Source organism: Sus scrofa, chromosome 9 (assembly GCF_054392235.1).
Source record: "Sus scrofa isolate SSC_HxYL_T2T_F1_AM1 chromosome 9, Sscrofa_HxYL_maternal_Yorkshire_Landrace_v2.0, whole genome shotgun sequence".
Lineage (NCBI taxonomy): Eukaryota > Metazoa > Chordata > Mammalia > Artiodactyla > Suidae > Sus > Sus scrofa.
In genome coordinates, this window is record NC_139391.1 from 117,198,360 (window position 1) to 117,486,717 (window position 288,358).

At 36.3% G+C, this 288,358-nt stretch overlaps 1 long non-coding RNA gene across 3 annotated transcripts; it reads right to left on the reverse strand.

The window, feature by feature from the left end:
* Positions 1 to 28,000: 28,000 nt before the first annotated feature.
* On the reverse strand, positions 28,001 to 229,164 carry LOC146400106 (uncharacterized). 3 transcript variants are annotated; one of them, XR_014816191.1, is made up of 5 exons: positions 229,107 to 229,164; positions 146,398 to 146,481; positions 142,348 to 142,490; positions 138,089 to 138,195; positions 36,558 to 40,049 (listed from the first exon to the last, which is right to left on the reverse strand). It is a non-coding gene; the product is annotated as an uncharacterized LOC146400106 (long non-coding RNA). The 3 variants fall into 3 exon arrangements; XR_014816193.1 differs by lacking the exons at positions 138,089 to 138,195; positions 142,348 to 142,490; positions 146,398 to 146,481; positions 229,107 to 229,164 and adding exons at positions 28,001 to 32,985; positions 52,095 to 52,332 and having other exon boundaries at positions 40,011 to 40,049; XR_014816192.1 differs by lacking the exons at positions 138,089 to 138,195; positions 142,348 to 142,490; positions 146,398 to 146,481; positions 229,107 to 229,164 and adding exons at positions 28,001 to 32,985; positions 52,095 to 52,332 and having other exon boundaries at positions 40,011 to 40,092.
* Between the last annotated feature and the right edge of the window lie 59,194 nt (positions 229,165 to 288,358).

Sequence of the window (288,358 nt, forward strand, 5' to 3'; positions counted from 1 at the left end):
GGCAGCTACAGCTCTGACTGGACCCCTAGCCTGGGAACCTCCATGTGCTGCGGGAGCAGCCCAAGAAATGGCAAAAAGACAAAAAAATAAAACCAAAAAAACTTATGACTAGACTATGAGATCTTGAATAGTTTAAAAATATACAAGTGATTGAAAGAAAATATTTGCAATATATATATATAAAACAAAGTTTTGATATCCATAATACAGTATATAATTTTTTTTCAATAAAAACACCAAAAATGTTAATTAAAATATGCTTCTGGCATAGGGGGAAATATAATGGCCACTTCAAGTAGGAATATTAATTAAGACATGAATGAAATGAAACCTTACTGATAATCAGAGAAACAGCAATTAAGCAATAATGACAACTTATTCATTACTCATTAGAATGCAAAAATTAAAATCACATCATAATATTTACCCTTTGGTTATGAGAAAATAAGCATTCTCACATATTTTTGGTCAGTCTGACATTTTAGGGGACACTTTATCTCCAACCATAAAAATTTAAAATCTACTGACTCTCACTTAATAATCTCACTTGGAGGAATATGGCCAAGTAATATTCTGAGTATTTGTGTACAAAGACACACATAAAAGGATGTTCATTGCAATATATCTTATATTATATAATTGTTTATAATATTGTAGAATTTTGAACAATCTAAATGTATGTTTACATATATGAAGCTAAATATCTATTTTGGAATACTATGCAGCAGTTACCAAAAAACTGGATTTGAACTATGGTGATTTCATTAAAGATATTTAGGTAAGAAAATGTAATTGGGAAAGATAGAAACTCCAATGAGATAAGTTAACTTCTCATATTTACAACATAATCTTCTGAATAGTTTCAAACTTTTGTAGTCACCAAGTACTAAAATATTCCTTTCAAAATATTTCAATTAAAAGGACATTACTAATGAGAATTGTTCATGAGTCCTGACATTGATCCAGGCACACAATCATCAACATCTATTGCGGAGGCTAATTCCACACTATTCTAAATTATGCCAATGTTAAAATATGAATATCTCAGAATAAGATAAGTGTATCTCCTAGGATCAAAGCTCTTTGTGTCTATTCTAAAATCCAGAAGATTGAAATGTTAAAACATGAAAAAGATTCATTATATGTTCCAAGAGATCAAAAGCATCATTTGTCTTCAAAACTGTTTTCTCTGCACCAACAGAGGGCCTGGCACATGGTAAGAGGCCAATATTTTTTTTAATTAAATATAAATAGAATGAAAGATGAGCCTACTCTTTTTATGAGATAAAAATTTATTTTGTTTCTTCTACTCCACCTTTTTCTCTTAATATATATTTTCTTTTTGTGGCAGCACAAGCAGCACATGGAATTTCCTGGGCTACGGGTTGAATCGGAGCTGCAGGTGCAGGCTTATACTACAGCCATAGCAATACCAGATTTGAGCTGTATCTGCAACCTGTGATGCAGCTTGCGACAATGCCAGATCCCCAACTCACTGAGCAAGGTCAGGGGTTGAATGTACACATCATCTAAGAGACAATATCAGGTTCTTAACCTGCTGAGCCACAAAGGGCATTCCCTTTTTCTTTTAATATTTGAAGTTTTTATTACTTTCCTATATTAAATTTTTAGCATATTATTAAGAAATCTTCAGAATAGCTGTGCTTTTTGAATTTCAGTTAAAAAAAAGTATAATGCCTAATATATGGACTATTTACCAAGAATTTAAATTACAAGTATTTTTTAATATTCTTTCTTTCCCTACATAAAAGCAGCATTAAGTAATTAGAAAACTTATCAAATGTTTTCTCTCAGGTATTTGCCAGCTTATAAAGGAGTGTTTACATATTGCTACCACATCAGAGTAGATTTCACAGTACCGGGTTTGGCCAGAATTTAATAGAATTTTATTTTTATGTTGTGGCAAAAAAGTAGTAGCTTGCCTCACTCTCCCCAATCTTCTATCAGAGATTTTATGAAAAGGAATATATACATATATATAAATACAACACAGTATCATTCTCCTAGAAACAGATTGGGCAGTCATCAAAATCTGTCATATTTAGTATAATGTCACCAGACCTGCTGATGAGCTGGAGAAAAAGAAAAAAAAAAAACAATTACCCTATGCTCTGTTTTATTACTGTACTTTATTACTAGGGAAAATATTATTTTACCATCAACTTAAAGTGTATTTGAAACCAAGCAGGGCCTTGTAGGTTGCCCGGGCACTAAAGACTTTCTGTTGTCCTTATTTCTGGCTTTTAGGAAATGGGCCTCATTTAGCCTCCATGACCTTCCCTGAGTTCCACAGGGAAGGTTCAGACATTGCTGATAAGGGAAGGGAGGGAATACAGAGCCTAGAGAGGAATAGTCAAGAAACAATAGTGAAGCCTTGAGGCAGGGTCTTGATTCCCCCTCAGGGGATGTACATAATAATGTAGGCATCTTAACACCTGAAAGAAAAGATTATATTCCTTATGCTTCTTTTAGAAATGAGTAGCTTAGAAATGAATCACACAAAATTGAATACCTTGGAACCCTTTCCTTGTGCTTCTCCCTTACTTGATTATACTCTGAGCACAATCACTTGTGAGCTAAAGATTAGGCACCCTGAGCACAAATGTCTGTGAGTTAAAGATTATAAGCACAATGTTTTTTAGCAACATTCCTTGTTTGTTCGAATCCCTGGTCTATATCCCCTTTTTGAACATTTGATAAGCTATGAGATCCTACTGTATAGCATAGGGAACTCTATCCAGTCTCTTGAGATAGACCATGATGGAAGATAATATAAGAAAAGGAATATATATATTTTGTCAATCAACTATACTTTAATACAAAATTCTATTTTTGCAAGTATTATTATTCTAGGCAAAGTCACGATGCCATAACCCCAAAGACCACCACCAGGATTAGGTGAGATCTCCTGAAACCAGCTTATATGACTAAGATTCTCCAAAAGAAAGAAGAATGCATGTTTACCCAAACATGATTTTTACTTGAAACCTGTTTTTCTTCTTCTCCATATTTATCTAATTATTTATTTATTTATCAGAATGGTCCTCAAAAAAATTTTAAATGATTTTTATTTTTTCCATTATAGCTGGTTTATAGTATTCTGTCAATTTTCTCTGATACAGCAATATGACCCAGTCACACATACATATATACATTCTTTTTCTCACATTATCCTCCATCATCATACATCACAAGTGACTAGATATATTTCCCAGTGCTATACAGCAGGATCTCATTGCTTATCCATTCCAAAGACAATAGTTTGCATCTATTAACCCCAAATTACCAGTCCATCCCACTCCCTCCCCCTCCCCCATGACAACCACAAGTCTGATCTCCAAGTCCATGAGTTGCTTTCCTGTGGGAAGATTCATTTGTGACATATATTAGATTCCAAATATAAGTGATATCCTATGGTATTTGTCTTTCTCTTTCTGACTTAGTTCACTTAGTATGAGAGTCTCTAGATCCATCCATGTTGCTGCAGATGGCATTATTTTGTAATTTATTTTTTGGCTGCATATTATTCCATTAGGTATATGTATCACGTATTCTTAATCCATTCATCTGTCAATGGACATTTAGGTTGTTGCCATGTCTTGGCTATTGTCAGTAGTGCTGCAATGAACATATGGCTACATGTATGTTTTTCAAGGAAAGTTTTGTCCAGATATATGCCCAAGAGTGGGATTGCTGGGTCATATGGTAGTTCTATGTTTAGTTTTCTGATATAGCTCCATACTGTTTTCCACAGTGGCTGTACCAATTTACATTCCCATCAACAGTGTAGGAGGGTTCCCTTTTCTCCACACCCCCTCCAGCATTTGTTATTTGAGCACTTAATTAATGATGGCCATTATGACTGGTGTGAGGTGGTATCTCATTGTAGTTTTGATTTTCAGTTCTCTAATAATCAGTGATAAGTTGAGCATTTTTTCATGTGCCTGTTGGACATCTGTATATCTTCTTTGGAAAAAGACCTATTCAGGACTTTTCCCCATTTTTCAACTGGGTTGTTGGTTTTTTTGCTGTTAAGTTTTATAAGTTGTTTGTATATTTAAAAGATTAAGCCCTTATCAGTTACATCATTTGAAACTACTTTCTCCCATTCTGTTCTCCTTTTAGTCTATAAAACTCCTTGCAGTTCTTCAACAAGGAAGGGCACAGTCTCTAAGGCATTAGCCTGCTGTAGGCCTCTTTTTCCTGGCAAGGCAATAAAAGTTATTTTTTTTTCCTTGTTTTCCAAAAACTATGTCCTTTCTTTCTAGTCAGCACTGGTGTACAGAAGCCACATTTCAGCAATATGTTGACATTGAGAAACAAATGATACTCATCTCTGAGATGTGTTCTTACATAAAATCTCAGTTAATAAAACAATTAGTCTGTGGCTCTCTATCAATTGAGAAACTTGAACTAGAATTGAAGGCTATGAAGTTCCTGTCATGGTGCAGTGGAAACAGATCCAACTAGGAACCATGAGGTTGTGTGTTGCATCCCTGGCCTCACTCAGTGGGTTAACAATCTGGCATTGCTGTGAGCTGTGGTGTAGGTCACAGACATGGCTCGGATCTGGCATTGCTATGGCTCTGGCATAGGCCAGCAGCAACAGCTCCAATTAGACCCCTAGCCTGGGAACCTCCATATGCTGAAGGTGTGGCCCTAAAAAGACAAAAAAAAAAAAAAATTGTAGGCTATTTTCCATCTCTCATAAGACAAAAGCCAAGAAAATTAGGGAGAAGAAAATATTAATCAGTGTACACGCTGATCTTGGATAGACAGTAGTGAGTGTTGACTTGGAATGAAATGGTAATCCTCCACTCAGGAATTGAACCTGGGAAGCCTGGGTAAAACCAGGAATCCTAACCACAAGACTAGCTAGAGGCTAAAAGCAGAATTGCCCCTTGTCGAAAGCAAGAATGTTTCAAGGAGGCAAAGACTGTAAAAACAGGTACAAAGTTTATTGTTAGAAACACAGTACAACATGCCAGAGAGCACAGAAATACAGAGAAGTAGGTTGTTTATCAAAGGAAGAAGCAAAGCAGTGATATATACCCAAAAGAGGAGTGTGGGTGCAGGTGTCCCCCTGAATGAGGAGAGTGGCTGGGAGATGATTTAAACCACTTACGTGGCATTTCTTCCTTTTCTTTGGCCAATTGTCTGGTTTTGTCTTCCACACCTGACACACCCAGGGCCCTTCCCAATCTTCATGCACATCTTTTGGCCAAGATGGACTCCAAAGGCATTATGGGAAGGTTATCTAGACTTATTGTGGTCTGGCATCCCATCCTTTTCTGACCCAGAGGGGTTCACGTGTGAAGTTGGGGTCTCTGAGACCCTGAGGCTGGGAAGTACGTGACCTCTTCGTCTTTTGCCCAAGCAGGGTTTAGCCCCTCTCTGATGTTCCCATTGCTGTTGTTTAACATGTCTACAGAAGATAGGTAACAGTTATTTGCCTTATGCCTATCTTTATTTCTATATTTAAATATAGACAGGTCCTGGTTGGAAATGTCTATCCTGGAGCCCAATTATCTCCTGCCTTAAGAAGTATAAACAAGAGGCTAGTTGTAAATGTCTCTTCTGGAGCCCATCTGTCACCTGCCTCAACTTGAGCTGAAGTCTTAGGCACCTATAGAAAGCACAAGATGCTGGAAGTAATTAAAGAGTAAGGTCTCCTCCTATGGAAGGGATACTCTTCTCCAAGATGTAATTGAAGCCCAGTCCCTTTTCCTTGTGGAAGGTGTCATTTTAAAAATATGCACAGGAGTTCCCATTGTGGCGCAGTGGAAACGAATCCAACTAGGAACCACGAGGTTGCAGGTTCTATCCCTGGCCTTGCTCAGTGGGTTAAGGATCCGGCATTGCCGTGAGCTGTGGTGTAGGCCACAGATGCAGCTCAGATCTCATGTTGCTGTGGCTGTGGCATAGGCCAGCAGCAACAGCTCTGATTAGATCCCTAGCCTGGGAACTTCCATATGACACAGGTGCGGCCCTATAAAGACAAAAAACAAAAAACAAAAATAAAATAATAATAAATAAATAAAAATATTAAAAAATAAAAAAATATGCACAACCAAAAAGTTGATGACAGTTATGTTTTATTCAGTGTACAAAACTGGGGATTTAGGCCTGGGAGGCAGCATATCAAGTAACCCCGAGGAAACTGCTCTAAGGAGGTAAGGGAAGAGCTAGGATAACAAGGAGTTTTGCAACAAAGGGAAGGTAGTGGAAACAAAAGATTACTGCTCATAACAGAAAACTGGCCATCTCAAGTTAAAGCGCTTCTCTGTGTATGGGAAGATGTGAGGTCTGGGCTCACTGAAATCATTACTTTGATATGTACCTCAACTACTTGGGGTCAGTATCCTGTGTTTTCACATCCCTAGTTTCCTCAGGGCTCACCATCAGGAGTGGCTGCAATCTGAAAGCAGCTACATGGCAGGTATTCTTTGTTTCCTTCCTGAGTTCCCTTGGGCTCACCAGTTCACAGGTGGCTGCAATTGCTGACAATTGTGACACCATTTGTTTACTGATACAACAGGCAATATTTATTTCTCAGAAGGCATGATGTTGTAGTACAGAAAATTTGAATCAGGGATTTATTTGCTCCCAACCCCTTCACCCTAGGTGGGAAAAAATAGGAAGGATTGTCTGCAAATCCCTCTCTTCTGAGGACTTTGAAACATCAAGTGCCTTCCTTGTTCATTCTAAGAACAGTCCATGCTAGCAAGTCAGAAACTTTTAATTTGTAACAGTGTTGTATGAGTATCCCATGGCTGTCATAACAAAGTGTTTACAAACTGGGAGGCTTAAAAAAAGAGAAACGTATTCTGATATGAAAACTCTAGAATCAAGGTGCTAACATGCTTTATTCCTCCTGGAGGCTCTGAGCAAGAACATGTTCCTGGCTTTTCTTGGCTTCTGGTGACTGCTGGCAATTTTCTACAGTCTCTTGTGGCTGTATCATTCCAGTCCCTGCCCCCATGGCCTTCTTCCCTCTGTGCCTATGTCTAATTTCTCTCTTCATCTAAGGACACCAATCAAATCAAATTTAGGCCTAACTATAACCTAATATATCATCTTATCTTCACTACATCTGCAGAGAATTTATTTCCAAAGGAGGTCACATTCAGAAGCTCTGGGTGAATATGAATTTTGAGGGAACATTATTCATTCTGGCACAAACCCATAGTAAAAAATATATTTTGTACAAATAAAATTTGGGGAAAACTTGCAAAACAATACTTACCCTCACTCTGCATAATGAACTCCAATATTTTCAATTCCCTTATTTTCAATTTTATGAAATTAAGTCCATTACCCAATAATGCATGATCATCACAGCCTGAAAACAGTAAGATGATATCAATTTAACATTTTAAGTCACTTGTAACACTGTACTAACCCTTCAGTAGAAAGGTTGGCCGGGCAAAGAGGAAGGAAAAGACATTTGCCCCCCAGATACTTTATGTTTTTGCAGGCATTCAGAAGAGAAGGGGCACGGTTTCACTAGGTGGCCTAGAACGCAGAGTTAATCATTATTATTGCCACCAATTAATAAAGAGTCCTACAATCCTGCATACAGGGTTCTACATAAAGAGAGACAACTGATGCAAACTAGATAGTAAGGCCACCCCATGGGTTAGCAGAGGCGATACTTTGAAAAAAAGAGGTGTGGGGGGGGAGCAAAAATGTCTAGGTTGCATTTATTTTACATTGAAATCTTAAAATCTATATTATTTTTTAATTAAAAACAGCTGTGATCAATAAAACAGTACCTAGCCATTCTCATGTTTTCTTCTCTGCAAAAGAATCCTAATCAAAATGAGTGAAACATTCTTGAAAGGTAACTCACCACACTTCTTAGAATTCCTTTGGCAAATATGGAATTTGAGAAATCTGCAGGTACCAAACTCAATAAATCTGAATTAAAGTCCTTGATAGAGAATAAAGAACAGAGGTGTCCTTTCCAAGTCACTTTTATGACTAGCCCCAAACCTTAACTACAAGCAAAGAGTTCATACCAGTGATTAGCCCAGGAACAAAACTCCTGTACAATATTAATTGATCTAATAAAATATTCTTCCTAAGGCTACTTTTCACATGTTCATTTTATTATCAAGTAGGCAACCAGTCACAGGAGTTGTAATTCTTTTCTTTGTACCCATATTCTGGGATGAAGTAATAGATAGCATGATGAGCTAGCCCTTTATAACATTCCTCCAGAGAAACTAAAAATAATAATAATAATAATAATAATAAGTTGTAATTTATATCACAAAAGGGATCAAGGTGAGATTCTAATTCATAGTGTTGTGTACATGAATTTCAAAGGTATATAACCTGTTTGTCTATACATTTTCCTCTACATTTGGTTTCTCCCAGGCTCTCCTAGTCTTAATTATAGACTTCTGATTTAAGAACATATTCGTAATTTGTTGAAATAGAAAAGAGCTTCATTTTAAACCACAAAGGACTGACCAAACCTAGTCTTAAACCTAACATATTAGGTGAAGGATAATAAATGCTATACTTGAAAATGAATACTTATATAAAGTTTCTTATTATGTGGATTAAAATTAGTTGGGTCACTTCATACGGCACTCTCACAGCCCTATCAGAAATTTAAAAGTTGTGGTGTATCTAGTGCCTGCCATGCAAGAAAACACTTATAAGCTTTAGAGAACTAGGCTGTTATCTGGAAAAAATACATTGTGACTTCGTATTCTTTCTCATTACACAAAGTCCATAATATCCTGGGGCAAAGCTCAGCATATATACTCTCCAGTTCTAACACTCTGGATTTGTTCTCCAACCTCCTCCACCATCCCCTCCAATGAAAGAAAGGGATTTACAATTAGTTACCCTTTGGCGAGCTCATGGCCAAGTTTGAAATTACATTTTCTAATAAACTCCTGGACTAAAGAATGGTTGGCTGACCTACCTCTAATCAAAGGTCGTAATATTGCTCTTAAAATAGTGAGATAGTCCCTCCATCCATCTTTAGAAACTTCATAACTGATCTCCCTGTGGTAATGTCTCAACTTTAATTCTTACTAATTAGCCTGGCCCACGAAAACAGTTAAAATAAATGAAATTTATTTATTTGGCAGATAGTTCCTCCAAAAATTCAGGTGTGTTCTAAAACATAGCATATATCTTTAAAAAAGCAAAAACTATTCAACCGTCTGCTCTGTGAGATTATCCAGCAAAACACTGAGTTCTACTAACTATTGGGTCTTCTTTGTCATAGATCAGCATCATCTTTTTTTTTCAAGAAATTTATTTTGGCTACAGGATAAGGATGAATAACCAAATTTATTTTGACTAAAGATAACTTTTTTTGATGGAAGGAAAGTAAATTCTCATAGATCCACCACAAATACATCTTTTATTGTATTTATGTCTCCATTATTTTCCACATGAATTTTGAAATCAGGCACAAAATCCTGAAACTCAAAAACAATACAATTCTTTTCTTTCTCTACTATCACTATCTACACATTTTTATTATCCTTCATCCAGTTCTTAAAATACTCATATTTTCTACAAATTTTCTTTATTCTATCCTGAAAGTTAAAACAGGTTAAGTTTGAAGCATTGGGGGTCATTCACTTAACAAAATAATCATTTCATTTCTGTGCCTCTGCTCTTCATTAGTTACATAAGAGCACTCAAAAATATATATTTTTAATTCAGAGATCAGTTACTTGCCGTTTTAGAAAATAAATCTGTAGCATAAAAATAAACCAAGTTTCACAAATTCAATTTTAATCTGCAGGGCAAGGCTGAATGCCATCTAAAAACTGACTCTTATTTTCCAAGGAGAGATGCTGCCTAAATGGTTGAACACAACAGGCATACCCAAATGAATGTTAAGAGCGGCTACCTAATGAAATAAAACAGAATGGATTTCCAAATTTTTTGGCTGCAAAATTTCTAGAGAAGAGAACTTTTTATGAACACCTGAAAGAAAGCATCAATACTCACAAAAATGTTCACCTCTCCAATCCCACTTACTCTCAAGCTCTTCTTTTTTTCTACAGTACATTACTTATTTCTTGTCCATAATAGGGAAGTGAGCTTACCATAGTTCCTACTTTTCCCTCCCATCCTACAAGTGGCTGCAATTCTGGAGCATACAGAAAAAAAAATGCTGCTTGTAGTTGCTCTCTGCAGGGTACTTCGGGAATAACTGACACTGTGAAACTGAAAGAAGTTTCATCACAACTGGGGTTTCATTTCTACTCCAACATTGTTATTTCTTGTCTCATCTGCTTCCTTTGGGGGGGAAAAAATGTATCTATGCCATGGCTAAAAATCTATGTAGGCAGAAAGTTAAGGAGCGAAAGAACAAGCTTGTAAATTGTTGACTTCGACACTTTGCCTGTAGGTGACTCTATGCTCTTGAATTGGCAAAGAATGAGTTCATTTTTTATCAGGCTTACCAAAGATATGACATTCAGAATCCAATATTGGCAGTGAGATTATTGCGACTAGTTGTTTTCAAACATCTTTAAATAAAACAGCCAGGTTTCAGTGATTGGAAACAAAGGGCTCAATTGCATTTCTTTCATGCTCTCTAGAGAAGCCTGCCCCCTCCTCCAAAACTGTTCAGAATGAAGGAGGCCTATGACTCAACGGATGCATTAATAATGCTGTTGTTATCAAAAGATTATCCATAACTACAATCCCATTGTATTAGCTACCTAAACTATTCGCACAGACACTCACTACCTTGTATTTAGCACAAATTTTCAACTTAGGTCACTGTTTTCTATAACTTGGGGTGACTCCCAGAAAATGACGTTGGAACTTTGGACTGAGATCTAACCTGTTTACAATTGTAACAAACATAACTACCATTTATTAAGCAATGAAATACTACAGGCATTGTGTCAAGTACTTTATGTTATCTCATTTAATATTGAAAATAGCTGTATGAAGTTTATTTAACTATCCCCATTTTGTAGCTGAAAAAATGGAGGCAGGTTGACCTTAACTAATTTTCTCAAAGTCCCAAAGTGGAGAAGGGATCTTAATGAAAAACTGCCTAACACCAAATCCTATCTTTTTGAACTTTATGCTTTACTTGTCTTTCTCTTCTATTGGTTTCATGATGACTGATCCAGTTTGCCAAAACTGCTATGTTATGTAAATTCTCATCACTTCAACAAACTTTTTGAGACTAAATAAACATTCAGTCAGTATCTTTGGTCTAGATAAAATAAACAGAAATTACAAAATAAATCTGTCTGTACCAAAGAGATTAGAGGAGTTTTGTCTTTGCAGTAACATAGTTGGACCTAGCTAAATATAAACAACTAATTCGAAATAAAACGCAGTTTTGTGTAGCAAATTTGTGTATTCTTCCATATTCTTTTTTTGTGCATTCAAATTTCATAGCAAATTTGTAAATCTGAGTAATGACTTTTTCGAGTGTGGGCTTAGTTCAAAAATATCTAGCAAGTGTGTGGCTCTCCTGAATAAGATTTTTTAAATTGATATAAGGAGATGAGAACAATTTTTTTTTTGAAATACCCTTCTAAATGTGATGACCTTTGAATTCAATAAGTCCATTTTCTTAATACCATTTAAGATTTCACAAAACTTTAGAAAAGTATTGAGAGTAGTTTCATTATTTAGTTGTACTAATTTAATTTAAAAATGTACTAATTTAATTTATATCTCTAGTTTGTATCAGATGTCTGTAATTCTTCTTTTTTCTCATTTTGGAAATTGCTAGAACTGCTAGGAAAGGAGGTTCTCAATTTCTCTAGCTCAGGAATTAATTTTCTGAGTCTGGGATATTTCCCTAAATAAATGGATATAACAGATGCCACCATTTTTATTTAAATAAATGAAAATTTCTAAATATTAAATCACAGTGTGCTTATTAATAGAATTACAAGGAATATTGATTTAGAATAGGAACAAGAGAACCATTGTATTAGTGATTAGCTAAATCTAATCCTCATCAAGCTATACAAGTATCTGTATGTGCTGCCGTCTTTCTCCTGATACAAATTAAAGATGAAGCCATATCCTTAATTATACTACATCAATCTGGTTTTCACTTTTTATCATAATCTTTCTTATGTTTTTAGTATGTGTTTAATAAGTGTTTATTTAATTAACAGATTATAGTTTTACACATTCATATCTATAGGTATAAATATACATGGTTATGATAGAAATAGCTATATGACTTAGCTTCTTGGTTGTTGAAACATTAGCTACCTCTGTACACTGATAAACAAATTGAAACACAGAGATAGAAATTGGAGGAGACAGAAAAGGTAGCTTTAATTTCCAGGCAAAGAGGGGAACACAACAGGCTAGTACATCAAGTGCTGTACCCACCCCACCTTGGTAAGGGTAGTGAGGGGTCTTATAGTGTTTAAGGAACAGGGCATAATCAGCTTGTGGACATTTTCCTGATTGGTTGCTGGTGAGGTCATTGAGGGTCAGTGTCATCAACCTTCTGGTTCCAGCTGGTCTGGGGTCTATGTGCTTGCAGGCAGCATACAGTTAACTTCTTCCACACCGTGAGGGCTTCAGCACCTGCAAATAGCTCCAAGGACAGGGCTTGGAATATCATCTACAATCCTTGAGGAAGAACTAAAGGTCCTTGACTTTGTTGAATGCCTAAACTATTATTATTTTGTCTTGCTTGACTGTTTTCCTTTTTCTTTGTATTTTCTAAGTTCTCTGATTAAATTGATTTTTTTTTTTTCCTTTTAGGGCCACACCTATGGCATATGGAAATTTCCAGGCTAAGGGCTGAATCAGAGCAAAAGCTGAGGTCTATGCCACAGTCACAGCAACCAGAACCAAGCTGCATCTGTGATGTCTGCTGCAGCTTTTGGCAACTCTGGATCCTTAATCCACTGAGCAAGGCCAGGGATTGAACCTGATCCTCAGAAAGACAACATCAGGTCCTTAACCTACTGAACCATAATGGGATCTCATAAAATGATTCTTTGACTAAAGTTTTTCTAGACAAAAGGCAGACAGAGGGCATGAACGGGGGTCTCTCTGGGATGGCCTTACAGGTTCCCACTCAGTTACACCGCAAATATCCATCTTCAAAAATAAGTCTATTGCATATTATATATATATATTATGCCAAGATAGTTATTCCCTCTTGCACAAGTGATCAGGAATGTTTTAAGTGATCTCCAGGTTAATGAGAAGAAACAGAATTATGGCAAAATGGAAAACACCCTACTTCTTTAAAGGCAGAATCCCATGTCAAACATTATGGTGGTGAACAAAATCACTATCATTACCAACCCTTCCAAGGCTTCACTCCTTAACCACCTCAAAATAATCAAAGCAGAAATAGAGAAGACCCTCAAGAAATGATTACTAATTCTTCTCTTAGATGAATTAACAGTTAATTGTATCCTTGACTATGGACATGATCCCGTTTGTCCCTCACAAGAGCGTTGTGATATAGGGTGGGACATTGTGATTCCAGAAAAATCCAAATAAAGTAATTATGGGCAGATACTCAGTTTTGCTTAGCTCCTTTTTTTAAATTTTTTAATTAAAATATATTTGATTTACAATGATGTGCCACAGTTTTGCTCAGCTTTAACAATGCTTCCAGATACCTAGTGTCATGATATCTGTCATTCATTCCCTGGGGGAGGGGGTCTCATATTTTATCCAAGGATGAGATAATATCATCTTTGAGGAAGCAGGTTACCCAGGAGGCATCAGGGAGAGAATGCTGACTTCAGAGACCGTGTGGTAGGCTTGTGGACAGAAAGAAGCATGACACGGGACTCAGAAATCAAACCCCCTTTGATGGAACAGGCCGTTCAGAGATAGACTCCCAGCAGTCCCATTAACAATTATGACCTTCATGGTCTGCTTTAACAGCATCACCCATTCTGAGAGCAATTTACCTTTGGCCCAGTATGTTTGCCATCCTTTCTGCCTTCAAACTGTTTACTTAGGTCTTGAGCTCATTAGTCATATTCTTAATTCTTATATTTTTTTTGAATAAGCTTATTCTCCCCTCTTCAATTCAACTCCAGCCTGCTCACTTCTGTTAAGAATTTCTATTGCTAGGCAAGCTCTAACTTGTTCTTCATGATTGTCGCTGCCTATCTCCTTCCCGTTAAGCCCAAACCCAGCAGAGCCAGCCCATTCTTTGCCCCACTTTGTGATGCATATTAAGCCAAATCAGACAACCAGACCTCATCTGCAGCTCTATGATTTTTGGAGTTGTAGATATTTTGCACTGGAAAAATATCCAGTGCAAAATATCTCACTCTTCTTTCTACCCTATTGCCATCAACAGTCATTTTTCCATCACCTCTCCACTACATCTCTGGCTATATCACTTTTTCTTTAATTACCAAAGAAATGAGTAGTCCTGATTTCCAAGTCCAAGCTTCTATTTTATCTTAAAATGACACTCAAGGTATTTTCTGACACTCAAGTAATTAGTGTTAGCAAGGCGTCTGCTAACATGATTTCTTTCAGCCTCTTTGCTAACTAATGATAATCCATTTCTGCTTGTCTGTCTTTTCATCAGCTGATCTCCTGAAGAACACCTGAGGTTCACCTTTAACATATTCTTTGGTTCAGCTGGACTTTGCCACAAACCCATGTAATTATGCAATTTTTTTCCACCTCAAAATCTTGCCTGTTATTTTATAATCATGCATCTTCACTTCACATCTGTCTATGAAACTGACATTAATAATTTTTAATAATAGTGTATATACATGAATATAATAGTGACTGTGATATTTATGTATAATACACAATACATATAACATTGTATATCATACTTTTTTCATATGAAGGTCTCATACATAAAGTTTTCATTTATATAGCGCTTAACATTTTACCTCATCATGTCCAGAATTTGGAAGGTTTGCCTATTTTTCAAATGTATTTTATTCTGAAAGCAGATATGATTTTCACTGAATTAAAATATTCACCCAGCAATACTAACTGACAGGCATGCAGTGAGGAAGCAGTCTATACACATTACATTTTTTTAATCCTCACAACAACCTCCTACAGGCACCATTCTTATACCCATTTTACCGAAGACATAATTGAGGACAAATGTATAACTACCTCCAAATTTAGCAGCAGTTATTATTGTAGCATTTTTGCAGGTAGGGGCATTGCCTAGTTATTACAAGTAAAGGGGTAATATTTTATTACTAAAAATGAAAGGTTTATCCTTCATAATTTTGAAATGAAGATGCACTTCATAGTGACTATGCTAAAACCCACTGAATCGTACATTTTAAAAATGATGGATATTTTTGGTCTTTGAATTATATTTCAGTAGAAGATGCAATTAGTTTTACAAAAAGATACACTTCATATTTCCAAAACTGTCTAGAAATAAATTGTTCCACAAAAGAAATTTTTCAAGGTAACTGATATTTTTGCCATTAAAAAATGACTATATGGTTGTTAGTATACTATAGAGTAAGCACTAACTACTGGTTGTGTGTATTCAACAAGTTTCAGATAAAGATACTAAGACTCCAAATGAATCACATACCCAAGGCCATTGGCTGGAAAGCAAGGAAGTAATAAACCCAGATCTGAGCCACATCTGCCTATCCCTAAACCCTGACTTCTTTCCACCATGCCACAATATCTTCCAGTAGTGTCAGATATGGGCCAAATACAAACATGCATTATAACGTGCCTGCAAAAACATTTCTAAAGCACATTGTAGCTCTTGCTAATTTCTTAGATTACATAGAAAAGAAATGATTTTTAAATTTGTATTGAATTCAATTTATTGTTAGTGTCATTTAAGATGCTGTGGGCTATTAACATCAAGCACATATGCATGGCACACCATTGTTTTCCAAGCACTTTTACACATCACAAAGAAAAGACACTGCACAGCCTGCAAAGAATATTTAATTTTTCCCACAGAAGCTAAGAATTTTCTGCATCTTAAAGATCTTACATGACTATCTGAAGAGTTATAAGCTAGGAGGTGTCAGACCAAGGACTGAAATCAAATAATTTTAATTTCTGGTGCAGAAACCTTTCCTCCACATAGTATTGATTCTCTGAAAGGCTGCTGAGATTGGTAGTTCATTAGACCCTCCCCAGAATGGCCTCAATAAGCTGTGATTTTAGAAGACATAAACACTTTCCCATAATATTCCTGTGCCTCGTCTGGGTAGCAAATTGTCAGTTACTTTTCACTTTTTTTGCTATACTGCCTTTTTATGGTAGCTCCCCTCATTCCTCCTTTTAAACTCCTGCTACCAATTTGCTGTTGGCTTGAAATCCAATCATTAAATGTTTAAAATAAGAATCTGCTGGCTATGAGAGACCATTTAAAAATAAAGTGTATGAGCTTGCATTTTGCAGGAGATATTTGGTCACTCTTCATCATTCTTTTTGTGACTGAAAATTAACTCATGCTCAGTATTTAAGAAATTAAATGTAGAAAAAGCCAAATAGGAAGAATAAGTACATCATATTTAATCTCAGCAGCCAGATAACTCAATATTTTAGCATATTTCCCACTGTATGTGTTTTAATAACATTACTATTAGTGTGATTATCATTAGTGTTATTATTATTTTTAAATGGAATAGCTTTTACCTGGATTTTTTCACTTAGCATTTAAATTGAAATATTTTCCCCCGACAATAAGTAATTTTGAAATACATGAATTTTGATTTCTGTATAAACTTTATGATATGAATATGCAACAGTTTATTTAGCTTTTTTCCTTTGTTCTACATAATATTGCTAATGCTTTCATTTTTGGATATAATTCTATGAAAATCATTTTTGTCCCATCAAGACTCTAACTTGGATTTCTAGTTGTGAATACGAGGTCTAACTTTATGAAAAATTCAAGCACTAAATACAGAAGTCAAATTCCTTTATCAGCAGTTATAAAAATTTATACTCCCACAAAAATTAAATAAACTTTAATTATCCTTAATTACTGACTCTACCTCTGATAATGCTTTTTCTTACTCACTGTAGGTTTATTGGTTATATTCCAAATATCTGAGGTTGAAATTAGAGGTCTCTACAAAAGTGAGTTGTTACTGTAATCAAGAATGCAAAGTTTTTATTACACTGTTAGAGATTTCATTACCCTTAAAATTCAATTTTGTCTTTAATAATTAAGAATTATATTATTCATTCACACAAATACACAAAAGGCCTTGTACTTTGAGCTGCCTCTGCAGCGTTTGAGGGTTGGCACACAGAACCATCTGCACTCTTTCCCACGCCCCTCTTCAAATCTGTTCATCATTCCAAAACAACTGTTTGAAATTAAATTACAATCTGTAACGGTGCCAGAGTGTAAAGTTAATTAGTCAATATTGTTTTTGAATCTGTTTCAAGATAAAAGAAGACTATTACAAAGCAAAATTCAAGAAAGATGGACATTTCGCAAACTATGTATTAGGATCTCTCTTTAGTTCATTCTGCTTATAACAAAATATCATAGCCTGGGACAGGGTATCTTATAAATAGCCAAAATGCCTTTCTCACAGTTCTGGAGGCAGGAAATCCAAGATCAACATGCAAGAATGGTTGGGTTCTGTTGAAAGCTGTCTTCTAGGCAATACCAGGCAAGGCTGGGGTAGGGCTCTCTAGAAGGCTGAATCAGTGTTCACTATATGCTATTGAGTCCAAAGACCAAGGGGTGAAAATGGAAGTGGCACCAGATACTATTACTCTAGGGACCCACAAGCAAAAGTTGCTTCTTGTTTTCTAAAATTTATACTCTACTGCCTATAGATCTTATTTCCAGAGGGAGGAATGCTTTTGCCAGAAGACACACTGATTCCATTGAACTAGAAGTTAAGACTGCTGTCTGGCCACATTGGACCCCTCATGGTTCTGAATCAACAAGACAAAAAAAAGGGAATGATAATGATGGTTAGGGTGATTGATCCTGACTACCAAAGGAAAGGTGGACTACTATTCTACAATGGAGCTAAGAAAAAGTATGTTTGAAATATTGGAAATATTTTGGGCATCTCTTAGAGTTACCATGCCCTATAATTGAAGTCAGTGGAAAACTCTGACAACACCCTCCAGGCAGAACTACTAATAACTGTCTAAAAGCATTAAGAATGAAAATTTGTATCAGGTAAAGAATCACGATCAAGTGATGTGTTTGCTGAAAGCAAGGGGACTACAGAATGGGAAACAGAAGAAGGTAGTTATAAATACTACCTACAATCATGTGAGCAGTTACAGAAATGAGGACTATTATTATGAGTGCAGTTATCCCTTGGTATCTGTGGGGGATTGACTCTAGGAGCCCCTGTGGATACCAAAATCCATGGATGCTCAAGTCCCATGTAGAAAATGACACAGTATAGTCAGCCCTTCATGTCTGTGGTTCCATATTGAGGGATTCAGCCAACCTCAGAATGAAATTTGATCCATGGTTGACTGAATCCATGTATGCAAAACTTGTGGATACTGTACATGTATAACTGAATCACTTTGTGGTACAGCAGAAATTATCACAGCATTGTAAATCAACTATACTTCAATAAAAATTTAAAAAAATAAAAAAAAACCTGTGGATATGGAGGGCTGACTACATGTATTGAAAAAAATCTGCATATAAATGGATCTGCGCAGTTCAAATCCACCTTGTTTAAGGGTCAACTGTATTTTCTCCTTATTTTATAATGAATATATTTGTATACATTTATATGTATATTAAAGAAATATCTTTGAGTTTTTCCCTCTTTTATTCCCTAATAATGTAACATAAGATATACTGACTTTATATCAGTATTTAAATGTTGTCAAATATATATTATAGTATTTAAGTTATAGGACATCAGAAGAATAAACAACACTCAAGGATGCTACCTCTTCTTCTGGGGAAGAGAACAGTGCATTTTTGGTTGTAATCAGAATAGTTGTATTATGTGCGCTGGAATCATGATCTTGTTATTGTCTTTGGAGATTAAGTAGAGTTTAAAGAGATGGATATGGGTAGCAAACTGACAAGGGGTGGACTTGTGATGATTAATTTTGTCAATTTGGGCAAAGAGATCTCCAAATAGCTGGTAAGACATTACTTCGGGGTGTGTCTGTGGGGTGTTGCCAAAAGAAATTAACATTTAAATCAGTAGCCTGAGTAAAGAGGGTCACTCTCACCAATGCAGGTGAGTATCATCCAGTCCTTCGAGGGCCTGAACAGAGCAAACAGGTGGAGAAGGGTCAGATTCACTTTCGCTGCTTGAGCTGATCTCTACTTTTCTTGCCCTTAGACATCAATGTTCCTAGTTCTTGGGCTTTCAAACTCAATGAAGACTCACCATCGGCTCCCAATTTTAAGATACACGGAATCAGACTGAATTGCATACCTCTTTCCTGGTCCTCCACTTTACAGTCAGCAGGTCCTGGGACTTCTTGGTCCCCATAATCATCAGAGTCCATTCCTATAATAAATCTCAATCTCTCTCTACCTCTCTCTCTCTCCACTTCCATTTCCATCTCTACCAACTATCCATCTATATTCCCTTGGTTCTGTTTTTCTGGAGAAACCTAATACTGCCCAAGTGGGAAGAAAGGCAGTTTACACATTATTGACCATTTTCCTTCATTCCATTAGTCGATCATTGCAGATCTGTCTATCAAATCCTAGCTTGACATTCAAATTACTACTCTAGCATGCATAAATAATTAGGGAAAGGAGCTGCCAGCTCAACTGGAAATATTTATTTCTTCTTAGAGGATTCTTCCTCACCCCACAGAATGATGCAGATCTAGTTCCCTAAATGACAAGGCCTTCTTCTTACGCCCCAGGCTCATCATTTCTTTTCCTCAAACATTTTGCCAATGAATACAGGACAGAAATAATAAGAACACTGTAAAAAAAAAAAAAAAAAAAAGAAAAAACACAAAACCAACTGCTCACTCTTAAGATCTATAAATTTTAAGACATATATCTTTAAGAAATTAATATTTATACCCTTGCATCCATACTTTTCTTTCACTATAACGTTATTCATTATTTTCCTCTATCTTTCTTATAGGAAGCAAGAAGATATGCATAAGATCAAGGGAAGAGAAATATAAAGAACAATTGTCAAGCCTTATAACATCCCTATGTAAAAGTAGGGGATCTTAGGATTTCGTACTTATTTTTGCTGACTCATAAATAATAACATTAGTAAGTTATGAGCACTTTGCTGTGGAATGTTATGAAGTGAGAAAGCCTATAAACTAATGACTTTTTCATACTTGGCATGAATGAAGATCCACTGAATAGCTGGTTGTGTGTGTATGCATGCAGAGCATGCATATGCACATACTCTTGTTGAGTCAATGCCTCAGATTTCCTTAACCACTCTTCCCAGTTTCCCAGTTAACCACGGTAAGTACCCCCTGGTAACCAGACTCTAGCAATCCAAGCCATCCTGCAAAAAGATGCTTATTACAATGATGTAAATAACAAATGATATGTGCAAACAGTATGGTTTATGAGCAAAAGCTACTCTCGTGTGGGTTTTCTACTGGCTCATGTGTCAGGGCTGATAACTAGAGGCTTTTGTTTATTTAAACTAAAAAGAAGAAAAAGATATGATATATTGACAGTCCTTGGTATTTTTCCCTTGACAAATGTGTGGCACCTTTCAATTTGATCCAAGTACTTCTGTTTTATTCTCAATCCCATCTCTAAAAATGATTACTGTATTTTGCTATTGGTCTTACACTGACTAATTTTTCTACAGCATATTGATTTCTAATTTTGTTGCTGACAGTTCATCATTCAACTTGTAAGACACATTATTCTTTCTGTAAATTGAAGTTTTGTATTATCCATCTTGATCCTTTATCCTAAGCAATGTTATCTCCATTTTTTTTTATTTATACCTCAGGTTTTTTTCCCTCCCTGAGGATTTATCTTGTTTGAAAATGCATGTTTCTTCATGGGTTTTTTCGTTAATGCGGTTTTAAACATTAATACAAAGCACACAAGGGGATTGATTTAGAAGCTTGATTTTTGAGGAAGCAGGAACAATTTATTTAGTTAAACTTAATATTGCACTAATGGTATAAGCTGTGTATTCAGGAACCCCCAGGCCATTAGGAAAGCAAAATCAGAAGGCATGTTCTGCTTTCATGAAATTTCCTTTCCTAGAACCATATATGGATTTATCTTAGCACTGTGACAGCTGTTTCTCTTGAATGAAAAGTGAAGGAAGAGTCAAATTTAGAAGTAAAATTACAGGCACAATATATCTATACCACCACCAGTGGTTGCACTGGTTAAGCATCCTTGACAATTCTTCCTTAGTTTACCTTTAAGATGAAATAAGATGTCATTGTCAACAGGCTTTTCAGGCCAAAAGAATGCTTTCTTCAGGGCTTGGTAGAAGGGAGAGGAGAGAACTGAGAACTTTCACTTTCTAAGGAATACTCTCCAATTTTCAGTTAAGTTGGCATCAGCAGCAGCCTGAATCTTTCCTTGCCTACATCTCCCTGCTTTTAACAAGCCCATCTGCAGATCACTCCCACACTAATCTTCTAAAGGAGAGCTTTTATCATGTCACTTCTCTGCTCAGGAGCCTGTAGCGGAGGAGAATAATAGTATTAATGCCTCACATTAGCATAGTGTTGTTCCATTTACAAAGTGCTCTCATGTGTGCTACCTCATTTCATCCTAACAGCAATCTCTGAGTACTCATATCAAGTCCAAACTCCTCATGCTCAGCTCAGCCTTAACAGGTTTTTTTTTTTCCTTCTTTTTTGGCCACCCCCAGCAGGATATGGAGTTCCCCAGTCAGGCATCAGATCCAAGCTGCAGTTGTGAACTAGGCCGTAGCTTTGACAACTCTGGATCTTTAACCCACTGTGTCAGGCCAGGGATTGAGCCTGCATCCCAGTGCTCCCAAGACACTGCAGATCCTATTGTGCCACAGCAGGAACTCCAGCCTTAACACTTTCTTGACTAGTTAGTGGGTCTTTCTCTTTCTTCTCCCAAAGGAAGCCTTCAGTCTCTCCTTCACTGCCAGGCAGCACTGATTTTTCATTTTCAAATACTGCCTTTTGCATTCCCCTTGCCCTCTGCCTGGAAATCCTCCAGTCTCCTTTGCCCCATTATGAAAGCCAGAAGGAAATGCCTGATGGCCAGAGGAATCATGGTTTCTGAGGAGGGCCTGCAATAGAACATCCACCCTTTCTGGCCTCCATCCAATTTGCACATGGACACATTGTACAATTTACCTTTGTCAGTGAAGTTGTGTTTGGCATATGAACTCAGTCTCCTGACGCTCATCTGTATGGCATGCTCTTTTGGCTCAGTTTGCTTGCAGATTCAGGTTAGACAATGACAAAACCTACAAGGCAATTTCCTCCACCACGTCACATAGCTCTGAAAAGTTCTTGTCAGAGAATAGGACATGTTTTCTAACTTTGTCCCTTTGTGAGAAAACACATGTCCATTAACTACAGAAAATTCTTTATAAGTGTTTTCTCCACTTATTTCCATTAACTTCACTTTCATTGGGGAAAGGCTTTAAAATTATCAGCATGATATAATCTATCCTTTTAAACCTAAAACATTAATCAGGTAGGAGTAAGTAATGCAGACTTTCTTAACCTCTGCAACCTTGAACGACTGTATAAAGTTGTCTACCTCCTCAGTCTCCTTGGCAGCTGGACTGCAGGTCAGATGAAGGCCAAAGCTGATTTTTTTCTCTATAAAATTGTTAGCCACAGTATTCACTCCTGAGACCTTAATGAAATTATTCGTGATAGGATTGTACTTTTCTCTGAGTATTCAAATCAAGTGTTAAAAGTTCATGAAAGGAGATGTTGAAGAGACAACCCAAAGTTAAAAAATACTCATCATCTCAACCTCTCCACATGGAAAAGGTTTTTTCTTTATTTCTATTTTTCTTCACTGCTCTGTTTCTTCCTCTTTTTACCTCTCCTTTCCTCTCCCTCTTTTCTCATTTCTTTTTTTCTCTTCTCTTTTTCCTTCTCCCCTCCTCCTTTCTCTTCCATCTCTCTTCGTATTCTTTTTTTACACTAGTTCACTAGTCCCAGTAATTATCATTTGGCAGAGAATCTGGACATAACTTAATTAGATCTCAAGGCTTAATAGAAGAGTTCTGGGAAAATAAAATGGAGTCGTGTATTTTTTCACCAAGGCCCTCCAATTCATAAAAAACCTGAGCAATAAAGGCAAATATTGGCACGTGGCCACATGCATGGTCACCTGGCAAGTAGAAACCACTTCCCATTGCATCTCTGGCCTCACCCCTCCATAGCCTCCTCTCCACTCCAAGTCCCTGCTGTCTTCTACTGCCGTCTTTGTTTTGTCCCCTTCAACTTTACTAGCAGAACTAGTTCTCTGTCATTATTCAGTAGAGAATGTGCTCATTTAAACTCACATCCTCCCAACTTCTCAGAGAAAAAACAATCTTTGTTTCAATAACAAAAATTTATTCTAGACCTAAACCATAAAATGCAATAATCACACTTTTCCATTACTTTCTTCATTCTAATTTCTCCAATTCCCATTACACCCCAACAATAAGCATATTCATTTGCATCTGCTCTAATCCATACCATTGTAGATATGGACACTTGCTCTCAGCCATTATTTGCTGACCTTGGTGTCTTACTTGGGGCTGTGACCTAGACTTAGCTCCTAAGGGTTACTGAGCTCTTCATCACCAAGCCCTTCTCAGGTGGCATATGCTAACCTGTGAATTTACCATTAAAACTGATCATTAAAAATTGAGATGCACCTAAATGGATTGCCTGTGTACCAATCATGGTCTTTTTTCTCCCCACTAGGTAACAATAGACCAATCACCTCCTAATAATTAAGGTCAATAACTCCTTCCATGTTGTGACTTACTCCTTACTCTAGGCACTTTGAAGCACCCAGGAGCAGTTGAAGAAATGATAAATATCTTCCTTCTGATTAATGATGAAAAATCATCAATAATTCTGTTTCCCCCTTATATGTAAAGTATCATTTCTCCCTTGCTTCTTTTAAGTGTTTAGTAAAATGTCTCTTCATTTTTCCCTTTGATTTTAGTTTTCAAAAGTTTGACCACAATGTGTGTGGCTTCATGTGAATGTCTCGAGTTTATCCTGTTTAAGATTCACTCAGCTTCTTGAATCTCCAAGTTTACATCATTTGACAAATTGGGGGGATTTTCATCGATTATTCCATTATTTCTCTGAGTATTTTTTTCCTTTTTTCTTTCTTTTTTTTTATTTTAGGACCTCACCCACAGCACATGGAATTTCCCAGGCCAGGGGTCAAATCAGAGATACAGCTGCTGGCCTATGCCACAGCCACAGCAACACCAGATCTGAGCCACATCTATGACCTATGCCACAGCTCGCATCATCTCCAGATCCTTAACCCACTGAGTGAGACCATGGATAGAACCCTCATCCTCATGGATTCTAGTCTGATTCATTTCCACTAAGTCATGATAAGAACTCCCTGAGTATGTTTTTCAACTTCATCCTTTTTTCTGCTCGCTCTTCTTCTAGACTCTGATGACATTAATGTGAGGATTTTCTTAAATTCCCACAGGTTTTTAAGGATCCGTTTTTTGTCTTTTTGTTTTGTTTGTTGTTTTATTTTCTTTTTTCTTAACCTATTTTCACTGCCATTCAGATTTAACAGTTTCTATGGTACTATTTTTTCCTCTTGTCCCCTCCATTCTGCTTCTGAGCCATCTATGGAGTATTTCTTTTTTCAATTTCAGTTATTGTACATTTTAGTTATAGCATTTTCACTTGATTATTTTTATATCTTCTGGTTTCTTTGCTGTGATTTCCTATTTGTCAAGACTTTCTCTTTTTAATTTGTTTAAAGCATGTCTATAATTGTTTGCTGAAGCATCTTGCAATGGTGGCTTTAAGTTCTCTGTCAGGTAATCTTAATATCTCAGTCATCTATGTGTTGACATCTATTGACTCTCTTTTCCAGTCAAGCTGAGATGTTCCTGGTTCTTGTTTGATGAGTGATTTAAAACTGGCATCTGGACATTTTCTGTGTTATGAGATTATGGAGCTTATTTAAATCTCCTATTTTTTCTGGTTTCTTTTGACATTGTTCTTGTAAGAAGAGGAGTTATGCCATCTCCTACTGCCAGATGGTTGTAGATGTCCAGGTTGCCCACCTGGCCTCTACTGACACCAAAGGAGCATAAAGGGGGAGGAGTGGGGAGTGGTGTTACCACTGGGCTGGAGTGTTCAGAGTCCTGATCCTCCGTGAGGTGTCCCCTGACCCTAACCTCTCACACAAATACTAGCAAGAGAAAGGTGCCTCATTCTGCTGTATAAGTATGGGCAGCCTTGGGAAGATTTCTGATCATGGATGAGGCAGTTCTCTGCCTCTTATTAGTGGAATGCATGTTTAGAAATATTGTACATTTAATACAGCCTATTTCTTTCTGAAGACTATTTACTCATACAAATATGTGCTCCTTAACCAATTTTAAATATCTTTAGCATCTAAATATGTTTTTTATTTATCAATAATACCATGAGGACAGGGGAAAGAAATTACCACAAGATTTTAAAAGATAAATATGGTATGAAGATGACTCTTCACTGGCATAAATGTCAGTATCCAGAAATTGCATGAATGAGTCAGTCATTTTTCTCATGAAAGAGAATAATGGAGGCATGAGGGATATACAACTGTGATAATGGTATCTAATGCAATTGTCCATTATTCATTAAATTATCTATTCTCATGTAAAGTTATCCTTGTTTATTGTTTGAGATCAAATAACACCAATATTTAAAAGATATAAAAGTATTTTATCCCATTTGTGAAAATATAAAGATGATAGATACACTCAAATTGCTACATCAAGTCATTGAGAAAATAATACGAGTACCAAAATGCATGCTAGGGACATGTTAGCATATTATGTAATCAGAAGACCTAAATTCTTGTCTCCAGTTTTATAGAGCATGATGATGTTTCTAAAGCTGTCTCTTAATCTATAAATAAAGTGCCTGAATTAAGGGAGTCAATGTCTGATACAACTCTTATGTTTTATACATCACAGTAAGGATAAAACAGTTACATGTAAATACGTCGGTGGCACTTAGCTCCGATCGTGTAACTGTGGAATACACAGACGTTATTTCCAGGATGATAAAATATTTTGCATTGTAGGGGTGAGAGGCTACTTGCTTCATTCTTTTATCAGTTTCTTTTGTGACTATATCATCTACGGTTCTCCAAAGAAAGAGAACAATAGGAAAAGATAGAGAAAACTAGCTGACATAAGTGTGGGGGATGGCAAGACCAAAATCCATAGGGCAGGCAGGTGGCTGATGGACCAGAAATTCAGATAAGGTTTCTATGTTAACAATCTTGAGACAGAACTGTTTCTTCTTAAAATCTCAGGTGTTGCTCCAGTAAACTAGGTGAAATTATCAAAGGTAATTCATCTCCTTTACTTAAAGTCAATTGAATGTAAATGTTAATTAAATCTACAAAATACCTTCACAACATCTAGATTAGTGTTAGAACTGGTACCACAGTCTAGTTATTCAGCTCCTACAATGTCTCAGGTATTATTCTTGGTGCTTTGAATGAGTCTATTGTAGCCCACAGTACAAGCTTGATGAATTATCTGTTGCTATTTTCATTTGAGACATGAGGAAATTGATTCTCTGAAAAAAAAATTTTTCAAAAAAGAAAGGAGTTCCCATTGTGGCGCAGCGGTTAACAAATCCGACTAGGAACCATGAGGTTGAGGGTTTGATCCATGGCCTTGCTCAGTGGATTAAGGATCCAGCGTTGCCATGAGCTGTGGTGTAGGTCACAGGTGTGGCTCAGAGCCTGTGTTGCTGTGGCTCTGGCATAGGCCAGAGGCTACAGCTCTGATTAGACCCCTAGCCTGGGAACCTCCATATGCCGGGTGAGCGGCCCTAGGAAAGGCAAAAAGAAAAAAAAAAATTTTGCCCAAAGAACTAAAGCCATGGTCCAGTCAGGAATGAAACATAGGTTTACTTGACTACAAAACAAGATAGCATGTACATTTGTGGTGCGGGGGGTGGGAGGGGGAATCCTAAAATTCAGATTTTGATATTTTCTTTAACATTAAATAGCTTTTGAATTTGAGGCATAAAACAGTATTACTTTCTTCATATCTATAATGAAGAATTTGAATTGGATATTTTCCTAAAAATATTCTGTATTTCTATTTGGGTACTATACACATTTCACCTGCCTTTCTCTTAGAATACAACAATGTCTTTTAAAGGGTAAACATTTGTTTGGAGTTTGGGTTGGGGTGTTCTTTTGAACCACCTAAGGAACATTTTGTGCTGCTTGATTATTCAATTACAACAGAGAAGAGACAACCCATTATGAGGAATTATGAATCCACACATTGGAAGGAAATCCTGTGATTTTGTTTTGCCTATCAGCCTTTCCATCTGTACTTGTGTTGAAATGAAACAAAATACAACTTAATGAATAGGGAGCCCCATGAAGTGAAGCAAGCACTAAGGATGGCTGATGCCAGATGGTTAATTCTGCAGAACTTCACTCAACACTTTTTTTCTCTCTAGGTGTCTTGGCCCAGTATCTACTTACCTCAGTAACAGAAAGCATGTTTTTAACACCATTACCTCCTGCTGAGCCAGTGCAGCTTATAAAAGAGCAGGCTGGATTCTTTTTGTCTCATACATCAACTACAACACTGTCAGTGAGGTTCCATTTGCAGAATCTTTATTACTGCTGATGATGTCAGAGAAAAGGAACATAGCGTGATTAGTAGATTGCAGGTGGAATTTACAACACTGGCAGTTAAAAATGATCTTTTGATTTATCAACTGAGAACATTCAATCTAAAAGTCACTGAGAGTGAATAAATATGTTCAAAACCATCAGATCACTTTAGAAATCGATTCTCTATTTATAATTACAGTTTAAATGCTATTAAAAAGCTCCTTTCCTTGCTGTTTTGCATTTTTTTTTTTTGGTCTGTTAGAATCATTTGTCTTTCTGGGGGGAATAACTACATAAAATCCTTCTATAAGGACCCACATTTGCCTTTGTGAATAACTTAACGCTAGTTTCAAGACAATGGAGCATGTGTGTATGTGTGCACTGTAGTCACACATTGTTTATGACTAGAATATTCATTTGCTCAGATCTTATGTTTCTAGAGGTTAAAGGAATCAGCTTTGAATTTTACCCTACTCCTCTTTTTTGCTGCCTCTTTGATCAAAAAGACATAATTTAACATTTTATTGTCTGACTTAAATCTTTTTTTCTAGGAGATCTGAATAAAGCTGGATTGTTTTCTATTTACAATAGAGACAGCTAGTGTTAAGTAATGACCTGGTAAAAGGTGCACAATTTCTTGGAGTCAATTCAGTTGTTTTCCTCTAATACCGTAGTCTTTAAAATAGATACCCAAATAGATAGGTGCCTAATATGTCACTTTTCAATATGAAATTGCACAATGAATAAAAGTATCTCTATTTAAAGATGAATTTCTGGGTATTGCAATATCAATATGTTACTAAAAGTGTAAGAAACATGGTGTGAGAAAGATAGTTGAAATATCTGTACACAGTCCACTCTTTTCTCACATTACCCTAATTTGACTTTCTTTATTGACTTAATAACAATCTATCCCTTCTTGTGGAGTTAGTGGAAATGGCTTCTTCATTCATTTCATTGTTTTCAGTCAACTAACATTTTAGATTGATATTTAGATGCTCAGTTTTACCTATAATGGAGGATACTTTTTATAGTGTCAGAAACATGCAAGATATATTAGAAAGGGTCAACTTTCAGAAGACATGGAGAAAGCCCAGTAATAGTATCAGCTTCTGTGTATCAGAGATAATCTAACTTTCAGAATTCTCTCTATTACTATGTGGTATCAATATAGTAAGGTCCATATATGTTAAACAATGTGTTAAGGTTAACTGTAAAAATATAATTGCCTGACAAATAACTTTAAAGTTTGTATGGAAATGTGAAAGATCCCAAATACCCAAAAACAATCTTGAGAAAGAAGAATGGAACTGGAAGAATCATTTTCCTGGACTTCAGAGTATACTACAAAGCTACAGCCATCAAAATGCTGTGGTACTGCACAAAAAAAAAAAAAGATAGGTTAATGGAACAGAACAGAGAGCCCAGAAATAAACCCATGCCCAGGTCAATTAACCTATGACAAAGGAGGCAATAATATACAATGGAGAAAACAGTCTCTTTAATAAGTGTTGTTGGGAAAACCATACAGCTACATGTAAAAGAATGAAATTAGAACATTTTATAACATCATATACAAAAATAAATTCAAAATAGATTGGATAACTAATCATAATGTCAGAAACCATAAAACTCCTAGATGAAAGCATAGGCATATATATCATAGCAACATTTTTTTAGGTCTGCCTCCCAAAGCAAAGGACGTAAAGGCAAAAATAAAAAAATGGGACCTGATTAGACTTGAAAGCTTTTGCACAGCAAAGGAAACCATCAACAAAATGAAACACAACTTCTTAGCAAAAATTATGATCAATAAGGGGTTACTATCTAAAATAGATAAAAAGCTCATATAACTCAATGTCAAAAAAAACAAAAATGGGCAGAAGAACTTAATAGGCATTTTTCTAAAGAGGACATGCAGATGGCTAAAAGGCACATGAAAAGTTGCTCAATGTCACTATTAATCAGAGAAATGTAAATCAAAACCATAATGAGATACGACCTCACACCTGTCAGAATGGCTATCATCAAAAGAACACAGATAAAAAAAATTTGGCAAGGATGTAAAGAAAAGAGCATGCTTGTACACTCTTGGTGGGAACAGTGGTGGTACAGCCGCTGTGGAAAAAAGTATGCAGGTTTCTTAAAAAAATGAAAATAGAACTACCATATGACCCATCATTCCACTCCTGGGTACATATCCAGGAAAAAAACAAAAACACTAATTCAAAAAGATACATGCACCCCTATGTTCACAGCAGTATTATTTACAATTGTCAAGATATGGAAGCAACCTATATCTATCAATAGATGAATTGATATTCACAGTGAAATTCTACACAGCCATAAAAAACAGTAATGAAATTTTGCCATTTGCAAAAACATAAGTGGACTTGGAGGGTATTATGCTAAGTAAAATAAGTCAGACAGAGAAAGACAAATACTATATGATATCACTTATATGTGGAATCTAAAAAATATGACAAATTAGTAAATGTACCAAAAAAGAAACAGACTCACAGATATAGAGAACAAACTAGTGGTTACCAGTGGGAAGAGGAGAAGGGGATGGGGCAATACAGAATTAGGGGATTTAGAGATACAAATTATTGTGTACAAAGCTACGAGGATATATTTACAGGGGATACAGTCAATATTTTATATAAACTATAAATGAAATACAACATTTAAAAATTTTGAATCACTATATGGTACCCCAGTAATATACAATAGTGTACATCAACTATACTTCAATTAAAAAAAATATATACTGGCTTGTGTCTTTGGACATCTCCTGATCAAGAATTTAGCCACCTAAATCTATGTATATAATCAATGATAAACTATGCCAATGCTTAAAGTATTTTCATTATGATTTGTCATGGGTATTTTTCAGTTAAAATACCATATTTAAAAAAAATATGTATCCAAAGTAGCTTCTAAATTTCTCTAGCTGGTTAATAGGTTATAAGCCAGATGGAGACATAGCAGGTATGCCTCTCAGTTAATAGACTCATGTGTGAAGGAAACAAGTTCTATTACGTTCTTAATGTTCTATTATCTTATTAGTATGTTCTATTATGGTCTATTTTGAGTCTCTCTACCATTGGATTAGTGATGCTCTTATTCTTAGTGTTTAGAGTAGGGGAAGTTGTCCTTGACTGTCAATGCCTCAGCTACTGTCAAGGTTTGGAGTGGTTTACACACTGCCAAGGAATTAAGGGGCAAGAGGCCAGCTGGTCTTCATGTTATTCATACTAATATCAGAATAGACATAAAACATCACCTAAGCATGGATTATGCCTTTGGTGTTGTATCTAAAAAGTATCACCACACCCAGGGTCACCTATAATGTTCTCCAGTGTTGTCTTCTGGGAGTTTAATAATTTTTATATTTAGCTCTATGATCCATTTTGAGTTAATTTTTGTAAAGTCGTAATGCCTATTTCTAGATTTTTTTTTTTTTAACACATGATCATTCGTTTAAAAGAAAGTTTTTTCTGGGCGTTCCTGTCGTGGCTCAGTGGTTAACGAATCCAACTAGGAACCATGAGGTTGAGGGTTTGATCCCTGGCCTTGCTCAGTGGGTTAAGAATCCGGTGTTGCTGTGAGCTGTGGTGTAGGTTGCAGATGTGGCTCGGATCCCACGTTGCTGTGGCTGTGGCCTAGGCCGGCAACTACAGCTCCGATTCCATTCCTAGCCTGGAAACCCCCATATGCTGCGGGTGTGGCCCTAGAAAAGGCAAAAAGACAATAAATGAATAAATAAATAAATAAATAAATAAAACAAAATAAAAGAAAAAAAGTCTTTTCTCCATTACATTACCTTTGCTCTTTTGTCAAAGATCAGTTGACTATATTCATGTGGGTCTATTTCTGGGCTTTAACCTTTGCTTCCGTTGATCTATTTGTCCTTTCCCTAGAATGCCTGATTTTTAGCTCCCAATTTCCTTTTTATAGATTGGGACATTGAACCCTGCATGTGTTGTCTTATAATTATGTCTTCATTTTAAATTAGCTCACCAGTTGTCAATTCTAATTAAATACAATTAAAATATAACTATCCCCTGCAGTCTGTCCTTACACTTAATGTTTAAGGCAAATACATAAACTTAGTATTAAAATCCACAAAATCAGTCTTTTTCTAAAGGCTGTTTTTATTTTTGCCTTCTATGAGTCTTGAGAACTTTTATCATACTATGCTATCAATTACCAGCAATTGGTAAATCTCACCAATTACCAATGTGATTTTCAATTGCAAGGATTTTCCCCAGTGGTTGCTTCCATCAGAACACTGCTCTGCCAGCTGCTTGACCCTGCAGTGGCCTTCTCATTCTTCACTTTGCCACTGGCAGTGAAAACAACATTTTAAGAATCTTGCATATTCTTATTGCTGAGTTTATGCATTGCTTATGAAGTATTGTGCACCTACTAAGAAGTATTTTTCATGATGAATGAAGAGGAATATTCACTTGATTTAATCTGTAGACCCAAGCTTATATTAAGTTTTGCTAATAGCTATGTATATATGCTTTTTTCAGTAACCTAGAAAAAAATAACTTATGAAAAAGTATCCAATCTGTTTGGCAACTATTTTTGAATTTTCTTGAACAAGCAATGCTGTTTTCAGGACTTGTTTGTGTCTTTTCAAAAGATGGTCAGGAATATGTATGGAATATACATGCCAATGTGCTTTGAAAAGTATTATCCAAATGTGGATAGTTCATTTTGATTCCAAAGACACAGAAAATGATATTATCAATTCAGTCAAGTAGAAGTAATTAGTGATATGGTGTGTGAATCTGTTTTAACTTTTTCACATATTTATTTATTTATTTCTGTCTCTTTGAGAACAAAATGTTTTTAGGAGGGATTACCACAGGGGAGTGGGTCCTTAGAGACTTCTTGCTCCATAAATATCCTGTTCTTCTGAGATTGTTTCTGAACTTCAGAATATATTATACATGCTGGGAGATATTTTTACTTCAAGTGGAGACTACATAAATTTAAACATTTTCAAATGAATAAGTGAATAATACTAAGGAGACAGAGTGTTGTGTTATTTCAACAGAGGCTCTGATAAAGAGTTACCTGGTATGGATGCTCTGTAGGTACTTCAAACACAAACCCTCTAAGTGGACTTATCACCATCTGCACATTTGCCCTTGTAGACTGGGCTCTTCCTCTGAGCCCCAACAGTATCAGAATCTGCATTTGTTCACCTGCTAAATAAGAATATGGTCACATCTCCCTTCCTCCTCTCCCTTCCTCAGAATTCTCTTGATCCTGCCTCTTTCATATTCACTGTCATTGCTTCTGTTCAGGCCCTGTCACTCTGATCTGGATTATTGCAGATACCTCTACCCTCTGCTGCCTACACCTCTAATCATTCCAGTCAGGTTAACCTACGCAAAAAAACACAGAACCAGATACATCTTTTTCCTCCTTTAAAGAAAATCATCAATATGTCTTCATTTTCTTCAAAATAAATTTCAAAGTACTTAAATACGTTAGTGTTATTTTCAAGACCTGTTTCAATCTAGTTCCCAAAAAACTTCTCGGCAATCTCTCCATACAATTTTCACATTCAATCTTTTCTCAATCATATTCCACACTCTTTGCTATTTCCCTAAAATGACACCCCTGGAGCACTTCGTGTGACAACTACTTTCCTATTTTTCCCTGCTTCTAAGTTAAGGGGAGACTTTTCTATTTAAAGGGCTTCTGAAAAATTGTAGATGTATGTGGAGAGCAATTGGAAAATCTTTCCTTAAGGAATGCTTGAGAATAAGGAGTTTTGTTGTTTTTTTGGAGAGAGTATTTGTTTATTTGTTCTATAGACAATAAAACAAAGTTTGAGACAGCTTTTTAATATTGAAAATATGTCATGAAGTAAATTGAATAGACTGATTCTTTGCAATATAACAGGATTTGAACAAATGAGTGGAATTTATAGAAATGCAGTCTTTTGAAGATTTTTTTAATTCAAACAAAAGACATTTTAATGGACACTGGAAAAAAGAACATAAGTGTATGGCTAATCTAGTCCCTTTATGTACAGGATTTCTTTAATCCTAATTATATATTTTAAGAATGTTTATTAATAACAGAAGAATGAATAAAGGTTTAAGCAACAAAGCTAAGATTTAAATTCCAAAGTGATTCACTCAAAATGAAGTGTGTGCATGTACCACTGTGCTCTGAGTACCTAGCACTGGAAATACTGAGGTGCTACCAACTGCCCAATTATTAAAGATATGATGAAAGGGTTTTCAGCATTGACTGAGAGGAAGAAATCTGTGCTTTAAAAAGAAAAGATTTCTTTCAATGTTAAGAATTGCTAGTTTACTAGCCTAATAAGATTTATATTAGTAAACATCTCTTTAAACTTCTATTTTTTTTCCAAATGTATTGTTAAAAGTGTTCAGAAAATAAAAGTAAGCAAGACTCTGCTCTCTCCAGGGAATATTAATCCAAGGAAACAAGCAAGGTGTCCTGTTTCTTGTTCCCACACACCTTCCCAAGGTCTTCTAGTAAAATTCACTTTAGGAGATTAATGGCAATATATTTTCATGGCATCTATAGTACAGAATTAGCTTCTATAATGGCACCTTATGTACCTTGCTCATAAAATTCAATACTCTAAACTGTATTTCGGATTTTTCAGTGGCCTCTATGTTGTTTCCCAAAATTATTTCCTGGCTGATGCAATCTTCTTTGATACCAAACTTATCAGAAGGCTTCTAAAGCTTCTTCAGAGGAAAGGAAACCTCCCAGAATGTCATTATTCTAGTTTTAAATTATTCTGCAATGTTTCACAGCATGTAAGTAAACATATACATCATAGATAATTATCAAAACAATCTCAAAAACAAAAAAAGAGAGACATCTTGAAAATTCACCTTAACTGTGGTCATGATATAGAAAGTAGATCTGAAAAAAGGAGCATAAAGAAAAAGGGATGTGTGCTCTGTTCGGTATCTTATATGGTTTAATACAAGAAAATGGTTCTTACAGGGTTTTTTATAATATATATTTTATAACTCAATGTTTTGTCTTTATATGCATAGAGTCATTTTCCAAGTAAAATAAACATGAATAACAAGTAAATTCTTTGAGAAACCAATCAACTGCAGATGTATATTACTTTTTTATTTATTCAAAAAAATCTAATATCTGAGAGTGTAACTAGAAAAGGGGCTGGATAACAGTTGATCAAACTGAGTTCACCTTTTTCAAGTACTTTTTCCAATATTTGCTCAACCTAATACAGTGCTCCATCTATTACTACTAGCTTGATTCTGACAGAGCAACACATGGGCCCTTGGCTGCTATGTTGGACTGGTAAGTGTCTGCCCTAAGTTCTTCTTTTCTTTCTATAATAGACCAGCATTAGGAGTTCCCATTATGATGCAGCGGAACAAATCCAACTAGTAACCATGAGGTTGTGGGTTCGATCCCTGGCCTCTCTCAGTGGGTTAAGGATCTGGCATTGTCATGAGCTGTAGTATAGGTCACAGATGTGGCTCAGATCCTGCTTTGCTGTGTCTGTGATTTATGCTGGCAGCTGTAGTTCCAATTCAGGCCCTAGCCTGGGAACTTCCAAATGCTGCAGGTGTGGGCCAAAAAAGCAATGTATAGATATATATATATAGTACCAGCATTAGAATAACGTTAACAGATTAAGTTTCAACTTTTCTTGTTCACATTTAAATCATTTCTGATTTGTGGGAACAAAGTTTCCTTTTATGATTGCACATCTATATTTTTTTCCACAGGAAAAAGAAAAGTTATCCAGGACATCATTCTGGGTGAATTTTCCAAAAAGATATTAATAATTTGTTTTTGCAATACTATTTCCTAAAACATACATCTTGACAATGGGCTGTTATTACACATTCCTTCCCACTGGTCAATTAGCCCTTTGGTCCGTTAAGCTTCAATTGGAGGAGGCAGTGACAGAGTTGAAGGCTAAACACAACAGCAAGCTCTGTGATCATTAATGTTGCAGAAAAAGGTAAAGAAATAGTTGTTGCTGCACTGTTCACCCTGGCACTCACTCTGCAAGGCCTGAGATAAGACTTAGCACAATGTCATAAATAATAATGAAACAAGGTTCAAAATGCAAAATCCAATTCAATACATTTGAAAGCAAGTGTGGAATAAAACAAGACAGTTGATCATAAAAAGCACTCTTGATTGTTCTAAACTTCATTGGAATTGTCAAACAAGTTATAATATTAAAATACCCAGAGAGATCATCCATATTTAGAATTTATATAATTCCATATTATATACAGCATGAAGCAGAACCAGATGATAGATTAACTGCTTATCCAATACCCAAATTTTAGGAATTAGTTTTTTATTTTTTTAATGTAAAAAACCCTGTTACTTTGGGTAGTATGGCCATTTTAACGGTATTAATTCTTCCAATCCAGGAGCATGGGATATCTTTCCATTTCTTTGAATCCTCTTTAAATTCCTTGATTAATGGTTTATAGTTCTCAGCATATAAGTCTTTCACCACCTTGGTCAGGTTTATTCCTAGGTATTTAATTTTGGGGGGGTGCCATTTTAAAAGGTATTGTATTTTTAAATTCCTTCTCTAATATTTCATTGTTACTATACAGAAATGCACCCAATTTCTGGATGTTAATCTTGTATCCTGCTACTTCACTGAATTTGTATATCAGTTTGAGGGGTTTTTGTGTGGAGTCCTTAGGGTTTTCAATATACAGCATCATGTCATCTGCAATGAGTGACAATTTTACCTCTTCTCTTCCAATTTGGATACTTTTATTTCTTTTGTTTGTCTGATTACTGTTACTAGGACTTCCAATATTGAATCCCTATCAATGACATTTTTCACAGGACTAGAACAAATAATCCAAAAATTGTATATGGAATCTTAAAAAGACCCAGAATTGCCAAAGCAATCCTGAGAAACAAGCAGGAGGCATAACTTTCCCAGATTTCAGACAATATTACAAAGCTACAGTAATCACAACACTGTGTTAATTGTACTGAAACATGCATACAAACAAATGGGCCAGAATACAGAACCTTGAAATAAACCCAGACACCTATGAACAATAATCTTCAACAAAGGAGACAAGAATAAGTTGGGAAAAAAAAAACAGTCTCTTCAGCAAGTGGTGATGAGAAAACTGGACAGCCGCATGTAGATAAATGAAACTAGAATACACCCTCACACCATGCACGAAAATAAATTCAAAATAGCTTAAAGACAAACATAAGACAAGACACTATAAAACTCCTGGAAGAGAACATAGGAAAAACATTCTCTGACATCAACCTTATAAATGTTTTCTTAGATCAGTCTACAAAAGCAATAGAAATAAAAACAAAAATAAAAATAAATCAATAGAACCTAATCAAACTGACAAGCTTTTGCACACCAAAGAAAACCATTAAAAAAAAAGCAACCTATGGAATGGGAGAAAATAGCTGCAAACAATGCAACCAACAAGGGCTTAATCTCTAAAATAATACAAACAACTCATACAACTCAACAGCAAAAAAACCAACAAATCAATTGAAAAAAATGGGCAAAAGACCTGAATAGACATTTCTCCAAAGAAGATATACAGATGGCCAACAAGTACATGAAAAAATGCTCAATGTCACTAATTATTTTAGAAATGGAAATAAAAATTACAATGAGGTATGACCTCACACCAATCAGAATGGCTATCATTAATAGTCTACAAATAACCACTGCTGGAGAGGATGTGGAGAAAAGGGAACTTTCATGCACTGTTGGTGGGAATATAATTTGGTAAAACCTCTATGGAAAATGGTATGGAGGTATCTCAGAAAACTAAATATAGAACTACCATATGATCCAGCAATCCCACTCCTGGGCATACATCTGGACAAAACTTTCTTTCAAAAAGATACAAGCACCCCTATGTTCATTAGAGCATTATTCACAAGAGCCAAAACATGGAAACAACCTAAATGCCCACTGACACGTGAATGGATTAAGAAGATGTGGTACATATACACAATGGAATACTACTCAGCCATAAAAAGGACAAAATAATACATTTGCAGCTACATGGATGGAACTAGAGACTCTCATACTAGGTGAAGCAAGTCAAAAAGAGAAAGATAAATATCATATGACATCATTTATATATGGAATATAATATATGGCACAAATGAACATATCTATAGAAAAAAAAAGAAAAGTCATGGACGTACAAAACAGACTTGTGGTTGCCAAGGTACAGGGACAAAGTAGGATGGACTGAGAGTTTGGGGTTAGTAGATGCAAACTATTGCATCTAGAATGGATAGGCAATGAGGACCTGCTATGTAGCACAGGGAACTAGATACAGTATCTAGTCACTTGTGATGGAACATGATGGAGGACAATGTGAGAAAAAGAACGTATGTACACGTGTAACTGGGTCACTTTGCTGTACAATAGAAATTAACAGAACATTGTAAATGAAGTATAAGAAAAAATTTTTTAATGTGTTGTTTAATTTCTAGGTATTTTTATAAATTTTGGTTATCTTTTTGTTATTAATTTCTATTTTGATTATGTTGTTATCAGAGTATGTGTTTTATGATTTCAATTTAAATTTGTTAAGCTTTATTTTATGATACAAGACATGCTTATTTTGGTGAATGGCTAAGTTTATTTTAAAAGAATATGTTTTCTCCTCTTAAAAAAAGATTCCACATATGTGTGAGATCATGATTGTATTCCTAAAAAAATATATAATCTTAAAATAAATCCTATTACTAATAACTAAATTTTAAATTCAAACATCTGATTAATTTGGGAATCACAAGTAAAAAACTCAATCATAAAAAGTAAAAATATTGATTTACTGTTTTACAGGTAGCAGATTATATTAAAATGTATTTGGTGATATTCAAGAAAGGGGAAATTTTCTCTGCTTTCATGGAATATGTAATCTAGTGCAGGAAAAATAACCAGAGCTGATAATGTAACTTGTAAACATTTGCAAGGCAATAGGCCAAGGTAATTCATATAATTCAATAATGTGAAGCAAAATGGAGCAAGAAATCACCAGAGTAAGTGGGCAAATATAGGATTATAGGTTACAAAGCATTTTGGAATTAAGAATTATAGAAGATCTTATTTATTCATGCAGATCTAGCTGAGTACAGAAATCTCACCCTTTACCACCATTTATGCCACATATTAGTCATGTGGTAAATCACCAGGCTAAGTTCAGTGCAAACTAAGAGGCCTAATGAGGTGTTCCATCAGGCAAATATGAACCTACCAAGGGCATAATAGCTGGAATCACAGCTGGCAGCATATTGCTTTCAAATTGCAAATCCTTCTAAGTCTCTATTAGCAAAAGGAGAGGCTATGAAGCTAGGGTTTCAGGGGCAGACAAAACTAAATTTCCTAACCAATGCGAATATTAATATTTAAGAATATAATATTAATCAGCTATGCAGAAAACATAGTGTTACTCAACTATGTCAAAAAACCAAAAGGGGTTCCACTAAAATGGTCAGTGAAATTTAGGAGATTAGGCATGAAATCAGTGCGGCAAAGGAATAGATTGCCAAATTCTGGAGCCAAAATTCAAGAGCAATTTTTGGTGTAGTTCTTACCCTAAAGATATGCAAAACAAATGGAAGAAGACTGCGGAGTGACAGGAAACCCTACACCACCTTTTCTCTGACCTTGACATGAACCTTATCTCTGTCACTTTCATTACCTGTCCGGCTATGTACCCACAGATTCTATTCTACTGTTTCAGTAGACTCTCCAGCTTAAACCCATTTATCTCTTCCTTATTTCTGTTTTACAGGCTCCTCTTTCAAGGCATTGAACTACCAACAGAAGTACTTTAGCATGGCTCCAGGCTATCAGACACTCCTGGAGTAGAGTCTTTAGGACTGCAATCCTCCTGTAGGAATTAAACATTCACAAGGCTAAAACTTCCCTTAGTACTCCTATAGGCTTCAGAAGTGCTCAGCAAAAAAAGTAACCATAGCTTCCCACTCTCTGCCCCCCCCATAATTGTATAGTCTATTTATAAATTATATATAAAGAAAAAGTTTCAAAGGAGTTCCCTGTGGTACAGAGGGTTAAGGATCTGGTGTCAATGCAGTGTCTTGAGTCCCTGCTGTGGTGGGGATTGGATCCCTAGCCCAAGCACTTCAACATGCGGGGGGCACAGCCAAAAAACAAAAAGGAAAATTTCTAAAAATCATATAAAATGCTTACCCTCAGTTGAATAAGATCAGAAAACTTTCAACTTCTTATCTGAAAAAGTCACAGGAACAAGGAATTTAAACTGCTGTATTTGCTGGCAAAACAAAAAATAAATACATAAATAAATAAATGCTAGCAAAAAAAAAAAAAAAGGTAACCAACACTGGAGCCTGGGGTTCTTTACTACGTGATGATTACAATTATTTTATTATTATGTAAGTAGTCAACTAGTCTCATCAAGTTATAGTAATATTTTCTTAAGATTAACAATTAAAATCTTCCCCCAATTTAGAAGACAAATTCAAGTTTTAACAAGCAACATTACCCAAATCACATCCATCCATACATACATATATATATATATACATACATACAATATATATACATATATATATATACATACACATACACATATATATATATTTGTCTTTTAGAAAAAACACATTCATGGCATACGGAGGTTCCCAGACTAGGGGTCCAATAGGAGCTGAAGCTGCTGGCCTACACCACAGGCATAGCAATGCCAGATTTGAGCAGCTTCTGCGACCTATACCACAGCTCACAGCAATGCCAGATCCTTAACCCAATTGGCGAGGCCAGGGATCGAACCCATGTCTTCATGGACACTAGTCGGGTTTGTTAACCACTGAGCCATGATGGGAACACCCATAAAAATATTTTTTACATAAAAGCTGTTAACCATATTTGATGATTGCTCCTGTCCCTGGCCTCAAAAAGGCTGAAAAGAATTTAATGAAAATAGTATTATAGGAGAAACCCTAGTCACCTTCCAGGAAAACTTCTCCAGCTTTCTGCCTAGGACTTAAAAAAAAAATCGCTGTGTTTTGGTCTTGGTATTACCTTCTTAGAAATTAATAACCATGCACAAATATGAAATACAGAAATGTAAGGGTGGTTGAAATTGAGGGAGATGACTTTTGAGAGTTGAGAGAAATTGTCTATTTTATGTATTATCCTCTTCAGACATTTAGTTAGAATTGCTGGATTTTTATTTCAATCTGAACTTTCTCTTAGAAATGCTCAGAAGAAGACTAAGTTTTTTGCATTGGTATAGTTATATTTACCCTTTCATTTCTTATCATTCTTTAATCAAAACTCTTTTGTCTAAGTTTATTATCTGAAAGATACTCTCAGTATATATTTATCACATGTATATATAGAAAATTGTCTTCATGTTTTAGCATTATTGAATCATGTTTAAGTGTCCTTACTCCTTTTGAAAAATGTAACAATAGCACTTTATTTTACAAACATTTTTATGATTACAGAGTACATTTTTTAAGACAGTCAAGCAATATGTAGAATACCATGTTCTTTATTTCAAGTGGAAATTAAATTTTCTCCATATAAATTTTTCCATATAAATCTTATGTAAGTGCTGATAGTATATATTATTTTCTTTCTTATTTGGAATAAAAATATAAACCATAGTATCTGTCTCTACAAACTACCTCATCTACAAAATACATATCCCACTTCATAAGATTGATATGAGAATTAAGTCATGTATGTCTTGAACAATTTGCAATATTGAGCAGTTTTTATAGACTTCCTAGTAAATTGAAATGAACTAAATAGGCAAATAAAATTTTAAGATACAGTGTAGAAAATGTAGTTGGTAAAAGAAGTTATCGGCTGTAACAGAGTGGTCAGGTCCCCAAATGTAGCTATATTACATTTTCACATACATAACTAGATCTTTAAATATTTAGAAAAGAACTTACTTTGACTACTTATAGCAACATAACTTTAATCTAGACAGTTAAAAATCGCATTTATTTATTTTGTCTTTTTTAGGGCCGCACCAGCGGCATATGCAGGTTCCCAGGCTAAGGCTCAAATCAGCTATAGCAGCCGGCTTACACCACAGCCACAGCAAGACCAGATCCAAGCCACGTCTGCAACCTACACCATAGCTCACGGCAACACTGGATCCTTAACCCACTGAGCAAGGCCAGGGATCAAACCTGTGTCTTTATGGATACTAGTCAGATTCATTTCCACTGAGCCACGAAGGGAACGCCGAAAAATCGCATTTAAAAATACTTAACTTTAAAAAATTTGGGGGGGGAATAAAATTATAAAAATTTAGATGCTTCAAGTGAAACACTGAATTAAACAAATTTCATTTACTATCAAAACAATTTTTCCTAGCATTGAGGTTCATACCAACACCAAAATAACACATATGAAATCTTCTGATCTCAAAAGCTCAGTAATATAAGTAGGACTAGACTGTAATTTCTCTTTTTTTCACCATTCAGAGTATAGTGGCTCAGAATTGGGTGGCCCCAATTGCTTTCAGAGGCCTGGTAGAGGGAAAAGTAAAAAGAACAAGCTATCCCGGCCTACAACTTCCCCTCTAGTGTCTTGGAAGCTCCATTCAATGATACTTATTGATCCTTTAAAAAAGAAGTCTTCAGGAGTTCCCTTGTGGCTCAGTGGGTTAAGGACTCAATGCAGTCACTGCTTTGGCTCAGGTTTGATCCCTAGTCCAGGAACTTCTGCATGCCATAGGTATAGCCAAAAAAAAAAAAAGAGAGAGAGAGGAAAAATAATTAGAGACACAACATTGATCCTCTCTCCACATCTATACCATCTATACAATTAAAATTTTAAAAAATGTGGTTTTAAAATATAAAGCTTCTTGTTTGTGAATGGCAACATCTGTTTATTATAATCTACACCAGTCAAAAAATTTGTGTTGATATTTTTATTTCTCTCTGTATTTCAGTTGCTTTAAGCATTTATTTCTGTGTGTGTGTTTTCTTTTCCTCTGTAAGTGCTATACATAATCAGAAGGGAGGCCATGAGATAAAACATGGAAGTTGAAGTATTCGCTGCAGTTATGCTATTGTTGAGTTCTAATTCTTATCAAAATCAACTACTTGCTTCAGGCTTCTAGCTAGAGACTTATGTACCTGATGGTGATTGAAAGGGCAGTACACTCATTACATTTTTATATACAGGTTTTCCTTTCTGCACAACCCTCAAAAACAATCATTAATAACTTAACCTTTGGTACAATGGAAGAAAAATATCAGAAGAAAATTTACTACACATTTCTATAGAGAACAATTAATGCAAGCTGGAAAATACAATAATGTGAAGAGAGGCATGCATTCAAGTTATTTTCCCTAATTTACACTGACCACTGAAAGAAGTGATACTCACTTTATCTTCCTACTATAGATTTCAAATAGGAACAATTAAGGCAATATATTCTGGACATTTCAGGTAAAAGGATAAGTCTATTAAAGGCTTTCCTCTGTAAGTAGGGTTCAAGATGACAGATTTTATTGTGGTGATGGTTGAGGTGTTGGTATTAATCTGAAGAGAATTTTTGAAATATTCTAGGATATTTGAAAACCAGAACTAATAATCCAATTGTAGAACCCTTTCTCAACTCATTAACATGTTTTAAAATATTGGTGACACAGAAAGAAACAAAATGTAAATTATTACTACTCTTCTTTTCTCTTTATTATTACCAAGAATAAAAATTTCCAATGTCATTTGGAAATGGTCATGAAAATATCAGATTAAATATTATGTAGCTAACTGTTATTTCCAGGAAATTACAATATAATTCACCATAGAGACATAACATTAATTACACTTTGTAGGTAGAAGAAAATTTGCCCAATAGTAAAACAAGCAGCCATACACAGTATTGAGTTCATTGCCATGAGAAATGTGCAAAGACTCGTGGACAACTCACCAAAAACAGTCTAATACAGAAATCAGGAATTTTCTAGGTAAATAATAGATGAGCTAATTTACCTCCCTACCTTGTCATTCTATGCATCTATGAAATTTATTGGGATGTAAAATATTGAAACTGGTCAAGATTACCCCAAGGCACTAAGAGTTTGTGGAAAGAAAGGCGTAATATATAAAATCAACTTTTATTGAACACTTGTGTGTGCCATTATATATGAATCATCCATTTAATTTTCACAATAAACCTATGAGTTAAATACGATACCCCCTCCCAAGAGTAAACAGAAAAAGAAATTTGCAGGAAGTTACACAGTGAGGTAGAAGTTGGATTCTCAAGCCTTTATAATCAGACATTCTGCTCTCAGCGTTTAAAATACTCTCTGTACTCCTAATTGTTTCTGAGATATGTGAGTTTAAACTTATTAAAGAACATAACTGTTGAAACTTTGGAGAAAAAAATCTATCCAAAACAGATCCTCTCAGGCAGTCTGCCAAAAACAAAATGCCAATGCTCAGGTTAAGCTTTCGGCTCAGTTTATTTTAGTAATGTCTCTTATCAGGCAGTGCTGGATGTCCCTGTGAGAGAGCCCAGACAAATTAGCAGAAGGATCTAAAGCAGGCCTCGGTCATGCTCACACATGCATTTCTAGAGTCTTTCTGTGAAAATAATTTATTAGAGTAGATAAAAAGCTTGCTGACTTCACATCAGAGCAGAAATCAAGGGTAATTTGCATGTCTTCCAATAGCCCTCCAGAAACCCAGCCAGAGACCTATTGTCACACCCTAGCCTGCTTTTAACGGCTTCTCAGCCTCATACCAGTCTTTTTTCACTGAAAAAATTCTCCTCAAAAATTTTTTTTTAAGCTTAAGTTTCTTGGCTTCCACTAGATTGATATTACTGTTCATTTCCTTCATCATTTTACACTAAATGAATTTATCCAAAACTACACTCTAATGCAGGGTGTTACCACATATTCAGTCTTCAGCTAAGGTGGTCCGTCCATTCAAATTTTCCTAAAAAATCTTTTGAAAGTCTTATACTTTACAACAGTATTTGTGCCCCTCTAGCATCTTAATCCTTCTGTTCCCTCAGCCTCACCCACCTGTTCAGAGCCCTGGGCACTACTATTCACAGTCTCCTTGTCATCTAAAACCCCGGGGCTGTCTCAGCCTCTCCAGCTCATAGAGATGGTGCTTCCACATGACCTCTAGCAAATGTGCTGAAGAAGGAGCGCCTGCTGTCCCTGCATCCAGGTGGGATCTCACGTAAGCTCTGGCTTCTAAAGCAGCTACCCACCTTGACCAGGAAACAAAACCAAGAAGTGCAAAAAAGGAAATACTGTTTGTGAGCATTTTGACAGATGTACACCACGATACTGAAAGTGTCAATGCATACATTCTTCCTCCTCTCTGGAAGCCTCCCACACGACTGAGTAATTAGCTCCGTTTCTTGTAGGGCTGTGTGTTTTGGTAACACACCAAAATGCAATTGCCTGTAACAGTTTTCCCTCTTTCCCTCATTCATGCCGCCCTGGGATTGCACCTCCATAGTAGGAGAATGTGCAATGTGCCTCAGCCTCTAGTTTCTAAGAGACATTATCTGAAGTTGTGTTTTTGTCCTTCTTAGCTTGTGACATTGCTTTTTGTTTGTTTGTTTGTTTGTTTGTTTTGTTCCTTTTTTAGGGCTGTACCTGTGGCACAGGGAAGTTCCCAGGCTTGGGGCCAAATCAGAACTGCAGCTGAGGGCTACACTACAGCCTGGGCAACACCAGATCTGAGCCACCTCTGTGACCTACACCACAGTTTACATCAATGCCAGATCCTTAACCTACTGAGCCACAAGGAGAACTCCTGACATTGCTTAAAACAAAGGAGTTTATGAAAGCCTTCTCACTCAAATCTGGAACAAGACAGGGATGCCCACTCTCACCACTGCTCTTCAACATAGTTTTGGAAGTCCTAGCCACAGCAATTAGACAAACAAAAGAAATAAAAGGCATCCAGAAAGGAAGAGATAAAACTGTCACTGTATGCATGTGACATGATAATATACATAGAAAACCCTAAGGACTCAACCCCAAAACTACTTGAACTGATTAATAAATTCAGCAAAGTAGCAGGATGTAAGATTAACATTCAGAAGTCAGTTGCATTTCTGTATACCAGCAATGAAATATTAGAAAAGGAATACAAAAATACAATACCTTTGAAAATTGCACCTCACAAAATCAAATACTTCGGAATACACCTGACCAAGGAGGTAAAGGACTTATATGCCGAGAACTATAAAACTTTAATCAAAGAAATCAAAGAAGATGTAAAGAAATGGAAAGATATTCCATGTTCCTGGATTGGGAAAATCAATATTGTAAAAATGGCCATACTACCCAAAGCAATCTACAGATTCAATGCAATCCCTATCAAATTACCCAGGACATTTTTCACAGAACTAGAACAAACAATCCAAACATTTATATGGAACCACAAAAGACCCAGAATCGCCAAAGCAATCCTGAGAAACAAAAACCAAGCAGGAGGCATAACTCTCCCAGACTTCAAGAAATACTACAAAGCCACAGTCATCAAAACAGTGTGGTACTGGTACCAAAACAGACAGACAGACCAATGGAACAGAATAGAGAATCCGGAAATTAACCCTGACACCTATGGTCAATTAATCTTTGACAAGGGAGGCAAGAACATAAAATGGGAAAAGGAAAGTCTATTCAGCAAGCATTGCTGGGAAACCTGGACAGCTGCATGCAATGCAATGAAACTAGAACACACCCTCACACCATGCACAAAAATAAACTCCAAATGGCTGAAAGCTTAAATATATGACAAGACACCATCAAACTCCTAGAAGAAAACATAGGCAAAACACTCTCTGACACCAACATCATGAATATTTTCTCAGGTCAGTCTCCCAAAGCAATAGAAATTAGAGCAAAAATAAACCCGTGGGACCTCATCAAACTGAAAAGCTTTTGCACAGCAAAGGAAACCCAAAAGAAAACAAGAAGACAACTTACAGAATGGGAGAAAATAGTTTCAAATGATGCAACGGACAAGGGCTTAATCTCTAGAATATATAAACAACTTATACAACTCAACAGCAAAAAAGCCAATCAATCAATGGAAAAATGGGCAAAAGACCTGAATAGACATTTCTCCAAAGAAGATATACAGATGGCCAACAAACACATGAAAAAATGCTCAACATTGCTGGTTATAAGAGAAATGCAAATCAAAACTACCATGAGATATTACCTCACACCAGTCAGAATGGCCATCATTAATAAATCCACAAATAACAAGTGCTGGAGGGGCTGTGGAGAAAAGAGATCCCTCCTGCACTGCTGGTGGGAATGTAAACTGGTACAGCCACTATGGAGAACAGTTTGGAGATACCTTAGAAATCTATACATAGACTTCCATATGACCCTGCAATCTCACTCTTGGGCATCTATCTGGACAAAACTCTACTTAAAAGAGACACGTGCACCCGCATGTTCATTGCAGCACTATTCACAATAGCCAGGACATGGAATCAACCCAAATGTCCATCGACAGATGATTGGATTCGGAAGAGGTGGTATATATACACAATGGAATACTACTCAGCCATAAAAAAGGATGACATAATGCCATTTGCAGCAACATGGATGGAACTAGAGAATCTCATCCTGAGTGAAATGAGCCAGAAAGACAAAGACAAATACCATATGATATCACTTATAACTGGAATCTAATATCCAGCACAAATGAACATCTCCTCAGAAAAGAAAATCATGGACTTGGAGAAGAGACTTGTGGCTGCCTGATGGGAGGGGGAGGGAGTGGGAGGGATCGGGAGCTTGGGCTTATCAGACACAACTTAGAATAGATTTACAAGGAGATCCTGCTGAATAGCATTGAGAGCTTTGTCTAGATACTCATATTGCAACAGAAGAAAGGGTGGGGGAAAAAATGTAATTGTAATGTATACATGTAAGGATAACCTGACCCCCTTGCTGTTCAGTGGGAAAATAAAAAAAAAAAAAAAAAAAGGAGTTTAATCAGGAGAAATGTTTGTTTATTCTATTACTAAAGCAACTTTCATACACATTTCCAAATGAAATTTGAACAATGCATAAATATATAACCATAATGTGCCATTTTCTTGGTGTTGTGATTAAAATTTAATAAAGTGGCCCATATTCCATACTTAATAAAAATCACCAGAATTTTTAAAATAGGCCTTCCAATTTGGGGGGAAAATTATGAAACTATTTTTTTTTGGGGGGGGGAATACGCAAACTTTTCCAGGCCAGAGATCAAACCCTCACCACAGCAACAACGCCAGATACATCATCTGCTGTGCCACAAGGGAACTCAAACTTTTTTTAATGTATACATTCTTTTTTCTCACATTACATGTTCCATTGTAAGTGACTAGACAGAGTTCCCAGTGCTACATAGAAGGATCCCATTTCTAATCCATCCCGAAGGCAACATTCTGTATCTATTTACCCCAAGCTCCTCATTCATCCCACTCCCTCCCCTTCTCTCTTGGCAACCACAAGCCTATTCTCCAAGTCCTTGATTTTCTTTTCTGTGGAAAGTTTCCTTTATGCTGTATATTAGATTCCAGATGTAAGTGATATCATATGGTATTTGTCTTTTTCTTTCTGACTGACTTCACTCAGGATGAGAGTCTCCAGTTCCACCCATGTTGCTGCAAATGGCATTATTTTGTTCTTTTTTATGGCTGAGTAGTATTCCATTGTGTATATATACCACATATTCCTAATCCAGTCATCTATCAGTGGACATTTGGGTTGATTCCATGACTTGGCTATTGTGAATAGTGCTGCAATGAACATGCAGGTACATGTGTCTTTTTTTCACGGAAAGTTTTGTCTAAATAAATGCCCAAGAGTGGGGTTGCTGGGTCATATGGTAGTTCTATATATAGTTTTCTAAGGTACCTCCATACTGTTCTCCATAGTGGTTGTACCAGCTTACTTTCCCACCAACAGTGCAGGAGGGTTCCCTTTTCTCCACATCCCCTCCAGCATTTGTTATTTGTGGTCTTATTAATGATGGCCATTCTGACTGGTGTGAGATGGTACCTCATGGTAGTTTTGATTTGCATTTCTCTAATAATCAGGAATGTTGAGCATTTTTTCATGTGCTTGTTGGCTATCTGTATATCTTCCTTGGAGACATATCTATTCAGGTCCTTTGCCCATTTTTCCATTGGGTTGTTGGCTTTTTTTGCTGTTGAGTTGTATACATCATTTATATATTCTAGAGATTAAGCCCTTGTCATTTGCATCATTTGAAACTATTTTCTCCCATTCTGTAATTTGTCTTTTTGGTTTCCTTTGCTGTGCAAAAGCTTGTCAGTTTGAGTAGGTCCCATTGGTTTATTTTTGCTTTTATTTCTGTTGCTTTGGGAGACTGACCTGAGAAAACATTTGTACAGTTGATGTCAGAGAATGTTTTGCCTATGTTCTCTTCCAGTTTGATGGTGTCTTGTCTTATATTTAAGTCTTTCAGCCATTTTAAGTTTATTTTAAATGTGTTTCACCATTTTATTTTTCTTTTTAGGTAGTAAGTGACATCCACTTTAAAACAAAATGCTGTTGCTGAAAATTTACTTTTGTGGTGCTTTAAGGTCAGCATTTAATTTTACGTAAGCACTTTCCTTCTTTTATTTCTATATTCTCATTATATATCACTTTCACATAAAGCTAAATGTACTCTTTCATCACTGAGGCAATAAAAAGGTTAATTTAAAGCAAGAAGAGGGGAAAATAAATAAATAAGCACTTTACCATAGCCAATCTCTAATTATCTTCAATTATTTTGTTTAAACATTCTTCTTAAAATATCCCAAACACCTAAAATATACAGACATAAAATAAACACCAGATTACAAATCATCCCACTCTATCCAATCCTGACATTGGCAGATTTTTTTAAGTTAATAAAACACTATTTAGACAGTTGACTGCCCCCTTATGTCAACTGTCTTATTCTCTGTCCTAAGGAATTCAATTTCAGTTTCATACACAGATTTATGCTATTAGTACACATGTATTTATACACATAAATTATGTTTTATTTTTTTATGAATGGTTCAATATAAAATTATTCATTCATTTAGTTAAGCAAACTGTATTTGGGGGCACCCTTTACTGTGCCAAAACAATAATCTATGAATTGAATTTACCATGGAAAAAACAGTACAAAATTTATACTCTTTGGACTTTATAGTCTAGTTGAGGAACAAAACACAAATTTACAATATGCCAGGAGAAAGTGATCATTGCAGTTAAAAAATAAGATAAATGTCATAAAAAGAATGACATTTTTCCATTCGCATCAACAAAGAGTATTATGCTAAGTCAGACAGAGAAATACAAATACTGGATGATATAAGTGGAATCTAAAAAATACAACAAACTATTTAATTTAACTCAAAAGAAGCAGACTCACTGATGTAAAGAACAAACCAGCGGTTAACAGTGGGGAGAGGAAAGGCAGGAGGGGCTTTATAAGGGTAAGGGAGTAAGAGTGAAAAACTAGTATGTATAAAATAAACTATAAGGATAGGTTGTCCAACAAGGAGAATATAGCAATATTTTATAATAACTATAAAGGAAATATGACCTTTAAAAATTATGACTCACTATATTGGACACCTATAACTTATAGAATATTGTATAGTGCCTATACTTTAATTGAAAAAAAAAGGTGAAAAAAAAAAGAATAAAGAGTGTCAGAGTGATAAATGCTAAAACATTTAGGCTGATGAGCAAAGACCTTATTAAAGTACTGGAGAGAAACATTTGAATAGTTAGAGAAAATTCTTCCAGAAAGAGGGAACAGAAATGCCAAGTTGGAGAATCAAAAAATGAGGGCAATTATCAAGCAAGCATCCTTGACGGGAGTCAAGTGGAGGAGGCTCCCAAGGTGTCTTTTATGGTAGCTAGATTGAATACCCTTTATTTGCCATCTTTTCTCCATTATTTCATTTTCCCCAACCTTCTCACATTTTCCCTCTTAAGCACTGGCTTCCTTATTTCAGGGAATGAATGTATGTCAGTGTGTGTGTGTGTGTGTGTGTGTGTGTGTGTGTGTGTGTGTGTGTGTGTGTGTGTGTATGTAGGTGTGCGTACATATATGTGTATATACCTATCTGAGTCACTGTGTAGTACAGCAGAAACTGGCACAACATTGTAAATCAGCTATACTTTAATAATAAAAAATGGCATCCATATGCATGATCCTATTTAATCTTTAAAAAATCTTATGCATTGTAGTTATTATTATTCTCATTTTGCTGATAAGGCCAAAAACTGATTTTAAGGAATTCCTATGTACACAAGGTGGTGAGAATAGATTCATACAAATGTTTTTGCAGATTTTGTTTCCTTTGTCCTACTTATTTCCTATTTCTCTTTACGTATAAGAAAGCTTTAGGATTATTTAACTGTTTCTTGAAAAACAGACCACCACTTTTAAATGAAAATAATATTATTACAGAACAGTTTTATACTTATCCCATAAAATCACTCTCAGGTTTTACAATATTTCTATGCGAGTTAAAGTTGAAATACTTAAGAATACCCAATTACTCTTTCCACAAAATCATGCCCTTGATAGGAAGGAGGGAGGGAGGCTGGGAGGGGGAGACGAAGGGGACGAGAGGGAGAGTTTGTCAACAGCAGAATGAGAACATCAGTCAACTTTTCTCAGCATAGAGAGAACAGTACAATGGATTCAAATGTCCCACATTAGAGATGGGCTATTTTATACGCTACACATTTTGCCTAAGAGTATGGAGTCTCAAATGCACAGCATGAATCATCACAGCTGTTATTTCCACTGTTTGAAAAACTACAACACTAAAATAAATCCCATGCTTAATTAGAAATTCAAATATTGCATAAAATATTTCTGTGATCCAATTTTTTCAAGCTGATAAAAATTCAGGCTTTTTTAATAAAAAGGAAGACAACTAAAATATTATAAGTCCAAGGAGAATGCAGGAAGAAAATTGGTTTTAATTGTAATTTTTCCCCTGAAGGGAAAATATTTTCCTCAAGGAAAGTATGTTTAGGGATCACTAAAACTTTTGCAATTGCTTAACAGATGCCTGGTTCCTTCAAAAATATTTAAAAAAAAAAGGATTTTGGGGAAAGTTTTGAAGATCATCAAAATACATGCTATTAACTGTTAAAATGCGAAACCGCCTGTTACTTTTAATTCTATAAATGACAGAATGCTTCTTAATCTCAGAGAAAAAGCATACGTATGTGAATATATATTTAATGGCTTCCATTACTATTGGCTACTCACCCAAGATGTCTTCACGGCATTTTCCTTTCCTTCATTATCGTCCATACACTATACCTTCAACCTCAAATAAGAGGAGGTGTCATTGAAGGTTTTTTTCAGGAGGTCACCCACTTAGCTTTCCTCACTTTCTGGAATGCTACAAGTGTATGTGGTGTGGGAGGCATTTGATGAATTGTAAATTAGCGCCCAGCAGCCACATGTGACTCAAGTTTAGCAGCCATTAAACACTTAAAATAGTAAGGAGGTAGTGGAAACTCTCAGTTGGCTAAATTATGATCCCTGAGGCAGTCTTTATTGCTTGCGTGAGTTTCTTGTCATCATTCAAAGTGAAGTTCAGGTGACAATCCCTGGTGCTTCTTAATCCTTTTCTAATTATGTTCCTCCAGGTGTTCTGGTGGACAGGGGCTATGATCAAATATTACTTGAGTGTTAGGAAAGATGGATTTCAAGTGAAAATGGAATAGCGCAGAATGTTTATGTTGAATGAGACACTGTCTTTATTACGTAAGTTTTCTACTTTATCACTATTTTTATTTCAGATCTAAAAATAGAATGAATGCCTCAGAAGCAAAGGTAATTTTACCCATGGAGAAATACAGCGTCCTTAGTGACTAACTATGCAAAATTGCATACTGTATAATGAGAATAACGCATTGCCAATTTGTCATGATGCAATCCTGAACTTCCAGAATCTTTAGAAATGACAACAATTTAGTACAGCCATGGAGCCAAGTTGTCATTTATACAGCTTTAGTATTATCTCAATTGTCTACTCCTTGGAATCTTTAACCATAGCTCTCCTTCAGGGTATCTGAAGTTCATGACTATCTTTCCAAAACAACTTGGCCAAGTTCATGACATCACTCTTTCTATCTACTTACAATGAACAATTATTTTCATAGGGAAAATATGGACAAAGAAAAATAACAATTAAAAATGGAAAGCAGAACCATATTAACAAGTAAATTAATGGTAGCTCCCCAGTAGGGATGAAATTCTACATTAGTGGAATGTATTGGAATGTCGGTTAACTAAGCTTTCCATATATGACAACTGACACAACTGGAAAAGTGCAAATTAAATAACACTTGGAGGAGGTATGTAACTGTAGGATGCATAAGCCACTTAAATGATGACAGTCACTTAAAAGTGTCATTCATAAGCAGCTGATGTTCTGAGGGGAAAAAAAGCATAGTATAGAGCCATTTTGCAAGAGACAATCGTATCTAAGTGTATACAGGCATAGATGAGATAATAAATATAGGCATACATATAGATATGTGTATATATATGTTTCAAAAATTAAATACATATAATATATATATTAATTATATATATATAATTAAATGTCTCTCAAGGAATTAAGAAAATTTATAGTAAGAATTCCTTATTTGAACATGCATAAAATTGTAGTAATATAAATTATTTTTGTCTATGCGCCCAAATAAGTAAATGTTAAGTATTTAAGGGTTATAAGCTTTTGGAGGGAGCCAAAAAAAAATAATATGACAGATCTTAATATTACCAGTTATGCTCCTGGCAGAGCTGGCCCTAAAATTCTCATGTCTTGTTCCATGAATGGAGACTATGGCTTGATTATTTTTTTAAATTCTGAATGACACAAAAATTCCCTAATTACTGTTTTCTTCAATCCTCACTATCTGAAAACAAGGGTAATGAGATGCCACTTATAAAACTTTTACTATCCAAGAGAAAATTATACAATTATATATATCATACATTTATCTTTGTTATAACTATACAAAGAGTTGTAATTGCCCCAATTTTTGAAAATGTGTTCTGTTGGGTTTTTTCTTTTTTGAGAAATTTTATGTTGAGTGTAATTCTAATGCTGCTAACACTACTTTCTAAAATTCATATTGAAAACAAGGCAACTTTGCCTGAAGATGTCTTTCTTGCAATTGTAAAGGGCGAACTAAATTATGAATGATGAAAGCAGTAATGAATGTACCTCTAACAAGCTACTAAAGCAAAAGTGGAAAAAAAAATATTCTCTGCATTCTCTGTAATATTCACAAAGAGGCTGAAATGTCTAAAATTGTCTTCAAAACTTTTGGAATGTGAATGATGCCAATTCTCATTTTATAATACAAACTTTTCCATCACTCTGCAAGCAATTTCATATTTTTACACGTAATTGCTCATATTTACTCCTTTGGACTTTGGATTGGCTTTTTCATTTCCTCTGTTGGTCACTCATTCCTCACCATCACACTGACACACTGTTCAGCCTCTCCTAGGCTTGAGTTCCTTCCAAAGAGGCAAAGGAGCCAGGACATGCTGTGAGCAGAGCTTTTCTCTGACCCCAAATCTCATTAATTTAGAGCAATCATCCAGACATAGAAGAATACTTTACTGCAACTCTGAAAAGATGCAGAATGATGCAAAAAAAAAAAAATAAACACACCATCCAAAGAAATACAGAATATATTTCTGAACTGAATAGCTCTTCTGGAAGTATGTTAAATAGGAGTATTATTAGGAGGCACTATACTGGGCATACACCCTATACTTCAACATGCAGTGATATTAGGTGAAACAGTTCTAACATTTGAGGAACTACCCTTCTGTTCATTATTTGAAAACTTTATTTTGAAAAAATTATAGATGCATGGGAAATTGCAAAAATAATAGAGTCCTCTGCAATCTTGACCAGAAAATGTTAACAGCTTACATAACTATGGTACAATAATTAATAGGAATCAGGAAATTGGCACTGGTTTAAAAATGTTAACTAGAGTACAGATCTTATTCAGATTTCGCCAGTTTTTGTATGTAATGCTTTGTGTCTTTTATATATGTATGTATGGTGCTATACAGTTTTATCACTTGTATAGGCTTATGGAACGACCACTAAAATATACAGAACTGTTCCATTACCCCAAAGGAGCTCCTCTTCCCTTGTCCTCAGCAAACACTAAACTGCTCTCCATCTTCGTAATTTTGTTATTTCAAGAATATTACATAAATCGATTCACACTGTACATAAGCTTTTTTTTTGAAGGCAACATATTGTTTTAATTTTGTTTCAATGGTTTTATATTCAGTTATCCTCATGCACTCAAAGTTCAAGAGTAAAGATGCTTTAGGAAGGAATAAACTACAGCATAGTCCTATTAACATTCTAATCATCTCAGGGGAGGCCAATATACTAGTAATATTTGCATACAGGACTGATATATTCTGGAAAATATATGACAAGTTAAAAAATGATGCTTTATTGCTGAAGTTCCTCAATTTCTTATGTAACATTGAAAATGTAGCCTTGAGAAGCGGATCTGCATATGGCTATTGTGATTGACTTTTTTCACTCAGCATAATGCCCATGATAGTCACCCATCTAGTACTGGGAATCCACAGTTTGTTCTTTGTATGACTGAATAGTGTTTCATTGTATGAATGTACCACAATATGTATATCTAACCATTTACCCTTTAAAGGGCATTGGGTTGAGTACAGTTTGGAGGTATAGCTGCTATGAATGTTGATGTGTGGGTTTTGTGTAAACAGAAGTTTCATTTCTCTGGGACAAAAGCCCAGGAGTACAATTGCTGAATTATTTTATTTTGTCTTTCTTTAAAATTTTGAAGTTTTTTCAAAACACAGGGTTTTGTTTTTTTTTTTTTTTCCTCAAAAAAAAAAGTTGATTTTTCAAAACACTGCATTAAAACATTACTTATTACTGAGTTTTTAGCATACTTTCTCACATCGTGGACCTAAGGTGAGTGGCTCTCTTGTCTTGCCTTAATCTCAGCCTTGGGTGAAAATGCATTTAGTTTTATAAGAAGCTGTCAAATTGTTTTCTAGAATGGCTGGTTTATGGCTGTTTTCTACAATGGCTGAAATTCCCACCAGCAATGTATGAGTGATTATTCAGTATCCTTGTCTACAACTGGTGTCAGAGCTGATTTTTATTCTAGCCTTTCCAAAAGTATGTAGTGGTATCCCATTGCAGTTTCAGTTTGCATTTTACTAATAGCTAATGATCTTGAATGTCTTTCTTGTGTTAATTTGCCATCTATAAATTCACTAAGGTGAAATATCTCTTCATAGTTTTGGCCTATTTTCTAATGGGACTGAGTTTTAACTATGCAGTTTTGAGAGATTTTTATTGTTCTAGACAATAGTCCTTTGCTGACTATGAGACTTGCCAATATTTTTTTCCAGTTGGTAGCTCTTCATGCTTTTAACAGAGACTTTCACCGATTGTGATGAAATTCTATTTACCAATTTTCCTTTTAAGGATCATGCTTTTGATGTCAAGTCTGAGAACTCGTTGTCCAGTTTTGAATCCCCCAAACCTTCTCCTATTTTTTCCCTAAAAGTTATACAGTTTTATGTTTTACATTTAGTTCAGGATTCACTTAAGTTTTTTAATTTGTTTTAAATTGAAGTATAGTTGATTTATTCCAGGACTGGCATAGTGGGTTAAGGATCTGGCATTGCTACAGCTGTGGCATAGGTCACAGCTGTGGCTAATTTTATCCCTGGCCAAGGAACTTCCATGTGGTGTGGGAGTGGCCAAAAAAGAAAAAAAGAAGTATATTTGATTTATAGTGTTGTGTTGATTCAATCATCATTATTTTTTTAATTAATACATATTTGATAGATAACATCATATAACTTTAAGGTGTACAATATATTGATTTGATATACTTATTACCACCATAGCCTTAGTTAATATCTATCATGTCACATAATTATCATTTCTTTTTCCTGTGAGAACATTTAGGATCCAATCTCTTAGCAACTTCCTGATTAAAAAGTGGACAGGGTAACTGAGTTCATTTTTGTATAAGGTATGAGGTTTGGGTCAAAGTTGTTTTCATTTTATCCAGAGTTTTAATCTAAACATGATGTTGAATTATACCAAATTTATATCTAATTCGTATGGAAATCATTACATAGTTTCTATTTGAATTATGAATATGATTAATATGTGATATCAACAGCCTTTACCCCAGTGTAAATATCACTGGGATGAGTTACTGGGGAATGAATTGGGACTTTGTTTATAGATTGTTTATGCATTTGCTTCTACTGATAAATTTTCTAGTAAAAAAGTGAAAAGATCATTTGTATCCTTCCTTTTACGGAAAGTGAGGTTAGATCTTTACGCTTTTAAATTCCTAGATCCACTGACTTACAGACAAATTAAGAAGTTTATCGTGTGTAGTTTAGGCTGACCACCAACCCACTCTCAAAACCATTCCAAAAAATTGTCGGACACCTGGGAAACAAATTGAAAGGACTGTATAAAAAAAGATCTAGGCCATACTTTACAACCTATTTAGAACTGAAGTACCTTTGATTATAAAAAATATTTTTGTAGCATTCTAGCTATTATTCTGAAGTAAACTCAGAGATGATTTTATTTAAAACCACCCACGCTTATAAACTATTTTATTTAGAATAGTGTTATTATTATAATATAAAGGCAAAATAATTGATTTGTAATTAAATGCATATATCATGTTAATGCTTGAGCACAAGTACATTAAAACACATAGTCAAATAGTCAGATGCTTTCACTTATGTGTAATCATCCTTAATACAACAGCTATATGCATGTTGTATCAGAGACTTAAATTCATGAGTTGATATGTCATTGGTTTCATGACACCAAAATGGTAATGAACTTTTGGTAATGTTTTGAAAAACAAGGTACAATCTTTTCTCAATTTATACAACATCTTAATTCCTAGAAATTTACATAAAACAATCAGCATATTTCTTACATTCATTTTTAATGTTGAGTTAAATTTTCACCTCAGGCAAACACTGGCAAATCTTTTGCCTCTATGGAGATAACTAAAAAGATAAATGAGAGAGAAAAAAAGGCAGCAGAGGAGTAGGACATGAGACTCACCAACTCCCACAAATACATTGAAAATCCATATATGTGAGGAACTATTCGCTCAGAAAATTTGCTGAATGCTGACAAAAGACCCCAAGATTCTGATTGAGCAAGGAAAACTCAGGAAACTGAGTAGAACAAAAGAAAGAAGAAAGAGAGAAATAGAGAAACAAAGCAGTTCAGGACATACACCCCTAGGAGGGAGATGGAAAGAGGAAAAACTCCTGTAGTCCGGGAAGTCCCCACACCAGCGAGAAGACCAACCTGGACAGAGGAGGAATGTTGGAGTACTGGAGGAGAACATAGCAATCAGTGTAAAGCAATTGAAATGGAAATAGTCTCCTACAAAAGGTCAGCATGGAGACAGCCTGATGGGACTAGAGGCTGGAGTGACCACATTTGACTACCCCTAAGGCTACAAAGACAGTGGAGCAAGCAGAGGGAACCCTTGCTCCTTGGAGCAGGTGGAGGGAACACAGGAAAAGTACTGGCCCTGAAACCCCAGCTAGCAGCTGGGCAGGGAAATGCAGAAGCAATTGCTGAAACAGTGCAAACTATCCTGGGAGTCAGAAGGGGCCTCCTGGGTGGGCAGAAAGTCGATATTTATATAGGGGGCAGAAGGTGAATCTGGAAACAGCGCAAAAGGTGCAAGAGTCTTCATGGGTCCTCCTGGGCAGGCAGAGAGCCTAGATTTGCCTAGAGGGCAGGGAAACTTATTTCTAACAACATGAAAGTTCCTGGGCATCACCAGGTACCACCTGGGTGGGGAGAGAGCTGCAATTTGCCTAGGGGGCGGAAAGTGAATTTGAAAAGAGTGAGGACAGGCCAGGAGTCTACAGAGGGACTCCTGGGTGGGGAGGGAGCCTCAATTTGCCTAGGGGTGGAGAAAGTTACTTTGGAAACAGCACAAATGATCCTCGGGAATAGAACAAGTTCCATGCAGGGACTGTGGAAGCAGTGAATGTTTCACAGCTAGCCAAAGGAGACAAGAGAGGCCCAGTGGTGCAGGTTTTACTTTTCAGCAGCTACATGGAGCACTGTGCAATCAGCCTAGTAGTGGGAGGGACCACTGGAATGGCAGAGAGCCTACAGCAACAGAGAGAGCCTTTTAACAACAGATAGGGGGAAGCTCACACCCTTTTAGCTGCAGAGAAAGCTCCCTAGACTGGCCAAAAAAAAAGGGAGTGACTACAGAAAGGCATCTGCCCTTGCAGCCACACAGAGCAGTCCTGAGAGCCTCCCCAACAAAGGGAAGGACTGCAGGAGCAGCTGCTGATGTTGCCAACTGCCAAAGGAAATTGCCCTGCAGGATGTGGAAAAAGGAAATTCTCCCACACTGTTGATGGGAATATAAACTGGTACAACCACTATGGGAAATAATATGGAGGCACCCAAGAAAACTAAATACAGAGCTATCATATGAACTACCAGCAACCCACTCCAGGGCATCTATCCAGACAAACTTTCATTTAAAAACATAGCAATAAAATAAATAAATAAATAAATAAATAATAAAATAAAATAAATAAAAAGATACATGTACCCCTATGTTCAATGCAGCACTATTCAAAATAGCTGAGACATGGAAACGACCTAAATATTCATGGACAGATGAATGGATTAAGAAGATGGGGTATATACACACAGCAGAATAATACTCAGCCATAAAAAGAACAAAATAATGCAATGTGCAACAACATGGATGGAACTAGAGAATCTCATGCTAAGTGAGCTAAGTCAGAAAGAGAAAGAAAAATACCATATGATATGACTTATATGTGGAATCTAAAATATGGCACAGATGATCCTATCTACAAAACAGAAACAGATCACAGACATGGAGTATAAACTTTTGGTTGCCAGAGGAGAGGGGCAGGGAATTGAGATGGATAGGGAGTTTGGGGTTGGTAGATACAAACTGTAACATTTGGATTGGATGGGCAATGGGGTCCTACTGTACAGCACAGGGACTGTGTATGATGGGTCACTTTGCTGTACAACAGAAAGTGAAGAACCATTGTAAATCAACCACACTATAATAAAAAAATTAAAAAGAAATGAAAAATAAATTTAAAAAAGAGATAAATGAAAGAGGCAAGTCTTTGCCATATAGGAGTGTTTCCTACATTGCAGAATATCTAGCATTCCAGCCTCTAATTGAATGTAAGTAATACCCCCAACAATTATTAAATGTCTCGTTAGGGTTGAATAGCATCACGATTAAGAAAGCTTAGCCTATTCCAAGTGGTACAAAATCTCATTAATTCAAGCACCAATTCAGTCATGTGAGTATATGAATCTAGTCAGTTATTAGATCAGAAGGGAGGCTACAGTTTTAGTGTTTCAAGTACTTAAATATATTTCTTAAAATGTTAAAACTATGTAAGCCACGCAAAATACTTTTTCAAGTATTTTACAGTGGTCGTTCTACTGTCTATATCACATAATTTCAACATCTGTGTCATCTGGCTACTGGCAAGTGTTAATAATTGTATTTTCTATATCAGTTGAGATTTCCATAGTTTTGTGGTACGCTGAGTCATCTTTTATTTAGCTTTGCAAATTTTGGGTGTTACGTCAAGAGTCTGTGTCTTATTCAAATTCATAGAGAATAATGGTAATTTTGTTTTGAAAATTAATTGATCTGCTTAAGTTCAGGCCCTGAGTTCCAGGTGCCTTCTGTAAGCTGTGGTTTCAATGTCCATTCAGTTTTCAAAGTCTTTTTAGTTCTCTTTGGATCTATCTCAGATGTTTACCAACCACTGGTTAATCAATGACATAGAGTATGACCCCCACATAACATACTGAAGATTACAAATGTGCCACAGGAAGATTTCAAGATCCGTAAATCTTGTCTCTGCCCTCAAGAATATCTCAGCCTAGTAATAAAGACAAACATGCAAACAATTACCAAGTAATAGTTGATAGATATATACAAAGGGACCATGGAAAACAAAGGAACAAAAAGAATAAATCTACAGGCCACTATCAGTAGACTTTATTTTCTTTAAATATAGTATAAAGGGTTTCTTTAGACTTTAACTATGTGTTTCTTTTATTAAATAACTTGTTGTTCATACTATTATTAAACCTATGCAGAAAGAGTTTCAAAATCTTTGACTTACATTATCACAGCTTGATCATCTGTAGCAAACTGGACAGGGGATAATCCAAATGCCATGCACAAGGAAATATTTCTAATAGCAATTTGATCAGCATGTGCTCAATATTTACTAGAAGAATGAATATATTCTGGAAGATCCAAAACTGCTTAGATATTTCTGACTATATCATTTATCCTAAACATCTTCCCTCTAGGCTGTATAAATTACCTCCTCATATACCACCCAGCAAAATATTGCCTAGCATAAGTATATTATTTACTGGTCATGGGGTTGTTTTTTTTTCTAAATACACAGCATTTTTAAAAGTATTTAAATGGCTAAGACTTAAACTTAGATCACCTTATAGGCATAATTTATCTTCTCTCTATTTGATATAGATGTTTAAGTCTTTTTGAGTTTATAATTATATTGTGCATATATGTGTGCTTTATCTCTGGCTTTCCTTCAGCACTAACCTATACTGTGCCCCTAAGAAAAAGAGTAATTCTAGAGAAAAAGAGGAGGAGGGTATGGAAAAAATAGATAATAACCAAAGTATAAATTATAGGTAGGGTAAGGGAATTGATACATTTGTTTATGTTGGTGACTTTGAGATTCAGAGGAAAAACTAAAGGAAATGAGTCATAGTGAAGAATTATGAGTATAGACATTTACTTCTTATTTGTAACAACTAAATGCATTTTCATGTCTGAGGGGAGAATTCAGTTTCCTATATTTAATGGTGTTTGTTCAGTAAGCTTTCATATAGTATACAATTTCTGTAACATGTAGTTCCAAATTCATACTGGGATTTGCTTTCCCACTTAAGTGGTATTGCTAAGTTTAAATTATTGATCTGTGGTGTTTTAACAGTATTGGAGTTTACCAATAAAATAGTAATATTAAGTATTTAGGTTTAATGCCTATGTTGTGAGGTAAATATAAGAATAATGCATAAATATACCTGCAAAATTCTATTTATAAATGTCTTTATATTAATAAGTCTATATAGAGATAACACTTCTGTATGGTATCTAATGCCTAATCAGTTATTTCCCTGAAGCCTGTTCTTAGGAATTTAACATGTATTAGAACAATTTGCCCTTTTTATTCTGGCATTTATTTGAATGCACTATTTTGTACTACAGAAGGTAAATTTAACAATGTGGCTAATTTTCATACAGCATTATGTATAATAGCAAAACTTCCTTCATGTTTGTTATTATCACATAGTGTTGCTTTGTGGCTGGAGTAAATATACTGATTAATTTCACATTCACAGATCTGGTTTATCTTTATGTAAAATGTTTAAGAATTAAGTTGCAAAATGCTCTCATATCCAAAGAGAAAACTATATTAGAAACAAAAATTAATGCAAATGACCAAGAGTCATTAAGCAAAAATAAAATATGAAAGCATATTCTATTCACAAAAGCAATTATATAACCCAGAGCATACTCTCCTTTCTGGAGTTGATAGACTACTGTCCCAACACATACAGGCACTTGTGAAAAAAACGCTTGGAAAACAAGTGTATTGGCTCAAATTTCTACCAGTATATGACAAGGATAAGGTTAACAAGATCAGATGGAAGAGCATTTCAGTATAATTCACATAATATGAAATGACAATTGTAATCCTACATACATACACATAAATTCTCTTCAGTTTAATCCAAAACTTTCTTCTACTTCTTCTATCATATTTATCCTCAGTGCCTGATCCTGCATCCTTCTCCATTGTGAGAGGTGAAGCCATTACCACCATTTCTACCTAAGGACCTACAGTATCTGAAACCATGTCTTCTACCTTCTCACCTGTTATAACAGATGAACAATTGTATCCATTTTCTTCACTTGAGTATTAGACCCTATTCCCTTTCTCCTATTCAACTATTCTGCGGTAGGAACTCTCTCTTCCACATAATCAACTTTTCCTCCTATAGGATAATTCTAATCAGACAAAAACACGCTGTGATTTTCTCTCATTTAAAAAGGATAATCTCCTTCTGGCCCATTTCTTCATCAGCTAAGCTGCTTATTTCTGCTCATCAAAGAGCTGTCCCAAACTCAATTCATCCCATTCCTCTCTCTCCAGCCTCCTTTTCACCCACTTCATGTAAGCTATCACTTCACACTCAAAATGAAGCTAAATTTGCCAGTCATCAATAACTTTCAGTTTCTTAAACCCAAGAGTCAATTTTGAGTCCTCATCTTGCTTGACCCATCAACAATATTTGACACTGATCACCTGCCCTCCTTGATCACTTTCTTCTTCTTGACAATCTCTTCCCTTGATTTTCAGAGCAATATATGCTCTTGATAGCCTCTCACCACGCTGCCCTCTTTTTTATCAATTCCCCCTTTGTTATTCCTCCTTTCTATTGAACCTATTAAAATTGCAGAGTTCCAGGACTCGGTCCTTGAGCCTTACCCCACCTGCACTCACTGTGTCAGGGATTCTACATGGTCTCTTGGATCTAAATGCTGTCTTTATGCTAACAACTTTCAAATTTATATCTCTAGCCCATATCTCTCTCTTGAACTTCAGATTCAAATGTTCACTACATTTCTCAGATTCTATTGGCTCTCCAGGACAGTAGACCTGGGTAGCACTTATCACATGACTATAATGCTAGGATCAAAATTTAAAGTTGTCTCTGTTTGCCCTAGAGTTAACAATCCAAATTCTACTTTAAATACTTGGCAATAAAATGTGTAATTTCTCTCCAACTTTCTGTATCCCTTCAATCACATGTATCTCCATTTATCTCATGTATATTTTCTATATATTTTAGATAGAAGAGTTAGTCTCTCACTAATACTGTAACAGAGTATATAGTTATATTTGAACTCTATAATCTCAGGAGCCAAATTGTCCCATGACAACAATAATAGCAATGAAACTGGCAAATATAATTCAGGGTTTTACATTAAAGAGGGCCATAATAAAATTAAAAGAACAGGTGGAAAGCCTATTTTGCCAGACTGTGTGGCATAGAAGAAGAAGAAAAACTTAAGTAGGATAAATAACTCAGATATCAGGTCCTTACTCCACCTGCCTCAGGACCTCTATGGAGGAACCCAAGAACCTCAAGAACTAAGGCCTAGCTGATCAGGAGCTGCAGAGAGAGAAAAGAAGAAGGAAGGGCTCCTGAAAGCTCCTGGTAGGCAGAATTATTAAATGGCTGCCGAAGTCATCCTGAACTAATTCTCAGAAGCTGAGAACATGATGTGATAGCATGCCCATGAATGTTATACAGCAAAGGCAATGTGCAGATGTAATTCAGCTAATTTCGAGGAGCAGACAGCAGGGAAAGAGGTCCTCAGTCCTACAACCACAAAAAACTGAATTCTGCCAACAACCTGAATATACCTGGAAGCAGATTCTTCTTCAGAGTCTTCAGAGAGGAGGGTAGCCTCATCCACACCTGATTTAGATGATTTAGATGATGAGATTTTAGAATTTTTGAGCTGATGAAATAACAGATGAGATTCTGAACTTAAAATGATGCAGTAATTCGATGAAAGTTTTAGATACAGGGTAAATGTATTTTGTTTTTGGGAGGAACATGGATCTTTGAAGACTAGAAGGCAGCCTAAAGATGACCCTTACCAGAGTCCAGCTCCTGATTTTTCAAACAATAATCTAGGTACTGCTTTGAAGGGATTTTACAAATGTAATTAAAAGAACCAGTCAGTTTATTTAAGATATGGAGATTATTCAAATGTGCCTAATCTAATCAGATAAGAGCCCTTAAACTAGCTGTGCTCGTCTGTTGATGGCAAAATGGAAGAAAACCTTAGCGAGATTTGCAGTATAGGGAGAACTTGTCATTTAGCTGCTGGTTTGAAGATGGAGGGAGTCACACAAGAAGGAATGTGGACAGCCTCACAGAACTGAAAGAAAGGCCCTCAGCCAACAGGCAGGGAGCAAGAGTGCTAGATCTCAGCCTCCAGCTGCAAGAAATTCAATTCTACCATCAGCCTCAATCCAGAGAAAAATATACCAACAAAGGCCCCACATTCTCCATCCATATACAGGTCTACTCACTCAGACATGATCCTGAGGTGTGGTACTGAAGGGAATGAAACTTGACCTAAAAGAATGATGAGTACAAAGCCTACTGCTTAAAGGCAATTCTGAAAGGGAGTTAAAATTTAGGTGGACTAGCTACCTAGACTGAAAAGAACCCATTAAGCCAGGAAATACTGTGAGATACCAGCATGTAAACATTCCCTTGTCACCTAGGAGATAATGGGTTTAATTACTGAAAATAAAGAACCTAAACTTTTTTTGCCCAGCTGAGTAGAGAGTGATTAAATTTTTTAGTTTGATAAATTAATATAGTAAATATCAATTCATGTGTGTCATTCATAGAAATGAAAACAAAGTTAAAATGACATGTTAAAATAATTCATTTATCTAGAAAAATATCACCTCCAAAAGAGATGCATGGAAATCAGTAAATAAAAAGATTTTAAATATTTTTTATCATGCATATTGTTTAATATGTGACTAGAAGCCAAACTCAATAAATTGTACTTTAATGAAATGTTCAAAACCTTGAAAAGAGTTCTTGCCTTTATTTCCCCAGTTTTAAATTGAGCAAAATATTACATGCCTATGGAGGTATGTAATGGGATTATGGGATAGGTTGTGTTTTATGGAGAGATTGTAAAACTCGTGAAAAGTTGCCCACAGCCAAAAGGAAATTAGGCCAAGCATAAAAAGCATATAGCTAGTGGAAAATAAGAATTTTAATAAAATTGAAAATACAGCCCATCTCTCTCTTTTATACTTCTTCAGGCTACCAATGTTCTTTCTCAGCCATGTTTCATTGTTATAACACTGATAAGTATGGAGAAAGTAGATAAAAGTTTGAGAGCTGGCAAAATAGTTTTGAATGTGGAGCCATCTGAAGGCTGATAGAGCAGGGTTAGTTCATTGATAGCATTAAATTTGGTTGTAATATGAACAGTCTAATAAATAATATAACTAAAATGGGTAATATTTCACATGTGACTGTTAGGATGATATAATAATAAGTTTCTAGATAAACAAAATAACTTCAAGACAGCTAATCCAGCCTTTCAATTCACAGCCAAGAAAATAGAGGATTATAAAGAGCAACAGTTATAGACAGAAATAAATCAAGTGAAAATCTGAAATTTTAGCCTATCCCTCCTGATCCTATCTATGCATGCTTCACTCTGCCAGATAGATATAATTTGTAATTAAAAGGAAAAAAATAATAATTTGTCCTAAAAGGAAAAAAAAAGATTAATCTAATAGTAACATTTGTCCTTGTAGGTTATTGATATTAACAAGATTACCATCAAAATTAAGTGGTAAAAAATGCCAGCACTTCCAGATGGGCTTCCTTTGTTCCTTTCTTTGATAAAACAATAAAGAAAGGAATATAATTAGTCACAGGAAACTCCAGCTGTATCCAAGTCTATCCAAACTGATGACAAACAGCTTAGCCTTTCTCTAGTCTCCATTCACAATGAAATTCCTTTCTGCAGTGTTCAGTCCTCTTTGGTGACTTCATGTACTGACAGCTGAGACCTTTCAAGATACACATGAGGCAGGAGAGATGAGTGCAGTCCTCAAAGTCAATTGTTCTCCTCAAACAAAATCTACATTTTCACTACACCTACAGACATACATACACAGACAAATACTGACACACTCCTCATGAGGAAAGCCATTCTTTTTTTTTTTTTTTTTTTCTTGGCTTAAGTTAACTTTAGATGGGTTTATAACAGAGAGAGTCCTAATTTGTTGGTTCATTTCTATGCTTACAACTGCTTTCGCCTTCCTAAAATTTCCCCATGGTTGCTGGAAAGATAAATAAAGTCGAAAACAGACACTATTTTGTAAACTCCTGATTTCATTCAGTGGTCCCAAAGAATTAGACTTAAAACACAACTAGGACTGCTGAATCCTAGGCTAGGTTGTAAACACAAGATGAATGAATAATATGATTTCTTCTTTCAGCTATAGGGTAATAATCTGTACCGTACAAGGGACATAACTGATGGAAGCATGTTTCAGTGTGTTCAGCACTAAATTAAATTGTAAAGACCACAAAATAAAAGGAATAACCCAGTCTGCAGGCAAAATTGCAAAAATAGTGAAGGCTAATTCTAAGGCCTTCTACAGGGAATAAAGGGAAATTCCAATATCTAAGTAAAAAACATCCCTTCTCATGGATATTTTCGCCTTGTATTGTGGGGTAAAGTCAATTATTCATACGGAAGCCACAAATCTACCAAAGGGTCATGTGTTATTTGTGAGCAGGATACAATACAAAGAACTGGTTTTAAAAAGAACAGGAATGTGCTTTGCTCAGCCTGTCATCTATAAAGCTACACTCTTCAATATGGTTCTAAGGGTCTCACAGGAATATGACAGCCTGTACCAACAAGTGAGCTGTGAAAGGATTAAGGCAGCCTTCCAGGGATGGTGGCAAAGTCAACACCTACTTAAAATTTCACATCTCAAGAAATGAGATCAAGAACCCTAGATAAGAATGAAGCTTTCTTCAAAGTGGCTGAAGCTTTAAAATTTCACATCTAGAATTCAGAATCTTGTGGAAATTTAGAGTCTGCGGCTGGGGTTTTCAGTCCACAGGGAAGGCATATGGGAAGAGAAAGTGGGTAGGGAGAGGAGAGCAAAGACAAGCTGGAACCACAGCATGGCCAAGGGTCCATGACGATAGATTGAGACTTGTGTCTGTTTATTGGCCTCTGAACTTGAGTGTGGTTGTCCTGCAGGAGAAGCTGGTGCCCTTCATCTTAGAAGTGAACCCACCTCTGGACCAGGAGTTAAAAAATTGAAAGGAGATCCAAAGGAAAGTGGAGCATTGCAGGAGAGATAGCTACCCCAAACCCATGATACGACCCAGCAGATAAATTACAACAGGTATGAGTTACAAAGAGGCCACTGCTTTAATGCCATCCTCCAAATCCACTCAAGAACCTCTCTTATTGCCCAACAGAAGAGTCACATACCCTCTGATGATCAGAGTGAATCTTAGTTACTTATGGGAAAGGACATATGACATAATTCAATAACAACAGCAACAAAGATTCACTGTGTTTAGAAACCCCATTATTCAAAGGTTCATATGAATTCAGAGATGGTAGTCATGATAGTAAGATTCATCCATGCTGCATAAACAAAGTTAATTCCTTATTATGGCTGAGTAGTATACTAGAAGAACGTACCGCGCATTGTTTAATCTTTCACCTATTTGTGGACATTTAAGTTATTTTCAGTTTGGGGCTAGTAGAATTATTTCCCAAGTAAGAAAAATATTTTACCCCCTCATGTCAACCTAAATTGTCTAATATTTATTACTCTTTAGCCATTCATCCATAAGTGAATTATAAATATTTGTGAATACTCTGGTTCTAGATATGGCAAGAATGATTTTTACAGCTTTAGGGAAGTATAACTGACGTAAAATTAACTTCAAATATATGCATATATATGCATATTTGTTTTATCAGTTTTCACACACACATGATCAAGAACACCACAACAATCAAGATAATTAAAATATTCATCACCTATAACACTTACAAATATACCTTTGTAACTGCTCCTCATGCCTCTCTCTACTCTTAACTCCCATCCTGAAGCAACTCCTAATCAGGTTTTTTGTCTCTAAAGAGTAGTTTGAATTTCCTAGAAATTTTATGTAGATGGAATCATATAGTATGTACTCTTTTTGTCTGGCATCTGTTGAGCAAAATTATTCCAAGATTCATTCATGTTCTTGAATGTAACCAAAGTCCCTTCTATTTATGGCTATATACCATTAAAATAATATTACAATTTATTTAATAATCCATTTATTGCTGGACATTTGGGTTGATTTCAGCTTCAAGCTGGAACAAATAAAGTTTTATAAACATTTGTACACACATCTTTGCATGGGAACATGCTTTCATTTCTCCTCAGTATATACCTAAGAGGAAAATAGCCCAGTCATGTGTGTAGTATTTTTTTCTAGGATGATTGTGCCTTTTTAACATTAACAAGTTGTAAGAGGGCAAGTCATTCCACATCTTGACAAAATTGTTTTTCAGGCTTCTAATTTTAGGCATTGAAGTGAGTGTGTAATGACATCTCATTGTAGCTTTAATTTGTATTTACTTTATAACTAATGTTGTAGAGTATCTTTTCATACACTAATCTTTAATTAATTTTTAATCCCTGGCCTCACTCAGTGGATTAAGAGATTCACAGTTGGCGTGAGCTCTGTGAACTGCAGTATAGCTCACAGATGTGGCTCAGATCCTGTGTTACTGTGGCTGTGGCATAGGCCGGCAGTTGCAGCTCTGATTTGACCTCTAGCCTGGGAATTCCATATGCCACAGGTGTGGCACAAAAAAAACAAACAAAAAAAAAAACACCTCATACTAAAGAAGATAAATCATTCCACTAGAGGACATAATGGAGAGGTTTTGTCTGTTTGGTTTTGGTTTCTTTTTGTCTATTTTCTTTCATTGGGGGCTAAAATGTAAAAGAGCCTTTTTTTAGTTTAGTTCAAAAAAGGCAAGATTGAAATAAATGACATGAAATGTTGCATCTAATCCTTATTATTCTGAATAAAGACGTGGTGATGGAAATTCAACAATTATCAAGGGATTCTGGTACAAAAATGATGAAACATTTCACTAAAATGTGATATTCTGAAGTGTGCAAAACACAGAACTTGGAGTCATAAACAATTTTGAGACCTGTTTCTGGCTTGTAGTTCCAAAGTTCCCTAAATTGATTGGGAAAAAAATTTATCTGGATGTAGTTACCTCATTTGCAAAAATGAAAATAGTTAAAAATCTAGGTATTATCCACAGCATTTAGCACAGAGAGGCCACACTAAATAAGTTCAACGCATGTCTGTGAATCAAAGTGTTTTATTCAGTGTCTTCAGTGTTTTATTCAGTGTCTTACTCTTCAAAGGAGTAAGCAACCTTATTCTACTTACAAACTTTTGCAACTTTCAAGCAAAAGGTCAATCTCCCTGAATAAAATAAGTGTAAATAATTTTAATTCGTTTCTCTTAAATTTAAATTTCTGGAAAGGCTGACTCAATGAGACAGGATAATAAAGAAGAATAATTTATTATAAAGTTGATTAATTAAAGTCTAGATCAAGGTAATTATTTGGAAATGTTCTGCTGTTTCCACCAAAATCATGACAAAAGCTTCTGGCTACTAAGACTTTATGAGACCTTGTGATTTTTTTGTTTGTTTCTCAGGTAAGGGAATGTTTATAGATGCATCAATCATAGTTTAGATGTGACATGAAATATCTTTAAACCACTTTTAAGAGTTTCTAAAGAAATTGTTTTGGAAAGTAAACTTTCAAATGAAGTTAATAGCTTTGGGTAAAACTGCCTTTAATCAGGCAACAAACTAAAAAAAAAATGATTTCTTTCTGATGACATTCTAATTTGCTTCTGACTGCCTGAGAATAAGTCCATGTATTTCCCCAAAAGAAAATATGATGGATTTGAGGATTTTTAAATACTTTGGTATATGTAATGCCTTTTATGCTTATACTTGAATCAATGGTTATGATAAATTAATTGTTAACTAGTTGCTAGACAGTTGTTATAAATCCTGCAAGAAGGCATTAGTAGTATTCTATAGAGTTTATGCATTAACTTTGTTATTTGTGCGTGTGTGTGTTTATTTTGTTTCTCCCTTTAAAAAGTCTCTGTCAAACTATGGATCCCACATAAAATTCTAACTTTTGGTAAGTTTGGAGACTCCAAAACCTAAAAGATAACTCATCAAAAGTTTTCTAATAAGCAATGCGAGAGACATTTTGTTACTCTATTCATTCCAATTACTTTTTTTCAAAGCCATTTTGACATTCGTCGACTTTGCTTAAAGCTCTCCAAAACTGGGGAGAATAAACTCTAAAACTTGTTAAAGGAAAATACATTCTTTGGGATTTATTCTAGCCATAAAAATATCCTTTTCACTTCACTCCCTTAGATTGCGGTGCTTAATCTTTAAAGCACACAAGAATCACCTTGGTATCTCCGGGAAAACGTTTATGGTCCCAACATATGCAATATGCCTGCCTATCTTAGGAAGTTTCCTGACTCCGTACCTATATCCGTCTATAGGGAAAGTTTCCTCCATGTACTTCATTGGGAACAATGTTTCTTTCAGCAGGCTCTTTCAGTGGAAATGATTTATTCATGTCCATGATAAGGGAAAAATAGCATGAATCAATAACTCAATCACACTATGTGGAAAATCACTGACTCATAGTTTCCCCAACTGAAAATCCCAAGAATTTGCAATGTTAGAACATAGTTGATAACATTAGTGGTTACTGGTATACTAGTTTTGCTGGATAAGGCTGCCCTTCAGACTGGTGGGTGTGGGACTTGACTATAAAGGAACTTCCCTGACAGCCATCCAATTCCATTTCCATTATTTTCCAATTCTGTCATATTCTCCTATTCACTCAATTAGTAACTCATTGCTCGAAAAAAAAAATATGGATTATTTACAATGCGGCAGACACTGGGCTGAGTACAAAGGATCCAACATTGCCCAATATTTGTCCAGTGACCTCATATAGCTTAATATTTAGCCTCATTCTCTTAAATACAGAAGGTAAGGCCATTCAACAGTGCAATGAACATTTAGCATAAATATGTATTTCTAATCTATCTCATTTTCTAGGCATGATAGGAAGCCCTTGGGATATAGAGATGACTAAAATATTATTCTTTGCCTCAGATTACTGCAGGTAGAGAATAAAGGAGGAAATGAATAATCCAGGAGAAGTTGTGAAGCTTTATTGAGTCAGGCAATGTTTATCCAGGTTGGTTGAGGTCAGCAGGCAAAGAGGAAAAAGACTTCCAGAAGAATAAACAGGGCACATGATGGCAAAAGTCTATCCATTACAGTATGTACAGGAAAAAAATTAATATATCTGGTAAGGTATACAGTTCTGGTCAGAAACTGGGAATGAAGACTTGAAAAATAAATTAAGAAAATACTTTGAACCACGGCAATATCTTCTCAGATCCACCTCCTAGAGCAATGACAATAAAAACAAAAATAAACAAATGGGACCTAATCAAACTTAAAAGGTTCTACACAGCAAAGGAAACCCTAAACAAAATGATAAGGCAACCCCAGAATGGGAAAACACATTTGCAATGAAACAACTGATAAGGGATTAATCCCCAAAATTTACAAGGACCTCCTGCAGCTCAATACCAAAAAGACAAACAACCCCATCAAAAAATGTGCAGAAGATCTAAACAGACAGTTCTCCAAAGAAGACATACAGGGGGTGGCGAGGGCGGGGGGCAGAGCAAGATGGCAGAGGAGTAAGAGGTCACACTCACCTTCTCCCACAAATACATGAAAAAAACACATATACATGTAAAATGACTCACATAGAACATCAACTGAATGCTGGCAGAAGAACTTAAACCTCCAAAAAGGGCAAGAAACTCTTGACATAACTGGATAGAACAACAACAACAACAAAAGAGACAGAGAGAAAAGGAATCAGGACAGGACTAGCATTCCTGAGAGGGATCTGTGAAGGAGAAAAGGAACCCACATCCTGGGAAGCCACCTAACTGACAGAAAGATCAGCCAAGTTGGAGGGACCTCAACGTCACTGAGAAAAGTGCAACAGCTGGAGTGAGAACAGAGTGAGAGATGCACAGATCATCTGAACCACCGGCCTGGACACTACAGCCTGAGATGCTCAGGCTGGGGCTGGGTACTGAGACTTAGGCTCCAGAGGTCAGTCCTGGGAAGAGAACTGGGGTTGACTGTGTGGTGACAGCCTGAGGAGCTAAGGCTAAGGAGCAGTGCTCCACGAGCAGAGGAGTGGTACACTACAGTCTGGGGAGGGGAATGCCACAGCAGAGGAAACCCAGGAGAAGGTCCAGACCTACAGGAGAGGCAAGAGAGTCAAGGCGCCATTGTTAGGGAGGGTGAGAGGAGGAGAGGTGGACTTCCACAGGAATCTCCCTGCACTGGAGCCAGTGGGTGTGCACTTGTGCCCTTGGGCTCTCAGAGGTCAGGGCAGCTCTGGCGCAGGCTACAGTCAGTGAGAATCCTCTTGCTCATTTAGGGGAGACTGGGCACTTTTCGTGCAGGCTACCAGTGGCCAGGCACCTATTGTGTGGGCTAAGGACATCAGGGGGCTAAGTGTGATGTGGTGCCTCTCACACAATCTACAGGTGGCGGGGACAGACTGCAGCAGTCATTTCGGAGGCCAGGGGGAGGAATGGCTTGCCACCACTGGGGGCCTGTGAGTGGGCTCCACCTGTGACCCCAGTCACCTCAGGGGCTGGCAAAAAAGAAAAAAAGAGGGCACTGCAACCAAACACCATACACTGTTGCTCTCACTCCCCTGGGAACACACCCGCCTGGCAGGTGCCACTCCCAAACACTCTGGGCAGTGCCCAGACAGTTGGTCACTGTCCCTTCCCAAGGCCCTACAACTAGGAACAGTTGGTGTAGCACTTCTTGCATGGGCTAAGTGGGACAGGGTGCTTCTTACATTGTCTGCAGGCAGCAGGGGCAAACTGCCACAGTTATCCCTGATTCCAGAGGTAGGCATGGCCCACCACCACTGGGGATACCTGAACAAAATTGACTTGCAGCCCCAACCACCTCAGAGGGCACCACAGAGAAGGACATTGTGATGGAACACCATCTGTTATTGCTCTTGCTCCCCTGGGAGCACACCTGCCTTGCTGCTGCCACTGCCAAATGCTCTGGGCAGTGCCCAGATGCTTGATCACTGTCCCTTCCAAGGAAACTGCAACTAGGAGCAGCTTGTACAGCACCTTCTGTGGTGGCTAAGCAGGACAAGGTGCTTCTTGCATGGTCTACAGGAGGCGGGGGCAAATCACTGCAGTTATCTCTGGCTCCAGAGGTGGGAGTGCCCTGCACCACTAGCGGTCCATGAACAGACACCACTTTCAGCCCCATTCACCTCAAGGGTACCACAAGAGGAGGGCACTGTGACTGAACACCACCTGTTGGTGCTCTCGTATCTCTGGGAACACACCCGCCCTGCAGCTGCCACTGCCAAATGCTCCGGGCAGTACCCACATGCCTGATCTCTGTCACTTCCCAGGATCCTGCAACTAGAAGCAGCCTGTATAGCACCTCCTACATGGGCTAAGTGATACGGGTTGTTTCATGCAAGGTTGAAAGGGAGCAGGGACAAACCACCGCAGTTATCACTGACTCTAGAGATGGTCATGGCCTGATACCACTAGGGGTCCCTGAATAGGCACCACCTGCAGTTCTAATCACCTTGAAGGAGGGCATTGCAATCGAACACAAGCTGTTGTTGCTCTCACTCCCCTGGGAACTCAAACACCCTGATGCTGCTACTGCCAAATGCTCTGGTCACTTTGTAGATCTGCCTAGAACTCATTACTACTTCCCAGGGCCGTGCAACTAGGAAGAGCCTGTGTCACCTTCCTGCAGGACCTTGCTACTGACAAGCAACCAAGTAATGACTACTAGCCCTACTCACTGCCTCCTTCTCCTTGAAAACACACTAAGCATCCTGGAGAGAACAGCCTGCTCACACCAAAGAAAGAGACAGCAAAAATTCAAACTTCCACACCAAAAATAAAGAGTAACCCCCCAAAAATACAAAGGGGTACACTTGCATAGAAGTAGCCTTACAAGACTACAGTTTGGCTTCCCCAAACTCACAGAAAAAGTAAAACACAAGCAAGATGAAGAAGCTCAAAAATCATTCCCAGTTAAAGGAATAGGGGAATTCACCTAAAGCAGTCAACAATGAAACAGACCTCTGCAGTCTGACAGGCATTGAGTTCAAAAGGGAGACAGTGAAAATCCTGAAAAAATTAAGAGAGGCTATGAACAGTAGTGCAGATATCTTTAGAAAGGAAGTAGAAAATATAAGGAGAAGCCAAGAAAAACTATAAAATTCATTTGCAGAGATGCAAACTGAGCTAGAGGAAGTAAAGAGCAGAATGAACAATGCTGCAGAGGAACAAATTAGTGATGTGGAAGATAGAATAATGGAAATCACCCAATCAGGACAGCAGACAGAAAACCAAGTGAAAAGAAACATGGAAACAATATAAGAGACTGATGGCATAATGTAAAGTGGGCCAATCTATGCATAATAGGAATTCCAGAACAGGAAGAAAAAGAAAAGGTGATTGAAAATGTATTTGAAAAAATTATGGCTGAAAACTTTCCAAATCTAAAGGATACTGATATCAAGATACAGGAAGCACAGAGGGCCCCAAACAAGTTGAACCCAAACAGGCCCACACAAAGACATATTGCAATAAAAATGGCAAAAGTTAAAGATAAAGAAAGGATTCTAAAGGCAGCAAGAGAAAAGAAAAGCGTTAATTATAAGGGAGCCCCCATAAGGCTATCAGCTGATTTCTCTTCAGAAACACTACTGGCCAAGAGGGAGCAGCAAGATATATTAAAGTGCTGAAAGGAAAAAATTTGCAACCTATAATACTCTCTCCATCAAGAATATCATTTAAAATAGAAGGGGAAATAAAGAATTTCTGCAACATATAAAAGCTAAAAGAGTACAGCAATACTAAACACATTCTAAAAGAAATAATGAAAGGGCTTCTCTAAATTAAAAAAAAAAAGTAAGAAGAAATAGGATGAAGGGAACCACAATTGGAAAGCAATCACTTTAATAAACCAGCATACAGTTATAAACATGAATATGTTGGGAAAAAAAAGACATCAAAATCATACAATGTGGGGAAGGAAAGTAAGAAAATATAAATTCTTTTTTATATATGGCTATTAGGCTAAAGCAAGCAGATATAGGAAGGGATTAACATACTTACAAAACAGGGCAACCACAAATCAAAACCAAACATTACATTCACAAAAACTGAAAAGAAAAGTACTCAAGCATAAAAAAAAAAAGGAAACCACCCAAACAAAAGAAAAAAAGGAAGAAAAGAGAAACATAGAATCAACTAGAAAAAAAGGTTTAAAATGACAACAAACACATATCTATCAATGATCACTTTAAATGTCAATGGACTGAATGCTCCAATCAAAAGACACAGAGTAGCAGATTGGATAAAAAAGCAAAAACTTTCAAAAAGACAAAAAAAAGAAAGCAAAAACTTTCAGTCTGTTGTCTACAAGAAACTCAACTTAGGGCAAGGAACAAATATAGATTGAAAGTCAGGGGATGGAAAAAGATATTTCATGCCAATGGATAAGACAGGAAAGCAGGAGTGGCAATACTCATACCAGACAAAATAGACATTAAAAAGAGGCCATAAAGAAAGACAAAGAAGGACACTATTTAATGGTTAAAGGATCCATTCAAGAAGAGGATATTACAATTGTCAATATATATGCCCCTAATATAAGAGCACCCAGATACCTCCAACAAATACTAACAGACATAAACAGAGAAATTTATGGGAATACAATCATACCAGGAGACTTTAACACCCCACCCACATCAATGGACAGATCTTCTAGACAGACTATCAATAAGGCAACAGAGATTCTAAATGACACAATAGAAAAGTTAGAGTTAATCGACATTTTCAGGACATTACATCCAAAAAAATCAGAACATATATTCTTCTCAAGTGCACATGGAACATTCTCAAGAACTAATCACCTACTGAGGTGCAAAGCTAACCTCGACAAATTTTAAAAGTATAGAAATTATTTCAAGTCTCTTCTCTAACCACAATGGCATGAAACTAGAAATCAACCACAGGAAAAGAAATTAGAAAAAACTGACTACATGGAGACTAAATAACATGCTACTAAAAAACCAATTTGTCAATGAGGAAATCAAGAAGGAAATTAAAAAATACCTTGGGACAAATAATAATGAAGACACAACCACTCAGAATCTATGGGATGCTCCAAAAGCAGTGCTGAGAGGGAAATTCATAGCAATACACGCCTTCCTCAAAAAAGAAGAAAAATATCAAATCAACAACTTAGCCCACCACTTAAATGAATTAGAAAAAGAAGAACAAACAAAACCCAAAATCAGCAGAAGAAAGGAAATCATAAAGATCAAAGAGGAAATCAATAAAATAGAGATTAAAAAAATAGAAAAAATCAATAAAACCAAAAGCTGGTTCTTTGAAAAGGTAAACAAAATTGACAAGCCTCTGGCCAGACTCACTGAGAAGAGGGGAGAAAAAACCCAAATAAACAAAATAAGGGATGAAAAAGGAAAAGTCACAACAGATACTACAGAAATAAACACAACCATGAGGGAATACTATGAACACTTGTATGCTAACAAATTTGACAACCTAGAAGAAATGGACAACTTTCTAGAGACTTACAGCCTGCCAAAACTGAATCAAGAAGAAATAGATTAACTGAACAGACCAATCACTAGAAGTGAAATTGAATATGTCATAAAAACGCTCCCTACAAATAAAAGTCCAGGAACAAATGACTTCACAGGAAAATTCTACCAAACCTACAAAGAAGAAATTAAACCCATCATCCTTAAACTTTTCCTAAAGGTTGAAGAAGAAGGTACACTCCCAAAGACATTCTATGACATCACCATCACCCTAATTCCAAAACCAGACAATGATGCCACCAAAAAAGAAAACTATAGGCCAATATCTTTGATGAATACAGAAGCAAAAATTCTCAATAAAAATTTAGCCAACCGAATCCAACAACATATAAAAAAGATCATACACCACGACCAGGTGGGATTCATCCCAGGTTCACAAGGATGGTTCAATGTATGCATATCAATCAACATCATTCTCCATATTAACAAAAGAAAAGTCAAAAACCACATTATCATCTCAATAGATGCAGAGAAAGAATTGGACAAAGTCCAACATCCATTCATGATCAAAACTCTTACCAAAGCAAATATTACTTAACATAATAAAAGCAATTTATGACAAACCCACCCATTTATGATGCCTTCTCTCATCACTGTTATTCAATATAGTATTGGAAACCCTAGCCACAGCAATCAAACAAACAAAAGAAATAAAAGGCATCCAAACAGGAAGAGGAGAGATAAAACTGTCACTGTACGCAGATGACATGATACTATATATAGAAAACCCTGAGGACTCAACCCAAAAACTCCTTGAACTGATCAAAAAATTCAGCAAAGTAGCAGGATATAAGATTAACATTCAGAAAGTCGCATCTCTGTATACTAAAAATGACATATTAGAAAAGGAATACAAAAATACATACCTTTGAAAATTACACCCCCAAAAATTAAATACCTGGGTATACACCTGTAAAAGGAAGTAAAAGACTTATATGTTGAGAACTATAAAACATTAATCAAGGAAATTAAAGAAAAAAGTAAAGAAATGGAAAGATATTCCATGCTCCTGGGTTAGAAAAATTAATATTGTAAAAATGGCCATCCTAGCCAAAGCAATTTCAGATTCAATGCAATCCCTATCAAATTACCCATGATATTTTTCACAGAACTAGAACAAACAATCCAAACATTTATATGGAACAACAAAAGACCCAGAATTGCCAAAGCAATTCTGAGGAACAAAAACCAATCAAGAGGCATAACTCTCCCAGATTTCAGGCAATATTACAAAGCCACAATCATCAAGACAGTGTGGTGCTGATACCAAAACAGACATACAGAAAAATGGAACAGAATAGAGAACACAGAAATAAACCCAGACACCTACAGTCAATTAATCTTTGATAAAGGAACCAAGAACATAAAATGAGAAAAAGACAATCTTTCAACAAGGATTGCTGGGAAATCTGGACAGCTGCATGCAAATCAATGAACCTAGAACACACCTTCATACCTTGCACGAAAATAAACTCAAAATGGCTGAAAGACTTAAATAGAAGACAAGTCACCATCAAACTCCTAAAAGAGAACATAGGCAAAACATTCTCTGACATCAACCTTAGGAATATTTTCTCAGATCAGTCTCCCAAAGCAACAGAAATAAAAGCAAAAATAAGCCAATGGACCTAATCAAACTGACAAGCTTTTGCACAGCAAAGGAAACCAAAAAGACAAATTACAAAATGGGAGAAAATAGTTTCAAATAATGCAACTGACAAGGGCTTAATCTCTAGAATATACATACAATTTATACAACTCAACAGCAAAAAAAGCCAACAACCCAATGGAAAAATGGGCAAAAGACCTGAATAGACATTTCTCCAAGGAAGATATACAGATGACCAACAAGCATATGAACAAATGCTCAACATCCCTGATTATTAGAGAAATGCAAATCAAAACTGCCATAAGATACTACCTCACACCAATCAGAATGGCCATCATTAATAAGCCCACAAATAACAAATGCTGGAGGGGGTGTGGAAAAAAGGGAACCCTCAGGCATTGCTGGTGGGAATGTAAGCTGGTACAACCACCATGGAGAAGAGTTAGGAGTTACCTTAGAAAACTATACATAGATCTACCCAGCAATCCCACTCATGGGCATATATTTAGACAAAGCTTTCTGTGAAAAAGACACATGCACCAGCATGTTCATTGCAGCACTATTCACAAGACATGGAAACAACCCAAATGTCCATCGACAGATGATTTGATTAGGAAGATGTGGTATATGTACACATTGGAATACTACTCAGCCATTAAAAAGAACAAAATAATGCCATTTGCAGCAACATGGATGGAACTGGAGACTCTCATCCTGAGTGAAGTCAGTCAGAAAGAGAATGACAAATACCATATGATATCACTTATATCTGGAATCTAATATATGGCACAAATGAACCTTTCCTCAGAAAAGAAAATCATGGACTTGGAGAATAGACTTGTGGTTGCCAAGGGGGAGAGGGAGGGAGTGTGATGGACTGGGAGTTTAGGATTAATAGATACAGACTATTGCCTTTGGAATGGATTAGCAATGAGATCCTGCTGTGTAGCGCTGGGAACTATGTCTAGTCACTTATGATGGGATGAGAAAAAAGGAATGTATACAGGTATATGTACTTGAGCCACTATGCTGTACAGTAGAAAATTGCCAGAACACTGTAAACCACATATAACGGAAAAAAAATAAAAATCCTTATATTAAAAAAAGAAGACATATAGATACCCAAAAGACACATGAAAATATGTTCAACATCACTAATTATTAGAAAAATGCAAGTCAAAACTATGAGGTGCCACCTTACACCAGCAGAATGGCCACCATCAAAATGTCTAAAATCAATAAATGCTGCGGCAGGTGTGGAGTAAAGGGAACACTCTTACACTGTTGGTGGAAATGTAAATTGATACAACCACTATGGAAAACAGTTTGGAGATTCCGCAAAAAACTAAAAATAGAATTACCATTTGATCCAGCAATCCCACTCCTGGATTCTATCCAGAGAAAATCATAACTTGAAAAGATACATGTACTCCAATGTTCACTGCAGCACTATGAGCAATATCCAAGACATGGAAGGAAACTAAATGTCCATTGACAGAGGAGTAGATGAAGATGTGGTACATATACACAGTGAAATAGTACTCAGTCAAAAAAAGAAAGGAAATAATGGCATTTGCAGCAATATGGATAGACCTAGAAACTATCATGCTAAGTTAGTCATACTGTGAGACACTAACATCATATGCTATCATTTATATGTGGAACCTAAAAAAAGGATACAATGAAATTCTTTGCAGAACAGAAACTGACACTTTGAAAGACTTACAGTTTCCAAAGGACAGGTTGTGCTGTAGAGGGGATACAGGTTTGGGATGGAAATGCTATAAAACTGGGTTGTGATGATCATTGTACAACTATAAATGCCATAAACTCATTGAGTTAAAAAAATAAAAAAATTTAAAATCAAAAAAAAAAAGAAAATACTTTGAAAAGTCTAATCCACCAAATTGCAGAGTTTGGATATTCATTCTTACTGTTTAGTCAGAGGAAAATGTGGGTATATACGGTGAGTAACATGATCATATTCTCTCTTCAAGAAGATAAAGTTAGAAAATGCACTTGGGGTTGAGTAAGTGAGAGTATCAGAAATAACTGGGAAATTGCTATGAAATTGGAGCTGAACCACATTCAGGGTTTTTTTTTTGCCTTTTCTAGGGCCACTCCCATGGCATATGGAGATTCCCAGGCTAGGGGTCTAATTGGAGCCGTAGCCACCCGCCTACACCAGAGCCAAGCAACGCGGGATCCGAGCCACATCTGCAATCTACACCACAGCTCACAGCAGCGCCAGATCCTCAACTCACTGAGCAAGGCCAGGGATCAAACCCACAACCTCATGGTTCCTAGTCGGATTCGTTAACCACTGTGACACTACGGGAACTCCGAGTGTATACTTTTTTGAAAAGATATTTTACTTAGCTGAATTTTACAAAGTGGCTAGTCAAGCCCACATTTTTTTCCTAGATCTTAGTTGTTTTTGAAATTATTCTGGAAACCACTGTGTTACAGATTTTTTAGGCCAACCAGAGAAGGAATGAAGAAACAGGTCAGAAACAAGGAACTACTTTGCCCAAGTTCTCAGAGCAGACTATTGGCATATCCAGAATTAGAACTCAGCTTTTTGATGGTAAAGAATTATTGCCACTGTATCATGCTTTCTACAAACAAGCCCAAAAACTTATGTTTGACAAGAAAATCAACACAGGAAAACTGTAGCCCAGGCTACGCAAAACATAAAAAGAAGAAAAGGATAAATATCAGAGGACTTTGCAGCAGATATAGTCATGGTTACAGACATCTACACACTTACATATAATCCATATAATCCCAGATTCCCTTTATCATAAAATCTACTTATTGAAAATATTGTGAATAATGAAAATAATAATGAAGTAGCACTCCTGGCATGCAATAAATAAATAAATAACAATAGTAATAAGCTCAAGGTAAATTGTAAGCAATGAGATCCTGCTGTATAGCACTGGGAACTATATCTAGTCGCTTATGATGCAGCATGATGGAGGATAATGTGAGAAAAAGAATGTAAATAAATAAATAGTAATAGATAACATAAAGTAAAATGAAATGAAAAAACACAGTCCTTGCATAAACCAATAATAGTAACGTGCTAATAGTAAGGAATAAGATCAACTTAATTCTTGACATCTAAATACCTAAATTTCAAATATGTTTAAAATGTACACACACTTGTTATCCTCCAGGTATACTGAAATACAAAAATCAGTGCTGCTTTAAAAGATAGTTATTTCAATTATTTCCTAATATGATACATTCTCCCTTAGACTCTTTATTTTTTGGAAAAAGTAGAAATCTCTATTATATAGAGGAAAGGTTAAGAGATGCAATAAAAGATCATTATGTTGAAGACAGCTTGTATTTGTCTTAAACAGAACCATCTCGATAAAGTACTTATGTCCCTACAAATCTTTACCATTGTCTATAGTCCACTCATCTTCAAAGCAAGTTGTCACACTTCAGGGACTGCAAAAGATGATCCCCGGTGATGAGAGAAGAACATATTAAAATATTTATTAAAATTTATATTTGTATTATTTCAAAATATAATGCACATATTAAAATGTACATAAAATGGTCAGTGATTTAATAATATTATACCCGGATTATTATCATCAGATAAAAAAATACATAAAACGGAACACCACCCACATGCCTTCTCACAGATACAGACTCCTCACAATCCCTATACAATTATTCACTATTCTGACTTGCATGGTGTTTATTTTTTATTTATTTATTTATTTTGTCTTTGTAGGGCTGCACCCATGGCATATGGAGGTTCCCAGGCTAGGGGTCTAATTGGATCTGAAGCCACTGGCCTACACCACAGCCACAGCAAAGCGAGATCTGAGCCGCATCTGCGACCTACACCACAGCTCATGGCAACACCGGATCCTTAACCCACTGAGTAAGGCCAGGGATGGCACCAGTGTCCTCATGGATGCTAGTCAGGTTCATTAACCGCTGAATCATGATGGGAACTCCTTTTTTTTTCTTTTGGTGTTATTTCCTTAATTTGTTTACAGTTTATCAGCTAAACATGCATCCATAAAAACAGTGATCTGTTTTAACTTTGATCTGTTTTAACTTTTTTTTAACTATATATAAAAGAAATCATGTGTTTTGTACACTTTTCCTATTTTTTGGTTTTTAATCTTTTAATTTTGCGATGGAATCATATTTTAGAAAACTATTTAATTCACTTTTGAGTCTCAGATGAACATCACAATTTATTATTTATTCTAATATTACTTGATATTTGGGTGGCTTATGTTTAGAAGCTATTAAAAATAACGATGCTATGAACATTCTTTTCCAAGTATTTCTACTAGGGGTGAAATTGTCTGTTTATTTAACTTCAGAACTACTTTGCATCTTTTACTAGCATTTTAAGGGTTTTTGTTCTTTGCTTTCATTTTTCTTAGGTTTTTCATGTTTCTTATTTAATACACTGTAAGTGAACATGCTATTTTTACTTTTTGTGATTAGTGTAAATGTGGTGATATCTTCCATTATAGCTACTGACTTTTCATTGTTAATATACAAAGGTGTTTGATTTTAGTATTGTAATTTTATATTCTACTATTTTACTGAATTCTTTCATTGTGTATATTTTAATGAGAATTTTCTAGTTTTGCTATTTGTTTCAAGTTCAAGTTGGCTATTTCAGGTCCTTCGGATTTCCATATGAATTTTAGCATCAGCTCATTAACTTCTACAAAAGAACACACTGAAATTTTGATTTTGATTTATTTAAAATTGGAATTGTATTAAATCTATCAATTTGGGGGGAAATGATATTTTAGCAATATCAAAGTATCTGATTTATGAATATGGGATATCTATTTTTTATTTATTTAATCTTATTTAATTTCTCTTATTAATGAATTGTTTTTCAGTGTACTGCTATTTCATACATTGTATCAGATGTTTCCTTTTTTTTTTCTTTTTTTTAGGGCCGCACTCGTGGCATATGGAGGTTCCCAAGCTAGGGGTTGAATCGGAGCTGTAGCCACCGGCCTACACACAGCCACAGCAACACCGGATCCTTAACCCAGTGAGCGAGGCCAGAGATCGAACCCACAACCTCATGGTTCCTAGTCAGATCAGATGTTTCCTTTAAACCCTAACATCCAACATCACAAAAGCATTTTCTCATAATGCTATTATGGGTTGAACCATGCCCCTTTAAAATTTAAATGTTGAGGACCTGACCCCCAGTACCCCAGAATGCAACCTTATTTGGAGATTGGAGCTTTAAAGTAATCAGATCACAGTAAAACATTTAGGATAGGCTTTAATCCAATATGACTGATGCCTTTAAGAGGGGGAATTGGGGGATAAATATGCACAGGAAGACTATCACGTGACCATGAAGGCAAATGTAGGGGTGATGCTTCCATAAGCCAAGGAACACCAAAGATTGCTAAACTCTATAACACCTTGATCTCAGAAATTTAGCCTCCAACACTGTCAGATACTAAATTTCTATTGGATGAGCCTCTCAGTTTGTGGTACTTTGTTATGGCAGGCCCGGAACACTAACACAAATGCCATGCATTGAGTCTCAGATACCCTAGACTTTATTTAAAGACTAGAAATAAGGAATCTCCCTTTTCAGATCACAAATCCAGGTCATGCCAGTCAATGAAAACTCCATCAATTCCTTCAGATGCCTAGATTATCATTCAGTCAAATACACCCCATAGCACTAAGGAGGAAGCATATTGGAAGTGAGGCTGGTCCCACTTCCAACTGGTCCCACTTGCAAGTGAAAGTGAGAGCTGCTGGGTATCAGGAGCTCTCTCCTTCATGTGGGACATTTGCAAGTTGTACCAACACAATCAAGGCTCTAGTGTATCATTTAGGGTAATTCACCAGTTTTGAATTGGCTAAAACTAGCCCTAAATTATACTAAATAATACCCTAAAGGCGTGAAGGAGTTAATGAAGCTTTCATAATGGCCTCCTTTAAAGACACAATCTGCCACATCCCAGACAACTCCTGACTGCTCAGGCAGTATCTTCTGGGAAAAGCAGAGATAAGCACTCTTAGAAAAATGATGAGAATTTTACCATTCTGGGCTCCAACCAACAAAAAAGACACCAAAGTTGTATATGTGGCCACCTCTGGGAACAAGAAGCATGAGTGCATTCCATTTACATCTTAATTTATTTTTATTACACAGTAGGAAAAAATAGGTTACACAGACAATAACAAATGCAAAAATAACATTAACCTCGGAAAGGCTAAGAACCCTATAAAATTCTGTCAACCCTTAAGCCTATGCTTCCATCACTAGATGACTTGGTCTTCATGCTCTTGGATTCTTTTTTCAAATCTGTTTTCAAGAATTACTCTCACTTGTTCTAAGAATACAGAGTTATAATAACTTCAAGTAACTCAAAAGGAATCTATAAGAGAATGAAAAAAGCAGCATAGTTGGAGGAAATAAGTGAGGAAAAAGATGTGAATTTAAGAGAAGACAAGCTTGAGCCCACAGGGAGCTCTGGAGATTGAATTGTACCTCAGTTGAAACTGACTGCCCCCCCCCCACACACACCCACCCAAAGCATGGAGGCTAAATTGTTACAAGCCCCAGAGATAGAGTACATAATCTTCTCAGTGGACCATCATGCAAGGCAACTAACAGCCCAAGACAATTCTCCAAAGACAAAGTGCACGTGAGGGCCATTTGGATCAAACAGCAGGAGCAACTAAGGATGGGTTTCTCAACCTAGTCAAAAAGATCTCAGCGGGGCCTCAACTGCCTTTAAAACAACCACCACCATGTGTTTACTCGGTGCCTAACTGACTTGTAGATGCATTAAGATAATTCATAAGCCCCACTCTCTAGCATTTAAATCTTATTGAGAAGACAGGATACGTATATGAAAAAAGTGAAACAACGAAAGTAGGTTTCTATTTTAGCATAACCTATTATACTAAATCTGACAACCTTTGAATAGGATATAGCAAAATCTTTTATCTTTGAGTTTGTTTCAAATGGGTTTACATAGTACATATAAAGAAATGGAAATTTTTAACACTTGTTTTCCTCACAAAGCAATGAAACATTCGAATTGAAGCTGCAGAAAAAAATAATTTAAGTGAGCTTGAAAAACTCTGAAGGTTAGAAAGTATCTTATAAAACCTTATATGTGAACATTCAGTTCAATAAGAATTATCTTCATCAAATTATCCAATCACCAAATGGTAATGTGGAATGTTTTACTAGAGTCACAATTTGTATATATTTCCCAATATCCATTTTCCCATTCCTTTCTCAAACATCCTTGTATCTCAAGTGCTATAATTAAATGTCTCTATAGAAGGGGGAATGTGAAAATAGTTCTCCCTCCTATATTATATGCATAGGTATATACCAGACATTTGTAGAAAGATCTCTTACAAGGAAGCAGTTTCAAGAATAATTAAACACTAAGGTATATAAATTATCATTTGGTATCCAAACATATTTGAGTGGTTTAGACTTTGTGTTGAAGAGTTGCAAAATTCATAATTCTTGAAGGAAAATGAGAAAAATGATTTTATGGATAGAAAGATGCACTCTAATATCCACCATCATCCTAATAGTTATCATTAGAAATAGTCTTGATGGCTACTTAAATCCTTAGTTTCACAAATAATATTAGTAACTTATGGAGTTCCCATTGTGGCTCAGCAGGTTAAGAACTCCACATAGTGCCCATGAGGATGTGGGTTTGATCTTTGGCCTCACTCAGTGGGTTAAGGATCTGGCCTTGCTGCAGGTTGTGGCATAGGTCACGGATGCAGCTCGGATCTAGTGTTGCTGTGGCTGTGGCATAGACCTACAGTTGCAGGTCTGATTCAGCCCCTAGCCTGAAAACTTCCATATGCCACAGGTGTAGTCATAGAGAGAAAAAGAAAAAAAGGGTTTTTTTTTTTTTGCCATGGATTCTCATGTCCAAAAGAATTGGTAGTTATTTTTACAGTATGAGACCAATCACAGAAAGCTAGCTTGATGAATAGTTGCAGATGCTATAATAGTTACTTAATAGTTGAAGGAAAAAAAACCAATAATGACAAGGATTCTAATGTGTGCCATATACAGTCAAGTATATGCATGGAAACACAGTAGCTTCAAGAATATTATATAAATAATATAATTGATTTGGAGTTACATTTCTAGAACTTCTGACTTCTGATAAGGAGATGCCTGCCATGCAGTGATGCTCACAGTCAACTCTCCATGACTTCCGGATGCTGGATCAGGCCTGCAGTCCTAAATATGATCATCTAAAATTAATTTAAAGATTTTACGGTTTATGCTTATGGTCATATAGGTCATTTTTCCCCTGGCATCCATCATTTCAGATATCAAAAAATAGGCCCAGAAAACATGATTTAAAATGCAGAACAAAAAGTTCTGTTATGGAAAGTACTTTTTCTTCAGATAAGTAGGTAGGCTTCCGATTTATCCCTTTGTTATTATTACCAAAGAAAATGTCCATGGAATTGAAGTAACTTTTTTTTAATGGCCACACCCACAGCATTTGAGAAGCTCCCTGGCCAGGGATCAAATCTGAACCTGAGCTGCAGCTGTGACCTATGCCCCAGCCACAGCAATACCAGATCCTTTTACCCCACTATGCAAGGTCAGGGATCAAACTCGCACGTCCACAATGACCTAAGTCACTGGAGTCAGATTTTTTAACACACTGTGCCACAGTGGGAACTCCTGAAGTAATTTTTAAGAAAGTTCAATAGCCTTGCTTACTCAAAATGACTAAAGCTAGGACATCTAACTATAAGATAATATGGTCAAATTTTTAAAGGATTTTGGAAATGGCATATGCATTTGTTTTTTGTCTTTTTAGTTACTCTCTTAAAGTAGCTTCCTTAGTTAATAATATACTCATTCCAATGATAATGGTATTTCTTACTTTGAAAAAGTTTGAGACAGCGACAGCTGCCTTAGGATCTCTGGTACCCTCTTCTCATGTTAGTAAATTCTTACCTATAAAAGTGCCTTTCATTTTCAGAAGTAGCCAAAAAGACACTGAGATACAAGTTTATTGAATCATAAGAAAAAGCCATATGATCAATGTCATACAGAGACATTCACCAAAAAGATATACATATTAGTTTTCAGATATACCAAATATAATATTAAGTCCTGATAGTGGCTTGATATGCTTGAGAGATTCTCAATGCCCTAAAGATTTTGAAAAAACTATTTTTTTTTCTAGTTCATTCTATGGCTTGAGAATCCTGGATGTATCAACTACCATGAAATAAGGTCAGGAAAATATTCCTCCCACAATTACATCATCAATGACCTCACAACCTCTAGAAGTTAGCTGTGAACTGTGGTCCCATAGGATAATTGCCTCTCTCATCATAGTCAGTGGCTAGCCTCTCTCTATCACTGCCCTTAACAGCTATGAATCATGGGTTCATAGGCTACATTAACTTTCTTCCAAGAAAAACAAGTTAACCTCTGTGGTCATAGGTGGCCTTGCTCAGTTAGTGGAGGGTAGACTTATCAGTAATGAAGACAAAAATGTCAAGATCTCAATAGACTTTGTAGCTGTTATGGATGGGTAACTCTTCCTCATTAGACATGACTAGAACTGATTTGTCTTCAGTAACAGAAAGAGATTACAATGTGCCAGTAAATGATGCTGTTGGGAATTACCTAAAATAGTTATTCCCCTTAGAAGTTCAGTACATGAGGCTGGAGAAAAACATGTTTTAGTCCAAATATTAACCGTATTTTAAAAGCAACTCTTATAGATGTAAAAGATTCTTAAACTCTGTCATTGAGATAAAGCCTTATGAGCTAAGGGCAAACTTTCAAAATATAAACAAGAATTTAAGACCTTTGGGGTACACATTAATGGCTTATAAAATAGCAAATCAGTCTTTATCTATGTGTTCATATATGCTCGTGTGTGTGTGAGAGAGAGAGAGGATATTCCAATATTTCGCTATTAATAGGTCTTCAGAAATTAGTGAGACAACGTACAAAAAATAAATTTATGGTTACCAAAGGAGAAAGCCGAGGAGAAACAAATTAGGAGTCTGGGATTAGCAGATACTATATATAAAATAGATAACCAATAAGAATTTATTGTATAGCACAGTAAACTATAGTCAATATCTTGTAATAATAATAATCTGTAATTAAAAATAATATAAAAAGTATATTATATATATACATATACATATCTATATATATATGAATCACTTTGTAGTGTACCCAGAATCTGACATAACATTGTAAATCAACTATACCTAAATTGAGGTAAAAAATTTTTTATATTGAGGCAAAAACTTTTTTCAGTATAAATAAGCTATTTCTTTTTTCTTAATTTATTTTTCCTTTCTAAGCATACTTCACTTAATTATGAGTACTAAAATGTACATCCCCAGAAGAAGTTTCATTTATGGGTTTATTTTCTTATAGCTAAGAAAACACAAGAAATGCTTTGTATCATTATTTAATAATTTACTGAGCATACACTAGATATAAATGAAAGGTAACTTTTTAACAAAATGATTTATTTATGATTGTCAAAGAAAGAGGATGCATGCATTCTTTCAATAATCCAAATGTAATTAATCATAAAGTATCCTTGCAAAATATGGAAGTAAAATATAACTCCTCGTCATATATAAATAGCTTACAATAAAATGCCTTATTGCTGTCAACACCAATCATAGGATTGAACTGGTCAATGATCAGTAGTTTCAAAAGGAAAGCAAAATTTATGGTGTTATGTTTTTCTTTTAGATTACAACCTCAAGAGTAAGAGTTTTTAGCCTAGTTTCTCATTAGATACATACCTCTTTGTATATGTATATCAGTAAGGGTTTCATAAGCCAAGCAGAGAATGCAGTTGGAGGGGATAATGTATAAGAAATATTCTTCTTTATTCTGCGACTCCAAGCTATGGAAATGCCATGGTAAAAAAAAAAAAAAAAAAGATTTGCATTTGTGAAGAATGGGGAATTTCCCCCTCTACACTTCTTGAGTTCTTGTGTCTGGACTAATAGTAGAATTGATGTAAGACAGATTAACAGGAGAAAAGGAAACAAATTTCAGTTTGTATAGAGGTCCCATAGAAATAGGATCTAAGAAGTGGCCAAAGCAGGTTGCTTTTATACTTTTTAAACAAGGAAAAAATAATTTTGTGAGGAATTGACAGGACAGAGAAAGTTAGGTTCAGGATGCTCAATTAGTGAAGAATATAAACAGAATTTGAGCTTGGAGTAGTAAATTGAATAGGTAACAAGGTTTTTTCACACAGGCATCTTGGTCCCAATTCCCTCTCTGGTGATAAGGATGTCCTTCTACTTCCAGACGTAGGAGGTGTACCTTCCATGTGAAAGATTCACTTCCCGCTTTTAGGGAGTCAGAAAGGAAGGTCGGAATGTCCCTCTGGCATTGGATGTTTCTTAAGTAACTTCAATTCAAAGTCAAACAGAGAAAAACAAATACGAGATCACTAATATGTGATGTCTACTAAGAATGATACAAAAGAACTTATTCACAAAACATAAGCAGACTCAAAGATTTCAAAACCAAACCTATGGCTACCAAAAGCGAAATGCTGGGGAGAGGGATAAATTGGGAGGTTTGGATTGGCATTTACACACTATTATATACAAAATCGATGAGTAACACGGACCCATAATATATCAGAGGGAAATCTATTCGATCGTCTGTGATGGCCTCTATAGGAAAAGAATCTGAAAAAGAATGGATATATGTATACGTATACCTGATTCACTATGCTGTATACCTGAAGCTAAAGCAACATTGTGAGTCGACTACACTCCAACCCATTAAAAAAAAAAGACTAATTAATATGCCATTGAGGCACATTTTGGGGCAGTCTTCCCTGCGCTCCAACAAAATCATGAGTTTGGATATTAATTCTTTCAGCTTTTTGCAATGTTGTCTTGAGCAAATTATGTAACCTTCCTGAGTTTTAGGTCTCTAACTTTTAAAATAGGGATAATAATATAAACAATACTTTAATATAACATAAAATAATATAAACAAATTATAAGATAATATGAATTTCTACAGAAAGTATCCTGGGTTATTACATGAACCGATGCCTAGTCTTTTAATACCTATGCAAAGCTGCACTTTTAACATAGCAATCATGACTGCAATCAAGGCCAGTTCTTAGCAGTATTTGTTGTTTCTCCAAGAACGTCCTTAGATCCAGTCTTGGAGGTGAAGGGGAGCAGAATATGTCACTCCAAAATGTGCTACTTTGACATGTGCATTTTTTTGAGCCAAAGGCAATCAAGAGCCAACAGACTCAAGAAAAACTTTTACCTCTCCCTTAACTACCTAAAAGAATTTAGATAGGGGGGGCAGGCCTGGAAAGAGAGCTGTTACCAGAGACAACTTTTTATCTGAAAGACTGACCTGCCTGGCAGGGCAGACATTGGATTAGCTAATACATGTCTCTCTTGTCGTCCAGTGAATTGCCCTCCCCCTCCAGGAAGCCCAGGCCCCTATCCCATTCTACAGCTTAGGATGGCACAGAAGCCTCATTTGTCTGATGGCTTTGGAGTCTTATACTTTATTGGGCTCCCATACGCACACAATTGAATTTGTTTTTCTCCTGTTAATTTGTCTTGTGCCAACTTAATTACTAGACCAGCCAAAGAACCTAGAAGGGTAGAAGAAAAATTTGATTCTCCCCTACAGGCTACTGAATTCATCTTCATTATCCCTGGGGCCCTCACATTCCCACCCATCTCAAACAAATAAACTGAGACAAACAAATAAGTTTACGCATTCTAGTTAAAAATGATCTGAAAAAGAAATATTATTTTAGAAAAGAAGGTGAAGAAATAATAATGTAAAACATTAGGGTCTTATGTGAAACAGGAACAAAAAATGATATTTCTAACAAATAGCCCTGGTTTTGAAAAGCAGGTAGCTATCTAAGAAAGTAATTAGGATAAACTGGTCAGAAGATGTTGGGAAGAAAGAGAAAGTGCACATTTAGCATAATTGAAATTATAATATTAATTCTGAGCTCCTGGCCCCATGTGAAACCATATATTTTAATTATATTGTTTATTTTACTTTTAAATCATTTCCATGAATATCAAACTTTTCAAGGTTTAGAGGTATTCTTTCTCTTATTTACTCTGTATCCCCAGGACAGAGAATAGTGCCTGGTCAGAACAGGAATCACAAAATGTTTGTTAAATGAATGCATAATTAGATGGTTGGCTGATTGGATGGACAGAAACTCCTTACCACATATTTTGGAAACACTTTTGTGGTCCTAATTGTTCTATCTTTGGCTTTTTATTATATATGATAAAAAACAAATATTACTATCATCATATATAGATACCATCATAAATATAAGCAAAGAGGCTTAGAGTTTCTAAAGAAACTTACATTCCTGTGTTTCCATGGTGATTTCTGATGATATGTTTATTCAAACAATTTTTCTCTTCTGCCTAGGACCTAACCTGAATTTGGAGATGTGACAATTATCCAGTTTCCTCTAATGGAAGAGAGGGGAAAAAAGGATATATGAATATGAATATCTATACATTATGGCAAATAGTGACTTTTTTCTTATAGTTAAAATAGGTAATTAATTATACAACATAGACATTAATTAGAATGTAAAATTTGAATATAATCTATTCTGTACATCTATTAAGTTCTTTTACTAAATGTAATAAACCAGCTATGCATATATTTCTTCCTTATATAGAATAAATATTTATGGCTAAAATTGTGATTTCCAAATAAGCCTCTTTAAAATTTTAATAACCAGCTAATCAAATTAGTTTAGATTTATCATGCAATTATAAAAGCAGTAACCAAAAAATCTTGTTAACCTGTTTAAGGTTTTTATTAATTATGAACTAAGAATATATATATTTTGTTTCATAGGAATTAAACAAAATGTAAAATATATTTTGATGTCTTCAAAGAATTTAGGGGTATTCAGTCCAGTTAATGAAACCTCCTATGAGTTGAGCTTGTCACAAATGTATTTAACAACTTTTAAATTATTTAATCTAGAAATTAGACCCCCAAAATTCCTAAATATTATCTAGTATTTTACTTCAAAAATTTGTGAAGCCTCAATTTTTGGAAGATGCATCCCATTTGTATGTATGTGTGTGTGTGTGTGTGTGTGTGTGTGTGTGTGTGTGTGTTTTACCAGAAGAAAACCCTGGGGGGGGTGGGGAGGGGCAGTAGAAAGAAATCACTTCCTCTACCTCAAATGAAGTCATGTTGCATTTATCTCATACCATATTGTAATTTCTAAGAAATATATGTTTGGTCATCCAAATGAAAGAAATATATTTCTTATACATATTTGTTTTTTTGTCCACAGTTCCTGGTTCACAGCTCCTCAAATCCTTGGAATTTCCTGAACAATAAGAAGAACAGGGGCATCTTCTGTTATAATATTTGGCCTCTTGAAATTACTTCAGAGACGTAAGGTGAAAGGAATGTCTTATTATTTATAATAAACCACTTTCAACCACAACAGAATTTATGTTAACTAGGTGACTTGTAGAAAGCACCTAAAGAAGGAGACTGGTTGCCAGAGGAATCTACCAAACATAGAGGCTTGGGATTTTCAGCCCCACTACCTGATTTCCAGGGAGAGAGGAGGGCTGGAGGTTGAATTGATTGGTTTTATATATAAATCCATGCACACATAATTTAAATTAAAATGCTTAGGGTCTTAAAGTAGAAAAACTAGATTTTTAGAACAATGAGGCAGGAACCATATATTTGGGGGGATTTCTTGTTGTTGTCTGGGAGGGAGGTTTTGGCTGCAATGACAAAAGTCACAGTAGTAACAATGTTGAATCTTTAACGACTATGCCACCAGGTAGCTCCCAGGAACCATAGATTTTGTGTTTATCATTCTATCCCCAGTATTTGACAAAGTGCCTGGCATTACACAGGTGCCCAATAAATATCTGTTGAATAAATAAAATAATGAGTATCTCCTATGACTCTTAAATGACCGCCATAATATTCACACAGGCTAGTACACCAAGGTAGTTTTAATCATCACTAATAACAGAAAACATATAATTTCCTCAATGAATTAATTCCATCTTGGGTGTTCAGTTTGTAATTTCTTCCTTTTGTAAGACCAACTAGTTTAGATTTCTGATTCTCCTATTAATTCTTTTGTACATGCTCATGTCACCATGATAAATCAAAAATTTTCCAAAAAAGTATTTTCTAGGGAGTTCCCATTGTGGTACTACAGAAAGGAATCTGACCAGTATCCATGAGGATGCAGGTTTGATCCCTGGCCTTGGTTAGTGGGTTGGGGATCTGGTGTTGCACTGAATTGTTATGTAGGTTGCAGACGTGGCTCAGATCATGTGTTGCTATGGCTGTAGCTTAGGTCAGCAGCTGCAGCTCTGATTTGACCCCTAGCCTGGGTACTTCCATATGCCACGGGTCAGGCCTAAGAAGCAAAAAAATAAAATAAAATAAAAACATTTAAAATTTTTAAAAAATAATTTTATAAACAATGTTTGAAAGACTTGCTAATGTCCAGATAGCTTCTTGCTCCAGACAAGCTATTTATTGCTAAATTTAGAGTTTCTTCACCACTGTGTTTGGCTTGACCTGAATGCATAGTGCAAACAGAATAGAATCATTTGTCTTCCTCATTTGAGGTACTATCAATCATTTTCTTTAACACTTTCAGTACTCATACTTTTGGTTTATCTTAGGTTTAACGCTAAACAAAATCTCAATCATTTATATATACTTTCATTATCCTCTCCTTTAAAAGAGAAAATATGGTATAAGTAAAAATATGAGTGCGTAAAAATTAAATACATACATCCAAGGCAAAAGAAAATGGGGACACATGTATCAACCACCCAGTTTCAGAAACAGAATTTTATCATTTCCTTTAACCTCATGTGTGCCTTCCCAGATAACTAACCACTCTTATACCCAGTTATCTGTAATAGTAATTTTTTTTAAGGGCCACACCTGTGGCATATGGAGGTTCTCAAGCTAGGGGTCAAATTGGAGCTGCAACTGCGAGCCTATGCCGCAAGCCACAGCAACATGGAATCCGAGCCACATCTGCAACATACACCACAGCTCATGGCAACTCAAGATCCTTAACCTGCTGAGCAAGGCCAGGGATTGAACCCACGTCCTCATGGATATTAGTAGGGTTTGTTTAAAACTGAGCCATAATGGGAAGTCCTGTAATAGCAATTTTGTGCAAATTCCTCCTTTTTTCTTTATAGTTTTTTCAGCTATGTAAAATAAATACATGTATATGTATATGTAATAGATATGTGCACAAAAAAATATAGTAATTTACTTTTCTATTTTATCATGCTTTGAAAAACAATATTCTTGTATTTTACCTATAAATAATATTTTTCAATTTGCTTGTTTCAGTTTGGAGAAAACAATGTGGAATTCTGCTTAGCTTCCCCTTCAGGACTGGGGGGCTGAGTCCCTCAGCTGCCAGTTAATTTGGCTGTTAGTCTCTATGTTTTCCCTCACCAGAAATTGCCCTCAGCTGATGGGAGCTGTCATACAAAGGTACACCCCTTTCCTGGACGCAACCTTTACCCAATGATTGGCTGATGCATAGGCACAAACGCTTGGCCTTCTTGACTCACACAGGATAATTCTGAAGGGAAATCTCAGCTCCAAATGTCCCCATAGTATCTATTGCAATTGTAACACAGGTCAACTTCTATACCTGTTCCATCTGGCTACTCTCATATCTCATAGGTATTGATCTTACCAAAGTCTCCCAATAAACAGACTTGCACACAAAAGTCTATCTCTTGGAGGACATAATCTACAACAGTCGGTGGTGGCAGTGGTATATTTAGGAAGCAGACTCTAAAATAAGATTCTGAAGCCAGGTCATCCCACAGCCAGTTGATGAGGCAGACTCCATCACTTGCAGTAAGTGGAACACTAATTGCTATTGGTGTGATAGTGACACATTTGTTTAACATTTACCAGCAGTGAACTGGAATGAAATGTTAGAGAAATGGTGCAATTGCTCAGATGTTTGAGAAGTACAGTGGAAAGAGAAATTAAAAGGAGTATGGAATAGAATGACCGTGGCTGGGATCCATGAATGCATCAGTGAGAAGATAACATAGGCTGAAGGTAATAAATCACTTTATATATATATTTTTAAAGTATGATAGCTAGCAAGAGTTCCTCACAGAATAGAGTACTGATCTTTCATAACTTAGGAAGCAGAAAAGCTGGGAGTGAGGCAGAGCAATCTCTTCTAAAAATAACAGAACTTGATAGAATGTTGTACTTAACATCAGCAGAATTACTACATGCACATCAGGTCTCTGATGTGGAAGGGGTGGGATGCACAGTCTTTGGATGGGATATCTGAGTCAATGAACTCAAATATCTTGAATTTCAGATTCTGCCAAATATTCTGGATCTGGTAGCTCATTCCTTCCTATTACAAACAAGTACTCCATTTTTGCTTGAAAATATTGGACTCTTCTGCTTTGCAAAATGACCTATGCACCATCAAGATCCACTACTCTATTCCTTCCTAGTTATCAATCCAATCACTAGGATTAGGTCACAACATAATCTGGCTAGGAAATGGCTGGGTCTGGTAAGAAAAGATATTAACTACACCCTGGAGTAGCCATAACACCTGGCTAACATGTCCCAGCAAGAACTGGGAGAGTGCGTAGGAATTAGATCTTTTCGATTCTGGAATGGGATATAAAGTTGGAGTTCACTGAAAGGGGAACACTCTCCCATGACACGGGATTAAACACCCTGGCAAGCATCATAGAACAGGGTGTTAAAACTTGTCTAGGTCTGAACAGAAAATTTTGGAAAAATAATGGTTTTAACATAGAAGAGTAGAAACCCAGAACTTTGATGTCAAATACAAGATAAAAACGCTCAGAGAATTGGGAATTTTAAAATCAGAAAACCACTGGAGAACCCAGAAGATGTTCCAATCACCATAGTAATAAGGAATGTCCCAGTGATTGAGACACTAGTACCTTTAGATATCTGTTCTCTGCACGTCAGAGTTGAAAATAGGAGATTCAAAGGGTAATGAAGATGGTTGATATAACACAGCATTGCCAGAATCACAAGAGATGAGCAGCCAGTAAGGGTAATACCCAATCTGCTTGATGTAGGTGTTCAAAATTCCAGCCCCTTTGCCTCAACTGGGACAGTACTGAAGGGACATCCCAGCCAAAGCTCCCACAGTATTGGCTGAGGCCCTTGTTACAACAACATCACAGTTAACTTCTCTGTTTCCAAATCTGCCTCTCTCACTGCTCACAGATGTTGTTTCCAGGACAATTACCCATATAAATATCTTCAACACTAATCTCAGTCACAGTCTGTTTCCTTAGGACTCCAACCTACATCATTCATCAGTTTATTTTTTAATTTTTTTTACTTCTAGTTACAATGCTGTGTTAGTTTCTGGTGTACAGCAAAGTGATTCTGATATACATACACACATATATAAACATATACATATATGTATATGTATTATTTTTCATATTTTTCCATTATAGTTTATTGCAAGTTATTGAGGATGGCTCCCTATACTATACAGTAAAACTTTGTTGTTATTTCATACATAGTAGTTTATTTCTGCTAATCCCAAACCTGTAATTTATTCCTCCCCCACTTTCCCCTTTGGTAACCATAAGTTTTCTGTGAGTCTGTTTCTGTTTTGCAGATAGGTTCATTTGTATTGTATTTTAGATTCCACATGTAGTAAGTGATGTCATATATTTGCATTTCCCTGTCTGATTTACTTCACTTAATATGATAATCTCTAGGTCCGTCCATAATGCTACAAATGGCATTGTTTCATTTTTAATGATATTTTTCATTCACTGGGTATATATACCACATCTTTATCCATTCATTCATGGATAGACACTTAAGTTGCTTCCATGTTTTGGCTATTGTAAACAGTGCTGCCATGAACAGTGGGTCAACAGTTCATTTTTTAAGTTAGTTCATGTTGGTTCATATGCCTGTAGTGTTATATTTTGTTTTGTTTTACTGCTAAATAGCATTCTGTAGTATGATTTTTCAGTTTATTTAAGTATCTAGTTTGTGGACATCTAAGCTGACCATAGAATTTTGCTACTGTAAGTCATGTTGCTATGAACATTCTCATTCATGTCTCTTGAGTTACACAAGAAAGACTTTCTCTATGGTAGTGTTTCTCAAACTTGACTGTACATAATAATTATGCAAAGAGCTCTTTAGAAAAACTGATGTTTAGGCATCAACTCCAAGAGTCTTGAATTATTTTGTCTGTGGTGAAGTCCTAGAATCAGTGTATTTTCAAAGCTTTCCAGATGATTTTCATATACTATCAAAGAATCATAATCAAAGTGTTATAAATGCTGTCATGCATGTGCACATTTAAATGTATAAAAAAAATAAAAAATGTGCTCCAAAGAGTACCATTTACATTTACTTCAGTAATATGTTGGATTTCCCATTAATCCTTTGTCTATACTTTGTATTCTCAGATTGTAAAATTTGGATGATCTTATAGGATTTAAATAGGTATCTCTATGTATTTTAACTTTGATTTGGTAAACACAACTAAAGTCGAATTTCTTGTTTCCTTGTCTTTAAGATTCCATTTCTTGCATTGGCATGTGTTTGTATTCACTTAACTTGTAAGTTATTGATTCATTATTCATATATTTTAGATTTTTCACTTTTATGAGTTAAGTGACTGTGTGACTTTTGTCTTTCTTAATAATGATTTTAGTGCAATTGAGATTTTCAATGCATTCTATTTTAGTTTGCACTGCTTGAATATTTAAGAAATCTATTTAACCAAAAGTTATAGCTTCTTCTATATTTTGTTATAAGAATTTTATGGCTTCGTTTTTCATGTTTAAATTCTCTATCTTGAAATGATTCTTGTGTATGGGTTGGACATAGAGAAACTTCTCATTTTCCTCTCTTTGACTAACTGGTTATCTCAGCACATTTGTTGAAAATTCTATCCTAAATCTACTGATCTGTCTTATATGAGGATTTTATGTATATAGAGATCTATTTCTGGGCTCTGAATTATGTCCTATTAATATTTTCATCTACATGTGCACCAAGTACCCTATTTAATTATCATGACTTTAAGATATGTCTTGATACTTGGCAAAGCTAGTCACTGAACTGATTCTTTTATTCATGAATATTTTGGTCTTTGTTCTGCCATCTGAACTATAGATCTACAATGACTCCTGAAAACCTCTGAGAGCTTGCTTGAAATTGCATTAGCTTGACAGATTGATTGGGATGGTTGACTTTTTTTCTTTCTATCCGGGAATATGGTACATTTTCCCACTATTCCTATCTTTTTCAATGTTTTTTTATACAATATTTTTCCGTAAAGAGATATTTTACATTTTGTTTTCTACTAGGTTCACCCTCTGTATATCTCTCTGTCTTTGTCTCCCATATATATATATATATATGTGTGTGTGTGTGTGTGTGTGTGTGTGTGTGTGTGTATGTATATGTACATACATATACACACACACAATGTATACATATATATAAACATACATATGTATATATCCTAGGTAATTCTGGTTATTGGTAATCTTATTAAACTCTATTTTGAGTTAAAACTATTAAAAAAACCCATAAATTCAGTTTCATGACTTAGTACCAAATTAATAATCTAAATATACATATACACATGTATTATGTAACTATTTAGAAGATACAGTGGAAGAAAAGATTCTCCTTACAATGGTAGAAACATCAAAAACAAAAGATAAAATACCCAGGTAAAAATTGAAATAAAATATACATGACATATATGAAGAATATTTTAAAACAGTATCAAAAGACATGAAAGATTGTAAAGTGCAGTTTTAAAATCAAAACACTGCATCATAAACTGTAGCTACACCATGCCCCCCCCCCACCTGCCAAAACAAGCATGGACACATATATAAGCACACTAATTCTAGCCATTTTCCCTGCCTTGTTTTTCCCCAATTTCTAATTCACCTTTGAATACACTATGCCATTTGCTTGTTAGACTTTCTTTGTTCACCAAAATCATTTCTCTCCCTTCACCAAAATGTAAGTTGGCCTCCAAAAATTAGAAAAGTCCTGGCACATAAGTGTTCAATTAATAAGTACTAAAGGATACGAAGTAAGGTTGTATAAATGGAAATTTATGTCAAGTTCTTGTGTAAGTACAGTAACATCAGATTAGATAGATGATAGATAGATGATAGATGATAGATAGATAGATAGATAGATAGATAGGTTCATACTGGCTCTCTGTATCCTTATTCCCCACTTTAGTTTTTTCCATGGAACTAGAAACTTTTTTTAAAAAAATTATTAAAGTATAGTTAATTCACGATGTTGTTCCAATGAAAACTTTTAACATATTATGCCATTTACCCACTTTACTGTCCCATGGTTTATATGTCATATATAAAACTAAGTTCCTTAGGAATGGTGAAGTTTCCTTTTTTTTTCCCTCTCTCTCTCTCTTATCCACTCTGTATTCTCAGCATTGGGGCTTGGCCCGTTTTAGGTACCAAATAAATATTAGTTTCTCTAAATTATCCTATGCATATAAATCAAATTCAAATAAACTTTCTTTAGACCTATATAAGTAGATGTTAAACTTCTTATAAAAAATATAAATATTCAGTGCATTTTAATAAAAGGCCCATGAAGAAAATCTAAACACCAGGAATTTAAATATAAAAAAATCTCTATATGTGAAATAATATGGCACTAACCCATGAATGAAATAATCAATGGGACAGAAACAAAACAACACAGAACAAAATTAGACAAATATATGTATTTGGTATATTAAAACTATAGCATCTCAAAATAGTAAGATAATGGTAAATTATTCAATAAATAGCATTTATAACCAAAATCTAATCATAAACCAGGATAGACCTTAAATGCATAAAAGATTTAAATATATAGCATGCATAAATGTTCTATCAGGAAATAGGGAGTATCGCTTTATAATTCTGGACTAGGAAGGCCTTGTTAGCTTTTAGACAAAACCCAGAAGCCGTGAAATAAATGATTGATGAAACCAATCTCATAAAAATTTAAAAAAAAAAAACTTCTATGACAAAAAAATTGGCAAGGTAAAACCATGTATACTAAACGGGGAAAAGATTGCAACTTGCATCACGAAAGCTAATCTTCTTGATGAAAGAAGATTAATTTTTCTTCTTTCTTAAAGAAAGAAGATTAATGATTAATAATTTTAATAATCAATAATTTCCTGAGGAACAAGAACCAAGCAAGAGGCATAACTGTCCCAGATTTCAGGCAATATTACAAAACCACCGTCATCAAGACAGTGTGGTACTGGTACCAAAATAGACAGACAAAACAATGGAACAGAATAGAGAACCCAGAAATAAACCCAGACACCTATGGTTATTTAATATATGACAAAGGAGCCAAGAACATAAAATGGGAAAAAGACAATCTTTTCAGCAAGGATTGCTGGGAAACCTGAACAGCTGCATGCAAATCAGTGAAACTAGAATACACTCTCACACCTTGCATGAAAATAAACTCGAAATGGCTGAAAGACTTAAATATAATACAAGACACTATCAAACTCCCAAAAGAGAATATAGGCAAAACATTCTCTGACATCACCCTTACAAATGTCTCAGGTCAGTCTCCCAAAGCAACAGAGATAAAAGCAAAAATAAGCCAATGGGACCTAATCAAACTGACAAGCTTTTGCACAGCAAAGGAAACCAAAAAGACAAATTACAGAATGGGAGAAAATAGTTTCAAATGATGCAACTGACAAGGGCTTAATCTCTAGAATATAAAAACAACTTATACAACTCAACAGCAAAAAAAGCCAACAACCCAATGGAAAAATGGGCAAAAGACCTGAATAGACATTTCTCCAAGGAAGATATACAGATGTCCAACAAGCACATGAACAAATGCTCAACATCCCTGATTATTAGAGAAATGCAAATCAAAACTGCCATGAGATACCACCTCACACCAGCCAGAATGGCCATCATTAATAAGCCCACAAATAACAAATGCTGGAGGGGGTGTGGAAAAAAGGGAACCCTCAGGCATTGCTGGTGGGAATGTAAGCTGGTACAACCACCATGGAGAAGAGTTAGGAGGTACCTTAGAAAACTATACATAGATCTACCCAGCAATCCCACTCATGGGCATATATTTAGACAAAGCTTTCTGTGAAAAAGACACATGCACCAGCATGTTCATTGCAGCACTATTCACAATAGCCAAGACATGGAAACAACCCAAATGTCCATCGACAGATGATTTGATTAGGAAGATGTGGTATATGTACACATTGGAATACTACTCAGCCATTAAAAAGAACAAAATAATGCCATTTGCAGCAACATGGATGGAACTGGAGACTCTCATCCTGAGTGAAGTCAGTCAGAAAGAGAATGACAAATACTGTATGATATCACTTATATCTGGAATCTAATATATGGCACAAATGAACCTTTCCTCAGAAAAGAAAATCATGGACTTGGAGAATAGACTTGTAGTTGCCAAGGGGGAGAGGGAGGGAGTGTGATGGACTGGGATCTTGGGATTAGTAGATACAGACTATTGCCTTTGGAATGGATTAGCAATGAGATCCTGCTGTGTAGCACTGGGAACTATATCTAGTCACTTATGATGGAGCCTGATAACATGAAAAAAAAAGAATGTATACATGTACATTGGGTCACCATGCTGTACAGTAGAAAACTGTCAGAACACTGTAAACCAGATATACTTGAAAAAATTAAAAATCATTATATTAAAAAAAAATTTCCTCCAGAAATGAATCATAAAATGTCAATAACACAATAGAAATATGACTAAAAAATTGAACAAATACTTCACCAAAAAGGAAGCTCGAGTAATTCCTTACCATATAAAAAGTTGCTGAATTTAACTTATAGCAAGAGAAATGCCAATTTAAACTACACAGGTGTACATTTTTTCATATATTAGTTTAGCAAAAAATCTAAAGTGTTAACATTCTCTGTTAGTGAGGCTATGAGAAAATATGCTATTAATTACAGAGCTACCAACCTCTATGGAGAGAAATTTGGCAGTATTTATCAAATTACAAATGAATGTATTTTTGTACTCAACAATCCCACTTATAGGGAGTTTTCCTACAGTACACATGCGTGTATACCAAAAAATGGCACAGTTTCAGAAATGAGTTGAATTGTAGGGGACCCAGCTAATTTTGAAAAATTTCTTGGATGTATGGGGAAATAACCTCATACATTGGAATTGTATGGAGAACCCTTATCCCTCTTATATACTGGGACTTTGTATATATATTTTATCTAAAAAAAAATATTGAGAATCTTAAAAGTGTAAAAACTAGATTCGATGTTATTAGTAATTGTAGGGGAACAAAACCCAAAATCTGTAAATAAACCACTGTACCATCCCATTGTAGAAAAGAATAAAAACATGCTATCTAGTACACTGATATATGAAGATATACATAATGTGGTGCATATGAAGAAAGAAAAGTCAGTAGCCTGTTATGAGAAATAATAAAAATACACATTTCTCTTCTTATACTTAAATCAGGAATCTGCATATGAACACAAACAATAAACAGAGTTATATGAAAAAGAGAGCAGAAGTACTGGGAAGATGGGGCAGAACTTTAAAGCCACCTATACTGCTTGGTAAGTTGTTTTCCATTATTATTGTTATTATGATTATTATTATTATTATTATTATAACTACCACAATACTTTTTACTAAGCATTAGGCTAAGCATATGTACATTTACCCATTTTATTGGAAAACATTTAAATAACAATTCCCATATGCACTAACTCAATCACACTGATGTTTATCATCTTTACAATAGTATATTAGCAAAGACAGAAAGCATCTTCCTATGATACTGGTTAGCATTAACAAGATAATATTCCAATCTTCTATTAAACTTACTTATTCTTGATTTCTCATAAGACATGCACAGACCTACTTTTCTTTAGCTTTCAGCACAGTTTTTTCAAAAGTCTCGGGTTTGATGGCAGGTGTTATGGAATTCAGGCAGTCAGTAGCCTTTGATGTTAGTTTACAGTCTACTAATTAAAGAATGGTCTAAAGACACATTGCTATCACCTGGAAGCTTGTTAGAGATACAGAATGGAAGATTCCAGCTCAGAACTACACAGACAGAATATGTATTTTAATAAGAGCCTCAGATGATCTTTATGCCCTATAAAATTTGAGAAACACTGATTTATAGGATAATACCCCTAGCTTTTTTGGCTACTTCTATATATTATATACATAGAGTATTTACACATTTTTAAAGTCCCCTGTAAATTTTTCTACCTTGTATTTTACTTATCATTTTTCTTTTTCTCTTTCTCTGCTGAATATTTTTCTTGTCTAGGTTCTTTTCCTGTTCTTCTGTTTTCAAGATAGCAAGAGATTTTAGTCTGTGGGATCTGAGCAATTTTAGCACTGTTTTGACCTGTGCTTGGAAATTTAACCCTTTAAGAGCTTCCTTGCAATAATTTTCTTCAATCTTTACTATTTTAATTTGTTTCTGATTATGGGAAAGTTTTATTTATTTGAATTTTGCTAAGGTGGTAGGTTGGTGGGGAGTAGAGGCAGTGAGAGACATGGCAACAATTTTTCAGCATTGCATAATAAGCAATCATAAGAAAATCAGTGATATGGGCCCAGAGAAAGAAGTTATTTTGAAAAGGATCATCGGTCTTGAATATCCAATTACTATTTTTAAATTTCATTTTGGAGGTCAAGAAACCATTTTGAGAATCTTAAGAAAAATGTTTCCAGAAAATGCTTTAAACACATGCATATAAAACTTTGCATATATCTTATCGGATTCATGTTCTCTGAAACTCATTATAGATCTTGAAGTTCATGTCCTAAGCTCAAACTAAAACAAACATGAATATTTCACTTCCTTATCAGTGTTTCAGATAATTAAAAAGTACAGATCATACTGAGAAAGGAAGTAAACTTTTTGTCCCTGCTGATGTATATTAATTGTGCAATATTGGCATAATCATAACAAACCAAATGAAATATAAATTTCCTTTAGTAAACTGAAGATAATTAATTCCCTTTCAGATGATGAAATGGAACAGTCCAATAACCATTTGTTTTATGACGTAAAGCTCCTTATATGCAAAACCGTAGGGTCAGGAATGCTCAGCCAACTGAGCAATTGGGTTGGCTGCACATTCTTAAGTGCTGTATAATTTAGGTCATGCAGGTTAATTGGCATATTATTGTTTGGCCAAATGAACAGCACGAAAGTTGCCAAACCTAAATTCCTTAAATAGTAACACATAAATCTTGGTACTCTGGCACTGCTACAGATGGCAGCATGTTATCTGATGGATGGAAAGGGCTGCTTGAGCATAACATTAGGATTCTAAGTAGAAAAGAACTCCATACTGAACAAATTTCACTGGGAGAGCAGAAATTTGTCATGTTTGTTTTGTCACTGTAACTCACATCTTGCCAACTCAACTTCATAAAGAAAAAATAAGGGACATGTACTCAACATGGACACAAAAGGGGGAGTTAACGAAAACAATTTATGCAAAAATAGTGTACAATAAACTCCATTCTAAGAAAGAAATTGATGTAAAGTACTGTAATGTTGCTTTGCTTTGTATGAATAATGTAAACGTTCAGGTCTCTTTCATCTGTTTCTTATTTATCGTGCTCCTCACGTTATTACACAGTGTGTCTGGAAGCATTTTCTCAAGTATTCATTCTCCATTTTATTGTTTTTTGCCTTCTGTCCAAAGGGCATTACATTTATCCTTAAATAAAAACAGAACAATCTCATGCAATGCATTATGATAGCAGTCCCTGAGAAAACATTTGGTAAGTAGAGAAAATGGCTTCTACTCTTTAACTAAAGGTCTTGAAGAATCCCTAAGTTAAATTCCATTTCCCATGTGTTGGAAGTCCACAAAACTATCCTCAAGTCTGATGATTCACTGGAAGGACTTACAGGACCTAGGAGAGCTTTTATGCTCATGGTTACAGTTTTTATTGCGAGAGTATATAGATTATATTCAGGAAAAAAAAAAAAGCATAGAGGGCAAATTCAGAAGACACCAGACATGAGCTCTGTTGTCCTCTCTCAGTGGAGTTACACACTCAGTACTTATTTCTCCTAACAGCATGTGACAACATATGTGAAGTGCTGCCAGCCAGAAAAGTTCAACTGTGCCTTGGTATCCAGAGATTTTATTTAAGAGTAATTCAACTAGGCATGCAATATCTATGTGACTGACCCCAACTACTCAGAGGTGAGACTCCCCAGAGGTCAAACTGATATAATATGGCTCAAAGTCCTGGACATACACACAAAAATTGGCATTTACATTAAATCCTGTTAGTATAACTGTCTGGTATGGCCCAAGGATTCAGTTATACAAGATATTTTTTACCAGATAGGATAATCCAGTGGTTCAAATGCTGTCTCCTGGGGGCCACCCAAGAGCCAGTCCTGAAGAGTTTAGTATTGGGCAACCCAGCATGGTGAGTTAACCCTTTACTGCACACAGTGGAAAGGAATAGCAAGTGTCACTACATATCTGCTATGAGATAGGACCTCACTAACTTCTTTTTCCCTTAATTTCTGACAAAACTGTATTTTTATTCTCTGGAAACTGTTATCTTTGTGTGCCCAAGTTTAGACATACCCTATAACTATACTTTTTTTCCTCAGACAGCCAAAAAAAAATGTATTCTTTTCAGAGCAATGGTGGTCATCATTTTCAAGTTATTTACTCAGCATCCAAATAAATGAATCTTATGGGAAGCAAGAGTCATCTCATTTTAAAGATGCTAAAATGTCTAAAGCTTGTGTGTTTTTTTGCCCCTCTGGTTGTTAGTCGGTGGGCATAGGACTTCAGATCAGCTAATAGTGCTGACCCACCTAGGACTGAATCTGGAGCAAATATCTCAAAGAGAGGCACCAAAGTGTTCCTCTGAGATGGCTCTAGCCTTGCTTGATTAATATCCAACTTCCTTTCCTTCCCCAAATTCTCCAATCTATAAATTATTTTTCCATAAATTAAGTGTACATTAAAATTTCCCTGAGTCAAATTTGTTGCTTTCAACACAGAACTTTTGGTGATATAAAAATTTACTAAAAAATTAAAGTAATACATAAATGAATGAATAGTTATAGGGAAGGTTTCTAAATTTTTAACAGTTAATACAATTTTTTAGGGACTGGGAAATCTTGTAATGACCATGCATTTCTTTCCTCATTCTGTCTGAGTAAATTCTGAGGTGACTTTCATGAGCTCTGTTGTGAAGTCTCCTGAGTATCTCAAGCTCTCTGAAGCTACTTCCTGATCTTCTGAAAGTGACTTCAGTATGACCTCTGTATGACCTCTCATCCTGAGCTTCACCTTACTTTTCAATTCTCTGGCCCTATCAAATGTTCTTGAATCTAGGCTCAATATGGATAAAGACCCTTTACTAAATAGTCCTAAAGTTCTCCCTTAGAAGCTCAGGTTATTTTATATTAAGACTAAATTTCCTACAACCTTCTTAAAGGATTCCTGTCCCCAAGCCTTAAGAATTTTAATTCCCATTCATGTTCAATATTAGTTTGGATTTTTAGTGTCACTCAGCTTTGTGTAACTTCAGTACAAGTCTTTTTTTTCTCTTTTTCTTTTTTTAAGAATTTAATTTTCTTCTTCTAGCCACAGAAACTCAGCATCCGAGCAAGTCTGTGACCTATACCACAGTTCATGGCAATGCTGGATCCCTAACCAATTGAGCAAGGCCAGAGATCAAACCCGAGTCCTCCTGGTTCCTAGTCAGATTCGTTTCTGCTGTGCCATGACGGGAACTCCTGGTCTTTTGATTTTTTATGATGGACTCAAGGTTTCTAGAGGACTTTATGAAATGAAAACAAACTGGTCTTTTTATCTTTTAAAACATCCTACCCATTTGTCGATGGACATTTGGGTTGTTTCCATGTCTTGGTTATTGTGAATAGTGCTGCAATGAACATGCACGTTCATGTCTTGGCCCGGATATATGCCCAAGAGTAGGGTTACTGGGTCATATGGTACTTTTATGTATAGTTTTCTAAGGTACCTTCATACCGTTCTTGATAGTGGTTGTACCAGCTTACATGGACTTTGAGAATTGACTTGTGGTTTCCAAGGGGGAGGGAGTGGGATGGAATGGGAGCTTGGGGTTAATAGATGCAGACTATTGTTTTTGGAATGGATTAGCAGTGAGATTCTGCTGTGTAGCAGTGGGAGCTATGTCTAGTCACTTATGATGGAGTAAGATAATGTGAGAGAAAAGAATGCATACATGTATGTGTAACTGGGTCACCATGCTAGACAGTAGAAAAAAAATGTATTGGGGAAATAACTGATTACAATTAAAAAAAGAAAAAGAAAAATTTAAAAATTTAAAGACTTAAAAAATAAAAAATAATAATAAAAAAGTCCTACCCAGTCTAATATCTTCTACTGAACTCTTATTCTAGATGAAGAAAAAATACATGTTTGAGTTTACTTGCAAAACATAAATTCTTTTTCTTTTTTTTTCTTTTTATGGCCTCATCTGAAGCATATGGAAGTTCCCAGGCTAGGGACTGAATCAGAGCTGCAGCCGCCATCCTATGCCACGGCCACAGCAACAGCAGATCTGAGCTGCTTTTGTGACCTATGCCATGGCTCACTGCAACGCTGGATCCTTTAACCCACTGAGCAAGGCCAGGGATTGAACCCACATCCTCATGGATACCAGTCAGGTTCATAACCCCCTGAACCACAACAAGGACTCTTTTTTTTTTTTTTCCAAAACATAAATTCTTAAAAGATCCTAAGGACCAATCCACCCTTCAATCAGGAAGGAAAGTTCCTGTCCTGATTTTTCAAATTTGGGTAGCCTAACTTTAGCTTGAACCCTTTGCTGGCTATACCTCTTCCAATAAACAGGATGAGTTTGCAAGTCAAAGTATTGTCCCCACTCCAAGTTTCCCAATACCTTTCTATATTATAAGAGAGATTCATGGAACCAGAAACCACTGCCCAAATATCCCAAACCCTGAATGCAAGATATGTGCAGACTTCCTCCCAAGGTCTGTTCTCCTGAGAGAGATCATTCCACAGATGTATTTATCTGTAGGCCCAAGGAGACAATTTACAGAGCTGTGGAAAGAGCTTGGGCATGTGGGCTTTGTGTCCACACATGGTCCATGAGGTCTCTCACAGTGTGGGGCTCAGAAATGAGAGGAAAAAAGGACAGGTGGGCTAGGGTGTAGAGCCAGAGGCACCATAATCCTGCAAGTCATTCTAAGAAGCCGAGAATTTGGGAGTTCCCACTGGTGCTCAGCAGTAATGAACACGACTAGTATCCATGAGGATGCAGGTTCCATCCCTGGCCTTTCTCAGTGGGTTAAGGATCTGGCGTTGCCATGAGCTGTGGAGTGGGCTGCAGACACAGCTCAGATCTTGTATTGCTATGGCACAGGCCAGCAACTGCAACTCTGATTAGACCCTTAGCCTGGGAACTTCCATGTTGCAGATGCAGCCCTAAAAAGAAAAAAAAAAGAAAAAAAAAAAAAAAAAACAAGAAGCTGAGAATTTTAAATTCAAACTGAGCCTTTTAGGTCATTATAGAAAATGTCTAGGCAAGAAAATGATTTTCTGGTCCTATTTCAGCTTTTAAAATATTTACACATAAGGTAGGTGGCCTCCATTTATTATCATGTTCCAAGTGAGTATAGCCAATCCCAATAGATGAATCATCTCTTGGATGAATTGTTCAAATATACACCTTTTATAGACTATATTTTATAGCAGGGATTAATATATATTTTGCAGAAGTAATGCAGACATAGTCTCACTTAAGTAGATACTATCACATATGTTTGAGACTGTGACACAGTTAAATTGGAGGAAATTTACAAAACCTACTTACAATATTCTGAAATTATAGAATAGGATTTGCTTCATGCAGAACCTATATTTTGTTTTCCTATTTCAAACAATTCCTCCCAATTTTCGTCCTTTTATATCTATGTGCTTTTGTTGACTTTTTACATAGAATGTTAGAAAGACTGTCCTATTGTGGGTGTGAACTCTTATCTTAGGCAGACAGGAGGCCTGGGGCTCCAATCAAGGTTCTGATGTGGCTGGGTTTAGAGAAGAAGGATTAGTTTTAAAGGAGGAAATTGGTTGATTGAAGATCTGGGGATGGAAAGTAAGAGAAGACTTTAAAATAAAAGAGTCAAATCCAAAAGGAGAGAGATAGGCAAAGTTTAGACCCAAAATAAAGGGGCTATCACAGAAGCCAGGCAACATGAAACAATTAGAGAGAACCTGGAGAAGTTCCCTAAGTTTTCTGGGCACAGAGGAGGATAGGAAACTTGTCCTGGCATTTATTAGGGGGAGGGTGCTGTTTAAGGGGGAAAGGCAATTCAGACATTGTGGGTATGAATTTACACCCTTCTAATTAAAAGTGATTACTTTCAAGATGTAATTATGAAAAACCAAGTGTGTTAATTGAACATGTGGGTGTAGGAGCAATGGGAAGGTAATGATAGGTACAAAGTCTCAGAATTTAAACCAAAAAAAAAAAAAAAAAAAAAAAAAAAGCAGAAAAAAAGGAAAGGAAGGAGGGAAAAAGGAAACATGCATGTTCAAAAGGCAAACCTGGGGAATCAAACATGAATCACTGAGAGATCTGAATAATAAATGAAGTTAAATTGTGAAATCAGAAAGGAAGTGAGATAAACCAAGTGTGAAATTTTATGGAAAATTAAAATAGCAGAAGAGAAGAGAGGAAGTTAATGGAGTCTAAGAAAGGACTCATATAACAGATCAACCAAGGCAGAGAGGAGGTAAGATTTGGGGGAAAGGAAGAGAGACAGAAGAGGACATGGGATGAAGATTAATTAAGTCAAAATGCTCGAGATTATGGGAAATCCAAATCCTATTCCTACCACAGATAACACTGAATTCTGGTTGGTAAACAGAAGTCATTCAGTCACCCAGCATTATTTATCGAGTGCTTCCTACGTGCTGATCCCTGTCTTTTATATCACCTGTAAAGTGCTAAACAAAAGAAATATGATCCCTGATCTTACTTCCTGTGGGAACAACTGATGATAAAAAAAAAAAGTTTATACGGATTCATAAATTAATGTAAATTGAGAGGCTGACTCACTGAGTATAAACAGTGGTATTATATATAAACGTTTCAATATTAAAACCAGTTCATGGACGTCTTCTCTAGAAACTAATATTAATGCATGATCTGAAATTCAAGGGGAGCATAAGTCAAGCAATGAGAGGTACCAAGAACAGTTCAGGCAGAGGAAAGTGGGGGTACAAAGGGCCTGAAATGAAAGGGAGTTTGACGTATGCGGGTTGCTGAGCGAAGACCAGGGTAGGGAGAGCACAGTGAGTGAAGTAAGGAGTGGTAAGAGGACATTTTAGAGTTAGGTAATATCTTTTGGTTTGCATTAAGGATTTTGATTTTTTAATTGAAGTATAGTTGCTGTACAGTATTATAAAAATTAAAAGTGAGCAATATAGTGAGTCAGTTTTTAAAGGTTCTATTCCATTTACAGTTATTATAAAACATTGGCTATATTCCTTATGTTACACAATATATCCTTGTAACATACAATAATAGTTCACAGCTTTTATTCCCCTATCCCTATGTTGTCCCTTCTCTCTTTTGATGTTATCCTAAAAAAATAAATGCTCATTTTCAGGACAAGATGAGACCATACGAATGTTTAAAGTATGTAAGTCAGAGAAAAAAATCAATATGGGTTAGCCTTAAAAAAATAGAAATGTGGTATGTTGAATTAGGCGAATTTTAAAGACCTTAGGATATACAAGCATCTTAAGGATACTGTCCTAGAGACAAGAGAGAATATTAATATATAAAGAACATGTCCCAAATATAAACTCAAGCTGCTCATGTTCATGCTGAAGCTAGAAAACTTTGCATCACAAATAGCTCTAATAAAAATGGTTGAAATATTTTACTTATGTGGAATATTGAAAAACACAACGAAGGAGTTCCCGTCGTGGCTTAGTGGTTAACGAATCCGACTAGGAACCATGAGGTTGCGGGTTCAACCCCTGGCCTTGCTCAGTGGGTTAAGGATCCACCGTTGCCGTGAGCTGTGGTATAGGTCACAGACGTGGCTCAGATCCATCGTTGCTGTGGCTGTGGTGTAGGCTGGCAGCTGTGGCATAGGCTGGCGGCTACAGCTCTGATTAGACCCCTAGCCTGGGAACCTCCATATGCCACGGGAGCAGCCCTAGAAAAGGCAAAAAGGCAAAACGACAAACAAACAAAAAAAAAAGCAAAAAGCATCAGAACATCAAAGATGCTAAAGCTCTAGACCACTGTGTTACTTGGTCACACCATCTCGCATTCTCCAAGGAAAGCAAGGAGTCTGCACACTCCATGATATAAATGTGATATGATTCATCTGTTCATATTTTCTATTTCTTCCTGGTTCAGTCTTGGTAGGTTGTACCTTTGTAAGAATATGTCCATTTCTTCTAGGTTGTCCATTTTATTGGCATGCAGTTGCTCATAGTAGTCTGTCATGATCCTTTGTATTTCTTCAGTGTCATTTGTAACTTTTTTCATTTCTAATTTTATTGATTTGAACCCTTTCCCTTTTTTACTTAACAAGTATGGCTAAAGATTTATCAATTGTGTTGATCTTTTCAAAGAACCAACTTTTAGTTTCATTGATATTCTCAATTGTTTTCTTTGTCTCTATGTTATTAATTTCTGTTCTAATCTTTATGATTTCTTTCATTCTACTAATTTTGGGCTTCATTCTTCCTTCTTTGGATGTTTAAGGCATAAGGTTAGGTTGTTTGAGTTTTTTCTTCTTTCCCAAGATAAAATTATATTGCTATAAACTTCCCTCTCAGAACTGTTTTTGCCGTGTCCCACAGGTTTTGGATTGTGGTATCTTCATTGTCATTTGTCTCCATGTATCTTTTAATTTCTGCTATGATTTCTTCAATGATCCACTGAACACTCCTGCCTTTCTATAATTTCCATTTGTATGTAATATTTTCTTCCATCCCCTCACTTTAAGTCTGTATGTATCCTTAGATCTGAAGTGGGTCTCCTGTAGACAGCATAAATATAGGCTATATTTTTTAATTCATTCAACCACTCTGTACCTTTTAGTTGGAACATTTCATCCATTTACATTCAATGTAATTATGGGTAAGTATGTACTTATTGTCTACTTAATTTGGGGGGATTTCTATTTTGGGTCTTTTTTCTTCCCTTCCTCTTTTGATTGTCTTCTCTTGTGATTTGCTAACCATCCTTAGGGTTATATTTGGCTGGGTTTTTCTTTTTTATGTGTGTGACCATTACAATTATTTGATTTATGGTTCCCACTATATTTTGATATATCCATCCATATGTGAGCAGAATTGTTTCTGGTTGCTGGTCTCTTAATTTTAAATGCACTTTCAATGTTCTACATTTGTCCTCTCATGATGCATGCTAGTTTAGATATCAAATTTTTCAAAGGGTGATTTTCTACTTTTATATTATCTTTGCCTTTACCAATGAGCTTTTTGATTTGTAATATTCTTATTTCTAATTGTGGATTTTTCTTTTCTGCTTAGGTTCCTTTAGAAGTTGATGTAGAGCTGACTTAGAGGTGCTGAATTCTCTTAGATTTTGCTTGTCTGTAAAGCTTTTTATCTCTCCACCAAATCTGAATGAGAACTTTGCTGGGTAGAGTATTCTTTGTTCTAGACCTCTCCTCTTCACCACCTCAAAATATATTTTTTTGCCACTTCCTTCTGGCTTGTAAAGTTTCTGTTGAAAGATCAGCTGCTATCCTTATGGGGGTTCCCTTATATGTGATTTATTGCTTGTCCCTTGTGGCTTTTAATATTTTTTCTTTTAACTTAATTTTCATCAGTTTGAATAGTATGTGCCTTGATTTCCACTCATCAACAGAAATTTGGTGGCATTACCAGAGGATCTCTGGTATCAACACCTACTGAAGTATATCAAAATGAAATGAAGTTGATTTCATATTTTTGCATGTTCAGTGAAAACTAGAACATACCTTTTTATATTTAGCTACTTATATCTTTTTTTTTACATTAGCTCTAATAAGATCTGGAATCATCAATTCATAATGACCAGTGTTAAAGAAATCTCTCCTAGACACATGCACCCGCATGTTCATTGCAGCACTATTCACAATAGCCAGGACATGGAAACAATCCAAATGTCCATCGACAGATGATTGGATTCGGAAGAGGTGGTATATATACACAATGGAATACTACTCAGCCATAAAAAAGGATGACATAATGCCATTTGCAGCAACCTGGATGGAACTAGAGAATCTCATCCTGAGTGAAATGAGCCAGAAAGACAAAGACAAATACCATGTGATATCACTTATAACTGGAATCTAATATCCAGCACAAATGAACATCTCCTTAGAAAAGAAAATCATGGACTTGGAGAAGAGACTTGTGGCTGCCTGATGGGAGGGGGAAGGAGTGGGAGGGATCAGGAGTTTGGGCTTATCAGACACAACTTAGAATAGATTTACAAGGAGATTCTGCTGAATAGCATTGAGAACTTTGTCTAGATACTCATATTGCAACAGAAGAAAGGGTGGGGGAAAAAATGTAATTGTAATGTATACATGTAAGGATAACCTGACCCCCTTGCTGTTCAGTGGGAAAATAAAAAAAATTATTAAAAAAAAAAAAGAAATCTCTCCTACAAATGAGAAATAATGGAAATATCTCAGAACTTAAGAGTAGAAGACTATTGCCCCAGTGCTAAGTTATTTACTCAAAAGTACCCAAAGCTTTTCACTTTATCTTCTTCAAACCTCAGGGTTTTTTTCTCATCAAAATAACTATTAATATACATTTATTCTTAATTTTACTGTGCATGTCAAAAGCACCAGAATTTTGTCATAGTTTTAATGATAGGTTCTGTATTAATTTATAGGCTCTACTATTTGGAAACTTTAGATAATATGACTGAATCTCATTTTCTTTATCTATGCAGTGGGCAATCTCCTGGAGTTACTGGAATTAAATCTTTCGTAGTAGCACCCAGAACATACTGTGGGATCAATGGATTTTATTTATTGTTTTACTAATATCTATTGAATGAGACCATCTGTGTAAAAGTACTTAAGATTATGAAGTGCTATGCAAAGTGCAAGTAATTATTATTTTTATTAAGTGATATTTTAATTTTCTTTTGAATTCAAAGGGCATCAATATGAAATTTAGCCTTTTCTGAGGCCCTGATGTTTGTGGTTAATTGTGACACCTGTCAGTCAGTATTAAAAGAAATGTATCTGACTGCTTAATACATGGTAGATATGAATAGTCAAGGTCATCAGTGCCAAATATTTTTGTGATCATTCCATCCTTCTACATTCACTTCTAGGTCACTGAGGCTTAACTTTAGGGATTGTATCAATAGGATAACCATGCTTTCAGTTGTGTTTAGCCAATGAGGAGCTCTGGAATGATCAGAGAAAGGGAGGGAACATAGGTTCTTTAGTTATTTTCATTCTCTGTTATCTCTAGTCCAAGGATTTGAATGATCCTAATTAAATCTCTTGCTGGTTGGCCCTTGACTAATACATGAATCTTAAATTATTCTTGATTTTACTCTATCATATCTTTCATCTCAGACAATGTTTATTATAACATCATAGAATCCAAGAATTCCTACTGTGACAAGACCCTACAAGAGTCAGTTCTGGAGGAGTGGGGTGCTTGATTTTTCATTTCATAGGCAATGTTTGGTAGCACTCCTGGAAGAGGCTGAAACACTTCTTAGGAAGAAGTCCTACAATCTGTATTAGTAAGTCAGTACTATAGCCCAAAGGACTTCTTGAAATTCTAGAGGGGAGGGAAAAAATACTTAATAGAGCTATCACTTTGTAAGAAGAAATATAAGTTGACTATGTGAATATAAGTAAAATACCTTAGGTCTTAGAAACACTTATTATGGGAGTTCCCATAGTGGTGCAGCAGAAACAAATCTGACTAGAAACCATGAGATTGCAGGTTCAATCCCTGCCCTCGCTCAGTGGGTTAAGGATCTGGCGTTCCTGTGAGCTGTGGTGTAGGTCTCAAATGCGGCTCAGGATCTCAAGTTGCTGTGGCTCTGGCATAGGCCGGCAGGAACAGCTCCAATTAGATCCCTAGCCTGGGAACCCATATGCCGTGGCCCTAAAAAGACAAAAGACCAAAAAAAAAAAAAAAAGAAAAGAAACATATTATTATGTAAATGAAAATAGAAGATCAAATCTTGTTCATACAATCTATTTATCCCCACTATGGACTTATAATGCAGTACTTTCATGTCTATTACTTGTATACATTATATTAGATTATCTTTTCAAAAGGATAAATAAAAGCTTTGAGCAGTCAGTCAAAAAAAAGATTGATTAGGTAAAATAGTGCTTCTCAGTTAAGGGAGCATAAAATTGTGAGAAGTTATGGGGTGAATAAAAGTCTACTTGTGGGTGTAAAAGATGTTTGAACAGTGTGTGTGTATGTGCACGCATGTGCACATGTGTGCCTTTTAAGAAGCATAATAAATATCATGAAGTAATTTTACATTTGAATAAAAAGTTGATTTTTTAAAATTTAGAAGTCCGTAAATAGAACTCAATATTATCTTGATTGATGAGAACTAACCAAAGATAAATTGTATTTCATGTGTATTAGTTATTCTCAACTCAATGAGAGTGTTTTATTAAAGAGGGAAAGAGAGAAAGTTAAGAATCATTAAGTTATAGGGAATGCAAGCCAATTGTAAATCCAAGATTTTAAGCTCTGTGTTAGAATAGCGATATACTGATAAAACCAGAAAATTAAAACTGAAATTATTTCACTAAAGGAAAGGCTAGCAAAATTACTTTAAAAAAATTATTTTGGAAAGGGAGACAGGGAAGCTGTATTTTGAGAAACCAATAATAAAATGGAAAGAGAGATAATAAAATATAATGTTGCAAATCTGTGAATTATAAGCCTAAAGATAACAGTTGATTCTCCTTCACAAGAAAAAAGAGCCAGTCCAGAGTAGTCGTAAAAGTAAAAGTTGAAATTACAAAGTAATGAGACCAGTTACCAAAGTCTCATGTCAAAGTTTCCCACTTTGTTTGGGGGGGGGTCACATAATGGGGTATCATTGAAGGAAAGAGAGTGTTTTAAAAAGAGGTTGAACAAAATAATCAAAAGATGCATAGGTCCAGGAGGACGACTTGAGTAAGAAAAGACTTGCATTAAGCAGCTGGAAATCCATGAATCCTTAGGCTGTAACTCTTGGCATTCAAGGACTTTATCTTGTTTATTATTGCTTGTAGCACGTGGCACAGTGCCTGTCACATAGTAGGTGCTCATCAAGTATTTGAGGGGATAAACAGTTACAGTGGAGTGCATGAGAACAAAACTAGACTGTGGAGAGTTTAGAAAAAATAAAGTGTTGAGCAAAAGGACAAAAATATGTTACTGTAGTTGAGAAAGAGTGCAGACGCAAATGAAGAAAAAGAGGAATAAGAACAGGGAGGTAGCTTTAAAAAAAATAAAATAAACTGAACAGGATACAAAAAAAATGATGCAAGAAGGGAGGAGAAAAAAGTTGATATTGTTGAGTTTTTATTCTTCCTGTTTTACAGTAAGCAGTAGCAACAACTGGTCCTGGTGACATGCAGTGACTTTGGGAGTTGAAATGCTGCCTCATGGTGTTTGAGGCTAGTGAACACTCACAATGAACTATCTTAGTGCTCTAACATTATTTCATAGGAAAGGAAAAAGAATAAGAGAAAAAGTAATGATTACTTATTATTTTTTGGGGGGGGGGGCTATACCCATGGAATATGCAAATTCCTGAACCAGGAATCAAATCTGACCTGCAGGTGCAACCTACACAACATCCTTGGAAACCCTGGATCCTTAACCCACTGCACTAGGCCAGGGATCAAACCCACACCTCTGCAGAGACAGCACTGAATACTTAACCCACTGTGCCACAGCCAGAGCTCCAATGATTAATTATTCTTAATTGCCTCCAAATGAGTAAATTACATTTACAATATAAATTCAATCTGGGGGCTCCATAGCTCTCAAAGGATATCCAGAAAGAATCCCAGTTTTTCCTTGAGAAGAGTAAAAGTATAGCATGATACATCAAAAACTCTGTTCCGTATCCCCACAAACAACCCATCATATTTCCTCACATTCTGAAGGCATCAAACACCAATCAAATGAATATTTACGGAGAAGATGCCTATTTGTGGCACCTTAGAGTTACTGAGCAATCTTCTGTAAAATGTCATTTTAGGACTATTTCAAATAGCTTTAAACAAAAGTAGAGATTATAGATTGCACTCATTTCCTCTATAAAAGAGGAAGAGGATTAAGAGATAAGATTATAGAGGGTGTCGAGTCCAAGGTACACAGAGGTGGGAGGGGTGGACACAGGATTCTGGTAAAGGATTAGGTTTATTAAATGTCATAAACACATAGTCCTAGCTCTTTCCTCTGTTCCTGAATGTTTTTGCAAGTTGCATCTATAACACAGTCCAATACCTTTCATAAAAGAAAGAAGATCTGATTTGTCATTGGAAAGTCTAATGTATTTTAAGAAGATATTATTTTTATTCAATAATTCTTTCCACTAAGACCCTTTTTATTTCTCTTCTTCCCTGTAAGTGATTTTATTTATGATATGGTATTTTTACATCAATAACCATTAACAGTTAGGAAAATGTGGATGTTTATTCAAAATGATTTCCAAAAGTTTCCAAGGGTTTTGCCATTAAGGTTTAAGTCTTTGGGTACTTAAAACTGAATTGCTTTAGGCTATGCTGAGGAAAAAATTTCCACAGATGAAAAAAATTGCCAGAGATTTAAATAGAAGCAATAAGCTTCTTGAAGGGATTAACAAGAAATAGAATCCCATTTACAAACAACAATGGTTGCCTTCCAATAAAATGATTCTGTTCACCCAGGTCTAAAACAGACAAACACTCCCATTCAAAAGATCATTACTTTGCAAGATATTTAAAGCAAGAACATGACCATGGTACAATACAAATAACAAATTAGAGTCAGGGATTAGTGTATGGGGGGGTTTCATTTATATTTGATAACACAGAACCGGATATTCAATAAATTGTCAGGTCAGAATTCCTTATAGTTATTTGTTCTACAAAGTTTATTCTGTGGTTGCCTTCTTTTGGGAATTGTTAAGTCAACTGAAAAATGTATTTAGAAAAATACTTAATAAGGGGTATATATCCTTCTAACCTCCTAGTTCTATATTAAGACAACCAGATATTTCAAAGCTCTTTTGTATTCTTTCACATGTTAAAGGTGTAATTTACTAGGTTCTACTTTATGCAAAGTATGCTAGCTATATTTCGGTATATGCACTGGGATAGCTTCATATGTCGTGATGTTTCCTAATAAAAGAGCATCACTTCTTCCTTGGTGAAACTCCACTGGAAGAAGCCAAGTCCATTTTGTATGGAACACTTTTGAATTTTAAACATTGCTCTGGTGAGGTTTCTGTGCATTAAAAAGTTGATTCCAATTCTAAAAGTACTTCTCTCAAACTCAGTGAGTGATAGAGCTGCCAAGAGACTATGACTAATTACTCCACGGTGACTCCCAACTGCATCCCCCCAAACAGTACATTCATCTGCTTTAATGACCTCTCCCTAATACTCACCAGGGATCTCTCCGGAATGTTCTACTTCTAACTTCTGCCTTTTAATAATATTTTTGAATTCTTTTTTTTTTTTTGTATTCCTACTAGTTTTAATGTATTTTCAACTTATTGGAGTTACTATATTCATCCTTTCATTATTTCTTGATCTTAATGTTAACTTATAATAGTGGGAGGTTCAGACTGCTCATTTGGGGGTTATTTTTATTTATGTACTTAAAGCAATTTTCTACACTTGATGAATTGATTTCATAATAAGAAGAAATGTATTGTTAAGTGCTGCATGAATATTCCACCTCAAAATACCTTCTCCTAATTAAAGGTGCACAAGTTGACAAGACTTTTCTTAATAGATTTGAAAAATGAACCATGCACAATATTTCAGAAATAACACTGTTACTAACTTCCAATACTAAAGGAAGGAAAAGAAAGAATTCAAGGACAGCTGAAAATACACAGGGCAAACAGAAGTGCTGCCCATTCAGTGAAGTGCTGTTTATGTTTACCAGAATTAGAAGAAAAATAGACAGGAATAAATTTTTTCTTTTCTTATACCTGCTAAAAAAAAATGCATGGTTTTTCAAGGTTTGCAGTGACGGATAATTTGATGTGTCATGAAGTCAAGGAAACAATAAAGAGCAACACAAAGCAGTGGCAAGGAAAAATACCTGGCCCAGTTCCCTGCCTTAGAAAGAATGACAAAAAATAATAGAAGCAAAGGTTGCATTTGTCACTTTCCCCACGAACAGCACACTCTCCCTTTCCTATGAGGTGTATTTTTGCCCAGTGTAAGGGTAACTTGGTGTTAAATCTCACTGTATGTAAGTATTGACTAGGATTGCTTGAGCAGAATACTTACTAATAAAACAAGAGACTGTCCTGAGAACTCCAGACATCTAAATAAGGCTGCAGAGTAGCTATTTTATCAAGCAGCAGACAAATTTGGTTTGATTTCATCTAATGGAGTTTCTTAGGAATATGACAATAGGGAAAGCATTTATTCTCATAAAAGCTATTGTCAGGACAGCTGTTAAAAGCATTAACAATACCAATAAAATTAAGATGTTCTCCTCATTATGTTTAAAATCTGAAAAATCTGCCTACCTGAGCTGCACTCATAAGTAAAAAATGCAGGAAGCTACTCTTGTGCAAGAGGCAAAAATGATATGATACAAATCATTTTCAGAGGCTTTGCTGCTAAGTAACAGCTAGACATAGCGCATTAAGAAGAAATGGACCATGTTTTACCGGGCCATTTATACTGTATACACACTGTGTACTCATTGTTGGTATAGGAGTAACCCACTGGCATGCATCTAACTAAAACTGTCACATAAAGGAAAGGACTGTTTGAAGGGGTTATGGAACATGAATGTTGGGGGGGGTGGGGTGGCAGGGAGTCATTAGAGCCATAAACACAGTCTGGAAACCAGAAATCAAAGTAAAACAGAGTGCTCTGCCCATCTCTCCCTCCCTCATTCTTGAAAATCATGAAAGCCTTTCAAGCAGTATCAAAAACCAGGTCATGGTAGAGACTGTCCTATGAGATTTTTCCCAATTTAAAACATCTTCCCTAACTCATAGGGCATAAGCTCTATCTGATTCTGTTGAAAGATTCCAGGTGGGTAAAAAAACCTGTCTCATTGTGGTCAGTGCTCTATATGTCCTTTTTATAAATATAATACCGAGGTATAGTTGACATACAATAAATCACACCTATTCAAAGTGTACAAATGCATCCACAATAACAAAAACATACACATTACTCCAGAAAGTTTCCTTGGGTCCCTTTGTAATCCTTTTTTACATCCCTTCCCCATCTGCCAGCCCCCTGTCACCAGGCAAATACAGATTTGCTTTCTGTCATTATGGATTAATTATGTATGTATTGCATAATGCGGTATGTTCACTTCTTTGGCTTCTTTCACATGTATCAATAGTTCATGTGTATCAACAGTTTACCCAGGATAATTTTGTCCAACATAATTCTTTTGCATACATCAAGAGTTCATCCCCATCCACCTCTAAGTTTGAACCTCAGAGCTGAAACATAACTAGTGTTCAATAAGAGGCTTTGACTTCAATTAAAGGTGAGTTCTGTAACAGCTTTCTTACTGATTATGGTGTGACAAGTAACACTAATAAAATTGTTTTTTCCTGCTACCTGCTAGATGTCTCATTTGCTGGCTCGGCTACAAGTGTATGCTTTCCTGTGAAATGATCATCACATAGCTGAGAAAAAAATGACAAAACCCCAACAGACTCTCATTTAAAAAGAGAATTTGGGGAGTTCCCAGCAGGTTAAGAATCTGACTAGTATCCATGAGGATGCGGGTTCAATCCTGGCCTCGCTCAGTGGGATAAGGATCTGGCATCCTGAGTTGCTGTGGCTATGGTAAAGGCCAGCAGATGCAGCTCCAATTTAACACCTAGCCTGGGAACTTCCATATGACACAGATGTGACCATAAAAAGACAAAACAAAAATAAAGAATAAAAAAATAGAATTTTCCCTGGGGCAGTGTAGCATTGCTAAGACAACAGATCCTCAACTGTACCCTGCTTGTACCGAAACCCATCTTCGCTACTTAATAGTCATGCAACCTGTAAGAAATATGTCCCGTATTGTGCCTTTCTTTTCTCATCTACAAAATAGGTCGAAAATTTTTATGAAGACAAAATGAGTCAACATACATGAAGCAGTTAGAACAGTGCCTGATATATAGCATGATACAAATGTTAGCTGTTCTTGGAGGTGGTGGTTGGGACATTGTTGGCAGCATCTTTTTTTTTTTTTTTTTTTTTTTTGCAGGTGATGTGCACTCCGGGTCCACATGAATGTGAGTGAAGCAGAAACGGGTTTTTAGACTTACGTTTTTGATTTCTTGTTTCTCTTTGGAAGAAGACGAAAGGTAATGAGATAAAGGAAAAGCGTGACAACTAGTTCCCCTCAAATAATTTATCTGCTCTTCTCCTCTGTTTCTCTTTCCTCTTACAGTTATAAGTCAGCTCTGTACAACTGCTCCCTGTCTAGGAGTAGGAATTCTAGTGTGGGTATCAACTCGTTACCATAGTCAGTGAAAAAAAATGGTATTTGAGAGAGCCAAAGGGAACCCTAACTATGAAGTGCTCTGTGCTTCCAATTTCACATCGTGGATTTAAAACAAAACTGAAATTTAAAAAAAGATATACTCTTATCAACACTTTAATTATACTTGTAAAATAAATCTTTATAAGCAGAAAAAATAATCCAAGTTATTGATCATATTCAGAAAGTCCTATCTTCATTGGAATTTACTGCTGAGTGTCTGTAATCAGTTGTAATATTTAAAATATTATCAGGAAAGTAACATGCTAGATCTCCATACAATTTACAAAATTTGACCTGGGATCCCAGACACTGGCTAGCACAGAAAACAAAGGTCTTGCTCTGGGAGAAGGAATCTGGCAAGAATGGGGAGAATCAGCAGAGTCCCAGCCAGGTAGACTCCAGTTTCATGGAATCTGTAGGAAATTTGTAAGAAACTGGGCAAAACTTGGTGACAGCTTGGTGAAAACTCCCATGGACCAACATTAGGAAAAGGATTGTTTCAAAAGAAGATTTGTTTCTACCCCTTGGCACACACAGATATGGCTTTGCCTACTAGTTTTCACTTGTTTGTCTACCCATAGCATCTAAATTAAATGCAAATATAAAATTCATTTCTAAGCCCCATAAGCATTATAGGAAAGTTAAAAAGTGAGAGTTCCTGCCTTCAAGAGCCTTACTATTCATTTGTACAGAAACTTAACAGAGTTTATATTTCTAATTAAAAATAAAACTTTAGGAAAATGAGCAATTATATTAATTTTATAGCAGTCATTTAATATTAAAATATTTAATTATGTTTAGCAACCAGTGGAGTTGATTTTTAAATCAACTAATGATAATATAGGTTTATTTAATTGTGGTGAAAGCTCCTTTATTAAAAGTTAATTCAAAAGTAAAGAGGGCTAATTTGAAGTCTCTTCATTTTTTTAACATTGAATAAAACTATTATTTCAGTCTTTTGACATTTTTAAAGTTCATCAGAATGTAAAAGCTTCATTTGGCCATATACAGAATGTTAGGAAAGTATACTTCTGCAGATTCTACTTTTTGTAAACCCTGCAAATGGTTTAGGTATTGTCAAGGCAGAATTAGTTTCCATCAAGTGAGCTGGCTGTATCACTGGCTGAAGCCTACTGTAGTCTAATATATAAACTAGGAGAAAAATAATTTAATTGTTAACAAGTCTCCCAGAGCCAGAAATTGAGGGCCAAATTATGTAAAGATAATTTGCCTATTCAGTTTAAAACTTTATATAAGTCATGAGTATACTACTAAAAAAAACTGGTAGATTTCAGAGGATGGCACTTAGCCTGCTTAAATGCCTAAAGAGCTTTAAAGTACTCTTATTCTTTCATAATCAGAAAGTTTAAAACTTGCACTCTAAAATTGTTTCTGAATAATATATCAAGAGAACATTTGTCAAATTTATACTACCACAAATAGTCAAGCATTTGGAATGCAAGATGGTAACCTCAGTTTTAAGAGGGGGCATGACATATACTATAACAGAGCGCTATAACTGAGATGACATATACTATAACAGAGCACCATATACTTTTGATAAAGCTTTCTGAGCATCTACAATATGGTCTCACTTATTGAGAGGATTAAAATATAGCTTCATACAAATGAAAAAATACCTTAAGTACTATTTAGGGAAACTATATGGTATGCTGTGCATTTATCCAGAATCAGTATGATTTTTCTTTCATGCTGTGACATTGGTCATTATTCTTTGCAAGCAGCCAAGTGGAAATCTAAGGTGTCATCCATGCATAGCATTATATTCAAAGACTACTAGTAGTATATTTTAAAGTTCAGATTACTGAATCATTGATTAACTTACTTTCTCTAAAAGTTTACTTTGATCCATATCCATCAAACTGGCACTTATAAGAGATCTTTACTGAATTACTTTTAGCAGCAGCATCATTTTTCAAGCTAGGAAACATACAAATATATTTTGATTACAGTTGAAAATCCACTGAAGAGCATTAAATGTGCACAAAAATGGCATCTTAAGGTAATCAGAGTTTTAGTGAATCAAGATCCAACTTCTTTCTTTGGGATCAATCCCACTTCTTAATTTAGGTGTTTAGCTGGCACAGCTCAGGAGCCACTAGGAAGGTCTTAAAGAATTACATGAGTTTCATGATAACTGAATACTGCCAAACACTTCACCCTTTAGGTAAGAGGCCAAGCTGATTGCAGAAGAGTTGTCTTAGGTACATGTTTTATATATGCCTGAATTATTATAAAAACTAAACTGAAGCTATTCAGAAGACCTAGATATAAACCCTGTACCATTTCTTGCTAGCTATGTGACCTTGGACTAGGAAGATGCTTCTCACAATATTCATCTAGCAAATAAGAATATAGCTTAATAGCTTATTCTACTTAATATACCAAATGTTTATAAAGTTCAAATGAAGTTATGTATATGACATTCCAATTTGAAATGCTATGCAAGAGAAGACTTGATAAGGTAATGTCAGGCTTTGAATCCAGCCCACCCTGTCAAGGTGGAGGCCCTGGCATTTCTTGGGAAAAGCCCCAGCTTCACTTGCTTTATCTCAAGCCCTCTTGCCAAAGGCACTGGCATATACAGTCTGTATAAGGTCACACCTACACACGGACACATCTTTAAGACAAGGCATGTAACTGTTTTACCTAATTTCATAAAGACAGAGAAAAATCAAACAAAATGAGGAGTCAGAGGAGCATAGTGAAAACAAAAGGACAAGATAAAACCCCAGGAAAAAAACCCCAAATGATGAGTAATATACTTGATAAAATTTTCAAAGTAATAGCCATAAAAGTGCTCACTGAATTCAGGAGAAGAAGAAAGGAACAAAATTAGAACTTCGACAAAAAAATTAGAAAATATAAAAGAAAACAATCAGAAGTGAATAATGTAATAATTTAAATGAAAAAATGCATTCTTCTGTATCATGAAACCATCAGTTATTGATTCCCTCTAATGCATTTTTTCATTTAAATTATTTAAATTATTATGACCTGGAGGAGAGAATAGTGAAATATTACCTAATTAAAAGAGGAAAAACAGTTTTTAGAGAATGAGGATTGTTTAAGAGACCTCTGGGACAACATGAAGCACACTAACATTATCATAATGGGGTACCAGAATAAGAGAGAGAGAAAGTGGCAGAAAATATATTTGGCGAAATAATGACTGAAAACTTCCCTAGCCTGAGGAAGAAAACATATGTCCAGTTCTAGTAAGCACAAAGAGATGTAATGTACAGCATTAGGAATATAATTGATAATATCATAATAACTGTATAGTATTAATCTATAAAAAAATTGAAACTCTATGTTGCACACCTGAAACTAATATAATATTGTTAAGTCAACTACACTTCAATTAAAAATAATTTATTAAAGTAAGTTGTTCCGGCTTTGGCACAACAGGTTAAGGATCCAACATTGTCTCTGGTTGCACAGGTTCGACCCCCAACCCAGTGAAGTGGTTTAAAAATCTGGCATTGCTGCAGCTACAGTTGGGATTTGATCCCTGACCCAAGAACGTCCATATGCTGCAGGTGAATCAGACAAAGAAAATAATAATAATAATAATCTGGAATATACCCAAATATTTATGAGAGTTTAGCCTATGTTGAAGGTGATATTTTAGATCAGTTAGATGAAGTCAATACAAAGAGTTAAAATAACTGTAAAAAAAAAACTGTTTCTTTTTCACCTTAGATGAAGAAAATATCCAAATAGAATAAAGCTTTAAATATAAAAGTAAAATTTATAGGAATACATGAGAGTGGATGACATTGTAAGAACATCTGCATTTCTGCTCCCCAGTGAAACTTATTAAAACAAAAAACAACCATTTAAAGTCTCTAGAAATGAGGCTAAGGCCATATAACAAATGACAAAATATTTATTTCATAAAATCAACTAAAACATGGGCATGACCACGGCCACACCTCTGAGGAACAACATCAGAGTCCTCACACTGCAGGGCATGTGGACTTGACTGAAATAATCTGGTCAGTCACAAAAACAAGCAAGTAACAATAAAAAGCCTAGGGAGAAGGGGACTAATTTCCAACAATTAATTATTAAACATGCATAGAAACTGTAAATTGTGACCCATACACCAGGAAAAAGAAAAGAAAAAAAAAATCAGGCAACAGAACCTGCCTATGAGAGCGACCAGATGTTGGAATTAACAGTAACTTCAAATTTGCCATTATTAATATGTTCAAGGAACTAAAAGAAACGATGATTAAAGATAAAAAAGTAAAGATAGGTACAACACTGCATCAAATAGTGACTATCAATACAGAGTTAGAAAGTAATGATGAAAGACTGGATGTTCCTCCCTAAAACCAGAAACAAAACGAGGATGTCTACTCTCCTTAATTCTGTTCAACACTGAGCTGAAGTTTTCAGCCAGAGCAATTAGGCAAGATAAAAGGCATTCAGGGCATTCATATAGGAAGGATGAAATAAAAATATAACTTAGATGACATCTTATTTTGTGTAGATAGTCTGTTTCCAGGGATGTAAAACAACCCCTGACTTCCAGGAAAATACTCAACTATTTGATCACACCACTTACTTCTCCACTTCCTCAAACACAGTTCTTTCTAGGCTTATGTATGTTTCCTATAGAAGAGTAACATTTTCTGCCTGAACTTTGGGATGTTTGCACATCTTCCAGTTGGAGCAATCTCCGTGCTATAATAATCTCTCTCTCCTAATTGCAATAATCATTTAGAACAAAGTATCTTCAAAATTGAGATTTCTGGACACCTTGCAACTACTTTGTAGCAAATGTATCTGTTGTACCTTACAGGTATTCCATTGCAGAGTAATTTCTGATGGCAAAATATTAGGAACAAATGGCCACCAATGGGACATAAGTCCATAAAACACTAGCATATGGAGTTCCCACTGTTGCTCAGTGGCAACAAACCTGATTATTATCCACAAGGATGTGGGTTCAATCCCTGGCCTCGCTCAGTGGGTCAGGGATCTGGCATTGCTCTGAATTGTGTGGTTCACAGACATGGCTCAGATTCCACGTTACTGTGGCTGTGGCATAGGCTGGCAGCTATAGCTCAGATCCGACCCCTAGCCTGGGAGCTTCCATATGCCTCAGGTATGGCCCTAAGAATAATAAACAAACAAACAAGCAAAAAACAGAGTTGACTCTGATATACAGAGGGTCACATTTGGAGTCATGGAGGTTTAGCACTTTCTCAGAGGAAACTTCCTACATTTTCCATCCCCATTTAGGGAACTTCACTATATTCAAATATCCATACCTGTACCCATCAAAACATACCACTGTCTCCTAAAACCGTGGCTTTAGTCAAATATGTGTCACTATTTTCTCGTAGTTGTTTGACATACTGGCAGGTAGAAAGAAGCAATAATCTGACTTTTCAAACATAAAGATTTAAGTAAAATTTTTAAACTTATGTAACAATGAGTTCCTTATTCATGTGTTCCTCTTTTCATCTCTGACATTTAGGATGATGCCTGGCATATGGTGTTAATGAATAAACTGGTGAATGAATACATGGATGACTAACACATTGTATATCATGTTTCATAACTTTGCAAAAATATCATTTTCTGTCTCCTGCCAAAAATCTTATACCTCAATCCTTATAAACTTGAGGCTATGCTATTAAAGAGTACATAGAATTGTTACATATAGTAACTGAATTGAAGTTTCTATCTCTAGATTCATGACCTAAAAACATTTTTGCCCTATATTAATATGGCTGTACCAATTTTTGCTTTTTTTGTTTTGTTTTGTTTTGTCTAAATATTCACGCACCAGAGTTCCTGTCATGGCTCAGGGGAAACAAATCTGACTAGCATCGTGAGGACACAGGTTCAATCCCTAGCCTTGCTCAGTAGGTTAAGGATCTGGTGTTGCCATGAGCTGTGGTGTAGGTCACAAACACAGTTCGGATCTGGCATTGCTGTGGCTGTGGCGTAGGCAACCGGCTACAGCTTCAATTCGACCCCTAGCCTGGGAACCTCCATATCCCTTGGGTGCAGCCCTAAAAAGCAAAATAAATAAATAAATAAATAAATAAATAAATAAATAAATAAATAATCACTCAGTGTATCTCTTTACAGGCATTACTTTCAACTTCCCATTATTTTTATGGGGTAGATAGAACTGTTAGCCACAGCTTTTTACTTTTCTGCGATGATCCCATAAAGATGGAGTATAATACCTCCATGGAGATTCCCCCAGAGTTCCTTATTCAGTGGGTCTGCAGAGGAGGCCAGAAAATTTGAATTTCTAATAAGTTTCTGAGAAATGCCAATGTTGTTGGCTTGGGACCACAATTTCAGAAGAATGTTTCAGGCATGTTCCTGAGGTCTGAGAAGATAAAGTCCACTGCAAAAGTATATTTTTTATCACTGCCTCTATCTTTTCTCTCAACGTCACATTAGCCAAAACAATACACATGGTTGAGCACAAAACCAAGAAGCAGGAATTTACATTTTAAGCAAGGATTCAGATAAGACCAATGTTGCTAGTCTGGGAACCAAATCTGGAGTAACTATTGTTTTCTGTCTCTCACACTCTGTTCTGAATTTTCCTTCTTTTTTCTCTGTGCTGCATCTAGAAAATTGTTTCTTTTAAATTTTTTTTCCCAGTTCTCTCTTCCGCTGTATTCAATCTCTTGCCACGTACAACTGTTAAGTTTTGTTTGTTTTCTTTTTAAACCTACACTACAGCAATTGGAAGTTTCCATGCTAGGTGTCAAATCAAGAGCTAGAGCTGCCAACCTGCACCACAGCCACGGCAACACCAGATCCAAACAGCATCTGTGACCTATGCCACAGTTCACAGCCATCCTGGATCTTTAACACACTGAGGGAGACCAGGAATGGCATCAAACCTGCATCTTCACAGACACTAAGTTAGGTTCTTAACCAGCTGAGCCACAGTGGGAACTCCACAACTGTTGTTTTTAATTTGGCTAATCTTGCTATTCATTGAAAGAAATTCTGTTTAATTTTTCAAGTCTACTCTGTCACATTTATAAAATCTTACCTACAAGTGATTTGATGTTTGATCTTATATATTTAAACAAAATAAATGTTAAAACTGTATGTCTGAGGGTTACAACGCTTTTAGTTCCACTAATTCATATTCATGATGCCTATTTCTAAGTGTGACTAGTTAATTTTTTAAAAATTAAAGCCATTGGATTTGAAGACTGGTTTTATCTCAAGAAAATGTGCGGTAGGTGTTATCTACTTGGTTATGTAAATAATCTATGAACATTCTCTGGGTCTGGATGCATGGGCCTCTTTCAGGAACACTTTGCATGTGCTTCTACCAGGTACACACACTTCCTATAAGTGAGGGGTCACCTCACCTAAAACTCATGTCGTGCAATTCCTTGGTAACCACAGAGTAAGCACGCCCAGAGATAAAATCCATACAAAGGCAGGTTCTTGGTCATAAATCCTCTTTTTTCCCTTTTTTCATTTTTCTTCTATCTTGCACAGATGCACGGAAGTTTTCTCTGAAGTCATTGGGGGTTCAGGACAGGGTGGGGAAAAGTAGCATTAAAACTAGTATAGCATTATTCACAGCATGTGGATCTTTGAGAACCCAACTTTATTGAAGCGTCATTGGTAAAATGAATTTTCTAGGATTCTAGACAGTGGTCAAGTCCTGGCACTTAACTTGTCTTTCTTGCTGTGTAATGTAATCAAACCAAAGCCCAACAGAACTTTATCAGCAAAGAGTCCCAAGGCAAAAATAGATTTACTGTATATATCTCTGCTAAGAGGTTATTTTATAAATATTAGACCTTAGAGTTACCCATTGTCTTTCTGACTCCACAATGATTTATAACATGATTTTTTAATACTGCATTTCTTCTAGCAACTCATTGTTTTTGGTGGGAGAGTTGACTGAAGTAACCTCATCTTTCATTACCAAAATCTAGAATTACTCTTGATGTTAAAAACATGTATTTTTGACAAGGATGTAGATAATGTTGATAGATATTAGGTGTAAATGTCTTTAGAAGTATAAATAATACCTTTTCTTTTCATTCTACCTTAATTATATTCTTTTCCCTTGAATGATAAAACCCCACTGTGAAGCAATTTAGGCTAGCCTTAGATGACTTTGAAATCAGCATTCTTAATCCTACTATAGCATATGGCTTTTTTTCTATTTTGTAACTAATGTTTTACCATAAGATTATGATATTTTGGGGGGCATTCACTAGAAACTAGATATAAATTTGTTGTAAAATGAAATTTTGATTTCTAAGTAATGTAAGGGTAAGTAAAAATTCAAAATAGGAGGCTTAATTCTCCTTGTTAAAACTAAGGAAAGAGACTGGTCTCCCCCTCCCTTTTCTTAGAATACTTAGCTCAGAAAACTTGTAAGTTTTTTCTCTCTCACTTTGAAATATATGTAAATCTTTTTAAAAGCTAAATAAGCCTCTTACCAGTTTCACAGCCTGAGAGTACACTTCTCAAGTGCCTGGGAACCATCTCTGCGAAATGTAATAATCCAGGATGGTACCCCTACCTCCCAGTTCCCATGAGAACCCTGCAGCTCAACTTCACCCAAAGCTGCTTTTCTCCAAACTACCTTCCATTACAAAGACATGAAAAGTTCATTTTTTTCCTGTAGATAAAGCCAATTATCTCACACAGATGAGTTAACTCACACTGCAATTTTTAAATAAATCTATAATGAATAAATGGTGCCGACAAGTCCTCTTATTTGAAGACTGGTTTTGTTTATCTCAAGAAAATGTGTGATGGGTGTTATCTACTTGGTTATGTAAAAGAGCAAGATTTCTTTACAATCTTGGACTCTTTTAGATGCATTATATGTAATACATGTTACATTCTGGTTAATGCTTACTGAATAATACAAATTGTGTTTTTTTTCTTTCTACATTTGTAGAGACGATTTCTGGATTGGGCAGAGATTTTGTTTTTAGTCATATTTCCCTAATAATACCAATCAACATATTAAATGAACTGATATTAGTATATAATTAAATAATCCTAGAAATCCTTGGACAAATTAGAAAATAGAAAATAACTATTGTCAGCCGGCTAGTGTGTTTAACCATAAATGGAATTAAAACTTTGTAATGTAGTTAGAAATGTCATTTTTTAATATTCATTAAGGGTAGAAATATTTGTTTTACAATATTTATAACAACAGATATAATAGTAATAAATGCCTATACTTGATATTTTGGGAGTATTGGCATGTATAATTTTTAGTATTATAAACTTATAAATACAATTCAACACATAAAAACTTTAAAATTTTGTATATTAAAAGTTGAGTAATGCTGTTATGATTATACACATTCTAAGAACACATAGATTGAGATAAAATATGGGAAAGAGAATTGGTTAGTATCATAATGCAAGTTAGTGAAACTATTTTAAATGATTTCCATACCATCCAAGATCCTGAGTCCTCATTTCCAAAATCCTAATACAGATGCACATCACACTTTCTCTTAATTACCATAAAAGTTACACAGTCTACAAATACAAAAAAAAATTATTTCATAAACTACGTGTGTAGGTCTTATCTATTCTCATTTGAATATTTCATTATTACTGAGTTTTTCCCTACTTTGTAAGCTAGCCAACTCTTTACTGCCCCTGTGCCCTAGGCTATATTGTCAAAGTTGTTGCTGTTCTAGCATTTTCTAGTTCTATTATTCTTAATCAACTACACTATTAATATAACCTATAATTTATCAAAGCATGTGATTGCTAGGAATTTTCAAGCATCTGTTTTCTCATCTTCCCCTTCCAAGCCTCTACTCATTATACATCATGACCTTTTGTGCTTGAAGTAACTATTCCATAAAATATTTTTAGTATTCCTGACTGTGAAAAAGAAATTTCTTTAAAAAATGCATTAGTGTTCTAATCATCTGGGAGTTTTAAAGTTTCAGACCTCAAATTTAGTCTTTAATCCATTTTGAGTTATTTTTTGTATATGGTGTAAGATAAGGGTCCAACATCATTTATTTGAATGTAGATATCCAGTTTTTCCAAAATTATTTGTTGAAGAGACTGTTATTTCCCAACTGAGAGGTATTAGCATCATTGCTGAATATCACTGACCAGTACTTGAATGTTTATATCTGAGTTCTTTATTCCACTGGTCTGTCTTTATGATAATACTACACCATTTTGACAACTGTAGCTTTGTAATATGTTTTTATTTTTAAATTAATTAAGTTTTAATTTTTTTATTGCCACACACAGAGTACATGGAAGTTTCTTGGCTAGAGGTTGAATCAGAGCTGCAGCTTCCAGCCTATATCACAGCCACAGCAAGACAGGATCTGAGCTGCCATCTGCCACTGATACCACAGCTTGTGGCAATGCTGGATCCTCAATCCACAGAGCAAGGCCAGGATTCAAACCCACATCCTCATGGACTCAGCTCTGAGAATTCTAACTCCATGCCTTTTAGTTATTAGTAATGAAAAGTAAGAAATATAAAATTCCAAGAAGAAAACATAAAGGAAAAACTGCATAATGTTGGCCTTCTCACACCTATGGAATTATTGCCAACAAAAACAGCCCCAAAAAAGCAAGAGTAAACAACAAGACTACATCAAACTTAAAAAACTTTTGTGCAGCAAAGGACAAAATTATCAGTGATAAAAGGCAACCTATAGAATGGGAGAAAATATTTGCAAATCACATATATGATAAGGGATTGATACTCAAAATATATAGAGAACATCTATACATCAACAATTGCAAAATCAAATAACCTTATGTTAAAAATGTGCAAGGGACTTGAATAAACATTTCACCTAACATGATATACAAATGGGCAAAAGCATATGAAAAGATGCTCAACATAACTAATCATCAAAGATATGTAAATTAAAACCACAGTAATATATCAACTCATGTCCATTTGGATTTCTACTATCAAAAATACAAACTCAGAAAGTAACATTCTTATTGACAAGCATGCGGAGAAATCAGAATCTTTGTGCATTGTTGATGGCATTATAAAATAGTTTAAACCACTATAGAAAATAGAATAAATGGTATTCAAAAAATAATACATAGAACTACTACATAATCTAGCAATCTTACTTATGGGTATATATCCAAAAGAAATGAAAGCAGTGTCTTTTTGCATTCTCTAAGGCCACTCCCGCGGCATATGGAGGTTCCCAGGCTAGGTGTCTAAACCAAGCTGTAGCCGCAGCCTACACCAGAGGCATAACAAAGTCAGATCTGAGCTGCATCTGTGACCTACACCACAGCTCACGGCAACACCGGATCCTCAACTCACTGAGCAAGGCCAGGAATGGAACCCAAAACCTCATGGTTCCTAGTCAGATTTGTTAACCACTGAGCCATGACAGGAACTCCCAAAGCAGTGTCTTAAAGAGAAATTTATACACCCATGATCATAGCAGCAATATTCATAGTAGCCAAAAGGAGGAACCAACACAAACATCCATCAACAGATGAATGGATAAACAAAATGTGTTATATACATATGATGGAATGTTATTCAACCCTCAAAAGGAAGTCAGTCTTGTCACATATTGTATTAAAAAGAAGGAGGTCTTGTCTCATATCACATGGATGAACTTTGAGGACATTATGCTAAGTGAGTTAGGATAGTCACAAAATGACACCCACTGTATGATTTCAGTTATAAGATGACTTGAAAGTAGTCAGATACACAGAAACAGAAAATAGAATGGGAGTTACCAGGGGATGGGGGAGGGAAGGTGGAGAATGGGAGAGTTGCTGTTTAATGAGTATAGAGTTTCAAATTTGCAAGGTGAAAAATTTCTCTTGCAAGATGAAAAATAGCTATATCAAAACAAAGAGAATGTACTTAACACTACTGAACTATGTGCTTTAAAATGGCTAATAAGGTAAATTTTAATTTATGTGTTTTTAACACTATTTTTAAAAAATGCGTCGTAAGTTCTTTAACCTATTTTGCCAGTTTCACCTTACTACATTTCCACAATATATTCAATACTCTCAGGATCACTACACAGAAGGGTAATTTGAAAACATTAACTCTTCCAATTATTCTTTTCTTGGTTTTTTAAGAATTCCTCATTTGGAACTAAAAGTCAATGGGGATTCATATCAGAAGGAGGATAAAAAATGGGGAGAGAAAAATAAAAATAAAGTAAAATAAAAAACGGAGTTCCCGTCGTGGCGCAGCGGAAATGAATCCGACTAGGAACTGTGAGGTTGCAGGTTCGATCCCTGGCCTCGCTCAGTGGGTTGGGGATCCAGCATTGCTGTGAGCTGTGGTGTAGGTCACAGACAAGGCTCAGATCTGGCATTGCTGCAGCTCTGGCGTAGGCTGGCAGCAACAGCTCGAATTATTCCCCTAGCCTGGGAACCTCCATATGCCATATGTGAGGCCCTAAAAACACAAAAGACAAAAAAAAAAAAAAAAAAAAAAGAATAGGGGAGAAAATCATGTGGCAAGAAAAAAACAGGTTCATATACTGCTATTGCCAATTTCAAAGTCACCATCTTTGTAAAAGCCCAAACTTTTAACGCTTGGATTAATTCCCCTCTTACAATTTGGTCTGTGGTTACACATCAGCCCCATCAGTTGCTACCCTTCGTTCTTCTCCTTTTACAGGTATCCTTTACTCCAACCATATTTCATGTCTATCTAGAAACAACCATGTTTTTCCTCATTTCTATGCTCTAGCAATGTTCTAGACATGCTGGGACACTGCACCCTGTCCTCTTCACCTGAGTAATTCCTCCTCCAGTATTCAGGTATTCGTTTACATGTAGTTTTTTCCATAACATCGCATCTGACATGCCCTTCTTTGAGTTATATGTTGTTCCCATCAGGTTCTGAATTGTTTTAATAATATCTAGGAATTACTAAATTACAGTGCTTAAGACTGATTAGAATTGCCTATTTTTATCACTCAGCATTACATCCGTAGATCCTCAACACTTGATAAAATCTGTTGAATTGATGAATAGATGAATAAATCAATGGTCTTCCCTGTGATTTGCGGAGGCATAATGAGAGGATAAAATGCCTAAACATCTGAGTATCCAGTAGATTGACAAGATGACAGGCTAATGAGAGGAGAGTTAAGAAAGTGATTGAGGGAGTTCTGTTTCCACTGAGATGTAGAAATTTACCAAAGAAAATCTTTTCCCCTCTGATAAGAACAAGCTAGATAATCTACAAAATCCTGATTATTTTAATCCCGTCACATAGCTGACCTCACAAAGAAAACAAATGAGCTAAAATCAGAAAAGCCACCACCACTCCCTGGGAAAATGGGACATACAACTAATTTCATATTTAGCAGAGCTCACAAAGGAGGAGGGAGCCACTGGAGAAACAGGTAAAAAGAAAGCAGCTTAACTTTTAGTGGATTTGAAGGGCCAACTTAAAAGCCCTAGGAGCCCCAGACAGAGGGAAGTCTGCACCCTGTCCTTCTCTAAGATACTGGTGTGCTAGGAGGAGACCAGGAAATGTAAGAAAACACTCCCATCCCTGGTCTCCACTGTAAACAAGGCATCTACCTTGTACAGAGAGATATACTCTTGAAAATTCAGGTGAATCAGGAAATTAAGAGAAACCATCCCATACTCCAGACTCCAAAATGAATATGAGACATTGTCTACCACTGAGAACCAGCAGAAGGGGAGTTCCCTTCGTGCTCAGAAGTTAATGAACCCAACTAGGATCCATGAGGATGTAGGTTCCATCCCTGACCTCACTCAGCAGGTTAAGGATCTGGCATTGCCAAGAGTTGTGGTGTAGATAGCAGACCTGGCTCAGATCCCACATTGCTGTAGCAAAGGCTAGCAGCCAGAGATCGTTTTGACCCCTAGCCTGGGAACTTCCATTTGCCATGGGTGCTTCCCTAAAAAAAAAAAAAAAAAAAAAAGAACCAGCAGAATGCTGTAAAACTTATAAGGACAAGATAACAGGAATGCTGTAAAACTCCCAATGCTGTAAAACTTATAAGGACAAGATAACAGGAAAAGATACCATGCCAACAGGGGCATATAAAGCCTGCATGGTTTCAAACACGATAGACTTGAACAACATATAACAGAGTTAGAGAAGAAAATCACATAATTATAAAAGAATCAATTAAATGAATAAAAAACTCCCAAAATACATGAAGCAAAATTTAACAGAACTAAAAGGAAATATAAGAAATTCACAAAGCTGGAGACTTTAATCCATTTTTCTCAAAAATTCATAGAGAATTAGAAACAATATCAGGAAGGATATACACAATTTGAACAATGCTATTAAGCAACCTGCCTTAACTAACATTTGTGAACACCATACCCAAAACTCACAGAATGTATACCTTCTCAGATGTACCGTATTCACTAGGATAGATCATAGACTGAATCAAATACAAATATAAATACATTTAAAGTAATCAAAATCATACAAATTATATTATCCGAATTATAAATCACTAACAATAAGAGACCTAGAAAATCCCCAAATAACACATAGGTCAAATGAGCAATACAAAGGAAATTAGAAAATATTTTGAACTGAATGATAATGAAATTATAATATTTCAAAATGTTTGATATGGTCTAAAGATAAATTTATAACTTCATGTGCCCATAGGAGAAAAATAATTGAGACAGATTTTTTTCTTTTTTAAAATATTGATTGCTGGTAGAAAACTAAAGATTAAAAATAAATAAATAAAATATAACTATCCATAAAGAAATAAATGCATGTATTTGGGAACTTCTAATCAATTTTTAGATTTTGCTTTGGAGAATTTGAATGTTGAAAACTCTTTTTTATTTGTTTTTCTTTAATACCACATCTGGGCTATGATGGAATAACCCACACCATATTTGCTCTACCGCCATAAACAAACAAAAGCTGGACACAATATATAAAACAACTATTTTCAGGCCTCAGGAAGTAACAGCACAGCATAACTTAGACATGTAGAGATCTGGAAAAAAATAAAGCTCTCATACTTACAAGAAGAAAACAAGACAGCCGTGAAGCAAATTGATGACTTTTCATGAACCTCTTAGAAAACACATTCATCCTAGGAAAAGACAGATATCCTGAAGAGAGACAGACCTCTGTAGGAAAACACAGGGGCCAAGCATCTGCTTACATGTCAAGGAGGCTACTGCTGGACCTTATGTAAGTGGTAGGCACCTTAAACTAGAAATTCCAAGGAGGCAAAATGTGCAGTTCCTCATGGCTGAAGTCAGGGGTGGGGAGGTTCCCACCCTTTTACAGGCTTTTCTGGGAAGGAGAGAGACTAGTAAGGCACTGGGAAATGCAGCCACAGTAAAATCCATCCTGATCCTTCTCCTTTATTGAGGAAAAGTGCCAGTCTCCAGGAGAAGGGTTATCACCTGAAAGCACAGGTAAAATCCCATCTCAGCTAGAGGAAGGGTGCTCTGCCTAGGATCAATCTCCTTGTTTCACTTAAAGGGGTTATAAAAGCCTTAATCTCCATGCAGAGCATTTCAAGCACAGAGGCCACTGGAGGATGTCCATTCCAGTGGGAGAGGGGAAAAACCTCTATTCTGAGAAAACAGAAATTCTTGTGGAAGTCACACCCCTGACACAGGCCCCCTGGTGCTCTCCAGAGATGGAGATCTAATGAGAACACTTGGCCTGTTAGGAGGCACTTAACAAGCCTGCAATCCAGCTGGGAGAGATATATTAAGGGCATCAAAAGCCAAAAGGGGAGAAAGTTGCTAGAGAAAATTGTAGCTTCTGGTGCTCACAGCAAAAATGCACTTCAAACAGAGCAAAATTCCTGACTTTATTAACATAAATTCCCACATTAATGACCTCTTAACCTCAGTATCTAACTCCCCATATGCGTCAAACAAAAAAATTCCAAGGCATGAACAAGAGGCAAGGAATTACAGTGTGAAGGGATAAAGCCATCACCAGAACAAGATGCAGGTATGACACAGGAGTTATAATTATGAGACAGGGAATTTAAAATAATGATGATAGTGATTGTATCAGTTTGCATTCCCACCAACAGTGTAGGAGGTAACCCTTTTCTCCACACCCACTCCAGCATTTGTTATTTGTGGACTTAATGATGGCCATTCTGACAGATGTGAGGTGGTACCTCATAGCAGTTTTGATTTGTATTTCTCTAGTAATCAGGGATGTTGAGCATTGTTTCATGTGCTTGTTGGCCATCTGTATATCTTCCTTGGAGAAACGTCTATTCAGGTCTTTTGCCCATTTTCAATTGGGTTGTTGGCTTTTTTTGCTGTTGAGTTGTATAAATAGTTTGTATATTTTAGAGATTAAGTCCTAGTCAGCTGCATCATTTGAAATTATTTTCTCTCATTCCATAGGTTATCTTTTTTTTTAAATGGTTTCCTTTGCTGTGCAAAAGCTTGTTGGTTTGATTAGTTCCATTGGTTTATTTTTGCTTTTATTTATGTTGCCTTGAGAGACCAACCTAAGAAAATATTTGTAAGGTTGATGTCAGAGAATGTTTTGACTGTGTTCTCTTCTAGGAGTTTGATGGTGTCTTGTCTTACATTTAAGTCTTTAAGCCATTTTGAGTTTATTTTTGTGCACAGTATGAAGGTATGTTCCAGTTTCATTGATTTACATGCAGCTGTCTGGCTTTCCCAGCACCTCTTGATGAAAAGACTGTCTCTTTCCCATTTTATATTCTTACCTCCTTTATCAAAGATTAATTGACCATAGGTATCTGGGTTTATTTCTGGGTTCTCTATTCTGTTCCATTACTTTGTATGGAAAACAGTATGGAGGTAGCTCAGAGAACTAAATATAGAACTACCATATGACCCAGAAATCCCACTCTTGGGCATATATCCAGACAAAACTTTCCTTGAAAAAGCCTGTGCAGCTATACGTTCACTACAGCACTACTGACAATAGCCAAAACATGGAAACAACCTAAATGTCCATCAACAGATGAATGGATGAAGAAGATGTGATATATGTACACAATGGAATACTACTTAGCCATAAAAAAACCCCAAAATAATGCCATTTACAGCAACATGGATGGAACTAGAGATTCTCACCCTGAGTGAAGTAAGTCAGAAAGAGAAAGACAAATACCATATGATATCACTTATATTTGGAATCTAATATACAGCACAAATGAACCTTTCCACAGGAAAAAAAAACTCACGGACTTGGAGAACAGACTTGTGGTTGCCAAGGGGGAGGAGGAGGGAGTGTGACGGACTGGGAATCTGGGGTTAATAGATCAAACTATTGCCTTTGGAATGGATAAGCAATGAGATCCTGCTGTATAGCACTGGGAAATATATCTAGTCACTTGTGATGGATCATGATGGAGGATAATGTGAGAAAAAGAATGTATACACACACACACATATATGACTGGATCACTTTTCTGTACCATAGAAAATTGACAGAACACTGTAAACCAACTATAATGGAAAAAATAAAAAATCATTAAAAATAATTTTTAAAATGAAATAACAAAATAAAAAAAAATAAAATAACAATGACCAATATGTTAAAGTCTCCAGTAAGAAAGGTAGACTACATGCAAGACGAGTTAGGTAATTTCAGCAGAGAGATGGAAGCAATAAGAAATAATTACATGGACATATAGGAAAGCCAAAGTTCTCTACATGATGTCTTTTAGTCTGTTTTACCCCTGTAATTCACCATCCACACCACTAAAAAAGTAATCTTTTTCAACCAGCAAAAAGGCAAAAGTCCTTTTGTGATACTCTAAATAAAGTTCTGCCTTTTTAAAATATCATACAATATTGGCATTCATTCAACCTCATAAGTTGAAGGACACAATTTTGTGTCTCACTCTTTTCTAAGCAGTTTTCTTAATTCCTAGGTATAAGCACATGTCAGAGAAAACTTTCTCCACCACTTCCTTTTCTGTATCTTGGGTTTAATGTTTTTATTCATTTTCTGTTTAAAATGCCATTTTGGCAACAGAATTCCTATTTATAAAATTCTACCAAATATGACTCAGCTCAAGAATACAATAAGTATAAAAAATGTTCTCCTTCAGAAATGCATAAAGACTGCAATTGTGTTTTATGATAAAAATGTGTAAGTTTTAGGCAAATCATCAAAAATCACAATGATAAACATAATTCAATAGAAATTAAACATTTTCTCTATATTTCATTTCCACTAAGTATAGCAGGTTGATAGCCAATACTCAACAGTTAGGATGACGTCCTTATAAATGAAAGAGAGAGGTAAGCCTACTAACTTGATAGTAAGAAATAAATGCTGATGACAATGCATCAGATTATTAAATCTTAGTCCTTCAATGACATTCTCAGTTATTAATCTAAATTCAGTTTGGGTTACATTTTAAGATGTATTTACAGTTTTTTAAGAAAATGCTTCAGGATTTCAGGTGAGGATAATTGGTAGTTTTCCTGCTGAAACTATCTCTGCGCTCATTTCAGTCACCTCACATGTCTACAACAGCCTTGTACCACCCTAAAAATACTCTCCCAGGGCCTTTCCAAAAATGTTAGGTCCTTAGTTTGACTCTCTTCCTGCCTGCATAGTATCTATATGAACAGTGAGGTTCTTGAGAACAAAAATCCCGAGTGTGGTATTTGTACTACTCTTCAAGTGTGCTCACACATTAGAAACATTTCAGACACAATCAGTAAATTAATTATAAATTCTAGCAAGGACAAACATTTCTTAATTGGTTAAATGACCAAACTAAGCATTGGATAATGGAATAATTGCTTAACTTTGCATCTAACTGATGATAAAACTGAAATAAACCTGTCATACAAATTCCTGTTCTAACCTGCTTTCAAAACTCCCAGGCTACAATGTATAATCTTATGCCTAAGTGTTCTTAACAATCAAAAAGAAATCAATCCTTGTATAGATATGGAGATATGAGACTATTGGCCTCATTTGGTCCCCCCAAATGTTGTCATATCATTAATACCCACTCAAGCCAAATCCTTTTTTTCCCTCCTAAAACAGCCCTGACTAGAGAGATGAGAGAGGTAAGGACATATTTTTAAATGGACTATACTTGTTTTGGATCTAATTCACTGGAATATCTGAGAAATTCAATCCAATGGAAGGATATCATTAGTTCAATCATCAAACCTTTAATATAATAGATGAGATAAAAGAATAAGAGCAAAAATTGATGCAGATATTTTCTTGTGCTCAGTTAACTGGTCCAGTTAACTGTCAGATGTTTTCAAATATATTTACTACATCAAGTTACATACATGTAACTTCATCTTTCTTGGGATAAAGAATGGTCTATAAACTTGCTGAAGCCAGCTGAGACTGTCATGTCCCAAAGGCATGATCTTGCTTCTCTGGAGTCTACAGGATTACTGGAGGTTCAGGGTCAAAGAGTCTTGAAGAACTGCAGAAAATATATGGGTAAAGACAAAAAAGCAGAATAATTGATGTGAAAGAAAGAGTTTCTGCTTTTTGAAACTGACTCACAGACATAGAGAATAGACTTGTGGTTGCCGAGAGGAATTGGGAGAGTGATAGATTGGGAGTTAGCAGAGTAAACTCTTATATATAAAATGGATAAACAACAAGGTCCTACTGTATACCACAAGGAACTATATTTACTATCCTATAATAAACTGTCATAGAAATGAATATGAAAAAGAATGTATAATGAAATAACTGTGATGGACAACAGAAATTAATGCAAAATTGTCAACCAACTATGTCAATAAAATATTTTTTTTTTTAAAAAAAGAGTTTTTGCTTTCTCATTTTAGCTCTCTTACCTAATAGCTCTACCTTTGGATTTTACATCTTGCTCCTAGCTTATATTTCATGGTCAGATATTTCAAAGTTACCCTCTCAAGAACAATCAATTACTTTTTTAAATTTTTATTTTATTTTTATTACAGTATGGTTGATTTACAGTGTTGTGTCAATTTATGCTCTACAGCATAGTAGCTCAGCCATTACATTTATATGCATTTTTTTCTCATACTATCTCCCATCATGTTCTATCCCAAGAGATTAGATTGTAGTAGGGAGGGGGAAGGCCCCTCCCAGAACAAAGGGAATGCAACCTGCAACATCAGCACCTGTACACACATGCGCAGTTCTGTAACAATGTAACATAATTTGAATCCATGGGCACAAATGTATCTATAACTGCCCACTCAGAAATTAAAGAATGTATGTTTCCTTATAAGGGGGACAAAGGGACCAAAGTGTAAAAGAAAAAAATAACAGAGGGTATGTAAGATAGTGCCCCACTGCTTTTGAGGGCTCAGCCTTTGGATATGAATCCTCTGAGCTAGTGCTGACAGGAATAAACGCTGCTTCCTGGCTAAAAGTCCTCCGTGTCTGTCTCCCTGTACATAAGTCCTGCAACAAGCTATAGTTCCCAGTGCTACAGTAGGACCTCACTGCTTATCCATTCTAAATGTAACAGTTTGCATTTACCAACCCAAACTCCCTGTCCATCCCACTCCTCCCCACTCCCCTCTTGGCTTTTTATTTACCCTGTCAACCTACCAGCTGCTTTCATTGCTCCCACTTCTGAGTGCTGAGAACAGCTAGGAAAGATAAAGCAAACCCAAATCCAACAAGTGCCACATTACCCTGACAAATTAGGCTCCACCACAAATTAGCCCCGACTAACTTCAATCAGACTACCTTTGCTGTCCCCTAAAGATGAGATTGAGATGGGGAGTCTTGTTGGAATGATTTGTTATCCCCAGAAGTAAAGTTATAAGAAAGTGGGATAAGGTAGTTAAGAATAGGTTTCAACTGGAGGCTATTTTGCTCCAAGGCAAAGCCTGGATCATGAATTGTACCCACAGAGTCAAGGCAGTCAGTTTCTTTTATCTCTGTGTCAAAGCCTGGCTGTGGTCTGCAGTGGCAGGGACCACACACTCCAGGAAAGGGTGCGGCTGTGAGAACTTGGCAGCCAGTATTCATAGCAGTGGGGGTTGGGATCTGGAATGGGGCACCAAGGACATCCAATATAATTTCTCTCATGCTAGCTTTTATTCTTCCCACTGGGTTTTTAAAGATTTTCCCGACTCACTCTAAGATCTGGAAAATGTTGAAATCTTAATGCCAATTCTTCTCAGCTTGCTGGCCACCTCAATACCTCTCCATAACTCTGATATCTGTACCATCTCCAAAATTTCTCAACACATTTATCTTTTCTTATGTTCTCCCCTCCTATCTCAATATTAAAAAATACTCTCCAAAGTTTTTCAACTTTTTTTTCCCATCTCATCACTTTCTTATTTTCAATCTCGTCATTTCCATTTTTCTTTTAAAAAGCTATTTCTTGATACTATGCACTCTTGGGTCCACCACATTTTTTCACTAGCAAACTTGCTGAAAAAATAATTTTGCCTCCTGTAACCATTTAATTACCATCTGTTCATTCCTTAAACTTTTTTTTTTTTTTTTTTTTTTTTTGGCTGTAAAATTACATTATCGCAAAGATTTGGAAGCAGTAGAGGCCCAATTTTTTTTTTTTTTTTTGATGAAGGAATATCACAATCTGATTTTTCAGCCTCCAAGCTGAAAAAAATTTTCAGCCCCCATGCTGAAATTATTCTATCAAAGATCAGCAATCTCATCACCAAATGCAATGACATTTTCTCAGTTCAAACATTCCTAAGTGGCCTTCACCACTGATCAACTTATTTTCAATTTCTCCTACTTGGTAAAATGATATGGAGAAAAATGTATATCCTCTTGGCTTAGAAATTATCATGGAGAAAATATCATTCTATGTGGATGTAATACTTTAATAAACAATAGTCAACAGCAAAAGAAGTTCCTTCTAGGCAGAAGATAGTCTGCTAATTGTAAGGTGGGTTACTGAAGAGGAAATTTAGATGTGTGATTTTCCAGACTGAGAGTCTAGAGCAAGATTGTTTTGCATAGGAATGGAGAGGAAAACCCAAACGTGGATCCAGTGTGGAAGAGAAAGAATCACTCATGACAGAATAAAAAGAAGGGATGTTGGGAAATAAATACATTTTTGTGGATTTTTTTAGTGAAATTTTGTATGCTATGGGATAAAAGTCTTTCTATTAATCTCATTAAACCATTAGTCAAGACTACAAAAATTATAGGATTTCTAGTTTAACTTAATATTTTTAGAAACAAGATTTGCCTGCTTGGCTTAGGACAGAGAACAATCAACCAGCACATAGGAAGTGGAACTGTTTTCCACCCTTAAAATAATTCTCTGGGCCACTTATTTAAAAGATAAGTCCCTGGGAAAATCACGAGGGCCAGACTCTCTAAGGGCAGAAAATATGTGTTGAATACTTCATTGACGAATATATCTAGTATCCATGATGATAGAATATGTGGCCACTGACAAAACATGTGAATAAGCTACTCATAACAAATACCAGATGTATAAAATTGCATACAGCATATGACTATCAGCCTTTCTAGGCCCTAGTGCCTATTTGTTGGTATTCTAATGAATATTGGAATAAATGTAAAAGAAGGAAAAAGGAGGGGAAGGAAGGAAGGCAGGGAGGGAGGGAAGAGATTTCTCCACAATTTTAAAATATATTTGTCTGATACAAACAAGAGAAGCAAAACAAACAAACAAAAAATCCTTTAAAAATTTCAAGGAGGTAAATGTTGCCCAGAGATTGATGACTATAATTAAAATTCCTGTCTGAAAAAAGGTTAATTTTTCTTATAAAGAGAACACCATTTGATCTATACCTTAAGATTTGGAGAGTGGATGAAGTTGTTCTCATTTTGGTTAAAAATGGAAAAACATTTTTGATACCTAGAAATGATGCCTTAGGAGTACGGGTTTGGAAAAATCAGCTTCATCCTTTTCTAACATCCTCATTTGTGTTTGATTGCTTAACAAATTCTTTGCATCTGGTGGTAGGTAGTGTGTAAAATAGAATTCAGCACACTGATACAAGCATAACTTTTGCCCCACTCCTTGGTAAGAAAACCACAGACTCCGTGGCTAGAAAACTTAACAAATCCTCTATAGAAGTCACTGTGAGGGACAGATGAACTCCCATAATATCATTTTCACCCAGTCACTCTTATAGTTATAACTACATTTAAAAGTCAACGTGCCTGTCACTGATCCATTTTGACATTCTGGCTGATCCTCCATATAGTCAATCTTGCTGCTTTAAACCATCAGTATCCATAGTGCAAGCATGTCAAGCTATAGGAGTAGGGAGTTCAGCATTTCACTGGCTGTCTAAATCAATCATTTTTTGAGCATGAATAAGTCATGCTTAAATGAATGGCTTCAGCCTACATTAGGAAACACTTACATTAGGAGAAAGTTGAAAAATAGAATAAATCCAGGTGTAGGGATGCCACAATGCATTCTCTTTTATCCAGTTTCCTTTTTTTCCCTAGAAAAATGATAGATATACAATCATTTTAATACAAATTCTGCTTAAGACTCTTGAAACTGATTTAATAGAATGGCTTGTGATAGTCTAGCACAGAACTCATTAAGGAATTTCAAGATTCTGAAATCAGAATAGCGTTGCTGCCTTTCAGAACATGAAATGATAGATGGAAATGTCTTGCTATGCATGTTTACCAGCAGGCAGGTGTATTTCATTTCCTTGATCCTTTAAAGAACACTTGAAGGATTTTTTCAGCATTAACTCTCTCTTTCCAATTCCATCATCAATCTGTAATTCATTTTAGGAAGTGTTTTTGTTGGGCATCTGTCTTAGTGAGTATTTCATTGGTTTCTTTTGAAGGTCACACCTTTGTATTTTTCCTACAGCGGAATTGAGATTGTGCCAAGAGCAATGGGTTATATGCTGAGGGATCAACTTCTATTTCTTCAGTTTCACATGTTCCACAGCCTCTGCCACATTTGTTTGCATATAAATACAGGAACACTTCACTGCCACAAAATAAACCTTAAAGATCAGGGATATAGCTGAGGAATGGAAATAAAAAGAAAAGCAAGAACTCCATGCTGCAATACATGCCCTAAGCTAACACATGAAATATGTAGGGGAATTTCCAAATTTTTCATACAGTTTCTTACTCGTCTTTTATGTTCAGTGTCAATAAGCCTTGTATAATTTCCCATCCCGCATAAGATTAGAATCATCAAACTGGACAACCTGCAAAAGTCAGGAGCTATACAGAAAAGCAAATATGCTAGAAACATTTACATCAGAAAACATAAAACTGCCCAGCAAGAAGAGGAAAACTAAATAAAGTTCATAATTGCATTATATTCATATATTAGAATATCAGCAAACAAGCTGGATGGTGTAGAGCAGGAATCAGCAATTTTTTGATGTAAAAGACCAGATAATCACTATTTTAGGTTTGTAGTCCATAGAGTTTCTGTCTCAACTACTCAACTTTGCTGTGGTAGCACAAAAGCAGCATAGACAATCTATAAACCAGATACTTTCCATGGCTATTATTCCAACTCAACTTTATTTACAAAAGCAGGCAGTGATACAGATTTGACCTACATTCTGTAGTTTACTAACTCCTATGTACAGTTAGATGAAGAAACACAGACAAGCTTCAGAAATGTCATTAAGAACAAAAAAAGGAAGCCACTGAATGATATATTTAGAGTGATATCACGTACTTATTAAAGAAAAAAGAGATGTAACACTCTTCACTATATAATTTCTATGGATCCACACATAGGCTAAAAATATAAAAACATGTAAAAGAGTGATAAACACAAATACCTGGTAACAGCACTCTCTGGAGAGAAAGCTCATGGGCTAAGGGAGGGCAGGAGGTACCAACTGTATCAGCAATGACTCTTAAAATCTGAATTGGCTGCAAATATATTCATATTACTCTCTAAACCCATAATCATAAAAACGGGCATTTTAACTCAAGCAACATGACACACTGGGGCTATTTAATGGGGGTAAAAATGAATTTTATAATTTAGCATCCCTAATATTATCAATTTTGTGCATGACACAAAAATAATGATGCATAAACAATAAATATAAACTTGAGTCAAAAATAGAGAAATTACCTGTGGTCCAGACTTGTGTTGATGAACCCATAGACATTTTATATTTCAAAGAGAAAATAAAGTTAATATTTTGCCCTAGAATATTTTCATGCTTATGGCGCTTTCTGTTATACATAGTTCTGTACATGGAACATCTCAGGTTTGATTGCCAAGCAGAGTTTTAGTATATTATAATTTTTAAACTATTCAGCATTACTCAAAAATATACACAGGAGTTCCCGTCGTGGAGCAGTGGTTAACAAATCCGACTAGGAACCATGAGGTTGCGGATTCAGTCGCTGCCCTCGCTCAGTGGGTTAACGATCCGGCGTTGCCGTGAGCTGTGGTGTAAGCTGCAGACGCGGCTCAGATCCCACGTTGCTGTGGCTCTGGCGTAGGCCGGTGGCTACAGCTCCGATTGGACCCCTAGCCTGGGAACCTCCATATGCTTCGGGAGCGGCCCAAGAAATAGCAAAAAGACAAAAAAAAAAAAAAAAAAGTATATATATATATATATATATATATATATATATATACACACACACACACACACACACACATATATTTGTATTCCACAAATTTTCTGAAAGTTCTCCCTAATGCCTCTATAAAGGTCATGTAACGTTCTTTATCTTCTTTAAGTCCACCTTGCTCTTTGCTTATTTAGATGAATTTTAAAATTAGCTTACAGATTCCCCAAAAAAAGATTTTGGTTGAGATTTTGGTAAATCTATGCATTATTTTGGAAATAAGTAATATCTTTACAATATAATAATCCATTACCATACAATATCACCTTATTTATTTAATCCCTCTTTAATAATTTTGTGGGTTCGAGAGTCGAAGTTTTTTTTTTTTTTTTTTTTTTTTTTTTGCCATTTCTTGGGCCGCTTCCGAGGCATATGGAGGTTCCCAGGCTAGGGGTTGAATCGGAGCTGTAGCCACCGGCCTACGCCAGAGCCACAGCAACGCGGGATCCGAGCCGCGTCTGCAACCTACACCACAGCTCATGGCAACATCGGATCGTTAACCCACTGAGCAAGGGCAGGGACCGAACCCACAACCTCATGGTTCCTAGTCGGATTCGTTAACCACTGTGCCACGACGGGAACTCCGAGAGTCGAAGTTTTACATAGCATTCATTTAATTTTTTCCTAGGTATTTGATGTTTGTGGATGCTGTTATTAATGTAATCTTTTTTCAATTTAATTTTCTATTGTTGCTTGTTGGTATGTATTATTTTAATTTAATTTTATTGGAGTATAGTTGACTTACAATGCTGTATTAGTTTCAGGTATAAAGCAAAGTGAATCAGTCAATGCTGGTATGTATTTTAAAATTGAATCTTATATAGTAACTTCACTTTGAACATACTTAGTAAATTTATTTTTTAATTTATATATTTATTTATATTTTTTCTTTTGTTAATAATGATTTTTATTCTTTCCATTATAGCTGATTTATAGTGTTCTGTCAATTTTCTACTGGACAGCGAGGTGACCCAGTCACGCATACATGTATACGTTTTTTCTCACATTATCATCCTCCATTGTACCTTAGAAAATTATGCAGCACTATTCACAATAGGTAAGACATGGAAACAACCTAAATGTCCATCAACAGATGACTATATTAAGAAGATGTGGTATATATACACAATGGAACACTAAATTTATTTTTAAATTAGAACAGTATTATTATAGATTCTTTTGGATGTTTTAGGTATACAACCATGTAAATCTGTCAATAATATTATATATATATATATATATATATATATATATATATATATATAATAGTTCCAATGGAAACAATAACCTCCCAGTAATCTTTCACTCATTCTAATCCATATTTAATTCGTATCAAATCAAATAATTCTTTTGTTACTCTTTAAAATGTCTTCTATACACATTCCTTCTTTCCTCCTTTCCCTTTTCAAGGTCATTGCCATGTGTTTATCATAATGACCATTACACTGACCATTATAATAATTTCCTAATCAATCCTCGTTTATCGTCTCTTCATTTTTACATTCATAATTGACTCCTTCATTAAATTATATTTTTAAAATATCACATTAAATGTTACTTCTTTGCCCTAATATTTCACTGATTCTTTACTCACTTCATAAAACATCCAAATTTTTCGACCTTGTATTGAAAGCTGTAAGAAATATAACTCAATCCTAACCCTGCAGGATTGTGCATCCACACAAACTGTTTACTTAATTTATAGGTTCATACTCATGCTTTTCCCTCCTATAAAACAGTTATCTGCTTCTCCTTCTACTTAATACCTATGTTTCCTTTCTTCTTATGAATATTTTCTATCTTTTAAAATACCTATAGAGCTTTTTATCTATTCATTTTATATAGAATATAATTAGGTATTGTTTTGTAATATTACTTGATGTTTCTCCTGAAATAATACTGACATTTTCATGTCTTGACTTCCCAAAATCAACTATAAGTTTCTATGATGCCAGATTCAGCAAATACTTAACTAATGCCCACTATGTTTCAAGAATTATGGAGCGGAGGTGTCCATCTGTCTTAAACACAAATACTAACAGCAAGAAAAATAACAAAAAAGTATCTAAGTGAGACATTTTCTAGTTTTTATCAGCACTATAAGGAAAGGAGACATCAAGATGTGACAGAGTAGTGGGAGGGTTCAGCTTTGTGGGCTTCAGTACAGGGATTTCTGAGAATACAATATTTGTGCCAATAACATGATGAATAAAAGCCAACAATGGCATAAGCTGAAGAAAGAGCATTCTACACAAAATGGATGGTAAATGCAAAGCCTCTAATGTATGAAAAGGCTTTGTGTGCTGAAGAATAAGAATGGAGAACAGAGTATCTGGAGATGATTGGAGAGGGAGAAGGGTATCAGATAAAATTAGAGAAGTAGTCACCTCATGAAGGGGCTTAAAGGACATGGGAAATGTTTGGATTTTTCTTTAGAGAAATGGGAAGTCAATGAATGGATATAAAACTAGGGAGCAACATTTATACTTTTACTGCTGTACAAGATCAGTTTGGCTGATAGGTGAAGAATGAATTAGAGAAGAGCAAGAGGAGAAGCTGGACAATAAGTTTTGAGGCTAATTTAAATATTCCAGGTGAGACATGATGCTATCTGGACATAGGTGGAGATAGTGAATTTGGAAACAAGTTGATGGATTTGAGAAGTATTTTGGAGATGTAAAGATTTGGATTTGCTAATGAATTTGATACAGGTGGATGGAAGAGCCATTTTTACTTGAAAAGGAACAAGTTTGTGACAGGGGTAATTCCATTTGTCACAAGTTAAGCTCCATATTGCCAGATGAATACAATGGGTGAATAAATGGGTTTGACTTACCAGCAATAGAAGGTATTCAAGACCACGAGACAAGATGTCATCTAAGAGGCCAAGTAGTTAAAGAAGAAAAGAGAATGAGAACTAGCCCCTAAAACATTTCAAATTTTAAAGGTCTGATAGATGAGTGGCCAAGAAAAAAAGGCCAAGAAGTAGCAGTCAATAAGACTTTAGGAAATAAAACATTGTGGGGTCAAAAACAAACAAATTAACAAACAAAAAAAGAAATAAGAAAAGGATGTTTAAAGTATGAAGGGATGGTGACACACTGAATATTACTGAAAAGTTAGATAAGAAGAAAAATGTTCTCATAGATTTAGGCAATGTGGAGAAATCTGATGACTTTTTCGATAGTATTGGAGTTATTGGGATGAAATCAAATTGGAATAGAGTTAAGAGGGAAAAAGTGGGGGGAGTTAGAGGCAGTGAGGACAGATCGCAAATTCAAGAGAATTTTTTATAAAGGAGGGAAGAAATAATGTGGTGTTATCTGGAGTCAAGGAACATTTGAGATTTTGTTTTTTACTTTGGGTTAGTTTTGTTTTACTCATTTTAAGATGAATGATTCCAGAACATGTGTGCGTCCATGGATGAAATGGTTGAGTAAGGAGGGCCCATGATGTAGAGAATCTCTAAACTGAAGAGTGATGTTTTAAAATACTCCTGAACTGGTCTGACCCCAGACCTTCATGCTCATAAATAGAGCACACTCCTTACTGTACCTGTTAACAAAGAACTGGGTCAGCAGAGATAGATAAAACTTGGCATAATCCCAATCCCCAGGCTGATCATGAATCTCAATCTTCTCTCTTTTCCTTCATCTACTAATTTATTTTACCTCCATAGCTGTTAGCAAGTCATGAGATATATGTTATGTCCTCCTCTCCACAATTCCCTTGTGAAATGAAAACGAGGTCTTTAAAAAGAAAATGGTCAAAATTATATAGTGAAAAGGATGAAGAAACAATAAATATTGTCATCTGCAAATTTATAAACCATTTTCTTTAATACTCAAAGGTTTATCAGACACAGAATTTTTTAAATGATGGCTATTTGCTGAAGTATGGTGTCAGTACCACTGGTAGGAAGCCTGGTGACTTGCCAACAGGTGACAGACTAAGGGATTGGGAGAAGGAAGGAACGCCATTGGGAAGGTAAGGCCAAGATAGTTGAAAAGGCAGGAAGGATAACAGTGGATAGGAGGGAAGGGAGGGGACAAGTGTAATGGAAGAAAGTCCAGAAGCTATTGAAGTTTCTCTGTGTGACTTATTTCATCTGACTCAGTGAGTGTATATACATACACACACACATTCATAAACTTGTGCCAGTTTCCACAGTCCTGTCTTAGACTTTTTTTAGGGCAAGGCTGGGCCAATCAAGATTAGATGACCAGAGAGGTCAAGGTCAACTCCTGCCAGGCACTGCTGGAACCCAAGACCACAAGGGCAAGCCTGAAGTTCCAGAGTTCATCTCCACTTCCCCAGAACTTAGCAGAGGCAAGCTATTTTAAGAGAGGCTTGGGAATTTATTAGGGTTCTATTCTGATCTTGGCTGAGACTCACAGCTCGGTAAGCCTACATGTATCACGTCACCTCTCTGAGAAACATGGAAAAAATGAGGTTACTAACCTATGAGGTTGTACGTGCAATGCCTGGCTTTAAAAAAAAAAAAAAAAAAAAAGTTGAACCCTAGTTGTAAATCTTCTGTCTTCATTCAGTCTTCCAATAAACAAACACAATTATTTGAATTACCTACTTTTTGACTTATCCAAAAAATTGTTGCAAATATCCTAGATATCATGAATTTACGATTACAAAGCTGGAATTTATTAAATGACCACATCTTCTGAGAAACAGATCCAGAACAGCCTTTCAGATAGCTTCTGGAAATAAAAATTTGATGAATAAAAACCACTTATATCATTATGATTAATTAAGAACTAACTTTTAATATTAGTTGAATAATTAAATATGTTTTATGTTTTTCTACTACATATATAATGCTGGTTGATATTAACATTTTAAAAATAGCTGTGCATAATTAACTTTAAAACTCATCATCTCAGTGACAATGTACTATATATAACCATTAGTGACCAACAAGCCCTATTTGTCTTCACTGCTTTCACTGAAGACTTAATTTGCAGCTCAGAAAATTTGTAAATTAATTACATGTATTATTGCTTTGTCTTATTTTTTTAATTTTTAAAAGTCAATAATAGTATGCATATTTACACATATGTATATATGATTATACATGCATAGCATATTTTGGTTACACGTGTATGTATGCTTACCTTATATACAGATCACAAAAAGTAGTTTTTATTCATGGAAATATAAAGTTTATTATTAAAGTAAATTGAAAAAAGAATCTTCAAAAAATACGAAAATAATAATAGAATGAGACCATGACAAATATTGTCAAAGTAACTATAAAAAAACTGAAGGTTGGAGTTCCCGTCGTGGCTCAGTAGTTAACGAATCTAAGAAACTTGAGGTTGCAGGTTCGTTCCCCGGCCTTGCTCAGTGGGTTAAGGATCCGGCATTGCCATGAGCTGTGGTGTAGGTCGCAGACGCGGTTCAGATCCTGAGTTGCTGCGGCTGTGGTGTAGGCCAGTGGCTACAGCTCCTATTAGACCCCTAGCCTGGGAACCTCCATATGCCGTGGGAGTGGCCCAAGAAATGGCAAAAAAAGACATACACACACACACACACACACACAAAAAAAAACTGAAGGTAACTATTAAAAAAAACTCAAGTAAAAAAAAGCTGCCTTACATAAAGAAAATGAAAAGGTTGATCATCTTTATCAAAGATATACCTTTTCCACACATCAATGAGTAAAGAGAATCAAATCTATTTGTCAAGCTCATTCTGGAGTTAGAGCCATTTTGATAAATTTGTTACTACTTTCCTTTAAACAGCATTAAGAAAATTATAAAGCTACTTTTAGATAATGGTGCTTAATTATGATTCCTAGTGCACTAGGGATGATTAAAAAATTTTAACTATGCTGGTGCATAATACTTGAGAGGTATATCTATACCTGTATTAAACAATGAAATTTTTTTAAAAAACCACATTACTGCTACCCAAATACTAAGGTTTGGGTAAAAATGTTCATAAAACCCTATTTCAGAGCCATGAGTTACCTGAGGTCTTGGGCAGCAGTAATAGGTATTCTAATGAAAATGGTGACAGCACTGTCTGGGTAGCTTGAAGCACAGTCAGAGAGCAGACCTCGAAGGGTAATACTTGAAAAGTTGTCTGAATTTTGTCTCAAAAAGGTAACTTCGCCTTTTCTCTAAAAATTGCTTTACTGAGGCTTGTGAGCCCAAAGACTTGAAAAGTCAAAGTTAGAAACTCTCTTAATTATTTTTGGTATTGACTTAGGGACAAGTTCAAAGAAAGATGACTTTAACAGAGACAGCATTAGCCTAGAAAACAAACACTGCTGGTAGTCTGGCCAAAATTATTTCTTTCCCTGTTTACTCACTATTCATTACAGGAGAAACTAAGAGGCACCTGAGACACATGTTTTAGAATTTCAGAACTTCGAGAGCCGAGGAGGACCCACCCATCTAATACCCTCTACACTGATGAATAAATTAAGGCCCCGGAGTTTAAGTGGTTTACGCACACTCACACACATGCACATGGGCATTACTGGCTAACAACATAGAAATTTTGATATATTCTCTGCAAAGAGATGTGATCCTATTCCCTTCCAATGCAAGGATTCTCCACATCTATTTTTACGTCATTTCACTGAAGTCCTTTCTTTCAAACAAAATAACGATAAATCCCAATATCTTAGCTCATGAGTCCTCTGCATTTTCTATCCTAAAACGTACCTCTCTTAGAAATGTGAATTTCCTGAACCCTGCTTAGTGAGGGCAGCAGGAAGAATGGCAACACTCCCCAGCAGCCCAGCAGGTATGCAAAGGTGGTGAGCCCCTCGGCTCAGTGGAATAGCCCTCAGTTTGGTCCCTCGTGAGTCACCTTGTTTTGGGCTCTATTACAGCTAAGTGACAAACGCTCTCCTTCCTACAGATGCTCTTGTTGCCTGCTTATCTGCAACAGAGTTGACTTTATTTCTAAAAAATTTTGTATACCCACACAATTACTTTTCTGATCACAAGGTAATAATTCATGGTTATTATAGGAAATCTGGAAACCTGGTAAAGATAATAAAAATCAAACACAATCCCACAGTGGTGGGAAATAATTGCTCTCATTTTCGGAATTCATTCCCACTTCCTAAAATTCTCTGGTTTTACTCTTGAATCCATGTGTTTCTGGGAAAGCTGATGTCCCTTCAAGGCCCAAAGAGGTGCCCAATCAGGGTTTACCCCATCCATGGCCACAGCGATAATCTCTGGTGTAAACCTGAATTTCCTAAGTCACTGTGAGAATGCTTTTTATATTAGGGATAGTATTTCATTATTATATGTATTGCTAGTATTTCACAATCTGTTTTTGTTTTTATTTGATGACATTCCAACACAAGTAATTTTTAAATGTTTTCATAAATTCAAGTATTTTGTCTTTCTTTAGAATTCTGTCATTGCTTTTCTCTTGAAAGCTTCCTTTCTGCCTATTGTCTGAAAGTTTGTGTCCATAAAAAATTCATATGTTGAAACCTAACCTCTGAAGATGGCAGCATTAAGAGATGCGGCCTTTTGGGAATTAATTAACTCCTGAGGGTAGATCCCTCGTGAATAACAATGGTGCCTTAAAAAGGGGGACCCCATGAAGCCCCTCCCCCCATGTGAGGACACAGCAAGGTAGCATCAGCTATGAACCAGAAAAGGAACTCTCACTCAGACCTAACCATTGGCACCCTAATATCAGACGTTCAGCCTCCAGAACTGGGAGAGACAAAATTTTACTGTTTATAAACTACCCAGTCTGTGGTATTTTGGTTTAGCCAGAAGACTATGCCTGCATTAGGGTTCCAAACATAAGAAAGAAGTTCTGCCAACTTGAGCCTGAGGTAGGAAGCTCCATATCGAGTTCATGTTGGCTGCGTGCAAGAGTGCCTTTCTCATACACTTTGTTATTCACAGCTTAAAAAACAGATCTTAACTATGCTACGTCGTTTGCCTGTTTGAGCACTGTGACATGTCTTAAAACAACAAACTTCATGCTTCCTAATTCAAAGCACTATTCCACACACTCAAAGAACACAAGGCATAAAGGTGCTTTGCTCTGGCTGGAAACTGTTGCCATGGAAGTAACATATTTATACTAGTTTGAAAATCAACTGGGAATTTCTAAGTGCTTTTTTGTGCATGTAGTCTTATGGTTATCCTTTTTTCCATGGTATTTTAATTACCAATTTATTTAGCATTCACACAAAATATATTCATGGATTTCCTGCTATGTGTTAAGCTATGTAGTAGATACAAAAGCAGAGATTCTATTAGAATGAAATCAGAATTATAATAGAATGTCACAGAAGTGTGCCTTGGAGAATTACAGAGAGAATTTCCCCTTTTGCCCCCTGCTGGGAGGTACAAGGAAGAACTCCATGAAGGACTCTGAACAGAGAGGAGTTTAAAAGCAGAAATACAAGAAAAGAAAGGCATAAGCAGAAGCATGAAGAGGGAGAAATGCAGGGAAAAATGATTCACCTTTGATGGAACTTAGGACACAAGAAGGAATGTGGTCAAAAATAAGACTGGATGGCGTTCCTGTCATGGCTCAGTGGTTAACGAATCTGAGTAGGAACCATTAGGTTGTTGGTTTGATCCCTGGCCTTGCTCAGTGGGTTAAGGATCTGGCGTTGCAGTGAGCTGTGGTGTAGGTCGCAGAGGCAGCTTGGATCCTATGTTGCTGTGGCTCTGGCGTAGGCCGGCGGCTACAGCTCTGATTAGATGATTAGACCCCTAGCCTGGGAACCTCCATATGCTGCAGGTGTGCCCCTAGAAAAGAAAAAAAAAAGGACTGGAGAAATGGAAAAAACACAACACTGAGGCTGAAAAGTCAGACCAAGGGGATGCATGTGACTCAGAGCAACGATAAGTCCCTTCAAAGGGTCTTTGTTGGAAATAGAAAAGAGGTATATTTATATCCTCAAATTGCCTTGGTTGGAGGAAAAGACTGAATAATTATATATGTCTGAACCCTGGATTAAAATAAAAAGGAAATCTGACAGCTTTTGATAGTGTCAAAGAAACGTCCCATGATAACAGATAAACACTTACAGTTTTCTTAGCTCAGCAATAACAAAGTTTATCACTACTTTAGAGGAAAATTATTACACTATCCTTCCTTCATACATATGAGAGTAAGAAAGGGCAAAAAGCTTATCCCTCCTACCGATGGTTAAATCCTCAGAGGCAGAAAAAACAATTCTAAGGAGGAACGAGTAAGATACAAGCAAGAAGACTAGATGTAATGAGTATTTGTCTCCATTTTGGTCCCTAAAGTTTTCCAAATATTATATTTAAATTCTGATATAAATACTACTTTTCTTTTACATTTATAATTACTTCTTAGGCTGATATTTATATTTGGAGAGACTAACAGTCATATTTTCAGTCACCATGAATATCTAATTTTTATTCATGCATTTTACTCTTTGCTACTGTGAAGCCAAATTTGAGCTTAACATGGAATTTTTTTGTACATTAAACTCACATTTTTGCATTAATTCTATCTACCACTCACAGCGTAGTTTGAATCCTGTTGCTCTTCATGGTTTCTCCTGGGGGCAAAGTGAACTTCATAGAGCCACTTTATGGCCCCCTATAGCAATTTTATGAGCCTGAAAATATGGAGCCATCCCTATGTGATTTTCATGTGGCTAAGAGAATTAGATTCAGATGTAACAGAATTAATCTTTGTATTATATTCCATGAAATGTTGATATGCCTGCTGCCACACTAGCTCAGAATACCCTGGAAATAATCTACCTTAAAAATATTAAATATTGAAAATAAAAGAGTTTTACATTAATCATGATGCCCAGGTATAACTAGGGTCTTTATTTGAGTAGGATGCCCAGATATAACTAGGGTCTTCATTTGAACTAAATCCTGATCTAGAATCCTATTGTAAATGTGACCCCTAGATTTTTATGGCCAGGTTACAGCTTGAATGAAAAATCACCTCATTTAAACATAGTTTCAGGTAATGTTTTTCTTGACTTTTATACAACGAAATGTTTTACGGCAGCTGCTAGTGGATAAGGTACAAATTTTCAAATCAATGTGCTCAGCACTTTTGGAGAAACTAATTCACTTTTCATAGAGCTAAAATCATATAAATTTACACTCAAGCATTAAATTCCTAAAAATATCTATTCCATGATACTTACCTAATAGCACTACATTAGTATTTTAGTTCTAATTCAATTACTTAAACATTCTGATTATGCTCTTATAACAACAAAAAACAAAACTGCTCAAAAATAGCAATTGTTAAGATATTTCAAAAACTTCACAGAAAGAGGTAAAACTGGCTATTATGATAGATTAGAAAAAATGTGTAGAAGTGCTTAAGTAGGCCATGGTTTATTAAACTTACATTAAATATGATAAGTTAACCATATTATAAAATCATAATTATAACCATATAAAATTAACCATATTATAACTTAGGAAATATTTATAAAATATGTAGAAAAAAGCATTTCTAGAGTAAACTTCAGAAGAGTAAAATCCACATACTGAAACAAATATCTTAGAAATAATATTTAAGAAATGATTCAATTTTTGAGTGATGACTTAATACAAAAATAATTAGAAATAAGTGTAAAAGATTAGAGAAAATTTGGTAGTCTGGATACTTATTGATCAGTCTCACTTACTGAGAGGATATTTGGTATGACTTCAGAAAAGGAGAATGAAAAGTAGACCAACCTCAGAAAGTAATGAGTGTATCTTCAAATTCCATTAATGAAAGCACAAATAATAGCAATGTATAGCATATATTTTAGTATATTTAGAAGTAAAATGTGTGACAATGATAACATAAAAGATGCAGGGGGGGGAAATGGGAGTGATTTTGTGCAAATTTCTTACTGTGGAGTGATACAGTATTATATGGAGGTAGATTCAAGTTAAATACTTGTATTAAAATCCCTAAAGAAATCACTTTAATAAAAGAAAACACTGAGGTGTAGCCAATAAGGCACAAAGTAGAATAAAATGGAATCATAAGAAAAAAATGGAGAAAAATCTGAACAAAGACCATGCAGGGCATACATAAACAGTAAGTTTGTACATTTACATCAAACCATATTAACATTTAAATAAACAAATTAACCTTAAATGGTCTAAACACTGAATAAAAATTAGAAATTGTTAGAGTTAAAAAGCTAAAAACAACTTATATGTTGTCTACAAGAAACAAAATTTACACTGCTGTCCGGTCTAGTTGAGAGTTTTTAAGAGGGTAGATCCTTAGAGTTCTCATCACACGTTTTCTTTTTGTTGGTTTTGTCTATATGAGATGATAGATGTTAACTAAACTTATTGTGGTAATTATATCACAATATATGTAAGTCACATCATCATGCTGTACACCCTAAACCTACACAGTGCTGAATGTCAATTACACCTTAAGAAAACTAAGGAAAAAGTTAAATAAAAGGATAAAATTAGGATAACACTAAAAGGATGTGATAAATTGATATAATATGAAGTAGTTATTGCTAGGAATAAAGAGAGGTGGGTCATAATAATAAAGAGATTGATTCATCAGGAGGATATAAAAGTTATAAATGTGTTTATATCCAAAAAGCATAACATCAAAATAAATAAGGGGGAAAAAAAAAACTGATGGAGTTGAATGAAGAAATAGAACAGTCAACAGTTTTAGTTGGAGATTTCAACGTTATTCTCTCAGTAATAGACAGAAAAAGTAGAGAGGTAATCAGTATGAATACAAAAGACTTGAGCAACTCTATCAACTAACTTGACATAATTGATATTTATGATGAACTCCACCCCAAAACAGAGTGTCCTCTCGGCTTTCGAGCATAGTATTCACCTAAGCAGGGCATGTACTGACCGTAAAACCAGGCTCAATACATGTAAGATGACTGAAAACATACCAAGTGTTCACTACTTAAGAAATTAAACTAAAAATTAAATGATATAGAAAAATCCCCCAAATGGTGAAAATAAAGAACACATTTCTAAATTATACATGGATCAAAGCAGAAATCCAAGAAAATTAGAAAATATCTTAAACTGAAAGAAAATGAATCCACAGTACATTAAAATTTGTTAGTTCAACTAAAGCAGTGTTATGATTATACTACAGATGTGATAAATTCATTTGAGTAATAAAATTTTTTTAATTAAAAAAAAATAAAAAGACACTATCAAGAAAGTGAAAAGACAACCACACAATGGGAGAAAATGTGTGCACACTGCATGTCAGTTAAGAATCTAGCACCCAAAATACATAAAGAACTCCCAGGACTCAACAATAAAAAGACAAAAAGGAATTCGTGCTATGGGGCTATGGTCGGTGGCATCTCTGCAGTGCCAGGACACAGGTTCAATCCCTGTCCTGGAACAGCGGGTTAAAGTATCCAAAACAGATCACGGCCAAGGAGAGCAGACTTGCCGTTCCTGGGGCGGAGGGGGAAGGGAGTGGGATGGACGGGCAGTTTGGGGGTTTTGGATGCAAACTGTTACATTTGGAATGGATGGGCAATGGGGCCCTGCTATATAGAACAAGGAACTGTGTGTGATTTGGTCACTTTGCTGTACAAGAGAAATTGAAGAAATATTGTAAATCAAGTATAATTTCATCAAAATAAAAATATTTTTAAAAAACAAAACAAAAAAAAAACAAAGGAAAGCACATCAATAAATGTTTGCCCTAAAAACAAGAAAGATTTCAAATCAATGACTTAAGCTTCCACCCTAAGAAACTAGGAAGAGAAGAACATATTAAATCAAGCAAGTAAAAGGAAAAAGAAAAAAATATATATATAAAGATAGAAATCGAAGACACAGAAAGGTAGGAGTTCCCGCCATGGCTCAGCAGAAACAAATCTGACTAGCAACCGTAAGGACACAGTTTTAATCCCTGAACTCACTCAGTAGGTTAAAGACCTGGTGTTGCCATGAACTGTGGTGTAGGTTGCAGATGCAGCTCAGATCCACCGTTGCTCTGACTGTGGTGTAGGCCAGCAGTTGCAGCTCCACTTTGACCCCTAGCCTGGGAATTTCCATATGCCGTGGGCACAGCCCTGAAAAAAAAGAAAAGAGAAAGAAAAGATAAAGAAGGCCGTAAGGAAAATCGATGAAACTAAATATTAGTTCTTAATTTTTTTTAATTGAGAAACTAATGATAAATCTGAAAACAATCAGGAATTAACATGTTTATTCTAACATCAGAAATACTTTCACCTCAGACTGTATAGACATTAAAATGATAATAAATATCATGAACAATGATATGCCAATAAATTTGAAAACTTAGAGGAAACGAACAAATTACTTGAAAGACACAAGCTACCAAGTTCACTTAAGAGAAACTGGTAATCTGAATATTCTTCAATGAACTTGTTTTAAAAATCTTCCAACAAAAAAAATTCTAGGTTCACCAGTCTTATCTGTTGAATTCTATCAAACACTTATGAAGGAAATAAACTCAATTCTACACAAATTTATTCAGGAACTAGACTAGGATGAAACATCTCCCAATTCATTTTATGAGGACGGGATTACCCGGATGTCAAAATCAGATAAAAACAGTAAAGAAAACTTCCGACTGCTATCTATAATGAAAATAGTCACAAAAAATAATTTTAAGATGTTAGCAAGTTAAAGCCAGAGATACATTTTTTTTTTTAAAAAAGCAATATGTCATAACTAATTAGGACTCACTCTAGAAGGCAAAGTTGGTTCAAGGAAATCAATCAATGTGATTCACCAAATTGTGATATTAAAATTAAAAATTATTTGACTGGAGTAACAAATAAAAAAGAAGACTAAACAAAGTTCCACAATCGCCATGATAACAATTCAGCAAGCTATAAATAGAAAAAAAAATATTTTCTCAAATTTAAAAAGATCTAGGATAAAATGGTAATTCTATTTCTAGTTTTCTGAGGAATTTCCGTACTGTTTTCCACAATGGTTGCACAAATTTACATTCACATTACACCACCAACAATGTAATAGACTTCTTTTTTCTCCACATCCTCTCCAGCACTTATTGTTTGTAGACTTTTTGATGATGGCCATTCTGACTGGTGTACGGTGACACCTCATCGTGGTTTTGATTTGTATTTCTCTAATAATTAGCGATGTTGAACATCTTTTCATGTGTTTTTGGATCCAGCAATCTCACTCCTGGGCATCTATCCAGGGGAAACCATGACTCAAAAAGACACATGTAATCCAATGTTCATTGCAGCACTATCTTCAGTAGCCAAGACATGAAAACAACCTAAATGTCCATTGACAAAGGGTGGATAAAGAAGAGGTGGTACATATACACAATGGAATATTACTCAGCCATTGAAAGGAAAGAAATAACAGCATTCGCAGCAACATGGATGAACCTAGAAATTATCATGCTAAGTGAAGTCAGTCAGACAATGAGACACCAACATCAAATGCTATCACTTATATGCTGAATCTTAAAAAAGGACAGAATGAACTTCTTTACAGAACAAATACTGACTCACAGACTTTGAAAAACTTATGGTTTCCAAAAGAGACAGGTTGGGGAGTGGGGGATGCACTGAGGGTTTGGGATGGAAATGCTATAAAATTTTGTTGTGATGATTGTTGCACAACTATAAATGTAACAAAATTCATTGAGAAAAAATAAAAAGATCTAAGAAAAGCCTACATCTCACATCATGTGCAATAGTGAAAGAGTAAACGCTTTCTGCTTAGAAACAGGAGCAAAACAAGGCTGCCTACTTTCACCACTTCTTTTCGACCCATCACTGGAGGTTCTGGTTACAACTATAAGTAGAGGTATGAACTGGGCATATTTGAAGTCTACTGGTAGATCCTTACATTACCTTGTGAGAGGGAGGTACAACCAAAACACTTAACTACCCATATGCAGACTGAATTCAACTAAAGTCCCTAGGGTTTTGTTCTGATTCTTTGCTTATTTCTTTAATAAAAGGTACTACTAAGCCATGCGTTCTGATCATAGCATAAAAAAGATACCCTAACTGAAACATAGCAATAATGGTCAAACAGACAGTACTAAGCAATGAGTCAATCAACTAACAAGCTGGAGGGAAGTTTCTCAAGGATTTCTGGCTCTCCCCATTATATCCCTCTTAGCTTGTCAAGCTGTATATTCACCCAATAAATAAAGACTAAACTTATCATGTTAATCATTTCACCATATATGTAAATAGAACCATTGTGCTATATCTCTTAAACTTATCTTGTGGTGTATGTCAATTATTTATTAATAAAACTGGAAAACCTACTTTTTAACTTAAAGCTTTTTTTTAAAAGAAAGAGATGGTTCATACTAATTCAGCAGATGGATTGCTTCTGGTGGATTGCCTGGGAAGTTTTTACTAAATTGCATATTAGATGTTTTTCTAAAAATAAAATTCTACTATATATAACCTCAGTGTTCAAAATTATATTGAACAACCACCTTCATCATAAAGCTAATCACATCAATGAGCTGTAATAGATTTAATTTTCCATCCCATTAATTGTTCACCTCTGGAGTTGGTCCTGCCTTGCTCTTCAGATACTGAGTTTGGTTGTATTTATCATGTGTTTTTCTGATGATGCAATCAGAGGTAACACTGAGAAATCCCAATTTTGAAAATAACATCCAAAAAGCTTATATATGGAAAAGGTGAGGGTATATCTCATATATTCTTCCTCAGTACACATAAATGTATACACACATATGAACATGTGCATAAGAATGAACATATATTTCACCGTAAATCTCTCACTTCACAGCTAGAAATCTGTGATTCAATTCTGTCTTTTTAAAATCCTAGTTATTAAAAGTACATATTCTTCTGTGATAAACTTCTTGTACTTGCCTGAAAACCTCACACTATTTCTAAAATTGTAAGTAGAGAAGTGTATTTCTATCTTTATCATTCCTTTGTTTTTGTATTAGTTTATATCCAAAGTGATACATGAATGGAATATGCTAATTGAAAATTAAATGGCTATTCCAAGGTCACATAGAAATTGCCAACATCAGTGCTGATTTGCTTCATCTGTAGAGGGCACTAATTTCTATTGTACCATACAATGTTTTGATAACTACCAAAGCTACATGTAAGCATGTTGGGACTTCTTTATACTTTTTAAAAGTAGGAGCATTGCTGCTTACTGTCTATCATCCTTAATTAAGGAAATAAACCCTTAAAACTTAGAAATAAGAAATGTGAACAAGTGCAGCCGCCTGATTTAGAAATTAAGAAAGAGAGTACAATAGTTGCCTGCATTCTCACACCCAGCTAACGTCCCTGCTCTTCCAGTGCTTCATTTTTGCAGCTAGAAGAGAAGAACAGAGCAGAGAATCAGGGTTTCTGAGCAATTTGATCAGGCTCAGAGAGTGAATGGGAGTAACATGCACAAGCACACTGGAGCATCCCACCCTCTCATGCCTTCCTGTGCTTCCACACTGATCTGATTTGTATGTTCATCTCTGTCGTGTTTCTGAAGATCATTCTTATCATATGGATGCTCATGGCAATGAAGAATAAAGCAGGATATTAGGAGTGACTATGCATAACAAGTTGTCCTGGACAGAACTTAAAGGGAAAAAGGAAGAGAATTAGCTTAGCTAACAGATAAAGAAGTGGGCTTTCAGCAGAAGGGTGAATGCAATTAACCATCAACTGAAAGAGGAAAACCAAACTGGAGCAAAACATTACTAAAAGAAACTATACTTCCGTAAAAAAAAAAAATATGTCCGGCTATGCATATATACATTAATATCTGTGAGCATTTAAACATTTCCAGTGCACTCACAAATCTCAGGCACCATATGAAAGCAGTGAAATGACATCTGAAAGACATTTTCAATGACATTTCAAAAGGATATAAATTATCAGAATGATAAAAATAAAAAAACAAAGGAAACCATGCTTGTCAGAATATCTGCACTTTCTCACATTTATCTTGAATACACATGCAGTACGTTCATAGGGCAAGCTCTGGAAATCAATACGGTAAATGAAATATCATTGGCATCCTCTTCTCATTTCAGCTGTGGTATGAGTGAAGAGTGGTAATGTCTCGATAAATAATGTTTACCTTCAGTCTCTTTTACCCTCGTTCCAAACAGATGAGCAATTTCTGAAAAGCAACTGTAGAAGATGTACTTTTACCTCTTCATCAAAAACATATAAAAATGAAATACACTGTGGTATTTATTACCACGTATATTACAAACCACCATGGCGATCCAGTATAAATGGCTTTTTTCTCTCTGGCGCCGACCTTCAAAAGTGATGATGTGAAAAGCTCTAGACTTTATGGCACCTTAACTAGAAATACATTATAGCTGCTATATTAATATGTAGTTGTGGCTTCGCTATAAAGTTTGAATATGAAAAGAAACTCTGATCCCCATGCTCTGCTATAAACTTTAAATAAGCAGAAAAATATGCTCCTGAAAGTAGCCAGAGGATGCTGAGACAATGTTTATGTGAAATGATGCTGTTTCTTCTTCTTAGCTTCAAAGATTAATAGCAGTTTTTGCATTACTAAATTCAATGTGAACAACTGAATAACTGGCATCATCTTTAGCATATAAAGTCAGAAAGGCTTCCCAGAACTGTGTAAGTATACATATTTACACCTTTAGATCCCTGTGGATGGGGACCTTTGAATCTCTACATTTAGACATGCTTATTAAGCTCCATTTTAAAGCAATGAGTATATTTCAGTGACCAGATGCCAAGCAATAGAAAATTGATGATCACTGAAACATTATTTTAAAAGTGTCAAGTGTATTTCCTCTGAAACATCAAAATATTTTTGCATATATAAGTATTATGATGCTACATTTTTAGTAGCTTATTTAACACCTATTATCAGTTTCGTCAAAATTTTAGTTTTAAATGAACACAACTTTCCCTGACATGTAAATGATGCCATGGTGCACGACAAGATAACTTCTATAGTTTTTCAAATTAATTTGCAAACATTCACAAACACATACATAATTTACTATTGCTGATAATCACAGGTGGACATGATGATATAGCTTAAACATATATTCTAACCAGACATTACAGGACTTGTCATAGCTCTTTTATAACAAAATGCCTTAGACTGAGTGGCTTAATGGGAGACTTATTTCTCATGGTTCTAGAGGCTGGGAAGTACAAGACCAAGCTCTGCAGGTTTTGTGCCTAGTGAGAGCTGTCTTTACTGGCTTGCAGATGGCTACCTTCTCACTGTGTACTCATGTGGCAGAGAAAGCTCTGTCATCCTCTGCTTGTAAGGACACTATCCCCCATTAAACCCCACCTTGAAGACCTCATCTAAACCTAATTACCTTTCAGGACCCCACCTCCAAACACCATTATGTTAGGGGTTAGGACTTCAACATACACATTTTAGGTGGGAGTGTATGTACATTGGCACAACCACTATGGGAAATATGGAGGTTCCTCAGAAGACAAATATAGCACCACCACATGATCCAGCAATCAAAAAATGAGCAGAAGATCTAGACATTTCTCCAAAGAAGATGACCAAAAGACACATGAAAAGATATTCGACATTGCTAATTATTAGAGATGTGCAAATCAAAACTACAATGAGGTATCACCTCACATGAGGTATCACCTCACATGAACTAGAATGGCTATGATCAAAGGGTCTGCAAATAATAAGTGCTAGAGAAGGTGTAGGGAAAAAAGAACCATCCTGCACTGTTGGTGGGAATGTAAACTGGTACAGCCACTATGGGAAACAGTATGAACGTTCCTTAAAACACTAAAAATACACAGAGAACTATCTCCATTCTCTTGGGATAGACCATGATGAAAAATAATAGGAGAAAAAGAATGTATATATATGTACGACAGGATCACTATGCTGTACAGCAGAACTTGACACAATAGTATAAATAAACTATATTCTAAAAAATAAAATAAAAAGAAGGAAAAACACTAAAAATAGAGCAAATATATGATCTTGCAATAGCACCCCCAGGCAAACATCCAAACAAAACTATGGGCTGGAGGGGCTGTGGAGAAAAGGGAACCCTCCTGCACTGTTGGTGGGAATGTAAACTGGTACAGCCACTATGGAGAACAGTTTGGAGATACCTTAGAAATCTATACATAGAACTTCCATATGACCCCACAATCCCACTCTTGGGCATCTATACAGACAAAACCATACTTAAAAGAGACACATGCACCCACATGTTCATTGCAGCACTATTCACAATAGCCAGGACATGGAAACAACCCAAATGTCCATCAACAGATGATTGGATTGGGAAGAAGTGGTATATATACACAATGGAATACTACTCAGCCATAAAAAAGAATGACATAATGCCATTTGCAGCAACATGGATGGAACTAGAGAATCTCATCCTGAGTGAAATGAGCCAGAAAGACAAATACCATATGATATCACTTATAACTGGAATCTAATATCCAGCACAAATGACATCTCCTCAGAAAAGAAAATCATGGACTTGGAGAAAAGACTTGTGGCTGCCTGATGGGAGGGGGAGGCAGTGGGAGGGATCGGGAGCTTGGGCTTATCAGACACAACTTAGAATAGATTTACAAGGAGATCTTGCTGAGTAGCATTGAGATCTTTGTCTAGATACTCATGTTGCAACAGAAGAAAGAGTGGAGGAAAAAATGTAATTGTAATGTATACATGTAAGGATAACGTGATGCCATTGCTGTACAGTGGGAAAATAAATAAATATATATATATATATATATATATATATAAATGCCCCCTATATTCATTGCAGTACTATTCACAATTGCTAAGACATGGAAGCAACCTAAATTCCCATCAACAGATAAAGGGATTAAGAAGATGTGGTATATTACAATGGAATACTACTTGGCTGTGAAAAAGAATGAAATAATGTCATTTGCAGCAACATGGATGCAACTGAAGGTTTTCATACTAAGTGAAGTCAGAAAGAGAAAGACAAATACCATATGATATCACTTCTATGTGGAATATAAAATATGGCACAAATGAACCTATTTACAAAATAGAAGATGACTCACAGACATAGAAAACAAGCTTATGGTTGCCAAGGGGGAGGAGGGAAAGAGTGGGATGGACTGGAAGATGAGGTTAGTAGATGCAAACTATTACACTCAGAATGGATAAGCAATGAGGTCCTACTGTAGCACAGGGAACTATATCCAATCTCTTGGGATAGAACATGATGGAAGATAGCATGAGGAAAAGTATATATATGACTGGGTCATTTTGCTGTACATCAGAAATTGGCACATTATAAATCAACTAGATTTTAATTTAAAAAATAAATAAAAGCTCACAGATGCTAACAGAGGCATAAATAAATAAATAAATTTTAGGGAACAAAATTCAGTCCATAGCAGGGCCTAATGTTTTTATTCTTTTTAGCAGATTTGTCAGTTTTTATAAATTATTTAAATAACAGGAATGAGGAGGAAACACATTATGCTAATTTTTATATTACTGCCATAACTAATTTCTGAATGTTGGTTTTTTACACAGTCAGCATTTGGTGGCCTAGAAGGCTAAATGTTAAAAGAAAAAAAAAAGATATATGACATATATTGTTAATGATAGCACTGTGTATGACAGAATAAATTAAGAAAAAAATTTTTATATTAATGAGATTTTTGAGAATAGAGGCTGAAATAATAATTCTGCCAAATTTACATTATTTTGTTCTGATTTTTTCTTTGTCCTGTATGCTTTATAACTGATCAGTTTATTTGCTCTTTGAAATTATAGTTTTAAAAGAGTTTCAGGGAATTCCCATGTGGCACAATGGGTTAAGAATCTGACTGCAGCAGCTCCAGTCACTGTAGGGGTGCAGGTTTGACTCCAAGCCTGGCACAGCTCTAATTGCATCCGTGGCCCAGGAACTTCCACATGCCATGGGTATGGCCATAAAATTAAAAACAAAAAAAGTGTTTCATACTAATCATGTCTAATTCATTCCATGTTGGTTGGAAATGACTGGTTTATACGCCAAAATGTATAATCTAATCTGTCTGATGCTGTAGCCCCAACACAGATGTGGCTATTTAAATCAAAATTTAATTTAATCAATACCATAGTTCCCATTGTGGTTCAGCAGAAACAAATCTGACTAGTAGCCATGAGAACACAGGTTTGATCTCTGGGCTCGCTCAGTGGATTAAGGATCTGGTGTTGCCATGAGCTATGATGTGGGTCACAGATGCAGCTCAGATCTGGAGTTGCTGTGGCTGTGGTGTAGGCCGGCAGCTATAGCTCCAATTTGACCCCTAACCTTGGGACATCCATATGCCATGGGTGCGGCCCTAAAAGGACAAAAAATTAAATTAAATTAAATCAAATTAAAAATTCATTGTCTCAGTCATACCAGCCACCTCTCAGGTGCTCATCAACCACCTATGGCTATTGGCTCCTATACATGGCAGTACAGATTAAGAACATTCCCAACACTGTAGAAGATTTTACAGAGAGACTGCTCTAGACTAAGTAGGTATCAGCAAACTGTGGCCTGTGGGCCAAGGCAGCCTGCCCTGTGTTTTTATAAACAAGGTTTTACTGGAACATAGCCACACTCAATCCTTTATGCTTTATCTATGGCTGCTTTTGTACCATCACCAGCAACCTTCAAGAGCTGCAAAAGAAACTATATGCCTTGCAAAATCTAAAATATTTACTATCTAGCCCTCTACAGGAAAAGTTAGCCAGCTCCCACTCTAGAGGATGGATATCAAAGAAGTTTGTAGCTTGGGTTCTGCAGGTCAATATAATGGAATTTGAATCCTGACTCTGGCAGAAATTAATTTCTCTGAGCATTCTTTTTGTTTGTAAAAGTGAAATTGTAATGGAGTTTCTGTCATAGCACAATGGGTTAAGAATCAGACTGTAGTGGCTCCAGTCTCTGCTGAGCCACAGATTCCATCCCTGACCTGGTGTAGTGGGTTAAAGGATCTGGTATTGCTGCAGCTGTGGCAGAGGTCACGGCTGCAGCTCAGATTCAACCTCTGGCCCAAGAACTTTAATCTGCTGAGGATGTGATCAATAAAAAAAAAGAAAAAAAAAGAATTGGAATTGTAATAATACTGATGTTACAGAGTTGTGGGAGGATTAAATGAAGCATATAAAATACTCAGCACCATGACTGCTACATGGTAAGCCCTCAAAAAATACTTCCTGTTAAGTTTTTATCATTCTTCTGTTCACTAATATTATTATTCCTGCAATTGGTAAAAGGTGTGCAGAGGTATCCCGGCTTTCAGATCTCAAATAGGAGTAATTTTTCATAGGCATAACAGTGACCGGGATATATAATTCACTTCAGACAATGTATGTGAAGGTTAAAAATAAGTATCTTTTGAAATTATATTTTCTATCTAGTGTGTGAGACATAAACACATCTGAAATATCCTGTGCCTAGGAACCAGCAAGCCGAACTTATTCCTTTGGTTCCTACCCAAAGGCTTCCTCCTGTGAATCTGTTAAGATATATCTTCCTTCAAAACTTGACAATACTCTAATCCCTATTCATCTAGTGCTTAGGGGAAATGACTATAGACTCTTTGGCTTGATAATTACAGCCATGTGCAGATTCCATGCACCTAATATTTTGTTTAGTTGTAGCAACCTAACAATAGCCTATTCTAATAAAAGATTTGGAGGCATATGGGGAACTATTTTTTTAAGTTTTATTGAAGTAGAGTTGATTTACAATGTTGTGATAATTTCTGCTGAACAGCAAAGTGAATCAGTTATACATACACACACATTCATTCTTTTTCAGATTCTTTTCCCATATACATTACCATGGGGGGAGGGAGGGATTGGGGCTTTGGATTGGCACATGAACACTGTGGTCCATGGAATGATTGGCCAATGGGGAACTAGTAACAGAAAGGAACTTTATCAGTTAAAGAGTCATCTACATATGGTGAAATCAGCCTTTGGCAAAATTGTGGGAGGCTGCCAATGGGATCTCAGCTGCCTTTTCTCTCACCTCTCTTGATTTTGGAGCTCCTTATACTCTGGCATCCCTCACTCCCAGCACACTTAGATCAATGAAGTCACTGTTCTCAGATGACCCTCCCAGGCCTAGAGCTGCCCTCCTAGACACGAAAGTCACAGGGAGGTAACCTAGGAAGGCGGCCATGCATACAAGGGCTAATGGGTGTTGGATCAAATATGAGTCTACAAAGATTAAGTCCTGTGGGAAACCTATACAGTACGATAAGCTGTCCTCGGTTCTTTTTATCTTTACTTCCACTCTCTCCTCATCCCATCATATGGAGTTTTAACAGCCTATAGTACTTGCAATAATATTTATTCTTACTCACATGGAATTACTCTTTACCCTAAAATATTACATACCAAAGTTATTTCCAAATGAGTCTTGAAATTAAAAAAAGGGTAGGGTGGGGGTTGAGGAGGGAGGCACTGGCCTTTATATGTACCAAAGAAAGAAAGAAGGATAGAAGGATATGGAAATAAATCAATACTGAGAATTTGCTATGTGCTTGGAATTTTGCTGGGTATGTTATAAGTAGTTATTAGGTGACTAATTTTTCAATGTGTTTCTGAAGTAGGTATTAAAAAGTCACTTTTGTTACTGGAAAACTTCAGATTCAGAGAAATCTAGCAGTTTGCTAATAAGTGCTAAAGCTGGAATTCAAGTCAAGTCTGTTTGATTTTAAAGTTTACTCCCTTCTACACTGTATAATCTCTCATTATTAAAAGTAACCTATAGTGCATGCTGTTTTATATGGTAGAACTTTTGTATAAAGGGGGGAAATTATCTGTAGTTCACCTCTTTCATAAATCTGGATTGTAGCACAAATTTGATAAACATGGAAATAGTCATAAGTTCCAGCTTGCATTTGAGTTACAGGAGATAAATACCAATCTATACACTTAATAACTCTGTCCTTTACCTTCATTTTCAGTGAAGGCCATGTTTAAAAACTGGCAGAGCTTCTGGACTTTACCTGCTTAGGTTTACCACCTGGCCCTGCACCTGTGCACTACATCTTGCACTGTCTTTCTAGAATGCATGCTTCTGGGGACCCCATAGCATTTATCTTCATCTGGAGCACTTGGAAGTAAATGGGACTCAGCACTATCCATTAGAAGAAACTTGACCTTGTTGATTATTTCTGACGACTTCAGAGATCACATCTCTCCCCATTAATCATCTTGGCGGATGATTTCAGATTCCTGCCATTTGTACACAGGAAAAAAGCACTTTAGTGTTTTGGATTTTCATTTGTTTGTAAAGAGCCTCAACTTAAAAATTCTGCTTTTTCAGAGTTTAATGAAGCTTGAAATTGGTGACCTACAGAACAGTTTACTTCTTAATGCTTTTTCTGAATAACAACAATACTTGAACATATTGCCTAATTTGAAAAGAATAATTCTTTGTCCCCAGTTTTGTCTTGGAGGAACCCAAAGTCACATTGGGCTGGTAAATTTCATTGCTGCAGCTGCAGCTGCTTTTACTTGATAGCAGAGGCTACCATTCATTAAGAGCTTTGTCTACCATGGATGTTGCTGAAAATTTTCATACATCAATCTCATTTATTTAAAAGCGCAAAAACTCTGAGACACATGTTTCATTGTCCCCATTTTGCCAATCAGTAAAGGGAAGTGCAAGGAGGTTAAGTGATGTACCTAAGGTCTGCTAACAATAGATTGTCCATACAGAATTTGAACTGAGACTTTATGGGAATGAAGAAGATGTGACAAAAAGAAAAGGTGCAAAGATAAGGACTCACATTGGAATTCAGGATGACACAACCACAGGGCAACAAGTGCAATGAAAATATATTTTCCTAGAAACATCTCCAATTCTGCCCCAGTGCCTCAATCACCCTCAGTGACCAGTCTTGTGGTTTTATCCAAGCCTTATTCCACAATTACCTGGAAAACTTTTGGAAAAAAACAAAACTCCTAATAGTTGAGCCCCAACAAGTAGATCAAAATACCTATGGGTGGGGTCCAAGAATTAGATAGGAGTCTTCTGGTGACATTTCAATGAATAGGCCAGTTAGCACCAGAGAGATGGTGTCATTGTGATTATAGTAGCGGTGATGGTTGTTTTTAGAAGTGTTGAGGGAAGGAAGATATGGAAGAACTAGTGTGTAGAGGAAACCCAAACAAATTCTTTCAGCATTTTCAGGCTGGAAGCTCTATCAGTGCTTGCTGGGACCCCCAAAGCCCTGTCCTATACCCACTAAAGTCCCAGTGAAGCTTTCTATGTCCTGACAAAGTAGCCAGGCAGTTTAGTAAGTGGAATACAATTTTAAAATATTTGATGGATGGAAAATAGATGAAGCAATTTCAATTTTCCTTGGCTCAACATGGGTACAATGGGGCTTTTCAAAAATCTGCTTGTGTTTCATAAAAGCAAATTGTATTGCCAAAACTCCTCTTCCAAAATAACATGATTATTCTCCATGGGGGCTAATTCAACAAAGAAAAGGGCAAAAATAAATGGAACAAGCCTGAAGACTAATTGGGTCAAGGCAGTACCAATGCCACTGTTAGAAATTTCTGCTGTTTTCCAAAGTAAATCAGATCTGGGTAAAGTGAAATAAGGACAGAGAAGAAAATTGTTTGGGGTTGGATGGAACTAAACTGGGAAGCTGGAGGTCATTTTAAAATAGAGCCTCGGTAAATACAACAATACCTGCCACTAAGACTGCAAATTTGTAGTAAACCCAAGAAAATGCTTCACTCCTTGTAGGCCACTATGCATGTTTTGTAGATCATTTAATTTATAAGTCCTAAGAAGAAAGAACGCACACTCAACAAGTCAAAGATTTCCTTCATGAATGTACATGTTTCAAGCTTGGTCTAGAAATGTAGGAAGCTCCTATGCATCAGATAAATTCCCATTTTCTGCAAAAGTATCAAAACATTCCAGAGACAGATAATCACTAAGAAAAACCATAGGCACCTCATATAAAAACAGCCAGAGATTTGTAGGAAGATTAGACGAGATTGCAAAATTCTATATATGAATCATAAACATCCACTTTTCTGCTCATTTCTATAGCTTTTTGGGGTCACATTGAAAAGACTGAAATGGTTTAGAAGTCTGGGTTAAAATATAATAATACTAGTTTTTACTTGCTTTTCAGTGGGAACAAATGTATATCAGTTATTCATGGCCGATTAAAGGTACAGAAATATTTTTAGGGATTCAGTACTCCAAGTTCTTTGTATAAAACATAAACATACCCGATGGACAAGGAAATTCACATAATAGGTCTTGTAGATGTGCTCCTGGGGTGCCTAATTTCAGCCCAGGCAGTAAATGTTTCTCCAAACTGGATTTGGATACAGGTTAAAACTTTGTGAATAAATGCAATGGCAGTATTACAGAGGATTTACGCTCATACTTTTTTTTCCTATAAAACACTAATGCCTTTTTCATACTCCTTAGACATCTGATTTAATGGGTATGAGGTGTGACCTGGTATTTGGATTTTTTAATGCTCCCTAGGCAATTCTTATATGTAGCAAAGATTGGGAACCACCACACTAGACTGGCTGGTCTCAATTCCTCTATGATTGTGTCACTCTTTTGTTAAAATGCCATATACCTAGTCTTTATAAATAGTCCAAATTCTCCAACAAAACATCTAAGGTCTTTCAAATCAGACTATTTGTCATCATTTTGGCCTCACCTCTCATACTCCTCCATCTCCATTACTTCTTAAGCATTCACCACACAAGCCTTACCTCTTAGTGACTATATTTCCTTATGGCTCCAAGATAACATAATGAGGGAAAAGATTAATTTAGCTCATCATAATTTTGGAGATTTTATTTATCATCTGGAAGCCAAGCTAATAAGCCCACTTCCAGGAAGGAAATTTTTGCTAAGATTTTATAGTTAAGCATAAAAGCTATAATATCTTTTCATCCCTGTCCACTTGGCACCCCTCACTCTATAACAATCCATAATAATCAGGATCATTATCGAAAGAGTCATGATGGAAATCTGTTGGATTTCCTTAAAGGGGCACCTTTCAAGTCCTTGTGTCAGTTTGGGAAATTCTTTACACTTTAGGATCTAAAGCTCATTAACTGTAAGTAGCCCCAACCACCTGTGATATCCAGGTGCCCATATGCCAGCCACTTTAGGTCCATGTGTGTACTTACCCCACATACTGGCATCCTACATCACAAATCTTAGGTTCCACAAATATTCTACAGTTGATAAAAGGGTCCCCTTCTCCAAATTAGCAAAATGGTCAGGAATATAAACAAATCCCCTTAAGGTAAGTAAGAAAACTAAATCAGAATATGGAGAGCTGTTTTTCATCATAAAAGCTCCCAATCAGGAGAACAAAGTGAAATTCTAGGGCTACTAGTCAGGGAAAGGTCTTCCTTTTTCAAAAATTCTAGTTAGGACACAAAGAGGAAATACAGGTGGATATAAAAGGGTCTTCTAGATGCACCCAGTTGCAATAGGGGCATGAATATTTGCAGGTGTCAAATCTCTCTCATTTTTTTTTTGTCCTTTTTTTCTATTTTTGTGTGCCCTCACTCTAACTAAAACACGCTATACGGACCCACTGCCCACCACTATCTGACTTCACTTTCCAGGTATCTTTTCACTGACCTTCAGGATTAACTTCAGCAGCTGCCTCTCCTGAGAGGCCTGGCCTGCCCTGGATGCAAGTCTCCCCCACATGCTTCTTGAGCACAGTTTAGATGCTCTTACATTGACTATTTTGTTTGTTTGGTTTTAATTTAATTTTATTATAGTTGATTTCTAATGTTGTATTTGTTTCAGGTGTACAGCAAAGTAAATCAGTCATACGTATGAGAATATCCATTCTTTTTTCCCATATAGATTATTACAAACTAGTGAGGAGATTTTCCTATGCTATACCATAGGTTTGTTAAACATCTTTTTTTTTTTTTTTGCCTTTTTAGGGCTGCACCCGCGGCATATGGAAGTTCCCAGGCTAAGGGTCAAATTGGAGCTGCAGCTGTTAGCCTACACCACAGCCACAGCAACTTGGGATCTGAACTTTGTCTGTGACCTACACCACAGCTCACGGCAACAATAGACCCTTAACCCACTGAGCGAGGCCTGGGATCCAACTCCCATCCTCATAGATACTAGTTAGGTCCATTACCTCTGAGCCATGACAGAAATGCCTAACCATCTATTTTATACAGTAGTGTGTATGTGTTATTCCCACCCTCCCAGTTCTCCCCACTCCCACCCCAATGGTTCCACCTGTGTAACCAGTTGAAGTAGTCCCACAGGAACTCTGTGCTATTTGCCTTTCAACAGCAGTGCTGGGTACGATTCACACTCAAATGTTTGATGTTTCGTGACTGACTGAAATGATGAATGAATTACTCCTTGACACTAAACTCTAGAGAGTCAGGATTCTCAGTTTTAATATGTACTTTCCTATTACAAAGTTGATTTGAATATTAAGAAATATTACCTATAAGATATCTAGAAATAATAAGTCCTTGATAACATTTTTTTTTCTTTCCCTTTTCTCTTTTGCATTTAAGAATCATGACCATGTGAGGAATACAAGTTATAGAGTAACAAAGCACAAGAGTTCAGAAAATTAAGAGCACTTCCTGACTGAAGTATGGATAAATACACAATGCTTACTTCACAATTTGAAAAGACATGAATGTTACATAACAGCAGTATGTTCCCCATTTATGAAAAAAATGGATGAGAAGAATAATTATAATAATATGCAGAATGTAAACTCTATAGTCTTTTTGTTTTCTCCTTTTTTGGTCCACATCCATGGCATACAGAAGTTCCTGGGCCAGGGATCAAATCTCAGCCAGAGCTATGACCTGCACCATAGCTACAGCAACACTGGATCTTTAACCCACTGTGCCAAGCCAGGTATCAAACTGGCACCTCCACAGAGACAAGTGAGATCATTAACCCACTGTGCCACAGCAGGAACTCCAACTCTACAGTCTTTTAGAAGCATTGAGTATGATCATTAAGCTCAAGGGCCTAGAGAGACTTGGAGACATGCAAAAGTGTGCCTTAAATCTCAGCTACTTAGTAGGCATGTATCCTTGGACTTACTTAACCCAACTAATCTCATCCTCAAAATGGAGACAATACCTAAATCAATTAATTGATTTGAGGATTAAATGAGATTATTTATGTTAAGCCCGTAGAAAATACTCAACAAATGAAGTTATTACTAATTACTAAGGAAAATGTCTGTGCAACTGGAAGGCATGCCCAGTATTCTATCTGTCTAGTATTCATCCTGCTTTTCTGTGAAAAAATACATCCCCTTCTTTTGGGAAATATCCATTCTATTCTATCCATGCCAGAGTAGAGGGCCAATCTTCTTACATTTTCTCCTCCAACATAAGTGAAGCAAAATGTGTTCATCATCTATATGAGGAAAACTACAAAACTCTGATGAAAATAACCAAAGAAGTAAATAAATGAAAATATAGTCTATGTCCACAGATAGGAAGACTAAATATCTGTCAAGATCTATTTCTTCCAAATTTGATCTCAGGAGTTAATGGAATGCCAATCAAAATTCCAGCAAGTTATTTTGTAGACTTCAACAAACTGGTTCTAAAGTTTATATAGAGATATAAAAAGTCCATATACAATATTCAACGAGGACAAAGTCAGAAACAGACAGTACCCAAATTAAAGAATTTCTATAATGTTACAGAGATCAAAACAGTGTGGTATTGGTGAAAGAATAGACAAATGGATCAATGGGACAGAACAGATAGCCTCAAAATAGACTCACACAAACATAGTCAAACAGTCATTGACAAAAGAGCAAAGGCAACTCAAGGGCGAAAGGATGGTCTTTTCAACATATGGTGCTGCAACTGGACATCTACATGCAAAAAATGAATCTGGACACAGAGCTTACACCTTAGAAGAAAATTAACTCAAAATGGATCATGGATCTAAACGGAATGTGCACAAATTTTTAATTTCTAGAAGATAATATAGGAGAAAATCTAGGTGACTTTGGGTTTGGCAATGACATTTTAAATACAGTACCAAAAATATGATCCATGAAAGAAAAAATTGATAAGTTGTACTTATTTAAAATTATGAACTTCCATTTGGTGAAAGACACTGTCAAAGGAATGAAAATACAAGCCACATACTGGGAGGAAATATTGACAAAACACAAACTTAATGGCATTTCCAAAATATACAAAGTCTTAAAATTCAATAATAAGAATTTTTAATTAAAAATGTACAGCAGATATGGACAGATACCTCACCAAAGATAATACGCAGGTGGCAAATAAGCATAAAAAGGTGGGGGCATTTAGAGAACACTACGATAAAGTTCATATACTGTACATTAAGTGGTATAGTTGAAAGTCCACTTGAAAGTAGACTGTGACAATTTAAAGATGGATACCATAAATTTTAAAGCAGCCACTAACATAAAGTAGCAAGTGGATATAGCTAATGAAACACAAAAATATTAAATGGAATTGTTATAGGCTTCAAGTCCTCTTCAAGGAGATTAAGCCCAAAAGCCTCTGGCCATGTTTCATTGTAATGCCCCTTCCCCCACCTTGAACAGCCTGGTAGGGAAGGAATGTCACCCATTCCTCACCTGCCTCTAGATAACCTGTTCCCCATGCAAATTAGTCATCCTGCTTGAAACCAATCAGAAGATCAAATATGCCCCAAACAGAGATCAAAAAACATTCAGCCCTTATGCAACACATAGGGACCTGCAGCAGGAGAAATTGGGTCTCCACTTTGGTCCGCCTCATGGGGTTATTATAAGAGTTGTAAAATGAGTCTGGCCCTCTTTTAACCTGCATGCACTGCACATAAGCTTGCTCTCTCTCTCTCCCCCTCTGTCTCAAAATGTACTTTCACTTTAATAAATCTGAAAAACACCAGTCCACCTGAACCTCCAAAACTTTGTTGTGTGTGGGCAAGGATTGAGAAATAACACAGAGGGAATCTGACATTCTAAACCATCCTGTTATTAGACCTGACAGAATCAAAAAAATAATAATAATGCCAAAGGAGGCAGGAAAAGAGAGCAAAGGGAATAAAATGATAGCTGGGACAAATGGGAAACAAACAGCAAAGTGTTAAACTGAAAAATCAACCAAATCAACATTCACATTAAATGTAAATAGGGTAAATGCATTTTTGAAAGCATATTTTGTCATATTGGAAGAAAAAGCAAGAATAAAGTACATGCTGCCTGAGAAAAAATATATTAAATATAAAGACATGAATAAGGTAAAAGAAATAGGATGGAAAAAGACATATCATGCTAACAGTAATAAAAGAAAGCCTGAGTGGCTATATTAATATCAGACATGTATGTTTAAGAAAAATGACATTAATAGGGATAAAGTACATCATTCCATAATTTCAAATGGATCAATATACCAAAAGAACATAATTATTACAAATATTTATGCACCTGATAACTAAAACCTCAAAATACATTAAGCAAAACCTGTTAAGACTGCAGGGAGAAATAGAAAATTATATAATTAAGGTAAAAGATTTCAACAATTATCTTCTCAAAGGGACATAAAATTAGTAAGGATATAGGAGACATAAATAGTACTATTGGCCAACTTGATCTAATTGATGTTTATAGAACACTCAACCTCAGCAGAATATGCAAACTTTTCAATTCCACATGGAACACTTAACTTGATAGACTATTTTCTGGGCCATAAATAAGACTGATTTTTTTAAAACACTTAAAAATTGCATTTCTCTGACCCCAATGGAATTTAACTAAAAATTAATAACAAAGATATCAGAACAATCCAGAGTATTTGAAAAACGTTCTTCTAAATTTACAGATTTAGGAAGAAATCCAAAAAGAAATTAGAACATGCTTTAAACTGAATGAAAAGTAAAATAACATATCCAAATTTGTGGGATACAGTGAAAGCAATATTTAAAAAGAAATTTAAAGTGCCAAATCCCTACATTAGAAAGGAAGAAAAGGTCTCAAATCAATCTAAACTCACCCCTGAAGAAATTAGAAGAGGAGCAATTTATTACAAAGAAAATATAATAAATAAAATATAGCTCATAGCAGAAAACAATGAGATAGAAAACAAAAATGATTAAGAAAATCAATAAAACTAAAAGTCATTTCTTTGAGATCTATACAGCAGAAAAACTTCTACACACCATAATCAGATAAGAAAGCAAGATACAGATTATCAATATAAAAAATGAGAAAAATGACATAATCACAAATTCTATACACAGAAAAAAATTAAAATGACAATCTTTTTTTGCATTATTATTATTATTTTTTCCCGCTGTATAGCATGGGGATCAAGTTATTCTTATATGTATACATTTTTCCCCCACTCTTTGTTCTGTTGCAATATGAGTAGAAGTAGTTCTCAATGCTACTCAGCAAGATCTCCTTGTAAATCTATTCTAAATTGTATCCAATAACCCCAAGCTCCCAATCCCTCCCACTCCCTCCCCTTCCCATCAGGCAGCCACAAGTCTATTCTCCAAAGTCCATGATTTTCTTTTCTGAGGAGATGTTCATTTGTGCTGGATATTAGATTCCAGTTATAAGTGATATCATATGGTATTTGTCTTTGTCTTTCTGACTCATTTCACTCAGTATGAGATTCTCTGGTTCTATCCATGTTGCTGCAAATGGCATTATGTCATTCTTTTTTATGGCTGAGTAGTATTCCATTGTGTATATATACCACCTCTTCCGAATCCAATCATCTGTTGATGGATATTTGGGTTGTTTCCATGTCCAGGCTATTGTGAATAGTGCTGCAATGAACATGTGGGTGTATGTTTCTCTTTTAAGTGTGGTTTTGTCTGGATAGATGCCCAAGAGTGGGATTGTGGGGTCATATGAAAGTTCTATGTATAGATTCCTAAGGTATCTCCAAACTGTTCTCCATAGTGGCTGTACCAGTTTACATTCCCACCAACAGTGCAGGAGGGTTCCCTTTTCTTCACAACCCCTCCAGCACTTGTTATTTGTGGACTTATTAGTGATGGCCATTCTGACTGTGTGAGGTGGTATCTCATGGTATTTTGATTTGCATTTCTCTTACAATCAGTGATGTTGAGCATTTTTTCATGTGTTTGCTGGCCATCTGTATATCTTCCTTGGAGAACAGTCTATTCAGGTCTTTTGCCCATTTTTCCATTGATTGATTGGCTTTTTTGCTGTTGAGTTGTATAAGTTGCTTATATATTCTAGAGTAAAATGACAATCTTGAATAACTGTATGCTAATAACTGACAATTTAGATGAAATGAAAATTCCTTGAAAGATATACACTACCAAAAGCTCACTCAAGAATAATATGTAACCTGAATAAAGCCATGGCTATTTAAAAAATTATTTTGTTGAAAAATTCAATTCATATAACTAAACATTCATAAATAGGTGTACACATACATAATAAATTGTTTTTTGACAAAGGTGGAGTGGCAAATTCTTTAAAAAAAGGGTGGTCTTTTTAACAAATGGTACTGGAATAATTGGATATCTATATGCCATAAATGAACTTTGATTGAGATTTTCTACCTTATGAAATATTAATTCAAAATAAATCACAGACCTAAATATAAAACTTTTAAAATATAGAAAAAAATCTTTTTGACTTTGGGTTAGGCTAGAAGTTCTTAGATACAACACAAAAAGCATAAGCCATAAAAATATTTAATAAGACTTCATAGACAAAGTTTTAAGAATTCTGTTCTTTAAGGGACATTGTTAACAGAATGAAAAGATAAAACACTGACTTAGAGAAAATATCTGCAAATCACATATTTAACCAAACCATTTCACTTCTAGATCTTTTCCAAAGAGAAATAAAAGCATGTATTCATACAAAGCTTGTATCTAATGTTCAGAGCAGCTTTACTTGTAATAGTCAAAAACTTGAAACAACCAGATGTCTGTGAACAGGTGAAGGGATAAACTAGTTCTGGTATATCCATACAATGGGACAGCTTTCAGCAACAGAAATAAATGAACTATGGATATACACTGCAACGTGGATAAACCTCAAAATAATCACGGTGAGTGGAAGAAGCCAAAATCTAAAAAAAGTACATACTGGTGATTTCATTTATACAAAATTTTAGAATGAGGAAATATCTACAGTGACGGAGAACAGATTGGTTGCTACTTGGGGGATAGGCAGAAGACAGTTTCCTCATAGGCATGAGGAATCTTTTGAAAGTGTTGGAAATGTTCTCTATCTTGAGTGTAATTATGGCTTCGTCTGTGTGTGTGAAAGAGAAAGAGAGATAGAATGTTAATCTGTATACTTTAAACATGTGCACGTTATTTCAGGTTAATTATAATTAAATCTTTTAAAAAGATGAGTTAATTTTCTCGGAACAGATGAATTTAATAAAATACCTTACAAAATTCTCAGTAGAAGAGCAAAGAGATGGAAGATGTAACTAAGGGATAGATAAGTGAGTTAAGAAAGAAAGGAGTAATCATGATACTAATAATAGCTAATATACATAATTCGGTTACTGTGTAAGAGGCATTGTAACAATTACCTGGTTCACATTGTGTAGTATGTGGTGTAGTGCTGGCTGTTTAAAGTTTACTGTAGCCTCCGTTTCTGGTATAGCCCTCCATCAAAGGAAGCTGCCCACCCAAGACTTCTTTTCTGAGTGGTTACTTGCGCCCAATGATTGGTCCAGGTGGGAGGGCAAAGATCCGCCCCCTTGCCCTAGTAGAGGCCTCTGCAGACATTCTGGCTCTGGAGCGCCCCGTGAAACCACGTGACTCTTCCATTGCACCCAAAGATCAATGCATTTCTCCCTCTGCCCAGTACTTCATTTTCTACAGCCTGCTTCAATCTCCCACAGGTGTTGATTCCCAGAAGTTTCTCCTTTAACCTCCTGTAATGCTAATATAAGAGCCTCCGAATCTATGTATGCCGCAAGGAAAATGATCAGGAATAGTTGATTATCTTACTGAATCTGCCCAACAATTCTCTAAGGCATGTTCTACTAATATCTTGGCTTCACGAGTGGAGAAAGGGTTAAGGTTAGAAATTTAAGTGACTCATATCACTAGAACAGTAGTTGGAGGAGCTGATAAAATATGGAACTTTGTAATGTCAAACTGTACAGGCTCCTGGAGATCGTTTTATCATAAATGAATTATTAAAATCAAACAATATGTTTTTGGCTTATCAGACACAACTTAGAATAGATTTACAAGGAGATCCTGCTGAATAGCATTGAGAACTATGTCTAGATACTCATGTTGCAACAGAACAAAGGGTGGGGGAAAAACTGTAATTGCAATGTATACATGTAAGGATAACCTGACCCCCTTGCTGTACAATGGGAAAATAAAAAAAAAAAAAAGTATATTTAAAAAAAAAAAAAACATTTTCACGTTGGCAGAGTATATGAATGTTGAAGGCATAGTTTATCTTGATACATCGAAGTATCGCAATAGCTTTATAGGTATAAGGTGAAATGAGATATAAACGAGGATATAGATAGATGGATTAAGGGTTAGTTGAATCACTGTACCCAATGAGTGTTGATTAATAGGGCTATGTCAAACCAGCTTGTGTATTTTTTGAGGGCAACATATTGTTCAGGGCTACACAGGGCTGCCACATAACTCAGCACTGATAAATGCTTATGGCATTTAATTGAAATTCTCAGGAGTCCCTGATGGATCTTTATCAAGCCCTCTCCTTGACCTTGTCTTATATGATATTTATATCAATGAACTGAATGGAGCTCACAATCATACTTATAAAATCTGTTATAAATGTGACATTAAAATAGTACTGATAAATTGCACATTAAAGGAAAATAAGAGATATCTAATTCAGCAATATTTACTCAAAAAACGTTGTTCAGCTGCCACTGTATACTATATCCTCTCTATACACTGAAGCCACAAAAAATGATTGAGATATTTTTGATTCTTTGTTACAAGATGTTATTTAATAGATTTTATGAGAAGTGCTAGATTCATCTTCCAAAAAAAGGAAATTGCATAATTCAAGGTAACTGGTCAAGGCATTGTGTTGGCATTGGACTGACAATAAAAGTATGGGACTCTAACAGTACAGTATTGTTTTGAAAAGTATCTGAGTCAGACCTTATGCTGGATTAATAGAAACACAATGTCCAAATAAATAAAAGGCAAAATACCCAGCCCTATTCTGATTTGGTCAGATCACATCTACAGTACTGTATTCAATCTGAGCACCACATTAAAAACACCAGAGTCAATGAAACATTTAAAAAATGACACAGACACTAGCAATTACCCAGATGAAAGCAACTGGAATCCTCTAGTACCTGTATCTAGGAGAAATAAATGAAAGGGATAGAATTATTTAATCTTAAGAAATGAAGACTAATAGTAGACATAACACATTCACCAAGGGTTATGACGTGAAAGACAGAGAAGGCTGGCTCTTTGATGCTTCAGGAAGGAAGGTAAAGAAAATGAGAAGGAAGCACATTTTGGTCTTACCCATGAGAGAACTTAGTCACAACTACACTCATTCAAAAGAGGAGTGTACTCTCTCAGAATATTGAATTTTCTCATTCATGAACATACTTTTAAAAGCAGCTGCATAATGTGTTGAGATCAATAACTTCTGAAGTTTGCTCTGCTTCCATAAGACAGAAAACTTTTTGCTTTGGACAGACCACTTAATGGATGGAAAATCAGTGTGGTTTTTCATGGAGTTCATAGAGCCTGAAAAAAATGTACATATTTTATTCCTACAATGATATATTTCCTCTCTAGAGTATATCCAGAAAAACTTACTGAGGAAAACCAAGTTCAAAACTTGGTTTTGAATAACAACCTCTGTGGAATAAATTCCAACAAATGGATCTTATACAGTATTCTATATATTTAAAAACTCAGATTATTAACAATGCCATAAAGATTATCCCCTACAATATATTATAGTCACTTGTTTCCTGACCTCCCTGTGCCAGATAATTTTCAGTGTCATTTCAAATCTTGAGTAATGTCTATATCCTGAATTAAGGGAATGAATATACCACATGACTACTTTAGGCATCAATTTAATAGGTTGGAAAAAGAAGTACATTTTTATATGTATATCACAAATATGGTTTGCACTTTTTTCTTTTTTGGCCAAAAGAGAAAAAATGTAAGCAAAAAAGTACTAAATAATATTTCAGATGTTTTCCAATCAGATAATTAACAACTATTATTAATATTGGATGTTTCATTGAAACCAGATATTTTTGCATTTTTTCTCTAAAGAGATATTTTTCTCTTTTTACTATGATCCAAAGAAATTTTATTTCTCTCAAAATGGTGAAAACCACTCCTGTACCATTCTTTAGAAAAGACAGAGTACTAACCAGTTGTAGAACAGTGAATCTTCTTGTCTTGAAATCTTTTTATGAAAAGAATTAAATGACTTTGTAATATGTTTTAGCTATACCTTCAACATATGGAAGTTCCCAGGCCAGGGAGCAAATCTAAGTCACAACTGCTACCTACACCACAGCTGTGGCAATGCCAGATACTTGACCCATTGCACCAGTCTGGAGATCAAGTGAACCCGTGCCTTAGCAGTGAGCCAAGCTGCTGCAGAGAAACACTGGATCCTTAACCCACTGTGCCATAGCAGAAACGCCAACCTGGTAACTGTTTTATAAAGTTAACCTCCTCAAAAAAAACTCCCACATAGTGACTAGTAAGGTGAAGCAATACACATTTTTCTAACAATAGATATTAGCTATAAAAATTAATTTCTCAATTTGCAAAGAAGTTAATGATTCATTAAATGCAACAATCAACTCCAAAAACGGTCTTTTAACAGAAATCAAACAGTGTGTTATGATTCTAGCACTAGGAGCTAATTAGTGAACAGAAACTTGTGATTTCCACTTTGGGATATTGTGATAACAAAGACAGATATGAAGAAACAAAGCAGTCAGTTCACAGCACATTTCAGTGGGTTTTATAAAAGCTAAAACTTATTCAGGAAAGAAAATTTAGAGTAAAATTTGCAGGAAGAATCTTAATAGAACTATAAAATAACTTTTAGCTTTGAGCAAATGTAAACCATTATGAACATCCTGATAACAAACATAAATGAAGCATTTATTGTGTCTAAGCATGATACTAAGCACAAGGATAAAAAGAGATTTACGAAATGCGCCCTGTCTTTACTGGACTTAAAGTTTAGAAATCAGGGATAGGAAATAGGCTTTACCATGAGTGCTAAGATTAATTTTAAATGGCTTTCTGAAGTGCTATATAGTAAAGGAAGCTGATATAATGCCAAAGCCTAAAAGGAAAGGGAGCCATTTTTATTTATTGACGCTTGCCGTTGGCATGGGAGAGAGTAGTAAGGTCATGTGGACAGGCACTGTGCATAGTGGTTTAAAGCCCAAGCTCTGGAGTCAGACAGCCTGGGTAATAAACAAATAAATAAACTAGCATATGCTAATAATTATAAGTATCTAATATTCAATATTCAAATATATGTATACACACACACACATCTACTGAGAGTTAGAAGCATATCATATTGTATGTGAGTACATAAATGAATGATTACACAAAAAACTTAGGCTATTCTATACTCATATACTAAAGTAAGATTTCCTCATAGAAAATGTGGAAAATAAACTGGTCTATTAGAAAGGCTAGGAATTAAATATGTGAAGTGGAATTTCTAGGCTGAGCAATAGCAATAGCTAGTTTTTTCCAGAACAAAACAAGAATACCAATGTTTTTTTCTTATAGACCTCATTTCTTTAAAGAGCCATAGAGAAAACAGAACAGCATTCTGTGGACATTATTTTAGGCTTTGGGGAATAACCCTTTTTTTAACAAGGAAGTATTGCCTTAGAAAGAATGAGTTTTAAAAGTACATTGGAGGACTTCTGGAAGCTCATGGAAAAATTGGAATACCTGTACAAGTCCTCCAAGAATCTCTACAGACCAACAAGACAGTATATTTTGACAAAGTAGGAAGAATGTGAGATTAAAAATGGAAGAGGAAAGAAAGGATCTTCCTGTACCTGGTTCTTCAGAGCTTTCCAATTCTCCAGGCCTCATTCAAAAAATTGTTGACTTAATGGGTTATACTAGCAAATGGGTCACAAGAGGATGCCCAAGGTAAAAGATGTTGTCTCCAGGAGGCATTATCAGCTGTTGGCTCTGGGTTAACATGCATTTCCAGGAACTCAACATGCCCACTTTTGTCCATCAGTCAGAGTGGGGAATTGTGGAAATCAGACATATTTAAAGTTTTGACAGTAGTCCATCTTACAAGGAGTCCTGTGGATCTGAGACCATTCTGAGTTTTTTTTTCACTTCAGAAAACTCTTTACACCTGTCAAAATCTGCATAGCTTTTGTGTGTGTGCTTTTGAGGGTTATTATGGTAGAAAAGATCAAAAACGATGGCTTCTCCTAGAATGAATAAAACAAAAGTAATATTCATTTCTGGAGAAATTCCGAAGGCTAATACCAACACTAAAGACCTGAAAGATGCAGGAGTGTTAATTATTATTATATCCCTGAATAATTCAACTCTTGGCTAAATCAGGTGTCTAATAGATATTGGACAGCAGAGTATCATAAACTTAATCAGAGAGTTACCACAATTACAGCTCCCATTGCAAATTTGATGTCTCTACCATAATCACTAGAGCTCATTGCACTCAGTATGTATTTATGTACTCATTGAACTGGTAAATCTTTTCTCAGTTCTTCTCAATATTAAGACAGTCAGAAGAGATGACCTGTATCTGGCAGGTATAGTGTCACTCTGTCTTATAACAGAGTTATTTCTCTTTGCACTTTTGTCCTCATGTAGTCTGCAGAGACTTCCTTGTATTCCAGAGGGCATCATGTTAGTATTTAATATGATTGCATCAGCTAATTAGACCTGGTTAAGTAGTATTCTCTTAGTAAGACTTAGGAAGACACATGTATGTTAGCAGGTAATAGACAAATCCCATGAAAAGTCAAGGGCTTGTCATATCAAGAAAATTGCTAGGATTAAGTATTCTAAAATATGTCAAAATGTCCTCTGTCAGGTGAGGGACAAGTAGTGATAGTTTTTTTAGTGTGGCCAAGCAGGTTGCACCTCAAAATTCCCATCTTACTATACTTCTGAATATATTCCTTTATGGCAAAGGTCAGAAAACATTTTCTTTAAAATGTCAGTAAATATTTTATCTTGTGCACCATATTCCCTCTCAGCTCTGCATTAGCATAGAACAGTAAGTAGTAAATGCATATAGCTATGTTAATACAAACTTTTATTGATAGGTAATGTGCCATATTTGGCCTAGAGGCCAGTTTGTTGACTTGTGTTATAGTATGCCAGGAAGTTCCAACATCCTACACTTCTCGACCGTAGGATCTGGGTTGAAATGAATTAGTCTCTCCCATTGGAAGGAATGGAAACCAACTGAACAGCAGGCTCAATGATACACTGCTTAGAGACCAGGCTTCCTGGGCTCCCCTAAATGTCTCACTAATGGGATACATTATCAAAAAATTTAGAGGCCACATTTTAATAGTTAATAGCTATGAGGATGACGTAGTAAGATGTTAATGTATAATGTCCACACACAGTGGCAGCATGAACACTATACTATTAAATACCATGGAATACCCACCCTTTAAGACATTTCCTCAAAATAGCAATGCTTCCTGTTCTGTAGCCAGATGTATTTTTTACTGAATTTTGCTTCCTGAGATGACACAATGAAACTCGATGTTGCTTTGCAAAAGCAGTCATTATTCTTCTTCAATTTCACAAACCTAAGCATGCCATTTCTGTGATTCTTCTTGCACTTTCTACCCATTCAAATAAAACATTTTCCTAAGGTATAATATTAATGATTAAATAATCACTTTGCAGTAGGTATTTATTTGATTATATTTCTTTCATTGCCTTGTTTATCAGTGTTTCTCATCTTAAATTAGAGGTATAGATCATACCCAAAGATCACTTCTTACGTTGAACACAACCAACACTTAGAATAATGCTCAGAAATATTATCAGCACAGGCTTAGATGATTGCAATTTTCTATGGCAGGGACCTTTCGACATGACAAAAGGGAAACATAAGGTCATCATTTTATCTCTAGACAGACCTTATAATACTTCAATCATTCCCAGACAGGTAACAAATTCCTTTTCCCATTTCTGCTGGAATATTGTAAGTTGCTTATTACCTCTCTTTTATAGGTCATTGATTTTTCTTATGTACTCCATGTCGTCATTACTGTCTGAGTAATGTTAATGCACCCTCATTATTATAAACTATTTTATTTTAGCTTTAGTGATTTTCTTCCCCAAATAAATATTGAGAGTCAGGAATCCTTAACTCTTGGTCTGCTCTTCCATTTACTGTTAGTCTGACTTTAGGCAAATCACTTCCCCTCTGGGCCTTAGATTTCTACCTATAAAAGGTGTAGATGGTTATAAACATTCAACTACAACACTCCCTAAATTTATGAAATAAGTCTTTTCAATGATGTTAAACCACTTGTTCTTTACTGCAAAGTTTAACCTGCTGCCTAGAAAATGAGATGTGTTTAAATTTGTGATTAACTTAATCATTATCTGAGGTTTTTGTTTTTTTTTTTAACTTGGAGATATTTCTTTTAGACCCTTCCTTGTGGTCTATTTTTTTAAAATAATATATGGAGGTACTTTGCACTGTAACCACTTCATCTTTTTATCCTTCTTTGATTTCCACACTGTTATACTACATCTCTAACCACTCTTTTTTTTTATGGCCACAATCATGGCATATGAAATTTCTTGGGCCAGAGATCGAACTCTTGCCTCCCCAGCAACCCAAGCCATTGCAGTCAGATTTTTAATCCACTGAACCATGGCAGGAACTTCCTAACCACTCCTTTTTAAGTTTGCTTTTTTAACACTTCATGTATCCCTTTCCCAAGTTCCTCAGGGTTCTGCCCAAGGTTTGATTTCCTAGTCATCCTGTTCAATCCTCCTGGACACTTTTATCCATACACATGGTTTTGAGCACCATCTATACATTGATGACAGCTAATTAACATCTCTACCTCATATGTCTCCAGACCTGTACCTCTTCTGTTCAGCTGCTCACTTGATATCTCTAATCAGATGTGGTACAAGCACCCCAAATGCTGCACATCTGATGCTGAACTCTTCACATTTCCCCAATATTCTGTTTCCAATTCTTATTAAGATGTCATCATCATTTACCCAACTGCCCAAGCCACACAACTGGAAGTCATCTTTAAGGCTTTCCACTTTCAATTCCTACATCCTGTGGAATATGACTGTAAGAAGTCAATAGTTAAATAGCTTTGCTTTTTGTACAGTAGAACAGGTCCCTGTGGACAAAACCCCATCCCAAAGTGAACATAGGGTTGGGTTCTTATAAGAACCAGCTCATGAATTCACTTTGTAAAAGCAGAGTAAACATTTAAACAGTACATTCTTCTTACTTCCAACTAAAATTAATGAAATGATCAAAGTGAATTCTCATTCTGATAACTGGCTGCTCTTTCTTTAGTGAGTTTAATGTGGATACGTTCCAGTCCAACCAAAAATATTATTTTAGTTTTGCTCAGGTAAAATAATAAATAGTACATACTGGCTGTTTGAAAGAAACAATCTAGAAAAAGATCCTTTGATATTTCATTTTGTGCTAAATAAGATAAATATTTTTAAAAGTCCACTTTGTTAGCACATAACACTTAATTTCCTTCATACATATGAGGCCAATGAAGTGTTGTCCATATTGATCTATTCCATCTTGAGCAACTGCAAAAAAATGTAAAAACACAAATGCAAACAAGGCTCTGGACTCATTCTACAGTCTCTGTTTTTCTTATTTGAAGTTTTGGCTTCTTTCTTCCAAAAGTAGAGAGACTTAATCAGAAAAATATTGACATAGAAACATGCATGAATGTACTTTTTAAGCCTTCAGATTTCAGCCAGAATGAGCAGAATTTTCTTTATTTTTAATTTTTTTTTATTTTTAATTTTTACAAAACTCAGTACTTTACAAATATTAACTTCATCCATCCTCAGAGTAAGCCTATAATATAGCGGTTTACAAAATCTGTGAAATGGAATAGCATAGTACCCATGTTATAGATGAGGAAATGCTCAGAGAGAGGTAAATTGCCTAAGAGCATATATTCAATTTGTAGTCCAGCTGGGATCCAAACTCAGGCTTTGGGGCTATAGAATTCAAGTATTTCACCACGTTAATTTTTTTTTTAATTTTTACAGCTGCACCTGTGGCATATGTAAGTTCCCAGCCAGAGACTGAATTGGAACTACAGCTGTAGGCCTACACCACAGCAACACTGAATAACCATATCTGTGACCTATGCATCAGCCTGCAGAAACACTGGATCCTTAACCCACTGAGTGAAGCCAGGGATTCGGGTTCTTAATCCACTGAGCCACAACCAGAACTACATCATATCACATTTTTTTAATCTGACCTCAATCACTCTTCAGCCTCAAATGGCACTTGTTATATTTCTTGGGAAATTTTCAGGAGAGTGAACTTATTTTATACAAATTTTTGAACACATAGAGAAGCACTGAAAAAAAATCTTCACAACCTGTATGCAAATTACTCCCAGACAGTCTCCTTCCTTCCATTAGGCACAGGCGAAATGGTACCCCTGCTATAAAAGTATCTGTCAGAAATTAGTTCCTACAAGATATACTTCTGTCTCAAATTTAATTTCAGCATGATCAAGGTGATAGTCAAAGATGAGAAGGTTATTTAGAAGTGGTTCAGGACATACCAGCCCTAGAAATCAAATGGGGTCAAGGTTTCTGAAAAGATTCACGCAGAATAGAAATTGTGTCCTGAAATATAGAAACGCTTGGAAATACAGAACACACTCATTAAAAATTCACAGTAGTCTGTAGTACTACATGAAATGTTCATAGCCAGAACCTGGCCAGGTGGCCTTAAATATATTTGGTGAATATTTTTATAAACATCAGGTGTGTTTGGTCTATGAAAGACACCAGAACAAAGGAATTTACATGAAGGCAAATATTTTCACATATGTTTTCAACGCCAATATACCCCAAATCAAATGCATCTTAGAGACAATCTTCCAATTTTGGACATTATTTCTGATTCTGAAATGGTTACTATAGATTTCTCTATGCCACTGTAAGGAGTCAGGATTTTTTTGTGAAATTTAAGCAAGGCCACCATTTAAGTAATTTGATTAATAATATGCTGAGGGAAGGAAATTGGTGGAATATAATTACACATACATATTTAAAATAGACAAAAGTAATTATAAAATATTAACTAAAATAGTGGGATGTCACTTCTCTTTAGGTTTATAAAAACAGAAAAGGTAGAATTATGTCGAGTTTTATTTACTTTACATTCCATGTAGCTAGTTTTTGTTAATTAAAGTTAACTAAATCAGATACTTCACATAATTTCTTCTCTATCAAATAAATATTCAAAAGTCAAATGAAGTTCCTTCAGTTCCTTACTGAGTATATTTTGCAAAATGGTCTTGTGACTGATGGGTAAACCTGGACCTTCCTGTTATTCCTGCTACCTACCCAGAAGCCCACTATCATCTCTTAAATGTCATTCCTATAATTCTTGTAACTGCCACCACATGGTGTGACTCCTTGAGTTACAGAGAAAAGGCTAGACAATTTATCTTTCCCCATGTATCAGACCTTCAGAAGAGTGGAATAAGCTGACAACCACAAAATAAGATTTAACTAAACTCAGAGATGAATTTAGCTCAAATACCTCTCTAGAGAGAATTTTAAATGATATATTAATTTCAAAGAAATATTCTAAACACCAAGAATTATTTATTTTTTGGGCCACATCTGTGACATATGGAACTCCCCAGCCTAGGGGGAATTGGTTAAATGTAAATATTAGCCAATAATATTATCTTTATCCAACTGAAGACACCCAAGCAGATTTATTTTTGTTTGTTTGTTTGTTGGGGGGTCTTTTGTTTAATTTTTCTTTTTATGGCCACACCTGTGGCATATGAAAGTTCCCAGGCTAGGGGTTGAACTGGAGCTGCAGCTGTTGGCCTAAGCCATGGCCACAGCAATGCGAGATCCTAAACCCGCTGAGTAAGGCCAGGGATTGAATCTGCATGGACATTATGTTGGGTTCTCAACCTGCTGAGTCACAGTGGGAACTCCCACCCAAGCAGTTTTAAAGGAATGCCAAAGCTCAGCAGAGAAATATGAGCCAAAGAAAGAAATCTGGGAATTGTCATAACGTTAGACAGTGTTTCTCAGCCAGGATGTGCATTAGAATCATCCAGAAGCATTAGAAAATGTCCTGGCCTTGACCCTCTCTCTGGTGAGTCCAATGTACAGCCAACAGTAAGAGCACAGCTGGATAGAGGTGGTAGACAGTCTTATGTGTTGATTTCTATCTCCCTGGAAGAGTGGACAGAATGAGAGGAGGTCTTAAGGTTCAAGTTTTCCAGGCCAAATTTCTAACATGACCAGCTCTAGCTCCAGACTCTGTGATTTTACTCATCATAATGGGACTCTGGACAAATGTTGACAATATCATTGAGTAACGTAAAGATGCTGAAGTCTATTGCTCTTTCCTACCTGTGATGAGTCATGGGGGGCAAGGAGATGTCATGGGGAAGCTAGTTACTGTTCCCATAGTCAGTCATGCTGAGGCAGAATTCAAGCAGTCTTTGAGAACCCTGGGCTGGGAAGATTCAGGGTATGATTTTTGTGTTGAGAATGAGCTGCCCCTTGACATGTGGAAGCAAGCTCAAAACATCTAGCAACAGGAGAGATGGTAGAACATCCAGGTTCAAAAAGGTTCATTTAGGTCCTGGACTCACAGGCAAATGGTAGAGGAATGACCAACAGCTCTTTGGCTATGAGAATAACAAAGTACTGGCCTCAAATTTGAAAGTTGCTGACTCAGTAGCTTTTTTGACCTTGTACATTAGGTGGCCCACAGGAAGTGACAGATCTCTGCTTCCTGAAGAACAGTGCCAAGGAGATTGATCATATTAGGAATCGGACCGACCACTGTGACTGAGCATAACAGCAGAGAAAGGAGACTAACTTTTTAATTCCACCCTCTTATATATGTAGATGAAATTATAAGCTATCTGTGGCGGCACTTTCTTTGGAAGCCAGAGACCTTCCTGCAGTGTTATAGAAAGTACACTATATCTGTGGACTAAACATTATCAACAGAAACAACTAAAGAGCAATCATTACTTCACAAAGACCACTGACTGTCCTTTAGGCCATTTGCTATCACTCTGCCTTGATTGGTTTTATGCAGAGGAAAAAGGCTCTGCTAAGCAGAGCTAAGTCCCAAATATGCCTAATTCTAAAACTAGTTATTTTCCAAAGATAGTATAAGATATATTTGGGAAAAAAATAAATAGCCCAGTTTCGCTAATTGTAGAATAAACACAGAAAAGACTTTGAGAACTTTGTCTAGATACACATGTTGCAACAGAACAAAGGGTGGGGAAAAATGTAATTGTAATATATACCTGTAAGGATAACTTGATCCCCTTGCTGTACAGTGGGAAAATTAAAAAAAAAAAAAAAAAAACACAGAAAAGAAATTAGAAATAATGCTAGGAAAAGGGTTTGGAAGATGAGTTTATGCCCTGAATCTCAAGGAAAAGAGTTAAATCTAAAGGTAGTAAACAATGGAGAGATTGGAATCACATAGCATCAGTGGTTTTTGAACAACTCATCCACTCCATTCCACTGATGTTTCAACTGATGCCCCCACTGTGGGTACTAGTGACTTAACAGTCAAGAAAATGGACAAAGTACTTTCCTTCATGGAGCCTAAATTCCAGTCGAGGGAGGCAGAAAAAATAATTGGTTTAAATCCATACATCTGGTGGTGATCAGTGCTTTAAATAAATATAAAGTAGAATAAAGATTTGGGGGGGAAGGGAGGTATCCTGTTGAATGTGGTACTGTCTTGCACAGGTGGCTTCCCTGGAAAGGAGGCATTTGAAGCCGACCTGAGGCAGTAGGGGAGGGAGCTCTGTGGGTGTGTGGGGACAGAGTAAAAAGAATGAAAGTACAGAGACCCCAAGAATAGAAAGAAGGGCACCAAACCCTTGTTTCCCTAATTTTGGATTCTGATGTCCTATTTTCCTTACAGGATTGTCTACATTATTAATAACAAGGTCTGTTTTGTGTTTTATTTTGTTTTTGATAGATAAGATTTTTCACAACATGGGGTCTTTGGGAACAAGATAAAGGGAAAAAAATTCCTCTCCATCCTCTTTGTCCCCTAGAAGGATGAGAGTCAAAATAACTGTTTAATAGCTCTTCTACTACCATTCTTGTCTCCTAAGCCCTACTATCATTTTTTAGTAGACCAATTTTCTCTTTTATTGTCTGTCGACTGAGGCTATATGGGAGCAGCCCTTTATTGTTCTATGAAACATTCCCTGTGATTTGGGAAAGCTGTGTTTTCTTCTTGCACCTCTAATTATGAAAGGGGACCTGGACACAGCATGATCAAAGATATCAAACAGCTGGGATGAACACTTCTCTGATACTTTGATTCGTTAAAAATCCTATTTTGTTCCTTTCTGGGGAAGAGCTTTTTAGAATTTCTGTAACACAGTGATCTTCTGACCAGCTTGGCAGTTTCACATGCCCAAAACTTTATTTTCTCAACATTTTGAAGAGAAGCCCAAAGTTACATGACTTTCTGGATGTTTGAAAGGACATAAAACACCTCAGAGAAAATTGTTTCTTAGTTAGAGCCTCTGTGAAGCCAGCAAGGGTTTCAGCTTTACTTATGTCTTTCCAAATTGGAAATATTAGAAATTTATTGTTTTTCTCATCATGTCATTGTAGGTCTTACTCTCTTGACGCTCTTGATATTCTCTCTATTCATTCTAACTTCAGTCCAACAATAACACTTCGTAATTTACAACTCTCCTAATAACAGAGGGCAATGGAAATCTAGAGGCAGGTATCGTCAGGTAGAACATTCTTTTTTTTTTTTTCTTTCTGATAAAGTAGATTTCTGGAGCATGTAAAAATGACATTATCAAAGGGAAGAAATATGATCTTGAGTTCAACCTTGACCCAACTATTGAACTTGAAACAGGACCAGCTTTAAACCATGACAGTTGGTAAGATCAGGCAGTATTATATGACATGATCCATAAGACACCAGGAACTTCCTTCCTTAAAATACTAACCTTCCTCACAGATGCTCTATTAGTGACCCATTCCTTTGGGTTAAATGTTGCTGTATCCCCACAATTTTCCTTAAGCACCATTAATGGAAGAGTATACATGTGAAATGTGGGTTATTTTCACTTGAGTTTCTACAATGCTTTTCTCTTGGACGCTTAGGTAATGAGGACAAGGGAAAACAAAGGAAATGCTAGCAAAGGACTTAAAGTTCAGGAAAATGATAATTAAACCATAGTAAACTCATTTCTTTAGTGTTTGTCCTAGAGGCAGCCCTACATAATACAGCAAATGATTAAAAGTCTTAACCATTTTATAGCCTCATGTGACCACAGAGGATGAGAAAGGCAATCAGGCCCCTGATTCCTCCTTGAGAAATACAAACACAGGGCCAACATGCCCAGCCATTTTCATCAAATTAAATCTGAGTACTACACCCACCCAGGTAGTTTCAGAGTATAGTAATTTTAAATGCACGTTTTATGTCTTCTGTGATGCAAAAGAGCACTGTAATAAAAAGGTGAAAATTTGCCACTTTGCAGGCAAGTGAAAAGTGGAAAATTACTCCAACCTGGCAGAACAGGTTTTTTGAAAATAATATTAGGATAGCTGCCTTAGAGGAGGCAACCGTTTAAGGGCCTAAGTCCCCAAGAATAAAAGATAGGTTGTACAGTGTAAAGGTTGTAAAATAATTGCACATAAACATAAAAGTCTCCCTAGCATAATTTTTTTTTTGCTTTTTTTTCTTGCTCACATCATGTGTCAGCAAAAGACAGATTATTATCATCATTATTTCTGTAACCTTCTTCATTATCTAAATGCTTTATAGACATTGATTAGTTAACTGCACGATCCCTGCCAGAAAGGTCAGTGTGGTTAACCTGAAGGCAGAGCCAGAGTGTCTTGAGGTTAAGTGATTCATCCTTCTCTCCAAGGAGATGAGAGGAGGACAAGATCTCAATCCTAGAGTTCTTCTGTCTCAGGCTGTTTCCATCCTGGCTGACATATGTAATAGTGAAAATGCTTCTTCTTTCCTAGCATAACTGATGTCAGAAAAGACTGGAGATTTTACACATGAATTGGTAGAGAATGAAATGTTATCCTGGTGGGATTCGATTCTCTGTTCAATTAGAGCAAAAATATTTGGGTAAACTTTCTAATCTGTGGCCAGTGGAGGAGTTTTAGGTTGAAGTCCCATCTTCAGGCAACAAGTATTTATTGAGATCCCATCATCCCCAGAAAAAAAGAAATATTCTAGTCTCCAGGGATCTCAAGTTGAATTTGAGAACCAACATTCTGTTTTAGTGAAGCTTCCTTTCTGATGAGGTGGGATTAAAACAAAGACATTAAAAAAGCAAGAATCATAACACACAGTGAGAAGATTAGGAACGAAATTCACAACCAATAACATTATGAATGTGTCTAGATGATTTTTAGATGGGTTGGTCAGGGAAGGCATCTCTGAGAAGGTGATACTGAGACTAAATGACAAGAAGGAGCTAGCCATAAAAATAAAATAAAAATAGGAAATCGAGAACAGTCTGGGGAGGTCCCATCATGGCACAGCAGAAACATGAGGTTGCGAGGTTGCAGGTTCAATCCCTGGCCTTGCTCCGTGGGTTAAGGATCTGGAGTTGCTGCGGCTGTGGTGTAGACCGGCCAGACCCCTAGCCAAGGAACCTCCATATGCCACAGGTGTGGCTCCGTGGGTTAGGATCGTGACATAGTCTCTGTGAGTATGTTGGTCCAATCCCTGGCCTTGCTTAATTGGGTTAAGGATCAAGGGTTGCCACAGCTTGGATCCAGTGTTACCTTGGGTGTGGCATAGGCCCCAGCTGCAGCTCTGATTCTACTCCTGGGCCAGGAACTTCCATTTGCCATAGGTATAGCCATAAAAAGAAAAAAGAAAGAAAGAAAAAAGGAAAGAAAGACTTTGGAGTTTATTCAATGTGACATAGGAAACTACTGAGAAAGCTTAAAGTGGTGATGTGACAAACTCTTATTCCTAGTTGCAAAACATTACTTTGGCTCTTATTTTAGGGGGAAAGAACAGAAGGAGAGAAACCAGTTATCAGGCTATTGCAGTGGTCCAGGTGAGAGAGGACGATGACCTCAACAAGGATGGCAGTCATAGAGATGAAGACATTTAGGTGGATATTTAGGTTTTGATGGTAACATTGAGAGGATTTTGTAATAGAAATGGGAAATATGGACAGTATAGAATTAAAGACAATTCCTATATCTTCAGGTACAAAGACGGAAGAGAATTTTTAGCAAATGTTTGAAACCTAAGGCTTGTTAAAATATAGTTTAACTTGAGAAACGCATAGCACCAGGAAAAAAAAATCTGTAGGATCTGATATAATCTAGCAAGTCAGCAAAGGCTTCTTTGGAAAGCGACATGTAAGCAAAGAACTGAAGGATTCAGCTAGAAAGTGTGAGCATTACCAGGATATAAAGTCATAATTCATATACTCATACACAGCAATTAATCAACTACAGCCATCTGTCTCCTTCAGATTCCAGAGAGAGAGCATTGGGTCAACTGATTGACTGCCCTTGAGGCAGGTGTCCAGTCCTAATCCATTCAGTGGTGGTTTGAGGAATGAGAATGTGTCACAGGCCTGTGGTTTCCAAGGACTGAGGGACAGACTGTGAGGCTAGAAGTTGGGGATGATAGCAAATTGACTTTTGTGTCTAATATAATCCTCCATTCACCTTTCCATTTGTAGAGCTTAATGGAGAACTGGGCCTATAGGAAACACTCAATGTCAAGTGATTAAATGAATAACGGCAATTTAAGAGGAGGCTATTAGGGGTTTCTCTTTAGGAGCAAGGAAATCTACTTCCAAAATCAATCACGACCACCTTGTAAATACACTGCTCTCATCACTCCTATAATTTTTTGCAACTCTGCCTAACAGACATATTAACAATATTGAGTTAAAGAGTTTGGTTATTATTAACACCTGAAATTTTTCACATCTTAATCCAGTTCTTCTCAAACTTTACAGAACATAAGAATCACCTGGGCAACATATGTTAAAATGCCAATTCCTGGGTCTAGTCCATTTCAGTACATACTGAGTACCCAAGAATATGAATTTTAGTATGATCTGGCTAAGAATTGCCTAAAAGAATTGAAAGAAAAAATAGCCCAAAGAATTGAAAGCAGGATCTCAAAGAAATATTTGTACACCTAGGTTCATTGCAAAATTAATTATAATAACCAAAAAGCAGAGGAAACTCAAATGTCCATCAACAGATGAATAGCTAAACAAAGTGTAGTACAGACATACAGCAAGATACTATTCTGCCTTAAAAGAAAGGCCTGACACAAACTACAATATGGTTGAACCTTGAGGATATTATGCTAAATAAAATAATTCAGTCACACAATGACAAGCACTGTGTGAATCCACTTGTCTGAGATATCCATGAAGTAGTCACTCTCGTAGAGAAAGAAGGCAGAAAGGTGGGTCCGGGGGCTGTGGAGAGGGGGAAACTGGGAGTTACTATGACATGGGTACAGAGTTTCAGTTTGACAAGTTGGAAAAGTTTTGTAGATTGGTTACACAGCACTGTAAGTACACATAATACTACTGAACGGTACACTTAAAAATGGTTAAGATGGCAAATTTTATGCTATGTGTATTTTACCACCATTAAAAATGTAAAAATACAACAAGGACCAACTAAATACAGGGAATCATACTAAATACCTTGTAACCTATGATGGAAAAGAATCTGAAACTGATGAAGAAAAAAAGTGTATAGATAGATAGATAGATATCACTGAATTGCTTTACTGTACACCTGAAACTAACACACTGTAAATCAACTAAACTGCAATTAAAATAAACACATAAAATACACAATATCTTCCCCAAAGCCAGTCTAGTTTTCTTGTTTGTTTGCTTTTTTAGGGGTCAAATCGGAGCTGTAGCTGCTGGCCTATACCACAGCCACAGCAACGTGGGATCCCCAACCCACAGAGCAAGGCCAGGGATTGAACCCTCATCCTCATGGGTCCTAGTCAGGTTCATTAACCACTGAGCCACAAAGGGAACTCCCCCCAAATCCAGTCTAATGCACACCTAACTGGTCTCTCGGATTCTCTCTGCCCTCCATCATCATTATCACTGATTAAATTTAGATTTCACCACCTAAATTGGATTCCAAGAGCCAGAGATCTGTGTTGTCTGGACCCTGTCCCTCCCTGTCTTAATCCATCCTGCAGTTTAATCCAATATTACCTTTCCAAAACAATTATTTCTGTTTAAAATAGATGGACCACAATTCTGAGAGAAGAGTGGAACAGAAGAAAACAAAACACGATGTGGAAAATGGTCAAACGATTACAAAATGTAGCAGCATTTATTATGTTTATATTAGAATTATAGATTTGAATTCCATTTTTCTTATATTCAGCCTCCTCAAATTTGAAGTCTTTTACGCAATATGATCTACAAAAGAATGGTACTTACTTACTTCTCCTCAAATAATAAAACACAAACACTGCCACCCGTCACAGATGTGCCTTACGTCCTCCATTCATGTACAAAAGTTCCCTGTTGCACATGACCTGATAGTCTCCAAAATGAAATCCAAAAATAACAGTACTAAGGAAACCAGTTTCAACACAATCTTTTCTCCAACCTAGTTTCATGAATGAAAACAATTGTATTAGTCTTTCTGGGATCTGTTTTTCCCACCTGTGAAGAGAGAGAACCAGCTTATGGCTTTCAAACATTTGGATGACCACTCACTAGAAAAAAAAAAGTTTCCATGGCAAAGAAGTTTCACAAAACTTCCTCAAAATGCTTATCCTTACTATCTGTGATTTTATATTCTACTAATCTGTTCTGTTCTACATTATGCTATTTCTTTCTCAAAAAAACAATGTTGGCAGTTATTTTATTTTATTTCATTTTATTTTATTTTATTTATTTTGTGGCTGCACCCACATAGAAGTTCTCCGGGCCAGGAACTGAATCCCAGATGTAGCTTCAACCCACTCCACAGTGGCAGCAATGCCAGATTCTTTAACACAGGGCCAGGGATTAAACCCACACCTCCTCAGTAACCCTAGCCCACTGCAATTGAATTCTTAACCCACTGTACCACAGTGGGAACTCTACAGTTATTTTAAATGATAAAGCTATGTTGTTTACTACATGGAAGCCCTGCATTCTAAGAGAGAAAGTAGATTAGTAATGTCAGAAATTACAACATATATACACATATATGCCTGGAAGAATTTAAACCAGAACTCTATTGGTGGTTCTTTCTAGAAAAAAACAAAAAGTAAATGCTGGTTATGTTAAACTGATTTCACAACTATTAGATCATATCCACGGTTTAAAAAACACTGACAGAAATAATCTTTATAGGCTGTTCCAGTTGTAATGCTCTATGATAATGAATAAACATGGAATTTCTTTTGCATATTTGTGTTTTCCATTTTTTTCACTTTTATAGATAAATTCATGGAAGAAAAATAGATTTCCTAAGTTTTCCTGACAATTCTGATAAAATAGCATAGATTCATATTAAAATTCAAAAGCTAATAATTCAAATATTAAAACATAATTCAACACTAAAAGATAATTCAATCCAGTGGGAAATAACTTGGATTCCTTTCCTCATTTTTCCACTGAGCCAAGGGGGAACTCAGTTTTATATCTCAAGTATACTCACCATGGCTGAAGAAGAGGTACCAAGATTGAAGCTATGCTCCTTCAAGTCTTGGTTCAATCACCAGTTCTTGGCCCTGACTGTACCTTAACATCACCTGGAGAAATAAAACAAACCATGTTCTGATCCCACTCTACAACTATTAACTCAGAATCTAAGAGAGTGGAACTGAATCATCAGGATTTTTAATCTATTCAGGTGAGGGCTGAGAAAAATGAGACTAGATTACGCAACATGAAAGTCATCATCTTCTGAGTATCCAGTTTAGTCCAAAGACAGAAAACAACCAGGGCAATAACAAGACTGTTGATTTCACACTCCCTCTTAATCTCTTGCCCCTGGATTCCTCCCTGTTATGGACTGAATGCGCTCCAAGGAAGAGTTCCTATTTTGAATCCCTGTCCTCCAATGGGATGGTATTTGGAGGTCTTGAGGAGGTAATTAAGTTTAGAGAAGGTCATGAAACCTCATGGAACACTCATGATGGGATTACTGCCCATATAGAAAAGGAGACCTGAGCCTGAGAAGGTGATCATCTGCAAGCCTGGATGATAGCCCTCACCAGCCCCCAACCATGCTGGTACCCTGCTATCAGTCTACTAGCCTCAGAACTATGAGTATCAAATCTCTGCTATTTAAGCCATCAAGTCTCTGGTATTTCATTTTGGCAGACCAACCTAAGACACTCCCTATACTTTGCCCAAGTTAACCTTCTTCTTCATCACCTTCATAATATGTAATTGAGAACTACCACCTGCTGCCCTTTAACCAGCAGTGTCTTTATACCCCACATTTTCTCCATCAGCACCGCTAGAGGGCCTTAGAGTTCCTGAGTGCGAATGTCAAACAAGAAGGGTAACTCTATAGTTGATCATTTTCTGGCTGTTGGATAATTCTCTCTGTGGGGTAGAGTTGTCAACAGCTTGTAGATGTGTCATTGTGAAGAATTGATAGCTGAAAGCAGGGGAGAAGTAGGAGTAACAACCATCTCTCATCATACAGGTTAAGTATTATAAAAGGAACATAGTGATTTGGAACATAAAGAGCAGACAGAAAAAAACGACAGAGAGACTCAAGAGACTTAAAAGGAGGTTCAAAGGTGTGATTTGGCTTAATATTACAAACCGTAACTTTTGGATGAATTACATATATTTAAAAGTCCATTTTGAAAATATGGAGATCAGGGGAAAATATAACCCCCCACCCAAGTTACATTTAAATGAAAAAAATCTTTGTTTTAAACAGTTATGGTGGTTTTGGTTTTTGCTCTATAAATTTGATTTTATTATAATGATTAGCTTTTCTCACTAATCAATTAATTGAATTTTGAGACAGGAGGGTTTTTTAAAATTCATGAGTTATCTCAGATGCAAGCTAGTTTTTATATGCTTCCTTACTGCCACCTAGTGTATGTTAATATATTGCAAGAAAAAAGCAACACATTCAGCCAATTTATCAGTGTTAAGATCAGAAGAGAACAGAACAGAACTGATGGCTAATCAGTTTATGAACAAATATTTTGGATGTTTCTCGGTGAGTTTCAAATATCGAATGAGAGTATCTCCAATCACTAGTATGGCTTCCTCTGGCCTTCAGAGACTGTTAAAAGGACTTCCTGTTGCTTTGAGATTATGACTTTGTTATAATAATGTTAAAATGTATTTTAGTCAAATATTGATGCAGAGATGTGGTTGTGTTTCATTTTGTCATTATATTTTGATTACCTTACTTGGCAAAAAAAAAATTGTGACACCAGGTAATTTTTTAACGAGAAGACTAAGAGAGGTGTCCAGAGATACCCGGACACTGTCTCTTGTTTTCTTCTCTCCTCATTATGAGCACGGGACCTCATTCATGCCACGTTGGTTCAAAATCTGGACATCTGGACATCTGAGGCAGACATTATCTTGATGGAAGTGCACAGATGATTAGTATAACTGCTTTCTGAGGGTCATATAAATGCCACAAGAGTCTTGTGGTGAAAGATGAACTGGGGCTCCTCCACAGAGATAGATACAGATGCTCTTCAGAGAAACAAGGGCCAGGGAAAAGGGCACTGAAGCATGCTGTATTTTCTCCTGCTCTGTGTAGCTACCTCATCTCCATTAATTTTTATACCATTTGATAAATAAATTGGATTTTATAGTGTGTGTGTGTTCTCATTCTCTTCCTTTCAATCCAACACCAAGCTGATAGTTCTATTTTATTGTCCCCCCTCCACCACCACCACCCACGTTCCCATGTTGGCTTTTGCTGTTGCTGAAATTGTACTAGACTATAAAATCCACAAGTCTAGGAACCATTGTCATAGTTGATGAAAATAACAGGATATGAAAGGAATGAGCTATTTTGGAGCCTTGTTCCCTTTGGTCTCTTACCAATATGAGTACAATCTGTTAATTATGAAACACGGATGATAGGCCAGCAGATCCTGGTGAGATGCCAGTGTGGGGAAAAAGTAACTGTTGGGAGAGCTGCTTTATCAGAAGGCGGGCGGTGGAGGGCGGGGGTGTGTGTGTGAATTACTTGAATTTGGAAAGAGGAACTGTAATGGGAGCACAAGGCCAAGACTGATTCACAATTTTGCTTAGAAACAGGCCTATACCTCGCCTTTTATTGCACAGTGATTTGTGAGCATAGGTTTGTGGTCATGTTTTCTCAGCAGGAGACAAATTTTGGAAAGACAAATCTTAGCAGAGACACGGGTCACCAAACACGGCTTCTACTCCCTCCTTGTCTCTTAGGTTTCGTGTAACTGTGGCTTTGATTGCCAGGTATTTTTTGCTTGTTTTTTCCCTTCTTCACATTTTTCTGTAATCAATATCATAATAAAAGCTTAAAAAACATTTTAGCAAACTCTAAACATTTGTCTAGCCATGAAATATATAGATTCAAGTCTAATTCTCGTCATTTAGACCTCTAATATTTCTTAAAGCAGTGTCTGATTATTCAAGAGATGCTTATTCTGCCTTTCTCAAATACTTGATTGTCTATTGTTGGCAGAATACTGACAGCCTCCAAAGATTTAGCAAAGCTCACCAACTTGGTTTAATTCAGGAAAGACCTCATTAACTTAACTAGATCAGAGAGAGTCTCTCTGCCAAAAATTAACGTACTTAGCACAGAAATAGTTCCTCTTTACCTGTGATTGTCATTTCTCCCAGATCACTGAAGTCAGACTGTCTGTCACTCTCCTTTTTTCTCCACCCACAAAGACTGAGACTCCTCCAGTTCATAAAATGACCTGGCATTCTACAATATTGAGATCATTTTTAAAGGGCCACATACATATTTTCTCAATTATAATCTATGCTGTCCCAAATATAGCTCTCTACTCGAATGGATTTTATAGCTATTATCTATCTTTAAAAATCCCATTTTAAGCACTAATGCTGAAGTCTTATCAGTGATATTTATTCCAGCTCTTCTATTTAAATTGAATAGTCACTGCTATTTGAATAAAACAGAGAGGAAAGTTGCTAATTTATTCTTTAAAAAAGTATTTGTTCTCTCTTTTTTTGGTACTGATTCATACAATAATTGGAAAAAGAAAAGTCACATGCAAGAGAAGCAGTAAAAGTGCTTTCTTATTCTTCAATCATTGAAGAGTGTGGAATTGTATAATATTTGATTCTTTAGTCATACTTATAAAGGCAATATATCAAATGTGAACGTTTTTTGTTCACTTTCACCAAATTGTGTTCTCAATGCCTTTTTTAGCAGCACAAGCTTGAAAAGCTTAAGTTATATTTATAAAATGAGCAGTTAAGGGTTTTATTGATGAGAAAATTTTAAGTTGATATAAAGATATATTGCTAAGAATCATAGAATGATTGAGCTGGAAGGCAATTTTAGAGAAAATATAATTGAATGTTCATTCTGACTCCTCATTTGATTGTTTTACAAGTGAGGAAAGAAAATGAGTCCTAATAAATTGCTTAATTCCACAGACCTACTCAGTAAGGGGAAGAATTCCTTTTTTTTTTTTTTTTAAGTAAGCCAGTAATGCATATTGCATTAGATTAGGTGCTGTGCAAACATAGTTTATTTTCAAACTCTATCAAAAATGAGTAAAAATTAGCATATGTCTAGCATTTAATAAATACTATTTGCTAAGGTCTTATAACTGTAACATTCTTTGAGGGTAATGTAAATAATAAACTAAGTCATTTACATTACTGAGTTCTTAATAGGCATTCATGACAGAAACATGATCAAGAATTTTAAAGTTATTATTAACTGAGGTGGTTGGATTTTTGCGTTGCTAAATAGATTTTTAATAAGTAATTGACACTTGAGGTGGAATCACACTCTTATCCAAACCTAACATAGGCAGAAACACACAGAAGCCCTCACAACTAAAGTCCCAGAGGCAAAGCAAGGCCAGAACAAAGGGCTTGCCATGACCTACCTCTTTGAGCAGAGAAATATCCTAACTCCCATCTCTCTCCTTGCAAAAGAAACATTCTATCTGTGTCAGTCTTGAACAAACTGCTTCTTTATGTAGCTTCAGGCTTTACTATCTCTGAGATGGCCCTTGAGAACTACCACAGCATTTATTATTTGGCCTTGTTCCTGAAAGTTTCAGATATCCAACACTAAACTTCATCATTGAGTATGATTGGGTGTGTGTTTTCCTACAGACAAAGCAGACGTGACCACTTTATATTAATAACATACTATATAATTAATTATGTTACAGTGGATATTATATATCATTATATGATGATGAATGTATGAATAATAGTTACAGAATAAATATAAGATAATATATATAATTAATCATATGAAATTCATTTATAAATAATATATACTGAGATGTTACATAATTAATACATTATGTAATTAATAGTGTTTATATAAATATAATAAACAGGGTTGAGATTAATCTTGGCCTTTGGTTTCAGAAGTAAAACTTCCTTTCGAAAGGTCAGAGAAAGAAGTCACAGTGACGATCAAAAGCACAATGAATAACCTCTAGAGATTAGCGGTCTACGGTACAACACTATACCTATAGTCAACACTAATCCATTGCGTCCTTAAAAATGTGTTAAAATGGTAGATTTCATGTTACAGTTCTTACTGCAATAAAGTGAATTTTTTTAAACAGGGAAAAAAGAAGCCTCCTTTGAAATCACTCCAAGAAGTTAACATCTTACACCAAAGGAAGACCCTGGAGTATTTTCCCTTCTCTCCTGCCCTCCTCTTACTGGGGTTGTCTCTGGTGAATTGCAAACTAAGTTACCTCCTAACTTTCCCTCCGGCTTCTATGCTTAGAAAACATTTGTCTCAAGAGCAGGGAAGAAAGTCCAAGATGCTTCACGGGTGGCAGAGACTTTTTCTCCTGGAGTACCATTAAAAGCTGTCTAAAAATCACATTTCCATCAGGCATGCTTTATTTATGTAGATCTATCGGATCCAGGCTACCCTTTCCAAGTAAAATCACATAGTCATCAGCAGGACTCCAAAGAAAAAAATATGCTATACCCCTTTTCTAAATATACTAAACCCCCTTTTTAAGACATTTGCCTAAGTAATTGAACCAAACCAAATAAGAAGGATTTAGTTTACCTGAAATGACCTGAGTTTCCCTACCTTACCTAACATAGGTCAACCAGGAGACTGAGTCACAATGCTTTCATTGATCAAATCAGCCTCCATCTGAAGCTATGGAAAGTTTCTGAGAAATACAAATTTCAGGGAAACTCTTTATGTAAGACATTTTATTAGAAAAATGTTTAATAGAGTTGAGGATGCCTTTGGAGAATATGTTTCACAGGAAGGACCCTACTGGCCCCTAATGACTTCTTTTTCTCTGAGAAGAAGAGTGTATTTCAATTACACTAGAAATTCTCCCAAAGTTAATAAGATTTTAAAATTTGCTTTCAAAGTATTTTGAGTATTCAAGTCCTTGAGTTCTCAAGCTTGCCATTAAACTTTTAGTTCATAGTTGTATAGTTTCATACGTCTTCGAATGAGTGAATTAAAATAGAAGGAAATAAGAGGTCATCGTACAAAAATGTGAATATCACAAAACATTTTAGATTATTTTTCTGTAGAAATATGGTCTAATTGCACAGGTCTGGCAATGTCCTGGGTACTGACTAAAGTGGATGATATCCCTTCCTTCACAAACTATACAGTGGGTGAATATCAACAATAATCAGGAGTTCCTGCTGTGGCACAGTGGATTAAACCCTCCCCTGCAGTGGCCCAGGTCACAGGTGCAGCTTAGATAAATCCCTGGCCCAGGAACTGCCATATACCTCAGGTGTGGTCATAAAAATAACAACAACAATGATAATAATAAATAACAAGATGAGCAGTAAAATACAATTCAAAATATGGTTCTGAGATTATGAAAATAGCTCTAGTTTAGATTAAGTGATAGGAAGAGTTGCCTGGGCAGGTAATATTTACACTGAAGCCAAAAGAATGCACATGAAACCAAAGACTTGGGAGATGGAGAACTTCCCAGGCAGAGGGACCCTGAGGTGAAAGGGTTAGATTCATTCAGAAAAAAAAGTGCAGATTTAATAAAATAGTGATTTTGAGGGAGAAAGGTATAAAATAAAGTTGAAGAGTGTAAAGCTTCAATTACATGGAAGGATGTGATCTCCATCCTAAATGCAACAGAGTCATAAGAGGCTTTTTACGGAGCAGAGTAACCCCGTCCTCTCTCTGTTTTTCAGCTGATTTTGTTTTATCCAGGGCCGCAAATACCTTTCACTGGCTAGAAGAACCTTTGCCTTTATGGCCCCTTTTCTCAGTTTTGTATTTGGAGTTGGCCCTGGAACAACTCTAGGGTGAGGGGCACTGACAAACTTTCTGAAGTGGAAAATCCAGTATAACTTTACAGTTGACTCTCCAACCCCTTGGATTACCCAAACTTGACATCTCAAGGTCATTGTACACTGCATATTTGGTTTTAAAAAACTCATATCAAGGGTATTTGTGCCATTCAAAACTCTGTCGTTCAAGGCTCAGTTGTAAATATATTATTTACTTTATTATTAATAATATGATTAATATTTACTTGTATTATATATAATGTTCCATATTGCATTGTACAAAATATGGACTTTATAATGTTCTATATTATATTATATATAATATTTATGTTAATATTATATATTTACTTCATTAAAGTATAGACTCTATTATGTATAATATTTACATATAATTTACATATATATTTATATATCACTGTGTTGGCATAAAGATAAATACAACCCAGATTGGATTATATTTATATACATATGTATGTGTGAATACAAATATATAGTATATATAATGCGTACTTTATTTTATAATATATATGTATACTATATACACATAGTATATATACATTTTTCTCTGTTATTAAAACATTTTCACTCTTGGCCCTGTACCTAGTCTGCCCAAGGCATAAGGCAGCCCTGGTCTGATCAGGAGAGTCCATATTTCATTCAAGTTAAAGCAGATAGCTATTCCAAGAGAAGGTGGCAGACATAGGCAAGAAAAAAATCAAATAGTATTAATTTAGTTTTTAAATAAAACTAAAACATAAACCATAGACTCAGACCTTTTAAAAATATGTATCAAGAAACTTAAAACAGGAGTTCCCGTTGTGGCGCAGTGGTTAACGAATCTGACTAGGAACCATGAGGTTGCGGGTTCGGTCCCTGCCCTTGCTCAGTGGGTTAACGATCCGGTGTTGCCGTGAGCTGTGGTGTAGGTTGCAGACGCGGCTCGGATCCCGCGTTGCTGTGGCTCTGGTGTAGGCCGGTGGCTATGGCTCCGATTCGACCCCTAGCCTGGGAACCTCCATATGCCGCAGGGGCGGCCCAAGAAATAGCAAAAAGACAAAAAAAAAAAAAAAAGAAACTTAAAACAATATTTTCTAAAAACAAAACAAAAAAAATCTCATTGCAATCAGTTTAAAAAGTGACAGAAAGGCAAGGGAAAGGGCTAAGGAAGGCAGCATAAGAAAGCTGAGCTATAAAAAAGAAGAACTAAAGCCAAGAGGGAAAGCAATGCAGAGAAGCAGAATAACAGGAGATGAAGAGAAATAGGTGAGAAGTACATGTGAAAGTTTTTGAAAGGTACACATGCTGACAAATGTACAGGAGTGTGATAGGAACCCAGGGGAAAATTTCCCTGGGAGCCTGGAACCAATGCACTAAAAATCTTCTCATGATCATCCAGAGCGCTTCAGAATAAATCAATAGAATGTGGGCCATTAATGGAATAGTTGTTAGGAGAACAGAGCTTCCAAATGTAGCATGTGTAGGGCTTGTTAAACCAAAAATTCCTGCAGAGAGGTGTGTGAGCAGAGAGCTGGCAGGCACTTTTAACTGGAATCATATGCTTACTTGCTAGAGAAACTGTACATGGTTGCAGAGAGGTGTTGTTTTTCTTGTTCTTTTTGCAAATTTTTGTTTTTGTGTGAGAAAATTCCAAAATAGTCTATAAGAAAGAGGTCAATGTATGCTCATAGCTATTCCCTCCACCCCTCCCTCCCAGGAGCATTTGACAATCTCTGTGCTCTTTGTCAGAGTACTTCTTCACATTCTGCCCCACATGGAACAGGAGGTGACGCCTTTTAAGTAGAGCAGGAGGTCCAGCTGTGATGTGGGCTTTTTCTTCCCTAGACCTCTCTACTGTCTCTCTTCTCTACTGTCTTATGTGTCAGCTGGGCCAGACTCTAGTACCCGGCACTCAGTCAAACACTCACCTAGCTACTGCTATAAAGTTATTTTGTAGATATAGTTAATACACACAATCACTTGCCTTTAAGTAAAGGAGATCATTTTCAATCATGTAGGTGGGCCTAACCAATTAATTTGAGACATAAAAACAAAAAATGGAAGTTTCTCTGAGAAAGAAAAAATTCTGCTTCAGAACCGCGATGCCAATACCTTCCTAAGAGTTTCCAGCCTGCTGGCCTGCCCTGCAATGTTCAGACATGCAATTCCCCTATGATATGTGAGATAACTCCTTAAATCCCTTCATATATATCCTACTGGTTCTATTTCTCTGGAGAAATCTAACAGATATATATTTTGGTATTGGGAATGATTCTAGAGAAACAGAACCTTAAGGATAAGTTTTCTGAATTGGTTCTACAGTTCGCTCTCTAAGCTCTTAGATTTAAAGGTACTAATGATTCTTATCTCCTTTGTTAAAGAGGGCATTGATCGTCCCTCACATGATGTGGGAATAGAGATATGCAAAATATCACCATTGGTACCACCAATCATACCTACAAAAGTTGAGCCTCTGGGTGAACATGTGTTTGATATTTTAGAACATTTTTTTTATCAGTCTAAGGAATATAGTAAAAACAACTCATTGCTGGAGGAATTGGGAAAGACGAGAATGAGTTTGGGCTTCAGATTCCCAGCTCAACTGCAGCATAAATGACCTGAAGGGTTCTGCGTCTGCCCTGAAAGAAATTCTTCTGTCTTGTAACTGAGGAGCTAAAATTTCTGAAAACCAAACCCAAAGACTCATCCTTCACCCTACAAATGGCTAAATTACAGCACAAATTGAATTCCTAATCTCACAGAGTGTAGCTGGACAACCTTTTGTTGGAACAAGTAAGCTTGTGACTAATGGATCCAATCAACCTTCTCAACAGAAGGCAGGAATGAAAAACAGTTTTATCCAGGAGAGCCTAGAGGTCCCTCTTGTCTGATGGCTTACAGCCCTGTTCATTGCACAGGAAACTGACAAAGCTTTTGAGAATTTTATAGCATCAGAAACACTTCCAGCCTGGGTTGCAAGGGACAAAGACACAGATGACACACAGAGAAGAAGACTATGTGACAAACAGAGTCAAATATTGGAGTGATGCAACTATGAACCAAGGGACACTGAGGAGGGCTGGCAGCCACAGAAAGCCAGGAAAAGGCAAGGAAGGATTCTTCCCTGGAGCCTTCAGAGGGCACAGGACCCTGCTGACTCTTTGATTTCAGGCTTCTAGTCCCCAGAACTATGAGAGAAAAAATTTCTGTTGTTTTAATCCCCTGATTTTGTGGTCATTTGTTAAGGACACCTAAGAGAACTAATAAAGCATCTGCAGTCATTTGGCAAGTCATTCATCCCATCCTCCATGTTGTGGGGGAAAATACTGAGAGACACTTAGAAATCATGTGTCTTCTGTTCCTTTTTGGAATGATTGGGAATTAAGAGATGATGTGGTTAAAAAAATTTCTAACTTGACTCACATTTTCTGTTTTATTCCAAGGTCCATATCGAGTTTGGTGTATGAAAAAAATCAATCTATATAAAGATGGTTTGAAAAGAAAGATATAAGCTTTTCCTTCTCTTGACCCAGAGAGTATTACTATTATTCATTATTACTAAGGGAATAAAGAGAGGAAGTAGAGAGAGAAAGGTGGAAGAGAGATTAGAAGGAAGATGAGGGAGCAAGTTTATCATACATATAGGCCCTGGAAATCGCATAAGTGTGTCAGGAACTATCCCAAAGTCCTAATGGGAGCTGCTAGTCTCTGACTCTGTAACATAAACTGTTTGAGTTGAAAGAGATCTTAGACATCATGTAGTCTAAAGAAATAGTCTTTATCCAAAGACACAAGGGAGGGCAAGTTTCAACATGCGTAGAATGTGAAGATATGTAGATCAGCCCACTGAGGAGTAGGAACCATGGGGCCAGATGCAAAACCCTGATGGCCAGGCCCAGTGAGCATGGTGAAAGCAACAGCAGCACAATTTAATGAATGTGCCATGACACACTGATGTGGCTCTCTTCAAGAAAGGGAAGCACATTTTGGTCTTACTAGGTTGTAATAATGCTGCTTCAGAGATGCCTTTCATTCAGAACACTGAGCAAAAATGGGTCATGGGCTGTGCATTTGGGCTTTAGAAATCTACACATTTCAAAGAATTCTTATGTTTACCAGACTATAAAGAAATTTAGGAGAATGGAGTGAGGGAAATGAACTCTTCTAAAGAAAACAACAGGGTAGCAATGTGTTTACATGGGTCCAAGACAGCAAAGAGATAATTGTCCGCATCTTGTAAGATGTTATTCTGAAGTACTATTTGTGTTGTAATGAAACCCAATCTTGAAAACTGTTTTGGGAGACTTTTGATCTTAGCATATGCTGCTAAGAATTGTACAGTCTCAAAAATGTTGAAAACTATTGCAATAAGATCTTTCGTCATACTTTATGGTCCCATGTTTCCATGTAAAGTACCACCAACCTGGGTTTGCTGTGCTGTCAAATCAAAATAGATTGAAAACAAACAATTAAAGTGTGAGAACTAAAGGGGGGAACCACACTTAAGAGCTGACAGCCTGGTCTAAAGGAGGGAGGCATCTAACCACTAGTTTGCTACCCAGCAAAAAGCTAGTTTGCCATAATAACAGCAACTCTCAGGCATTTCTATAGTGCCTTGAGTCTAAGTTGTGTTCCCACTGAGACTCAGCCATGTGTGTGTACATCAGAAGGACCAATGAGGCTTGCACAGATTATCCATTTTAGTGGAAAATATGCTTTAGCTAGGTTGCCACAAACTTGTCTATTTCTAGGGAACCATGAGGCTGCAAGTAAGAAATGAAAGACCTATTTCCACATAAAACCTCTGTAGGTTCTTAGGAGCAAAATAATTCAGAAGAGAGGGAAAATGCCCTCTCCACTTCTAAAGAGCAGTTTCAGATATATGACTCTGCCACAGAGGAGCTTGCAAATGTTCCAAGAAGTGGCACAGAGTTGGTAAGTCAGCCAGAAGCCCCAGGTATGATGTTCTTCACCTCTTTACTGGTGGGCAAATGCAGTGGATGGCCACAAAGCAACAAAGGGGAAACGGTCACTTTAGTGACATCTTAATTTGCTGCAGCAGGACAGTCTGAGAGTATAGGTGACAATACCTGGAGGACAGATATAGACACCTGTAACAGTAAGAACAGCATGAATAGCATTGTTAGGGAGCCTTCATCTGCCTACATCATCCATAAGTTCAAGAGCTTAAAAAGACCTCATGACATATTTGAAAAAGACTTCTCCCCTTTCACTTTAGCATTTGTACAAATTATTAGGGCAGAAAATTCCTGCACTAACAAATGGAGGGTAGAGTCAAAGACACATATTTATTGTCATTACTATAAATTTATTTTTATTCCCCGCCTGACTCCAGATCCCATCTGGTAGTTCTAGGGAAATATTGACTACATTAAGAAAAAGTGCTAATTATTTGACATATGCTATTTAAGACAGCAGGTGTTACATAATACATTTTAGGAGTGTTTTCATCAAAACGGTTTGTTGGGGTTTTTTTAAGTTTTGCACTTGAAGTTGTATATTTTTGTTATCTGTGAAATTCACTTATGTGGAATAGCTCATTCCCTGCCAGTCAGATAAATAAACTATTGGTATTATAATAGTGTTAATCCCTAAATAAACTTGATTAAAGATGGATTTAAGAACAACTTGTATTAAGAACAACTCTCAGTTTAATTAGGAGCAAAGGGACTTCAATTTCCAATAATTATCTATTAAAGTTGGGCCAAGTTTTATAAAAGATTGCTTTTATTGCCCAATGTCTTTTTTAAAATGATTATTTTTATTTCCATCCTAACCATAGTTTAGCTTTAAAAATGGAAATTTATGTCTGATTTCCTCTGCAGCAAAAATATTCAAGTTCTGAAGTCAATGTAATTGTCTTAGAAAGACTTCTCTTACCATTCACAGGGGAAAGCAAACATTTAACCACTTCACAGCTGGTTGTCTTCTGCTGTGGGCGGCTTCAGCCATTCCTTGGTGCTAAAGTGGACTATAAAATTAACAACTCAGTGTTATGATACTCTGCAGGGTATCGTGCATCTGGCCCAAGGATGCATACTGGGCAGTAGTGACATGGGTAACTAACTGCAAATAGACATCAGATTCCCAAATTAGATTGACTTTGTTTTTTTTTTTTACAACAGAGTCTCTCATATCCAATTTGCATACAGTACATCATCAACCCAAATGCTAATAAAATGTGCCCGGAGAAAATTGTTGCTTTGAATAGAAAATGAAATCTGTAGAAAAATGGATAAAGGAGTAGTGGGAGAATTTAAATGTGTACACATCGTGTAATAAATATTTTTGCATATTTTCCATTAAAATATTAAATGTTCCTTGTTCATGATTTTTTAAAAATGAGGAAAGAGCCATGATTATATCCAGAATTTAAACAGGTTATCTCAAATCTGAGGACACAGCAGAGGATATAAAATGTGCTGACTGTGAACTGGCCCAGGTGGGTCAGCCTTGCATCAGATCACTCATGAGTCTTTCCTAAAAAACTAATTAATGAAGAAATACATCATCTTAAATTTCAAGACAGCTAGTATATAATTTCAAAAAATATGGTAGGGCTTTCATAAACTATGTTTGAGAATAAAATGAACCGTGTGTATGTATTATATAAAACACACATATATATACAATACATAAACATATATAATGCACATATATACACATGTAGACTTCAATGCAGGTCCAGGATAAACATTCAATCAATGCATCTTTTGTTTTCTAAGGAACAAAAAACAGAAGCAAGCAGAAGTCCTAGGAAGTTTCCATGTTTCAAAAAAGAGGGATGGAATGTCTTTTTTATTTAAAGGCAGCTCATAAGAGGCTTTCTAGTGCCATTTATTTTCCCCTAAGAAGTGGACTATAATGTTATTCTAAAAATATGTTTTTAAAGTGAGTTAAAAATGCTTATTTTTTGCCTGAGATCTAGCTCTTTCATGGGAAAATAGTGTCTAAGTAACAAAGATGAGTCTTTTAAGGAGTTCTCCATTCAGATTTCTAGAGTCAACAAATGGGGCATGCTTTGCCAAGGACACTCCAACAAAAGCAAAGAAGTTCTGAAACATACTCGTTCCCTCTTGCCTTCCATCAGTGACTAATGCAGTGCCAAGATCTGTATCATCTCTTTTTCTGGGACCCTTCTATAAATGGAAGTGTTCTTTAAAATCTAGTGAAGTGCAAATCACTTTTTGAGGGTTCTCTAGTGATCAAAGGGAATAGAGAAAGTGAAGAGAAAGCAAGTTGGTGGGATGGGACCAACTGCAAACGGGATGGGAAAATGGCTTAAAAATTAGGAATTTCAGTGGATGCCTTATCAAACCAGAGTTTCTAATAAATTAAAAATATGACTATTTTGTAAATAGAGAATAAAGGCGTGTCCACAATATATTTAACTCATGAATGAGAAAACCAGCAGGATAGTAAAACAGGTTTAAAGCAGAATTCAGAAGACTGAGTATACTTAGACAAAAAAGAAGGAATACTGGAAAATATTTGTTAGGTTACATGCAAAACAGTTTAATGTCCTGCCAGGCAACAAAGCCATATGTTTCAGAGTCATCTTTCTATGGAAGAGAAATCTTTTGCATCTCTACAAGATAAAGTCTATATTAATGGCGTAATTTCACACAAGCTTGACTCTAATAAGTAGTAAATAGGAAATTAAAACAGAGATTTACCCACAAAAGAATTAAATAATACAGTATTCTGCTACAAGATGCCCTTCACCATATAAAATATGCCTTCCATCTTTGAAAAACCAATTAAGAATAACTGTCCATATTGGAATGAACGGCTACCCTCTTTGTATTCTCTACCCTTTTGATTAAAACTCATCGTAACTCATTTCTGTATGTCTCTCACAAGACTGTGAGTTCTCTGATACAAAGATTACATCTTGATAATTTTAGTCCCCCAAAGCCCCTTTTACAGACCACACTAAAGAATATACTCCTTAAAATCATGAGTTGTGAACAGAGACCAGATTTACATAGACTTTACGTAATACCTCTTTATTGGGGGCTATACTCACCTGTCCAAAAGATGATTAGTTAGTCACACAGTATCCAGTAAATGCGATAATCTACAAAGAGTTATCAAGAAATAATGCAATACAGTCCCTTCTAACACACGTTAAAATGCCCAATCCACAGTTACATCATTTCATTTACAATATCATAATTACACATACAGTATCTTAATTGGTTTAGATTTATTCTCCATTTTGTACAAAGGACTGTTGTCAGCCACACTGGATGTGGCAAAAACACACTCATCCAGGATTTACAAGGCACTCATGCCTTAATTAACAGACCTTATATTCAATGAGTAGTAAACTCATTTAAATTTCAATAAAATTAAATGTCCATGTTTATGCAGTCCTTTATCTAAATGCTGCCATTTGAATAGCAACATCTATTTCATTTTTCCCTTGGTTTCCCTTGATTAAACTTGTAGTAGATTGCATTACGGCTGAATTATCCAAAAAAGAATTGTAATGTTCTTGGCATTTATTCAGTATAACAGGATAAAAATATTCAAGTCTTAGTGGTAATGACATCTGAGTTTCTGCAACACTCTAGCTTTTCCCCAAAAGGTGGAAAATAGGATACATTAAGCAAGATGGCATCCAACTAAAAATTTCTGCACTGGCTTTGTCAAATTACATGAACAGATAGTATGATGTTTTTAGATTGCAAATACTAGATTTAAGCTCTACCCAGTAAGTTGAGGGATGGCTTTTAAGTGGGGGCATTTAATGGATATACATCATTAATATGGAAAATTATAAATTATGGTTGGGGGCCAACTGAATCATCATTTAGGTAAATATTCAATAATTTTAGAAGAAACAAAGAAGAAAAAATATGTTAGGATTTTACCATTGAAAATAGCCCCATGGAGTTCCCATCGTGGCTCAGTGGTAATGAACCTGACTAGGATCCAGAAGGAAGCAGATTCAATCCCTAGCCCTGCTCAGTGGGTTTAGGATATGGCTTTGCTGTGAGCTGTGCTGTAGAGCAAAGACACAGATCAATCCCTCATTGCTGTGGCTGAGTAGTAGGCCAGCAGCTACAGCTCTGATTCAACCCCTAACCTGAGAAATGCCATATGCCATGGGTGCTGCGAAAGAAAGAAAGAAAGAAAGAATATACCCCCAAGGGAGTTTTGTATGTATGTTTAGAAATGTTAATACCTGCAAGTAAATATTAGTATGTAAGAAAGGGAAAGTGCTCCTCCATTGAGTAAAGGAAACAGAAGATAAAAGGCGGGTGGCTATGGTTTATGTCTAAGTTCTGTCATTAACTAACAAGCTATACAGAGAATGTTAGCTCCTTTTACTATCCTGGGCTGTTACCAACTTCTCTATCATTAACTAAATATTTGCACCAAATATTCCCCAATGTCTTCTTCAGTCTTAATATTCAATCTCCATTTAGGTAGCATCAAGGAAAAATGCTTTGGGGTCATTCTTTTTTAAAAAGAAGAAAAAAAAAAATCCCTCCTTAACATCCCTCAAATCACTAATCCACAAGGATTTTTCTTTCTAGATACTCATCTCTAACTCATTAATTTCTCTCCACCTACAGCCTTCTTATTGGTTCAAGCTACCACAGACTGTTGCCATACTGCAGGAAAATAAAATGGGGTTGTAACAGGATGGTCACATCCCAGCTCTTGGGCAAGTCCCCAGGACAGGCCAGCAAGTGAGGGTCCTTGGCTTGGTGCAAGAAAGAATTTAAGGGTAAGCGGAAGTAAAGTGAAAGCAAATAGAGAGAGATTCATTCCATAGGCCAAAAGTGAGACCCTCTCCAAGGTGTGAGAGTGGTTAATTTTTATGGGCTGGGTAATTTCACAGGCTAATAAGTGGGAGGATTATTCCAACTATTTAAGGAAGATGTAGGGATTTCCAGGAATTGGGTCACACCCACCTTTGCCCTTTTATGGTCTGCCTGGTATCTGTCATGGTGCCCAAGGGGGCCTCATTTAGCTGTTATATTGTGATGAGCATTCACTGAGGTTGAAGGTCTACTGGAAGTTGAATCTTCTGCTATCTTGCGCCTAGGAAATTTTAACCAGTTTTTGTCATACCCTCCAGGGCTATTATTCTTTTAACGGTTGTGCCTGCCCACTTCCCTCTTGTCTCACCTGAATTTTACTAACAACCTTGGATTGGACTCATTCATCCATTCTTTGCCCAGTTCTTCCCTGCTCCCAAAATTCTTTGCTCCACTATAAGCAAAATTATATTTTGAATAAAAAAATGGCATTTATTGAAAATGTAAATAAAACATGGAGTTCCCGTCGTGGAGCAGTGGTTAACGAATCCGACTAGGAACCATGAGGTTTCGGGTTTGGTCCCTGGCCTTGCTCAGTGGGTTAAGGATCCGGCGTTGCCTTGAGCTGTGGAGTAGGTTGCAGACATGGCTTGGATCCCGAGTTCCTGTAGCTCTGGTGTAGGCCAGCGGCTACAGCTCCAATTCGACCCCTAGCCTGGGAACCTCCATATGCCGCAGAAGCGGCTCAAGAAATGGCAAAAAGACAAAATGAAGAAATGGCAAAAAAAAATAAAGTAAAATAAAATGTAAATAAACCAGAGTCACTTCTCTGGCGTTCCATTTTTCTTTGAATAGAGCCATAAACCCTTAACATGGTTCTCCAGCCCTCCCTCAAGCCTTTCTCCCCCTACTTCAAAAATCGGTGACTTTTCTTAAACCCTCAGAATCTTCAGCACGATGTACTATTTCCACATCTCTTTGCAGAACTAATGCCATAATCTTACTTCATTAGGAAAACTTTCCCCAACTCTTAGACCAGGTAAGATTCTACAAAAACTTATATATTTCTTCCTTTACTACGATTATTTTTTTTAATACATGTGTAGTAAATGGTCCTGAGCCAGTATGTTCCTCCAACAACTGGCAACCTATCTTGTTAAACAAGGTCACTGTCATTAATATGGAACTGAAGAGGACCCTAAGGGACTCACTCAAGTACAAAAATCTTTGCCTCTCTTATTTTCAGGATAAAAGCTTCAGCCTCCTTAACAGCCCTGAGTTCTAAAGAGTAGATCCAAACAACTAATCAGTTGCTAATCAGGGAAGTAAAGGACCACAGAAACAAAAGTAGCAGTCAAGAAACTACATGTAGCAATTAAAGAAGGATCTGGGTTTCCTCCTCAGAGTATATACATAATATCTTTGAGCTCTTCTGCAGGAACTCAGAATCAGAATCCTCAGATCAATCAGATCTCAGAATCAGCCTCAGACCTAAATACCTATTCATCAATGGTGAAATGCAGTGAATCTCAAAAAAGGAAGTCTGGAGGGCATACTTCTCTTCCTTTTAAGAGCAAATGGGCTTACTTTGTTCCAAAGGAGAAGTTTAAATACATAAAACTATTGGAAGGGCAGCATATTTCAAGTCAAAACAAAGAATAGGTCACTCCTTCAGAGAGCAATTATCTGTTCTTTTCTAACATCTACATAACTAAGAGGATCCAGTCCCCCCCACACACAACAAAAAACTCTACTCCAAAATGACTTATACCTTCTAATAGAAGAAGCAGCAGCAATAATGTTAGCAAAAATGAATTTAAGTTCTATCTAAGCCACTATGCATGCCCATAATGCATCCTGATAGCTTGTCTAGGGGTCACTAGTATTAAAGATATTAAAAGTGTCCTATCTATAGGCACAGGTTAGTTCCTGCTATGGCACAGTGAGCTAAGGATCTGCATTGCTGCAGCTGTGGCCATAAAAAAACAATAATTAAAAAAAAAGAAAACAAAAAGACAACTTACAGAATAGGAGAAAATAGTTACAAATGATGCAACGGACAAGGGCTTAATCTCTAAAATATACAAACAACCGATACAACTCAACAGCAAAAAAGCCAACAACCCAATGGAAAAATGGGCAAAAGACCTGAATAGACATTTCTCCAAGGAAGATGTACAGATGGCCAACAAACACATGAAAAAATGCTCAACATCCCTGATTATTAGAGAAATGCAAATCAAAATACCATGAGATACCACCTCACACCAGCCAGAAGGACCGTCATTCATAAGTCCACAAATAACAAATAAAAGGGAACCCTCCTGCACTGCTGGTGGGAATGGAAGCTGGTACAGCCACCATGGAGAACAGTATGGAGGTACCTTAGAAATCTATACACAGAACTACTGCAATCCCACTCTTGGGCATCTATCCAGACAAAACTTTCCTTAAAAAAGACACATGCACCCGCATGTTCACTGCAGCTCTATTCACGATAGCCAAGACATGGAAACAACCCAAATGTCCATTGACGGATGATTGGATTAGCAAGATGTGGTATATATACACAATGCAATACTACTCAGCCATAAAAAAAGAATGAAAGAATGCCATTTGCAGCAACATGGATGGAACTAGAGACTCTCATCCCGAGTGAAGTAAGTCTCAAAGAGAAAGACAAATTCCATATGATATCACTCATATCTGGAATCTAATATAAGGCACAAATGAACCTTTCCACAGAAAGGAAAATCATGGACTTGGAGAATAGACTTGTGGTTGCCTGAGGAGAGGGAGAGGGAGTGGGAGGGATTGGGAGCTTGGGTTAATGGATGCAAACTATTGCTTTTGGAATGGATTAACAATGATATCCTGCTGTGTAGCACTGAGAACTATGTCTAGATACTTACAATGCAGCACGACAATGGGAGAAAAAATTATGTATACATGTATGTGTAACTGGGTCCCCATGCTGTACAGTGAGGGAAAAAAAGTGTGTTGGGGGAAATAACAATAAATAAAAATAAATAAATAAATAAATAAATAATAAAATATAAATAAGAAAGAAAGAAAATGCCAAGAATTACTCTAGATGACAAAATGGAAGATCTGAAGGCAAAAGCCGCCCATTTCCCCCTATAGCTTAGGCTTAATATTTATCTTTGAAAGGTTTTTATTTATTCATTCCTTCAACAAGTATTATTATGTGCTTACTATGTTGTAGGGGCTGTGCTAGGCCCTGGTTTAAGGATAGAAAATGATAATATAAGTGAAAGTGTTTTGTAATGTATAAAAATAGAAAAAGGTAATTACTATTGTTAAGGAACAAAATTCAACTGAGTACATTTTAAAGATCTTTTGGATTTATTTGATGATTCATGAATGGGGCAGCCTCCAGTCTAATAGACAGAAAGGAGCTCTGAAAAGTTGTACAAAGAAAGAGATTTTCATAGACCAAAGCTAGCAGGAACAAAGATGTTATGATGGGCATGTGCTGATTGGTTCAAGTAGGGCTATGCCCCTTACAGGAGTAGTGTGGAGGCTCAGAGTCTCAGTACCTTGAGATGATCAGGCAAGTGCTGAGTGAATGGCCTGAACCTTCCTTCTCTGGGCAAACTGAGCATAGCAACTCAGCTAAGTTTTGGTTTGTTCATGCAGGGCTTAGTATGAGTGACTCCATCTTGGGCCTCATCTGGTGACTTTAACACTCTAATAATATCCATCAGCAAGCATGTGTAAAGCCCATCAATATTGTTAAGGAAACAGGCACATTTTTTTTTTTCTATAATGGCATCACAAAAACTTCAGTCACTAGAGTTGAAAAGTTCCCTAGAGCCAAAATTTAGGAACAGTCTCAAACTCAAGTCAACCTCCCACCACTGAAGGCTCACAGATGCTAAAGTGTGGAAGGTGCAGCTGGGTCACGGCTGGAAGTGAAGCTAATGCAGCAGGAAATGCCTCTCAGAGCGAGCCAACATGCTCAGTGACTGCAGAGCAAACCTTCCAATAAAATTTGGGACTATTATTTTAATAGAACGTTATACACATATTCAGATTTCACTTATGTGTCTATTACTGCAAGTTGGGGATTGGGGTGTGCTGCAAGAGATCATGTAATTTGGGATAGAAAATTCTCTTGGATGTTAATTTGCAGTTAATTCACAAATGCCAGGTCTGTGGCCCATTCTAAATCATTCTGCCTATAGTGTGATGATAGTTTTTTACACTTCATGATGAGAAGAGATGAAGAAAGCTAACCTCACTTGTGGATCCCCTCATCCCCTATGTCCCATTTTAAGTATCCTAACCACCTCCAGAAGACCCAACTTAATCAAATGACTACATGAAATAAAACTACATGATCCAGGAGAGAAAATGACACAGCTTGTTCAGAGCAAGGAAGAAAAACACAAAAATCACATTTTTCTAGCTCTACCAGTCATTCTGCAAACACTTATTGAATACTGTTTGCCAAGCACTAATCTGGGCAGTTGGGATAAACCTGTGAACAAATAACACTCATCATAATGGTACTTACATTCCAGTTAAGAAGGAAAGGCAACAAAAAAATAAGTGATAAATGCTATAAAGATGTACTAATATGAGTAATTAATACTAGCACTTGCAAAATAAATACCCCCAAATCTCAATGGCTTAACCAAAAAAGGTTTATTTTCTCTTATATTACAGTTTGTTTTGTGCTGGATGCCCTCATCGACCCTATGACTATACCATCTGGAAATGTGACATCTAAAATTACTGTACCAGAATTTCCCGCTGTGGTACAGTGGGTTAATGATCCAGCTTGTCTCTGTGGAGAGGCCAGATCAATCCCTGCCTGGTGCAGTACATTAAGGACCTAGCATAGCTGCAGATGTTGCATAGGTCACAGCTCCAGCTCAGATTAGATCCCTGGCTTGGGTATTTCCATATATCATAGGGGGTTTTCAAAAAAAAATGAATGAATAAATAAAATAAATAAATAAAATAAAATCACTGTACCAACAGGCAAAAGAAGAGAAAAATAGAGTAGGCAAAACTGCCTTGTCTAAGAAGTGGCATATATTGGAGTTCCCATCATGGCACAGCAAAAACGAATCTGACTAGGAACCATGAGGATGCGGGTTCAATCCGTGGCCTTGCTCAGTGGGTTAAGGATCCAGCATTGCTGTGAGCTGTGGTGTAGGTCACAGATGCAGCTGGGATCTGGTATAGCCGTGGCATAGGCTGGCATCTGTGGCTCCAGTTAGACCCCGAGCCTGGGAACCTCCATATGCCATACGTGTGGCCTTAAAAGAAAAAAATTAAAATTAAAAAAATAGAAGTGACATACATTACTTCTGCTTATATTTTTTCTTTTCTTTTCTTTTTTTTTATTTTTATGGCCACACTCGCGGTATATGGAAGTTCCCAGGCTAGGGGCTGAATCAGAGCTACAGCTGCTAGCCTACACTGCAGCCACAGCAAGGCAGGATCTGAGCCACATCTGTGACCTACACCACAGCAACACTGAATCCTTAACCCACTGAACAGGGCATGGGATCGCACCCACATCCTCATGGATCCTAGTCAGGTTCTAATTCTGCTTATATTTGATTGATTAAAATCAGTCATGTATCTTCAGCCTTATTGCAATGGAAGCTGGGATATCAAGAGTAGCTCATAGATGTTTTATGAACACTAAGAGTCTCTGCTATAGTATGTTAGAAAATTAAAAATTCAATGAAAAAATAAGCAAGAGTGAAAGGGGGCATCAGGAGTGGGCACATCCAGTGGTGGGTAGGTTGCAATTTAAAGAGGGTGGCCAAGAGTCCCCTTCATGTGGTTAACAAACCCTACTAGCAACCATGAGGATGCGTGTTTGATCCCTGGCCTCGATCAGTGGGTTAAGGTTCCAGTGTTGCCGTGAGCTGTGGTGTAGGTCACAGATTCAGTCGGATCCTACATTGCTGCAGCTGTGGCATAGGCCTCTAGAGCTCTGATTCAACCGCTAGCATGGGAACCTCCATATGCCATGGGTACGGCCCTAAAAATTCAATACATAAATAAGTAAATAAAAAGGGTGATCAGGGATGGCCTCATTCAGCAGATGTCTTTGGGAATAATGGTTGAAAAGAGAGGGAATTATTCATGGAGTTATTTGGCTTGCCAAGGAGGCCACTATGGCCAGAGCAGACTCAGGGATGGGAGGAAATAGAGAGGGGCCAGGTTATTGGGGGGCTTGTAGTTCACTCTAAGCATTTGTGTTTGCTCTGAAATATGGAGCTTTTGCAGGATATTGAACAAAAGAGTAGCAGGACTCACCTTTTAAATAGCCATTCTGTCTTATGTATTGAGAATAGGCTGCATTATCTAAGCAAGTTTAGGAAAAGGAAGATGATTGCAATAATCCAAGATAAGTTAATAGTGGCTCCAATAAGGGTGGTAGCAATGAGAAAGCTGCAAAGTGGTTGGATTCTATATATATGTTGGAGAGAAAGCCAAAAGAATTTTCTAGCAGAAAGGGTATTGTATGTAAGAGAGGAATTATAGGCTGATGCCAAGTTTTTGGCTTGAGCAAATGGCAGGATACAGTTGCCCTCACAAAAGAGGGTAAAGGGAGGGTTCTGGATTTCACCTAATAGAGACATTACACGTGGATATTAAAGTTTGGTTGAATATTTTGAGTTAATTACAGAGGTCTAGGCTTAAAATATAATTTAGAGGCTTACTGTCATACGAATGACATGTAAGTAATGAAGTTGGATGAGAACTGAAAAGGGGTAAGTAGAAAAAGAAGAGAATTACAGATTGAGGCACTTCACTGTTAAGAGGTCTAGGAGAAAGGGAAGATAACAAGAAAAAGAAATCTCACTACTGTGGCTCTGGTCACTGCTGTGGCACAGGTTCCATCCCCGGCATGCCACAGGCATGGCCAAAAAGAAAAAAAGGAAAAAAGAAAAAACTATGAAAGAGTAACTAGCAAGATGGAAGAAAAATCAAGAGAATGTGACACCACGGAACTCATATTTTAAAAAAAATCAAGGAAGAGGAGGGATTGACTATGCAAAATGCTATTGATAAGTCAGGTAAGGTAGGAACTGATCATTAACAATTGAATTTAGCAATAAGAAAATAATTGCAGACTTTAGAAAAACAGTTTTCAAATTTATATAGAACCACAAAAGGCCCAGAATTGCCAAAGCAATTCTGAAGAACAAAAACCAAGCAGGAGGAATAACTCTCCCAGACTTCAGGCAATATTACAAAGCCACAGTCATCAAGACAGTGTGGTACTGGTACCAAAACAGACATACAGAACAATGGAACAGAATAGAGAACCCAGAAATAAACCTTGACACCTATGGTCAATTAATCTTTGTCAAAGGTGCCAAGAACATAAAATGGGAAAAAGACAATCTTTTCAGCAAGTATTATTGGGAAACCTAGACAGCTGCATGCAAAGCAATGAAACTAGAACACACCCTCACACCATGCACCAAAATAAACTCAAAATGGCTGAAAGACTTAAATATAAGACAAGACACCATCAAACTCCTGGAAGAGAACATAGGCAAAACATTCTCTGACATCAACCTTATGAATATATTCTCAGGTCAGTCTCCCAAAGCAACAGAGATAAAAGCATAAACAAACCAATGGGACCTAATCAAACTGACAAGCTTTTGCACAGCAGAGGAAACCAAAAAGAAAATAAAAAGACAACTTTCAGAATAGGAGAAAATAGTTACAAATGATGCAATGGACAAGGGCTTAATCTCTAAAATATACAAACAACTGATACAACTCAACAGCAAAAAAGCCAACAACCCAATGGAAAAATGGGCAAAAGACCTGAATAGACATTTCTCCAAGGAAGATGTACAGATGGCCAACAAACACATGAAAAAATGCTCAACATCCCTGATTATTAGAGAAATGCAAATCAAAATACCATGAGATACCACCTCACACCAGCCAGAAGGACCGTCATTCATAAGCCCACAAATAACAAATAAAAGGGAACCCTCCTGCACTGCTGGTGGGAATGGAAGCTGGTACAGCCACCATGGAGAACAGTATGGAGGTACCTTAGAAATCTATACACAGAACTACTGCAATCCCACTCTTGGGCATCTATCCAGACAAAACTTTCCTTAAAAAAGACACATGCACCCGCATGTTCACTGCAGCTCTATTCACGATAGCCAAGACATGGAAACAACCCAAATGTCCATTGACAGATGATTGGATTAGCAAGATGTGGTATATATACACAATGCAATACTACTCAGCCATAAAAAAAGAATGAAAGAATGCCATTTGCAGCAACATGGATGGAACTAGAGACTCTCATCCCGAGTGAAGTAAGTCTCAAAGAGAAAGACAAATTCCATATGATATCACTCATATCTGGAATCTAATATAAGGCACAAATGAACCTTTCCACAGAAAGGAAAATCATGGACTTGGAGAATAGACTTGTGGTTGCCTGGGGGGGAGGGGAGGGAGTGGGAGGGAATGGGAGCTTGGGTTAATGGATGCAAACTCTTGCTTTTGGAATGGATTAACAATGATATCCTGCTGTGTAGCATTGGGAACTATGTCTAGTCACTTATGATGGAACATGATAATATGCGAAAATAGAATGTGTACATGTATGTGTAACTGGGTCACCAAGCCGTACAGTAGAAAAAAAATTGTATTGGGGAAATAACTATTCAAAATAATATTAAAATAATATCATATAAAAAAGAAAGAAAGAGGGTTTTGTGAAAGGACAGAATTTTCAGTGAAGATTAGCCAAAGCCTAATTTGATATAGGAAAGAATGGAGGAGAGAAGAATTGGAGACAGAATAAAGAGTCCTTGGAGGGCTTTCACTGAAAATTATAATTAAGGAATGAGGCATTTTCATGGGTATATTGGGGTAAAGAAAAGAATTTCTAAAAACAGGAAATTAACTCATCTTTATATGTTGACTTTTTGGATGTTCTAGTAAACTGAAAAATGAATCATATAAGAAAGAGAGGGGAGAAAAGGAAGTGTGTCCAAGAATAGGCAAGAAGGGTGATGTCTAACGTAGAAATGGAGAGATTAGCCTTAGAGAGGAACGCAGATTAGGGGGAAATGTTCAAAATGAGTCTTTGGGATGAATAATGAAAAAAAAAATTGAAAAGTATGACCTGTTATAACAGATGCACCCCAGAGTAAATAAGATAACAGAATTAGGGGATGGCTTTTTGTTAAAGAATGTATTTTATGAGTTACACAAGTCATCACATTACATATAAAGTCAGGGCAGGTACAACGATTTGTAGAGTTTCTTTCATGACTGTCTAACCCAGAAGCTGGAGTTAGAAATAAAAGGGACATTACAAAATAGAAGCAAAAGATAAACTAGTCATAATCGGTTCTAGGAAAATGAGAGAAAGGAAGGGAAACAGAAAAAATGGAGGTGGAGAGAGGCAGCCAAAAGATTGGCTTTTTCTCTTTATTCCACTTACCTGGCCTTGAGAGTAAAGGGTGGCTTTAGAAACAATTGGATAAGTTGGAGAAACTTCAAAGGCAGAAGGCTATAGTTTGACCCATTTTGTGTGCTCCCAGGACACTTATGTTGAGAGCTGTTGCTCACCGACCTGGTCTGTACCACCCATCAGAGTGTCCTGCTGACAGCAGGAGTTTATGCAAAGGAAAACCAAGTCATGTTTAGCTGTCACAAAATGTAGCTAAAACCAGAAACGTGTGTAAGTGTGACTGAGTACCTTGCCAAATTGAGCTGTTTTTGATATTTGCTGTATCACCTGGACCTGGGCCAAGACCACAGAGAAGATTCTCCCACTATGAAAGGTGAGATAATCCTGAGTCAGCAGAAAATCATTAGCTCCCGAAGAATCCAAGAAAAGTCATCCCAACCCCAAAACATCAGCAGAAAATCCAGGGAATGGACTTTTACCCTCAAGGTGAAGCATGTAGTCAGCTGTGTCCATTCACTTCCACAGCCCTCTCCACACAATCCTTGTATAAAATGCCCTCTTAGAGAGCGGAAGGATGGCAGTAGAAATCTGAGAGCCTACATACTCTTGCCTGAAGACACTGAAAACCTTCTAAAGATAGGCCTGGCATTCAGCTGTCCCCTCCCTTCTTTTGGTTGCTCTGGCTCTTGAGGACTAGCATCTCCTCCTTTGCTTCAGGGGACCCCTCTGATTAGTTGGTGTCTGTGCTATACTTGTCCTTAAGTATGTTGAATCTCCTTCTAAGGGTAATTTCTAGTGCGGTGCACCAGGTTGTCTGAAACTTACTTAGACTAAAAATTATTATTTTCTCTCATTCTCAGAGGGTAAGCTTTGAAGAAGAGCAGGTAAGATAGAGACAGGGTAAATGAGTTACATTTCCCCTACACTGTGTCACATATAAATGGTGGTTTAAGAAAGTATATCACCTCATCACCATGCTGGCCCAAGAAGCATATGGGTGGCAAGAGGGTTAGGGCAACAAGGAACTGGGGAGAAACATACTCGTTTATTTATTCACTTCATCTTTACTGGGTGTCTTCTATGCATGAGGCATGGTTTATAGACAAGCCTGGGCTAAAACATACTAAGATACCAGTCAAAAGTCCCCAAGGTAAAATCCTGAATGAGGGTCTATCTTGTCCTTGATTTGGAATATGTTTGCTATTGCCATCAAATAAACTGGAAGGTTTGGTTTAAAAATAAAATGCATGTGTTCTGCTAGGCATATGAAATCAACAACAAGAAATTACTCAAAGTGGTTATAAGTGAGATCTTTCCAAGTCATCTTCATCCTCTCTGGGAAAATTAGATTTACAGGTTATATTTCTTAACTAATGCATTCATTTTGGTTACTTTCCTTATTTTAACATCATATCTGTAGACTTTATATGACTGCGTATTGGGCAATGGCTTGGAAAAAACTATAAAATGTCTTTCATATTTTTATAAAATTTGGGAAATTCCTCACAAAAAGAAATGTTAAAGGATAATGGAAACATTAAATATATATTTAGTATCTATTATAACATTATGATATTTTTAATAATGAAAGTTAATGTGGTTTAAAGCAAAAAGATGCAGTTTTAGTTTTTATTGGGAATCAGTTACTCTAATCATAAGTGAAGGTAGTGAGGTAGTGAAAGAGTGGGCAGTAAAAGGCTTTGGGGAAGAAAAGCACAAATCTAGAAAACCACAAGCGGATCAGACTTGAAATGATATTCTATACAAGACTGTACTTCCACTGTGTGTCAAATTAATGCTTATAGAGAGCAGAATCTATCCAGTTTATTTTTCTTTTCTCAATATACTTCTTAAGGAATATTTACATATACCAGAAAGCACATGTCTTAAGAATGTAGTTTGGTAGTTCTGATGAGTTCATATATGTGTTCATATAATCAACAACCCATCAAGGAATGGAACATTATTATTACCTAAAAATATGTTGTTGGCTCTTTTCTACTCCCTCCCTCTCACCAGAGGAAAATACTGTTGCAATTTCTGTTTTCATATAAATTATTTTTGCCTGTTCAAGACCTTCTCATAAACTAAATCATACACTTGAAATCCTTTGCGTCTGGGTTTTTTGTTTTGTTTTTTTGGCACAACAGCATGTTTGTGGAATTTTTAATGTTATAGCATGGATCTGTAGTCTGTTACTTTTTACTACTCAGTTTTCCAAAGCACATACCATTCTTTCCTCACCAGCAACAGATGACTTTCAATTGTACCTTAGTCTCAACAAGACTTGGTGCTTTCAATCTTTCTAGTTTTACTCATTCTTGTGGGTGTTTAGTGACATCTCACTGAGGACTTTTCTGTGTGTTGTTGCCTGTTTGTATATCTTATTTTGTGAAGTATCTGTTCAAGTCTCTGCCTATTTTTGCTTTGCTTGTCCTCTGTATTCATTGTAGGAGTTATGTTTGTGTTCTGAGTACAAGTCTTTGTCAAATATATGAAATGTGATTATCTTCTCTCAGTTTGTGGCTCACTTCTTCATACTGAAAATATTTTGTTTTATTGGTAGCTCATGGTATAATTTCATTAATGTTGTATTTCAACGGGGAATTTTTTTTTTTTTTTGTCTTTTTAGGGCTGCACCCACGGCATAAGGAGGTTCCCAGGCTAGGGGTCGAATCAGAGCTGTAGCTGCTGGCCTACACCACAGCCACAGCAACGTGGGATCTGAGCCGCATCTGCAACCTACACTGCAACTCAGGGCAACACCTGATCCTTAACCCACTGAGCAAGGCCAAGGTTCAAACCTGCATCCTCATGGATAATATTCGGGTTTGTTAACCACTCAGCCATGACGGGAACTCCCTCGATAGGCAGACTAAAAAGAAATAAATAAATTTTTTGACTATGTCTGCTTGACTACAGGAGCATGTAATAAGGTATGTTACCTAGTTCAGGTGGAGAATAGAGAATGAGTTTATTTGTTTTGTTAAATGAGGGTCAACTAAGCACTATGTCTACATTGCTTCCTTCAATACTTAAATAATTTCCATAAGGTTAGGTTACCCACTTCTAGGTAAAAACTCAGGGTAAGAAAAGTGAAGTAAATTTTCTAAAGATGGACCTACAGAGTTCCCACTGCAGCACAATGGAATTGGGTGAGTCTCTGGAGCGCTGGGACACAGATTCCATCCTCAGCCCAGCACAATGGGTTAAGGATACAGCATTGCTGCAGCTGCAGTGTAGGTCACAGGTATAGCTCGGTTCTGATCCCTGGCCTGGTAACTCCATATGCCACAAGGAAGCCAAAAATAAATAAATAAATAAGATGGACCTAATATTCTACCTAAGTCTACCCATTATCAAAGTTTATGTTCTTTGACTATAAACCACATTTTCTCATTGAGAAAGAGAAATGATTTAATTTTACCCAGACTTTGACACAATTCTCCCTGACACTGCATCCTTTAGTTCCCAAAACTTGGTACAAAAAAAAAAAAAAAACCTGCAAAAGTAATCAGACACATCTATTGAAATATAGAGTGAATTGTTTTCCCTAAAATTATTCCTCAGAAATGGAGTCACCTTATATTCAAGTTTTAACAAAATCCATTGCATTAAAGAATGCACTGCCATTTACATTATTTTGAACCATAAAAGTACCGTTTAGAGAATGCATATTAGCCTGAAACAAACTTTTTCTATTCTTGAGTGTTTATAATGGCCATCTGGTATATTCTGTTTTGATTTTTGGTTTTTTGTTTTTAAAAAGCTTTGGGTAACTACATGTAAAAGAATGAGATTAGAACATTTATACCATAAAAAAATAAACTCAAAGTGGATTTAAGCCCAATATGTAAGACCAAAAGCTATAAAAATCCTAGAAGAAATCCTAGGCAAAATACTCTTCAACATAAATTATAGTAATATTTTTTTGGATCTGTCTCCCAAGGCAAAGGAAATAAAAGCAAATTTAAACAAATGGGACCTAATTAAACTTAAAACTTCTGCACAGCAAAGGAAACCACCAACAAAATGAAAATATAAACTACTAGATGGGAGAAAATATTTGCAAATGATATGACCAATAAAGGGTTAATATCCAAAATATATGAACATCTCATTCAATTCAGTAACAAAAAAAACCAACAACCCAATTAAAAATTGGACAAAAGAACTGAATAGACATTTTTTCAAAGAAGACATACAGATGGCCAACAGACACATGAAAAGATGCCCAGCATCACTAATCATCAGACAAAGGCAAATCAAAAGCACAATGAGATGTCACCTCACACCTGTCAGAATAACTGCCATCAAAAAGACCACAAATAAAAAATGTTGGTGAGGATGTGAAGAAAAGATAATTCTCATACACTGTTAGTGGGAATGCAAATTGGTAAAGCCACTGTGGAAAACTGTATGGCAATATCTCAAAAAACTAAAAATAGAACTACCATATGTTCCAGCAATATCACTCCTGGGTATATATCTAATGGAAAAAACAACACTAATTCAAAAAGACACATGCACCCCAATGTTCATAGCAGCATTATTTACAATTGCCAAGATATGGAAGCAACCTAAGGGTCCATTAACATATGAATGGATGAAGAAAATAGGATATAAGATATGTATAAAATATAAAAAGACAAATTTTTCCATTTGCAGAAACATTAGTGGACTTGGAAGGTATTTTGCTTAGTAAAGTCATACAAAGAAAAACACTGTAACATATCACTTATATGTGGAATGAGAAAAATAAAGCATAGTAGTGAACATAACAAAACAGAAACAGACACACAGATATAGAAAACAAACTAGCGGTTACCAGTGGGGAGAGTGAAGGGGGATAATAGGCATAGGGGTACAAACAACAATGTATAAAATAAATAAGCTACAAAGATATATTATACAGCATAGGAAATATAGCCAGTATTTTATAATAACTCTAAATGGCGTATAACCTTTAAAAATTACGAATCACTATGTTGTACATACAAAACTTACGTAATATTATAAATCAACTCTACTTCAATTAAAAAAAATTTAGCTTTGCAAATAAGTACAATGAGCATTTATTAATCATTTCTGCGAGGCCATCTCTAAATCTTGCATCAATTATGTGTTAGTTAGGTCAGTGCTAGATTCCATAACAAATTAATTCACTAATGCCCGAATTTTCATTGTTTAACACTGTGAGAGGCTAGTTCTTGCTAGATTAATAACAAACTGAAGTCACTTCTAGTTGGCCAGAGACTTTCCTCCAGCTTACAATGTTGTGTTAGTTTCAGAAAATGAGTCAGTTTATACATACATACATATATATATATATATGTATGTATGTATATATACATATATATATATGTATAGTATTACATAGCATTGAGTAGATTTCCCAGTGCTATACAATGAGCCCTTGTCACTTGTCTATTTTATATACAGTAGTGTGTATATGTTAATCCCAACCTCATAATTTATCCCTCCCCCCAACGTTTCCCCTTATCTGGAAAAAAACAGGTCCCTTCTATTTGATGCCTCCACAGACCTCTGAAACAGGGGTCAGCAGAGTCTAGCCCACAGAACACAGCCATGCCCTTTCATTAATGTGCTGTCTATGTCTGCTTTCATAATACAATAGGAGGACTGAATAGTTGCTATAGAGACCACATAGCCGAATAAGCCTAAAATATCACTATCTGGCCCTTTACATAAAAGTTTGCTGACCAGTCCGCAACTAAGGAAAGAGATTAGGGTAAAGACACTTCCCCTTATAAAAGTCCTATCCCAGAAGTGATGTACCATTGCTCTTGCTGATATTTCATGGGCAAGAACTGGCTACTTGGTACCATCTAGTAGGAAAGAGCTTGGATAATGTAATTTGCTCTAGGTAGCTACGATCTAGGGATGATTCTCAACACTGCAAAGTAAAGCACACATTTTTAGTGGACACTTAGCTCTTTCTGCTGCTGTTGTCATTTTAAAAAAGCCTTTTAAAAGATCTATTGGAAAAGCAATAGAGATTACACACATGCACACTCGGGATGAATAAAAAACCAAATGTCCTAAAGCTGGGACTTGAGATAAAATTTCCAGTGACAGCACCATACACAGATACAAAAATTGCAATATCTCACACTAGACAGCAAGATAAAATGGTATGAAAAAAACCGTTAGATGGTTCAAAATGTTGTTTTAGTGATAGCAAAACATTGATACAAAAAAAAAGCCCTGCAGAGTTTGATTAAAAATATTTTTATAAAAGCTACATGTAAAAGTGCAACACTTCTGAATATTTCATGTAAATATGTGTAATGAAATCAAAAATTAATTAGAAATAGGTATTTGACTACCTCATCTACTTACCTCAGATTTTACCTATTTGTCATACAAGGTACATGGTCCCCACAGGACTAATATCACATGACTTGCAATGAGATCTACCGATGACAACACACAGTGAAGAACTAAGAGGCAGCAACAGAACCTCCAAACTCCCATTGCAGGAGATGTGCCTGCATGAACAAAAGTGTGTATCTACAAAGACCTCCAAGTGTGAGTATCTTTGCTCCACAGAATGTGCCATATATTTACAGGCTAGCCAGAGAAGAGAACCATCTAGTCTTCTGCAAAATAATACAATGTGGGATCTCCAGGCCAACAAATAACATTGGATTGCTTCCTGAGACCACCTAAAGACTGTGTATGTGATTGCTGAAAAATCAGTCCAGGCTTTGATGTCAGATCACAAAAAGGAGAATGGCAAGAAGTTCCCAGGACATTTCAGAGCCAAAGTTTTGTGTCTTTTCAATGCTTATCTGAACTAAAACATCTGAAATGGTTACTGGGAAGATAGGAAAATTTCCATGACTTTGAGATTGTATGCTCTATGTGCAATGGAGACTGTTCTTTCACTAATGCAGGGAGATAGAAATTAAAATATTTTTTTATGTAAACTGAAGTTAGTATTTTGGAGAAAGGATTACATAGCCTTATTATCTTAAAATTCTGATTTTTGTCTCCAATTTTTATGAACTTCCTTTTCCCTCATTTCAAATAAAGTTAGAACTATGGCTAGTTTTTAATCACCTTCCCTTTTAACACTTTTGCTATAATTCTATAGTCACCTTACATTTTTCTTAAATGATGCTGGTTCCACTTTAGGAATTACTAGGAAAAGGAGTCAGAGCAACATTTTATTAATCGGGGCATGTGTTCTCAAGGCCCTAAAGCCTAGGGCATGATACTCAGATTTCTTTCATTTAAGTGGAATAAATTAAAGAGATAGTTATTTCTCACTGGATTCTGAGACTGATTCAAAGGACTCCTTAGACCTTACTGACTCTTTCAATCACTATGCGAACTATAAAGCACTCTACAAACAGAAGCCATCTGTCATCTACCATGATAGTTTTTTTTTTTTTTTTTTTTTTCTCCTTTCCATCCAGCCCCATCTCCAACTGCAAAATAAAGTTGATTTTAGCAGGTGGTAAAACTCTTTCCAGTATCTTACTTTTCTTTTAGTATAAACCAGGTTTTTGGCTTTAAGAGAAGCTAACCAAGATCCAAAATGCCAGAGTGATTTTAGAAACTCCTAGAACCATTGCTTTTATGATAGGAGAATTAATTAAAGAAAACTGACACTCGCTAAGTAATTACTACTGTCATTTATCAACTAAGCATTTACATATACTGTATTTCATTTCCTTATAACAAAATTAAAAGGAATATATTGTTTTGGCATTTCTAAACAGGAAAACTAAGGCTTGGATCGATAAAGTAGCTTTCCCTGTATATATATACTAAAGTTAATTTTCAAGCCCCGAACTCCCTAAAGAGTACTTTTCAAGACACTACAAAAGTGGATAATTTCTGTCCCCATGTCACTCAGGTCCTACTCCAAATTCATAGGAGCAGGAATCTGGCTGACCCAGCTGGGTCCGGAATCTACATCTGGGTCAGCCAGCTATGGTCAAGGGGACAAGTCTCATAGGGCAACCACTGTTGCTGGGACCGCATCCTGCCTATCCAGGACGGTCAAAAGAGATGCAGTGTGGGACACATGATCCAGGAAGACGCCAAGAGAGGAATCAGCTACAACAGGCTCTAATATGATCCCTCAGATGTGATAGGAATACCCTGCAATGGTAACCACCTGTTCTAGATCTTTTCTCCTTTCACAATTTCTTACTAAGTCATCTTCCACTTTCCATTCCAATCTGCTTCCCAAATCAGAATGAGTTCTCTCTCAGCTACTCAGTCACTCCTGGATCCCACTGCTAAACTCTATCACTCTGTTCAGACTAGCAAAGAACCTTCCCTCTGACCTTGGCTTGTAGGGAATCCCAGGTTCCATTCTTTCCTCAGCTGTGGGCAAGTCCTCTATGGGGCCACAGTGTCAGAATTTCATCAGTGACGTCCCAAAATGAAAAGTAATTTTGTTTCTCTTAGAGACCTCAGTAAGTTCTACTTGGTCTACTCATTAAAAAATGCCTCCTCAAAAATGATTTAACAACAATAAACAACCTATCAGCATGAATTCACAACACCAGCTCGTCAACCAGAACCTGTTACCATATATATTCTCCAGTTGGGAAGAATTCTAACATAAAACAGCTGTCCCCAGTTATTTCCATATTATATATGGTTGTATCAAGTGACCTAATGCCTAGCATCAAGCCATTGCAAATAAAGCACTGAAGAAATATTTGAAGACTTGATTTGAGCTCCTCTGGAGGAGATAATGTATTACTGAAAATAATAGCAGAAAAATCATATTACTTAAGAATTATATAACTTCATTCAAAATCACTTTGTATTTATGTGTGTCTGTGTGATGTGTGTGTATACCTATACATATTTAAAACATACACAGACACAAATATATATGATATTATTTTGTGTGTATATATTTTTAGTTTATATTTTTAATTATATATATAAATATATATATAATTATTTTATAGCATTATGTAAAACTAATCTACATAATTTACCCTTAAAGAATTTATTTTGTTTTCATGTCTTTTTTTTATTTTAACGCCCTAGGAGTCTTCTGAGATTTCAAGCAGTAATTCTAAAATACCCTTTACTTCAAAATAATAAAGTGTATCTCTTGGAGTTCAAACATTACAAATACAGATTTCAAGTTGAACACAAATTTAAATGTCTTCTATCACATTTGGCCAATTTGAGGAATGATGAAGGCAATTGTTATCTACTTCATCAAAAAGCCGAAAATGTCAGGTAGCCTGATTTAGGGCTTTGGCAAGAACTTGACTTGCTCATTAAAAATTAGAAAGATAGCAAAACTTTATGATTTCAACTTGCCAATCATTTTACCTTAATGATGAATTGGGATTTTTTTTTCCTTTTATCCCTTGGCCAAAAAAACTGGTATACAATAGCTTTTATTCCCAACTCTATTTAATTATCCTCTTTAAATTTGCTGTGTATAACTTTTAGCTTTGTCTTGAAGGCCAAAAAACACAAAAAACATGACAGCACAAGCAAAAGATTTCAGAAAGATGGCAAAGAAGTGAGACAGTGCAACTTCTTAAGTATGACATGAAACCCATTTGGAGATGTGAAAAAGAAATTTCTTCCATCTTCCCTGGCTTTAATCAACCCATACATCCTCCCCTCCATACCCATACACACATCTCCTCTGTACTCAATTTAAACATAAAAAGTAGTAGGTCTTCAATTGAAGGGACTTGACTAAATTCTTAAATTTTAATATTAGAAATTTTTATTTTTGTCTTTTTAGGGCTGCACCCAGGGCACATGGAGGTTCCTAGGATAGGGGTCTAATCGGAGCTGTGGTTGCTGGCCTATACCACAGCCACAGCAATGCCAGATCTGAACTGAGTCTTTGACCTACACCACAGCTCATAGCAATGCCAGATCCTTAACCTGCTGAGCGAGGCCAGGGATCGAACTTGCATCCTCATGGGTGCTAGTCAAATTTGTTCCCACTATGCCACGATGGGAACTCCTAAAATTAGAATTTGAAAGAAAATAAGAACAGACCTAACCCTGTTTGTTCCCTTCCTATGATAGTCAAGATTTATCCTCTGTTCTCCAGGCTCATTGCTATCCAGCATTCTATCCTAGTCTAAAAGTTGTAGTTATCCATTATAATAGATAATTTTGAGTAATTTTAAATATTTTAGGACAAAGCAACTTTTTGAAAAAAAAATCTATTTATGTTTAATAAAAATATTTTCAAACAGCATACTCTAATATGATTATATATATTTATTAATGTTTTAAGTCATTATTGTAAAAAGAAAAAATATTACCTGTTATTATTAACTACTAGCAAAAGAATTAACTGAATTTTAGTAACTTTTAGTGGTTTCTTAAATGAAGGAAATAAAGATTAATCTTATGAAATAAATATGTACTGGATTATGAATTATGCACATATTTATTCTATAATCATCTAAATATTAACCAGACTATTAAAAGAACACTTGGGCATATTCAATAATAATTAAAAATCAGTCATCATTGCTATTTGTTATCTTTCAGTCATGTGAAAACCAAAGCTTTCCACAAGTGTTTTTATTCTATTATTATAAAAAATTATTCTGTCAATGAAGGAGGAAAAAGTTAACTTTTTCCTAAAATTAAAAAATTAGCATATAATAAGTAAATTTTCATTTGTAATTCCTGTCTCAGAACTTGCAATTTTTGCACGGAACGTGAATATGTTAATTCAAACTAAAATAGAACACTGTAGCCTTTTCTGTTATTGCCCTGTTTGAGGCATGTGTGATGGCTTTATTTCCCCACTATATGGTGAATTATAGGGCAGAGATCATGCTTTTCCTTGCCCTAACTCTCCTGGTACCTATCACCATTGTAAGCAATATGTACTCTGTTAATTGACTGGAAAAGAGATGAGAGAAAATAATTATGAAATTATAAATAACTGGTGTTTCCAAAGTGAGTCTTGGGTGCAGGTTGGTGGTGATGGCAAGGAGATGGTGTCTAGACTTGAAGAAAACAGCATCCCATAAGGGAATATAAAAATAGCCTGCAGAGCAAGAGAAGCCTGCTTTAGTGAAGCTTTATGTAGCTCCTGCCTGGCAGAAAGCTGTTGAGCAAGAGTCTTCCTGACAGAAAAGCAGGGTTTTACAGCCACACGGCAGCACTCAATGGTGTTTAATTTGAAAATTAGAGGAATAAGAAGTGAGTTCTTAGAAAGCAAATCTGCAGTCAATCTTTTTTGTTGCTCTACTTTACAACCATGTCAAACCCTTTCCTTCCCAGACCTTCAGTGAGTTTGCTCAGAATCGATTTTTGTGTGAGCAGAAATGAAAAACTTGCACCCCACCTCCCCTCGCATGATATTTAATATCAAACTGACATTTAATCACTGTCAGTTTGCTATTAAGTAATAGCTTTCTTTGTTTAAAAAAAACCAAATCCTGAAGCCTTTATTTTACAAAGTCATTTAGGTTGAGCTAGTTTGAAAGCTATTGTCGAACAGCTGCATAATAGTTCAATTAAAGGGATTTCCTATGTGCAGAGGGCCTAACATTGCAAAATACATGTTGTAAAATTCTTGGATTAAAAACTGCCTTATTGCTCTAGTTTTAGGTGTTTTAGTAAATATTTGTAAGATCATGCTCGAGACAGTTTTTACTTGGGAAATAAAATTCACAGTATTCCTCAGTGATCAATCAGGTGATTTTTGTAGAGTTTATGTGTTTTCATTACTCATTCCAAAGTACATATATGTTTATGCATACATAAACAGTGATTTGAAAAACCAATTAAATGAAAATCAAGACCTTTGCCAAATATACGTTCTTACATTTAAACTATTATTAAGCTCTATTTCACATCACTTTTCTTATTTTCTTGTAATTTGAGTTAATGAATGTAAATTAAGATTATTTAGACTTCAGCATATGTATGATATGTTCAAGTTAAATTATGGTGAGAAAAATTTATGGACAATTAAGTTTAGTGACTCATATTGGATACCAATTGCCTGAAATTCTGTGAATTATAGTAAAACAAAATTAAATGCAGAGCTACTTCTTTTCTTCAACAGTCTCTTTATTTTTCCTTCCCTTTTTTTTCTAATACAGAAGCTATCTGATGCCACCAAGCAAGACAGGCAATTTGCACAGGAGTCAGGGAGGTAGTGGCTAGGGAGTCATGGTGACAAGAGGGAAGGTCAGAGGCCAACAGGAACGAGGAGGCATCTGCAGGAGTGGTGTCCTGTGCAGTACACTGGAGCTTAATTGGGGTGCAAGAGTGTCCACACACAAGGGGCAGGCCAGTGCAAAATATCAGAGCCCAAGACAGGTAAGGACAGTCCCCATATCTGTGGAATGACCTGAAGAGGTGATGAGGGATTTCACAGTAAGCTGTGGTCCAGCACTAGTTGTCTGAACACAGGTGGCACAGTGAGTGTGCCTAGGACAGGGGCCCATAGAGACAGTCTAGAATGGGGTTTAAGCTTTAAGGAGGATGTTGAGCACAGTCATATGTGAGAAAAGGCAGAAGACTGGGTATGGGATGAAGGGGAAAGGAGAGATTTTGATCAAATAGGTAAATATATTCACTATAATAGGAGAAAGTTTTTTCACCATCAGAAAGAGAAGTACACAAATGGAGAGAGAAACCACTCAAGTAAATGCTGTGATGCTGTGTTAAAATTGAAGCTATGTCTGTGAGTATGCACTTTTCAATATATACAGTGAGACATATAGAAATGACTATAGATGCAAATGTATGCATACAGGCATACATACATACTCACACATAAACCCCTTAGCTCTAACCAGCAACACCCCAACAGCAGTGAGCACACCTAGTGGCCAGATAAATACCCTTCTCCTCCTCCTCACACAAAGCAACCAGCACTCCTTGGAGAAATGGCTGATTCCAGAGCTTGTGCAGGGAAAGTATAAAGTCATCTTTGAACATGCTGCTATGTCAAAATTAAGGCCATAGTTAGAGGAAGATGATTCCATAGCAGAAGGACGCAGAAGACTGCTTGAGGAGTGTATCAGTAGACAAATCTGGGAATTTGAACACCAAAATAAATTGTGATCATGGATTCTAACACATTCTTAAAATAAGAAACATGATTCTGTATTGATAGGAATAAATAAACTGAAAGTTTGGTGGGGAATAGGATATTTGGATATTCTCAAAGTAACTTCCCACAAATTACTTATTCTTTATAAAAGAAAAAAATTTTATAGAGAAGGTTGGCAGACATCCTCCTGATCAAATGATAAAATTTATTATCAGTAATGGGACAAGTCAAAACTTGTATGCTACTTAATAGGAAAAGAGTAGTATCACTTCTATGATATCCTTGCCAAAGATCCACAACCTAAATCTAAGCTGAGCAAGTATTAGGAAAGCTGAAATTGAGATAAATTCTATAAAGAAATTCTGTAATCTTCAAAAGTATCAGACAGTGAGAATTAAGAAACTGGGGGATGCTTTTGGATGGCAGGAGACCAAAGAAACCTTACAATAGATCCTTAACTGTTATTATACATCCTTTTGTTATAAAGGACATTTGGAGGACAATTGGAAAAAGTTAATGTGGTCCAAAGGGGAGGAGGCAGCACAGGATTTACACACTCACCCTGTTGGTGTGTGTATTGTGGTTATGCAGAACTTCCTGCGTTGGAGAAAAATCCTCTAAAATTTGTAGGAGTGACAGATCATCAAGCCAGCAACTTCCTCTTAAATAGTTCACAAAAAGAAAAAAAAGTATTCTTTGTATTGTCCTGGCTACTTTTCTGCTAGCTTGGGATTGTCCAAACAATGAAATCTGAGCCTGAACATATAAATAATTCTCTTCTTAAGGGATAATATAAAATAATCTGAGAAGCCTTAAACTAATTAATCAGAATTCTATTCTGTCACCTGATTGCAGTCCCATTTTTCGTTTAGATAATGTGATCAGAGCCCATTTCATAAGCCTAGATAGTAAGTTATTATTAATACAATATGAAAAAGTCAGGAAGACTCACTCACACCAGCATGTATAATGCCTAAATTTGCATAAAGGGAAGTTCTTTTCCATGGGCTAAGACTAATCTTTTACAAGAACTGTTATAGAATGTAACTTCAGGAAAGGATACATCAAAAAGCTGTGTGCAAGATGGACTCATCTAATTTTTCTCTTTTCCAAACCTATTTTGAGAATATGAGGAGAGAGGGTAAGGAAAGGTCATCTCCCAGGTGAGAAACTGAGCCACAGTATGGCTAAGCCAAATCTGGGGACCAGGATAGAACTATCAACAGAGCCAGAGATTCATTAAGTTAGCATAACCAGGGTAATGGTGCATCCAGACAGATGACTGACCTGGGACAGGGGAAACCAAAGCAAAACCAAAACAAACAACAACCAAAAAGAAAACAAAACAGTGGCCATAAACTGATTGTACTTAAGAGAGAAAATAAACCTGAAAGTGGGTTATAAGCAAGAAGATCAGTTTGCCAAACATGATCCACAAGCCAGATAACCAAAGACTTTAAAAAAAAAAAAAAAGTTTCCAAAAGAAGTACATAGATGAAAGGAAATCAAGGACTAGACAAATTTTCCATAGGTAGGAATGTACCTGCTAAGAGAATCCAGTAGGATGTTGTGTGACCACAGTTTTCCTTTATTCCAATACTCACTCCTACTTTCAGTATTCAGATGACCATTATACATTTTGAAAACACAGAGCAGATTCAGAAAGAGTAGACCTTCTGTTTCTGCTCACCTGGTCTCAGGTTTTGCAGGTATAGAAAAGGAAGTTATTGTAATTAATAACTAGGAGATGCCCTTTCAGAATTCACTTTAAAGAAGGACTTTCTGGGTAACTGTGAATAAAGCGGTCAAGAGACAATCTTCAAAAAAAAGAAAAAATAGAAGAAAACCACTTTTCACAAGGATATGGAAGAAAGAAGTCCCTTGTACACTGTTACTGGAAATACAGACTGGTTGGTACAGCATCATGGAAAACTGTATGGTTGTTCCTCAAAAAAAAAAAAAAAAAAAATTAAAATTAGAACTACCAGTGGTCTAGCCATCCTATTTTGGAGTATATATCCAAAAAAATGAAATCTGGATCTCAAAGAGATAAGGTTCATTGCAGCATTATTCATAAGAGCCAAGACATGGAAACAAACTAAATGTCTATGAAGGATGACTGGAAAAAGAAAAGGTGGTACGTATAGATATACACCAATGAAATAATATTCAGCCATTTAAAAAAGGGAAACCCTGCCATTTGTGATAAAAGGGATGAACCTGGAGGACATTGTGCTAAGAGAAATGAGCCAGACACAGAAAGACAGATACTGCGTGATTTACCTCCCTTACACACTCAATCTGAAATAACTAAACTCACAGAAGCAGAGATTAGAATGGTGGTTACCAGCATCTGTGGGTGAGAGAAATGAGATGTTGGTAAAAGTGCACAAAGTTCCAGTTATTAGATGAGTAAATTTTAGTTATAACATTCATCGGTAAAATTGTCAACAACTACACTCTATTGTGTGCTTGAAATTTGCTAAGGGTAAAAAAAAAAAAAAAAGAAAAAAATTTTAAAAAGAAGGAAAAGATAGGAACAGAGGGAGGGAGGAGAAAAAAAAAGAGAGAGGGAGGGTGGGAGGAAGGAAGGAAGGGAGGAAGGGAGGAAGGGAAGACGGAGAGAGAGGGAAAGAAAAGGAAGGAAAATGGTGACTGTCCAACAGATTACCCTGCATTGGTTATTTTTCCACCCCAGCAGAGGACCCTATACACTTCCGCCCAGTGTGTCTTGGAACTGGAATCGCAGTGAAGCACTGACGGAATGTTTTACTTAAGTAGAGAAGAGACAGAGCAAGATCAGCTTCAATAATAGGAATCAGTCCCCTATGACCAGCAGGTGACTCCCCGAGGCCAAAGTAGGTAATTTGCCTATTCCGCCTTCTCACAGTACATGAGAAAGACTTTATCCAACAGGTAAAACAGTGGGGTTGGCCAGGTGCTATATGATCCACAAGCAAAGACACAGGAGGATTCTTGGAGCCTGAAACAGGGAAAGGTAACCCCACAAGCTGTAAACCAGGCACAGGGGGTTGGGCCCTTTATCTTTGGTAAGTGTTCCAAGCCCAAGGCCCATTTTTTTTCTTTTTAACACCACACCTGAAACATATCGAAGTTCCTGGGCTAGGGGTCTGGGAATAGACTGCAGCTGAGGGCTACGCCACAGCCATGGCAACACTGGATCCAAGCTTCCTCTGAGACCCATGCAGCAGCTTGAGGCAATGCTGGATCCATAATCCACTGAGCGAGGCCAAGGATTAAACCCACATCCTCACAGAGATGTCAGGTCTTTAACCCACTGAGCCACAATGAGAACTCCCAAATGCCCATTTTTATACAAAGAAAAGAGCAGAAAGACTGCTGGGGCCAGACTGCCTTTCCCAGCAGGAACTGTGTGAGGGATGGACATGTTAATGAGCTTGATGGCAGCGCTTGTTTCACAATATGTGCATGTCTCTAAATATCACATTGTGCATCTTAAAACACACAAAATTTCTATTTGTCAAAAAGACTGTTCAACCTTCAACTCTAGGCTCCTTCAGGGTCTAAGATGCAGAGAGCCACCACCCTCAAGGTAGTACACTTCCTGGGGCAACCCACGTCAGGAGGCTGAGCAAGGTGGGGATAAGATGTCCCAGCTCCTTGGGCAGACAGGAGACAACTCTGGGGAGTAACGCTCAGTCTCAACTCCCCATGGGCTTCTGAGGCTTCGTAAAGCTCCCATCACAGTTCAGCTTCCCACCCTGCTCAACTCTGCTCCTCCCCTCTTCCTTTTCATTACTGCTAATCCCTAATAAATATCTTCTTTTATCTCAAATCCCATGCCAGCATCTGCTTCCAGCAAACCCTACCTGTGACAGTGGGTACTGGAACAAATCTGAGAAAGCCCCATGGAATTCGGGAGAGCAATGCTCCTGCTAGGCTGTCACTGAGGTAAACAAAGCCAGGCAGCACCCACTAAGTACAGGGTAGTGGTCCAATTAACACTTTCACTGGTGCTGAATTGGAACAGTGCACTAACGGGAGAGAATCCATTAGCAGGTATGAGGTGCCAAGCATTGGAAACCTATAAGGAAAGTATTGGATGGTTATTGTGAAAAGCCATTGATGTGCTGATATGTTCCTGATAGATAATGACAAGCTGAGATGAGAAAAAGCCAATTGAAACTTAGGTGAGAAAAGTAGAGGGTTATTTTGGTGTATATGCAGAGCCTGGACTAGGGTAAAACCAAGTGAGACATTTGCTGCAGCTAAAAATTTAAGGAAGTGCCAAATGCTTGTCATCAAGAGTAACTCTTCCTCTCAGGCCCACACTTTCTTTAAAGTAATTGCTCCAGAATTGAGGTTGGGAGGAGAAAGAAGGCAAGCGGACACCTCCTTGTATGTAACTGCTTGTGCATATTTTCTTGTCTGTATCAGTGTCTGTAAATGTAGTCAAAGACTTTAACTTAAATAGTGTTCTCTGGGTGTGGGTGTGTTTGTTTTCGTCTACACCATTGGTTCTCAATGGGGAGGCTTTCCTCCCTCTGATATCTGGTGATGTCTGGAGACACTGCTGGTTGTCACAGTGGGGGATAGTGCTCCTGGCACCTAATGAGGTGCTTCTAAACATGCTTCAGAGCACAGTACAGCCCTCCACACACAACAAAGAAATACTCAGCCCAAAATATTAATATGTTGGGAAATTCTGGCCTATACCCAAGGTCAGTTACCATTTGAAGTACCCTCATGAGAAGCACCTGCAGCAGTACATTAATTATTATGTAAAGGACACTAACCAGGAGTCCAGACTCCAGAGGTAGCCTCTACTAAGTTTTGACCATCACTATCTGAGTGCCACTAGTGGATTCCATAACTCACATTTGGAAGTAGTGCTGTAAGGAAAGCAGGTGAGCAAGTGAGCAAGTGCTTCTGTCCTTCCATGTGTAAGAACATAAAATATGATGAGGACAGTAGTCTGTTCATATCCAGAGTGCTCTTGGCCCAGACCTTCAGTTTAATACCTGTCTGTGGGCATTCTATCACCATAATCCAACTAAAGTTCAGCTAACTCTTGTTTTCTCTCCCCAGTGCTAATTAATCCCCTCATGAATCAACCCACTGAAAACAGGAGTCTGTCTCTCCTCTGCCAACACGCCCAATCAATGGTCATCTCTAGTTCCTGGTTCCAAGCAACTGTAGTGCCTGGAGTCAAGGTTGGTGAAGGCTAAGGGCCTCCTTTAGCCGAATATCACCACCAGGTGAATCTTATAATGAGGCCAAGTATAAAGATGTGGCTGCAAGCTACTGGGACAATTAACCTTAGCACTTTCGTAACTACCAGGTTGTGGGTTTTGTAGACATCATTGTCCATCTTGGGGAGTCTTTATGAATATGGAAATCTCCAAAAGATTGGATTCCTGCCAGTGGCCTCATACCCTCCTCCCAACCATCTCATGGTAATGGCTCCAGAACCTTCTCCCACTCCTGGGAGATTTCAGACAGGTGCACTCTATGAGGCCCTCTTAGAACTCTGTCATAATGAATTTAGTGCCTTTCTTCCCAACAGTATGCTATTTCAGCTGTAATTCCTGCCCAGTTCGAGAGAGAAAGATTCTAAATACTACTTTGCAACAATAAATAATACCAAACTAAGTGGTGCTTAAGTATAAAGCTTGATTTTTCTTTTGCTAAGATATTTATTTTCTCAGTTTCACCCTACAAATACATAAATAAACATGGATGCTTTACAGGAAATAGGCAGTTTTGTTGGAGCAAACCCCTATGAGATTTTAGACTTACACATGTATAATCAAGACCCCTGAAGCTGAATTTTTGTCAAACAAATCACAATACTTCCTACTTGACTTTTATAGTTTCTGTTTCACATATACTCAATAAAATGTCATAGCATAGACCCAACATCCCCTTAAAACCTACCATAAATATAGGAATATTTCGCTCTCATCTGAGCTAAAAAATGAACTAGAAATTTTGGACTGTTAAACTGTTATTTTCAATTAAGTAACACTAAGGTCTGTGTACAACTTTCTCAGAATGTGATATTTTTACCACAAGCATGGATATTTAAGTTGCAGAGATTCTGTATTATTCCAAGAGCATTTGATGCTTGCTGAGTTTCTGGAATGCTGTTTGTTTTTGCTCCTAAAGAATAGAAAGACCCTCTCAGACCCTCCTTTTATGAAGTTAAGGAGTAATGTTTAGCTCTCACCAACATGATAGTGGTTCCTGTAATAAAAGGGGTCCTTAACCTCTCCTCCTAGAGACAGATGCCTGGGGATGGACAAAATCCACTGTGTTCATTCCTTAAACATGAGGAATCCAGGATTCCAGTCTGCAGAGGCATATGGGAAAGACAGTACATTGAAAAGCAGAGAGCCGAAACCAGCCCAGTAGTATCTGAATGTTACATATTATTGTTGCCTGCAGAAAATGAAGGGGAAAATGTGTTCCTAATTCTCTTGACTTTATGAATTTTCTGCCTCTTTTTTTATTTAAAAGAATTAAACATTAGGCTTGATTAAAAATAAGGAAGTATGCTTGGATTTTTGAAAATGCCTAAGGGAGATTCTGTCTACTAACAAGTCCAGCATTAGAGAATTGGCAAAATCATGAAGTGGTGGAAGAAATAAAATAAAAAATTAAAGACAAGGTAGTATGTTTGTTTTGGCCTCAGGGTCCTTAGGTGACTATAGGTACTGGCTCTGCACACAGATATGATTTTGTCTATCACAGAACCAAAACACCCATTCCCTACATCCACAAACCCCACACTGCCTTATCTCCTTTACCACAATCTTCCATTGACTAAAAAACAAAAAAAAAAGTAGAAGAGGAAATAGGAAGGGTGGTTGCGTGGCTGGTGTGTCTGCACATCCTGCGTGGAGTGGGAGGAGCCTGGATGAGGAGGAAAGAGGATGTCTGGGGATCAGTAGTTTCAGAGCACAGTGTGGCCTGGACCCCATCAAGGTGGGAGATGTCATCCTGTTAGAGGTGGTGTTTGAAGGTGAGCTTGGACCAAGGAACTTGGTAGAGTTCAAGCAAGAAAGATGTGCTATTTGAAGTCCTTGGAGACTTTACCATCAGGTGTCCCTAGATTCACCCAGGGTTCGTGGAGGAGGCTGAGGCTCTGAAGGTGGAGGAGGTAAATGTGGTGGCAGGCTGGGGTGTGAATGATGTCTCCATGACTGGTGGGAAGGGATGACCCATTACCAGAAAGGCAAGGGTGAACTCCCGGCTGGCTCTACTGGGGCTTCTGGGAAGGAGACACATTTGTTTCTAGATGATTCCTTGTCATTTCTCTTCAGGAACTGATGCCTCAAGAGATTCTGCCTGTGACAGAGAGAGGTGGAGCAAAGTCCATGAACAGCAGCCCATGGCACATGCCTCACATGCAGCCTGGCCCCCAACCTCATTCAATGCATCTCTGAGGCCCTGGCCCAGACTTATTCCTTCTGTCCTTCCCCACTTCGTCTGCCCAGCCCAGGCAGAGGTTCCCAAACCAATCTCAGCTGGTGTCACCCAATCAGAACCTTAGCCAAATTTGGGCAATATACATTGATGATTTAAAAAAAAAAAAAAAACCCAAAGAAACAAAAAAGAGTGAGGAAATAGTGTTTTGGCTCTGGTTAAAGTGGATTCAGTGCCCTAACAGTGGTTCAGTGGAAGGAAAGAGGAGCAAATATCATGTATGCATTACAATAATTGTGTTCATCAGAATATAAACACTTAGACTTCTAGGATACACATCTGAGCCAGCAATACTGGACATTTTCTTTTTCTTTTTTTTCAGTCTTTTTGTCTTTTCTTGGGCCGCTCCTGCAGCATGCAGAGGTTCCCAGGCTAGGCGTCTAATCGGAGCTGTAGCCACCAGCCTGCGCCACAGCCAGAGCAACACCTGATCCGAGCCACCTTTGCGACCTACACCACAGCTCACGGCAACGCTGGATCCTTAACCCACTGAGCAAGGCCAGGGACCAAACCTGCAATGTCGTGGTTCCTAGTCAGATTCGTTAACCACTGAGCCATGATGGGAACTCCATTACTGGATATTTTCATTATGGGTAGCCAAGTGATGAACAGCAAATTGACCTTCTAATAACTCATTTTCATTTCAGTGGACATCTAGCATCAGCTATTGGAATCAGCCAACAAAAACTGACAGCAGGAGGAAATTGATCTAGGGAGAATTCACAAGATATGTACATGAAATGGTCTGAGCTCTGGAGTTATACAAAAACTGAAACAGGTTGCATGTGGGGTTAGGTGAGGGCCACTTAAAATCCCAAGGAAGTGACAGGGAAAACTCAAATAAATCTAGGAAAGAAAGCCACTGAGGCTGAGAAATTTATACTGGAAGATCTGTGCAAGGATTTAAAAAAAAAAAACTTGGTAATTTGTCATAATACACATTTTTTAGTCTATGTTGGCTGCCATTAGCAGCTGCTTTTGTCTTACTGGTGTTATAGATAAATACGATGACTTCTGATCTATTTCTAAACAGATGCTTTTGAATAGCTGGATTGTTTTTCCTCCATGTAATCATAATATTGGCTGTTTAGAATAGATTTGCTTATAAAAGACAAGCACTATTGAGTTTATTAATTTACTCTGTTATACTGAACCTGAAATTAGCAGTGACTGTCCCCAAGTCTATGGCAGTATCTTGGTAATAGCCACACAAGAAACTATCATCAAGGTGGGACATAATTTTCCCCCTAAATTATCTTTATTAAAATAGGCTCTTATTAGATGTCATGACATGCCCAGATCCTCCTTAAGTTGTGAAGGGCCTATTCTCTAGCTATTGGAAGAGCTGCCCAATTATAGGCCACAGCTATCACCCTCAGCTGAATAAAGCTGCCTCATCCAAGAATAAGCCTCCTGCATTCAAAGACTGGTCAAGGAGTAGACATAGAGTTTCCCTATAAAGGTCCATTTCCTTAGTCCCAACTATGGGCAACTCAAAAGGGCCATCCTATGTGTAAAACTCCCATAAAATCAGCTGAGACTGTCCTGGAATCGCACCACTACTCAAATACTCCCTCCACCTCATTCTTTTCTCTTTCCTCCCTCCCTTGGGTATGGATCTCAAGGGTCCCCCCAATAAATGGTAACCTCTCTCAAATTCTGCTTCCTAGGAAACCCAACCTGTCACCCTCTGTACCAGACATGGCCTATAACAGCAAACACTGAGATGAGATTTTGGAACTGGATCACCCACCACCAGGACAGCAGTAAGGATCCCATCAGTTGTAGCTGGGGCACAGATATCTCCAGGCAAAGATTTATCTCACACTGGTCCATACAACCATCATTAAGTCAAAAAATAACAAATGTTGGAGAAAATGGAACCCTCCAACACTGTTGGTGGGAATGTAAATTGGTACAACCACTATGGAGATGGTATGGAGGTACCTCAGAAAACTAAATATAGAACTACCATATAACCCAGAAATCCCACTCCTGAACATATATTCAGACAAAACTTTCATTCAAAAAGATATATGCACTACTATGTTCATTGGGACACTATTCAATAGCCAAGACATGGAAACAACCCAAATGTCCATTGATAGATGAATGGATTAAGAAGATGTGGTACATACATATGATGACATACTATTCAGCCATAAAAAGGACAAGAAAATGTCATTTGCAGCAACGTGGTTGGAACTAGAGATTCTCATACTAAGTGAAGTAAGTCAGAAAGAGAAAGGCAAATACCACATGATATCACCTGTATGTGGACTCTAAATAAGACGCAAATAATCCATCTACAAAACAGAAACAGGGACATGAAGAACAGACTTGTGTTTGCTGGTGGGGAGAGGAAGGGAGAGAGGATGAATGGGGAGTTTGGGGTTGGTAGATGCAAACTATTGCATCTGGAGTGGATAAGTAATGGGGTCCTACTTTGCTGCACAAAACTATGTCCAATCTCTTGGGTTAGAACTTGATGTAAGATAGCACGAAAAAAAAAATGTATATGTATATGTATGCCTGGGTCACTATGTTGTACATCAGAAATTGAAGGAACATTTTAAATCAACTATACTTTAATAAAAAATGTTTTAAAAAATATATCAGTGTGTGACTGTTAAAATTCCTCCAGTGGTGAACTGGGATGGCATACTGTTGGAAAGTAAGATATTATCTGAATATCTGAAAAATATGGGGGGAATAGTAATTCTAAGGACAATGGAACCAAGTGGCTATTGTCAAGTGTAATTGATGCTTTTAAAAAGGACAACATGATGCTGAGTGTATGCTCAGTAATTAAAAGTTGTTCGAAGACTAAAATGCCTCTTTGATGGCATATAGAGGAGCTCTCATTGCAGCAAAAGAACAAAAAAAACTCTAAAAGGCAGGCCAAGGACTTAATTATGAGAGTAGCCAGGCTCCAAAAAAGGCTAAACTTCCAACCAGAGTAGATCTTCTGTGGCAAAGACAGAGCCCTGGTTGGAAAAGAACAGGTTTTGTGTGAGATGGACACATAAAGGTTGATGGGTCCAAGGTCTGGAATCTCCTAAACCTTCTGAAAGTGGTCCACTATGCCCCTGCTCCTCCCATTCAAAGGAGAAGCAGCACAACCTACTGTTTAAAGAAGGCCAAAGATTCCCTGTCAAGGTGATCCTCAGGTTCTGTCCTGACAGTCCCTCCTGGCCAAAAAGCCAATAACTGGTGGTAAATCATAATAGAAGCTGGCCAGGGAGGTTTTTTTTTTTTTTCATAATTAGTATTATCAAGCAAACACATCCAGGAGAAAGCAGAGATCATCTGACTGATGAACTTGAGTTTCCAGCTCTCACTCTGCCAGTGCCTTTCCAGGATGACCTTGTACGGGTGACCTCACTGTGACTTCAGTCTTTTCATTTATAAAAGGAAGGAGATAAAAATCAGATAAAACACCTGAGCTTAGCTGCAGATACATCATCTGGATATGTGAGTGCATGTCTTCTCAAGGGCAGCCTTGAAAGGCAGCAATGAGAGAAACTCTCCCAATTGGCAGACTTTTTTCACACCTGGTCATTCACTTCACATGGAAAGAGAAGTGACCCAAGGTGTGCGTGTGTATATTATGGTCAGTAGCAAATGGAGCATGGAAGCAGGGGGTGGATGGAAGGCATAATTCTAAGCTAGCCCCCATGATTTCCTATCCCCACCCTGCCAAATGCCCAGGACTATGAATAGGATGGAGTTTACTCCTGTGATTAGGTTATGTTATGTGACATGTTTGATTGTGAGATGGGGAGATTATAACAGGTGGCCTGCCTCATCGCATAAGCCCCCCCTTTTTTGGCCTACACACATGGCATATAGAAGTTCCCTGGGCCAGGGATCAATCCCGTGCCACAACAGCAACAATGCCACATCTTTAACCTGCTGAGCCACAAGACAACTCCTACTTGAGCCCTTTAAAAGCAGAGGATTTTCTCCATTGTTGAAGCAGGGGAAATCAGAGGTTTAAAACACAAGAAGGATTTGATGGGAGTTTGCTGGCTTGAAGATGGAGGGCAATATGTGGCAAGGACCCCAGGTGGTCTCTAGAAGCTGAGACCAGTCCCTGGTTGACAGCCAGCAAGGTAACTAGAACTTTTCTTACAACATCAAGGACAAGACTCTGCCAACAAAAAGAATGAGCCTGAAAACATATTTTCCTGCTGAGCCCCCAGATAAGAATTTAGCCTTACTGACCCTGATTTCAGCCCTATGATATTTTGAGACATGCTGGCATTTTGACCTACAGAACTGCAAGCCCTGGGTATTGTTTTAAGCCCCTCTGATTATGGTAATTTGTTTGCAGTAATAGAAAACTCACTTAAGGTGTTTCCTTTTACAAGGATCACAGTCCTGGGATGCATAAGGTTCAGTGACTAAAAAGAGTTGCCTCGTATATTTTGTCCATTTTTATAGTTGTTGGAACCAAGAGGGTAAGTTTGATACTGGGTATATCATCATGGCTGAAGCAGGAGAGCTAAGTCACTTTTCTGTTTTAAACAAGCATAAAAGTCATCAAGCTTAAAATTGGTCACTCAATCTACCATGGTCCAGTATTTCTGATGGAGTAATAGAGAAATTAGGTTCATAAATAAGACTTTGGAGAAAATGAATTTTTTTTAAAGCTGCACCTGCAGCATATAGAAGTTGCAGGGCTAGGGATCCAATCTGAGCTGCAGCTTCCAGCTTACTCGACAGCCACAGCAATGCTGGATACTTAACCCACTGAGCAAGGGCAAGGATAGAACCCAAATCCTCACAGAGACATCAGGTCCTTAACCCAGTGAGCCACAATGGGAACTCTGAAATTACTGAGTAGAGCAAACATCATTCTGGGTAAACTATACAGAAATATTCTTTGCCTGGTGAACTGAATTATGGGTACACAAAGAAGTGAGTTCTGTTTTAAATCATAATAATGTCCCTGTAGGGACATGTAACCATCTGATAATCACCTGCAACTGGAGTTAGATTTTTTTAGTCCCTCCCTTCCTCCTCAACAGGATTTTCCAAAGTGTATTATTCTGTCTTTTCTTCTAAAATTTTTTTAATTGAGGTCTGTATTGCCTCTGTTCCCTCAGTCCTGTCACTAAGGTGACACCTACCCTCAAAAAGCCTGGTGCTGCTATTCCTGTCTTAATCATTTCCCCCTTTAATCTTTGTTTCCTTTTCTTTGCATCCATATCAAAATTCTTCTATATGACCAAGAGGTGATCCTTTCTTGTCTCTGAAAACAGGAAATATCTTGTGTTGTCCCCATGGGGGATGTGTCAATATTTAAAATTATCCTCCAGAAATCCCATACATGTTTACTGTGCACCTGAATAAAAGAAAAAGGAAAATAACATTGGTAAATGTGGTCTGATTCAAGATAAAGTCTATTTCTTGAACTGTCTTTTTAATGCATTCCATTAAGAAACTCAGATAGATATGAAGACATATTGACGAAATAAGTTCATTTGTTCCGCTTTTCCAACTTTTGCAGTTGGAGGCAATTAAATAAACATAGACATAAATGCTAATGAACCCTGATATAGTCAAGCCATCTATAAAACAATTTTTCCTAGAAATGCCTATGTGAGACTGGGTCATGCCGTGAGAGTGGACTTCCTAATGCACTAGCAACATACATCTGACAAGATTTTTAAGTTCCAGAGACTGTCAGAGAAAAATCTTTCAGGTTATCAGTTGTTTATATTCTGACAATAAAAAAAATTATTCCCCTGAGACTTAGGGGAGAAATCCTGTCCTGTGATGTCAGGCTCATATTGAGTTTCCTAGAAGACCCTGTCTGTCCTCTTTGAGGAGTCAATCCTTAAGATTCAGGAGGGAACCATGAAGAACTGTGATTATACCTATCACTGTATTTTCCCTACAATACAAGAACTCATTCTCCCCTTTTCAGTTTCTCTTGGTACTTTAAGAATTTTATAAACAATCACGTAGCTCCGTGATACAGATTTAAAAGAGTGATTGTGATTTCCAATTTATCCCTGCAGAAGGATGTAGCTTTAGTGTTTTTATTTAATTGTAACACAATTATACAAATTTGAGGATGCCATATGAGTTGAAAATAAGGAGAAAGAGCCAACAATGTAATTTTAGTTGATTCACAGCAGTATTATGAAAAGAAATATTCTGTATGTCCTACCCTACCTCCTCACGGCCACCAGTATTAAATGAAACATACTCAGGTTGTACACCTGAAAGTTTTAGGGTTTAGAGAGAAGGGACACTATCTAAGCATTTGATGGCGAGTGACCAGTGCTTAGAGAGGGAGGAACACATGCCACAGGGACCCAAGATAATCAGGCCTAGGCACATGGAGAGAGAGGGAGAGGGAAGAATTCCAAGAATGCAGGAAACATCTGGGAGAAGGGGAATTAGAAGTATGAGGACCAAGGTGGTTTCTGAGAGAACCAGGATGCATGACCTGGCCAGCTGCACAGAACTGCATCTGCAAAAGATCTTCCTGTACAGCTAGAGGTGTGTGTGTGTGTGTGTGTGTGTGTGTGTGTGTGTGTGTGTTTGGAGGGTCTAGTCCTTGCTCTGCTCACAAAGCAGTGTACCCATCTTGGGGGCTCTCTCCATGTGAAGGAGAGAATATCTCCAGATTCATCCCAAAACGCACAGAAGACTGCCGTATCTCTCAGCCTCCCAGTACCCATCCCCTTTCCTTCTCTTCCCTCTGCTCGCCCTTCCTTCCTGGATTCCGCACCCCTCTTGCTTGTATCTTTTCTCAATCCCCTTTCCTTCCCTATCTGCCCTCTGAATGCTAAAAAGAGCATTATGTGGATATGCCAAGAAGATGAATTTGACCTCATTAATGAACCAAAGGAAAAGAATAATGAAAAATGAGGCTTGTAAGGAAGGGAATGAGAAGGGAGGAATTGATAGAGAGTATTAAAATCCAAACCGGTGATTTGTAAGGGGTTGGGAATATTTTAAGTAAACTAACACTATGATGAACACAATATTTGAGGAAGACCTAGACCAAGAAAAGACCAAAGACACTCACTTTAGTTCTTGAAAATTAGTGAATTATTAAAAAATAATTGAGCGGGAGGGAAGAAAAGTTCAACTACACTGGATCAAAAGGAACTAGCCAAGATTATACTCAAGGAAATCAAGTGAAAATCAATAGGACATTCTTATAACAAAAATCTAATAAGAAACTGAATAGAGCATATAGAACATGTTTCATTATATTCTGCTATTGCTACTGCAATATAGTTAACTTAGAACAACTCCTCACAGGAGCAGTTCAAAGAGGTATGGAGACAAACGAACAAAAAAGCAAAATATTGTATAATATTGGATAATTATATTTCTAATGTATAGAAACAGAACATTTTGAGTGTAATGTTTGTGTGGTCTAGAAGGAGTATTAGTTCCTTCCTAACTACAAAAACCTTGAACAAGGTTAACAGGTTAACAGGGTAAATGGGTAACTCCAAGGAGGCAACCCTCTACTTTCAATTAGGGTTTCTTCCTACAAAAATCCCAATAGGAAAAGTGAAACTTTTAGGCAGAGATCTTGTTAGTGGAGACCTATCCTCATATAATTTAAAAATGATAAAAAGATTCCAAGACTCAATCTTGGCATCTCTTTCCAGAATTTTGTATGTGTTCTTTAATTTTACTCTTTTCCTTTATAATTGAGCACAAAATTAACTGAATATTCAACTGGAACTAAAAATTCATCATTTTTAATAGACATTTCAATCTTTGTCTCCATTTTATGAATTTCATAAGACTTAAGCTTATCACTTTTTCTATTTGTCACTTTATTTTTTGGTAAATGAATAAGAGCCAATGCAATAAAATATTCAAATAATGAAGAAACACTACTGTGTAAATTAGCAACACTCACAAAACAGAACTATTAGCTGTCAGGCAGTGCTAATGTAGCTCAACATTCTTGTTTTTCAAATAATGAATGAGGTCTAAATTCAGAGCGGTATGAAAGTAGTTTGTAGATATCAAAGTGTAATAATGTAAAACAAGATGAGTTTACAAAAGACAGACATAGAAAATTTGAAGACTCATGCACAGTTTTTACAACCACCTCTCCAAGGAAGCAGATATACTATTGCCATGAAAGTTGATAGTAAGTTTACAGAAGAAACTACAGTGTCAGGAGATTAGACGTGCATTCTTCTAGAGACAGAAATTTTGGTTATTTTGACTTGCTGTTGCTAGAAAAAAAAAATTATTCCTCAAAAGTACCAACAGTAAAAGAGAAGATGCTCATCTGGAATTAATCTTGACCATAAACAAGAATTTGTTCATGATATAAAAGTGACAGGATTTTGTGGAAAGTGACTGTGCCATTCTGGAGAGTCCTATAGGATATGAAAGCATAGTACAAGGAATTTTGAGCTCTGTGTAATAGACTTTAAGAATGCAGAGTTTCATGGTTCAGCGAAAAATGTTGAGGTACCCTTCTCAGCCCTCTCCTGCATTTTTTCCATTCCCTTTTTCCTAATGGAGTAGTTCTGTTTTAAATGTTCAATTACCAAATTAAACTAAAGAGACCTTAATATATATACGTACAACTTCCCCAAACTCACTTGGGACTAGGTCTCCCACCTTTAACTGCTTTCTGTAGTAGTTTCATGTATAGACAGGTACATGCATGTTAGAATTTGAAATAACAAGATTTAAATCCCAGGTCTGTGCTGTGTCAGCTCTGCAACCCTGGATCGACCAATGAATTTCTCTCTAAATCTAAGTTTCTTTTTTTGGAAATGGGGAAACTACATATACATAAAAAATTTATTAATAACACTGAAATTATATATGCAAAACAATTAGGATTGTACCTCGCACATGTTATCGATTCTTTAACTCATTAAATATGCTCCTATTGCCTGACTCTATTCTCTTAATATTCTCTTGGTTCCCCTAAATCATTCAAGATTATTAAATTACTTGAAATATTATGAAAACAACTTAATGTTCTTAGATTGCTGCTCTAACACTTAATATAACTAGTTTCCTTACCATTTAATCACAAAGTCTGCAGCAGTAATCTGCAACTAGAGACAAAATGGGGTGGAGAGAACTAGTGGAGCATTGATCTAGGATAGATAATAGGATTAGTTGATGATTAGATATTGAGATGAGGGAAAGAACATAACCTAAAAGAATGCCATTGTTCAAGGTTTTTAAAAAACTAATTACTGTTTACATTAGGTCACATAGAATTAGATCTCCTAAAGTTGCATCATAGTCAATGTATGAGAGAGGGATTTCTCCTAATCATTTTCACACCACACCCCTCCAACTAACTTACTTCTACTTATGATTCTTAAGAATCAACCAGTTCAAAACGAGTCTCTTTTTTCTGTATACCCTTTTACTTCCCAGCTCATTATTAACTCACACTTGGACAATAGTCTAATTTTATGTTTATTCTTCCTAGCCAGGCCAAGCTGGAAGCAAACCTGAAAAACCCTTGCACCCACTTTTATACAGATATTACAGGTGGTTCTGTTGAAGCCTAGAGAAGTAAAATGAACCATCTAACGTACTATAGCCAGTAAGTTCTGAAGCAAAAATGATAACCAAGGAAATCTTTCTGACAATGCAATACTTTTTCTATCATACCCAACTGGTATATTATTTGGCTTTCAGATTTATCATCTTCAAATAATAATTTCTACTCCTTGAAAGCTGCCAATGGTTCTCCTTTGTCTGAAAATACCATTCAAATTCACTGCCATTCAAAGCTCTTCCCTTACCTTCTATTGTTTCCCACCAGATCTCAAAACAAATCCCCACACCCTTCACTCTAGCATCATTAACTCCCACACACACCACACTCTTTATATCTGTCAACCTTTGCTTATGATGCATACTAGAGTTAAATTGCCACTTTTTAATTCTTAGCCCCAAACTATCCATCTCTTTCAAGTCAATTGAAACCAATTTCATTTTCTCCAAAACGGCATTCTTTTGTTTTCCCGACAATAATTGATTTCTAGTTGATTATCGATTATATCACACACTTAGACAAAATACTAGAATCCAGTTTTGGCCCCATCAACTTGTTCTTCAACATGGAAAAACACTCCTATAGAAAGTATTTATATAATTTAAATTAAATTTCAGAAATTGGTTACACTTTACTTTAACTTCATTTTAGAATGTATATACATTTGTAATTACAAGTTCATCACTTGTGTGACCAAAAGTGTGTGTAGTTATTTCTATTAAAAATTGAGTAGCAACAGCTTATTTAACAATGTATAACTATATTCCAATTTTAAAAGGATATTCAAATTATATAGCTTCACCTTGCTTATTTTTTCTGCAAATATAATTTGCCACAATTCTGAGAACAATTTTAGAGAATATTGGAAACCATTAGGCTTAGAAGGAAGTATTAGTGATCATATATAGACACAAACATGATTTTACCGATAGAGTAATTTAATAATAATCAGTCTTCCTCCTAAATTCACAGAGATGAATACCTAGAGCAACATAATTCCATGTATTGTCTGATAACATTTTTTATTACTTTCTGATTGGCTAAATGAGTCTAAAGTTATTAATTTACTTATAAGATATCTTCTACCTCTTTAACCACCTGAGAACCTTACTTCAAGGTATCCCAAAGGCCAAAAGACTATTAATCCTTCAGCATTTTTTTAGAGTGTAAGACCAAACAATAGCCACAGAAAGTACATAAAAGAACACAGTTAAAAGGCATAAAAAAATCAATGAGCAGGAAGGCTATGGGAATTTTAATAACTCCACCCATATGTACCAAAGAAATGAAAACATTTCTTTTTTCATATTTTTCATTTTTTTCTTATACATCTGACATTCTTACCCTATTAGATAGTAAATTCATTTGCCACTAGTTACATTTTCACTTCCTCAATTTCTACTCTACTTTTTAACTGTTTTTTTCTTTTCTTTTTTTTTTTTTTTCCTTAAGGATCTAATGGAAATCCTACAAACTGTCCAACGTAGACCCTGGGTTGTTGTGAGATTTAAATGCACTAATGACTGATAGATACGAAACGGTTTGGAAAAGTTAAAAAGCTCATTAAGCTTGTAAGCTTTTATTATCACTCTTCTCTTAAAGAGTAGTCACCTTGTTGTAACCTGAGGGGGGGGGGGGAATATCTGTATGATAAATGCACAAGTCTGTAGGGCTACAGGGAATTGTGGAAGAAAGAATAATATTCGATACCTGCGCAACTGCCATGAAGACACAGCAGAGGAATGATTTGAGCAAATCACAGATCAGAAAAATGTTAGTATTCAGGTCAGTAAGTTGAAGTGGCCCAGCAGGCTGTCTGGCTTGCCTGCTACCATCCCAGGCCAGCCTTTGTTCTTGTTTGTTCTTTTGCTCGGTCCCATCGGAACTGACCTTCCTCCCTTGACTATTCCACAAGGTTTCTTTTTTGGTCTCCAGTTTTTTTTGAGAACTGAATATTTTTTTTTCTCTTCTCCAAGTGACTTCATTCCTCCAGCTTATATTTCTGGGTTTATCTTGGATAAATAAGTCCCTTCGTCTAGAGTCATTTGAACTCTCCTGGGGAAGAAGTCGGTTCTTGCTTGCTCACTGCAGTGAGCCAATAATGTGTGTGTGTGTGTGTGTGTGTGTGTGTGTGTGTGTGTGTGTTCCTCTGGGTGCTTATATGAAAAAGGTCACTCCTTGATATAGCAAAGGTCATACTCACTACCTAAATGCAAGGATGTGTATGTTGGTACAACATACTATACAAATCACAAAGTACACAGATAAACTAAAACCAATCATCATTTGTTCCCAAATACCTTCCAGATGACAGTCATGGAGTAATGCTCACAGAAGAAAAAAGAACCTGCTTAATAAGTCCTAGTGTCTGGAGCCATCTCTTTAGTGCCATTCTTGCCTTGCAGCAGCATTCTTGACAGAGCAACTTATTCACGCACAGGAATCTGTTCTAAAGCTAGTACTCAATGATGATTTTTCTGTAGTTATTCTAATCCTTTCTGAGACAGGATGATGAAATGAGCACTTTGATGTGCAGATGTAAAATGTAAATTTAGAGGCTTTAAAGGTTTGAATTGACAAAATTGTAAGAGGTAGTGAATGTCACAAAGCTATAAAAATATTCAATTCTTTTCTTATGTAAAATTACTAGGCACTGAGCAAAGAAGGCAAAATGAATATTAAATTTAGATTTTTTTTTAAAAAAGAAAAACATAGCCTGAAATCCCTCAACTGTATAACCTAAGAATTGAGCTTACTTTGGATACAAAACTAAAAACTGAATATTAGAATCAAATATTTGTAGTGTTTCTTTCCTTCAAAGTTTTAATAACTGAACCCTGTAATAATTCTGTAGAATTTCTACAAACATGAATAACTTAAATATTGCAGACCTACTTTGTAAAAGGAAATAAAATCCACTGAAACCAACATTTTCTCTGTATTGATCAGAGAGTGACCACACTCATGGGCATCTTAGTTTGGCACGCCATGTCATTCACAGAGACTGCATAAATGTGTTTTCTAGATAAGGCCTAGAAAGGCAGATTACTTCTTGCTAGTCTGTTCATGCAATTTCATCATCTATCAAGAGGTAGTAATAACTGCTAATATGCTAATAGGCAAGTTAGAGCAAAGATACTTTCTAGTATCTTTGGACACAGTGAACCAAGACCCCAACTCTAATGTATGACACAGACCATCTAATATTTGCTGTTATAAAAGAGAGACCAGGAGTTCTCAAAGGGTTCAGTGGTAACAAACCTGACTATTACCCATGAGGATATCGGTTTGATTCTCATCCTTGCTCAGTGGGGTTAAGGATCTGGCATTACCGTGAGCTGTGGTGTAGGTCACAGATGGATGCACCTCAGATCCCATGTTACTGTGGCTGTGGTGTAGGCCAGCAGCTGTAGCTCTGATTCAACCCTTAGCCTGGGAACTTCCACGTGCCACAGGTGCAGCCCAAAAAAGACACACACACACACACACAAAAAAAAAAAGGAAAGAAAGAAAGATCATTAAAATAATGATGAAAATTTTTCCAATTCACTATACTTGCCCAGTATAGAGAGAAATTATATGAAATAAAAGAGAAGATATACATTATCTTCTGCCTCTAAACTCAATTCTTGTCCCTGAATATTCTAAATTTGGTTTCTTCCCTTTTTTGTCTTAAGGACACATACTTTGCTTTTTCCCATTTATACTTTGAGTATCAAAAAACCATTTTTATTCCACAGCGGAAATGTGCTATTTTGCAACTTTAATAATCTAATTAGAACTATCCCCTTCTACTCTGCAAAACCTGAATTCTGAAACCACAAGTTTGTTCTTGTGGTTTCTTTCTGAATTTTTCCATTCCATTGTGAAACTAACAATTATTTCTCCCCTGAACATTTTAAAGAAGCTGTACAACACTAACAATGTTCTGTTAACATCATAAACATAATTTTCTTTTAAAATGTTAACTTCCTAGCACATAATTGATATTTTCCCCATAATTCATACATTAACTTATTCTACAAAGTCTGATGCTCAATAGTACATACTAGACCACTAGAACTGGAATTTACCCAAAATGCATTTTGAAAGCACAGATATCCAGACCTCAGTTAAGAAAAGTTGCACTGGAGTTAAAGTTATTAAAGAATTACCTGAGGACAAAGTAGCCACAGCAACATGTGCCACCGATGACACCAATGAGTTATGGCACTACTTGATTATACCTTGGTCATCAAGATTACTAAGAGTATGCTTTAAACCTGTTTCTGTCACCTAAAAAAAAATCATAATCATGTAACTAAGTACATAAAGATATATGCATGTAAAGAAATAAAGTAGAGAACTTGAGCGTCTAAGAATACAGGAACAGTCAACCACGTCCCCTGACATCAAGTTGGGAATCTCAATTCCAGTTTAAGATCTTGGTTTCCCTCCATTAAAATTCTAATTTCTACCTTATACAATCTGCCTCTGGTTACCCTGTATGTATCCAGCTTGGTTTATTCTTTCCATTTCTAGCCTTCTATCCACTCTAGGTATTCATTTTCTCAGCAACTGACTAAACACAGGGTCTTTTTATATGTTCTGTTTTCACTCAAGCTTTTCAACATACGGAATACATTTATAATAACATTTTAATGCTTTTCTCTTCTAATTCTAACATTTGGGTCAACTTCAGTGGATCCTTTTCCTAACTCATATTTCCATGCCTCTTTGCATAGCTAGTAATCTTTGATTGGATGCCAGACTAAATTTTCCCTTGTTGAATGCTGAATATTTTTTTCTTTGTAAAACCACTCTTGAACTTTTTTCTGGGGCACAGTTACATCAGTTGGAAACAGTTTGATCCTTTCAGATATTGCTTTGAAGATGTGTTAGGTGGGACAAGAGCAGCATTTATAGTCAAGAGTCAAAATACTTTACCACTGAGGCAAGCCACTTCTGAGTACAGTATTTCCCTATCCCCTCCTTATCTAAAACTTCGCTTTCCATGCTTTCAGCTACCTGAGGACAAACATGGTCCAAAAATATTAAATGGAAAATTCTAGAGATAAACAATTAATAGGTTTTTAATTGTGTGTTATTCTGAGTAATGAGATCTCATACCATCTATTTCATCCCACCCAGGATTCCCAACCATCAACATTGTCTGCTCCTGATGTCCAACTATCAACATTGTCATGACTAGATCATGACTAGATGACTTTCCAGGGCCACCTGGAGCAGATGAGCCTCCTTCTGACTATAGTCAGAAGATCAGTAGTAGCCTAACTCTATGTTGCAATGCCTACATCCTTCACCTCACTTCAACTCATCACATAGGCATTTCATCACCTTACATTATCACAAGAAGAGTGAGTTCAATGCAGCAAGGTATTTGGTAAGAGAGAGACCATATTCACATAACTTTCATTACAGTATATTATTATACTTGCCCCATTCCATTATTAGCTATTGTTGTTCATCTATTACTATGCCTAATTTATAAATTAAACTTTATCATAGTTATTTACGTATAGGGAAAACATAGTACACATAGGGCTTATTACTACCAGTGGTTTCAGGCATCCACTGGGGTCTTAAAATATATCCCCTGGGTGAGGGGGGACCCCTCTATTCAGTACCCTATGACACATAAGGTTTTCTACTGTGGCTGGTGGAAACCAGTACTATTCTCAGCTCTGGGTACAAGGCACTGACTCTAATCTATCTTTTTTTTTTTTTTCCTTGGTTGGGGGATTCTTTCTCTAGCCTTGAGTGGTTTCCCATTTGAATATGCAGATAGTATTCATCTAAAATACATAAAGGGAACTCTCCAAATTTGAAAATCTCTCTATCTCTGTCTTCTCTTTGGTACTATGCCCTGAAAATTCTAGCCACCTTGATCTCTCTGGATTCCTAGATAGGTCTCCTCAACGCAGGGATCCCTTCATCCCCATACTACCCGCCTCTGCCTGGGTTCCCCTCCTAGCAAAGGGACCTGGAAATTCCTTCAATCAGTAAGCTGGGCTCACCTCATTTGTTTCTTATTTCTCACAGACCGTTGTTCTCCATCTCATTGCCTGATGTCCACTGTTAAAAAAAAACCATGGCTTTACATACCATGTCTGCACTTCTTGGTTATTTTAAAAGGGAGTGTAAATCAAGCCTCTATTATTTCATCTTAGCTGAAAGGAGAAGTCTATTCTCTTCTCACTAAAAATTCAACTGAAATGAATTAAAGCCTAAGAATCAAAGATAGATAAAATAATTTCCGACATAAATAGTTCTCCCACACTAAGTCAGTTGGGGTACAGGCTAAGATATTACAACAAAGAGAATAACATTTTGTGCTCTGTGAGATCATTTAGAATCATGCAGGGACAAGGTTCCTTTCTTTTTGTGGCTTCCATCTCCTTGGGTGTTGTCTGTAGCCTATTGGCCAAGTTTCCAGCTAAAACTTTAGGGTTTCTATCATCTGAAGGAAGATGGGACAATTGACGCAGGGGCCAATAAAAAGTTTCAGCCACAAACACTAAGAAAATTAATTTAAATGTCTCATAGTCCCTACACATTTTATCTTTTGCCAGAAATATCTGAAATGGTTTTAGACACTGGGAAGAGGAATAATTTAAAAAACAAAGAAATAAAAGAAAAAACTTCTCAGGATTTCAATACATAATTTGCATAACTCAAAGGTTTTCAATTAATCTAAACTTATTCCTCACCTCAGTCTAACACTAAGATGCTTTGGGATTTGCCTAAAATTTTGCAAAATTTTCATTTAAATATAAACAATGGAAAGTTTAATATACACAATGGAATATTACTCAGCCATTAAAAGGAACGAAATACCGGCATTTTTAGCTACATGGATGGACCTAGAAATTATCATGCTAAGTGAAATCAATCAGACAATGAGACATCAACATCAAATGCCATCACTGACATGTGGAATCTGAAAAAAGGACACAATGAACTTCTTTGCAGAACAGATAATGACTCATAGACTTTGAAAAACTTATGGTTTCCAAAGGAGACAGTTCAGGGGATGGGGGCATATGCTGGGTTGTGGGATGGAAATCCTATAAAATTGGATTGTGATGATCATTGTACAACTATAAATGTAATAAATTCATTGAGTAATAATAAAAATAAAATAAAATAGAAAGTAAATGCCTTGGGGTGAATTTTCTACATTTTAATCTGATGTGATTTTTTTTTTAAAGGTGACTGTCTAGGAATCTGTAAGCTTCTATTAGCTTTCTATCCACCACTGTAGGCTATTCATTTGCTAAATTCTGTAGGCCCAGTACTCTAAGAATTAGCTCCACACCAGGTCCTGGACACAATGAGTGAATTAAGACAGCAAAATTTATACAAGGCTGATTTGAGGTTCACTGCACTTCCCCATCAATGTGATGAATTAGATGAATATTTAAAAGGCCAAAAAGACCTATATAGATATAGGCATATTAGCTTATATAAGAAAACAGTTTAAAAGAAACTCCAAGAATATAATGAAACAGCAGTGTTACGGAAAGTGCCTATACCAGGTAGAACTTTAGGCTCTCCCTTCATGCATTTGGAGAGGGCTTCCTTGCAGCATTGCTGGAAACAGAAGATTTGGTGATTATGTTTCTCTGTCAATCATGTCTATTCTTTTTTAAATTTAATTAATTTATTTTATTAAAATATAGTTGATTTACAATGTGGTGCCAATTTCTACTGTACAGAAAGGTGAACCAGTCATTATCTTCCTTCATGGTCTATCCCAAGAGGCTGGATATAGTTCCCTGTACTATATAGTAGAATCTCATTGCTTATCCATTCTAAATGTCTTTTCATTACCCAAGGAGCAATAACACCAGACCTGAGATTCAACAAATAGTTGGTCTTTCTTATTTTATAGAAAGCCTCTAAAGGCATTTAATGCCTTTTTTTTAATGTCTTCAAAAATCTGGTTAGGTCTTAGCATCATATTTCCACATGTAAACCTTCTAAACAGCAAGACAAGTGAAGGAGGTAGCTCTCCATTAACAACAGTAGGATTTAAAACAAAAAGATGAGCTTACCATATTTTCATTCTCCCTCAAATTTTTGAAGCATATTTTAGCCAGAACATAATTGTGACAAGATTCCTACACTGATTTTGAATTCTAAATGGGGAAGCATATTTTGAAAGTTTCTGGGTTCAGAATCAATGTGAATCTCAGTTGAAAGCATGCAAATGTTTAAAAGACATTTTTCCCAGAATGGTTTTGTGTTCATTAGAACAAGGAGAAGGTAGAAGCCTTGAAAGAGAGTTACTGTCTCTCTGTAATATAAGATGGAGAGGTACTGGGAGATATTGGAGAGACACTCCTGGGCTGTTAGGAATTTGAATTCTCACAGAGAAGAGTACAATATTCCAGAAAAGTGGAAGGTGAGTATAAAGTGAACAAACTAAGACAGTGGAATAAATTTTTTGCTTCACTGGTACACTTTTTGTCTGGGAGAGGGAGAGGACATTGTGAAATTCACAGTTGAGGAAATACGTTTGGTCCACAGATCGTTTTGAGCTTTCCTTTCCATGGCAGAGATCTTAAATGATTAATAAAGAATAGCCACGACTTTGATTTAGAGAATTTCAGAGACAACACAGACAGATCCCCTTGACACATGCTGAATAAGTCTATTTCCCATTGAATTCAGGCCATTATTATCAGCTAAATACTGTCAAGATGTGGTGTTTTATGCCCTGTAAGAATGAATGGAGACTGCAAGAGAAAACAGCTGTATGTTTGAGATCAACTTTTTTTGCCTCTATATCACAAACCTCTGTCTCCATTCTTCTGGATTTTTTGTCTTTTTTTTTTTCAATTTAAGTATAGCTGACTTACAATATTTTGTTGGTTTCTGATGTATAGCAAAGTGATTTGGAGATAGAAATATATACATATTATTTTCCATTATGGTTTATTATAGGATATTGAATGTAGTTCCCTGTGCTACACAGTAGAACTTGTTGCTTATCTATTTATCTTATAGTATGCATCTGCTGATGCCATCCTCCTAATTTATCCCTTACCCACGGCCTTTCCCCTTTGGTAATCTTAAGTTTGTTTTCTATGCTATTCTTCTAGTTTTATATGCTTCTAACATGCTAGTTTTATATGCTAGTTTTATATGCTTAGAAGCAGAATTACATTTATGCATGAGCATAACAAGGCAGTAGAGCATAACAATCTAAGCCTAGACTTTGAAATCAGGTATCTTGGCTCCAGTGCTCACAAACGGTGTCACTCTGGAGAAATTATGTAACCTCTTGGATGCTGCATCTCCACATCTGAAAAGTCAAGGTAATGGCAGTCATTCAACAATTAAATAAATATTGTTACATGCACACTGTGGTATATGGAATGACTGGTCAGCAGGGACTTGCTGTATAGCACAGGGAACTCTACCCAATATTCTGTAGTAATCTATATGGGAAAAGAATCTGGAAAAAAATGGAAGAATGGATGTGTGTATACATGTAATAGAATCACTTCTATTATACAGCAGAAATTATCACACTGTAAATCTATACTTCAATAAGACTTTTAAAAATGAAAAAAAAAATAGTGGACATCTTTATCTTGTTCCTTATCTCAGCAGGAATTCTTTCAGCTTTTCACAATTGAGAATGATATTCGCTGTGGGTTTGTCATATACGGCCTTTATTATGTTGAGGTAGTTTCCCTCTCTGCCCGCTTTCTGAAGGGTTTTTACGAGAAATGGGTGTTAGATTTTGTTGAAGGCTTTTTCTGCGTCTGTTGAGAGGATCATATGGTTTTCATTCTTCAGTTTGTTAATGTGGTGTATCACACTGATGGATTTGCAGATATTGAAGAACCCTTGCATCCCTGGGATAAATCCCACTTGATCATGATGTACAATCCTTTTAATGTATTGTTGGATGCGGTTTGCTAGTATTTTGTTGAGGATTTTTGCATAAATGTTCATCAGTGAGATTGGCCTGTAGTTTTCTTTTTTTGTGGAATCTTTGTCTGGTTTTGGTATCAGGGTGATGGTAGCCTCATAAAATGAGTTTGGGAGTATCTCTTCCTCTGCAATTTTTTGGAATAGTTTCAGAAGGAGAGGTGTTAGCTCTTCTCTAAATGTTTGATAGAATTCACCTGTGAAGCCGTCTGGTCCTGGACTTTTGTTTGTTGGAAGTTTTTAAATCACAGTTTCAATTTCAGTACTTGTGATGGGTCCATTCATCTTTTCTATTTCATCTTGGTTTAGTCTTGGAAGACTGTACCTTTCTAAGAATTTGTCCATTCCTTTTAGGTTTTCCATTTTATTGGCGTATAGTTGCATATAGTAGTCTCTATGATCCTTTGTATTTCTGTGATGTCCGTTGTTACTTCTCCTTTTTCATTTCTAATTTTATTGATTTGAGTTCTCTCTCTTTTTTTCTTGATAAGTCTGGCTAAGGGTTTATCCATTTTGTTGATCTTTTCAAAGAACCAGCTTTTCATTTCATTGATCTTTTCTAAGGTTTTCTTCATTTCTATTTCATTGATTTTTGCTCTGATCTTTATGATTTCTTTCCTTCTACTAACTTTAGGTCTTGTCTGTTCTTCTCTCTCGAGCTGCTTTAGATGTAAAGTTAGTTTGTTTATTTGGGCTTTTTCTTGTTTCTTGAGGTGGGCTTGTATTGCTATAAACTTTCCTCTTAGAATGGCTTTTGCTGTATCCTATAGGTTTTGGACTGTCATATCTTTGTTGTCATTTGTTTCTAGGTATTTTTTTAACTTCCTCTTTGATTTCTTCAGTGATCCATTGGTTGTTTAGTAGCATGCTGTTTGGTCTCCATGTGTTTGTGGTTTTTTTTACAGTTGTTTTCTTGTTGTTGATGTCCACTCATACAATGTTGTGGTTGGAAAAGATGCTTGATATGATTTCAAATCAAAACCACTAGCCAGAATGGCCATCATAGAAAAGTCTACAAACAATAAGTGCTAGAGAGGGTGTGGAGAAAAAGGAACCCTAGTACACTGTTGGTGGGATTGTAAATTGGTGCAACCACTGTGGAAAATAGTATGGAGATTCCTCAGAAAACTAAAAGTAGAACTACCATTTGATCCAGCAATCCCATTCCTGGGTATCTATCCAGAGAAAACCATGACTCGCAAAGACACATGTATTCCAATGTTCATTGCAGCACTATTTGCAATAGTCAAGACATGGAAACAACCTAAATGTCCATCAACAGAGGAGTGGATCAAGAATATGTGGTACATATGCACAATGGAATATTACTCAGCCATTAAAATGAACAAAATACCAGCATTTTTAGCAACATGGATGAACCTAGAAATTATCATGCTAAGTGAAATCAGTCAGACAATGAGACACCAACATCAAATGCTTTCACTGACATGTGGAATCTGAATAAAGGATACAATGAACTTCTTTGCAGAACAGACACTGACTCACAGACTTTGAAAAACTTATGGTTTCCAAAGGAGACAGATTGGGGGCAGGGGGATGCACTGGGTTTGTGGGATGGAAATCCTATAAAATTGGGTTGTGATAATCATTGTACATCTATAAATGTAATAAATTCATTGAGTGATAAAAAAATAAAATTGAAAAAATATGTAAACATCAACAGAACCTAAGTCTGCATCAGACACTGGGGAAGGAACAGTCAACAAAACAAGTACACCTCCAACACTTAGGACTTATCATTGGGCCAGTTATACCATCAGGTTACATTTCTTCAAAAGGTTTTGTAACTCTCAAATGACACAACAAGCAGAAACTCTGAGCAGAGGGCTGGTTCCAAAATAATTGCTCAAAAGCATGTTGTTTTAACGTTGTTCTGCTGTGAACATCATTGACTGTCATGATTTCCTTCACTTTGCTGAAAAAGTTAGCTACTTGTGTAACAAGATTTCAGAAGTATCAAGGAAGCCCATTTCAAATAAAATTTTTGCTCTTACCCAATAGATGATGATGACTCTAACAAAATGTCCAAATCCAAGATTACGTATGGTTTGTGGGCAATAGCCTGTTGTGGGGAATAAGTGAGCTACACACATGAGGGAAGAGGTCCTTACCTTTGGAGGAAATTAAAATGAATACATTTTTAAAAAGTGAAATACTGTGAGAGCTTGGGGGTATGTGTTAAATTATGAGTCAAGTTGTATGTTGTGATTTGTATTTGAAACTGTCAGAAGCATTTCAAGTTTATTCTAAATGCCTGCAGCCTAAAGACAGGAAATCAGGCTTCTTCTAAATGTTAACAATTTTACTAAGGTTTTCATATGCATTCACAATACAGAACTTGGCTCCAGAGTGGGATACTGATTAAAAAAAAAACAAAAAAAAAAAAACTTCACTTAAGTTTATTCTTGTTTCTTGATTATAAGTGGAAATTGTAAACTATCACTTCTTCTCCCACTGTCATTCTCTAAAACTTTCCTCAGTTATCTGAAATATAGTTCACAAACTTTCAACAAGTTTGAAATACCAAGATTGGCATGGAAGACATTACATTTCAGCTGAGGAAAGGGACAACTTGTGTGTCTGTACCTCTTTACACTGACTGGAAGGTAAACACAGCAGGGAAATCACCACCATCCCAAAGGCAGAGCACAAAGTTAAACTTGTTTGAGAAATACACTTCAAATACTGTTACCCAAATAATACCTTTTTGTCTAGTTTACTAGATCGAGATTTCATCTTTCTTATAAGCAGTCAGAAGGGGTTTATAAAATAGAAACTGAATAAACAAGTATACCCCCCCACACACACACATATCCCAAGAAACTGCCCAGTTTCCCTTTAATTAAAGCAAGTTTCTTTTTTTTTTCTTTTTTTCTTTTTGTCTTTTGTCTTTTTAGGTCCACACCCATGGCATATGGAGGTTCCCAGGCTAGGGGTTGAACTAGAGCTGAAGCCACTGGCCTACCCCACAGCCACAGCAATGTGGGATCCAAGCCACGTCCATGACCTACACCACAGCTCACAGCAATGCCGGATCTATAACCCACTGATTAAAGCCAGGGATTGACCCCGATTCCTCATAGATGCTAGTCAGGTTTGATAACCACTGAGCCATAGTGGGAACTCCTAAAGCATATTTCTTTTAAAGAAAGAATCATATTTCTGAGTTTATATTTTCCTGTATCAAAGAAGGGACTTATAATATTTGCCTTCCAAAGAGGGAGTATAAGCAGAAAAATAAGCACAGAGAAGGTTTAACATTCCAGCCCCTGGGAGGAATTGGGCAATGGCTGTGAATGAGAGGGTCCATCAATCATTTAAAGGCTGAAGCTGCCCAGAAATTATATCGCTGAAACAAGCTATGTTTGTGGGATGCTATTATCTGTTGACTGATCTTAATGCAACTGAATTAAGATAATTATTCAGTATTTACACATTGGAAAGTGTTTTTAACAGTTTTCTTTTCTTTATTCAGCTCTAATATACCTGAAGGATGCACACAGCAACAGTGATAGACCACATACTTGTTCTCCATATGGAATTTCTCCCTGAGATGGAGAATTGCCCCTGAAATTTAGGAAACAGAAGATATAGATAGAGCTTTGAAAGGTACCCCAAAGCTTAAAAAATACCATGAAGTAGGGGTAATATGCCACACTTTATTGACAGCCCCATAAAAACTACTCAAAGACTTCAGGTAAATGTCCTGAAACTGTTTAAGAATTGAGGCGCAGAGCCCCTCTGAAAGAAGCGTGGTGTCTCAGCCTTTAATGCTGATATAACTCACTGCTACATGTGGAGTCATCTGAAAGGAAATCATGATAGGGATAAATGTGAAAACCTCATGAGGACAACTAGGAGATGCTTAGGAGAAATGGAGAGCCCATGCCTGCTTCAAAACAGGTAGGATCAAGAGAGAAACTGTGAATGCCATAGTTGAAGCCTGGGCTGTGGGGTTACGTCTACCAACCCTTTACTAATTCCTTTTGTGACTTTGTAAATTGCCTTGTTCCTGTAAACTTCATCCCCCTCATCTCTACAACATGGACATTAACCTTACTTCACTTAGCTGACTGAAGGGGTGATGCTTATAAAGCACTTTGCATGGTTTGGTACCTGATTGTCCATTAATTCATGTTAATTGCCTTCATTGTTGATATGGGCCCTATTGTTAGGGGAAAAAAAAAGCACTCACCAGAGATGCAGGATCTAGGTCTGGCATCAAGAAGATTCCTCAATATCCCTGAGGCACCCCCCTCTTCACTGTCCTCTTCAGGGTCATCAAAAGATCATCCTTTAGCAAAGAAATGTTTATGCTCATAGCAAGGAGGATGGCTAACCCCAGATCCTTAAATGCTCTGGTCCCTTTATGTCCAAAGTGTGAAGCCCATCAGGATTCCTCGTCTATAAAATAATCTTCTAGATATCATCCAAACCCAAAAAGTTTTAGACTCTCTCTTTTTCAATTTATAAAATATGCTTAATGCTTATTTAATTGTATAGCTGAAAAATACTTCAATTTGGCTGAGAAATTGAGAACTATGAATGCACCATGTAATTTTCTTACAGATTTAAATGTTTCTTTTCTCTTCTCTTACTTGAAAAGAAAATGAATGCAAAAAAAAAAAAGAAAAAGAAATGAGCAAAACTTAAGCATCCAACATTCAAAAATTTACAGTGATAGGGCAGTCATTTTACAAGGTACAGCGTAGTACATTAAATATAATTTCTAAAATAAAGATAATTTTGTATCAATCTAGAAAATGGAAATTTTCTACTTTCTAAGTATTGTGCCTTAAAAGTGTTAGTTTTTAAGGTGAATTTAAAGCTATAGATTTATGTGCTCATCGCCTCCTACATCCAAAATGAAAGTCAAAACAATTGATCATAAACATTCCATTGTTCTGATGTTTAATTCTTTTTGCACAATTTCCATATCTATGCATTTACACTTTTTTCTCTTAACCAGTATAATTAAACTGCATAAGCAGTATCCGCAAATGCGTATCAAAGAAGCTATTTTAAAAAACTATATTTTAAGGATCTTATCACTTTCAAACTTATGAGTCCATAAAGTAGTAAAGAAAGTTGTATTGTTGAAAAGAAATTCAAAATGACCAGAAAAGAATTTAAGATTGTAGAATATCAGCTTATTCATGTACAAAGCAAGCCAAGACTGTATATATTAAAATGTCAAAAACAAATATGCTTTTCTCCCTGCAATGGCAGAGTTACCAGTTGCCATCTGTTAAAAATCAAACTTTAATATGATACAAATAACAGAACTAATGTTGAGTGCACAGTGATATGCTATGGATAGCAAAATAAGACCAAGTTTTAAATGACCAACTTATTTATATAGTAAACTTATAGGGAAATATTTCTTTAATGAAAATAGAGATTTGGCAAACATTAGAATAAAATAATATCAAGTCCCTCAAGTGGTTAGAAAATTGATACATTGAAATATTAAGTAAAGATAATAGTCCCTAATTCCCCTGATGCAATGAAAATTCCATTCAATTATAAAAAGGAAGATACAAGATTTAGGGAAACTGTTATAGGAGAAGAGAGGTGAGATTACAAGCTGCTTGGTGATAAAGACCTAGTATTGCTATCTTTGTATCACTCTCGCACCTGTCACACTGACACGCAGAGTGGAATTCCAGTAAATGTTTGTTGTAATAAACTAAACTCAAAAGCCAACCTTTGAGATATTTGAGAGTTTTACCATGGACAGGACTGGGGCATGGGGTAAATTAAATAGTGTAGGTTGCAGTCAGGCAATATCTCAACTTCTTTATGAAGTCTGAATAAGAGAGGGGATTAGCTAGTCACCGGTTTTCATTCATTTATCTATTCAGCCATTCAAAAAATTACCAAGCCCATCCAGAGTTCCAGAAAATATCCCCAGTTCTGGATACTTAATGTTTAACAGATGAGTCCTGGACCTCAAGGAACTTATGAGGTCCAAGCTTCAACTTAACTCTGACTACCTAAGTGGAGGGGTCGCCTAAAAGAGTAGGACAGTTGAAATGCCTAATCTTAAATCTTATGTCTTTGTTCAAAATCCTTCAGAGTTTTCCCAGTTTTTAGGGTAAAGTCAAGCTTCTTGGCATTGCCCACCAAGCCTTTCAGGAATCACCCTCTGCACGCCTCCTGGCCTCATTCAAGGAGCTACGCAACTCACTTCCTCAAAAACCTTTGCCATGTTGTTTCCTTTGTATGGAATGCCTTTCCCTGGATTAAAAGCAATAAAACCAATCCAATTAAATCCAATAAGTCCAACCCATATTTCAAGCTTAATTTCAGTGTCTACTTCCTGTGGAAGAGTACCTAAGTGTGTGTGCATGTGTACCTTGATTTTTAGTGCTCTTTCTCTTTGCTTTTATAATCATCTGAGTATCTTCATAGTGTTTACCAGTTGGGTTTGTAATTATTGATTGTTTTGCCTCAACTGAATTTAAAGAGGAAATCTCTTATTCAAGTGTATAAACAGCCTTGACTACATCATCTGGCCATAAATAGGTTCTCAATTTTTTTAAATCCTTACATTAGAATCAATGCCAAGAAAAAAAGAGATTATTCTGGAAAAGAAGACATCTCAGAGACTCAGATAAGAGATTTGTATCTGGACTCTACACATTCCAATTAGATATTTTTCTATGTGCATTTTACATCTTTGAGTTAAAATTTCCATAAACCATAGTTTTAAAAGCCACAACATAATTTTCACTAAAATTTAGGAAAAGACCAGATATTTGCACTAAAGTGATAGAATGAGAAAATAGGTTCGATGTTCAGTGAATCCTAAATGCAACTCTCTTGTCCCCTCGGTACTCAGGGAGGTTTCTAAGTGACCTATCCAGGCTGTTGGTCACTCAGAGAGGAAAACACAAATATTTTCTACTTAGTTGATTAAATTCCCTCCTTGCATAGGCCTTGATGAAAAATAACAAGTTAGAAAGCCTAGAGACATCATGTGGTGACAGAAAGAAGTTGTTAAACCATAGAGATTGATATACTTTAGATGAACTATTCTTAATATTTCCTTTGTGTTGCATAAATTCACGAGAATGTCATTAATTGAATAGAGTAGATAGTTGCTGTAATTTTTTTGCAGCAGTAATAAATGTGGCCCAGAGCTAAATTAAGACATCCTTTCACCACACTGGGTATAGCATTTTTTCTGAACAGCTGGTTTCTGTTAATAGGCATATCCTTCCTGCCAGAGCAAGCAAATTTGTAATCCCCATCATGCTTGCTGTGTAACTGCCCCAGAGCACATAATCACATACTACATTCCCGTTGCTTTACAAGGATTTTTTTTTCTTTCAAAGTTATACTTTGGGGAGACACATCATCTATTTTGCACTCCAGTTTTATGCTTTTCTTTAATTATAGCATCTGATATTTACAGGGAGGAGAAGAAAATAAAGTTAAAGGTGTACAATTGCCTATTAAAAATACGTGAGCTCACAAATCCTCAAAATATACCAAGTTCTCCAAGAGGCTGTAGAAATGTATTTCAAAGGACAACAGAATCTCCCACCTCACAATGAGGAAATATTAAAAAATAGACGATGGCCATAATACATTCAAGACCTCCACAGCTCTGAATTGCATTGACCAGGAGTGAAACAGCTGACTTAGTACAACTCCACAATTTCATGTTCATTGAGAGAATGAGGCAAGTTGTTAGGACTTGGTATTTTTGAGTTTTACTTAGTTTTATTTTTCACTTTAGATAATGATTCTATATGTAATTTAGTTGTAGAAAAACAATACCTGGGCTCAATAATTACCTCATCAAGTAAATGTGGTTCTTTGAAGTTTCAGATTGTGGGTTGTTGAGTTAATTCCTTTGGGAAGGCATATGCTTAATTTGAAATACTCAAAATTTATATTCAATTTCATTTCTAGTGATCAGTCTGTTCAATTGATTAATTTCTTCTTGATTCGATTTTGGCTGGCAGTGTGTCTCTAGAAAGCTGTCCATTTCTTCTAGGTTGTCAAATTTCTTCGCATGTAATTGTTCATAGTATTCTCTTATTTTTTTTTTCTTTTTTGTATTTCTGCAGCATCCATTGAGACTTCTCCTTTTTGATTTCTTACTTTATTTGAGATCTTTCTCTCCTTTTCTTGGTGAGTCTGGCCAGAGGTTTGCCAATTTTGTTTACCCTTTCAAAGAAGCAACTCTTTGTTTTATTGATTTTTTTCTACTGTTTTTTGAATCTCTATTTTATTGATTTCCTCTCTGATGTCTATGATTTCCTTCCTTCTGCTGACTTTAGGTTTTGTTTCTTCTTCTTCTTTTTTTTTTTAGGACATATGGAGGTTCCAAGGCTAGAGGCCGAATTGGATCTACAGATCCCAGCCTACACCAGAGCCACAGCAACACTGGATCTGAGCCACATCTGCAACCTACACCACAGCTCAGGGCAATGCCAGATCCCCAACTCACTGAGCAAAGCCAGGGATCCCACCCGCATCCTCATGGATACTAGTCAGATTTGTTTCCGCTGCACCACAATGGAAACTCTCTGTTCTTTTTCTAATTCTTTCAGGTGGTGGGTTAAGTTGTCGATTTGAGATTTTTCTTCTTTTTTGAGGAAGAGCTGTATTGCTATGAACTTCACTCTATGCACTGCTTGAGCAGCATAGCACAGATTTTGAATGGTTGTGTTTTCATTATCATTTGTCTCAAAGTATTTTTTAATTTCCCCTTTCATTTCCTCTTTCACTCATTGGTTTTTTAGTAGCATGCTAATTAGTCTCCAAGTAGTCAGTTTTTTCTCATTTATTTTCCTGTGGTTGATTTCTAGTTTCATGGTTTGGGATTAGTAGATGCAAACTATAGCATTTGGAATGGATAAGCAATGAGATCTTGCTGTATAGCACATGGAATTATATCTCGTCACTTATGATGGAACATGATGTAGGATAATGTGAGAAAAAGATATACATATATATATATACACACACACACACACTCATATATATATATACATATATGGGTCACTACTGTACAGCAGAAATTGACAGAACATTGTAACTCTAATTTTTTAACTATAATTTTAAAGTTTTTTTAAATAAAAATTGATTTCCAAAAAAGATATATATATATATATATATATATATATATACACAAATATATATGTGGGTCACTTTGCTGTATAGCAGAAATTGACAGAACATTGTAACTATAATTAATTTTTAACTATAATTTAAAATTTTTTAAATAAAAATTAATTTCTAAAAAAAGCAAAATGTATGGTTATTGAGACAAAAGTAGGTAGAAAATTACTGTTTCCACACATGATGAAAAAACTCATTTAAACAGAATTTTCAGGTGAATTTTCAATCTGTTAGGAGGCAAACAAAAATGCTCCCAATCACTTAAAATACATAAACTGTAGAGAACAGACTTGTGGTTTTCAAGGAGGAGGGAAGTTAAGAGAGGGATGGATTGGGAGTTGGGGATTAGCAGATGCAAACTATTATATATAGAATAGATGAACAAGGTCCTGCTATATATAGCACAGGGAAATATATTCAATATTCTATGATTAAACCATAATGGAAAAGGATATGAAAAAGAACAACTGAAGCACTTTGCTGTATACTAGAAATTAACACATTATAAATCATCTATACATTAATAAAATAAATTTTTTAAAAATACATTAATTAAATTAAATACATGATCTGATTTTTGAAGAATTTAGGAAAGGTTTATTTTTCAAAATATCTTTGAAAGTCAAAAAGAGAGGTGAAAGAGTTTGATTAGCAAGTGTAGGTAAGATCAGGCAAGAGTAAAGGAGGAAAACAGGCACAGTGGTGAAACTGAGGTAGATGATTTAAAAATGGACGGTAGTTTCCACCTACCCCTGGATAACCCAATCTCAGTAAGAAGTCTCTGGCGGTAAAGCAAAAGATATTGCTGGAGATAAAGAGGACACTTCCTAAACATAAAAGTTTTAATTAACAGGAAGAGAGAATTGTCCTAAACTTGCAATACCTAATAAGATTCAGAAAATACAAAGCAAAAATTAACAAAAGTGAGAGGAAAATGTAAACCAACCATCATATTGGGAAACCTTTTAATAAAAGAAAGTTTCAGTAAGGATATAAAAGTTTTGAATAGCATGATTCATAAAATTCAACTAAATTATATATAGCAATCCATTTATAAGTTGCAAAATACATTCTTTTTAAATACATATGAACATTAATCATAATCAACAAATTCTGGGATATTAAATAAAGAAGTAAAATTATATAGACTGTGTTTTGTGATCACAAAGAAATAGATTAGAAACCAACAAAAAATCAGTAACTGTAGAATCTTCTTATATTTAGAAGTTAATTAAGCATATTTCTAAATAACTCATAAGTTACAGCAGAAACCACAATGGAAATTAGAAAATGTTTTTAACTAAATGCTTATGCAAATTCAATACATCAAACTTGAGGAATGTAGAAAAAGCTATGCTTATACAAAGATTTATGCCTTTTAATAAACATATTAGAAAATGTACTAAACAAAGTGTATTAGCCTTAATCCAGAGATAGCCCTATAATGAAACAAATGCTCCCTTGTATTCACATCCTTGGGTCCCCTCCCTCGACTTTAAACTGGCCCTTTGACTCATTTTGTACTAGCAGAATGCAGCAGAAGGAAATTTGCATAATTTGAGCTCAGGTTATGAAAGTTTTTTTTTTTTTTCAGGGCCACACCTGCAACATATAAAAGGTCCCAGGCTAGGGTTCAAATTGGAGCTGCATCTGCTGGCCTACCAACACCACAGCCACAGCAACACAGGATCCAAGTGGTCTCTGCAACTTACACCACAGCTCACAGCAATGCTGGGTCCTTAACCCACAGATTGAGGCTAAGGATTGAATCCACATTCTCATGGATACTAGTCAGGTTCATAACACTTTGAATCACAGTGGAAGCTACCAGGTCATGGAAAATTTTATGCTTTGTTCTCTTAGACTGCTTCTCCATGCTCTCTTACATTCCATCTTTTCTTTTAGCTTGAATACTCTAAGGCAAGCCAGCTAATGTAAAACGTTCAACTGTCTTGAGATCACTATGCTGTGAACAAGCCCACACTACCCACAATGAAGAGAAAATGTGGAGAAAGGGTGATGTTTAACCAGCCCCCAACTGTTCCAACCATCCCAAAGTGAGTCATCAGACATGAGTGAAGAAACCAACAGAGCTGATCTTCCCAGACAAGCCTTCAAATGACTCTGGCCCCAGGTCCCATCTGTAGTAACTAAGCCCTGCCAACCAAGAGGCCAATAGGCAATATCAATAGACTTTTTTCAAGCCACTAAGTTTGGAAGTAATTTGTTCCATGGCAATAGATCATCAAAAACACCAATCATGTATCTTAAGTAATTAGAAAATGTTCAATAAGTTAAATTCCCCCAAAGGAAAGAAGAAAATAATAAAGAGAAAGCACTAGTGAAATCATAAAAATGTTGCAAAAGAGTTGATCAACAAAAGCAAAAGTTGATAGTTTTTAAAAAGTTAAAAAATTAATAAATTTCTGGTAAGACATTGAAGAGAAAAATAAAGTGACAAAAATTAGGGATATAAACATCACTTCAGAGTCTAAAGACATTAGTTCATAATTAGAAGATATTATAATATCAAGTATATTCTAAAACTTTTGAAATTTTAGATAAAATGAGACAACTTCAATAAAACACAATTTATAAACACTAGCCCAAAAATAAACAGAATACTGGGAAAATCTGGTATCTCTTTAACACATTGATTTCATAACTATAATATTTCCAGAAAGAAAACTCTAGGTCAAAATGATTTAATCAGTGAATTCTACTAACATTTCATGAGTGAATTCCACTAACATTTAGAAAGAGGTAATTTGGCTCCTGCATAAATTCTTCCAAGGAAAAAAGATAGGAATACTATTTTATTTTAAAATTTCAGGAGTTCCCATCGTGACTCAGTGGTTTACGAACCCAACTAGTAACCATGAGATTGAGAGTTCGATCCCTGGCCTCGCTCAGTTGGTTAGGGATCCAGCATTGCTGTGAGCTGTGGTGTATGTCACAGATGCAGCTCAGATCCCCCACTGCTGTGGCTGTGGCATAGGCCAGTGAATATATCTCTGATTCGACCCCTAACCTGGGAACCTCCATATGCCTCAGGAGCGGCTCAAGAAATAGCAAAAAGACCAAAAAAGAATACAGTGATTGGTGTTGTAATATTTAATGTTTAAAAAACTCAGTGTAATTTGCTACATTATAAAATAAAGGAAAAAAGTATGGCCATCCCAATAGATGCAGAAAAACCATTTAATAAATTCCAACATCAATTTGTGTCAAAAACAAAAATAAAATCTTGGCAAACTTCTAAAGAAGGCGGCTTACACATACAGAAATCAATCTCAGGTCAATTTTATACATAATCACAAAAGGTAAAAATAAAACTTCTAGAATCTAGATGATAAGATATTATCTTGCCATTGGAATAGGGCAAGTTCTTAGCACTAACTGTAAAGTCTCATAAAGCAAACTATATTAATAATAATGTATGCTTATGAAAAATCACCAAATAAAAATGTAGAAGATATTTGCAAGATATACAACCATCAAAAGCTCCTACCCATTTGTGTACAAACCAATAAGTAAAAGAAAAACAAATGAATAGAAAACTGGCAAACTAGCAGTTCCCTTCGTGGCTCAGTGGTTAACAAGCCCTACTGGGATCCATGAGGATGTGGGTTCAAATTCAGGTCCCATTCAGTAGGTTAAGGATCCGGCTTTGCCGTGAGCTGTGGTGTAGGTCACAGATGTGGCTCAGATCTGGAGTTGCTGTCGCTGTGGTATAGGCCAACAGCTATAGTGCTGATTTGACCCCAGCCTGGGAACTTCCATATACTGTGGGTGCAGCCCTAAAAAATATTAAAAAAAAAAAAAGGAAAGAATATCGGCAAACCATTTAAATTAGAAATTCACAAATTATTTTTTGTCTTTTTAGGGCCACACCATGGCATATGTAAGTTCCCAGGCTAGGGGTCGAATCAGAGCTATAGCCGCTGGTCTACTCCATAGCCACAGCAGCTTGGGATCTGAGCCATGTTTGTGACATACATCATAGCTCACAACAATGCTGGATCCTTATCCCACCTGAGCAAGGCCAGGGATTCAACCTACATCCTCATGGGGTTCGTTGCCACTGAGCCAAAACAGGAACTCTGACAAAAGATAATATTGAAATGTCCAAAAAACTAATGTATATTGTTTAATTTCTTTAGTCATCAGGGAAATGCAAATTATAAGTATAGTATGATACCGATATACAGCCAACAATTTAGCTAAAAATATTTTAATTGAATCACTTAGTGTTGACAAACATGAAGTCAGTGGAACTCTTTTATTGCCTATCACAGTGTGAATTTATATAAACATTTAGGAAAATTGTTTGGCATTATCTACTAACACCAAAAAATGCATATTTTCTGACCTGGGTTTTTCACATTTCTTTTTTTTTCTCTTAAATGATTTTTATTTTTTCCATTATAGCTGTTTTACAGTGTTCTGTCAATTTCCTACTATATAGCAAAGATCATATATACATATATACATTCTTTTTCTCACAAGATCATCCATCATGGTCCATCATAAGTGACTAGATATGGTTCCCAGTGCTATACAGCAGGATCTCATTGCTTATCCATTCCCAAGGCAATAGTTTGCATCTATTAACCCCAAATTCCCAGCCTATCCCACTCCTTCCCCCCGACCCCGGCAACCAAAAGTCTGTTTTCCAAGTCCATGGGTTTCTTTTTTGTGGAAAGTTTCATTTGTGCCATATATTAGATTCCAAATATAAGTGATATCATATGGTGTTTGACTATCTCTTTCTGACTTAATTCACTTAGAATGAGAGTCTCTAGTTTCATCCATGTTGCTGCAGATGGCATTATGTTGTTCTTTTTTATGGCTGAGTAGGGTTTCATCTACATCTTCTTAATCCATTCATCTGTCAATGAACATTTAGGTTGTTTCCATGTCTTGGCTATTGTGAATAGTGCTGCAATGAACATATGGGTGGATGTGTCTTTTTCAAGGAAAGTTTTGTCCAGATATATGCCCAAGAGTGGGATTGCTGGGTCATATAGTAGGTTCATATTTGGTTTCCTGAGGTCCCTCCATATGGGTTTCCATGTCGATTGTACCAATTTACATTCCCACCAACAAAAGAATGCCATTTGCAGCAACATGGATGGAAATAGAGACTCTTATACTAAGTGAAGTAAGTCAGAAAAAGACAAATACCATATGATATCACTTATATCTAGAATCTAGTATATGGCACAAATGAACTTTTCCACAGAAAAGAAAATCATGGACGTAGAGAACAGACTTGTATTTGCCAAGAGGGGAGGGAGAGGGAGTGGGATAGACTGGGAACTTGGGGTTAATAGATGCAAACTAGAGCCTTTAGAATGGTTAAGAAATGGGATCCTGCTGTATAACACCAGGAACTATGTCTGGTTACTTGTGATAGAGCATGATAATGTGAGAAAAAAGAATGTATACATGTATGTGTGACTGGGTCACCTTGCTGTGAGGCAGAAAATTGACAGAACACTGTAAATCAGCTATAATGGAAAACATGAAAATCATTATAAAAAAAACCCAAATGCCCATTAGCAGTAAAATTGATAAATATATTGTGAATAAATACATTCATGCAATAGAAAAAAAACAATGATGAAAATTAATTAATACAGCTATATTAACAAAGTGAATAATCCTTATAAATTTAGTAATGAACAAAAAAATCCAAGCACAGTATAACTACATTCAAAATCATGCAAAAATAATCTATAGTGTTAGAAGTTGATTTTCTTGTGATCTTTGGGTGGAAGGCAAATGTTGTGGTTGTAACGAGCATGAAGTCGGGGTTCTGGAGGCTTATATGTTCCATTTATTGACCTAAGTGATGTCACATGTTCATTTTCTGGCTTTTAATTCAGTAGTACACTTATAACATGTACATGTTGCTGCAGGTATTTTATATATATATACATATACACATATATATTACACTTCAATAAAACAGTATTAAATATTAGAGGTTGCCACTTTCAGAAGCATGTTGGAATAGTTATGATGAAAAAGGTCTTTTCAACACAAAACTGCTAAAAATAAATTATAAATCTCTTAATAAGTGCAATTATAAGAAAATAAGGGACATTCCCCCAAAACTAGAAAAGAGGGAATTGAAAACCAGAATGGTAATGAGGCAATGACAGATTTTGCAATCCTGAGATGTTTGATAATTTCATTAAAGAACTAGCTCACTTACTCCTACATTAAGGAGGGCCTTTGACCTACACTTCTGCAAAAACAGGGGTTCTCCAAAGGCTGCATTCTCAGGTAAAGGATGGACTAGGGTGTGTGTGGGTGTTCACAAAGGAAGACGGCAAGGAAACTTGGGTTCCACCTACTCTAGGTAAGAAAAAAAATCAAACTTTCTCCTAAAGATATGATATAATATGACCTGAAACTTTCAAAAAGTTGTCAAGTCTGAATTTATTATAAGGGTACGTACAGTGCTGAGCTAAGGAGACTACAGTCTCTGAGAGACAACCAAAGAAAGGATTAATCTACAACCCTGTATTTGTGCCTCCATTGGTTTAAATTCGTCCTTACCTATCAAAGGAGAAGGTGTTTCAGTGCTAGTCATATAAGCCAATTCTTCCTCAGGGAGATCAGTTCAACAAGGACTCTGGGGTCACCCAGTGGCCACAGCCTTATCCTAGCCCTTGATCGTTTTTGCTCTATCCTCTCAATCATTTGAACTAGTCTCTAATATGCTCTTGTGCTAAGTAGTCAGTCTGGTTGCATTCATCTATCTGTAATTTCAGAGAAAGTCCTAGGGTCCCAGTATTTTTTCAGTATAGCAAGTTTTGATGACAGTGAATATAACCACACTTGCTTTTTCCACATAAAAATCAAACTCAACCTCTCAGCCATGTATCCTTCCAAAAGGGAACCTTCCTAGGGAGACTCACTAGTGGAGCTGTCAACTTTCTGGAAACTGGGACAAGGGGTTCAGTTCCCCTGGCCATGTCCTTTAGACACCCCTATGGTTCCAACTGAAGCAAGACAAGCAGCATTCTAGCAAGTTATGCTTGAGTTGACCCTTCCATTCAGAGAGAAATTGGCCCATCTCTTTGGCCCACTTGAATAAATTTATGATAACCTATAAATAAATAAGAAGCATGTTTTTAGGAATCACCTGTCATAATTTTCAAATTATAATTTCATAAAGAGTCCAGCCTTATCTGCAGAAACCCCTGCCCTGTCCTGAAAATTATCTTCAAAGTTATTGATAGAAAGCAAGGGATTCTATTCTGGGTGGGCTTTTCCCCTAAAGTCTCTTGTTTCTCAGGACAAAGGATTGTGGGAATCCTAGTCTTTGAAGATCACTAACCACCAACCCAAGTGGGCTTTTCTTAGCTTCTTCTAGAAGGCCATCACAGATACCAGGACTAGCATTCAGTTCACAGCACCTGAGGAGCAAAAGTGTATTACCTAACAGCACACCTGTGAGGCCTTCAGACATGGCATTTATGGACTAGAAACAAGAGGTTGGTGCCCATGCTTCAAAGAGCGGTGGTAGATGGTGGTAGTACAGTAATAGATGTTGGTGGGCCCTTTTCTTCAAAACTCAGTTCTCTATACTAGTGACCACATTACAGCCCACCATAATAGCTCCAAAGTTAATCTTCTCTTCCTCATAGTACCATATTACTTCTTCACCAATACCTCTCATAATATTTAGTGATTTCTGCATGCAATTATCATTAGAGTATAGTGCAATGTTAAAGGTAGAATTGGTGATATTAGTTATTACCCAAAAGCAGTATTATGTTCTCACAGAGTATGCCTTCAACAAATCTTAGCCAAACTTATGGATTAATGCTTATTTACCAGTCCAGTAGGATTTGTATCAGTAAAAGAAAAGTAGGTTAGTTTGACATTACTTGTTCTTAGTGAGCCCATGATGGTTCCTCATTGTTACAGCTTCATTTTCCATCTGTTTCACTGAATTTATAGGATAATCTATTATATAATTTTGGTGGAACTTGATCTCAAGTTTTCCTAATTGGCATTTTCTAAATTGAGTTTCATGGTTTTGATAAGATTTCCAATTTGAGGTGATAATTTTACAAATTAGAACAATCACTTCCAGTATTAAAACAACACTTCCATTTACCATAATCTCTCACATTTCAGGCATTTCTGAGAACAGATCTTTATAATCTCAGACTTCACCTACATATTGCACTTGGACTTAGGAAAAGAAATAATTAAAAGGGATCATGTAGAGTCAGTATATGTTGTGTGATCCTGTTATTTGACTGTTTTTAATTGATATAGGATTTAAGATTTTTTTCTTTGAAAATCACTTTCTTTGGTGGACAAAGGAGAATTAAAACCAGAATTGCTTACTTTTTTGTTTTTTAAATTCATTTTATGTATTATTATGGCTGCACCTGTGGCATATGGAAGTGCCCATGTTGGGGGTCAAATTGGAGCTTGCAACTACAGGCCTACACCACAGCCATGGCAACCTGGGATCCAAACCATATCTGCAACCTCTGACACAGCTTGCAGCAATACTGGATCCTTAACCCACTGAGCAAGGCCAGGGATCAAACCCACATCCTCGTGGATACCAGTCAGGTTCTTAACCCACTGAGTGTCAATACAATCTCCCCAGAATTGATTCGTTTTACTTCCTCCTTGTCAACATCACTGGGCTTTTGTTAAGGACTATATACATTTGTGTTAAACAAATAAAACAAGTTTGTAAATACTATGCTATCTACCCTTTCCTCATACATCTTAATGCTTAAAAACTAACTGTAATATGGAAAATAGTAAGCTTTTCTCACTTTTCACATTCTTAAGTGTCAAATAAATTGCTTTATTTAAACTTCAGGCCCTACTCATAGGGAAATCTGATTTTTTTTTTTTTTTGGCTTTTTAGAGCTGCAACTGCAACATATGGAGGTTCCCAGGCTAGGGGTCAAATCTGAGCTGTAGTCACTGGCCTATACCATAGCCACAGAAATGCCAGATCCAAGCCACATCTGTGACCTATACCACAGCTCTTCACAATGCCAGATCCTTAACCCACTGAGTGAGGTCAGCGATCAAACCCACAACCTCATGGTTCCTAGTAGTATTTGTTTCTGCTGCGCCATGATGGGAACTCCTACTTCTGATGTTTTGTATTCATTTTTGGTTGCATACATATCCTTCCATCCTGCATTTTTATTTTTTTGCATCCATGTTTGTCAAACTATGCAGTTCACCTCTCTACTTCAGATCTTCCTTGAAAAGTACTTTTGGAGGAAGACCAGAACACGACAGTCTTAACGCATGAATAATTCATGTGTACAACTTCAACCTGACCTTCACTGGCGCTCAGCGATTCCTCTCTTCAACCCTCATTGATTTTATGGAGAAAACTGAGGCCACATATACTTTCTTCTTCACAACCAAGAATCAATGTCCTACATTTATACAGCTACCAGACTCAGAAAAAGAATAGAGCTATTATTAGGATCATAGACTTTTAGAAATAAAAGGAACTTTGAAGGTCATTTACTCTAAGTCCTTTCATTTTAGAGTTGATGACCCTGAAGCCAAAAAACCTGAAGACAGGGATGTCTATTCCATTATCCTTTTCGTTCATTCTTTTCTTTCAAAAAATATTGTTATTTAGTTCTCTTTCTGGTCTTCACAAGAGGCTGCTGTATCAAAAATCTCTTCCCTCTTTAACGTATTTTCAGTGTGTTCCATCGAAATGGCAACATTGGGTCACTCCATATGTCAACTGTATCAATCAGAAAGCATTAAACTATAAGCAAGATAAAACCTAACAGTGGCATTAAAATATAAGAGTTTATTTTCCTCACATTTCAGACTCTCTGAAGTTAGGGGGGGCCTCTCTCTTTGGTTCAGCAGATCAAGAAAATCAGGACTGACTACTCTGCAATTAGTCCATCTTTTCTTCAGAGTTGCAAGATGAGGTCTAGCTCTGGTCCTACAAGTTTTCAAGCTGGGAGGAAGGCCTAAATTCTTGTACAGTACCTGTCAGATCTGCATCTTTTACCAGAAAGCAAACTCCACTCAGACATCTTCCACTTGTATCGTGCTAGACAGAAGTATACCATATGGTACTCCTGGATGCAGGAAGACTGGTAACCTTGGGTTTTCCTTTTGTTGTCATTGGGTTTTTTACATACAATTTGGGTTACTTCATTTTTATATTCTTAGCATAACAAAAACTTTTTCTCATAAGAATATTTCTCATTCAACTTTACATTGAACACCTACTCTGGGCCTAGCTCTCTGTTGAGAGAGCAAAAGCAAAGTACTTTTTTTCAATCACATGGATGAAAATTGCCAAAATTGTCAGTGATAATGTGTGATTTGTCAATACATGAAAACAATATTTTTACACAACTAGTACTTCTAAAGATATGAATATTCTTGGTCACAGAAACCCTTGCTTTGGGACTTTGGTGTCAACTATATGATGTGATCTTTTTTTTTTTTTTTTTTTTTTTGGTCTTTTTTTGTTGTTGTCGTTGTTGTTATTGCTATTTTTTGGGCTGCTCCCGCAGCAT